The sequence below is a fragment of the Puntigrus tetrazona genome, chromosome 7 (genome assembly GCF_018831695.1).
Source record: "Puntigrus tetrazona isolate hp1 chromosome 7, ASM1883169v1, whole genome shotgun sequence".
In the NCBI taxonomy this organism is placed as follows: Eukaryota; Metazoa; Chordata; class Actinopteri; order Cypriniformes; family Cyprinidae; genus Puntigrus; species Puntigrus tetrazona.
The window spans coordinates 38483951-38736450 of record NC_056705.1 but is presented as its reverse complement, the minus strand read 5'-3'; the positions used below and the strand labels follow the sequence as shown (position 1 = coordinate 38736450).

General features: G+C 37.0%; 6 protein-coding genes across 15 annotated transcripts in view; 5 read left to right on the top strand and 1 right to left on the bottom strand.

Moving 5' to 3' along the window:
- The window catches only part of adgra3 (adhesion G protein-coupled receptor A3), a 39473-nt gene extending 31276 nt beyond the window's left edge, over positions 1-8197 (top strand). Inside the window, exons 14-19 of the mRNA XM_043244508.1 lie at positions 1363-1571; positions 1737-1861; positions 2711-2834; positions 2987-3132; positions 4183-4278; positions 5994-8197. Coding sequence (XP_043100443.1) covers positions 1363-1571; positions 1737-1861; positions 2711-2834; positions 2987-3132; positions 4183-4278; positions 5994-7428 — 2135 coding nt within the window. The 3' untranslated portion in view covers positions 7429-8197. The remainder of the gene's footprint in view (positions 1-1362; positions 1572-1736; positions 1862-2710; positions 2835-2986; positions 3133-4182; positions 4279-5993) is intronic.
- A 7051-nt stretch (positions 8198-15248) lies between these two features.
- kcnip4a (potassium voltage-gated channel interacting protein 4a) lies at positions 15249-163197 on the top strand. 10 transcript variants are annotated; one of them, XM_043244493.1, is made up of 9 exons: positions 15249-15435; positions 145524-145616; positions 149435-149559; positions 155321-155390; positions 156574-156644; positions 158223-158330; positions 158870-158974; positions 160011-160073; positions 160172-163197. In XM_043244493.1, the coding sequence occupies exons 1-9, from the start codon at positions 15378-15380 to the stop codon at positions 160217-160219; spliced, it is 741 nt and encodes a 246-aa protein (XP_043100428.1). In that variant the 5' UTR covers positions 15249-15377; the 3' UTR covers positions 160220-163197. The 10 variants fall into 10 exon arrangements, with proteins under 10 accessions (XP_043100428.1, XP_043100437.1, XP_043100435.1 ...); XM_043244494.1 differs by lacking the exons at positions 15249-15435; positions 145524-145616 and adding exons at positions 31059-31429; positions 31709-31854; XM_043244502.1 differs by lacking the exon at positions 145524-145616.
- Positions 163198-164808: 1611 nt separating this feature from the next.
- Positions 164809-188165, bottom strand: sec24d (SEC24 homolog D, COPII coat complex component). Its single transcript, XM_043245349.1, has 23 exons — positions 188025-188165; positions 185906-186142; positions 185533-185635; positions 185300-185442; positions 185006-185224; positions 182957-183111; positions 182761-182872; positions 182537-182664; positions 179507-179645; positions 179256-179371; positions 177142-177266; positions 174387-174578; positions 173825-173918; positions 172958-173074; positions 171940-172110; positions 171731-171827; positions 170747-170892; positions 170091-170229; positions 169255-169373; positions 167838-168017; positions 167559-167750; positions 166851-166943; positions 164809-166078 (listed from the first exon to the last, which is right to left on the bottom strand). The coding sequence occupies exons 2-23, from the start codon at positions 186054-186056 to the stop codon at positions 165938-165940; spliced, it is 3072 nt and encodes a 1023-aa protein (XP_043101284.1). The 5' UTR covers positions 186057-186142; positions 188025-188165; the 3' UTR covers positions 164809-165937.
- Positions 188166-190589: 2424 nt separating this feature from the next.
- On the top strand, positions 190590-206063 carry LOC122348694 (synaptopodin-2). The gene is given in 5 exon segments (XM_043244454.1): positions 190590-190712; positions 198761-198912; positions 199127-199842; positions 201305-201504; positions 201506-206063. Coding segments are annotated over 5 exon segments (4812 nt in total). The 5' UTR covers positions 190590-190604; the 3' UTR covers positions 205142-206063.
- Positions 206064-212193: 6130 nt separating this feature from the next.
- myoz2a (myozenin 2a) lies at positions 212194-223951 on the top strand. The gene is made up of 6 exons (XM_043245892.1): positions 212194-212340; positions 214062-214148; positions 216970-217136; positions 217244-217358; positions 221780-221963; positions 222399-223951. Exons 2-6 carry the CDS (start codon positions 214067-214069, stop codon positions 222643-222645), a joined length of 795 nt encoding a protein of 264 aa, XP_043101827.1. The 5' UTR covers positions 212194-212340; positions 214062-214066; the 3' UTR covers positions 222646-223951.
- A 10040-nt stretch (positions 223952-233991) lies between these two features.
- The window catches only part of LOC122349091 (inactive ubiquitin carboxyl-terminal hydrolase 53), a 45673-nt gene continuing 27164 nt past the window's right edge, over positions 233992-252500 (top strand). Inside the window, exons 1-9 of the mRNA XM_043245002.1 lie at positions 233992-234350; positions 243724-243957; positions 244085-244250; positions 246761-246853; positions 246948-247082; positions 248528-248641; positions 249619-249701; positions 250777-250861; positions 252465-252500. The exon at positions 252465-252500 is cut by the window's right edge and continues 111 nt beyond it. Of these exons, the coding sequence (XP_043100937.1) occupies positions 244107-244250; positions 246761-246853; positions 246948-247082; positions 248528-248641; positions 249619-249701; positions 250777-250861; positions 252465-252500 (690 nt within the window). The 5' untranslated portion in view covers positions 233992-234350; positions 243724-243957; positions 244085-244106. The remainder of the gene's footprint in view (positions 234351-243723; positions 243958-244084; positions 244251-246760; positions 246854-246947; positions 247083-248527; positions 248642-249618; positions 249702-250776; positions 250862-252464) is intronic.

Sequence of the window (252500 nt, the reverse complement as noted above, 5' to 3'; positions counted from 1 at the left end):
TAAAAACATAATTCTAGTGAAATTGTGCATAGGAAAAAAATGATGCACTTAAAGAAAAGTTTACAAATAAGTACAATGTCAATTTTGAAAAATGATCTTTTGACCTTTTTTCAATTATATCACTTTTTAATGTGACATTTTCTTTTAAAGCTTATTCTAAGCCTCTTATTCTTGGTTTTATTTGTAACTTATATTTTCTTCTTTTGTGACGTTGTGACGTGGTCTTCACTGCGCAGCGGCTCTGTTATAATCCATCCCACCCCCATTTTGGCTTCGAGCAGGTAAAAAGGCATCGTGTCATGAACAGAGCAATAATGCTGCCGGAGAGCAGCTGAAGTGTGAGGGGGCGGCAAACTACAGCACAGCGAGCCGCTAGGAGGAAAAAAACGATTGATTTCAACGAGAGGCCTAAACGGAGCAGAAAGCGATCGCAATCCCATGAAAGAGGAGAGTTTAGAAGAATCTGACCGATCTGAAACTGAAACACTGGCACTGTTTATCTTGTCCCAAGCGATGCACGTGGATTTAATGTGTGCTCCCTAAATGAACATTTAGTTAGCTAGTCAGTGATGAACTGCGCTTTTATCGTACGCTCTTAAGAACGATGGTTTGAAAAGGAGCTACGCCATAGGAAAATCATTTTTGTTCCCCAACGATCGTAAACGGTTTTTGTAGGATCCGTTTTTTCTTAGTTTGAAAAAGATTTTAATCATCTAAAAATCCTTTTCCACCAAATAAAAAAAAAACCTGATTGCACTGATGCTAAAGGTTCGTCGTGGAACTATAAATTCATTAGTGATGGATAGAAAAAGATATAAAAAGTTATGCAATTAAATAAAGCCGAAGCTGAATAAGTAAAATAAAACATTAACAAGTGATATAAATGAAGGTCATATCAAATTTCGTCGAATGTAAGTAAATTATGACGTGATCTTAGTTTAAATTCTCTATTTAAAAACGTTTTCTTAATTGAGATGATCCACATAATCAGAAAGGTTGCATTGATAACTACAGAAATAAAAAGAATATTAATAATTATAAAGAGATAATAATAATAATTAAAAAAATAATAATTTGGCTAAAAAGATAATAAAGGATCATAATAAATAACAATAATTACTATTAGATAAATAACCTAAACAAAAGTTATAAGTCAACGTTTGAAGTGGACCAAAAGTGAACCATTTTCATTTTTTTTAGTTTTGAAGAACATTTTAATAATCTGAATACGCTTTTCTAGGGGCTATTGTGGAACGGATGGATAAAGGTCCCTAATGAAACCGTAAAAGTTAATAATGCGCTTTATTTTTAATAGTGCGTCATCAAATACGGTCCAGAGCTGTGTTGTGTGTTGTTGTTTAGAGGGTTTCCCGCTGAAGAACCTGCAGAGTCCAGTGAACGTGACCCTGCGGCGCTTCCTGCACGGCTCGGACGCCGCTCCCTGCTTCTGGAACTTCAGTCTGCTCGGAGGACAGGGCGGCTGGCAGAGCGACGGCTGCCGGATCCTCCATCAGGACGACAACTTCTCCACCGTGTCCTGCAACTCGCTCAATAACTACGCTTTACTGATGGTGAGAGATTTTCTTCAGACTTTCCTTCACGGTCGAGCCTTTGACTGTTTTGTAATTAGATCTTTTCACGCATCCACCCTTCCAGTACAGAAAAAAAATCCAAATTATTGGCTGTTGAAATACGTTTGCAAATGTAACCCGCTGATATACTCTCTGGTCTACCAGGATCTGAACAAGACGGGGAACGACGCGTACCGCTTCGAACCTCTTCACCCTGTGATCTACGCCACGGCCATCGTCCTGGTGCTCTGCCTGCTGTCAGTCATAGTCAGCTACATCTACCACCACAAGTGAGTGCTGGAGCTTTAGTAGAACAGTGAAGAAGATTTCCAGCAGCTCCTTGGTGGTTCGTAAATGCAAGTCAACGGCTACTTTAATTTTGAGAGCCAAAAAAAAAACACATAACAGCCGAAACTAAATAATATCTGTTGCTTCAGACGATATATATTGGGTTCTTTTGAAGAAAAAAATTGCTTTTGCAATACTTTTAACTAAGGATGCACTGAGTGTTCGGCAACTGACATTTTATGTATTTACGCATATATAATATAATTTAGGAAAAAATGTGAAAACCTGTGTCCGGTGCAGTGTGCCATTTTGTTCAGCTATGGCCAAAAATTTACATTTGGTGCAAAGTGTGTGTGTGTGTGTGTGTGTGTGTGTGTGTGTGTGTGTGTGTGTGTGTGTGTTTTAAACACATAATTACTTTATCACACATACATTTACACAGAATTAAAGACTAGCCATGTTCACAATTAATGCTAGAGACTTCATATGCCACAAACTCCAGCGCTTTTGTGTTTCTCTTACCTTTGCTATGTTAATCACCGGTTGCGTCGCTGTTAATACGCTGGTTTTGCCGCCTTTCGTACACTTTTCATGATGGCCAACATTTAAAGCTCCTCGTGCAAACGTAATAAAGTGCGGGTCGATGCGAAACTCTGAACAGGATTTTTTTGCACACGTTTTTTTCCAATTTATCTGCCAATAGTGTTGCAAATAATAAGTTTCTTGCACAGTCCGATTGATTCGAATTGAATATGTTGTCAAGAGCCATGGGTTTGAATTTGCTCGAATGTGACTTTTTAAGAATCGAGTATTCAGCTAAAAATCTTTTCTTCTGCTTCATGTGTTCCCAGGTCGGTGCGTGTGAGTAAGAAGTGCTGGCACATGCTGGTTAACCTCTGCTTGCATATTCTCCTCACCTGCGCTGTGTTTGTGGGCGGCATCAACCAAACGTACAACGCAAGCGTTTGTCAAGCGGTACGTGCCTGCTTCTGTGTGTGTGTGTGTGTGTGTGTGTGTGTACGTATGATGTTTCTCAGGCAATGCTGCTCTCGAGTTCACATTGCTGTTTTGAGAATGCATGTTTATTGTCCTTGAGGAGAGCTCTTATGTTTTCTAATGTCGTGAAGGTGGGGATTGTGTTGCATTACTCTACACTGGCTACAGCTCTGTGGTCCGGCGTGACGGCACGCAACATCTACAAGCAGGTGACGCGGAAGGCCAAGCGCTACGAGGAGCTGGACGAGCCTCCGCCTCCACCCAGACCTATGCTGAGGTAACCGGACGAGATGGCATAGTAGATATGTGACTGATCGTATACGTGACGTTTAAATCGGTATTTATACGATCAATACGATACGAGCTTTGATGCATGAATTGCTCAAAAGCAAGACTGCGGGTTTTATATTAGCTTCTCCTGCTGACCACTTGGTGTCAGTAAACATACAACAGAAATCAGGGCTGTTTCTAGGAAATTGGCCATGGATTTTAGGATGGTGTGCCTTTTATAGGGATAGTTCAATTACTCGCCCTCATATCATCCCACAACTGACTTTTTTTTTCTTCTGTGGAACACAAAAGAAGATATTTGAAAATAAATAAATACATATTGGTAACCAAAGAGTCGGAGTGACCTTTGGTGTCTATTGCATGGACAGCAGAAGATGACAGAAACATTTTTCCCTGAATATTATTATTATGACGGCGAGTGACACGCTTTTGATGTTTTAGTATTAGTTGTGTAGCATTATAGTATCCAGCCTGGTAACTATCTCGGGAAACAAAAACACTAGTATTTACAAAATAGTAATCGGTTAACCTCATTTATACAGTATTCATTGTTTTCATTTTTATATTTTCAGTTTTTGTTCAAATGCTAGTTTTTTGCTTTTGTCATTTTATACCTTAATAATAATAATTCTATTTAGCTTGTATTTTAGTAATGTAAGTATTTCCAGGTAGTTGCCATGGCAACATTTATTTTTTTAAGCTTATTTAAGGTTTGTTGGCTATTGCAAATTATTTTAATAAGTTTAGGTCCCAGTAACATTTTTTGTTTATTTACTGATTGTGTGTGTGTGTGTGTGTGTGTGAGAGAGAGAGGCAGAGAGAGAGATATTCCTGTAAGTCTGGAATAACTCATTATTTGCTGTCTGGATAGTGGAGATATTTTGACACCAGTTGCCAAAACGAGAGCTGGTGTATGAAATCTAGTGCTTGAGAAAATCTTATAAAGTCATGTAGTGCATTCCAGCATTAGTGCTCTAACATGAGGAGATACAATGCCTTGCTAATCAGATTTAGTAACTGTTTTTTTCTTCTACAGATTCTACTTAATAGGTGGAGGCATACCGATCATTGTGTGTGGAATAACAGCTGCAGCTAACATCAAAAACTACGGCAGTCAAGTCAGTGCACCTTAGTAAGTATTAGAGTTTTAAGGCTCTTTTTAACCATCCCTTTCAATAAAATTCAAGCTATGTTGATTTGTCATTTTCAGATTTTGTGTAGTCGGTTAGACGTTTGTGTTTGGATCCATGTATACTATTTTGAGACCAAATGCAAGTGTGTAATGTTTCCATAACTTCGTTGCTATTAACGACAGACTGTACCAATCCAGCCTGTATCCGCCTCGAGGCTCTTTTCAAATCCCCTGCGAACGCTTCTTGTCATTTCCTAGTCTTTCTCTGTCATGAGAAATTGCTTTTGCTATCGCTGGAGCCTAATGCCCGTGTAAAGTGCAGAATAATACTTTACAGAGGAGAGAGCAGTTTAGGTCTTCTGAAGCTGTGTGAACCTAATTATGCTGCTCTATTTTTGGCTCCCCACCTTGTGTGTGTTGGTTTCCCATGCTCCCTTCTTTCACTTGTGACAGCTGTTTGGATTGTGTAACAGCGTGGTTTAATTTAAAAATCCAGACCATCTGAGATCTTTGGGGTTTAATTAATCTCACGCTACCGTGACAAAAGAAAAAACGCTCTGCTGAGCATCACAGAACTCGGAAGTGCCTCATAAGTGTTTTACTTTTCTGATAATACTGAAGCCCTCGATACCACTACTGTAAACTTTAGAACTTATGTATACCTAATGTAAAAAGTACTTTTTGGAGCGCTTGCCTGCAGTGAGTGACAGCTGCGGTGATTTATAACGGGATGGGAGTGTTCTCGTGCATGCTCTGTATATTTTATGCACATTTTACATTTCTTTTCTTTTTTCGTGCTGCCAAGTAGGACAGCGTGACATTGATTTACTGAAGTATAAAACAGCAATAAAGTACTTTTCAGGAAAAGAGTTTTTAGCTTGTTTTATATGTGTAGACTTAGTCTTAAACTACGCATACTGACATACCAGTGCAACATCAGTATTATATTTTCAATTCTATTGGTCAGCATTAAAGATAAAAGAGCTTATGTATATTTATTGCTTTCAATATAATCTTTATTGTTGACTGGATAAAAAATAATAATTGCATAATTCATAATAATCACAATATTAATATCTTTGGGGGAAAAATTATAATTTGTTATAATTGAGCAGCCTTAGGTAAATATTTATCTAATATGAACTTTTAGAACAGCTTATTACTATTGTTTTTATAGGTTTATATTTCTTGTTTTATAGATTTTTGGATATATTAATAACAGTAAATAATGTCTAATTTAAAGCAAATAATACTAAACCTAACTTTAAGCAAGCACATGTTGATAATTTATTTTACTTTGTCAAGTATTGGCAGATTAAAATGAAGTGTGACCTTAATCAGTGTTACATTAAGTTATAATCAACCATTACAATTAGTGTTGTAATCGAATGAATGTATTTATGAATGCATTATTTGAAGGCATTTTAGTTTTTTTTGAATGTTAAACAGCAGTATAAGCATACAGTTCAGAATGAGCTTGCAGTTGTTGTAAGAAAGGGAAATGGACTAAATTTTTGGAGAAGTCAAGCATGCATCATCAGAGAGAAGTATGTCTGTTTTCACTGGAAGATCCGATTCTGATATTTAGTTTGAACAATTCTTGTAACACAAACACATTATTGGCACACCTAAAAACAATAACATGCATTTAAAAAAGAAATAGGTGCTTTTTAAAATCTACAGCAATGAAACCTCAACCTGTTGTCTCTCCGCAGCTGCTGGATGGCATGGGAGCCCAGTCTTGGTGCATTTTACGGCCCAGCAGCCTTCATCGTTTTTGTGGACTGCATGTACTTCCTCAGCATTCTCGTTCAGCTCCGGCGTCACCCCGAGCGCCGTTTCGAGCTCAAGGAGCAGTCTGAGGAGCAGCAGCACCTTTCTGTGGCCGAAGCGACCGAAATCACACCGGCCCTCTTGGAGTCCTCGTCCGCAGCGCAACCGGTCCCGCTGTCGGCTCTGGAGAACGAACATACGTTTCTGGCCCAGCTCATGGGCGTAGCAGGGTCTCTCACGCTTTATGTCGCTTTGTGGGTGTTTGGGGCTCTTGCGGTGTCTCAGGAGCATCCGGCGGATTTAGTGTTCGCCTGCCTCTTCAGCGCCGCCGCCTTGGCTCTCGGGGCGTTTCTTGTGGCGCACCATTGCGTGAACCGCCAGGACATGCGGCGACATTGGTCGCAAGCTTGTTGCTTGGTTCGCCGCAACTACGCCGTTCAAATCGATTCCCTGCTTCTGCCAGTCACGGGATCTGGAGGCTCCGCCTTGACCGCGAGGGGAAACGGCGAAGCTGCAAAGTGTCCAGCCAGCAGCGCCGAATCCTCGTGCACCAATAAGAGTGCACCGAGCGTCCATAACTCCACCCAAGGCTGTAAACTGACCAATCTGCAAGTGGAAGCTGCTCAGTGCAAAGCGGCGCCTTCGACGGCCAATGGGACGACGTTATTGGACAACAGCTTGACCGAACATTCGGTCGACAATGAGATTAAGATGCACGTCGCACCAGTCGAGGTCCAATATCGTCCCAGTTCGGTCAACAACAATAATCTCCCAGGAACGGGCAACGCAAACATCAATGGGCATTCGGGGCGGCACCACAAGAACCGTACGAGATCACATCGGGCCAGTAGGCTCACGGTTTTGCGCGAGTATTCGTACGACGTTCCCACCAGCGTGGAGGGAAGCGTGCAAAGCGCCCCGCACAAGCGGCACCATCATCACGAGAGCCTGCAGGCTCGTAACAGTCGACGGGCGGCGTATTTGGCTTACCGGGAGCGACAGCAGAGCCAGCTTCAACAGGACAGCAGCGATGCCAGCGCAAGTCTGCCCCGCCGCTCGCGGCACCTCGCCAAAGGTGGAGGCGTCCGGCCGGGTAACAGTTTTGGGCACGGCCTCAGCAACAGCGTGGGGAACGGCGTCAGTAATGGAGGCTTAGTCGGAGGAGGGGACGGATCGGGAACCGACGCCACCAGCCAAACTAGAGACTGTCCAAAACAGCCCCTCACTGTAGAACTGGAGGTTCAGCCCAAGTCTTACGGGTTGAACCTAGCGTGCCAGAACGGACCTGCCAAAGACTCGGAGAGGCTACAGAATTTGTCGCCCCTGAACGTGGAGAATATTAAGACTGGCTTGTGGAAGCATGAAACTACTGTGTAGCGAGATTCCCTTCTCAGAGACTACAAATCTGACTTTTACCTGTAACTGTGAATCTCTTATTTTATGATTTTGATCCGAACGGTACAGTTTGTAAAAAATAGTTCCTGAAAGAGTTCGAGTTTTAATTGTCTATGTGGGGAAAATACCTACAAATGCATATAGTTTACCACTTGGCTGCATCGTAGTCAGTCTACAAATGGTCTATTTTTATATCTTTTTGGTCCATTTTGTATTTTATTCTGACGTTTTGTATGTGAAGATGCATGATGCGCTGCCCTTTTGAGAATATGTTGGATGACTATCTTATATTCGATTCTGTTTTTACACAGTACAGAAGATTGTGTTCTATTGCGGGCGTCGAATAATAAAAAATCTCTTTACGCAGCCCACTTCATCTCATCTCCGAGTTCAAAGTTGAATTCATCTGAGAGTTTCCTCTCTAGGCCTTGTGGTTTCAAGTAATTGGGAGCTTATTTTATGAGTTTGGTCTGTATGGTACGGTTTGTTAAAAAAAATTGTTCCTGGAAGAATTTGTGCTTTAATGTTTATGTGCAAAGTTTTTGAAAACACCTACAAATTTATACGATTTCCCACTTGGCTGCATTATAGTCATGTCTATAAATGGTCTATTTTTGTGTCTAAGCGCATTTTGTACATTAAGATGCATGACATGCTGCCCTTTGAAAATATGTTGGCTGACTCTCATATATTCAAATGTGTTTTCACATGCTGTATTAAATAAGATTTTGTTTCAACTGCGGCCATCAAAAATAAAAAAAAATCTCTTTGTGCATCCCAGTTAATTTCCTCTGAGTTCAAAGGTGAGTTGCCTTTTTAATTTTTAATGTTCAAAATTCGAAAAAATACCTTCTAGTGCATAGTTTCCACTTTGCTGCATAATAGCCAGCCTAGAAATGGTTTATTCTAGTGTCCTTTAAGCACATTTTGTACACTCAGTGTATGTAATCTAAGCCTAATTCGCCTCTTCAAGTTCAAAACGCCACATTTGAAAACTTCCTTTAGGCCTTGTAGTATTGTAGTAACCGGAAGCCTATTTAATGCTTAACGTTAGGTCCTAAAAATGTTTTATTTGTGCAAAAACAGAGAAAATACACATGCGTAGCTTTCTACTTGACTGCATTATGTATGTGCATGATATGCTACCCTTTGAGAATATGTTGGCCGAATCCCTTTTATTTGAATGCATTTTCACATAGTAAATAAGATTGATCTCTTTACACAGTTCACTTCATCTCGTGAGTTCAAAGGTACGCTCATCTGAGAACCTCCTCTCTTATTACATGGTTTTGATTCAAATGGTGAATAATGTTCAAAATCTGTGAAAATGCACACAAACTGTCTAGAAGTGGTCTATATTTGCATCCTTCAAGCCCTCTTTGTATTTCACGCTGCCCTTTGAGTATATATTGGCTGAATCTCTTATCTTCCGTGTTTTCACGTAATTGCGAAAAAAAAATAATAAAATCTTTACGCAGCTCACTTCATCTCGTGTCTGAGTTCAGAGGTGTGTTCATCTGAGAGTTTCCTCTAGGTCTTGTGGGTTCGGAGTAATTGGGATCACATTGTGCCATTATGTCTGTCTCATAGAGGCTCTAATTGAGGTGCAGGTCTTGATATCTGCCTGTTTTTTTTTCCCTCTCTTTTCTCTCCGCTTTGCCAGAACCAGTTCGATGGGCAAGAAATGGTAGGCCGCCGCCTGAGAGTCGATGCCCACGCAGTGATTGATGGCTGACTCTCAGGTCGGGCTGCCTGTCATCATTAGCGGTGACGGGAATATAATTGCTGTAGTGCAGCCTCACCTTTCCTACCCCCTTCTTGTCTAACTTGCCACAAGTCTGTCGAGCTCTTCCCGGGCAGAGTAATACAGGATCGAGTGAAGGAAAGTAGAATAATGCCTTACTTGCACACACTTGTAGCTAAAAATAGTGGATCAGAATGCAACTTTTAGCATTTTCTTGTAGCAGCCAATACTTTGTGAGTTTAGTGGTACTAATGAAGTCCGCAGGGGTTTCTTTTCGTTAAATTAGGCCGTATATCAATAGTGCTCGAGACATTGAAGAAAATTGAGATTATTGCTTTCATAAAACGCAGATGGATTTTTGCACAGACCTGGTTTTCTTGAGATGAGAAAGTGCCTGTCTAGGAGGTAAATATGAATGTTAAGATTGTAAAGGTTAATAATTATGTTTCAGTTATAATGTATTTATAAACTATTTTTAAAAAATATGTTTTGACTATTATAGGACAGGCAAAAAAAATCGAAGAATTATTTTTTAAAAATAGCTTGGAATATTTTCTAGGAAACAGAATTGGTCAAAAAAAAAAATCTGGGTGATTATATTTTCTTTGTTATTATAATAGAAAAAAATGGCTATTTGAAGGCTGAAATTCTCAAAAAGAAATTTTGGCATTAATTATTTTTTAGAAATCAGACAATAAATAAATAAATGGAAATCATGCAGCCTTTTCTCTTAAATATTCTCAAGATAAAATGTCCTGTTGAATGACTCCGCAAATATACGAGTATATTCAATAGTGTGCTGCACATCGACCACGAATGCGTAAACGTGCACAATTATAATGTGTGCATATGTAAGATGTTACAAGAGATGCATATAAAGGTAAAACGATATAGATTTAAGAAACAGATTCTTGTTGGGCTCAGTTTGTGAGAGCGCTTGTTCCACTGACCTTGTTTTACCATATGGAGCTGTTGATTCTCACTTGATGTCCAGTGAGTTTATCCAGATGGATTCATGGGTGACAAGCCCACTTCATGTCCCAGAAATCCACTTCCCCGGCAACGCCACCAATAGTCAGTAATCCTGAAAGTTTTTATGTGCATCTAACTTCTTGGTGAAGGTCATGCAGGAACAATTCATTCAGAGCTTACGGAACTTATCCATTAATGTCATCTGCTATATCTGATCTAACGATGAACAAAAGACGAGATGTTCTTCATTTTCAGCACGCTAATGATATATTAAAAGCATATTTCTTCCAGACAGAGATGTATTGCCAGCCCCTCCTGAATGTGACTATGAGAAAAGGTTTTGAATTATGTATGGAGCACTTATGATCCGACAAAACTATAAGGTGCCGACCTGTGTGTGTTAAACTGTAGTCTTTTTGTCCCTTACGCCCTTTAGAATTCATCGGCGTTTCAGATCTTGGTTATCAAATATTTGGGGACGGTAAAATTAATTGATGTATTAAAAAATGTCAAGGAGGAAGTTCTTCCAGGCTGCAGAGTCCAAAATACAATAAAAACTGTAATATTGTGAAAAATTTGTACAATTAAAAATATATATTGTAGGATACCTAACATAATTTATTCCTCTAATGCAAAGTTAGATTAAATAAAAATTATTTTTAAATAATTTAATTTATTTTTGTACTTTTTTAAAACCAGTGATGTTTTTTTCTTCAATACATATACATCATTTTTTTTTTATTTCTTTGTTGTTTTTTCCATCAAAGAATCTTAGAAAATGCATATAGCTCACCAGATCTGCACAACAGAATATGTCAGAGTAGCTTTGAATTATTTGCATATTTTGATTTTTGGCAAGTGTGCTTAAAAAGCATCTGGCAGTGCGTTTAAGGCTCGTCTTCGGAGATGAAGATTGATATCTTCTATGCCTTCCCATGTGTGCCTGATAGCATTAGCTTGACTAAAGTGTAGGAATGAATGTACAGTTACCTACAGCTGACATGTAACCGGATATCATACGAAACCTTCCTCCGCTTTAATGCATGTACTCGAGTCATATTTGCCGTGATAAGATGATGCTCTTTAAGAGCGTCTGATGACAAGCAGACCCATTTGCGCTTGCTGTTATAATTCTTTAATGCACCGTGATGATTTGAGGCTTGTGGAGGCGCATTGTGGATCAGGATCACGGATCTGATATGGGAAATTAATGGATGTGGAATTAATAAATGATGAGGATAAATCATGCCACGTTCTCTCCACCGGCTCCTCCAGCAAAACACAGGCCAGGGGTCAAAGGCGATCATTCTGGAAAGCTGACACCATTATTATGGAGGTCTTGCTCGCGATGGGATGGGATTGTGAACACAGGTTAGGTCAGGTCGCTATCTGTTTAAAGCAAGCGTATAGCATGCTGGAATGAAACATGTAATCATTTGTTGTGTGATGTAAACAACACGGGCAGATCCTCTATATATTGCCATTGGCGTGCACCGCGAATGATTATCATAATCATTTCTAATATTTGTTCTATCGCAGAACACGAGCTAATATGCAATATCCATTTCTTTCCGCTTCAGACCCGACGCTGCCGTTTTAAAATTCGCGAACGGTGTGTTTTCGACCTTTGACAAAGTCCAAGCCACAGAGGCACAGTTTTCGGCTTTCGAATGCGATCAGTCATTACTTGCTTCTTCAAAAAAGTGCATTCTGTTAGTTGAACTCCTTTGCTTTAATGCTTGCTTTCATAGCAGGTGTCAGTATGTTGATCTCCAGAGTTTTCGGTCCGATATAGATCGCCGTTGGAAAAGGTGTTCCTCAAGGAACACTGCTCTGGGACCGCTGCATTTTTTCTCTTTTCTTTTAACAGATGACCTCAAATAGGCCTGAATTGTTGCGTACATTTTTGTATTTACACCACTACTTCAGATTTATTTATAATTCATAATTCATTTGTTCTTTAGTGCCCTACTGAAGAAAAAGTCACCTACATCATAAATGGTCTGACAGTGAGTAAATTAAAATCGCGCCTGGGGTCAGAGAGACACTTTAGAGTTTTATATATATATATATATATATATATATATATATATATACATAAGCAGCTGTCAGACTGGAACATGACACTGCTTTCCAGTTATATTGTGCTCAATGAGAAAACACTTCAACCTTACAAATATGTCCTGGGAAATAAACAAACAAGAGCAGAAGGGAAGTCAAACTTTATGTCTCAGATTTTAGATTCGTCAAGTTTGACAGAAGACATTACGGCGGACCAGAGGCCCTAGATGGGTTCGGTGTCCAAAAGCACAGATGGCTATTCTGGCAAAGGTTGCGTTAGTTTTGTGCTGGGAGAGATGTGTTCACAAAGTAGTTGACATGTTTGCCTGTCAGCCTACTATTATTTTTGAAATGACTGTCATAATTGGATCAGGCAAGCACTGAGAAGTGGAAAGCTTTCGGTCGTTTTTTGCGGCTTTATTGGCGATGTGAAGCTATACGTTAAAGAAACCATCGCCATTCTGGACAAAAATTGAGTCATAATTGCATAAATAAATTTAAAAATGCAATTCAATTCTGGTACCGCAACGACTTCTAATAAGGTGAATGGATTCGGATTCTTTCCCATGATCCCCCACAAACTATGGCAGCTTGTTTCCGTCACCCGGTAAGAAATAAAAAAGCTACCTGCGACTTTCTATTCCACAATTCCTACTTTTTTCTATTTCTATGTATGTCTGACCTTTTACGAGAAACGCATTTATAATTTGGCGAACAACATTGAATCGTGAGATATAAACTATTCGGAAAAAAGTCGGAATTGTGAGATAAAAGGTTTCAGTTGGCTTTTTCATTTTGCGTCAAAAACGAAAGAAACAAACCAAAAAATGTCAGAAGGTAAACTGAGTATGTATGATCAATTTATGACAAAAGCCACAGAACTGCACAAAGCTATACAGTTGCATTAAATATAATATATAAGATAATTATTATAATATAATAAAGTACAATATAATATAATGACCTGGCAATAGAAACCCGCTAAAATCTATTGCCTGGTCAGTTATTTGCATTTTATTTCTGTTGCTGTCTTCGGTGCTAATCATCTGTAGCTGAATAGTCGTCGGATAGCTGCAGGATACGGCTGGAGCACAACCGAAAAGCTAGATGAGCAGGTTTGAGTGAAATATTGCGTTACGCTAATCGAAGGATTTCAGCTTTGCCGTTTGCATCAGCGGTGCGCCTCATTGTTGTGCGTTTTCCTCAACGTCGTGTCTTCATTGACGCCCCGTATTCTGCCTGCATGCCTCGGACATCTGCGTTACGTAAACTCATCACACTCGATAGCTCAGGCGTTATCTTCTCGGTCTCCAGGCTACAGTCTCTGCACGCGCCCACTGTACAGTACAGTCAAATGTGGGATGGAGTCAGTGAATTACTGCATTGAGCAAATGGAGCCAAATCCTTCTTTATCCTCTTGTCTGAAAGACATAGAGTTTGCCTTAATTTACCCTCCTACATCTTCGCCAACTCTTCATTGCCTTTCACCAGCACTTCATTATCACAGCTCGGGCTTAATTTATTATGTTAAGTATGCGAGATAATGACAACATCGAGCCGTTTACTCTTCATCTTATACATTATTTCTCACAGGTAACTATTGTTGGATCAGCATCGCAGCTGAATAATGCGGCACGGCGTCTTGAACGCTGGTAAATTAGTGAAAATACATTTCCGAGCTTGTGTAAACGGCTGGTATTGTCAGTCGAAAAGCTGTCAGAAATGTCAAATCCCATCTGCTGAATTCTGAGCTGTCTTTTTATATACTCTTTCCCATTCTCCAAGAAACGGTTTATCAAGCTCGAGCGTGGCAGTGTGTATTCAGTGCTGGCAGTTCTTCAGTATAAAGTCTCAAACTGAGAAGATATTGTGGCCTGTCAGATCCAAATTCTAGCGCGGTGTAAAAGTTACTGTAGGAATGAACTGTATGTAGTCGCTCCGAAACCTATTCGGATACTTAAAACCCACGGTATGAATTTCATTGCGTTAGATAAAAAACCCCAAACGGTGATGCTGACATTTTTTCTCAACTTTATACTTTTGAAACCACTTTTAATGAACTGGTCCAAAGGTGATTTTTACTGAATGCGTGAAATCAGTTCCTCTCAAGTTCATGCAGGTGTCCTTGCAGAAACACCACAGGTGTGAGACTAAATTCAGTGTAGGGCAAAATGAGTCATCAGTATATTCAGTTAAACCCCATTTGCTGGATGTTCCCGGAAAATACTTTTTTTAATGCAAAGATAACAATACAGTATATTTTTTAAGAGTTAAAAAACATTTTGGGGCACAAATGCATTTAAGTAATACATTAGCTTGCATTTTTTAATATAATATTTAGTATATTAAATATATTAAATTATATAAATATTACCATCAAATATAAAATATATACAAGCAATTTTCAATAACCTAGATATATTTTATATTATATTATTAATATTTATAATTAAAATAATTAATATTTAATTAAGTTTATTATTTTATACTATATAAAATATAATGTTAGAATTTATATTATATATTTATTATATAATTTATTATTATAAATATATTATATATATAATACATTTTATAATATTATAACATATTACATTTTAAAATATATATATATATATATATATATATATATATATATATAAATTTTATATATATATATATATATATATATATATATAATATTATTTTAAAATGTAATATGTTATAATATGATTGTTAAATATTATTTTTTTGTTATCAAATATAAAATGTAATTATTTAAATATTATATAATACCTTATGCATATACTAGTAAAATGTGCATTTATAGCCTATACATAATATACAATTTTCCGTATACAATTTAATATTTACATACAGTTTAAAATAATTAAAATTTACCGTTTAATACAATCAATACATGGTACATATAGAAGGCAATATATTTAAGCTAAAAATAAATGCAACAATTGAACCATAAATCTTTCCATTTTAAACTATCCCCTTTTAAAAGTTGACGTCCCGTTTGAAAACACGAGCACGGCGAGAGCGCGTGCGAGCGGACACCGCATCATCATCATCATCATCAGCATCAGCTGAAGCGCAACAGTCTGAGTCTGCCCTCAGAAGCGCGCGACACGCGGAGAGCGAGCTGCGAGCGAAGACCGGCGTGACAATGGAGAAGAAACTCGACAGCATCTCAGCCCGAGTGGACGCGTCGAGTTCGTCGAGCGGTAGGACCGGAGGCGCATGATTGTTCCTCGCGCACGCAGCATGCATGCGCACGTCTCGCGTGCAACTTTGACAAGCCGACGGTCATGTTTGTACTTTTGCCGTTCTTTGAACGAGAGGGCTTTCGTTTCAGCTGCGCGAAGACGTGCTGTTGCAGTTGTCCCCGTTGGGCGATCTACCTGTTGCTTTAGGCTTAATTAAATTAATATAGTCATGGCATCTACATCTTATAGCTGAAAATCTCCATCCTGGTGTTTAAGCTTAGTCAGGCTTCCACGTGTGTTGAGGTACTAACTAGATGCACGTTTTTCAGCACCAAGGTTTGTTCGCCGTGGACTTTTTTTTAGCTTGTGTTTCTGCGTCTTTTTATAAAACGCCTGACTAGAAGCAGCCAAGCAGGTGGGATGAAACTCACTGCCTGCGGACACGATCCCTGACCGTTATACATGCAGGGAAAAAAACCAAAAAACACTAACAACCCTCAACATTTATAGCACATTCTGGGCTATGCCATCAAAATATGTTGGAGATCTAGCACTGAATGCGTATGGGCTGCTAATATAAATAGCACTTGTGTATTGCTCATAAACTAATCCATAAGTGATTCCAAAAAAACATGGAAAAGAAATAAAAATGGATAAATAATGGTAGTCGATAGCGTAATCAATACATATTTTCAGCAATAAGACTACTTTTTGCTTACCGATTTATCAAATTAAATATTGTGTCACAAAAAAATGCATAAAGAAAGTATTTTCTGTTTGTTATTATGGATGTCATGTGAAAGTACATCATACAGACTGCATCCAGGTTTCTAAGGGCTTCATGATATTAAATCGTGGAATTATACAACACATCGTTTATTGTTATTGTGTGAATGATATTTAATCACGCAATCAGTAAAAAGTAACTCTAGTACATTTTTAAAATGTAATGAGATTTAATTACGAGTAGGCAATTTTTGGATCTGATTATATAATCCAGATTAAATGTAATAATGTTGAATTCCGATTGAATAAAATAAATAAAATGACGGCCAATTCATTTCCAATCTGCCTTCATTATACGGTAGGCTACGGTAGCGTTTATTACAAAACCAGCAATAAAAGCAACAATATTTTGTTGCTGGTGGTCGTGCCGATGCTGGATGCATCTCAAGTGCATTGAGGACTGTGGAAATGTGTTCATTTGCCATTATCTCGAGTAGGCTGGTATTTCACAGATCGCCGACTTGTCTGCATTAAACGAAGGCGGACCGATTGCATGCGATGTTCTCCCTGTAATGGCAAGAATTGCACTAATGGTTTGTTTTGAGTGATTTTTACGTCTCGTTAAAGGCTCCGCGACGCTCCGCATTATATGACAAAGCACCTATAGCTCGTTTAAACCCGGGGTGTTCGTCTCATCACAGGCGACGTGAATAATTAGCATTTTCTTTGCGAGGGCGACGATGTGGACGCCTTTATGCTCCGGATATGCAATGACATTAATGCGTTTGCTCTCCTGAATAGATCTTAACATTCACACCTCCAAATCCCACATTCAGACAGGTTTATTGCCATCAGAGAAGCGTTGCGCTTTCTGTGAGCGCTTTCAAGGGTGATGCCTTGTTTCAACTTGTTCTTTCGGGGTGGAAGTTCTTGAAGCTGATGCCGATTCACCTTGTGAGAAGAGACACAGTTAACACGGGCGCCAGGGAAAGGTTAACGAGGGACATAAAAACGAATGTGATGCCGTCTAATAAAACGACCGTTTTGAGTTAGGAAAGGTCGGATCGGTGGATTTAGACACCTGTTGCGTTCGCAGAAACAAGCTTTAAACTCAAAAGTTGTATCGAATGTGTTGTGTTTTTCTGTGGAACACAAAAGGGATTTTTTAAGAAGTTTTCGAACAGCTCTTTTCCGGTTTCTTGCAACTGGTGAGCTAGCCTGTATGTTTTAGTCGTTTGTAGTCACATGACAATGTTGTGCAAGGAGCAGACGGAAATATAAGACTTTATCAAAAGTCCTCTATGACTTTAAACCTGACTTATTTGGATGGTCAACACGAATGGATTACTTTTTAAAAGGAGCTGCACAGCCTCCTCTGTCGTGTTTTGTAGGAAAAATAAGCTTCGGGTTTGAAGCGAAACACATTTCTTTGAAAAACTTGATGGAAGGAACGTACTCAAAGGAACGATTCACCCAGAAATGTAAACTTACCATCTAACCATCTAATTAGATCCACTGCGCTGAATGGGTGCCGTCAGAATAAGCGTCCAAACTGCCCATAGAAACATCACAATAATCAACGCATTACGCCACTCCAGTCCACCGGCTGTGAAGTGAAAAGATGCGCGTTTGTCATAAACGAATCCATCGTAAAACCATTTTAACTTGACTAAAATTCAAGCGCTCCAACCATTGTATTGTTTCTGCAGTGCAGAAGTAGCCTTGTCTCGTTCAAAGCAGCATAAAACGGTTTTAAAGACATATATGTGGGTGGATTTTGTTTCTCACGAACGCAGCTTTTGTCTTCGCAAGAAATCAATTGATGGTCTGGAGTGGTGTGGATTAATTATGGATTATTGTAATCTTTTTGGGCTCTCATTCTGACGGCACCCATTCGCTGCAGAGGATCTATTGACGAGCAAGCGATGCAATGCATTTCTCCAAATCAGTTCATTTGAAGAAACAATCGGTAACGATTGTCATGCGTACTTACTAATATAATAACAATGAATTACGCATAATTTCGTGCAAATAACCCCGAACAAACCCCTAATCCTCAACATAATCAAGTACTTGTAGTTAATGTATAATTACTGTGTAACAAAGACACCTTAAAATAAAGCGGAACCAAACAATCCTGGATGACCTGAAAGTGAGTCAGTGATTAGCAAATTTTTAGCTGAACTAGTCATGCAGAAAACGCGAACTGGCTCATATAAGCAGATAGTGTGTGCCAGTATTAGGTAGGCGACAATTTTACTTAGCAAGTTACTTATTTTTCAAACCCACGCTTTGGAAACGCTGGTCACTCGGTTGAAAATGCAACCGATATTGGTTTGAACCTTTAAGCACATATTTCCATATAGAAGAGTGCGCTGAGCCGAGCATGTAGAGTGTTGAAATCCAGAAGAGTAGAGGAAGGAATAGTATCGTGCGTTTGCCGTGCTGCCTACAACGTATAATGAGCAGACGCTAAAGGCTGGAAAATTGTTTTCAATCATTTTCAAAAGGTCCACACACTGCGCTTGTTTGGTGTGCGCTTGAAGGTGTGTTTGCTTTAGCATTATTAAATATATTTTGATCCGCCGCTGACCTTGAGGCTTCATCTGGAGCCAAAGGTCTGCTAGCCTTTTACACCTCAGTCATCGATGGCTTCAGGTCCTGTGCGTTCGCCATGCATTGGTTTGTTAGGACTAGATGCCTCTGTAGAACGTCTGTTTCTCAGTGTGTCTTTCTCCTTTTCAGTCGTTGCAATTTTGTGTTGCATAATCAGTGGGTGGAACCGAGGACCTGCCAGGTGGACTTTGCAGTGTTTCTCGTGAAATCTTTATTTTAAAGGCGTACGATTGCCAGCACGCAGTTCATAATCAGCATTGCATCTCCGTGCTTATACATAGCCTGGTAAAATAAAGGGGAGCGCGGGTGCGCAGAACGAGAAACCTTTTACGCTTATTTTTTTGTGCGTGACAAAATGTCCCAGATTGTCGGTGTGCTCGAGCATCGGTGAAATTGCAAAAGAGTGCAAGAGGAGAGCGAGACAGCCAAAAAAAAAAAAAAAAAAAGTAACTGCGGTTTTGGAGGAAAACGGTCTTGTAATTGCTCTAGTTGGTGATTGGTTGAGTAAAGTGTCCGTGAACACAAGAGAAAAGAAGAAACTCTCGGGAGAATTCGGCGAAGAGAAAGTGCGGTAATAATAGAGACATTTATTTGAACATGCATTTGATTAAGTAAAGGAATTAAAATCATCTACAGTATTCATCTGCACTTTAATATTTTCTCTGTTTTCCAGAGGTGTGATAGAGTTGGAACAAGAATGAGGCTAATATTCTGTCTTGCATTAATATTTTGGCCTTATGCCTATTCAAGACGAATTGTTGTCTGCTGTAAGTAAGCTTTCTTGCCATATATATGGTGTTTTATATATATATATATATATATATATATATATATATATATATATATATATATATATATATATATATGACAAAGCTTTCATATATTTTTTTTCTTTTTCCATTTTCAAGATAAATATGCTGATTACGCTTCCTCTGTGCTTTCACTATTTCTTAATTATCTGTTGTAGCTTGCACTCTTAATAATGTCTGAAAGTTTTTATTACTAGCAGTTTGTACGGCTCCTTTGATAAAAGCACAGATGCCTAAATGTAAATGTAAATGCGCTCAGGTGCCATGCTGAGCTGCCTAAAATATTTAGGACAGTTTTAGTGACAAGACGCACAAGCTTCTTGCTGCCATAGTAACACAGGCACTAAATGCTCAAATCTTCACATTGACAAAAACATTTCTGAAATACATTATTACATAACAAGTTATTGGTGCTCTATTATTTACAGTGTTTCTTATTATCAGTGTTTTTGCTGCTTAATTTTTGTTGAAGCTATAATACATTTTTCCCCCACAGGATTCTCGCAGAATATATATATTTCAAATGAAAATATTTTATTTATTTATTCATTCATTTATTTAGTTGTTTGTTTGTTTAGTTAGTTAGTGACTTAGTAACATTTTTAATATATTTAAACTGTCCTCTGATAATTTTAATGCGCCGTTTAATACGCTAAATAATGGCATTAATAAAACAATCATATGACCCTGAAGACTAGAGTAATTATGATGGAAATTCAGGTTTATAAATTAGGGATTAACTTACATTTACAAATATATTCAAATAAAAAGCAACTGTTTTAAATTGGTAAAAAAAAAAAAAAAAAAAAAAAAGCCTAGAGGTTGACATATTTTTTCAAAAATATTTATTTAAAATTTTTTTTTAATTATTTCAAACCTGACTATGAGTGTGTGTGTGGGCACAAGAATGATCAATTAATTATCATAAATTTCAACAATAAAAGAATAACAATGCATGCAATTTTTTTTGTTTAATTTTAAATTTAATTTTCATTTAATTTCTAATTTTATTTAATAATACATTACTGTTAAAGCATTTTAAAGTTTGATTTAAGTGATAATCAACTGTAATTGTTTGGCCCGCCACTTAACGGATAACTTCTTTTTCAAAGTAATATCCTTATTTACTTCTTATCTTACAGAGACAAATGACTAATGCCGTTCTGTTGCACAAAGTTTAGTTGTAAAGCTTTTCTTCTTGGATGGAGATGACCTCATAGGCAGCTTTGCGCTCTGTGAGCTGGACCGTCTCCAGTGCAGTAATCTGTAGCGGTGATGAATATACTTTGCCCTGAATCTGTCATGTGCTGGAGGTGGGGATCTGCTTTGGAAGTTGGCAGTGATTCGTCTGAAATTCAGATCGATGTTTTGGAAGTCTGCGCAGTGTACACATAGATATGTACACATCAGTTAATTCGTTTATAAATCCTGTCCTACGCCACTGTGGGTACTCTCAATTTTGTTCCAAAATCAGCTCAGATAACTACTAAAATAATTGTAAAAAAAAGTTGTAGACGTAAAAAAGATGCATTATTAAAAATTTAATTTAGCGTATCTCAGCAGTGCGTCCTCTGCAGTGAATGGGTGCCGTCGGAATGAGGGTCAAAAACATGACAATAATCCACACCACTCCGGTTTATCAGTCACTGCAAGCACATAAAAGAACTGTGTTTGTAAGAAATGAATCATCCATCATTAAGTAGTTGTGATGTTAAACTGTGACCTCTAGTCAAAATACAAGTCCGTGGTCCATTCTTCTGTGATAAAGTCTCTCCCCTGTTGTCCTCTCAGATCAGAATCCAGCCACATGTTTGATTGGTGTGGATTACCTGTGGATGTTTTTATTAGCTGTTTATACTCTCATTCTGACGGCACCCATTCACTGCAGAGGACTCATTAGTGAGCGAGTGTGGCAATGCTACATTTCTCCAAATCTGAGGTAGAAACAAACTCATCTGTACTATATCTTGGATATCTGTATACTAAGATATCTTAGTATCTGATACTAAACTGGTATCTTAAAGGAATAGTTCCCCCCACAAATGAAAAATACCCCACAATTTACTCTGTTTTTATGACTTTATTGTATCCTGGCTCTTGCAAGCTTTGTATTGCTTGTGGATAGCTGCCTTTATTCTGAAGCTCCGTAAATTGTATATATCTGTTGGAATCATAATTTTAAAAACATAAAAATATTTTTGTTACAAAAACCCATCGATCTGCTTCTGAAGACATGCGTTAACCCCCTCGGAGGCGTTTAGGTTAGTTTTATGACAGATATATATCTAGTTTATAGAGCTTCAAAATACTTGCTGCTATGCAGCAGCATTATCAAGCTTTTTTTTTTTTTTACTCAGACTGAGTTTTTTACTGGTGTACACCCAGGATGGCTTCGGGGTGAGTAAATTATGGGGTAATTTTTATTTTGGGTGAACTATTCCTTTAACAGCGCTACTCTGGTTCTTTGAAGTTAAGAAGCACACACTCAGCCTCCAAATCCAGGAATTCCTTAAAGTGTCGGAATTGCCACCTTAAATACATTTCTACTTCGAGCCCCAATTTTATGCATCCTCTTCAAACTCTCGGAAAACCTACGGATTAATTGCCACGAGCACTTCCCGTCGGTCTCTCGGGCTTGTTCCACCAGGTTTTGTTTGCGGTGGAGCCAATTTGTGTTTTTCCCCGTCGGGAGCTGGAGCGGTAAGCAGCTGCCAGGATGGCCGCCTGCCGTCGGAGCGGGGCCAGGCGTGAGCGGCGGAGGGGAGAGAGCCCGCGTCACAAATAAACTCACTGGGAAGAGCGAACAGAAGGCGTTTGTTTATGAACGCCTGGGGCCAAAAGGAGAACGGACACGCTTTCATGTTTAGAAGCTCCCTCCAGGCTTGTTTATGCCACATATTCACAGTGTCTTTGCTTAACTCAGGTGTCGTGCCAGAGAGAGCGCGCACTTCAGCATCCGTCCGCCGTGAAGGTCATTGTTCAGGATTGGTCTCGGTGTCATTACTTGCTTTCTCCTTGGGAATTCGACCTGTTGTTCATTCGAAACCTCACGTGTGGTCTAAATTTGACTTAAATCTCACATATAAAAAGAGTTATGCAAGACTTTTGGTTCCCCCCGAAGAATCTTTCAGTGAACAGATCTTTAAAATAATCCCTTTTTTTTTTTTTGTACGGAGCACATTTTAAAGAGTTTTCACTCAAAGCTTCACTCAAACCTGAAGAACATTTAACGCCTGCCTTTGAAATGTGCATTGAAATGGTTCTATGGATGATAAAGGTTCTTCATGGAACCACAGATACCAATATCCTTTGTTTTTAAAGGGATAGTTAACCTGAAAGTGAGAATTCTGTCATCATTTACTAATCTAAAGAGCTTCTTTCTTCTGCTGACCAGAGAAGAAGTTACTTTAAAGAATGTTTGGCAACCGAAAAGTTATAAAGTTCCTCTATAATGGGTTATGAAACGCTCATAATTTGGTTTTGGGAATCCCCGACAACAGGTTGACATGCATGCAAGGTCAAAAAAACACTTTCATTGTCTTATATGCATTTATTTTCACTTTATTAGCCCAATGACTCCCATACAACTTTTTGTAAGCCCCTCCTTTGTGTGAAGCTTATCTGCTGTGATTGGTTGATTCATCTCATTTTCTTCTCATCACACCTGTAATGTCCGATAAAGCAGTGTTTGTGAATACAGCGCTGCTTTATGATTCATCGTTTTCCAAAAGTGGTACCTAGTGGTGAACAATACATTAGCATTTTTATTCAGACTAACGCAAAAAAGTGTTGGAGAGCTGCGTTACACGCTACGTGAAAAATCCATAACAAGGCACTTTACGGTATCCCTTTAAGGAAGTTCAGTTGCCAACATACTTTAACACATCGTCTTTTCTGTTCAACAGAACTCATACAGCTTTGGAGTGAATAAATGACGACAGAATTTTCATTTCAGGGTGAACTGTCCCTTTAAGAGTGTGGATTTAACCCGGTCAGCTGAACTTTAATTGCCTCCCATGAATGTATCACTATCATCGATCCCAAGACACTGATCGTAAACTGTAATATCTCACTGCAAGGTTCGATGCCTTCGTATCTGTCATTCTCACCGTCCGCAGCTGAAGATTATATAACTCATAACTGACTATTGTAAGATCAAAGATATGACAGAATCTAAAGACAGGCGTGCAAACAGATCCGTCACAGATCAAACGCAGTCACTGATGCAACCCTCTTATCATCTGAATATATTAAAGCATCGCTAAAGTTTTCTTTTCCCGTCACGCTCGGAACATATGTGCCCTCAATCCGCAAGATTAGACATTGTGTGCTTAAGTGGCGTGAGTTATTGTATATAAAGGAAGTTTTATAATCCTCTAGGAGTTTAACGCTTTCGATATGAAAATATTACAATCAGATACTGTTATTCTACAATTTTTCACATTGTATTAAAACAAAAAATGTCACCGATGGGAACACTTTGTGATCTTTTCTATCAGTGTGGTCCTTTTCAAAACCAAGGCAACGTAACTAATATCTCCATACAGTCTTCTAGAAATAGTTTAACTTCCGTACCTGTAACCACACGAAGTGCCGGATAGTTATTTTATCATAAATGATCACCAATCCGAATAATGAAGCAGGACCAGGTGTGGGATTTTATGGTGCCTTGCAGAGCAGTGATATAAAGCTCGCTCTGATTCAGAACATACTGATATACAACACTGACATCTAGAGCCTGGTTTGCAAAGCTACATCGCAGAGATCATTTATTTCTGTGTTCCTTAAAACATTATTTATTATGGGAGAGAGGGGGAATTAAATGCTAATATATTTTATGTTATATATATATATATATATATATATATATATATATATATATATATATATATATATATATATATATATATATTATAAAACAAACCAGGCCTTTACCATGACTTTAATGTTGGGACAATCATGGTACATGTTATTCAAAAAAACTGTACGACTATAATAAAAAAGTGGATCTTTAACATTTATTATGAACATTCTTTTTAACTCATAACTGAGGCAGGCACATTGACTTCTTACATTAAATTCAATATTAGGATCTAGAGGCTTTCATTATTGTACCTTTACTTTTGGGACATATAAATGTTTCTTTACACACTAATGTACAAGAAAGGATTTCCAGAATCTTTGTGTGAAATAACAGTGACATTTTTTTTTCTGCATTATTTTCTTTCTTTTTTTATTAATGGTTTTAAATGTAGACCTGAAGTCTGTTACTTAACTTATACTTTCTATATTCAAATACATGTAATACATGTAGATTTAATAAAAAGAATATGCATAGCAGACTTCCATGGTCGAGGAGCAAAACATTATCAGTTGGTGGCAAACATTATTTCAATATTTTTGAAATTTTTTTACGGATGATTGTCTGAATCATTTATTTGCTTAAAAGACTGATCCATTGAGAAAAGCGCTGCTGAATTCTGAACCGCAGGCTAACATTCTGCTCTTTTTCCAAAAGAAAAGCTAAAAATAATTAGTAGTGTCCAGTTCTGATTTCAGCAACTGACACGAATGAGTCACTGAATAGTTCACTCAACAGATTCGTTTAAAAAAACGCTGAATCGGTCAGGACTGAAACCACTGTGGCTTAATGTTGCCTCTTTTGGAGTATTTCTTTATTGTTGGCTGTAATTGAAAACATTGTGTATTATTAAAATGTATATTAAATACACGCAAATGTAAATATTGTGTCAATGCAATTTAATATGAACTGCAATGCTGCACGATTGAACAAGAGGGTCAGTTTGGTAAGATTATTGACTAAATCGGCATCTCTGAGTGTGTTTCTTGGGTTGACTGGCAGTGTGTTGCTTGTTATCTCTTGTTACTCTGTATATTAGCTAAATAATTGATGTAGACATCCCCTCACATCGACTCACGGTCCCCTTCGGGGGAAAGCGGTGTGTGTGTGTGTGTGTGTGTGTGTGTATGCACGCATGCGTGTGAATTATAATACGGTACTGTTTGTTAGGTGGTGAACAGTTATGTTGGGTATACAGATGCAGTTTACAAAAAGTATTCAAAATAGATGGTAGCAAACTTGCACGAAAGATATATGTGCATTATAAACTAGCATTGTGAGCAACCGTTTGTGTTCACGGAAATGCTTTTTCACTCCCAGACACAGAGCGATGCAGTGGTTTGTATTTTTGTAGGCCAAAACACAAGTTCTTACAACTCTGGTTCCTTCAACAAAAACCAGACAAAACCAGCTTCCGTTGGCTTGTGGATTATTGAAGAAAAAATGCTCTGCGACCAACAAAAGTGTATTATTCTTACATGTATTGTTGTGTAAAAGTGGAAGAAACTTTTAATCACACAATGCATGCATGTATGACTTTAAATATGGAACTTCATTGGCTGGTGTAGCTTTTTCTCCACGATAAGACACTGGGCTAAAATAAAAGGCTTTAGATAGATCATATGACTAACTATTGTGTCCATGAGTCTCTGCACTATTAGCTGTGTGTGTGTGTATATATATGTAATATATATATAATTATCTAGATAGATACATAGCATATATATGTACATGTAGAACATTGTTGGCATAGCAGCATTGTAGCTCATTAATTCAGCCTTTTACTGAACACTGAACAGACAGAATGCTGTTATCTTCTCATTTACAGATAAACAGGTCCCTTCGGGATCAAAGGAATGTATCCAGTTTTTTTTAGTTAAATCCATCCATTGTGTTTTAATGGCACAGGATTTTGCAATCTGCGAGTGCTGGATTAATTAGCTCTCTCTTTGAAGATACGTTGCGGTGCTCCAAGTTTCGCTTTGCGATCTGAGTAAACAGACGGTAGCTAACTGGATAAAAAAAATATGATTAATGCAGATTTAATCCAAAACTGTACAGCTGATTCTACAGAAAGTGCTTGTTAAGAGCGCGCCAGAACTTGTAGACCGCTATAAACTCAAGATGTGCACTGCTTAATGAAAACTAATGCAAAGTGGCCGTGAGATGAATAGTGCTAGCAGCGAGGTAAGCGCCTGTTTATATACACTGGTGAGGTTTAGACGAACACGTAGACCTAAGTCATGTTAGAAGCCATATTCAATTTTACTTTTATTTGAATATTTTTAATAAGCTAGAAGCATATTTAATAGTTTGGAGATGAATCATTACAAAATGTTCATGAGAAAATTGGTCTGGCCTGTAGATACAGTACGTTGTTCCTTGCGCCATCTGGTGGAGCCACTTTTATTTCATGGGATCAATTTTAGCATGTGGTGGGGGGAAAAAAAGCATGTTATTAATGGCTACATCTGTATTTTATGTTTCTGTTTCAGACAACGCCACTCATTAAGAGAAAATATGCAGTTTGTGCTGCTCTGCGCTGTTAAAGTGCCTCAATTACGGGTTATGATTTTTTTGAGAGTCCCCAACAACAGGCGGACACACATGCAAGATCAAAAAACACTTTCATTGTCTTATAATAGGCATTTATTTTTACCTTAATTGCTTAACAAGTCAACAGTCTGCAAATTCCTCTACTTTCTGCGACGCTAATATGCGGTTGTAGCGACTCTCGGACAAGACAGGGCAAACACAGAAGAGCATCCATCTGCAGGACAAAAACAAAATAATCCAACACAGGTACATCCAGGGAGCATTAACATTTAACAACCGACAAATTCAAAGGAAAAAGACCAGCTGAGGCAATGAACTAGTTACCAGGGTAACTAACAGGGAAATGGGTGTGACAGAATGAGTGTCCATGACAACCAATGAGCAGAGTGACAAAGAAACAGATAAGGAACATGGCAGCACTAAAAACTGCAAACTAAAGTTTTTAGACAGAGACACAAAAAACACGAGCAGAGATCTTGACCCTCCCTCGAAGGAGCAGACTCACTGGCTGGAGTAAGCTCAGGTGCGGATTCAAGGACCAGCGCGAGCTCAGGAACAGATTCATTGGCCAGAGTGGGCTCAGGAATGGATTCGTGGACCGGAGCGGGCTCAGGGACAGATTCATTAGCTAGAGCTAAAAAAAAAGCAATGTGTCATAACATAACAAGAAGCCTAGAGGATAGGGAAACGGGGTCAGAGATGACCAGTGCTGAACCTCTCGGGACGCCCGATGCATGCACCGCACATCAACGGCGGATCCGTCAGTCTATACGCTTCAAACGCCCTTGGAAAGCCTTGATGTCCTCAAACGCAACATCCACGATGCTTGGGAACTCTAAAGGGCCTTCCATGATGGCTTAAGATCCGTGCTGGCTGAAGACTCTGGTATGGGAGACATCTTGTGCACTCCTTGCTGTGACTGGGGAACGGCTCTCTCGGCTGTAACTAAGGAACTTGATCCAAAGGAACGACACTTCTGGCCGTCGAACGTCGGATGGGCTTGCCACAGCAGTGGCAGACGTTCTTGACTCTTAAAGGACAACCATCCTGAGAAGCGGCTCAGGGCTGGAAAGTTTAGAATACACAGGAGTGAGGGACGTCATCGTGAAGATGTAGGTAAGTCAAGCTTCCTCACCATCGGAGCTTGATACATTCTGTCTCTGTCCTCCACTGTGAAAGGAGATCCACAAAACTGCAAAACAAAGTCAATAAACTGGGCTAGGGTCCAACTAGGATCTTCTTTAGGTAGGTTTAAACCAATGTCTGGATCGAGTCCTTTATCAGAGCCTCATCACTAGGTACTAGGCGGCTATATAAAAGAAATTCTTCCAAGTAGCGTTCGATGGGTCGGCCATTCTGAAAAAATGGAGCAGAGCACACTCTTGCTTGCGTGAAACTCCTGCTGGATCCCTGAGAAAGGTTGGTTGTTCTGGTTGTTCTGTGACGATGCTCAGACAAGACAGGGCAAACACAGAAGTGTGACAGAATGAGTGTCCATGACAACCAACGAGCAGAGTAGCAGGGAAAAAAAGCAGCACTAAATGAAAGTTTCGAGACACAGACACAAGAAACACGAGCAGAGATCCCGACGGGTTATTGGTCGATTGGTTTCTTTTTTATTTCATCATGCCTATAATGCCTAATAAAGCAGCGTTTGCAAGTTTTCTAAGCTTTGTTTAAGAGGGCGGGACACATGGGAAGCAGGGAGGGAAGCAGCTTGGGATTCATTTTAAAAAATGACTCGTTCGACTCTTTACATTGAGAGACGAAAACTTTCAAGATTTAAAACTTTGCATGACCTTTCACCGAATGAAAAATCATTAAAAAAATATATTTAACATAGTTAAATATTAAAAAATGTATTTCCACTGTAACATTTAAATTGCCAAAATCACCAAATTAACTCCTTTTCACTAACCTTTAATAAAAGTCGCATCAACAATGAGAAAATGGCTAAGTTTGGTGATAAAATACCCAAATTCGACTTGAGCTAAATGCCTGTTGGATGTCTTTCTTCAAAATATCAGTTCAATCTTTATCTGTAATGACAGATATGTGGTTGTATGGTCTCTATTGATTTCTGTAGGTCAGTGTTGGTTTCATCTTGAGATCTATATAGGTTTCTAACTATAGAGCGGCGGTACGTCGGTTAGCTTGCATTTTCATTTCAAGTGAGCCGTGCCGTAAATACTGTCTGTTTTATTTAACAAATATCTAGACTGTCAGAAATGCATCATAACACAAACCCAGTCTAATGCGTTCGCACTTTATGTATTGTTGTTAGTAATCTATGCGATTAATCAGTCACATTAGCTCAAAATAGAAACAGCGGAGCAGGAGGAGGATAATGATGTTGTGAAGCTCTGGAGCTGTGATTGTTTTGTCTTACCGGATTTCTCTCCGCAGGCTGATAGATCAATCTTTTTAATGCACCTGTGAATGTGAACCTCCCCGTGTGGATTCAGGTCGTTTCGTACAGAGGACGAATCACGAAGCTGGACTGAAACCCGCAGCAGCTAATATACCAAACGCTGCCATCGGCCACGTCAAAAAATATCGGTCATTTTCAGAAATCCGAATAATTCTGCTGATGGGTATGTGAATTAGGAATATGGCAAAATTTCGCATACGTGTATAATGGTGTACATTACGCTCTCGTGTGCCATCGTCAAGGACAAGAACGAGAACGAACGAGGAGATTAAATTGCAGTGTCTAAAACCTAATTGAAATAGATGGCAGCAGTGAGCCCCGAGCACTAGTTAGAACATAAAGAATATGGATATTAGTTTATGCGATATATATTAGGCATATGCCAGTATACATTTTTCATGCTGCGATTAGTTGCTAATGCATTTATCATGATTGTTATCATGATGTTGTCATAATACAGCATGACAGGTTTAATACAAAAATTCTATGAACATATGAACAGAAATATATGAACATTTAAATGCAATAAAGCAATGCACAAAAGGTTCTATAGATTTTTACACAGATTAAAGTGCAACATAATTAAAAGACCAATAGTATCAGTAAGATGTCATTAGTTAACCTTACTTAATTAAAAATCTATGAACAAAAGCTACATTTGCTACAGAAGTTGTTAATTTTTGTTAAAAGAAACACAACTACATACAACTAAAATACAACAAGTTTATGTTAGCTACAGTTGATAAAAAAAAACATACACATATACACATAGTTTATCATTTCTTTGATTTTAATGTGTTATTAAATATTTGAAGTACCTAAAAGTAATGAATGTTTTAAAGAAATTTTCATTGGGAGATTATTTTAACTAATTTATTAGACCCATAACTGATTTAGTAGACCCATACTAATACAAAATTACTCAGTTGAATATATATATATATATATATATATATATATATATATATATATATATATAACCGACACAAACCATCTTTGACATTACTACTGACCTCAGATTGAAACACAACAAGCCAAGCAGGCCTAATGCCAAAAAAATAGCATGTATTATAGTTTTGGGTGTTAACTGATTACATGCAATTGTGTAATCAGATTAAGAAATAAATAGTAATTTACATTTTTAAATATTCATAATCTGACTACATGTTCATTTAATGCTGTTAATAACAACAAAGTAATACAACTTTCTGTAACAATTTAAGGTGTCCTTGTTACATGTTACATGTACTCACTATTATTATTAGTACTCTGATTACATTACTTCAAATATGTACTGTATTGGATTACTTTAGTAACTAATTTGTTTTTGTCATGCAATATGAAATTAGCAATGGACTGCAGATAGTAGTAAGAAATCTACCCAGCACTGGTATGGAGAATAAAGACGTATGCAGGCTATAGATTGTAAAATGCATGTAATCATTATTCTGTAGCATCTGAGACTAAATGATCACTGACAGGATCAGGTGTGTATTCTCAGTACATTCGGCCCTGTTGATTTGGTGGAGTGGGGGGTCTAAATGTTGCTAAATATGGCATCCGAGCAGCAGGGGAATCTGTCCGCGAGCCAACACTTCATTATTGGCTCTATATTTGCCTGTGTGTGTGTGTGTGTGTGTGCCAGCGAGGGCAGAGAATGACGAGCGTGTGAGTGTGTGCGTATTCCTCGGCAGAAAAGTATACTTCCCATGGGTCCAGCCCTGGGTCCTGGGAGCAAAATGTCCATCATTGACATGAATGATCAAGCCGCTCTCTGATTGGCCGCTCTCAGGTGCAGATGCTGATGATGTTTCGCTGTCCTCTCGTGAGAGAGAGGGGCGGATAAAGGCTCGAGCCCACGAGCAGACAGTCTGATCAGTCTGGAGTATCTCCCGTCCTCCCCTCCTCTTTTCTCACACGAAATAAGAGAAAGCGTTCCGTCGCGTGAAACCTGAGCATCTTTGTGTCGCTGTGAAGCCAGCGAAGGTTCAGAAGCTCTCCTAAGACCGCAAGGTAAGAAAATACCCTCGGCGGAGCAGAGAGCGCAGGACTCTTTCAGAGCAGGTTCATTTAAAGCAGAATTAAATATGTAGTCTTGAAGTAGAACGGGAGCTTTTCGGCTCGTGCGGTTGGATGCGTTCTTTAATTTTGAAGTTGTAAAATTCATCTGTTGCTGAACTCTGACTAGTTGCTGTTATATAGGGGAGGCCATCTGACCACTTATGGCATGCTTTGAATCTATATTAAGGTTGAAAGTGCGTCATTTTAACAGCAGCTTCTGGATTTGAATAGCGTGACCATGTCTGCCCCAGTCGAGAGGACTCAGTGGGATGAAGACCTGACTCAGTTTCGTAAGGATCACGGCCTTTCTAAGAAAGTGCTGCTCAACTGCTGCCTGGTCAGGCGTATCATCTCCTGGGCTTCCCCCAGCAAAAAAGGTAAATCCCTCTCTGAGATAAGCAGGCATCGCTGTAGTGCCACCAAAAACGCTCGTGTGAGTTTTAGTCCATGTGAGTTTTTCTTATTGGTGTTGATGGTTTCATGAAGAACTTTTAACGTCCACAAAGGATTGTTTACAGTGGATAAAGGTTCTTTAGAGAATTTAAATGTTCCTCTTTTTTTCTGTTTTAACTGAAAGTTCCTTTGAGGAGCCATTTTTTCCCTATGGGTTTGCTATATAGTCACTGAAGCTATTTTAAAGAGCAGTTTCATACAAAAAAGAAGAATTTCTCTCGTCATTTCAAACCTCTGGCTTTTTTCTTAACGTAAAACATAAAATATTTTGAGAATTGCCTTTGCACAATTAAAATAATTCGGTTACCACCATTCTTCAGAATATCTTCTTTTTTGCTCTGCTGATAAAAAAAAAGTGATACAGATTTGGAACAACGCGTGGATGAGCGAACGATGGAAAATCTTTTATTTTGGGTCAATCTGTGAAGATATTGCACTTTGTTTTTCCTCTGTGCTATTTGCCTACCTACTGTATATATATATATATATATATATATATATATATATATATATATATATATATATATATATATATATATACAGTATATACGAATTTGCTTTCCAGCAAATTCGCTATAGACTGGAAAGTAGAGTTACCGTTGATGTCCGAAAACCCGCTGAAGCATTTCTCAAAATATCTTCTTAGTAATATTATTTTTAAGACATTTTCACTTCCTCTGCTTATTGAAGTCAAGCCGCTTGACACATTGATGTCTAATCCGCTGAAAGAGGGACCTCGGGTAATAATTCTGCTGTGATATTGATCGTTTTACTGCCCTCTGTTGGATTTATGTTGCATTCTGCGTTTCGACTGATCACACTTTATGGTCTCAGGTGAAGCGACAGGCGTAATAAATCATCACATTACAGTGAAAGGGATATCGATGAGTTTTACAGTTGTAAATTTACAGTTTCTCATTTGTTAAATGGCTAAAGATCTCAAGTGGATTCTCTCGATCGGATTCCTCTCTCCCTGCAGCGTGAAATGACGTGAGAAATAACTAAACAGCTTCCAAACCCAGCGTGAAACAGCCAAGTGGAGTGTTGCTAGCTAAAAGAAGACCATTCTGGCAAAGTCCATGGAAACTGTAAAGGAAACGATACTAATGAAAGCAAAGCAGATGCTGAGGGAATGTGGCGTTTCAGAAAGATTTCCGAAATTCTCAAGAGCACGACATAAATAGAAATCGCGCGCTGTATTTAGATTTGTGGTTCATTCCTAGCTGTGGATCACATGGTGTGTGTTTAGGTTTGAGTTTGATGGAGTCCCAGCTTGTGTTTGTATGTGTACATGTATTTGTGCGTCTATTCATAAGACAGTTATTATCTAAGACGCCGTGTGCTGTAATCACACGGGCTCAGGAAACAGCTGGGCCCTTCATAGTGTCAGGTGCTGCTGTCAGTGTCCAGCCTCACCGAAATGGACAAACTCAATGGGTTTATTTGGCTGCTTCAACACGGGCCTGTCTCAGCGCAGCATAATCTGCTTTGACTACATAATTGCATTCAAAAGCATAACCTTCGAGACGGATTAAACCAAAACAGCAGAAAACCGCATTAGTAAAAGTGATATATGGCATCAGATCTGTCTTGTGGATGTGTGCGGTGCTGCAGAATAACGCTGTGTTTTATGAAGCCGTGTAATTGCAAGGCGCAGAATTTTTATGGATGAGTATTCGATTCAGTTCAGGTGCAGACGTCTTTTATATTTACGCCAACGACGGTCAGATTAGAGCCATTAACCCATTGCTTCATTCATGAATAGTTTGTAATTATTTCAATTCAGATATTGTCTGGTGCCTAATTAAAAGTGACATTAACTGAACTGAAAGTTGTCATAAATATTAGTTATTTAATGAATGCATGTTTTATCCATGTATCTGTTTATTTATTAATTTTGACCTAAAAATATATATAACTCAGTCTTTTGGTTGTTTGACTGACTTAACGGTAAAAGCCTGCGTTTATATTTTTGAGTACAACCAAAGACAGTACTTTCAATATGATTAATGATATAAGTCATTTTAAATTTATCAAACGGGTAATCTTTGGTCTCATTAGTCTATTATTTGTTCCAGAGTAATTATTAGAATCATCTGAGGACAAAGTTTAAGAACGTATCTTTGTTAGCTTTAATCCTGTATCAGAGCGCCGCCTTTGTACTTTTGACTGAATAGCTTAGAATATCATTGTCCAATAAATAATATTTATATAAATAATATTATGGCGAAAATCACTAATGCATTACTATATTGTTGGTTTACCCCAAAAAGTAACTAATTCTGCAAATCTACTACTTTTTGTACACTACTTTTGGACCTTTTTAACTCTGTGAAGGGTTTGCTTGTTTTTTTTATTATAAATGCCTCAGGCTGTACAAAATGTAAATCCTAGCCTAAATGAAGCCTATAAGAAGGAAAAAACTATTTTTGCTTAGTATTGATGAATTGGATCATCAAAGTTCAGTAGCAAAGACACTGGTTAATAAAATGGGATTGAATACATAAATGATATTTGTCTTATTTAAAATGTAATTATTGCAGGTTTGTATAATAAGTTTGTCTGTTTTTGTGCGGGTGAGATGAGTAAATACACGTTCATATTCGGTCTACAATTCCACACAGAGAACACAATACCCGTGCATTTACTCCCGATTTCTCTCAACATGGCAACACCAGAGTCAGTCAACATTCTCGATACCGAGGACACGTCGTACGCAGGCTTGGGAGACTCAAAACTTTAGAAATCCCAGAAGACACTGCAGGCTGTCGATGTAATGAACCGTGTAAGCTGTAAACGTCTTGTTCTCGCTTTGGAGATTCCAGCTGCTCGTATGTCTACATGACCGCTCATGGAAGTAAACATTTGTTGTTTGGTTTCGCATCATTTTAATAAAGACCTGTAGAAAACCTGCTGTACTTTTTATTGCTATTAAAAAAAAAAAAAAAGTTTAATAACGACAAACTAAAGGTGATATTAAATATGCACATGGTAAAATAAAAATATAATATTCAAACTAACGCCAATAATAAATGTTTTAGATAAGTTGTGACATTTGTTTGTGATGTCGTGTGTTATTTATTGCTGTCTCGCTCCTTATAATGTGCTCGGATGGTCAGATGAGTCACAAGATCACAGCACTTCTCACAAAAATGAGTTCTGTGTCCTCGTGTCCTTTCGGGGTAGCTCGGAAATACCTCGAATTTTCATTCTTTGAGCTGAGACACCAGACGAAATGAGTTCTGTCGCTACTTGCATCCGACACAGTGCCCTTCAAAAGTAAATGTCAAAGAAGGAGAAATAAAATACTACACTGACACGGAGTTTCATTATATGAGCTGTTTGCTCCCGAATGAGCAACTTTTTATACATCAAAAAACATTGTCTATGATATGATTATATTTAATATAGCAGGGGCTTAATTTATGGCCATTTCTGGTTAATGTTAATTCAAAAAAGTTACAAAAATGAAATAATTTTGGTCACACTTTATATCAGGTGGCCTTCACTACATAAAAAAAATAAGTACAGCGTACTTATCGTGTTCATATTTTATTGCAAACACTGCTATTGAGGAAATGAACTACAGACGTAATTACGTAGGTATTTCTAAAAATATGAGCACAATGTAAAAACGTGCATGTACGCAATAAGCGCATCGTACCTAATGATTGATTTAAATGTAAGCACATAGTAGTTAAGGCGTGTGACCATAACTTTAGTTATTATTGCTTTGTCTTATTTGAATGATCGTCTTCCCGAGCCCCTGACTGAGAACCAGTTTTCTAAATAATGATTCAGGCTATGACTCAAGAGTCGTCGTTGTAATTCAAAGCATCCATAGAACATTAATGTGCATAAACTACCGTCATGAACATGTCTCAGATGACTCTGGTAGCGCTGTGACCACTGGATGGGGCTGTATCCACATGTTTCCTCATACACCAACAGAAACTCAATCCTCTAACAATAGAGCTGCTGTCAGTTTGTAGACCACCCTGAAGGCTAATTCACCCCAGGCTTTTAATTTGCTACAGGATTTTTATAACAGTGTTTAAACAGGATCTGCGGTTAACATTGCTTATCTTCTTTTCTGTCAGATGAATACAGTCACACCTCTACTAATTTACATTTAATGACTGTCTGATTCATCAAGCCGATTCATTTGCTTATTCATTTACTCATTTACTTGTTGGCAGCATCCATATTTGATGTTTGAGTTATGATAATCACCATCGTGTAGTTTCGAACTCTTTGTTTGTGCAACACATTCATTTATTAAATGACCAAAGATTTAGCCTTGTTGTTTAATTGCATTTAATGAGCACCAAAATCTCTCTCTCTATATAATAAAAGCATCATAAAACGAGTCTTCTTGCATCTTCTTTTATTTCACAGAAAAATGTCAGTCGTAACGCTTTTGAAACAAGAATAAGTGAAAGGCAAAAAGACAAGGAGGCGTTTATTTTTGTGAAAAGAAATGTTCGGAGCTTATATCAGCGGTACGGTTCTTGACTGTGCTATATTTTGAGACCCTTTTTTGTCCAGTAGGTGGCAATGACAATTTATAAATACAGTTGACTTTCTGATTCTGTTATATTTTGCAGCTATTTGCTCAGACTTTGCAGTGAATCATCCGAACGCTAATAATTTCACACGGCTGCTTAAGAGACTCATTTGCAACCGGTTTTGCTTTAGGACCAGATTTTTTTTAAGACATTTTATTTTATAAAAGTATATAATGATAAAAGTATAATAATAATAGTAATAATGCATTACAAGCATTGACTAATAATGAGGAATATGTGGTTATATTTAATGATTTTGTCCAAAGTTAATAAAAACGCAACTCTTCGTGATTAGTTCATGTTAGGTCAGGTCCAGTAAATTATGTTAACAGAAAACTATATATATATATATCTTGGACAAAAACGAGATAACATTGTGAGTGAATGCCCTTCAAACTTAGTATATGTTCATCAAGTATTTTTACTTCAAATGCACTAAATGCCACTGAAAAGTATAAGTGCTTACATAGAAATCCATACAAAGTAGACAGAAAGAAATGCTAATTTTATAGAAAAATGTCAGACATACTTAGAGGCTTTTGCATCTGAACTCTTCAAATATATATATATATATATATATATATATTAGTGAAAGTAGTTGGAATAGACTATTAATGTGAGGTGTTACAAAACTAATTATATTAAATTAAAACAATATATAACATTTCTCTTTAACGGTTGTTTATCCTTGTTAATATTAAAACTATATTTAAGGTATTCTGGGTGATTTTTGTTATTTTTTCCTCACTGTAAATGAGTAACCGTTTCAAGACCAAACCGGAGTCACAATGAACCACTTAAAAGCCACCGGCGTGACAGTTAGTGCATCAAAGTCTTGCTATAACATGTGACCAGATGTTCAGTGCTGTACTTTGTCAGGGTGGCGTGTCAGAGTTTTTAACCGTGATACAATCCAGGCGCCACTTGATTAATATCAGTATTTTTGTGCCGTCTCTGCTGTCTGCCTGATGCCCCCATCGCCTCGCGCAGCTCTTCATGTTGATGAATGGCCTCTGTGTACAGATTAAGCTCAGCAGCACAGAATGAATAAATGATGACGCCATGAATATGGAGATTACATTGACAGCTGCTGTCATTAGACTCCATTGACTTAGATAAAGTCAATAATATTACAATTCTTTATTAGTCCACTGTCCATTTATTTGCTTCTGAAATAGTTGATAAAAAGACTAGACATTACCTTACATAGTGAATGATATCATCCAACACAGATAACTGTATTATCATCAAATAATATGGCAAAAAAAACGATGAATTATTTATGAATTAAGCCATAGCTTCACATTTATGCCAAAAAAAAAAAAAAAAATGAAAATACGTTGTGCAAATCATGGCAAATGTATATTCACAGTAAAATTGGATTATGTAAAGTCCTGGTTATTACAAATGGAAATTACATGGGGACAAACTATTAAGTACAAACTATTAAGTAGCGTTTGAAGTGTAGAAATAAACATTCGGAAACAAAACAGTTGGTTTTTACATTTGGTTAAGCTACTACAAATAATTCATGGAACAAAAATGATCATTTGTTTCTTTGGGGAAAATTTGGCAAATTTTGGCACCAATGGATGCCCTGCAGTGAATGGGTGCCGTCAGAATGAGATAAAAAAACATCACAATAAACAACAAGTAATCCACACCACTCCAGTCCATCAATCAATGCCCAAAAGCTGCATATCGTTAAGAAACCAAAAGCCTTTTAACGTTAAACTCGCTGTAAAAAATTGTTGTTTAAACTTGAAACAACTTGTTGCCCTGCTGCCTAAAATTTTCAGTTGAGTCAACTTAAAAATTTGAGTTACTTCATTTAAGTGACAGCTAAAGCATTTTAGTTGACTAAACAGTGCTGTCGCTTCTGGCTAAAATAGGAGTCCATTTCCTTCAGTGAAAAAGTAATGAATCGTCTGTTTTCTTCTCACATAATAACACATTTTTGCTCGTAATCGCTGCTTGATCTGTGTCTGTCAAACATGCATCTTCTCATTTCAAGATGTTAACTGGTGGACTGGAGTGGTGTGGATTACTTGTGATTATTGTGATATATTTATCAGCCGTTCGGACTCTCATTCTCACTGCAGAGGACCCACTGCTGAGCGAGCGACGTAAGGCGGCGCTTTAAACGTGCGGTTTAACACCTATTTAGAAAACAACGCGTTATGATTGTTTCAACATGTTACAACGGACAGAAGCACACTAGAGCGTCACCGTAATTAGCACTGTAGCTTAAACTCAGCCTAGCGAACACGCTGTCTGCAGGAAGACTTAGCTAATGAATTTTCCATTAGCTCCAGTAGCCTCGCGTGGTGGCAGTTCACTCTCTGGAGGGGATGAAGTGGAGATGATGGATGGTATTAGCGGTTAAACATGGCTGTTAGCCAAACATTAGCCCTGAATGGGCAAGCTTGAAATCGGGCCTGTTGACATAGCAGCCGGCTGACGGACGGGATGCTTTGTCTGTGTCATCTGATATGTTACAGTCTCTAGAAAACTTGACACTAGGGTCAGGCACATCTGTGACCTGCTCACATGATCACAACTGAAAACTGAAATCGTCGCTGACCCCGTAAACTTATTTTATTCTATATTTATTTGACATGTACAAAATGTGTGTAAAATGTGTATTATATAATTAACTAACATGGTGGAATTATATACATTCTCATAAAATGTCTTTAAAACATGTAGGCTATTATATAATTAAATAATATGACAAAATAGAAGACACGAGCCGTCTTTTTATGCTTTTGAAAGACGTCTATTATGTTCACCAAGGCTGCATTTATTCAGTCAAAAATGCAGCAAAAAGGAAATAACTGTATATTTTTTAAATGTTATCAGTTGTTATTGTTGCTCAGTCTTTAATAATGGTTTTTGTTATTAGCGATATTGAAAACATTTATATTTTGTGGAAACCGTGACTGCGCGCTCCGTATTTTACACAGAATTTATTTTTCATTTCCCTGTGTTTTCTTCAGAATGAATAAAAAGTTAAAATGATCAACATCAGCGAGGAACTGAATGTTTTGTCATACGTTATACACTTTTACTGTCACTTTCGATCGTTTCAATTTCTTACCTTTTTTACGTTTTTTATAGTGCATCACATTTTGCACTAAAATATTAAGCAGCAAAAACTGTGTCCAACATCGATCATAATACCAAATGTTAACTGAGCGGCAAATCAGCATTGATTTCCAAAGAATCATGTGAAGACTGGAGTAATGATGCTGAAAATGCAGCTTTGCATCACAGGAATAATTACATTTAAGAATTACATTTTCAAATATATTAAAACAGAACGTTTATTAAATTGTAATAATATATATATATATATATATATATATATATATATATATATATATATATATATATATATATATATATATATATATATATTTTTATTTTTTATTGCATAGCATAGTGACAAACTAAAAATTTTATAATAATAAAAAAATACCTCCAAAGCGTTTTCATTTACTTACAGCGTGCAGCATTAAACCAAAAAACTAACTAAATCTAGTTGATTTTATTCTTGTGCCACCTTCTCTAGTGTCTACACACTTTGACCTAAAGGTTCCTCCTCTGTCAGGTCTATACCAGATCGTACCTCTATTCTGAAGGTAACCTACTTTAGCCTTTTTTGTATTCCAGTGATGGCTTGGCGATCTATAAATAGTAGGAATGATTGATACGGCATATGGTGAACCCTTGTAAGTTCCCTTGCCTGCAGGCAGAGATGACTTTCAGCATTAGAGGTGGCTTCACTTTGTAGTCACCTGTGCCTGTCATAATCTTCAATTACTGGCCCTGCGTCAGCGTCAGGCAGAAACCTGCTGTTTATGCGCGCAACTTTATGCACGGTTTATACTGTAAAAGACGCAATTAAAAATGCATGCCGGGTACTGAAATATTAATGACAGAGAATGTTTTGATGGTAAGTGATAGAGGCTAATAATTAAGCAGACTATTAGAGTCCTGTCATAACCTAAAATAAAACACTCGAGGTCAGTCTCATGGATGTTTTGGAGACTGTGCAGAGTTGCCCTTCTGAATTTGACAGATACTGTAATTTCTGTTGGCAGTCTTGTGGAAAAGTGCTAACATCTACCTCTGGACACGAGCGACAAGAACAAGGACTCTGCCAACCTTCACTTCTGCAGTCAGCGCCAAACTGCAGCAGCGGCCGGTGTGCTGCAGCACCAGAATAAACTAATATGATTCAGATGCAGTCGTGGAGGTTAGAGCAATACACCATTAAAGATGTTATTTACAATAGGAACTCGAAGCTGAGGTTTCAAAGTGAACTAACAGTAATGTTTCAAGGATCAAAAAATGGCATATTGATAATCGAACTGCTAAAAAAACTCCTGACAGCACTATAGAGGCATACCTATATTTAAATGTATATATATATATATATATATATATATAGAGAGAGAGAGAGAGAGAGCAAATATGCGTCTTCATTAAAGATTTATACAGTGTGTTATAGTTGGATTGCTGTAAAAGGTCCTTAGCAGACATCTTGACATATTAGTTCTCTCCTCCCAACCAACCTTACACCATTTTTTTTTCTTGTCATTTTTTCCCCCAAAAATATTAGTGTAGTGTCAAGAAAACTCTGAACAAAGAAGAAGAAGAAGAAACCATTTGAAAAGTCGGTAACTCTTTACTCAAAACCTTTGCGTATAATGCTTTATTAAGTCATTTTAATGCTTTATATATGCATCTTATAATGCATTACTATCTCAAAAATAATTGTATCCCCACTTTTCAATTCTCTTTTGCACTATGCATTTCGGTTCTAATATTTTTACGACGAGATATAATGTAGTACAGTGCACATTTTGGATAATTATAATACATTACATCCTGTAAAAACCCTTTATAGTGCATTATTAATGAAGACTTTAAGCAAAGTGCTACTGAAAAGTTCATTAATATTGTGACAAATTTTGAAGAAACTTTTGTGATATTATTGGCCATGTTGCCCGATCTTTATTACAGTGCAGATAGCTGTAAGAGAGCTACAGGTTTCAAGGAACAGAAGTTTTTAGCCACTTTTTGCAATAAATCTAGTAGAAGGAAAACTGCTTTTGAGAGAAAAGGCTTTGCAAATAACATAATGGCTTTTTTTTCCCTGACAAGCCCCATTCAGTTCATTACCTAAATTTGTTCTTTAAATGGCAGTTTAATGCTAAATTATGTTAAAAAGGTTTTTTTTTCAAATGGGAAGCTGTTAACACAAAGCAACATGACTAGACCGTGAGGACTCAAACATATTCTTGCAGTTATGTGTCATTATGGAGTCAGTAAACGGAACGAGGAAATTGTAATAATAGTGTTTCAAGCCTAAAGGAACCCGTTAGTCGAGATCTCCTGTTTATCAGGCTTTTAAGGGTGAGGGTTGCCAGGTTGGCGAGAGATTTTCTGATGTAATGTAATGGTAACTCCTGAAAAGATTCCAGGAGCTTCATTTTGTGTTATTTTAATTTTCAGTAGCAATCAGATTATTGTCTCGAAATCTTAAATTGATCATTGACCATCACGACCTCCAAAGTCTCCACACTAATAATAATAATAATAATAAAAAAAAATCCCTATAAAAAATCCTAAGCTGTCCAAAAAAAGCATGAATTGGCCGAACACTTTGATCTCCGTTCTCTTTTATGTGTTTGAAACTCCAAAGATGCCAGTGCAAAATGCATGACCGAGCTCTGGTGTTTTAAGTCACTTAAATTTGATCTCTCGGTCCTTCTGTTCTTGAGACGCTGGATTAAATTCTTCCCATGCAATGTCATGTCCTTTAAATGTCTTTGAAAAAGAAAACGTTCGTGCAGACTTTTGCCTAATTGCGCTGCAATCTGACATTCGTATTTAAGTAAGGACAGACTCTAATAATTAAGCGTCCCGTTTTGTTTACCCTTGATTGCGCGGCCTCATCAACACACCGCCTAATGGAGATGGAATAAACGGATGAATGAAAATGAGATCATTTTGAGGCTTTCTTTTCAAAAAACGACTTTTTTATTCACCTGCGTATTGAAAGAACCTATATTTTAATGCAAACCATGGCAGGTCGCTTATATCGCTGACTGTCTCTGAGCAGTGCCTCGATATCACGGCTGTGATCGATGCATTCGAGCACTGGGTGTCGCTTTTGAATAATGCATCACATTAGGTGTTAGCCTGCAATCAGTGGAATAAGAATATAGAGAGGAAAGCTGTTCACAAAGCCAGGCAGTGAGAGATGGATGTGTGTGTGTGTGTGTGTGTGTGTGTGTGTGTGTGTGTGTGTGGTTTTCTACAGTGAGCCATGGCGAGCGATTCAAAAGGGTCCATCTTTTACTGAGCTTGACACAATCTGTAATAGAATTTTCAAGTAAGCTTCCTGACCCCTGTTTTTTTTTTTTTTTTTTTTTTTTTACTCCTAGGAAAGATGTTTGCTTCGGTGCATTAAAATGTGTGACTTTGATGCAAGGTCTGTGCGTATGTTTATGACTTTGCCATGTATTGGTTTCGGGGATGATTACGTGACGCTCGGGCCGGATTTCATCTCCGAGTTGTAAAAAAGAAGAAACGGCTACCTGAATGCTTCGCTCTGGCTCGTTTTGAGTGCATATGCGTCCTCTGCGTAACACATTATCTTGTTCGATAATGAGTTATTCATCTTAATGGCCACTGCTGCTGATTTTTTTTACTTTTTTTTTGCTGCTAGCACCACAGTAACACGAGCGATCCAAAGCCTTTCGCATACAGCTACCTCGCGCTATCGTTTATGGCTATAGATATTAAATTTTAGATGACATTGCTGATTTCTGCAATGCGTCTTTCACGCTGTGAAGGTCCGGATCAGGTCAGAGAGACTCGGTTCACTGTAAGAGCGGCAGATATCATCTCTGCCAGCGCTGGGAGTTTTACAGGCGTTTTCCAGCACTTTTGCGGACAAATGATTACAGCTTTGTAATGAGATTTATAATGAGATTTGTAATGAGAAGGATTTGTAAACCTGTTTACAGAAACATAAATATCTCCCTGAAGGTTACATTTGAGGGTTTAAAGTGAAGTGAAGAAATCAGGAAATAAAGGTAAAGAAACTAGAGACATAAATATTGTAATTTTTAGTATTCTAAAAAAAAAATGTATATACCTAAAACGTATAATTAATATTTTTAAATCATTCATTCATTCATATAATAATAAATTCAAATAATAATAATAATAATAATTGATTTGTAAACCTGTTTACAGATTAATTAATTATTATTATTATTATTAGTAATAGTATAGTATTTAAATGCATTTCTTTATTTACTGTATTTATGTAAAATACTAATCAAGGCAAAGATTTAGTTTTTTATTCTGTTCAAAAAGTAATATGAGTTTTAGCTCTTAATGTTGCTCCCAAAGTAGACCAGATTGATGCATTTTACTTCAAAATGTAAAATATTAGTGAACGTTCACATTTTATTTCCCAGTTTTTCAATTAGAATTATAACAAGAAGGGTTCAGAATAAAAGAGTTTAGCTCTAAATATACTAAATTTCACTGCTGTAGTGTAACATAAAGTTAGTACATGTATTATTATTATTATTATTAGTAGCAGTAGTAGTATTAAAATGATGATAATAATACTAATAATGATACACAAGCTTTTATTGTTGTTGTTTGTTTTTTATTATTATTGTTTTCCTCTAGGATTGTCGTTCAATCCACTAAATATTCCTCAACATAGATGTTCTTCAGCAATTATTCTCATGAACTGAACGTATAATGTGAAACAAGACGATTACCATCCATGCAGTCCAACACATCTCCTCTCTGACTGTTGGCCTCAGTGTAACACGTCTAGTCTGTCTAGTGTAACTAGCTCTGTCTTCAGTAAGCTCATGAAGCATGTGATGAGATAAGAAGATGCATCTCCTGTAAAAGTACCGTTTCAAGAAACACCGGTAACCCCGAAGCCTCTTTGCTGTAAGTGGGTGCAGCTGGTTGTTTAGGTTCCTGTGGGAGGACTGGTCTTGTGTTTAGGCTCAGCTTGGAGTCTGGTCTGAGGGAATGTAGGTCGTCCGACAGCTCCAGACCTTTTTCAAAGGTTCAGCTAAACAAACCAGTCCATGGAAAAACTGTGTTGGCACCAGAAGGCCTTTTACTGCAGATAAGACATGTTCTGTTTGGACAGATAAGCCTGTTTTAGTTGATACAGCTGAAAAGTGCAGATCTTCCTTTAGGCCGAAAGCCATTCGAGCAATTTAAAGAGTACTTTAACTCACAAAGAATGTTGATATATACCTTTTAAGATTTAATTTTTCCGTTGAACACAAAAGACATAGTTTAGTATATATGTCCAGCTCACCCTTGTCCATAAATCCAAACTATTCCTGTTTGAAAGTGTGGCTTTCCATTTCTTTTTCCAGACTGGTCTACCTCTCTACAGCTGGTTCGCAAACCCTTTGAGCAGATGGGACCCAGTTTAACCCACATTTAGTTCGTTAGCAGAGAAAATAATCATGGCTCGCTGTATCTTGGGTACAACTCACAGCTCAAGTCAAACCAAGGCGATTAGCTTGTTTTACCACAAACCACTTGAAAGTTGTTATTAGAAATGTTCTCTGCTGATTACTGTAGTATATACTGATCTCAACCAGACTCCCTCTGAAGACAAATACAACAGTGCGGGCTAATGTATTGTATACTATTTTACTGCATTATGTCGTGCACTCAGATTGTAAGTGCGTTTTGTTTAAGTGATATATTTTACTGTACTTTAATGAGTTGGGAGGGTTCAGAGGACAAACTCTTTCAGATAAACCCATATATAAGTAATTAAATTATTATAATAAATTGACTAATGACTTAACAACTACAATCTGCATTCCAGAAATTTTAGGATGTTTTTTTGACTGAAATAAAATGAAAATTCTTCTGATCATCCTTGAGATGGTTCTACACCTTCATTGGAGTCCAGCTGCGTCTGATTATACTGATTGGACTTGATTAGGAAAGACACGCACCTGTCTATATAAGACCTTACAGCTCACAGTGCGTGTCACGAGGTCAAAGGAAGTGCCTGAAGAGACATGCGATTACATGCTTTAAACTTGACTTAACACTTTAACTAACTCTTACAGCTCGAGATATTCTTACGAAAACTTAAACATGGCTTTTTATCTTGCAATACAACACAAATGAATTAAAAAAAACTCAAAAAAGAAATTTAACCTACCAAAGATCATTCGGTACTTTAGTATTTAGATTTACTGAAGGTGAATCTACAATAACACACTGTACGCAGCAGATAATGCACGAAACAGTAATAATACTATTAAAAAGCAAATATGATTTAAAGTGACACTGTTCGCTAGCTTTGCATTGCATTTGCTTGCATTTCCGGAATTAACTGTGCTTTCATCTGATATTATATTTAAATTTACTATATTAAATAAGTAATACATTTTAAAATATAACATCTCCGTGATGCATGCATGATGTGAAGCAAGCATCTCGGTGGAAACTGAGCACACAACATACGAAAAACCTTTTCTCAGCATTTCTCATTCTGAAAGTAAAATTCCCAGCGGTTTGGGGCTTGGCGATGTGACATTAATGCGTTTTCACGATGATAAGACAGGTGAGGACATCATCTCCGTGGCACAGACCTACATGTCCATCAGTCTTTTATTTCTGGCTTTTTGTCCGAAACGAAAGATAAGGGGCTGAAAGCGTCTTTGACAAAAGCTTTAAGCAAATGTCATCGCGTTACATAAAATAAATCTTTTAAAAAAAGAGGCGGCGGGGCTCACTCCACCATGTGCATATCGTACGTTTTATTGCTGTCATCTTAACATAATTACGATATGACATTCTTACCTGTCAAATGCCACAGCGTTGCCCATCACGAGCTTTGCAGGATCATATTGTGACGATTCAGACGTGTCTTCCAAGACGTCTTAGTCTGGCTCTGATTGAGATCAAGGTGTCTAGATTTAGAGTTCCATGATAAACTAGAAACTTCTTAAACTCTGATTGCATTTGATCACATCAGTATTTGTTTTACAGTTATTCACTTTTTGAACGAATTTCAATCCTTAAGGTATCATGAGCCCACATTTTAGATAGAAGTTTTCATAAAAGAGCCTTTAGTCAATAGTTTGGAATGTATTTTAGTTTTATCACTCCCATATATTACATTTGATTATGACCGAAGGTACTAGTTCATCACCGTTTTCACCTCTCATAACCTTTACTGTCTCTACGTGACTCGTGATTCGCTGTAAGAGTTTTAAATGCTCCTGCCTGTCGTTAATGACGCCTTTATTCAGTCCCTAATGGATGAGATCAGAGCATCAGTCATGTCTGATGATAATTCAGAAATGTCAAGGGCGCCAACTGCTGTTTTCATAACCTAATATTTCAATAACAGCATACTGTCTTCCAAATGTGTTTCTCTACAAAATTGCTTTCCACTTCTACCTCACAAGCTTCTGAAATGTTCATGATTCTTATGCCTTCTCTCATGATTATTTCCATGCTGGATCATTTTCATGGCAATCCAAATATGGATATTCTGTCATTATTTACTCATGCTTAAATCATTCCAAACCTATATTTTTTTTTTATTCTTTAGATTTTTATTTTTTTCTGTACAACACAAAAATAGAAAGGATGCGACAATAATTATGCAATGTGATTGCGTAATGCCATAAAATAGCAGTTTATTAGTTAGGAAAAAAACAAAAGAAAACCAAAAAATCTCAGAATGTTCTCTCAACGTTATGAACAAATAATAATAGAATGTTCAAAGTTTTCAGGTGTTTAAAAATGTTTTAAAGCATTGACACACACACACACACACACACCCACACACACACCCACACACACACACACACATGCGCACACACAAAACACTTTACAATAACCTTCTTTGTTAACCCTTGTTAATGCATTTACTAGAAGATTTTTGGTTTTAAAAAAGTATTTGTACACGTATTAGTGCATCATTAACATTATTAATGCTTTTTAGTTGTTTGTTTGTAGTTGGTATGTTAATGGAGGAGTTTTTACTTGAAATGTTTAGTTCATCTGATGTTTTATCAAATGTTTCTGATATTCAGAGAACATTCAAAAGTAACATTCAATAACGTTTAAAAATTGATGAAATGGAATGTTCCCTTTACATTTCCATATCTAAGAAAAGCATTTTTGAAACATTTTTAAAAAATGCCACCTTTTTGAACCTTTTATAGAACATTCTGAAATGTTATTTAAAGTTCATGGAAATGTTAACAAAACATTTAGATTTTTTTTTTTTTTTAAGTAGGGAAATGATTCTAAAGTATTTTTACTGGGTTTGAAATAACAAGTAAAGTGATTCACTTTTGGATGAACTATCCCTTTAACCCAAGTGTGAATATGCAATTTTAAGCACTTTGTTGAGGCAGATTAAAACCCCGCTTGTCCTTTGAGGGAAGCTGTACTTAATGTCTTTCATAGCTCGGGGAAAAGTAAGAGAAGTAGGATATTTGCTTCACTTTCGCACTCTTTTTTTACCTCCGGGGTGAGACAGTGAGTCCCCTGCCGCCGCATCGAGAGTGATTTATGAAGTAATCGTCGGCATTGCCTAAAGTTCCTCATTATAACCAGACTCTCTCTTTTTCACACTAAAACACAAACACACTTTTCTTCTTAGAAACTCCTAACAAGCACTAATCTGATTACTTGCGTATCTTTTCTTCATGTTTGTGTGTATTATAAACGGCTCAAGGCTGAGCTTTTCCGGGTCTCTGATGACCTGGTTAATACAGCCAGTGCGGTAAACGGTCCCTCGGGGCTGGGACATTCAGCAGGGCCTTCATGGAGAGCTGAGGACGTTTTTGCTTTAAAAACAACAAGCCGTACAAACCCCCATGAATATTAGCTATTTAAAAATACAATATTTTTCTTAGCATGAATATTAATTCGAAAAAAAAACCCTGTGTAGTCTCAGTAGTGCTTTTTACCGTGACTGCTGCAATTTTTGGCCTGAAAAATGGCTGGCATTATTTTGGATTAAAGCTCTAGTACTTCTGTTTTCATGTTGCATCTTCCTGCGTTTGATTCATCGCGAGCTGTGCTTTTAGTAAGATCATTTCACGGCTTGTTTTGTTTCCTTATGTAACAAATTAGACCTGAATTTTTTCTTTAAAAAATACAACTGACATGCAAGATATTAATAGCATCTCTCTCTTCTTGTCTCGTTCCACCTTTTTAAGTGGTGCGTCATTGTGCGTTCCTTAATAGGTTTCGTTTATGTTTCTTTTCAAAGCCATCCGTGTATTTGTTTAACGATTTTCTTCGTTAAGCATTTTAGACACGCACTGTGAACCGCATTATAAATGCATGTATAGCAAACAAAATGGCATTTTGATTCCATAGGGCATTGTAAATGAGATGGCGTAATATAACAGCAGATGTTCTGTTAACTTTGTGGTACTTCTGCCTGTTTAAGGGCCTCTTGCTTCCACTGTTGCATTTGATCAAGCCACAAAATGGAGGTAAAGTCTCTCAGCCAAGATAAGAGATAATAGTGTTCAATTACAGAATTTTAAGCAGGGCTACAGTGAGCTTTTCTTATCGGCGTTCTGTTCAAAACCCTTCGTCTTCTTGAATGGCCATTCTTTGATTCGTGAAACAAGATAAAGCACGGGCATTGTTTCTCGGAATGGACCGATATGCAGATTCTCGCTGGGGAAATTCAGATTCATTACTTGCATAAAACGAGAGCGAAAATTAGTTTAGAGAGGTCAGCGCTCGGATTGAAGGGCAATGCTAAACACTGAGAGTCGGATTAAGTTATAGCCCATTCATTTTTTTTTTTACCCAAGCTGACGCTTGTACAGTTATGTGATACAATGTTATCTCATGATTTCTTTTGGTTAATTGTGTTTGTTTATCATTACGATCAGAACCATCCACATCAGCCGCTTCCTTTTGAAGCCCATCGGAGGTTAAAGGTCTTTCACTTAAAGCTTTCTCTCTCTCTCTGAAAATATCTCTCTGAAAAATGTCTTCCGTTGATGTGAAATTCAGTCTCTGAAAGTGAGCTTTTGTGGTGACCCTTCACACCAGATGAATCTCAGCTCAAAGTAATAGCCGTCCTCAAAGCTTTTCAGTTATATACTGTATCCGTTCCTGCCTCGGAGCTATAGATGATCCGGTATGTGGATTGCTAGTCTTGAGAAAAAGGCAACTTCAACACATACAGCACTTGATGGTATGGTTTGGTTTGGTTTGGTTTAGTTTAGTTCAGCAGTTTCGGGAAACCACACATCACCGTTTTATGGACGTTTTGCATTATTGATTCTAATTGGGCAGTTTTTTTTTCTTTTTTCTTTCTTTCTGAGGAAATAATCTAATCATTGGTCATGCGGACATTATGAATTATTCATGTACTACAAATGGTTTTGTGTGCTTTTGTTAAACAATCAATACTGTTCAGTTATTAAAATAAGTCTCCCATGATTCTAGCTCTTAGAATTTAATAAAGAATTCATTTTAAATTGTAGTTCAGTTCTGGAATTTAAATTAAATTTGAAACGAAGCTGCATACAAGATACAAGAAGCTGCATTAAAGGGCAGCTTAGGAGCAGTAAATATAATAAGTGCATTTTTGGATGTTTTAGTACTTTTTTTTTTTTAATCGTGAATCCTATATCTGTATAGAGACATGCATGTAATTAATTAAGAAAAATAAGCATATTTAAACAAAAAAAAAAAAAAAAAAATATATATATATATATATATATATATATAGAAGCCCATTTATATATACATTTAGTCCCACTTTATATTAAGTGGCCTAAACTACTATGTACTTACATCAACAAATAACTACAATGTACTTTATTTTATTCATATCGTACTACACAACACTTTTGCTGGTTAATGTTAGGGATAGGTTTGGTGGTATGGGTAGGTTTAAGGGTGGGTTAAGGTGTAACGGATGGGTCAACAGTGCAATTATAAAAGTAGTTACACAAATTAATTGCAGATGTATTAACATGCAGATATTTAAAAATGCGCCAACATGCGTATACACAATAAGTGCATTGTATTAATATAATGTAATTAATCATTTAAATGTAAGTAGTTAATATTTAAAAGAAGAATACGTTCTGACATCCCCAGGTTAGCACGGATATCAATTTCCACCACAATTGCTTAGATTTTAACGAGGAAAAAAAAGATTAGATTATCAGCTTTTGCTGCCACACGCTCCGTCATAGGCATTCATGGGCCCTTGAGATCAAATTCACTGTATTTGCACTGATTTCAAGCCAGCCTGGCTCTTTCCAGAGCCTCAAAATGAATTTTGGGTATACTTATCCTTCTGCACTCTCCTCTTCTTTCCTTGGTGCCTTCAGAGGATTGCACCCACTCTAAAATCTACCTGCCTGTCTCATTGAGAATGAATTGTGTCCTTGCAGCAAACTTTTTATGAGCAGCTCTCTTATTTATTGTGCTGTACTTCCCTCCCCGCCGCTGGCCTCCCCGTCCCATTTCTGCTGCTGTTTTACCCGTGAGTGCCCACTCCCGCTGGGGGATTGATGTTATATTAATAACACCATGCAGGGTCATATTAATAAATATCAAATGCACCCTCGTTCATTGAAAATCAGTCCATGCCTCTTGCTTTCTGACCATCAGATCACTACATATTATTCATTTGAGTCGTTATGGATGGTGTAATTTGCTGATGGTGCAGAATGTGTATGTTTTTAATAGATCCTATTTTATACCTGTTTAAAAGTGTTGAGTTTTAGGTTCTTTTTATGTGTGCATTGTGTTGATTCAGTATGCATTGTGTGTATTTTAACACCCTTCTACGCCGCGAGTGAGCGAAGCAACAGCTTCTTTGATTATAATGAGAGTTGAGAGCAGTGAGCTCACGCTGAACTGTGCCTTCAGACAGATGTGTGAAACTCCGCGCACCGTGTGATTGTGTTACAGACGGTGATTGTAATAGGAGCATTTTAGAGTGCATCATTTTATTGCATAATAATTAATAATTGCAGATAATACAAAATAACTGAAATACCTGTATTGCATAAGTATTCATGCCCTTTTTCTGTGACGCTTACAATTTAGCTTATACAGTTTTGTTGGATCCTCAATGTGATGTTTTTATACTTTGACTGGAGTTTATTTATTGTTGTTGTTGATGTTCTCTAATAATCCCTGTACAGTATTTCTTTAGATAAATACTGTAGATATAAGATAAAGACATTTCACATTTTCCTGTTTTACTCATGTTTACTCATCTCGTAATTTGGCTCAAGATAAGCTTGTGCTTCTCACTAAAATTGCTCTTCTTTCAAGAGGTTCAAGAGTTTTGACCTTCATGTTATTTATAAAATGCTTTCATAGTGAATTTGGTTTGTGGTATAATGGCAATAGTATATAATGGAATAGTAATTAAATAGCAATTAAATGTTTTAATAATGATCCAAAACAGCAAATTTAAGCTAGAAGCATCCACAGTACGTAATTAAACTAGGATAACTTTTAATAACTATTTATATTTCTGATTTTGTTTGCAATTTATTTTGATAGTCCACTTTTGACACTCTACTAACTATGACTGACTGTTAGGGTAGATTTAGGGTGAGCAGAATAAGTTGACATAAACTTGCAAAGTTTCTGATAGTATGTTGCATTTTGTGGACCCATCAAAATAAAGTGTTAGAAGAGATTAAGCAGACAGTCTACTAATACTCTAGTTGATAGTAATTGGAAAGTAACTATTGAAATAAAATGTAAACTATTGAAATAGAAGGAAAGTTATCAGCCCCTGATGTTGGCCAGTTTCAAAAGTTCTTCTTCTTCTTCTTCTTCTTCTTCTTCTTCTTCTTCTTCTTCTTCTTCTTCTTCTTCTTTCTTCTTCTTCTTCTTCTTCTTCAGTTCCATAAAAAAAAAAATTAACATCTATGGAATCTTTCCATTTGCACAGAGGTTCTCTATAAGTTTCATCTAAGTTTTTTATATGATTGAAACACTCCTCAAACTAAAAACTGCTCACTAAAAGGTTGTTTTTTTGTGGAAACCAGAATCGTTCTTCAACTGCATTGCAAAAAGAAACTTTTTTTAAACTTTTGAACTATCTTTTAGGAGTTGAAGTTTATGTTGGAACTGAATTTAGCGTATTTCAAAGCCATATTTGTTTCAGAACTTTTTTTGTTTGTCCTGGCATATTTTTTTAAACCGTCAACTCTCAAGTGACCCAAATGCCCGACGGGATGTTGACATAGCTTTGCGAATGTTTATTTCCGTCACTTTGAAGGTATACATTACAGTAAACATACATGACTTCTCTGTACTACTGTATCGATTACTACAGTATCCGTAATGCTATTGTTCCCCATCTTTTATGTCTTGTAGCAGGAGAGCTGGAGTAGTCTGATCACTCAGAGCGCTCTCTAATGCTCAATCATCTGGCTAATTTCCAACGTATCAAGCGCGGTTCCAGCACTCGAGGAAGCCAACACCATTATTCCTGAGGTTTATGAGGCACCGCAGCATTAAAAGCCTCATCTAATGGTCTTCCTTTCGAAACCAATCTCCATCGCGCCGCTTCCATATACTCTCAAATCGACTTAAGCCCATTTGAGGGCAGCCTTCATATTTATCATCTATCTTCATCGAAGTCACTTTGGCTCCGTGTCGGAGATTTATCGACTTCTATAAATGCATGTCACTTGCAAACTGCAAATTATTCTGATGTTTCTGCCAAGTGGGACTGCGTTTTGAGGTTGCCGAGATTCTGCTGTTGATTCCAATATGCACTCCGAGACGATAAAGAGAGTTGGTGCATTGCTTCAATGCGTGCTTTTGTGTCTGCCAGTCATAATGCAACCTTGAAGTTTTCAGGTGCGAGTGAGAAAGTGGCACGTGCATGCTAGCGTATGCCATAAAATTCAAGGATTTGAAAAAGAAAATGCTAGAAGGCACAGTATAAAGAGCGCAGCGCCAAGGCCTTCTTTGCAGATCTTCCAGAGAAAGCACTGAAACTGCAGCGTATCGACAGACACGTTTTGCATTATGTATTAGAAAATTACGATTTCTCTGGCTTCCTGCCTAGGTGTTCAGCCCGAGATTAGAGTATATCACATTGACTTCATGACTTTTCATTGATCACAGCTCACCGGGGGCCTTTACTAAGCGATGACAAGGAATTATTTAAATCTGGGACCCGAAGAGTTAAAGTCAGAAGTTTAATTCGACATCGAACATCGACATTATTAGCATTGTTATTGTTTTGTTGTCACTGTAAAGACATTTGTGAATGTGCAACTTTTTATCACATTTGTTCTGCGTCCCCAAAGCGTCCGAGAAGTGATGCAATCAGCCGTATTTGCTTGCAGATATGCAGTGGAACTTTTGCTCCAGAGCGAAGATCAATAAAAGCGTCAGCGCATCAGGACTCGAAGCCATCTCATAAAATTTCCATGGCCGGCAGCCCGTAGCCGAGGTTTGTTTCTTTGTGTCACTGTTGACAGTGCGGGATATTGCGATCATACTCGAGCTACTTTGGCTTTTGGCAGTCAGTTCAATCAAATCTAGTTTTCTGAAAATGTCACGAGGGCTACTCTTTCAGTATACCGATGGGCTCTCCTCCCTATACAATTTGCCAAATGATGTTGACATTTATTGAAGTGCCTCAGGCAAGGCTAGGCTATCAGAAAGTTTGTCAGGGAAACATTCTCTCGAGGCTAGCAGGTTCCTAGGCTCTGTCAAGTTTGAGATTTTTTTTTCCCCGAGGTTACATTGTAGGGGACTTTAAAAATGTGTCCTTCAGGAGCTCGGGTCACTTAAAACATCTTATTGGCAATAAATCATTTGGCACTTTACAAGACTATTCAATAATAGTCTCATTTTAAGGTATTGTATACTTTTATGGTCTCTTCTGTGAAATGGAACATTTTAAAAACCAATTATTTGTTAGTGTCTTCTGTTGAATAGAGATATGGGGAGAATAATTAAATGCACAAAGATTATAAAAATTTGCATGGACCATCGTTTTATTTTATTTTATTTTATTTTATTTTTTTAGCTTTGAGCTATGACGAATAATTAATAAATAAATACTAACATCTAGTTTTCATTTAGCTTAACTTGATGTAAAAAAGTTATTAAAAAAAGTATACTAACAAAAAGCAATAAAAAGTCAAAAATACAATAAAATTATTAAAACTGTAACTTAAATTGAAATGTATAAATAAATAATATTAATAATATTAATAAATATAGTATAGGGTGTATTCTATTCTATTTGAACTCTAGGCTGAAATAGTTTTCGCATGTTATAATAAAATGCTGTTTATTAAAACCAATGACGTGGATGTGGCTAAAATAATCAAACGATGAAGTAAAAATGTTTCCAGTATGATTTATATTTGCAACATTTTTCTGACCTGTCTAAAAGAGAGTTATTCAACAATCGCTTGGATGGATTCAGTCGAAATTGCGAACAAATGGCTGAGCAGATTATTTTAAAAGATCATTTCACAGAGGGAATAAATCCCAAACGGACACAAGTCTTTAAATCTGCTTCTGTTTATTATGATTACCACAGGAAACAGCTTGTTCTCACATTCTCACGCGTGTCAGCCTCTATATATTTTGCCTCCCGCTCCCCGCTCCGCCTGTATTTCCCGCTGTTTTGTGGATTATTCTCCCAGCAGGCCAGTGCTGGTGGTGGCGATGCACGAGGCTCTCTGTCCAGGGATTCGTCTTTAATATTTCAGCAGCGTGTAAAGTCAGGGAGTACTGCTTCCTCTGATTTGCCCTGTGAGGGCCGGAGTGGAAACCAGGTCACCCTACACTCAAAGGACGCTGAAGGACATGCAGGAGATGAGAACGCCATTAGCCTGTGCCTGTATATCTGGAGACACGTCACAGACGGGAAATGTGAAGTCTGTCTCTGCACCGCTATTGTGCCTGGCCTTTGTGACTGTGACTGATGCTTCTTATCATCGGCATCATTATCTGCTAAGACTGAAATAATAAAAGACAAATAAGTAGAGGAATGCTATTTTTAGACCTCCGGTTTTTTGACTGAGCCTTCGAAGTATTAGGACACACAGGTATGCATGTTTGCATCCATCAATTGAAACAAAATGACCAAGTGGCATTTGTATTCTCAGCTTTTCTCAAAACTTTATGGCATTTTTTCACTTATTTCAAATACTGATTTTAGTGGATGTTGTCAGTTTTGCTTCTTCTGGAGCAGATTAACCAAATGGTTGAATCAGATTAACTACCAGCACGATCCACCGGAAATTCAGTCAGGCTATTGAGTATGCATGGCACACGATAACTCTAAAAAATGTATTTTAGACCCTCTATTAGTCACACATATATCCACTGTATGGATTTACAGATTAGGGTTCAACACGAACTTCAAATTCAATCTATCTGAATAAATTTGCACTTTTTAGACCGACGTCCATTGCAGTAAAATATTGGCTGTCACGTGATATGCAGATAAAAGTTGCATAGTTGGTTTGTTTTCATACTGAGTGATGCAGAATGCAGAAATCCTGAAATAATAATCTCTAGAAATAGTAAAACATACCCTAATAGTTTTTATTTACAGCTTTTTACAACGTTCGTATTTTATATAAATAGTTTTTTTATTTTTATTATTGTTTGAATTTGTATTTATTTATTATTTTTATAAATTAATTTTTAGTTAACAAATTGCATTCATTTGCTTTAATAAAGCTGTGATAAAGTGTTAAAATTCAAATCAAAAAAATGTAATTTTTACGTTTTTTCCCTAATGCTCTATATAAATGCATTGAGACCCAGTAAAAATGGTCAAGAAAAGGCTTTCACGGACTTGAAAGAAGCGACACCTCTTTTAATCTCACGATTCATTTGCCTCACTCTCTTTCTCTGAATATAAACAGGAGCGTGTGTGTTGCTGGGAATAGGCTGACCATTGATTTGATGTCCAAACCCCGATGAGGTACACGACTGTCCATTGTGATGTTGGCGTCTTTGCTCTTCCGCATCACGAGAGTCTTGTCACAGACACCGGCTCAATGTAAACACAGTGGCCCCGGCGTCCCTTACTGTATAAGGCTGTTGAATTCCAGCGTGTGGAGAATACATTGCACCAAACATGAGTTGAGCTGCGTGGGGAAGCCATTAAGGTGATGTATGAGTCGGGTCCGGCTGTCTGCAGGGTCACCGCTGAGGCATTGCAGTCGCAGCTTGGGACGCAGCAGTTTGGAAGAACGCTTCCACGACAGTCATGAGAAATGAAGCTCAGAGAATATAATGACCATTCTGGATGGACATTTATGAGTGGTGTCACTGGCCGCTAAATATGTATGTGCTTAACGGCAAAAATATTTGCTTTCCCTTAGTGCACTTTTAGCGTCGTTTTAAAAAGAATACTTATCGTGGAGTAAGATGGTCTAAAACAATATAGTTAAGTGCAAACCTATTGTAATGTTAAGTAGATGTTGGCTGTGACTTTTCCCTCAATAAATTATTAATTTGCCGCTTAATAATAGTTAGTAAGGTAGTCCCAGGTAAAAAAACAAAACAAGTACACTTGCATAATGTAATTTAAGTGCAACTGAATGAAGTACATTATAGCTTAAAGTTAAATTAAACACAATCAAGTGAACTTTGGCTGCTTTTTGGCACCACTTAAGTATGACTTTAAATACATTATATATATATATATATATATATATATATATATATATATATATATATATATATATATATATATAATGCAATATAAATATATATAATGCAATATAAATATAATAATGTAATTACTTATTTATTAGTAATCTGTAATTTGACATGATTACAAAAAACGCACATTAATAAACCTTTATCAAAACATTTTTTCATAGTTCAAAAATGAAATATGCCGAATACCAAAAATGTTTACTGCACCTTTATTATGAAAAGCAAAAATATTAGTGTTTAATTATTTATGGATTTTGGCCTGGCTATGTCATGACATCAGTGCTTTTTTGAGATCCATTGAGCGCACGTCTGCTTTTTGAGAGCAGGTGCGTGCTGCAGGATGAATTCAAAGAGGTGCGGAAGCTGACTTTCACACACGCCGGTAACCGGCAAATACTCTTCATACCCAGCGAGTCTATCACCGGAGCTGTGTGTGAGATCCTCAATAGCTGCCTGGGTTTGAACTGAATGCAGATTGATTGTTTCGGAGGGGTTGCGTAGCAGCTGCTAATTGGTAATGAGGAACATTTGCAGTCGCGCGTCGACGTCTGGTCTGAATTAGACAGCTCCGCCCCAAACAGATACTGATACAGGCTAAAAATAACGTCTAGCTGATGCTCTGAGAAATTTTTGGTAACACTTGCTGTACGCTATATGCCTTTTAAAGCTGCTCTTAATACCTCAAAATGCATCTTGCGAACCCTACATCATCTTGATTTATTGTAGGTTTTAGTGAAGTATATTGAGCGTGTGAGAGATACCTAATAAGACTAAGGTGTTGCTTTGCAGTTGTTTAAGTGTTTAGTATGTTAATGTTACAGTATGTAATGGTTTCTACTTGGTGCACTTTTTAGCTAGACGCGAAGTGCATCTCCAACAAGCACATGACACTGCGGTTTGCAAAAGAAATGAACACTAGAGGCAAGGAAAACAGAGTTTCGATTAATGAAGCGTCGTTTTTCCACAAAAACAATATTAATATGCTGGGACATTTCTAAAACCGATGCTTTTGAACGTTAGCGTCACACATATGCAGCTTCATATAAGGGTTTTCACAGACAGTAGGTTTGTTCGGTAGATCACGGAGTAGAGATGTGTTACAAATCCGCATAAAACGAAGCTGAAAGGACGCGGTTGCATCAACAAATGCGTTTTTATATCAGTTTTGCATTTTCAGAGAACTTTCTAAAAAATAATTGCACTTCATTGTATTGAAAGCTCACTCTGTGTACTTTAAAAAAAAGCTGTACTTGCAGATAATGTAACATTAATGGTAAAAATATTACGCCAGTTTCTTAACACACTTAAGTACATTTTTAAAAAGCATAATTTGCGTTCAAAAATTCAAAAATCAAATTCAATTAAATATGTTTATTAATCTTTAGTTGTGCTTTAAATAAGTATTTTTTTTTATTTGTTGACTAACATATAAAGCACATGTAAAGTTGATTATTATTAACTTTATATGATATATATTTCAGTATTATATTTGTGGTATTTTAAATGCATCGAATTGACACAAAAAAAAAATTCAGATATTTTTAAGTTTAAATTTAAGTTTCAAATTCACCATAAATGTTTGGCACTTTAACCATATTTCAAAGGCAATAGAAGTAATTACTGAAATGACATGTTTATGTGTATAAAGTCCTACTTTAGTATGTCAAAAAGTTTAGTTAAACTATAATGTTGTGTTTTTAGCTGCATTTTACATTACAAATATTACATTCGGTTCACACTTCTCTATATTCTTTCATATCCGTAATAAGAGCTCTTCAAGTATGTTAAAGCGGACTTATTTTTAAGCCACGTCCAGCGTACAGAAATCTAATGAAGCTGCTTCATTGCTATGACCTTTCAAAGCACCTAGTAATGCTTGATAGTAAAATGCCACGTGTCTCCTTAGATTAGAAATTAATTTTTGAGTTCATGAATTATCGCGGTGCCGCTCATAAGGTCAAATCAGACGCGTGTAGCTGTGGAGCAGCTGTATGCATACACACACACACACACACACACACACACACACACACACACACACACACACTGTAGCTTAATCTGTATGGAAAATCTGTTCTCTTCGCATTCACCCGCATTTTTCTCTCTTGTCACAACAAGCCAGAGCTCCTTTCAGAACAACACGCCTCTTTGCGGAAACGGCGTTCCTGTTTGAGAGCACCGGGGGACAGCGAAGGGTCTAAATCTTCTGTGAGAATGTCACTCGTGGAAAAAAAAGCTCTCGGTTTGGAGCGCTCTTCCTGAAATAGGCCTGTCTGCAGCGCAGATGACCGATGGGACTTTTCTTTCCTTTCATATACAACCTGCGCTGCTGTAATGACGCAGAGATCCTGCCGGAATGTTAATGAAAGCCTTTTACGCGTTAAAAGATCGTCACGTGGCGACGGACATTTCTTCTTTCGCGGTAGCTGATCAGGGATCCAGATGGAAACTTGGATGGATAGATAGTGGAGGGCGGATGAGGTTTGGCGCTGAATAATAATTGAAGCGGATGAGATTGGACGTTTGATGCCGAGGTCATTTAAACAACATCAAACATTCATTCATGTAGTTTCTCACAAAACCCGGCTCCGGTTTGACGCCCGAATCAACAGAAAGAGTTATGAAGTGATTTTGCTTAAAGGGACAGTTCACCTAAAAATGCTAATTCAGTTAACGCTAGCCATTGATCTCCGTAGTCCATGGAAAAGTAGTATGGCATTTAATGATGACAAAATTTGAATTTGTTGAGTTAGTCTTTGTACTAAAATGGAAAAGTCCTTTCATTTCATTTACTCATATTTTAGTTAAAAGTGTTTACTCGCCATTATGTTATTCCAAAACTTTATGCTGTGTTTTTTTCCCCCATGAATCATTTTTATGGTGCTTTTTTGTCCTTTTCGGGGCTCGATGGCCAAATGTTTGCTATGAATTTTTAAGCTGTATTTTATTCTTGTTTATGTGCTAACATAGTATTACGAATGACAGCATTTTCATTTTTATATTTTTATTTTAGCATAACTTACGCTTTTGTAGATTTATAATTTTTTTTATAATGAATTTGGCTTTAACTAAGTAATTTTAGCACAAGCTGACTTAAAACATGACCACATTTGGTACACAAATTATTTATTTATTTTTATCTAATATTTACTTTTTTTTTTCGGCTAACACTTTTTGGTTTTAGGTTACGTTAACAATATTAGCTCTGTTGTGGGTTCAGTAGTTTTCGGTCTTCAGGCCAATGCACGAAGTCAAATCTCATTCTCATTACAGACTATGCAGACTATCATTTTTACTTTGATTCGGGGGTAAAATAGGACCTAGACCTGTTTTCGTGTCTCTGTAAAATAAGGCAGCGAGTCATCGAGTCTGACCTCATGAACTCCACCGTTATTTCCAGCATCTGAACACCTGCTGTCGTGAAATGTCAGGTGTGTCGTTTCAGTTTTAACCTCATTCACTCTCTCTCTCTCTCTCTCTCTCTCTCTCTCTCTTTCTTTCTCTCTCTCTCTCTCTCTTTCTTTCTCTCTCTCTCTCTCTCTCTCTCTCTCTCTCTCTCTCTCTCTCTCTCTCTCTCTCTCTCTCTCTCTCTCTCTCTCTCTCTCTCTCTCTCTCTCTCTCTCTCTCTCTCTCTCTCTCTCTCTCTCTCTCTCTCTCTCTCTCTCTCTCTCTCTCTCTCTCTCTCTCTCTCTCTCTCTCTCTCTCTCTCTCTCTCTCTCTCTCTCTCTCTCTCTCTCTCTCTCTCTCTCTCTCTCTCTCTCTCTCTCTCTCTCTCTCTCTCTCTCTCTCTCTCTCTCTCTCTCTCTCTCTCTCTCTCTCTCTCTCTCTCTCTCTCTCTCTCTCTCTCTCTCTCTCTCTCTCTCTCTCTCTCTCTCTCTCTCTCTCTCTCTCTCTCTCTCTCTCTCTCTCTCTCTCTCTCTCTCTCTCTCTCTCTCTCTCTCTCTCTCTCTCTCTCTCTCTCTCTCTCTCTCTCTCTCTCTCTCTCTCTCTCTCTCTCTCTCTCTCTCTCTCTCTCTCTCTCTCTCTCTCTCTCTCTCTCTCTCTCTCTCTCTCTCTCTCTCTCTCTCTCTCTCTCTCTCTCTCTCTCTCTCTCTCTCTCTCTCTCTCTCTCTCTCTCTCTCTCTCTCTCTCTCTCTTTGTGTTGCCTTCAGTCATTGCTCTTCACACCTCGGTCCCTCTGCCTTTGTCTTTCAGTCCGGATCTCTTTTCACTCACTCTCACACCTCCACCTTTATCTCCATTCTCCATATCTCTGTCCTATTCATTCAAGAGCAGGCTGTCTCCGTGGTCTCTCTTATCTCTAACCTCTCCGTCCCTCCCTTTCTCCACTTATCTTTCGCTCTCAATGAATCTGGTGGCTCTCGGCGATGCCTCAGAAGTGTTGCAGCATCGTAACCGGCAGCACGACAGTCCCATAATCTCCTGTCAGCGCTGATTCGCGGAGGCTCCTTGTGTTTTGTTTTATTTTTTTTTTTCACCTCCCACCCCTCCTCCTCCTCCTCCTCCTCCTCCTCCTCCTCTCTGGCGCTCTCGCTCCTCCCCGGCAGCGCTCGTGGAGGTTGAAGAGACTCGCAGGCAGCCGCTCTACTACAACTACAGAAAGAGTGTGAAGGCGGCTCAGAAGGGAGCGCTCTGGGACACACTGGGAGCGCTCCGGAGGAAATATTTATGAGTGAGTGACCCCCCTGGCGCAGCTCCATGTGAGCCGACTCTCTCAGACGCACGAGCAGAGCAGGTTCGGGGAGGAAGTTTTCTTCTGTCACCAGACCCTTTGAGGATTAAACGGAGAAACCTCAGCATGAGCAGCTGCAGGAAGAGATGCAAGAGGGAGATACTGAAGTTTGCTCAGTACCTCTTCAGACTTATTACCGGTACACTCAATGCAGGTAAAGTTGAAGGCGTTTTCGCATCTTGGAATTGTTGGTATTTGGGTTTGTTGGTATTGTGTGACGCCTCTGCATTTGCAATGGCTTCTGTGGTGCTTTGGTGCGAACTGGCGTTATATACGTACAGTAAGTTGAAGCAGAGCAGCTCGAACAACCTGCAGGCATCTCTTAACCACATTTTGACCTTAGTTATCCATCTTCTCCTTCCTAATCTCTTTAATCACGTCAATTAATCCCAGGCTACTGACAATTAGGAGAAGGCAAACTAATTTTCCCCATCATTTACCAAATATAAATTGATGTGTCAGCTGTTTGGAGGAGAGAGGGGCTCTTCTCTGTGGATTGCAGCACATTTAGTCATGTTGTCCTGTCCTTGAGTATCCTGCTGTAGTTTTCCTGCCGTGTCTACAAATTATGTCAGATTGTGTGAAAGGTAATTTGAGCGGTGGACCGTTATTTGTGAAATGCATAGGCTTGTTACGGGAAATCGGCTGTACATTAAAAGCAACTCCATGCAGTGACTGTACTGACCTTGATAAATGGTTTACTTGTGTTCTTCGCATCCATCAAAACCCCTTTACATGTATTCAGAATTTAAATAGAAATTAAGTAAGGTGAACAAATAAAAATAATATAAAACAATTTGTAAACAGCTATTAATATAGTTTAGTATTTTTGATTATATATTTTACACGCTCAGTTATTTGTAGTAATAGTTAGCATATTTATTATTTGTCATTTATTACAATTATTTATTATTATAATTATTGAATAATTGTATTATATTTATATAAACATAATGTAAGAATATAATTCTTCAATAATTAATTAATTATTGTATTTATTTATTTATTATTACGTTTTATAAAAATGTAAAAATGTCACTAAATTAAATCTAAATAACCTGAAGGGTTACTGAGCCCAAATTTCTAAATATTTCTAGTCTAGTCTAGTTTTTAGTTTTTTTTATGATGCTTGAGAAAGTTTTGTTCGAGCTAATCCTGGTGAAATCCGGTGGGATTTATGAGTGATTTGACAGGTTTATTAGTTTACACTTTAGCCATGTAGCGCTCTGTTTAGTGTTTATTGATTATAGCGTATCGGTTGTGCTCGTGAGGAATATGCTGTGTGTCTCTGCGGTGTGTGTGAACCTGTGTCTGAATGTGTGGGAGTGTTTGACAACAAAGACCATGGATGGCAAAACCTGGCTTGCGTTGCTTTGCTGGTCTTATTTTATGAATAGCATGCATTCGATTGTGTGTACATAGAGGAGTTTTTCATGTAACCCATTTGAAAGATAAAAAGGCATGCAGTGGAGGCTTGAGTGCTGCTGAGGGCTTCGTTTAAGCAGGTTTCTGTAGGCGGTCTGATATTGTGTTTGATCATCATTACTGACGGGGAAAAAAGTCTTTCCTCATTAAAATCATGTGTTGATTGGGTTCATGTGTTGATACAAGACATGCCTTTCCTCTTTGTGACAGGTTTTCCTAGTTATTTGCTGAATTCATTTCTAGCATAGTCGAGCATTTCATTTAGGCGCCATTGATCTCAACCTGGTCTCTCATTTATAGTGTGAAAAACAGTGTTTTCCTGTAAAATATAAAAAAAAGGCATTAAAGCATAAGTTTTTGAGATATTAAAATATATAGGTGTCTGTTAATTTAATTTAATTTAATTTAATTTAATTTTATTTAATTTTATTTAATTTAATTTTATTTTATTTTATTTTATTTTATTTTATTTTATTTTTATTTTATTTTTACCACTTAAGTTTCTCTAAGAAAAAAAAAAAAAAAACTGCATTGAATTATAATTTACATTTTTGAAGTATAAAGACAGAATTGGAATTTTATTGAAAGACGTATTCCAATAATTTAGTTAGTTAGTCAAAATAATTGTATACAAATAGACATGATTTGCTCACAAATTTGTGTATTTTCGTAATGTCTCAGTACAGATTCTCACATCCAGTCTGTCCCGTGATGATGAACCTCATCGTTTCACATTTGTCTCTTAAATAGTCATAGATACACTGCTCTATTCGTGACTAATGCGTAACACTTTCCCAAATTGTGATTTAATGGAATTAAGGGCCAAATGCATGAAAAATTGATTTATCCTGATATTGATGCCAGCTGTTTGGCGATGATTACCAGAAGATATCAATAATGAATTAAAAGTGCTGGGAGGAATCTGGAGAGAGCCCAGTGCCACGTATTCCGCTGAGTCACAGAAAAATGACTTTTAATATTGATAGTCTGGCAGACTGACAGCTTTTCTGACTGTACGTTGCTGGAGACTGTCTCTGTCTTCGTTCGCTCGTGAAATCCTTGTTTAGGTGCTGTATTGATTCGGCTGACACAATAAGACAATCGGTCTTCTTTGCTCTCACCTAAACTTCTAACTTTTTAGTTGAAATAAATACAAAGCAGCTTTACCCAACCTTGAAGTGCAAAATGCATTTCAAGACAAAAATAACACGTGGTAGTATTTCAGACAGGTTACAAGTGTGCTTTTTATCAATATGGGATTGCTATACTTTCATAATTACATGCAGGTCACCCTAAGCCAAACCCTAACCTTATAGTAAGTACGTGTATAGTACTCAATAATTACAGGGACACCTTAAAATAAAGTGCTTAAATCTGAACCACTCTTGTAAGCCACACACTATACCCTTTATCTCTGAAAGCAATGCAGACATTGAACGTCAATAGCAGCTGCTCAATTGATCAGGAGTGATCGATCACCCCAAAGCATCGCTCAATTATAAAGCCTGACCCGAGCCCGATTTTAATGGGATGCGATGTTGAATTCAGCAGAGGAACACCGGACATCTGTGTCCTTGGAGAAATCATCTTACTCTGAATGCTCTGTTTGCGCATTTTAACGCAGCGAAGGGACGGGTTAGTTAAAGAGTCAAAAACCGGGACATTTCCCTGTGGGGTTTTTATTACGGAGCCCTTCAATTCAAAGATAAAGCCTATGGTAAACATTGCGTGATGACGCTTGAGATGCTGAACTATAAGTGCACGTTTCAAATGTTGTGTAGATGCATGAAAAAGTTGTGTGTTTGTGAGTCATTTATGTTTTTCAGCCAAACTTCCAAGTATCGTCAATCTTATAAATTGAGAAGAAATAAAACATTGGGAAAAAAATATATAGACATTAATTCTAACAGGATAAAAACCCAAAAACTCTTTTGATTTCATACACTCTTACTGTCCTCTGTGGTTTAATGGACACTTTCCATCACAGAAAAAGTTGTTTATAGTGGAAAAAGTGGAAAGAAACACTGTAATTCGAACAATTATTTGCCGCTTTGACCAATTACGCAATTGTGGCATTTGTAATTGTAACTATTAGAAAACCGATTAATTGTGCCGCCTTTAATATAAATGTTAAATTTTTTTTTAGATATATACGTGCATGTGTGTGTATTCATATTTCCACAATAAATATACACAGTAAACAAACGTATATTATGCAAACAAAAACTTTTATTTTGGAAGGTATTAATCACGTGTAATTGTTGGACACCGCTATTTTGGAGATTGTAAGATGAAGGCATCGATGCAAAAGAAAAAAATGAACGTAGAGTCTTTTTAAAAATGCACCTTTTCCTTTTTTATCCTCCAGTGTCTTGATTAATGACCATAAAGAAAGTGAAGTCCTTGCCAGCACTAAAACAGCTCTGGATTACTATTTCATTGCTACAAATGACTTCGAAGAACCTATTATGTTGTTTCACGCCGTAATGTGTCTTTTATAATGTTCGAATGTCCCACAGAAAGCAGCCGTACGTATTTCCTAAGGTTTTCAGACCCTGAAGACTGAATTTTACCGCTGATTTTCGAGCTACACGGAGCCAGAGGACTGCGTCCAGCTATTTGTCACGTCGTGGCCTCGCTCTCAACGCCTAAACGCTCCAAATCTCTCTCTTGCGAACAAATGACATTTGCCTTTTTTTGTTTTCGTCCAGTTTATTGCTTTCTGCTGTCACACGCGCGTGCGGAGCTGCAATTTATCATCCATTTTTAGTGGGGACCGCTTGAAATACTTGGCACGGGACCTGGAACAACGTCTGCCTTTTGTCTTTGGGAAAAAGAGACAAAAATGGCCCCGATTTTCCCCCGAATCTCGCCCGTAAGCATCTGGAGAACTTTCTCTTCTACTGTAACACGTTTTATCTTCGCGCGAACCACTCAGGTAGACATTTTTAGCATTCGGCGCAGCAGATGGCTATAGATTTCAAGTGATTTGATTTGGTTTGTCAATGCAATTTGCAGAGGTCTCGCAAGGCTGAAATCCTTCAACTCGTTGACATTACGCTCTTTCCTCCTTAACTCTCTTTGAGTATGAAAGAGATGCTCTTACCGGCCATAATTCTCAAATAGACCATTTATAGCTTCCATTTCTTTTCATCTGTTTACCGAGCCTGTAGTCGTGTCAGTCTTGTGTGTTTATTTGGACATTGTTTGCGACGTGAGTCGTGTAGGTTTCGTCTCTTTGGTTTCTCGACAGCTATTACCAGGTCATGTTCCAGCCGTCCTCTGAGACAGCGTTCCAGGAGCCCACATAATCCTTGGCCAAACACTGAATATTTAATCCAAGATGCCAGCTCATTGTATCTTAAGTATGCCCTATCGCTTCAGTTTGATAGACAGACTCGGGCTTGTACGTGTCGTCAGGGAGCTCTGAGCGAGGATGGCAACGCGGTAGGTTGATCTTTGCGATCTGGAAATAGCTCACCCCAAAGGCCAGTCCTGTACATATTTACTCAACCCGCACGGCTTGCTTTCTTCCGTTGAGTACGTTTAGTAAAATGTCAATGCTTCTCTTTTCCACACCGCTTGAAAAAGCGGCACACTTTATATGAAACGCAATATATTTTGCATTAATTGTAATCGAAATTTTTTACAATAGTTTGTGCTGTTGTTTTCGGCCAATGTACACGCTGCAGCTAAACTCGGTTGCCAGTTTATCTCTTATGCGCTTAATCCTGTTTTATACAGTTCAGTCATTTACAGGAGTGACAAGTATAATCGATAACATTTACAATTATTTTGCCCGCTGTGTGCAGCTATAAACTAAGCAGCTAGTTGTTAATTATTATGTAAATGCGTTTCAGTTGAGTGTAAGGTGTGTTTTGGTTTATTTTTGTTGCCAGATTTTTCTATATAAAACACAAGAACAAGCCCATGATGAACTCAAATTAAGATGTATTATTTTGGAAATACGCCACATAGCAAAATACAGCAACTCGCACCTGCTTACTCAACTCCAGTCCATAAACCGGTTCACTTAATGAAGCAAAGACGCTTTGAAATATGTTTATTCTGCTAAAGTGTTTAAAGTAAACTAAAAGAAATGTAAAAGTAATTTCTTTTGAAACTTGTATCTCATATATTTAAATTTGTGATGATAAAGTTTCGGTTCAGTACATTTAAAATATGTCAGCTTATATTAATATATTAACTATGCGGTATTGATTATAAGTTCATTTCATGTGCTTTAGTACGTTTGTCAACACATCGACACGAATGTACTTCTTTAAAGCACAACAACGATTTAAACAATGATTTAAAATGTACTTTAGTGTTAAATATTCCAATTTGAAATTACAAATTACATTACAAAGTTTGATTTTTAAAAGTGTTAGGAAACATTCGTTAAAGTTTTTTTTTTTTTTTTTTTTTTTTTAAGTACACTTGCATGGTCTTTAATTTTAAGTATTATTAAGTTTGTTTTAAGTCCTTTTAAGATTTGAAGTATGTTTAAAATGCATGTTCAATACAATGTGAACCAATGTGTGTATTTTATATATATATACATGTATATTTGTACTGGATTATCAAAAAAGACATGAAGAAGACATGAGAGTGAATAAACTAAGATGTTTTTTTTTTTTTTTTCGGACTAAACTGCCCCTTTAAGAATGCATATAGAATCGGTTCTGCCTTATTTTCCATTTGTTTATTTCACAGGGGATAGAGTTTTTAAATGAGCACACCTGTATGACTGAAGATATAATTAACATATCTGTTCTCTGAAGGGTTTTGTGTATTGTCTGTGGTAAGCTGGCAATCATCTGTCAAACTGACTGCTGTGACTGAAACCGCACAGCGCATTTCAATCAAACATTAATCATGGCTGTGTTTTTAAACCGAGCAGACACTTTAAATGAACCTCAGCTACGTTCCAGCCGCTCGATGTCTGTCTGCCAGACAAAGCAGAGGAAGTAGGCCAGCTTCTCCATATCATATTCTCATTACACCCCTACTCACTTCCACGCTACAGGAAAAATCTTCCCCGATCAATGTCTCGCAAACATCGTTCAACAACGCTTGGGGTAAAAAACAAATACAGATTCATTTGTGTAATTCATTTATTCGGAAACTCTACCGATTTCTGCTTTCTGCATAGGGAAAGTCTTTTTACTTCCTACTCTTCGCGCCTTCATTCTGACCTGAAAAACATGAAGTCACTCTCTGAGACTTTTAGATGATACAGATGGTGTCCAGCATGACCCGTGTGGTCAGTCTTTTAATGAATGTAGTGAAAGCAGCTTATTCTGATTTAATTGTTTAACAACGGCATTGAAAAAATGATCTCTCGGAGGTTATTTAATGTAAACGTAAGCCAAATGTAAGTAATATGGTCTGGTCTCATGGCAGAAACGTACATTGGTGCACTTTTTAGAAAAAATAAATATGTACCAAAAAGTGCATGTCACTGCAGTTTCCAAAAGCATCCAACACTAGAGGAAGTAAAACATCAACATCCTTTATTCCTTTTTTCACACTAATTTAATTAGGTTTTTGTTAATAAAGTGTCATTTTCACAAAATGACTTGAAGAATATCATGCTATGACTTCAAAACAATATTAATTAACTTTTTAATTGACAAGAAAATGAGTTACTTTTTCAAAAAAGTAATGCTAGTTACTTTGGTTTCCCATTTATTGGGTTTCCTGTCCCCATGCTGAGAGAAATCAGAAGGTCAAAGGTGTTGTGTGTGAATACAGTGTAGTTCTAGACTGAATGTGAATGTGCATTGATTCATCTCACTTTAGCATTCATAAAGGCATTTAGTTACTTTCTAGAGAGTAATGCGCTATTGTAATCCATTACTTTTAAAAGTAACTTTCCCCAATAATGCAGAGATGTGTTTGAGAGGCGAGGTGCTCCTGTTTCAACCCTGTGCAACAAATGCATTTTTATATCAGTTTTGCGTTTGTTAACATTATCGGGTGGGTTCAGGGTGGGATTTGGTGTAGGGCATATTTGATAGACCATAAACCGGATATTCAAATTCTGAACCATTGCAATGCATACCTATATCAATGTAAAAAGGTGACAGGGTTCACGTATTGATCCAGTGTTTTAACACCACTCAGCGGACATTTCTCTTTGAAACTGTGGCGAAACGTACAGTAAGACATGCAAAAAAGTGCATAGAGGTACGATTTTTATGGTACTTTAATAGGCAAAAGTGCTGGGTAAGAAAGTGATTTCGCAATGTCATGATTATTAGCTGTTAGAAAGATCTCGAAACAGATTGTTTCTTATTAAGATGGTTTAGATGTTAGCTTCAAAGCAGCAAACACACTGTTTTGTTTAACTGGTATACAAGTCATTTATTCATTTATTTATCATTCAAGAAATTTGCCTTTGTGTCTGTGTTCATATACGCCTTCATATCTTACTGGGTTTGAGAACCAGGCAGTAGAAGAAGCTGCGTCTTTATTCTTGAATAATTCATGTTCCAGTATGCTGTGTGTGATCTCTGCATCTCCACTACTGCTGTACCCCTCTATGCAATTACTGATTATAATCGGCCAGCTGCAAGCTCACAATCCCATCACACGCCTTTTCATACACCGTCAATGCTCGTAGACTCGCACATGAACTTTGGGTAATGAGTTCGGTTACATTTTGCCTAGTTTAGTTCAGCGAGAGCCTTTGGCCTCCGGCTCGTGTCTCATTAGTATTAGGGTGTAAATGGCATCAGTCACTAGTGACGTGAGCACTAACACACCGACCCTCGTGCTGGAGTTCCCTGACCTTTCAATCCACAGCCACGGGAGAGAAGAGACTCGAGACAAGCTTGTACTCGTGCTCTTCTTAGCAGCACCAGTCTATTGTCAGTGTTTCATTTTCAAAAATAAAATTGTTTCGAACTCAGATGACTGGATGGGCTTTGATCGACCGATTCAAAATATAAATCTTAACCTTCGTTGCATCTTCCTCATTCTTAAAATGCTGTGCTTTCCAAATGATTTTCAAGCAGGCGAATAGTTATGTCCAAGAATGTAATAAATATGCACATTAGTAGCCAAAATACTGATGTATGTGCTGCAGTCATCTTGTTAAATGTGCACAGGATTTGTTTCATTGGTAGCAGATTCAGCGGTGTTGCTTGATGATCGATTGATTGATTGGAACCCCTTGGAACACATGAATTTTTATATCAATTTACTTAGCGGACCACATTATTAATTAATGTATTTATTTAGTCTAGTAAAACAGAACTGACCACATTATTTATTAAATGGAATCTGATAAACATGTCCTTTTTTAACATTTTAAAACATAGTTGACCAAAATTAATTGTATTTAATGGAATGACGAAAACCCCTTTATTTTATTTATTTATTTGTTTCGTTCTATTTCATTTCATTTTAACAGCGGAGCGTGTTTGCGACTGCATTTATTTCTTTATTTATTGGCTTTGCTGGACTGTAGTCGCTTATTTTAGCATTTTATTTTGGCCATCCAGAGCTCATTTTCTCATTTTAATTTTGCTTGCACGTGCGGATTAGGCTGTTTCAACACATAGACATTAACACTAACCTAATTAAACCCCCGGTATTATTAATAGCATGTTCTATGAATAATTAGATGATGACAACATCAGCCTCTGATTACTTTTAACTCTCTCATGGGTCTTGTTATTATGTACAGTACTTCCCGCACTGTACTAAATTTGTGTTAACGTACACTATGAAAGAAAAATATAAATCTTCTGCATGCTTAAAATGCTTTCCAAATGATTTTCAAGCAGGCCCGTAGTCATATGCGAGAATGTAATAAATATGCATTTTAGTAGCCAAAATAATGGCGTACGTGATGCATGTCATCCTGTTAAATGTGCACAGAGAAGATTTGTTTCAGTTTTCTGCGGTTCGTGTCATTGGTAGCGGATTCTGCGGTGTTGCTTGCCATGCTGGAGGTTTTATCTCAGCCAAATAACATTAAGAATGAATGCTACATGCTCTTAGGCTTATCTCAGAAATTCTTGCAGCCTTGGCCACAATGCAATCATCTGAGCCTTTCCCCAGACCTTTGGGAGCCCAGAGCTTTATTGTTTTTCTGCCATTTGATTCAGACTGCTGCTTCCAGTCAGCCCATTTCAGACGCTTCCATTCCAGCCCCTTTACTTACTGTAATCAGTTTTCTCATTTGCACTAATGTTTGTAAATGAGAATCTCTTCAGTCCGCGGAACATAAAGGGTATTTTTAGAAGCCCCCGATGCTTGCTGGACTTCGTACGAAAGCTTACGGTGAATATATTAATGGCTTTCACCGGCCGTTTGTGCAGAAATTATGGTCAGCGATGGCTGATTCGAGAGGCCAAAACGGAGGGAAAAAAAACTCTTAACCTTTACCCAGCGCTTCCTTCAGACTAATGGCTTTCTGAACGCCAAGGCCACCGGTCTGTCAGCAACCGAGGTGGTATGTTCAGTCAGCTCATAAATTGAGTGCACTTATATGTCTGTGGGCTCTCGCCGCTTTTCATTCTATTATTTTATTACTCATCCATAAGACTCGTGTCATTATCGTATCTGCCTGCCGCATGCACCGGGAAATGGTTGGCAACGATCTCTTTAAAGTCATCCGTTTTCAGTTTCACTGAAAAGTCACTGTGTGTTTGAGCGATCAGTTCAGTGCCGGAGGGTTGGACATTTTGCAAGATGCTCCAAAACGTTCAGTGTTGGGTTGATTTTTTTTTTGTCTTTCGTGTTTTCAGGTTTTTGTATGTAACATCGTCACAAGCCCTGGGCCTTAGTTCAGTGCTCAGTATTTCTACTATATGTCAGTTATTCTTAATATTGCATTAAAAAACTAATTACGTTACTAAGTTTCTTGGAAAGGTACATTGCTTTTGTGTTACTTTTTCAGTAACACTTTAGAATAGGTAACACTTTTCCCCAAAATAAATTCTTAATTGGCTGCTTATTAAAAGTTAGTTGTAGAATAAGGCATTAATATGTGCTTAATTAGCGCTAACAAATGGCTAAAATTCTAGTAATATGCATGCTAATAAGCAACTAATAGGTGTAGGCGTAAAATAAAGTGTTTCCACTTTTTCTTATGTAGGCTGGACTTGCTTTTTGCAGTTAATAAAAAAAGTTCTATTTTTGGTGCATGTAAAAGTATTTCACAGCAAAATTGAAATGAATTAGCCTCAGGATGCTCAAAGGGAGAATAAACACAAAAAATAGATGAATAAATAAAAGGTTGGATTGTCGGAAGGCCAGTAGTAAAGACTTTGGGTAATAAAATGGGATTAAAGGATGTTTTTATTATTTTTATCATTTAATTATTGCAGGTTTGCAGCATTTCTGAGATTGAATTTAATTTAGAGGAATATTAAATACATGTTCACATTTAGTCATCTACAGTAATATTATGCTCACGCAGAGAACACAGCACTTCTTCACTCACTCTTGATTTCTCTCAACATGGCAACACAAGAGCTGTCAGTCAGTAATTGGGAAAACAATGTAACTGGCGTTCCTTTGAAAAATATCTGACATATTTTTTTGTAAAATGTAAAAGTAATGCATTACTTTGCTAGTAACCTGAAAAAGTAATCTGATTACATACCTCCAACACTGTGAGCTATCATACCACACGCATTACGTTTCATTACGTTTCATAACATATAGTATCATTGTGCAAAAAACAGTGTGAGGGTGAGCCTTCATTAATCAATCATTTGGTCATGTAGTGATAATTTGAAAATGAATAAAGTTGATGCTGTTTTATTCCCGCTAGTGTTTATTTCATTTGGAAATTGCATGTGTTGCATGCATTTTTGGTTTGATTTTTAGTGCCAATTACACCAGTATATTATAATGGTTATTGTCATTATTACTATTATTATTACTACTACTTTCGATTCCCTTTCATCTATTTTAAAAGGTATTTTCTTTCTCTTCTCGTATGAACATTCGTCCTCCACGGATGCAAATGCAAGCTGCGTCAAGCGCAATTCGCCGCAGAAATGTTTTTCCACCGGATTTGCATTCGTCAGTGTTGTTTAATGTTAATGCTTCTTGATACCGCCCTCCCAAGCAACAAATTCAAACTAATGACATTCAGTGTCCTTTGCGGTAACGCTGAATGCCGCTGTGAAATCCAGAATAAATGTATCACATACATGACGCTGCATGAATGTTTTAGGAATTATGCTTACGCTGAAATTCGGCTTAAATGTATTACCGAACATCTGTCCACTTTTTTAGGAACAGCATAAAAACACGCTCATACTTATTGGCCACAGATTTAAAATGTGTTAATAATGTTAACGCCATGCATCAAAAAGTGTATTCGTTTAATGGACATTCATCTCCGCTGTGACTAGTTACAATGAAATAGTAATGCAACCCTCACAAGATATTTAAAATCAAACGTGTATAATTTTTAACATATTGGGAACATGATCCAACAATCGCATTTACATCCATTAATATTCATAGGTTATACATATAAGCCGTTAATCTATCCTGTTCAGGTAATTACAGCGGTCTCTTTTTGCTGCCTTTGGGGTTCAAGACTTTTATTGCTGTGTGATTATGCTGTTATTAATAGTCTATCTTGAGTTAATGAATTTAATAGTGAATTCTTGACCTTTTCCTCCATATGATTTGTGAACATCTGTTTCTTTCTCTGTCACGCTTTGTTGTGGCAGCATGTGTTCGGCAAAATCTGCTCACATTTGTATTGTTCTGTAGATTGCCACAGCTTGTGATGCAATGCGCGCACACACACACACACACACACACACACACACACACTGATATTATACTGTACTGTGCATGCTGCCATGAAAATATTACAGTAGTTTGAGTGCAGTAAAGTGAAGTCCAAGTCTAAAGATGCAGTCCGTATCTACATAAACACATACACACCCTTATAAAAGCCTCAAAAGACTAGCAAAAGTATTAATTTTATGGTGGGAATTTGATAATAAGGACACTGTCGACTCTTATTCATCCTGGCAGAATTTTATTTTGCCGTAACGTTAAGGTGGCTGTAATTTATTCTTTACATGGAATAGCTGTGTCTTGTTTCAGCCATTATCATTTGACTGAAAATGTAATGTGTTTCACGAGAACAGTTCTCAGCTGAAGCATCCGTTAAATCAGAAATATGAGTTCAGTGAGGCTGTGGAAGCCATTTATTTTACAGTAATGACTCGCCTCGGCAAGGTCAGCTGATTTCAGAGCACAACGGCATAATAAAAGCATTCAGTGCCGAACCTTTGTTTTGCACTAAAATATTTGCATAAAGGAATAGTTCATCCAAAAATAAAAAAAAAGATGTACTCCTCCTCAATTCAAGATTTGGAGAAATGTAAAATTACATTCGTTGCTCGCCAATGGATCCTCTGCAGTGAATGGGTGCCGTCAGAATGAGAGTCCAACAGCTGATGTAAAAATCATAAATCAGAATCATAAAGTATTTGTGTAGAGCTGTTTTGGCTTGTAAACAGTGCTTCATCTATGCATATTTCTCTCCTGATTCAGACAAGACTTCTTCACTGAGGAAAGCAATATAATAGATTATGGACCGGTGTTGTGGCGCAAAGCAAAGGTTTAAGGTTAAACATGGCTTAATGGTGGATCTGATTCTTACAAGCATTCACCTGTTCACCTTTTTAGAGGTTTACTGATAGACTGGAGTGGTGTGGATAATTTATGGATTATTATTTTTATCAGCTGTTTGGACTCTCATTCTGACGGCACCCATTCACTGCGGAGGATCCGTTGGCGAGCAAGTGGTTTTTCTTCGATAAAAAACTAAAATATTATATGACTCATATGGCCCGAGAGTGAGGAATTTTTCAACAAATGTTCCTTTTTATGCAAATTATTTATTGATTACATAAATAGCAATAATAAAATAATATAGCCCCCTGTAGACTATGAACACTCGATCTGATGCATCGGGCATCTGTATTACTAAGGGACAGTTTGTCAAAATCGGACTTTTAAGAAACTAATGCCTTTAACAGATTCAATTTAAATGCAAAGTAATGTCAATAATATGGATGTAGTCGGTCTCACTACATTAGAGACTAATGAGCTCGAGGCTAATGAACAGGAGGTTGGTCTTTTCTGAAAACACTGTATAACAGTAAATTAGTATGAAAACTAAAATACCGGTTTAGTTTCTTGGATTTATTTGTCCTTTATATCCTGCGCTGATTCATGCCGTACAGCGAATCTGTAATAGAAATCCTTATCGGCCACAAAAAGCATCGTTTTTTTGATTATCTTGTTCACTCACTATGAAATGGCCTATTTTATGCGAACCTTTATGTTCGAGTGAAGTTAACAAGCCTTCTTCAGATTAATTTAACACACGCTAGATAATTTAATTACACCTGGCGTGCCCCACACCTTCGAAACGAGACTGGGTGAGCGGGAGAACGCGGCGGCGCCTACGTTCACGCTGATTTTTAAACAAGGACAGATGCATCACCAACAAAGACATCAGAGGTCGGAGATCGATGCGCAAAACCTCATTACATGAGGCCGGATTGCTGATTACATTTTTGACATTGACGTGCCACCCTCGGTCACCGTTTTGTGGGGGATACATCTCCATGGTGACTCTACAGAGCTGTGCTAGCCAGCTAGGAATTCGCAGCTTTGCTTGACTGCTTAATAATGAGAATTACAGCCATAGATCTCCATGACAGATGCACTGCACCAGAAAGACTGCAGGAATAGAATCTCTCGTGCCCATATTTCTTATTCGCTAAGACATATCCTCAAAAGAGCAGGGCAGCCTAGTAAAACATAGAGTTTCTGTTGACAAAGGCAAAGACTAGGACAAAGTGACTTTTTAACTAAGACTAACTGTTGTGCTTCAGAGGCCTGCGTGGATGCATTGGAAGCATAGACTGATTTTGAAGTAATTACTGGCTGCTTGTTGCTTTACCGTCATTTACCCTAATAGTTCTGTTGATTACAGTTTAATGACGATTATATACTGTGATCGCAGGACCTTGAAAATACTGTAATGTGGAATCACTTATAAGCTGCGTCTGCACAACAGTCATCTAATGCATATATACAGAGTAGACACATTTTCAGCCCATTCAACAACTATTTGTTTGTAATTGCGACTTTATGTGTCCCGGTTATGACCTAATACAATTTACGACTTCCTATGTTACAATATTGTCATATCTGACTTAATGTCTAGTAATTGAGACTTTATTTCTCATAATTACAGTTTTGTTTTCTAATTATTATTTTATCTTACAAACTTTGTATCTCATTTTTGCCACTTTTCTCATTTCATATCTCACATTATGACTCCCCCTATTACTGTATATCTTATGCAGTAATTAGTTTTCTTGTATTAGTGACTTATTTGACTTATTATTGTTTTACCTATTTTTCCCATGTCACAATTGTGACTTTGTCTCATAGTGTGAGTATATCTCATAGTTTGACCCTATATCTTGAAATATGAAATAATTGAGACTCGTCTGTGACTTTTTAACACACGGTTGAGAATATTCCTTGTAATATTTTCTTCTAATTATGACTTTATATCACAGAGCGTGACTTCATATGTTGTGCTGAGAGCATTTCCTGTATCTGCATCTATTTCTTCAAATTAAGAATCTATATTTTAAACCGTCACTTACATCTCGTAATTAAAACTTTTATGTAATTTTGACTATTTCTCCCAATTTTGACTTTATATCTCAAACCATATCTCATAATAGAGTATATATTTCTTGTGATTGAGACTTTTTATCCTAGTTATGAGCTTATACCTCACAGTGTGACTTTATATAATGTAATCAGAAAATGTCTCGCTTTTGCAACTTTATGTCTTCCATAGTGACTTTGTTTCAATTTTGTTTGTTTGTTTTACTTTTTCTACCAATTATGACTTTTTTCACAACTGTAATTTATATCATAACGTGACTGTATATGTCGACTCCTATTAATCTCACCTTTTTATTTATGTTTGCATTTATTTATGTATTTATTTATTTTAGGCAGAACAGAACTACTTCATAGGATAATGTGTGGAGCTTTTTAAATCCTACAAGTATACTCACAGGGGAACATGTGCTCATTTGCAGTGAATTGGATTTTGTTAACGGGAAAACGGTATTGTAATTGAGCAGGGTCCATGTTAATCCCCATAATGGAGGTTTTCAAATGAAACAACTATTTACAACAGAGTTACATCAACAGAAGCACTACCTACAGCGCTATTATTACTAAATAACATCTATTTATAAATCCTCACACGCCCCGATGCTTTGCCCAAACATAGCTAATTAAAATTTTCTAGCGCAAGAGCTTATGGGTATTCCTGTGTTATGGGAGCACACAATGCAGTTTGTTTTGAACACACGAATTAGCGATTTCAAAAAGATTTTCTGAAAAAAAATGCACTTCCATGCACTTCCTGTGGGAAAATGGGGAGCTAAGCATGGCATGGAGCATCAGACCAAATGCAACAATGAGCAATACAAGTATTTTTAGGATTATTATAAGATCGAGATCGAGTCCTTTTAGCACTATGCCTAAAATTTGTAGTGGCGCTGTATGAAAACAATACCATAACCAAACCGAAAACCATAACTTTTTGTCAGCACAGCCCAAAGGTGCTATGATTCAAATATGGTAAAAATCAAAACAACAGTCTAGGAGAAGTTAGAAATAGTTAGAAATAATGTTTTCAACATAAATGAAAATGCTGAACACAACTTACTATGGTATAATTGGTATCTTTATTGTCGGCATAGCGACAGGCTAATACAAGCAAATGTCATTTTTGGAAATTTCATCATTTATGGTTAATTAATAGTTTATTACGCTTGATCAATGGGTGGCGCTATAAAAAAAATGATGCTGCGTGGTCAGTGTGAGGTGACCATGTCACATAAGTTTGGCATTTGTCCAGCATATTCATTGACCATAACATGGTCTGTAGATGATCTCTGTAGATGAAAATCGTCTAAGTTTCATCAACAACTGATTTGGAGACTTCACATTTGCTACGGATGCTTTTGAGGTTATCCTCTATCGTTGTGCCAAATGTCACAACTTTCCCACTAACGGGTCTACGGGCTGCCATAGTCTCAAGAGCAGAAGAAACGGAAGAAGAAGAAAGCAATAGGTGCGTAAGCACATCTCCGTTTCTTTTACAGTAAAGAAGAATGTGGCTATGATAATCTGAAGATCCGCTGAGCAGAAACTTGCAGAAAATGCTTTTATTGTTGACCCTAAAATGAAGTTGCGTCATCATTTCCTCATCCTCAAGTAGTTCCAAACCTGTATGAATTTCTTTTGTTCTGTCAAACACAAAGGAAGGTATTTTGAAATAAGTTTGTAACCACTTTTGGTCACCACTGACTTTCATAGTAGGAAAATACAAATAAACAGCCCGATTACAAACTTTTGTTCAAAATATCTTTGGATATCTTAGGTTTGGAACTACTTGAGGATGAGTAAATGATGACAGAATTTTCTTTTTTGGGTGAACTTTTCCTTTAATGGTCTCATTGATGATCTCATACATCTGGAAGAGCCGAGCTGCGTCAGCCTCACTAATTACACACTCCGCTTGCTTTTTCCCCCCAATTACTGCACTTTCATTGTGATAATGGCACACATGTATTTTAACGCACTCTGGGAAAAAAAATACAAGTTTCAAGTTTTTGGCGTTTTGATCCGTTGCACTTTTACTTAAGTGTTAAAGTGTACCGTACTTGTTACAACGCTTCAAAACAACTAATGCTTAGCTGGAAGCAATGCATCTAAACAAGCTCATCCTGTTTTAATTGCCATCCGGATAATAGCAGCTTTTTTATTGCTTTGGCAAAGAGGGATATTTCAGTAAAGATATTTTTACTTGCCAAAACAACCATAAAATAACGGAAGACGTGGTGAGAAGCTTCTGTTAAGCTAAATTAGGCAGGAAATCGGATGCCGGTTGTCATTTGGCGCAATGGAAGCATAAGCGAACATTAAAATGGATTTTACAGAAGTGGCAGGATGAACTGTCATGTTATGGCTAAAAATATTTCTCCACTTGACCTCACAGTTCTCTCAAGCGCTCTCGTATCTTCAGTAATAAAGGTCTATGATGTCATTGGTACACCGCGTCTCTAAGGTCACCTGAAAATACAACTGGTTCGTAAGGAGCCTTTCTTCTCTTTTCACCTCGAACACTTTGAGGCAGATAAATCTTTTATATTTGACATATATTTTCTCTCAAACTTATAGGTATATAGGTAGGACCCTATGAATTCTGCAATGCAGAAAACATAGACAGAATCCAGGCATATGAGATGAGGAATCCAGGCATAAAAATTTTATTTACTGCATACCATGATGTCACCGAATTTGGAAAGTTGGGGAATATAAAAAAAAAATGCTGGAAAATCAATGCATGTTAACTAGCATCACTAATCATTAAACTTAATTCAAATTAAACTTGCTTGTTTTGAGCACAATATTGATTACTACACATGCTAGATTAATAATAGCATTTATGTTAAATCATTATTATTATTATTATATATTAATCAAGTGATTTTTCGTTTCTTCTGCACTCAAGTCAGTTATTACATGCAAAAAAAGGCCCACAGTAGCTTCTCCTACTGCAGCAACTCCCATTTTTCTTAGTCATATTTAGCGAGTATTCTGATCAAGTTGGTGCATAATTAATACTTTGGATGGAAACATAACTAATGAACGCAAGTCATCTCAACACTCGGGTCAGCTTTGATTTTACGTGCTCATAAAACTATTGGGCTTGCCATGGTTCTTTGTGTTCAAATGCTTATTGGTGTTTGAGCTCTAACCGTGAGGTAAAACATCAGTCTCGGGAGACATTCATAGTAATCTCTGCTCTGTGCACAATGGAGCTAAACTGCACCTCCCACAGCTCCGTGCTTAATTTAGGAAGCTATTTGAATTGAAAAATAGACCTCCTATGAAGATCCGCAAAACCAAACCGGTGTTTCTCAGCATGGCTATAAAAACATCATCAAGTGGCAAAAAAATGGCATTAGGGGAATAGATAATGGCAATAATCATATCAGTCGTTTACCCGCGAGGCGCAGCGCGGGGACATGTTTCACGTCAAGCGTCGAACAGCAGGAAACACATTAACAATCTGTCAGTTTTGACGAGTGAAGTAAGTTGCGTAAGATCATTTCTTACTGCACGACTCCCTGATGAATTTCTCTGGTTATTAAGGCTGTAAAGAAGAGAAGCGTGAATGACTGCGATGCCGTTGTACTAACAAACGATGCTGCCATGCAATGCAGAATGTGTTAAACAGGCTGTTGAATACTTAAGCGAATTCTTGAATATTTCATAAAATTGGTTGATCATTGTTGCATCTGCGATTGCATAGTTAATCATATATCGGCTGTGTACAGCAACTGCAAACGCTTTTTTAAAAATTAAAGCAAAAAAAAAAACCACAGGCTACCGATTATTTTTCCGATCTTCCGGAAATAAGCTACGATTTTCAACAATGCACGCTTCTCCGGTTCGTAACTAGAGCCTCCACTTAGATTCATTGGATCAAAATGTCTTTTGCGTTCAATGAAACTCCATTTCCATCGTTTAATGCCCAAGACACTGCAGATTTAAAAAGCCTTTCATCAATACAATCAGCATTGGTTTCTTTGGCTTTGAACGGGCAGAACTGCAGTCTGCAGGCAGCTCTCACTATCATTTTGAGTGATAGCGTTTCCTTTGGGCCCTGAAGCCCCCGGGCAGAGTGATGCTCGTGCAAATTGTACTTGAAGAAGCCTCTAGACAATTTAAGAGCCCGAGTCACCAACAATTAAGTGTTTTAATACCACGCAATCAATATGCTCTGCCACAGACAGGACATAATCGTAGCACTGTCAATTCAGACGGCTGACTTTTTGGACACGAAGTTTTCAGGGTTTTCCCTGGAGGTCCGTGAATGTCCTGAAGGGTCCTGCATGTGCACAGTATTTTTCTATTTTAAGCCAACAGAAAGGGTATTGTCCAGTGGGTCGGGTGAAAAAGCACGCTCATTTTGGATGTAAAACACAGTTTGGCAACATTTAATCAGCTTGGTTGTTTTACGTATTGCCACATTTTAAAGGTTAATGCTGTATTGTGATTAAAAATAATATATAACCTACACTAAATCCTGCTGTAAACCTAACAATGCAAATGTAAGATGCAACCATGCTATTTTAGATTCATTGCACTACTCTTTGAGCTCTTTTATGTTTCATGGGACTCAAAGTCACACCAAAAGAACAATGCTGTACCAGGTGGGCTACCGAGCAAGTTTACTAAATCATAAAAGCCATACATATAAAGCTGGTTATATGAAACATCAAAATGGATTATTTGGAATGGAATCATTCAATACAATGCAGGTCATAATGTAATATTGTGCACGGAAGTGATCTGATTAATTAACTGATCATTTACCATTCAAATTTTTTGGTAAAAAAGGAATAATAGTTTATTTCACATGGAAACGGCAAATTAATTGTAAACATGGGTACATTTTTAGACTTTGTATTTGCTGAAATTTTTTTTAATGAGCCTGTTGTTTATTATTAGTTAACATTTAGTAAATAATTGGTTAATTTTTAGTAAATAATATTTGAATTTATATATTTAATAATTATATTATATTATTGATAGTGTAGTAACATAAAATTCATTAACATTATGCAATTATTATGTTAAAAAATAATTTGAGAAAACAGCATTCACTAAGACGTTTTGCATTTAATAAATATATTTTCTTCTGTCTCATGTTAAGTAGATTTACGTGGGTTTCTAAAGAGGCCACAAGTATGGCTCTCTGAAGTCTCCTCATGTCTTACCTCCGCTGATTGCCTGCTTTCTCTTATATTGCGGTACTTGTATAACCGATGCTGAAGATGCCACTCCAGTGTTCAGTGAGTCTATTGAGTCACGTGATGTAACGGCCAGTGGAAATCAGCTATGAGTCATTGTGACAGGACGCCGTTCCCTGCAGATGGCCATTACAAACACTGCACTCCATGTTAAAGAGCAGAGCCGAGGAGTATAAGGGCCTTCGAGACCTGACTATGTCTACTATTGTAATCAGCATTTTTAATAGGCGTGCATCATAAATGATTTATTATAATGTATTTCATGTGCTTTTGAAATGCTTTTGATATATATATATATATATATATATATATATATATATATATATATATATATATATATATATATATACTTATTTTTTTCTTATCAATTATAAAAGAAGTATGACAGCTTTTCAGTGTCACTATTAACCTTTTAACAGCTATATACACCAGTGTTTTTAAATATTTTATATTTAAATGTTCTGGACTTTTTTTTTTTTTTTTTTTTATCATGACAGAGCCAATGATGCATTAAGACAAAACGTGTTTTATTATTACCTCTAGGCTATACCTTTCATTTAGGTATATAACATCTATTATAGTTAAATCTACTGCGTCTATGATATTTTGGTAACCAGTATAAGTCTGTGTAAATTTAGGGTATGTGTTATATTTTTATTTTAATCAATCTTTTTTTTTTTTTTTTACTGTAAAACATTACTAGAGTAATATTTATTTTCCTTTTAGTAATATAAGTGCTATTTTTATTGCCTTTATATGTATATATTTGCAAAACTTTTTTTTTTAAATTACGTATTACTTTTTTAATTTTTTTTTAATTTTTGCAATTACATTTTTCTCGCAAATCGTTTTCCTCATGCTTGGTGATGCTTGCCGTAGTGAGCGCTTCCAGTGAATTCCAGACGCTTATTTAGGATCGGTTCTCCAACTCTCAAGAGTTGGCGTTCTTAACCCCCCGTTCTAGTCCAGCTCCTGATCCACGGAAGGAGGAAATGAAGTCATTGATCTGGAATCGATCCCGGTCAACAGAACGGCCCATGGGAGCCAATTCCAGTCACTTCCCATCTGACCTGCATCTTACTGCTCCGTAACCCACCTAGGCGTCTTTAGCCTTCAGAGAAATGGACGATCCTGTGTATGCGTACGTCTTGAATTATTTAGAGGCTGCGTAACTTGCAAATAAGACACTATAAATAAGCCGAATGAATAATTCATGAGCTGTGGTCATTGCTTTAATTATATAGGATTAAATAAGGACCTGAAGAGGCAGAATCTGTTTTGTACAGTGCAGAGGTCAAGTCATTTATTATTGCCTAGCATGTGGCACTTTTAGCTGCCTTTAACTCCCTCTTAACACCCTGAATGTTTCCTCAGCTCTTATTTTCACATCACTGCAGACCCAAGGCCTCCAGCTGTAAGACTTCCATTGAACAGCGGCAAGAAATATTACAATGCTTATCACTCAAGGTCCGGAGAGATCAAGATTTAAAGAGCCAGTAAACTCAACTCCGGCGCTGCATTTATCATTCCTGGAAGGCTTTTCCCTCGGGGTCGCTGTGCTGTAGAACAAACCAAGTAGCTTTTCATCTGGTTTTACGACAATAAATTTCAGCTTAATATTAAAATGAATGAAATTAGCTTCTTAAATATTAAAATTCCCAGTGAAATGCCATTCAGAAGAGAATTCCGCCAATCAGAAAAGTCTTTGTTACCAAAAGTTATGGCTTTTTTAAGTTATTGTTCATTTTATTCATTTAACTGTTTTGATTTTATAATCTGTTAACCAAAACTATTAAAAATCACACACATATACACATTTGGTTAAGTGAAATAATATTTATTAGATTATTAAAAAATTAGAAATGTCGCCTTGGCGATTAAAAAAATAAGAATCATTATTAATTTTTATACTTTATCACTAACTATGATTTTTTTTTCAGTGAATGCAGTATGCTTTTGTTAAAAGTCGCTAAAAAAAAAAAAATATTAAATAAAAATATTATATTAAAAAGTACCTTAATTCATTCGGGACTAAATAAAATACATTTAAATCAAAATACAAAAATTACTGACACTAAACATATGAAAGCTAAATATAAAAATATAAATAAATATATATTTTTTACATAATTACATAAAGTATATTATTATTTTTATTTATTTTTTTTTATTTTTGCTAAAATACTGCAGATTTTTCTTCAGGTTTAATAAATGCTGTCGCTGACAAACCCATAACCTCATAATAATGAGTCCACAGCTGCTTGAAGAACATATATATATATATATATATATATATATATATATATATATATATATATATATATATATATATATATATGATTGACCTGTTGACTCTGACGTCATACACACACACACACACACGGTGCTACCCCCAATCTCCTTATCAAAAAGCCAAAAACATGATCTCACTCCCCCACTAAAATGTTGGAACACGTGTAAAGTTGACTGATTCACCCGTACCGGGTGATAAAACGAAACGGCATCGCTTGGAAATCAATATTAATAAGCTCGATGCATAATTCAGGTATGCATTTCTGCCAGTCAGGTTAGCCTCATGATTAATTCATGGCCGGCTTTAGATACGCAGCCGTCCTCATTTCGTAATCCGGCGACTTTACTGTCCGTCATCAGAGGCCCGCGTGCGCCGCATGCATTCGCCGGACGCAGCGTTATTAGTGCCGATAACAACAGCCACGCGCTTTCTGCAGAGCGGCTTGCGCCATTAATCATCAGAATGTGTCGACGCGTCCATCACGCACGCTTGTAAATGAATTAGTCTTTCCAGCGTGTCCCGCGAAGAAGGACAGGACACAGACTGCGCGGACAGTGCCGTATGATTCATTTAGCATCCGTAAACGAGTACAGTAGAGGTTTGTGTGTAATTAGGCGACGGATTGGATGAACAGGCCACTGAAATAGATCCGTGAATGGGTAAATAAGTAGGCATACGAGGCACATGGATGGAGCTCGATTGGACAAGAGAGAGAGAACACGCCATATGTTTTCATAAGTTGATTAGTTCAATTAGTTCAATTAGTTGATATGACATATTTTTGTTTGTGCATATTTGCGTGAAGATCAGCTGCTTTACCGCATCGATATATGGCTCTTTGCTGACTCGCAGCCCCCTTGAGTGCCGTTGTTATGTCTGACAGGCTTTCTTACTTCTTCTTTAGTCCTTGATGGGATTCCCAAAGGACTGACCCCGTTTACTTTCTTACTATGATGTTGTGTTTGTGTTTGCAGCCTTCGCAGCGCATGTAAAACATGCAAACATTTCTCCTTTCAACATAAAAAACACATTCATCCTCTTTTATTCGCTTGCTTTTTACTGTGTGTTTGTTCTAATTCTTTTCTAATGCAAAAATAATAATGTAAACATAATAGTGACAACAGCATTGTTGATATGAACAGCCAAGTCATCCCAAAGAATACTGTGGATAACAAAATTGCTAAAACACCACGCTATTCATGATAATAAAAATTCGTCACGATCATCGTTATAACTGTTGGGGTTGTTGTTTGCTAATTAATTATAATTAATATCATTTTAATATAACGACAACAGCAGTACTAGTAATAATGCCAGTAACAATAATACATAATAAATATTAATACATAATAAAAAAACATAATAATAATTATAATTATTATTAAAATCAACTAAACACAGGGCATTTTATATAGAAATATACAATATACTTTTAATACAATTATTATTATCATCATCATTAAAAACTTATATAGAAGTATGCAATATACTTTTAATAAAATTATTATTAATTTACAACTATTTAAATACACAGCGCAGACTAGAATTATGCAACATACTTTTAACACATTTAGTCACTTGTTAAAATACCATGCTTATAATAATAAAATTTGTATTTAAAGTACATTATTATTATTATCATCATCATCATCATTATTATTATTTATTAATTATAATTAATATAATTAATAATAATAATAATAATTTTTAATAATAATAATAATAATTATTATTATTATTATTATTATTATTATTATTAATATTATAATAATAATAATAATAATAATAATAATAATAATAATAATTAATAAATATTATTAATAATAATAATAATAATAATAATAATAATAATAATAATAATAATAATAATAATAATAATAATAATAATAATAATAATAAATATTTGAGAAAAATTCCATTGCATGTTTCCAAACACAGCACTTCCGGTTACACTGTGTGCCAGATGACAAAAGTTACTAAGGTGTGACAGATCGGTAACATTTCAAGCTCAGCTGAAGACATTTTTACAGATGAAGAGTCCGCTTCCTAAAGCAACCCCAGCGCTCATCACGCCAAAATCTTCCTCACACCAGTCGGTTTGATACTTCATTTGCGCGGCAGCGGCGTTACCTGGGCGCAGCGCCGACGTGTAAAAAGAGCCGGCTAGCATACGCACGCTAAGTGCTCCGTTACAGGGTTGAGCTACAGGCGGGAGTGTTGGTTTCAATCAGTAAGTTCTATCCAGAAGAAAGGGTTTCCCGGGCGTGCTTGAATTGCGGCGTGCTATAAATAGGTAAACACTTACTGTAGCCCGTCAGGTCTGAATGTACCTGTGAAATTTGTGCTAATTTTCCTGAGAGCGGCTCGGCTGCGGCTGCTGGGAGTATTTAGTGTCTGTCTTTAGGTTAAAGCTTAAAGCGTTTGACCACCTCTCGAGTGACCAGACTCTCTCTCTCTCTCTCTCGCAGTCTCAGTATCAGCACGGCTTTGCTTTGTGACGGCTCGCATCTGCAAGAGCCAGCGGATTGAAAAAACACGAGCTGGTGCCGTACAATAAAGCAACATACTTCGTGAAGTCGTGCGGTGACGGATGAAGCCGTCTGGAGGGATACAATTAATCTGTAGGCCATTGATGTCGGCCATGGATTCACCGTATAGTATGAGAGCCGATGCTCTGAACGCTTGGTCGCACGGTTTTATTAGTCTTGAACAAATAACTCAATAAAACTGGATTGAAGGGAAACGAGCGAGCCTGTGCGATAACACTAAATTGAGTCCCGAGTTAACATCGCTGTGGATCATTTACTTAATATCAGCTGCTTAAGAGAACTACATAAATATAAACATGTTCGACTCTTAATTTGGTTTTAGCCGAAGACCTTGAGTCCAAACCTTAGCAAAATCTAGAAGGATGCGGTGCTGATGCTGTCAGTTAACTTTTTTTAACCAAAGTAAAGCTAAAATTAACTATAAATAACAATGGTAATATTAATAATAATAATAATAATAATAATAATAATAATAATAATAATAACATATGTATTATTATTATTATTATAATAATAATAATAATAATAATATAATAATAATAATAAATGTAGTATTATTATTAATAATAATAATAATAATAATAATAATAATAATAATATTAATATTGTTAATGCTGTTAATAATAATAATAATGCTGTTATTATTATTAATAATAATAATAATAATAATAATAATAATAATATATTAATATTAAGAAGAAAGAAATAACTCACCTTGGCGAATAACTGAAAATAAGTTTGACATACTGAAATTACTAATATAAAAATAAAACAAAAATTTAATTAAAAATCAGAAATACTATATTAGAATATAAATAACACCGTGGTCTTTAAAGCGGCCTTATTATGGATTTTTCAAAATGCGTTTTCATCACTGTGTCATTTAAACACATCCTGCGAAGTTTTAAATCTGAAAGTGCTCCATGTATGAAGTTACTGTCTCTCAAAAGTCAACTATAAATCATTGAAATGATCGTTTTGTAAAATCGAAGTCATTTTATGTTAATGTCAACTTGAATTATATATATTGCCGTGTATATATTACATATTGCCCATTCATTTGTTGTTGTTTTTTTACGTTGGTCTGAATGAAAATGCAGATTCATTCTTTACCACTAGGTGATGCTTTAAAGTGGTAAAAATAGCGGTTTCCCCAGCAACGCTGTACACAAAGCAGCACTGAGCTCGCAAACTTTATCACGCATTACAGGAGTGATCAGATAAAAATGAGACCGATCTGATTTGAAAAAAAAAAAAAAAAGAATCGTTGAGGGAATCGTTTGGGAGTTTTTGAGCAAAGTTAAAATAAATGCATATTATAAGACAATGAAAGAGTTTTATATCTTGCGGATGTCTTGGATATAGTTGGATATACTTCCATCCATGTTTGGAATTCAGAAAATGTGAAGCAATAAAGAAGTAGAGATACTATTATTATATATATAAAATATTGATGTATTTGATATATTAAATAGCATCACACATATCCAGCTTCATATCTTCGATTATAGAAAGTCTGAGAAAGAACCCTGTAAATTAAAGAAAAAACAAAAATATTTCCAGCATTGTAATGATAAAGTTGCAATTTATTAATATTGCAATTTAGTAATATTGAGATATACTGGTTGAAATCCTAAGTACTTTATATGTGCTTTAGTACGTTAGTCAACATCAAAATAAGCATACTTTAAAACATGACAAAATATTCATAAAAAGAATAGAGTAAAACGTTTAACTGCTATCACAGGTTTACATTTTTAAAAATGTAATTATGTGTTTAATAGTGTTCACCATCTGTTTGATTAAAAGTCATTAACTGTTGTGCACATACAGTACAGTGGCACTTCTTTTCACGAATGGTTATGTTAAAACACATCATGACAGATCGTATAAGAAGGCCCTGTCAAAAATGTCATGCTTTATATCTGCAGTCGTCTAGCCAAAACCTGACTGCACAAATGATTTACGGTACGTTGAGGCGGTCTGCTGTTTGGAGGCATTTCGTTTCCTAGTTGTAAAGCGGGACAGATGTCCAAATGTGTCTCGCTGAGAGCTTCCTGAGCACCTGCAGCAAGAGGCCCTCCGGCGGTCCTCACGGCGGAGCTGCGTCAGACGGTCTACTGGGGCTGCAGGTGCTCTCGCTGCGCAGCAGACGCCTCCTCTACAAACAACATCTACATGAATCACTCCATCAATTAATCATGCAGTGCCACATTTATTCAGCGGCTGCCTCTAAATCACAAGTGCTATTTACTTATTACCTGCTTTTAAGGTAAACAAACCTGATGCCCAGCTATTTTAAATACATGTAGCATTGGGATACGCTTTAATGTAATGTTTTCTTCATCTTTTGTGTAATTATAAATTTGTGTAAATGCATGATATGCAAGTTTTAATACAAATGATAATTAAAATATATTTTAATTAAAATATTAGTTGTTGGTTGTTCAGTGCAATGATTTTTAAAGACAGTAGAAGTAATTATGAAAGTGCATATATACTGCAATCTCAGAAATAAAGGTACAAAAGCTGTCACCGGGGCGGTACTTTTTTCAAAAAGGTACGATTTTGTACCTATTAGGTTCAAATAAGTACAAATATGTACCTTTAAGGAACCAAAATCGACTGTTTAGGTGCAAACATGTACCTTTTGAAAAGCTTTTGTACTTTTGTAGATGTAATTAAGCCCTACCTGGGTCAAAAAACATTCTTTTGCACTTAAGTGTCTATTTAACACCGTGCTACCGTGTACTTCTTCTTCACATAGCAATTATATTCAGCTACATATTCAGGTTTTACATCATTATAAAGTGCACTTTTTTAAAAATGTCATAAAAAGGGCACTTAAGTTGATCTTTAAGTACGCTTAAGTGGCTTTTTGTTTCATTAATACTATATGCACAGACAAATTTTAAACACACAAGTTACATTCAGTAACAGTTACTTTAGTTTTTTTCTAGTGCTGTCAAACGATTCATCGGGATTAATTGTTCATTGGGTATATATATATATATATATATATATATATATATATATATATATATATATATACACACACATATGCAAGTATAAGAAAAAAAATATTCCGTTATATATTGCATATATTTATACATGATATAAATTAGACGAATATACACATTTAAATACATGTAAATATTCTGTCTGTGTGTTTACATATGCATAATAAATATACACGCAAACTTTAATGATGCAATTAATTGTGTGACAGCACAAGGGTAGTTTTTAGTTAAGTTGAACAGCCTTTAAGCTGTACTGGAAGCAGTTGTGAAGCAAAGCGAAAGGCACCTGCTTCCGAGCATCTAAGATCCCTCAAATGTGTCCTTTGAAGGCCACCGTCTTAATTTGGCTGTAATTAGAAACAGCAGGTCATTATTCTCATTAGCCAAAGAGGCATGTGTGTGATGGCATAACAGAGTCTGCTGGCCAGGGCACCTGCTGCTGAGAGCAGTTGGCAGTTAATGCTAGCGCAGCTCCAACACCAGCAATGCCAGTTCATTCACACACACACACACACACACACACACACACACACACACACACACCCCAGCCAGCCTGCCAGTCAGCTCAGAGCTTTTCTGTTCATCCTGAGGGCAAGGCTGTCTTTGTGCGTTTCGCTGTAGGTTCATCTCTGAACTGCTAGGCTCAGATTCAGACACATCAGGTGATGTAGCAAGCCTGCGCTTTTTGTTTTTCATACTCATTCTGGCATTTTTCGTAATCCGAACCATCCATTTTTATACTAGTATCGTATGAAAGATATTGTAAAAGATGTCTTTCGTGCCAAAGGTAGTGAAGGGAAATATTTTCAGCAATTTCTGTAATTGTTTTCTAATATGTGAATGTACTGTTTTATGTAAAAATGTGTACAGTAGGTATAAACAGTTTAAATCAAGAAAAAAAAAAACAGGTGGAGAAAAAGGCTTATATTTGTGTAACAAGACCGCCCTCTTGAGCCTCGCAGTAGCATTTCAACACTTGAAGGGCTCAACCTAACTTGATTATCGAAAATAATTGAATGTTAAAATGTGAGTATCAGATATGATCATAAGGCGGATAAGGAGGATGTATGTTTTGACCCCTCCCAATAAAAACTACAGAGATTTTATCGTAAAACTAAGCATTTAAACGCTATATTACAATATAACATTATTGGAAGATATAGGGCGACTGATATTTATATATCTATTCTTAGATTTATATATAGCCTGTGATTTTAAAAAATGATTTACAGTATAATCAGACCCTTTCGTCTTACCTTTTAGTCATATATTTACCAAATTATACGTTGTCGATCAATTTGAGTTGAATTGCAATCATTTAAAAAGAATGCAATGCTGCAATGATGATCCAGTCTTAGACTCTTCAGCTTATTTACACTAAATCCAAACAATTCTCACAGGGTTTTTCGTTTTAATGCAATTGTGATGTGCGCTTGCATTTCGGACTCTCGTAGGATGTTTGAAATAATATTCCTGGCTAAAGACAAAGACTGATGTTAACTGGCCAGTCTATGATAGTGATGTATTGTAGTTATAGTTATGGGATACTCAACGGATGTTCTCAAATATTCTGTCTTGTCTCGTACTGCCACTGTGTGGTCATACTGGGATATTTGTATTTTTTAATTCCATTCAACTGTTAGATAAATTCCTTGCCAAAATGAAGTTAATAATGATATGTTCACTTATTATTACGTGGTTTTAACTACTATATACCGACATTAAATGCATGCATGTATTTCTGGAAAATGCTCGCATTTAGTGCTAATGAGATTGAAGCATAGTTAAGTATAGGGTTAAGCGTTAGAGTTGTGTTATAATGGTAAGAGTCAGTTAGGAGTAAAGTTAATAGTGTTAATTAAATGCAATTCATTTAAAGGTCACTTCAATGCACATTTACGTACATAAAAAGTACATTGTACCGAATGGTCACCTAAGATGAAGAGGGAACTAAATCATTTCAGCATTCAGTTTTTTTCATTTTATGTTTTGGCAAAATAGCAATGATGATATATCGTGAATATCGTTTTTAATACTATTATTTCCCCCACTGAGTCTTAGAGCTGTGTGCTTTGGTGCTGGTTGATATTCTATCCAGTATATATTCGAAATATCTAAACATGGTTTATTCGTTAGGAAACAAAATCTGAACATTTGTTAAGAAAGTTAACAATTCACACAAACCATTACGTGCGAAGGGCCGCTGCTAATTTCTTTGCAATTAAAACGTTGCAAACAGCGACAGCAAACATAGTGATAAAAAGAGTGTCCCAGCTCTTCTCACTTCACAGACTGTATCCCTCACAGCTACGTTTTCATTCATGAAGCATTGGTAACAGTTGAGTTTTGAAACCAGTCTACACTATTAAGTAGTTGCTCAATAGTGGGCATATTACTTGCATACATGGCTGTTTATTGGTACTTAGAGAGCACGTACTGTCTCTTTCTTAATCCACCGACATTCAACAGAAACCTTACTAACTGTTAAGCAGCAAAAAAAAAGTTATTTGAAGCAATAGTCATAGTTAATGAGAAGTGCGCTCCAAAGTAAAGTGTGAGAGAAAATATGGCATCCACCTTGGATGCAGATACATGCAGATAAACGTCTTTCGGTGAGACTAACCAACCCGTGGTCCCTGTCCATGGTGCTGAAAAACTTCTGTCCCTTGCCGTATAAGTTAATAAACTCCAATATTCTTAGTATTAGTCATTCAGCTTGTTGAGCACAATTTAGTTGACTTTAGTTACTTGAAGAAAAAACAACCCACCTCACAGAATCTACACAATGGATTGCATACACTTTAAAAAGTAGAAACCTGCAGCAATTACTAAAGAAACCCATTTATCTCATAAACATTTGTTTTGATAATAAATTAATGAATTTAGCTTAAATTGTCGATATTATGGGTTTCGAAAGGTTCATATTTTGGTTTTAGAAATCCCCAACATGAGGTTGACATGCATGCAACGTCAAAAACACTTATTTGCTCAATGGCTCCCAAACAATTTGTTCAGCGATTCTTTGCGTGATGCTAATCTGGTCTCATTTTCATCTCATCGCACCTGTAATGTCTGATAAAGCAGCGTTTGTGAGCTCATTGCCAACACTCCAAAAGCGGCACCTAGCGGTGAAGAATAAACTAACATTTTCATTCAGACCAACATGAAAAGACGAACTTGGCGTTCGTTTTAAAAATTGATCATTTGAGTCGACTCTTTCATTTGAGAATCACCAACTTTATGCACGGTGCGCTTTCAGATTGAAAACTTTGCAGGGCGTTTTCATTCAACGCTGCGTGAAAGCTAATTTCCGTAACAGTGGAACATTTTTAAGTGATGCCAAATTATATGACTGCAATAAAACAAATGAATGTAGATGTTATGATTTTGAAATGAATGTTTATTTAGGTAGCTTTAGAGCTTTAGGACTACAGGAATCTATTCAAAAGGTCAACCTGCGGAATGAAGGTTATTAAATGCTCGCTTCCCCTAGACTTTTTTCGAGCTTTTTTCCCCTGCATCAGGAAAAGTTACTGTACACATCTTTACGGAAAAACATTTCACACAAACCAATTTCATACATACGGCGTCTGAGAGAAGTTGAAAGAGAGCAGGGGGAGAGAGACGCCTCTGTCTGCCTCCATTCGGTTTTGCAGGGACCTCGAGATCATTTCCGCACACTGAGCTCACTAAAGTGGCCATTGACACGCTGAGAAAATTGGCCTTTGATGACGCTTCTTTGTGGTGAATTGGCGGAGGGTCGCGGGGTTCGTGGATGAGCGGAGGTGTGGGTGGAAGAGTTGGGTGATTCGAGCGTATCCGTGTATGTGCGCGACTCTCCAGCTGCTCCAGGTGAAGCGCGGCGTGCTGGAAAAAGCTTGCGATGGAGCTTCGTATGAACTTTTGTGACACTTTCATCGCCTGCGATGGCCACCGAAGAATACTCAAATGTTTTAATCGCGTAAACCAATGAATTTCAGCTGGTGGGTCGTGACCCAAAACGCACCCTGGGTCTGCTTTGAGAAAATGGTGCTTGCTAACCATGTGAGCGTGCATAGTATATGGCAAAGTAAAAAGGAGGAGAAAATGCTTCCCGTGTTTTTTATTCGTTGGCGTCAAAAGCAACAAGCGTTGTGGCATTTGGAGCCAAATTAGGCGATGCCAACATAAACAGCTTGTGAGACATGCCCTCGTCCTCCAAAAACACGAACAAAACTATGACGAGAAAATTCTACAAGGTCACATTAAACACATTCATTTGTGATAAATCTTAAAAAAAAAATTCAGTCTTACCAATCTTGCTTTGTTCTTAACCTGTGCAACTTAAAAAACTATTTTTGTTTTTATTATAAAAACAAAATATATTTTTGTACCTATATATCTAATATAAATATAATAAATAAATGTTTATATATATATATATATATATATATATATATATATATATATATATATATATATATGCAAAACACTCAAGAAATCATTGTTTGTTTTTCTTATTTATCTATTTATTTATTTTTACAATATGCATAATTTTTTACAATTACAATATCTTAATAACCATTATTTTATTATTATTTTTTACTATGTTTACTTAAAAAAATAAACCATTTTTGTACTGGTTTGGTCACCACTTGATGTCCGTTGAAAATAGAACAAAAAAAAAAAACCCTCAACAATCCCAGCTGATATGAAATGTCAAAGTACTTTACAGAAAAGGAAATGAGCAATGTTTGAGCGATTCAAATGTACGTAGCACATTTCCTTTTGACAGAAATTAGCCGTCATCTGTCAACTGCAAGAATGAGTTGGAAACAGCTTGAACCGTGTCTCAAAGCGAAGGCTCTTTACGTTTGCAATTTGCACACCCACGCATTCATGGGCAATCATTTCTGCCTGCTTCTGCTAATTTTTTTCCACTGGAAGCACTAGGCTTTCAGTGAAAACGAAAAAAATAATCATGTTCCCATGCATCTTATAATGCATTTTCGTGATGCTTTCTCTCCGCCCTCAAGCCCCCGGTTCGAGTTTCCATGGAAGTCGGTGCTAACTTCACAGAGCGATACTTTCTGAGAAAACCCCATGTGTCACCGCCTCCTCCTGGATCCATGATTAAGTGGACTCTCAGATGCACACCGCTCTTAAATTACACCTCTTGCGATCGCGGGATAGCAATTACCACGCCAATACTCCCGTCTGATTAAGATCAAATTGTTGTTTACGTGCCGCGATCTCCGAAAAACACGATTAATATGTTTTTCCGGAGAAGTCGCTTCAGTTTTGCGGCAGCCCACCAATTTTCCAGTCACCACACCGGCACTTTAAAAGAGCTTTTCTGCATTTCTCACAGGAGAAATATCGGTTTAAATAAAGGGTGTGCGCCGTTGAGAACTGCTGGGTTGAAGTAGACGTATTATTATGCATTAATCTCAGTCGTTTTAATGAGCGCCGGCTCCGGCGTGATTGCTGCACTTGAATTAAAAGCAGCCAGAGAACCGAAGTCAGAGTCGACAAACGGCGCGCTCTCTTTGCACCGTGCCCTTTTCCCCTCCTCCTCTTTTCTCCGCTCCCTCCCTCCTCTTCCTCGATTCCTGAGAAGAAGTATCTGTTGAAAGAGTGGGGGCACGGAGCCGAGCGTACGACGAGAACGCAGGGAGCTCAATTAAACTGCTCTTCAACTGTGCCAAAGTGGAGCAGCCGGGAGGCACTGGTTCGAGATCAGAATCAAAGCTGGTGAGACGAAATCCCGGAGATCTTCACGCCCGCGAGCGAAGAATAAAGCCGGACTCAAAGTGCACTTGAGGAGAGCCACAGTTGCTCCAGGAGAACTCCGAAGAGAAACACCCCCCGAGAGCCGCTGAGATCGAGGGCGAGAGATGGGCGCTTTGATGGTCATATTTTCTCTGCAAACCAAACAAAGGAGAAAAAGGGCAGGTAGGCTGCAAAGAGCGCTTTGGTTACGTGACAGTGACTCAGAGAAGCTGTAAAGACTAGAGGACATTACATTGTGCATTGTTTTATTAGACGCAAATACACTGTAAAGGGGAGTCCAGAAGGGATCCAAAATAGTGTCTGAACCTGGAAATGGAGAGAGTTTTAAGGATTTGAAATATGCTAAACATAGCTGATGATTCTGGCTTAAGATGTTTTTTTGGATCCGTCTCCAATCATGCTGCACATGATCATCAGGTTTTACTCGCACTTGTGGCGCTCGCACCTCGCTGTTCAATAAATGTTTATTACGTTAATGATATTATTTTTAAGCAAACGTACTCCGTTCAAAGGTCGCACTTCAGCTTGGGAAATGATATTCACTATTAACTACGACTTTTGCCTCGATAAACTAATTTGCTGTTAATTAATAGTTTGTAAGGTAGTTGGTAAATTTAGGTATGGTGTGGATTGAGGGATCTAGAATATGGTCATGCATAAAAATACATTAATTTGTGCTTAATGACTATTTAGATTTTTAATACTAATCTTTATTTTATTTATTTATTTTTACTGTGTAGAGATTTTCATGCTGATGTAACAAACAAATGCATTGACTTAAATTCGTTTTTTAAATTTTTTTTAAATATTATATATATATATAATATCTTCTTCCTCTGGTGTTTTTGTCTTTTGCCTTGAGAAACGCGTACAGCACCACGGAGCGATGATTCATGGTTTTATGCTTTTTTATTATGTGGCCAAAGAGCTCCAAAGGGAGAGTTTCTCAGAAATGCTGTACAAGGGGCTTTTACCAAGAAATACAGAGGATTCCTTGCGGGAAAGAAAAGTTGTGAATAAACAAATCACAATAGCTGTGAAAATAACAATTTCTGCAGATTAAATTGAAAAAAAAGCATATAATTTTAAATGGTTTTCACTCAGAAATCGCTTGTTTGTTTGTTTTTTACGAAGAAATGGCAAATTGAAATGTTTTTCTAAAAAATATATAAATATTCTTTTATTTTTCAGACATATAAAAGCTCCTTCAAACTTCCGTCTCTGAGGGATGAGGGCAAACGCTCTCAGTATTAACTTAGTGAATGGACCATTAGTGATGTGGTGCCTGATTTTATAGGAACTCTTTATGGAATATCTGCCAGGCCATCAAGCTGTGAAATTAAATCTCATTCACCTTCCAGATAATCCACATAAATCTGACAGCACACACTCCTTCATGCACTGTGCTCTCATTTCAGGAGTTTAGGGCCGTGTGCTGTGATTTCGTCTTTTAGCCTTTTATTGTTTTGAAATCTGATGCATTTTTTTTTCTTTACACACACTGTCTGCTGTCTGGAGCTCTCTCATATCTGGTTCATGCCTCTGATGATTAAGGTTAGTCACTCGTACATTTGCATAATGTGGAATACATTACATATATTACGTAAAGTCGAGAAGTGGGAGAAAATAGCTGCTATCCCAGCCAAGTTTCCAGAATGTCTTGATTAGCTTATTTACTGCGTCCCTGTTGTTGAGTCAGAGGAAGACCTCTGGTTTTATTTAATATCTCTAACCTTAAACTGTGTGTTTATGTGTACTGGGAACTTATTTGTCTTTGCGTAACTGTATTGTAACGTTTCATCATCATAGACAGAGAGAGAATACACCGGTGTATAACATTTTTATGTCATAGGGACTCACTGTACTGACTCAAGCAATTGCTGGTCACTTTTATTCAGATACATTTCTACTCAATACTGTACACTGTAAAAACTTTTTTTCCAAGTAAATAAATAAAAGACTACCAAAGGTATGTTTTAAAATACTGTCAGATTTCCTACCCCAAAAATGAATGCCTAATTGAATATATATTTTTATTATTATTATTATTATTATTATTATTATTATTATTGTTGTTGTTGTTGTTGATGATGTAAATAATTATGTGTAATTATTTCAGAAATTCAATTAGCTTCTGGTTGAAAATTATTTCACTAGCAATTTTTGTATTTGTGCATTTTTAGAAATAAAAGTAATAAAACAAAGATGTTTTATAAAAATCATTATTGAAACGTTATTTAAATCTTCAGAAGTTAGATTTTTTTTTGTATAATATACCACAGCATTTAATCTAAACGTGTTTAATTTAAACTTTTATTATTCTATTCTGTTCATTTGCATGTCCAGATAAAACTATTTAATGCTATTCTGATTTTCTGCTTAAACTAAATCTTTAAAAACCCACCATGTTGTTTTTCTGTATATTTTGCAGATCTGTAAGATGACTTTTGGCTTCATTTTTCTGCTTTATATCATAATAGAAATACAGATTTCAACCCAAGTCTCAACAGGACAATATCTGTACTAGCTGTGATGAAAATGTAAGTAACTGAACATAACACAGTGTCGTCACAGCATTAAACTGATTATTGTTTCCAAAGGAGACTACTGCTTAAATAAGCAAGTTCTCTTCTCTCCAGCTTTGGGAACTTCGCAACAGCTATATCTATAGAGAAAGTTATATTTAGTGTCTCATTCCCAACCTATATTTTATAGATGGTTTGTGGAACAGGTTGGGAATAAAATGAATGGGCAGCCCCGGTCCTTCTCCTAGGCAATATATCATAAAGAAGACAGTTTTTGTGCATTGTAAGCAGAAATCAGAGGAACCCAGATTCCCACACTGGGAGCTCAGCAGTCTGTTTGGACCAAGTTTATTTGAACTGTGTGTAGCTTGTTATTGTGGAGACATTCGGATGCTAGAGGAGAATGCTGCAAGGATGATTTATTACACTAACAACAAAATACTAAAGGTTACCACCGTGTTTTTGGACATGATACCATGTTATTGTCTTTAAAGAGACACATACAATATACCTCAAAGAGTTGCACAAATGAAAAATACGTAATAGCTCAGATGTAAATTATGTCCTGGTGAAAAATACACACTCTGAACCGTTTTAAATGCGTAAAAAAAGATAATATAGCAATAATTACATAAAAGGCCATTTAAGTGCTGAGAAACACCTGGCCAGGTAATCTGTCCTAGATCTAGGATAGATCGGAAATTAAGTCTGTAAGCTAATATTTAGGTGATCTGTCGCGATCTGTGATAGAGGCTCCTGAAGTGGCTCCTGACACTGATCTTATGTTGAGCACAGAAAACCTGCCAGACTCTAGAAGTGAATTGGGCCCACGGTCTGAGACAATATCTTCAGGCAGACCACAAAACTGAAAGATTTGTTCAATTAAGCCCTCCGTGGTTTCAAAGGCAGTGGAGGGCTTGGCAAGGGGGATGAATCAGCAGGCCTTGGAGAACCGTTCGGTCACCGTCAGATCTGTGACAAAGTCAATAGCAGTGTGCGACCTGGGACACTGTGGAATGGGTAGTGATTGAAGCAACCCAGCTGGCTTTTAATCAGATGATTTGGAAATATTGCATAGGATGCATTGTTGCACACAGGTGATAACATCTGTTTGAATTGTGGACCACCAGAAGATTTGGGATGCGAGCTGAATGGTGGCAGTAATCACGGGGTGCCCAGCACTTTGCGAGTTATGTACCCATTGCAGTACTCGTATGCCAAGGGCTTGTGGTACATACGTGCGATCCGGAGGATATGCAGGCGGTGATGGATCTATCCTCTGCACTTCAGAGATCTCTGTCACGATATCCCATTGCACCAGGGCAAGAATGAGGGAAGAAGGACGTACTAGATCATCTGTAAAAGAACTGGCGGATTGCTCTGTCTGGGCCGAGCTCTCGCCTTGCTGTTCTTTGAGCCGATATGCAACTTTAAAGCATCCACTTCGACCACAAATTTCTGTTCTGGATCTGAGTGATACAGGTTTGGAGCTGTTGTGAATTTTTCTTTGAGTTGTTCAAAGGCTGTGATGCTGAAAGGAGACTGATTCAGAGGCTGTTTACCTTACTAACGGTGACATGAGGGGGCTGCTGTACTGCTAAAGTTTTGAGAAAAATCGCTGGAAATTGGAGAAACCCAGGAAGCTTTGTAATTATTTTATGTTGGTGGGTTGTGGCTAGTTGACTACCACCTGCACTTTATTATAATCTATGGTTACTCCCTCAGCACTGTTGACATAGCCTAGAAAGTCGACTCGGGTTTGATGACGCTCACACTTCTGAATTTTGGCGTATAACTGGTTATCTATGAGGCATTGGAGCACTGCTCTCACATGCTGCACATTGGCTTCAGAGGTATCAGAATATCGTCAGTGTAGGCAATGATGCTCTGGTAAAGCATGTCCCAAAATACTTTGTTGAAGAATCCCTGGAATACTGAAGGACTGTTAGCAATCCCGAACGGCATCACAAGATATTCATAGTGCCCTCTCTGATTCGAATCAGATTATAGGCGTTGCCAAGGTCCAGTTTGGTGAACTATTTAATTGTGCGAAACTGTACCAGTGCGCAGGAAGTAAGGTAGGGGATAGTGAAATTTCACAGTGACATTGTTGAGACTTCAGTAATCTATGCAGGGGCGTAGACCTTCGTCCTTCTTTTTAATGAAGAAGAATCCCACTGAAGCGGGGAAGGTCAAGGGTCTAATAAATCCCTTAAATAATTTCTCATCAATGTATCATTTCATAGCTTCAGACTTGAGTTGTGACAGTGGGAAAATACTTCCTCTCATAGGAACAGTTCCTGGAAGGAGATCGATTGCACAGTAACTGGCTCAATGTGGAGGTGGTTGAGTTGCTTTATTTTTTTACTGGATGCTAGAGCGAGATCTTGATGTTTGGCACGTAGGTCTGAAAGGCTCGGATTCTTCGCTTTGGGACAGGTCGAGGTGATTCTGGTGAGAGGGTTCAGGCATTTCTATCGACAGGTTTCTGTTTATCCGACCAGGAAATAGTGGGGTTTTGGAGTTGTCCATTCAAATTGTGAGGTCTACGAATTGTTCTAATGTTGTTGTAACACCTCTTGGAACCGACGAAGGAAAGCCATTGCCCAGTCCAGAGCTTTCACTCCACAGCTTTCATGAAGCACACACGACTATCATCTGTGCTTGTTGGTTAATGAATACATTTTGTTGAAGAGCCATCATATTTGTCTGGGAGAGATAAACAAGGATTAGTGTTGGACAGGCTCATGTTGAGATTTGTGCGGGGGGTTGGAACAGGTAGAGTTGGTGCGGTCATGCTATAAGAACACGATAAACACGGGCTCCCTTAAGTAGAGGGGATAATGAGAAACACCTGGGCAGGTAATTAGTCCTAGTTTCAGGGTAGACGGAAAATGAAGTCCCTAAGCTAAGATTCATCTGACGTAGCCCTCCGGTGGTGAAAATCTACAGAGGCAAGATCTGTGACATATACAACTTTTGACAAATATACTAAAGCTTATATAAAGTAGTCAGTCATTTTAACTGTATTTTTATACAATATTACTTTTAATGTAAATATATTTTAAATATACTACACTTCACAAAACTTACAAATGTTCAATAACTAATATACAAATGTTTTTTTAAAATGTTTAAAAATGTTTTTTTATAAAACATGTTGATGCAAAATAAACAAATACATTATATAAATGATAAATAATAAATAAATTATATAATTAATTAAAATAATAAATTAATTAAAATTTGGCAGAAAAACGTGTTGGCAGTGACAGGCAACTTTTTAAAAAAAATAATACTGTTGGGGAAAGAGTTAAAAAGCTTTTTGGTTCAACTATACATTAGGTGGCCTTAACTACTCTGTACTTACATAAAAAAAATAAGTACAATGTTTTCATATTGTGTTCATCCCTTATACCTTGAGTTATGGTAGAAGGGATGGGTCAACAGTGCAACAATGTAATTACAGAAATTAATTACAGATGTAATTACATATAGGTATTTTTAAATACAATGTTAAAACACGTATGTACAAAATAAGTTCATTATACCAAACGATTGATTTAAATGTTAGTACTAGTAGTTAAGGCCACCTAATATAAAGTGGGACCTTCTTATTTTTCACCCAACAAGATTTAAGTGTCAAATATTTAGTTATATTTCAGTAGATGTTTCACCTGTACCTCATTTTTTGTAATAATTTTTTTGTTCCTTTCCTGATGTCAACCAGTCATTGTTATAGCGTGATTGTGAGTGCTTGACCATTTTAAAGCAGAACAATCCATTCCATTGTTTAGTATAAAGCAGCATTAAACAAACTTCTCTTATGCTTTTCTGAAACCTTAAGAGCCTAGACGTTATTGTTGCATAATTATTGCATGCTGATTCTATGAGTGATGAAACGTCCTTATCAGCCATTATTTCCTTTTTTAACCGTTCTTTCACCATTTCATTTTAAATAATAGGGCAGCATTCCCCTGTGACATTTTCCCAAGCAAAGTTTTAATATTTCAGCCTATTGCGTTTCAGAAAGGCTTTTGTGTGCGCTCTTCTAAGAGAGTGACTCATAACATGAAGAGCGTGTGTCGAGTGCGTACGTGTGTGTCCACTTGTGAGGATTTTCAGTTTTTCAGTCCTCAGCGTCCCGGCGTAAGTGTGCTTCCAGAGGGCTTTGATGATTGTGCCTGCTTGCTTTCAGAAACACTGAATAGAATGTTTTCTAGCCACTCCAGCCCCACTCTAATGCTTGCCATTCATTAAGCAGCCTGTCTGTCCGCCGTCACGAGAGCTTCTATTTAACCAGCGCCGCTTTGACAAAAGCATCCCTCCCTATACATTAGGGGAAATGTACTTGTGCTTTTGAAGTGCACTAAGAGCACACAGTCCTACTTCATCAATGCACAGGTTTTGCACTACCTGGTCTCAGGGCATAAACATACCTGGGTGCGCTTTTTAGCTAGACACGAAATACATACCGACAAGCACATATCACTGCAGTCTCCAAACGAAATGAACGCTACAGGCAGAAAACAAATCCTCTTCGCACAAATTTACGTTTTGATTGATAATGTGTAATTTTCACACAATTACTTTGACTTCAAAACAAGGGGATATTTGAAAACGGATGCTTTCGAACGTTAGCATCACACATATCCAGCTTCATATCTATGGGTTTTCACAGACTGCAGGTTTGTTCGGTAGATCGCGGAGTACAGAGATGTACCTGAGAAGCGAGGAGCTCTGGTTTGAATCCTTTCTGTGTAAAAAGAAGTTGTAATGGCACGGTTGCGTCAACAAATGCCTGTTTATATCAGTTTTGCTAACACTATCGGGTACGCTTAGGGTTGGATTTGGTGTAGGACATATTTCCGACATGAAAGAGCATTAACTTTTAGCAACAGTTCCTGGATATTTTAATTCTGAAACATCGTTATACATACCGATGCAATAAAAATGTGCTAGGGTTTACATATTGAACCTGTGTTTTAGAGCCACTCGGTGGACATATTTTTTTGAAACATGCACTAAGACACGCAAAACTGGGGTTGCACAAAAAGTAAACTGATGAGACCGGGGTGGTTTTGTGTGCGATGGCACATTGCAGAAGGATCCTGTCTCAGCGCCGTCAGGAGACACTGGCTGTTCTCTCAGCATGTTTGCTAATTGATTTTGTTTTTCTAGTCGTCTGCAGGGGAGTGAGTGCGATGTGCTTCTGGCTCCACTTCAGTCCTGGCCCTTCTGGTGTTTACACTTATAAACAGGGCAAACAGAAGGAACACGACTCCGTGCCCACCGCAGGGAGAGCAGCTGTCGCTAGGAGCTATACATGACTCTCCACATTCACGCAGAGTTATGCAGCCAAGCATTTCAGCCGAGGGTCAAATTAACATGTTGCAAGCCACGATGACCAGTGGAAAAGATGTAATCACATCCTGTTTACGGCCACACCCGATCCGTCAAGACAATACTGAGAGAGAGAGAGAGTTCAGCCCAAAATAAAAAATTGTTTATTCACCTTCATGTCATTCCAAACCTGTATGACTGTCCTTCTTCTGCAGAACACAAAAGAAGACTTATTGGGTCTGTTTTGAATTTAGTTTTTTAGGGTTCATTAGGTTATAGTGAGTAAGTTGTGTTTTTACATTTTCTTAATTTTTAGTGACCTTAACTGCTATGAAGTTAGGTCCCACTTAATATCAGGTGGCCTTAACTACTACGTCCTTACTTTTAAATCAGTCATTAGGTACAATGCACTTATTGTGTATGTACATGTTTTTACATTGCATTTTTATTTTAAAATACCTACATGTAATTAATTTTTGTAATTACATTTATAATTACACCGTTGTATAATTACACTGGTGTAAGGGAGGGATCAACAGTGTAATTATAAATGTAATTAATTACATATAGGTATTTAAAAAATAAAAGTACAATGTAAAAACATGTACATACACAATCAGTGCATTGTACCTAATGATTAATTTAAATGTAAGTACGTAGTAGTTAAAGCCACCGTACCTTTTTTTGTGTATCATTGCTTGTTTTCAGCAGAAGAAAGAAAATGATGACAGAAATTTTATATATTAGATTAAATTGTCAGTTTATTTACAAGCATGCAACATGAAACAAAGCAGAATAGTTCTATTCTTTCCCATTTCTGCTCTTCAGTATGACACTAACAAAATGGACTAAAAATGTGCCATCGGGAAACTATGTCATTCTTTAGAGTTCCTTCGAATGCCGTGTAATGGTATGTCAATTTGGAAATCATTCAGTGCCGTGGCAGCACAAAATCCTGTAACGGGAAAGTTTCATTCCATTAGCTTCATTTCTTTACCAAGACCACATAAGGATGTGCTGAGCTTTTGACAGGTGCAGACCATTAAAGAATCATTGGTCGTACTGAGCAGGTGCTGCCTTAATTTAACAATACAGAGGAGAAAGTCTTACTCCATGTCCTAACCAGCCGTGATGTGACAAGTTTGCAGTGACACACAATTTGTCTTCCACGCTGAATGTTAAACTGCTGAGCGAAGCGACAAGATCACAGCCAATAAGAAGTTATTACACACACACTGTATGTACGGTTTTGTGGAGCAGGATTTTGGACCGATGAGATTTACGCTGGACGACCTACCCAGAAACACAGAAATTGAATCCACTAAAAATTATCAGCTTTATATGGGTAACAATGTAAGAGATTCTGGAATAATTTCAAAAATAAAATGAAACAAAAAGTAATTATTTATTTACTTTTATAGAAATTATTCATTGATTTTAATGAGCTTTTATTTGAATATTACCTTTATGTTTTAACATTTGTATTATTATTTTTTTATATTTCAGTATAGCTTTTATTTTTAATTATTTTAGACTTTAAATTAAAAAAAAAATATTTGTTTTATTTTATTTGACAATTTATTTCATTTTTACTTTCTATTATTATCATTACATTTAGGCTTCGATTTAGTTAACACTGATTTGACTCGTTACTTTTAAGTACAACATGCTGTAACAAAGCATCAGTTGCACAGCATTGTGGTTCAGTAATTGACAAACAAGTCTAATTATTCAGTAGTTGTGATTCACTAAAAAGAACAACCCCATAAGACTCTTCTAATTGTGTTGTCTTAAGCCTGGGACACGCTGCATGATTTTCAGCGGTCCCAGACCAAAGATTGGCGTCGTGAAACAATGGTGTCGATTTCTATTATCATAGCTCCTAAACTGTGGTATTATATCATACAGTGAGTTGTTTCCAAATGTATTAAAGGGACAGTTCACTCAGAAATTAAAATTGTGTCATTAAGTAACGCCATTAATGCAGAATCTGCCATTTTGTCCAACAAACAAACCAAACAGTAGACTATATTAATGCCAGTAGACTTCAACTTGAAAAATTGTGGACGGATGAAACAAGACACCTTCTAATGTTCATTCATGTTTATTTCATGAAGTATCTGAGGCAATACAGTGATCTTTCGCAATGAAAGCCACAAAACAGCATCTATTGTTTACATTTCTTTAAAAATGTCCAAATTTGAAAGCTGGGGAGGTAAAGTAGTGTGAGAACAGCGTGGCTTTTTGGACATAGCAACAGCAACGAAAACTATATTTTTGGATTCGGTGACAAAAAACCAAATCATAAAAGTCATTCCTCTGGGTATCAGATATAAATGGGGGCACTGTATGTTTTGGCTTCATTAAAAAGAGCATCAGACTGGTGCTTTATTGATGATATTAACGCGGCGAACACTTTAAGCTGAGGTACGTACATGTGAGAACTGTTAATGGAAGCGTATTCTTCTCGGTTTCCTGTCATGAACTTTCAGATTTTTTATCTGGCTTGAATAACTCTAAAGGTAAATGACTTTATTTAACTTAACACTACCCACTGTATATATGTTATTAAAGCAGTCTGAGAATGTGTTGGTTAAATTAGCATTTAAATTGGGTTGTGCTTACAGACAAAGGCCCTTTGAGTGCTTTGGTTGAAAGCCTGTGTTAATTCACTCCTTTCCCATGTGACCTTCAAATGCATTTTATTTCGGAATTAATCATGGCTCTTCACAGAGTTCATTGAGAGGCCTATAAATGACACGTTTGGCTCTGGATTAACGACTGTGATCTCGCTAAAGTGTCCGATCACGTACATATGGAGAGGCTTAGTTTCGCCTGCGTAGCCATGCATGCTAAGATGTTGTAGCTTTGGGGGAAATGAGAAGAAAAAAATGACGTGGGTAGGTTTGTTCAACTGAAATTTCGACATTTCAGAGCTGTTCATAGAATTTGTTTAGTTCATTCTTGTATTTATAGACGTACAAACTGACATGCTGTTGCACATACTGATGTATAATCATGTTTGTGTGCAGATATTCTGTATTTAAATCAGAGAAAATGCATGCACCGATATCTTTAATCTCTATTATGAGCTATGTATGGTTCGTTTTTTGGTTTTGGGAGCAGGTTGCATGCACGCAAGGTCAAAAAACACTTTCGTTGTCTAATAATATGCATTTATTTGTACCTTACTTGCTCAACGCCCCCTCCTTTGCGTGTTGCTAATCTGCGGTCAATGGGTTTAGTTTTCATCTCATTATGCCTGAACGCCTGATAAAGCAGCGTTCGTGAGCGCATTGCTGCATTGTGTGCAGCGTTACCACGGAAACCGTTATTTTAACTGCTCCTAAAGCGACACCTAGTGGTGAAGAATGAATTTGCATTTTCATTCAGACCAACACGAAAAGACCAACAATTAGGCGGGCAATATGTTAATGTTACATGTTGATGTCATCGTGAAACGGCTTGGGATTCCTTTAAAAATGACACTTTTCGAAGACTCTTTCATTTGCGAGCTGTTACGCAATGCAATGAAACGTAATTTCCAAAAATGCATAATATGGGAACTTTAAACTATAGATGGCAACAAAGAGGCAAAAGGTAAGGATTGCCGCTTTAAATAAAGTGTTGTATTTTGTTGTTATAAAGATTTTCATGCATCTCACTAAATTAAGTCACGTATAGGAATGATATGGGTGTGCATCTGTGTGAAACAAACCGCCGATTTATATGTTTAATTATTTGTAGGTGTATCTACGTTGCTGCGATTAATTGCGGCTGGAATAATAATGTAGCTGTAGCTGTGTATAGCGGCCTGCAGAATTTGCAATACATACATATTCATGACCCATTCGTGACTACATAGACACGGTGAGTTTGTATTAACTATACATGTTAGATGTGAGTCACTCAACCAGAGGTTACATAAGCAGGTAAAATCAGAATTTCTCCAGTTACGAGCCTCCTTTCTGCCTCCACCTAAGCTCCGCCCACAGGGAAAACGCTGAAAAGCAACTAGAGTCAGGAGGTCCAATCATTCCTATGTTTCTCTGTTATGTTCATGCATACGCAGCGAAGCGTCACGCTCGCTGTCCAGATCCAATTCCCAAGTTTCTTCCGAGAAATCATGCTGTGTTCGTCTTTGAAATGGTAAATTGCTCTCTGGAGACTGGAACTTTCCCACGAGATGTTTTCAGATGATTTCTCAGGCACGTTCCGTATCCTTCCATCCTTACAAATTTGAAACTTATCCTATTTTTCGAAAACATCCGCCGTAATAAACATAAGCAACGATAGCGTACGCTACCTCATGTTTAAGTGCGACTTTGAAACACTGAAATCCGTTGTTACTGTAAATGAACTGGAAATTCCAATAAATAGTAAAAGCCATTAAATGGTTTAAAGCTATTAAATCAGGATTTTCTTTTTACACTTTTAAGCAACTCCAACTCAGATTATTTAAAGCAATTACTAGCAATTCTAGCATCCTTATAATGTGTAATGCTTATGTTGTATAGGTTATACAGTATTTTCACCGTAAACCTACCCCTCATAGAAAATGTTCTGCCATTTCAATTTTTCAAAAAATTCATTATGCATGATTTATAACCTTGCTACCTTGCGGGGACCAGAAACAATGTCCTGCATTACTTTACTCGTTGTTCCCCATAACGTAGTGTATAACAGCACACACACACCTGCACATGTATACATATAATTGCTATAAATAATGCGAGAAATACAATAAGATTGAGGATGCCTGGCTCTACAGACTCAGCTAATTTTATATCCAAGGCCTACTTTGGATTACTAAAAGTAGTGTTTTTTTCTCTCACGTTGAACGCTTTATTCATGTTTTCTTAAATTGCACAGAAAAAGCAGGTGGAAAACAAGGCAACTAGAGCACTTACTGTAGCAGACCACATCACACCTGGTTGTTGGCGGCCGTGTGTCCTTTTTAAGTCACTGAAAGCCTGAGAAGCTTCACAAACCAGCAGCAGAATCCCGAGTACAAAGTAAGACAGAAATCAGGCCGTCTTCTGCGTAAGACATGTTTCTCAGTGACTGATGCGTTTGCTGAACCGACATGTTATCAAACCACGCTGCTCTTTCCCGTTTCAGTCACTCGAGGGCAGCAAAGTCCCGTTGCACCGGATCTTCTGAATCCTTTCAAGAGTTGCGGTGTACAAAAATCAATCACGCATGAGATTGATTACTTCGCGTTATTCATTATATTCGATCTAAAGCTCGCTTTTCTTTCAGTTTCATTCATATCTGTCTCTTGTTTGAGGAATTCCTAAATGCACGTCGCGTTTCCTGCATGTAGGATTGAATAGAATTTAATTTTAAAAGTAAAAAAAAAAAGATGAAATAAAATAAAATTCTCCCTAATGGTCTATGAGAATATTATTGAATTATTGATATTACTTTACACAGCCAGCAGGCTTTCCGGTTGCAGGCGCATTCATCAAGTGTTAAGAATCCGATGCTAAGCTGATTAAGGGCCACAGAGTCATTTTTTTTGTAGTTTGTAGCTGCTATGTGCTATATGCTTTTATTGAATCTGCCTTCATTGAATTTTGCCCCATAATATACAGTATCGCCCATACTGTAAGTCCTCCTATATATTGGCAAAGTGTTTTTAAGCCTTTTGGATTATGGGGAAATTGACAGTGTCCTCATAAAACACCTTCAAATTGAAATACATCTGTCATTCCCATGTCGTTAAAAAAATTTGTGACCCCATAAACCACAAAAAACAGCACACACACAGTAATTAACATAATAATTAAATACTGGTTATTGTTAATGTTATACAGGTCATTCTACAGTCATTCTACAGAATGTGTAATATTTAAAAAAATAGATTAATTTAAATGCACAAATTTTTTTATATATATATATATATATATATATATATATATATATATATATATATATATATATATATATATATTTTTTTTTTTTTATTATTATTATTTATTTATTTATTTTTTACTACAGTGAAATAATTCAAACATAATATATGGCTTGTTTTTATTTAGTTTTTTCCTTTGGGAGGAATTGTAATATTGCGCTGCAGAACAGCGGTGCTTCGGATCACAAAGCCTGAGAACCTCTGCTCTGGGGAGGGAACTCGACCTTCAGCCTCCATATTCAGCTCCAACAATCTCCTGTAAAGCCCAAGACACGCTGCAATTTTTTTTTGTGAATCAGTCGTGGTGATCTGTCACGGTGAGAGAGATTCAAAGACGCCTTTTGTCGCGGTCTCGAAGCCGAATATAGCCTACAGTCTTTTTCTGGCCGTGTGTGTTTGCTGCTACAACCCCTGTTTACTGACCAACCAATAAAAATACAGCACAAAATCAATGCGGCATAAAACGATAACACTTTATTTGAATGGTCCACCGTAGACATTCACAGTAAGCAACTTTGCAACGACGTGCCGTCTAGCAGTTATTAGAGTATTAGTGACCGTCTGCTTAATATCTTTGGTAATATCTTTATTAGTGCCACTCATTAGTGCTAATTAAACACATATTAATGCCTTATTATACATGACCTCATTCTACATTAATCCTACCCAATACCTAAACTTAACAACTACCTTACGATTAACAAGCAGTACTTTAAGAATCTATCGAGTGAAAAAAGCCGTATCATAGTCAAGTTTATTACACAGCGTGATCGGAAAAAACGAAGGCTTCAAAGAGAAAAACCTCTATATAAACTTCTACCGGATCCAGGCATTCGCGCCATTCGCTTCCGCTGAAGTTTACAACCGTCCGTCAATCTTCAGCCTTGCATTTTTAATGATGGAAACTTGCGAAAAAAACGTTAGTAGCAGTGACCTCTGTGTAGCTGCTTGCGGCCGCTGCCATTAGAGTCCTATCTGTTACCGTTTTATTTGTAGCAGCTGAGCTCTCTCTAAATATAGCTCACGGGCACCGATGGCAGCCTTTGTGCGGCTGGCTAACGTAATCATTCAGACAGGACAGCCTGTGTGTGTGTGTGTGTGTGTTTGTCTGGAACACGGCTTTCTTTCTTTCTCACCTGTGTAAAGTGAAAGGGGAGTGCGAATGAAAGATTCACACATGGGCATATTGTGTGTACGAAGACTCCTCCGTCTCCGCGCTTACGTATGGATCCCTTTGTTTTCGGGGTTCCTATGGATACCGGGGCTTTGTCTCGATTTGATAGATGCTCATAAAGTCGTCTGAACGAGACGGAGCAGCGCCGTGTGTGTTCTTTCATGCATGCACATGTAACATGCTTGAGCGCAATAGGAGGAGTAATTAAATGCATCGGCCGCTCGTGGAGCAATCAGAAGCTGGGTGTGCTAATCTTTCGTCTCAGCTTGTGCTGTTCGCTGCACATGATTGGCTATGTTGGAAATTATTGCATGAGCGAAAAATGTTTCTTATTGAAAAGTCTTTACAGAGCGTCAGAGCTTTTTAAACTGTAGTTTTAGTTCTTAAAAACACTAAAACACTAAATTTCTTTTAATTAGAGATATCAATTAATTTAAAGTATTTTTAAGGAGTCGTTTATAGCGTTTATTAATATTTTAAAGTTGCTTTTTGCTTTGATTTAAATGTAATCATTTGTAATGTAACTTTTGGCATTTATTTTATGCTTTTCTCTTTTTGGTAGTAGTTTATTTCTTTAAACTTTAATTTATTTTAGTTCCAGTTTTGTTTTAGTAATTTTAATAATTCAGCTCGTTTTATTACAGTCAGTTTTTCATCTAATATTTTATTTCAGCTTTATTTAGTTTTGTTTTCAGCTTTATATTGTATCTATAGTATGCATACTATGTAGCTTTTAATTGTGTTCCTTTTTTATTTTTCATTTATTTTTCATTGATTTTATATATATATATATATATATATATATATATATATATATATATATATAAAATTTACATTTATTTTAAATTATTTTAGTTTAGTTAGCTGCCAAAAGTTTATGTAATATTATGTATAATATGTACATTTTTTTCATCCCAATTGCATTTTTTTCATATATTATGTTTTTATCGTATTTCAGTTTTATTTCAATAAAAAAAATGCTTTTTCCAAAGATGCCTTTTTCTCTTCCCGAGAGCAATATCTTGATGATGAAATATCCAATAGCAGATCAAACTAGAAAAAAATGTTATTAAACAAAATAATGAACTTAAAAGCTTTTTATGAATCCTGTAAATGAGCTAGTTTGCAGTGCACCTATATGAATAGACATGCATGTTTGTATAATTTTCTCTCATGAAGTAATTCAGGGTTTGTTTCTGGAGATCAGCGCCTTCATAAACATTTAAACAGCGCATGAAGGAGAACAACAAGACGGCTTGACTTTAAAAAGACCTCCGGTGCTGTGCTTTGTTACGTTCAGGATGCCAGATCCACCCAAACTCCATCATTCTCATCATCCGTCGCAATCTTCTAGCAGGTCCAGATTTGCGAGGAAACATAATGTTCCTTCTGTGCTCTGTCTCTTCGTTTTATATTATTTGTTTTATGCAAGTCGTTTTTGATTCATAATTGATTCCGCAACTGTTTTTGCAGCTGTTTTTACTCGGAAGATGATTTTTGGTTCCCAGTGACACGAACCCTTTGATATCAGTTTCGCTTTTTCTATCGCTCGCGTAATAGAAATCGTGTCTTTACATGTCCGGAGCCGCTGCTGTCCCCTCAGGACGTGCAAAGTTTTAATTCGCACCGTACGTAAAATATTTGACATGGCGAGACGTTGAAAACGGGCTCATTTGAGTTTACAAGCCCTTGTTCTGGACGCAATGTACAAAAGAGAAAAGATGAACGAGTCCGTTTGCTGACGTGGTGACCTTGCCGTTTCTGGCAATTATGTGCGAGGCGGAGAGTTTAATTTAATTGAAACAAAACACCTTCATTAGCAGACAAATCAAAAGGCCTCTTGTTCTAATCAAATCCTCCACGATAATGTGATTAGGAGGAAAAAGAAGCCATTCACAACAATCACTCTCTCTCTAGAGCCGCTGGTTCGCATGAATAAGGGATACATATATATATATATTTTTTTATTATTTATTTATTTATTTTTTTCAATCTAACTTCATTACCAGTTTTATTTAATGAATTGAGTTTACCATCACACAATTTTTTATTTATTTATTTTTTTTTACCTTTTTTTTATGTGGTCAGATTTAAAATTAAAATATTTAAATACTTTTGTTAATTGAAATAAACGTAAAAAAATGTTATTTCAGTTTTAAATTTGCATTAAAGAATGGAAAATAGGTAAAAGATAACTAAAACTAAATTAAACGCAAATTGTAATATTTAAAATAATAGCAACTAATAAAAATTAAAAAAGACTGGAAACTCTTAAAGCTAAAAAAAAAAGCTAAAAATAATTGCTTTAAGAAAAAACGTAGACACTTATTTAACCTCACTGAGTCAAACTAAATAGTCAAAAAAGTCATTTTATGTGTAAAATCAAATAATGCAATATTAACAGGTTACCACATTTTATTGCGTAAAAAATAAATCACCACATAATAAATTGGTAACAATTTATCATTAGATGGGCTTTGAATCAATTGTGTTTTGCTTTTTTTCTATTGTTAATTTAATTGAAATAATGCTCAAAAATTGAAATATCTAAATGTTAAAATGCTAGATTAATCTTTGGAAAATAGTTATTACAGTGTAACTGAAACTGAAATAAAAATAAGCTCTTACATTAATACTTAATTAATAAATAATAAATAAATAAAATATATATATATATATATATATATATATATATATATATATATATATATATATATATATATATACACACACACACACTCTAAAAGTGTTTATGTCATACTAAACATATTTTACAAATTCAGTTGACTTCACTCTTCATCTCTTGACTTTAAATATTATTATCGATACCGTAATTATTATTGTTATTGCATTGGAATCAGCCTTATTGCGGTTGTCGACTAACTTAAAATATTAATATATGTTAAAAATAAAAATAAAACTTAAACTGAAATATGCAAGCGCTCGTGCTGTTGATTTGCTTCAAAAACCCTTATTAAGGTGTCCTTGTTTCCTTGACGACATATAGTGTACGTGGCGGAGCCTCGAGGTGTTTCCTCTGACGGACGCGTGCTGTTCACGTGTGAAGATGACTTTCTCTAACGCTCCACTACATGCAGTCAGGTGTTATCTGCAGCACGCTGCCTGTCTGCAGGAGCACGATTACTAGAGGCTGACGTCTCGGAGAGATCTCACCCGACTTTAGGGTGGAAGATCAGGCTTCGCTCCTCTCCGGATTTGATAGTTTCCCTCCTGTTTCCCGATTCACCGATTTCCGTCCAGGTCCCTCCTTCCGCCGTGTTCAGTTCGGCTCTCCGCCCCCTCGGCTGTCCGTTCCCTGAGAAGATGCAGGCTCTTTGAACGATGCTGACGGCTGATGCCTGTGTCCAGCGCGGTCAGCGGTCACGCCATGACCTGACCCCGTCGGCATGATGAACTTGGAGGGACTCGAGATGATCGCGGTCCTGGTTGTGGTTGTTGTCTTTGTTAAGGTTCTGGAGCAGTTTGGACTTTTAGAGGCGAGCTACGATGGTAAGATTTCTTTCACCTCGGAGAACTGGGGACGTGTAAAAGTGTCTTTAATAATTGTGTTCTTTATTGCTGTTTTCGAAGCTATGAATGCAAATGGTTAACAGAAGCATTCAAAACTAATGTTTTTTTCATTTTGTTGATTGTTGGTTCTCCTGAAATTGGATTTGTATGTAAGTTGAACAGAATAGCATTTTTTTGTCAATATGGCTTATTTAGTGCTTTTTTTATTGATAAAAAATAAGTTTGTGTGACAAAGCACACATTAGCCTCCTGAAACATACTTGCAAAGATTGTACATAAAGTGATGCTTTCAGATAGTTGCATGTTCATTTCAAATACACAAGAAAGCTTTGTAGTTAAAATGCGTATTAAATGCACTTAGCTGGACTTAAGCGTGCTTTCTGACCAACTGAATGCATCTTTGTGTTGTTTCATAATTACTTCTTTTGTTTTTAGAAATACGGTTGAAGTACTGCTAGATCTGACAAGCATTTATGATAAACTTAAATATACTTTAATGTCACTTTTATGTCATGCGATTAAACATATGTGAGAGCACACATTTGTAATGATGAAGCTGCACTGCAATGCATTTAAAATATATCAACTTTAAATGCGATATGAAAAAAAGAGACTACAGTTAAAATTATAATCAGTTGTAAATTGGTGTACTTTGGGCTAATTGTTAAAAAAACTAATTTAATTAAATACTTCATTATAAAGTGTATTTTTAATAAATAAATAAATAAATGTAAAAAATAATAATAATAATAATAATTAAAAAATAAATATATATATATATATATATATATATATATATATATATATATATATATATATATATATATATATATATATATATATATATATATATATATATATATATCTCCTATTATTTAGTCTACTATTTGACCTATTATTTAATTAATATTATAGTATTTTTCAAGTACCGTGTCTGTGTCTTTAAAAACCCCTTTTAGTAACACTTTATTAAGGTGTCCTTGTTTAACATTACATTTACTTGCTAATATAATAACGACAATAACTTACGCATAATTACATGCAAGTGACCTTAAGGCAAAACCTAATCATAACTCTAACCACACAGCGAGTACATGTAGTTCATTAATATTACTCAGTACTTAAATGCGCAGTTACACTGTTACAAAGACACCTTTGTGAAAACGTTTTAAAGCTTTTAAGATTTTTTTCAACGAAGGTAAGCCGGGAAATACTTTTAAAATGCGTGCAGGCCTACTTAACAGTTTAAGATAAATTATGCACAATTTAACTCATGAATAATGCAGGTATTTTTAGACAAATTGACAAAGGATTGATTCGTAAATATAACCACAAAAGACGCGAAGAAATGGATATGAATATGACTATGAATATGTGTTCAAATTTGCTTAACAAACCAAAACATCACCTTTAAAAACCTGTTAAAACATGTACACGCATTATTTTCATATTCAGCAAAATCCCGAAAAGCCTGCAACGGTCCGGTTTAAGGTCTTCAAGGTCAGCACTGAAGGTCATTACAGTCTGGGCTCACCTCGTCGGCGCGACTCTCTTTGTTTCCGACCCCTTTTTAATTTTAATATTAGATCAGTCTGTCATTGCTTGGAGCTTGAAGCATGCCGCAAACATTGTCCCGTAAATTGTTACGTCAAATTCTGCAGAGCATATGTTCTGTTTCTCATCACCTCTATTATTGTTAACGTATGCATGCATATGAGCGTCTGATTATTTATCGCGTCATCTTATGAGCAGGCTTATTTGGCTTCTTTATGACTATTAAGATCAACTAGGCTATGGATATGATATTTTGTCCTTTATTATAGATGGCAGACTGACCTCAGAGGTGATCAAGTACTCCCTAGACAGATTTTACGGGTGAAAAAAAACGTATTATTAAAATAAAGTTTAATGTAGTATGCCTCAGATGTTATAAATCCAATGACAAACTTTTACGAAAGTGTGGTGGAGCAGCTTGAGCAAACAATGGCTGCTTATGCTAAGATTAGGCGCTAATGCTTTGATTTATCTGTTTGAGTGTAAATGAAGCTAATTGGATGGTCGCAGTGTCAGAGCATTATTCAAATGAATGCAACGTTGGCAGCATTCCCAAGCCGAACGAATCAGCCTGCAAGAGCCAATAATGTGGCGTTTTCCGCTGATTTGTCATTAATATTTATTGCAATGTTGAAATTGCATTTCATCTTATATCCATTTCGAGCCATGGTATGTCTGGTAACCTTGTAAATATGTGCTATGTGTTTTATGCGTGTTAGAGCAGAGCAGGGGTGTTATTGTTAACTAAAACTAAAACCATAAATTAAAAAAAGTTTTTAAAAAATTACGTATTTTTTTATTTCAGCTCTAGACAATATTTCTATTTTTTGCTTAGTTGAAGTGGCCTGCTAAAATAACGAAAACTAAATTAATTAAAAAATAGCTACATAAATTTAAAAATTAATAATGATGACTAAAATGAATGCAATTTATTTTGAAATAGTTACAAATATTAACAAATATTTACACGTTTGTATTGCATTGGTTGGTTTTTGTAAGTGCAAACTAAACTAAACAGACACAAAAGTCCCATAAAAGCACCAATATCCTTCTGAAAAAAACAGAATGCAACTTTTGCAGGTAAAAATATTACTTTTTTTTGTCAAGCTCTCAATTGCACGTTAATGAAAGAAACTGTGATGTCTAATTAGTGAATACGTTACGTCTTATCAGTCTGAATGATTTCTGTACAAATCAGACCAATCCAGTTTAACCCAATGATTCTCAAAAGCCAATCGCTCACTACAAGAACTAAAAAAGATCAGTTAATAACTTAAATATCGCTCATTTTGTATTCTTTGTTACGAATAAAAATGAAAGCGCTCTTATTGTGTATCACGAAAGGTTCTTGTTTTGCTTTTGAGAGTCCCCAACAACAGGTTGACATGCATGCAAGGACAAAAAAAAAAACACTTTCATTATCTCATAATGTGCATTTATACCTTACTTGCTCGATGATTCATTTTTCCAAACCCCTTCATGTTGACATCAGTGATTTAGAGTTTCAATGACTTTTTTTCTTTTGAGAGACAGCAGCTTTCTACACGGTGCACTTTTACATTTAAAAGGATGTTTTCATTCTGCGTTACACCTCATGAAAGCTCATTTTATCAGTGACTAAACTGGCATTTCTCGTTGTAAAAGCTGTTGTCTTTAACTGGTCGAGTGGCTTTAGGAAGCTGTCATTTTATTTTTTTAATTCATTTATTTTTTAAAAGGCTTCCAATCTGAATCTCAGTCTCACGTTGTGTCTTCTAGAGTAAATAAACGCCCTTCCCGACTCTCGGTTAAAAATAGATCGTTTTTCGCGGTCGGATGCAAATGGCTTCTTTCACCCAAGTCACCTCGTCTCTGCCGGAGTGACAGTGAGTGACGGCAACGTGCCACCGAACAACACGGGCATGATATCAGATGACACCAGAGCACAGACGACACTTCTGACGGGATCCCAAACACAAGGCTGTGATCGCAGCAAACTAAATAACGAGAACCACCGGCGAGCAGCAAAGGGAGCGTCATAACACTTGTGAGAACAAGCGCACTTAACGTATTTAAAAACATTTTGCATTGAAATAATAGGCCACTTAAAAGTAGTTAAACACAATTTCATTGCTGGATCTTAAGGACATTTTAAGTACACTTTGCAGCAACGTAAAACTGAGAGTGTTACGTTTTAAAACATTATTAGAAGCACACTTGATGTGATGAGTGGCACGTGTAACGTACTTCATTAGTGTTATTTGATGTTAAAATAATAAAATTTTAAGTTAAATCAAGTACCAAATTGCAACAGATGTGTCATTACAGTTTAGTGAATTTAAAGCTTATTTTGGTATATCATGCCAAGATATGCTTTTCACTACATCCGGCATCACATAGCCATATTTCAGAAACAATACGCATTTAATGCTAATAAAAAGGCCACTTAACCCTCTGGGGTCAGCAAACGTGCATACGTGTGTTAAGGCATCTTCTCCTGATAAGATAAGAACTTAAATTACACTTTCAGTTTTAATCGTACAGTTAAGTATACATTTACTTAAAGCTAGACTGTTTTTAAACACACTTAAGTACATTTTTAAAAAGCGCACTTTGCACACTAAAGTCCATTTTAAATCATTATGCTTTGGTAATCCTTTGTAATGCCCTGAAGTACACTTAATTTGATGTGATGAGAAGCACATGTAGGCCTGGTTTCATAGACAGGGTTTAGCCTAAGCCAGAACTAGGCCGCAGTTCAATAAGGGCATTTAAGTCATTTTTAAAAGCATTGCTGGTAAGGCATCAACGTGTTTTAAGATCAGCAGCTTCTTTCAGTTGAAACAGCTCAGATTTACATTTTAGTCTAGGACTAGGCTTAAGCCTTTACTGTGTAAAGTGCTTCATTAGTGTTATTTGATATTACATTTAGAGTAAATATAATACCGAACTGCAGCAGACGTGTCATTGCAAAGTTTTTTTTAAAACACTTTCATAACATTAAAGCTTATTTTAGTTGATGATGAATACTAGTCAGTACATCCAGCGTTACACTTTTTTAAAAGTTATAAAAGTAAAAACACTGGAAAGTTCAGTAATTGCACTGAAAATATTCTACAGTTTCAGGTAAATGCATGCAATTAAGTGCCCCGAAACATTAGATTGAGTTCATACTTAAGCGTATCCGCTCAAAGTGCGTCACTTCCGTAATAATAACTCTTGATCATAGTGTCTCGATCATTGAAAGCAGGCTGTACTTTGGGATGGATATTCTGTGATGACATTCTTCCACAAGTCCATGGCGGCGAATGAAGGATCGGTGCAGGAGGGGATGGAGCTGGGTGGTGTTAGTCCGTGTGTAAATCAGCGTGAAACCAAATGCTCACACACCGGCACCAATCAGTCACCCGTCAGGCCCGAGACCACTGCTCTCGCGGCCATCTGCTGTCCTTCTGTGTGTACTGTACAGCACGCTCTAAGACCTATGCTGTTAGGCCCACTATAGGTGCCACCGCGATTGCCTCTGAAAAAATAGATAATGCTAGCTCATATGTTACCTGCTCAGGCGATACAATGAGTCACTGTTTAAGTGTTCGAGCGTATCTTGCTGTAATATATTTCAGCCACTTGGTGGCATTGCAACAATACAGTTGTAGCATGAGATTTGGTGAAAATACTGAATTAATGTCTATAATCATGGCAGTCGCTCCTCATCTCCTTTCTTATTCGTCAGTTTCACAATATGTCCTAAAGCCTGCGGCGTAATACGGGGGGAAACATAGGTGGAAGATGACGATGTCTTGGCATTTTTGATGTCTTAGCATGAACTACAATTTGACAGCATAAAATTGCATTTTAGGATGCTGTTTTTGAATTACAGAATTTTAATTATTTCAACCGCAAGGCTGTCGAGTAATAAATAAATAGGTTATTGTACCATAAGTTCATTTTATAAATATCCAGACTTAATAATAATACCGATAGATTGTAATAACTACGATTTTAAAGGATTCGTTGAGGATTTTGATCATCTGTTTGAACTGAGAGATGGCTGCAGGTGAGGCAGAAGACTAAAAACTGTGACAAATCAGGATCACCGATACTGTAATGCAGTTTCACAGAGGATGCTGAGTGAACGAATCAGTTCATTTATTCATTATTTATTGATTTCTGTAAAGTAAGTGACAGTGTCTTTCAGTGTATGTTTACTAGTTTGTTTGGCCTTTGGATTTTTCTCTTGCGGTGCTTTTAATCTATTGTAAGATCTCTGTACAGCAGTGTAATAAAAAGTTAACTAAAGTTTGTATTTCTGTATTTTACTGTATCTGCACCCATAAGGGTGGTCTCCCTACAGCGCTTCAGGCTGTAGCATTGCCGAATGACTACAGAAACGTTATCAGCAAGATGGTATAAAACTGTACATTTCTAGTCTCCCACCACCCACCGCCACTTATACCAACGACGGAAATAATAGCTATATATGTGGGAGAGCGTTGCTGTTAAAGTGACTATGTTGTATTGCAAGCGATAGCACTTTAATGTTACTCTTAAATCAAGACTAATTAGCACATAATTTATCATTGCAATGGTTTAATACCACTAAAAGTGTTTGTTACAAATTGGTAGCAAAATAGATGAAGGATGGTAAAACATAAAACGTACGTAACAGTTAATTGTACCCAGTGTGTATGTGTTACCTGAGAGAGGAGGGAAAAGAGGGAGAGATGACAGAGCTCCAGCAAAGAAAAGTTTTATTAACAGTGTTTTGAATTGATCTCGCTAATCACTTTGAGTCTGTGTATTTGGCCAAAGTTTGGTTTTGCCTGAAGATAATCTGCTTTGGACTAGAATGTTAGATTTTGACCAGGTTTCTGAGGTCTGTGCAGGTCGGTGTGTAGATTTGAGAGCGTGCTTATAGTTTGCTTGTGTTAATGTTTTAGTCCTTTTTAGCCTTTTTAGTTGTTTCAGTTAATGTTTATGCTATAGTAATCTTTTTAGTAACTTTTGTAGATCCAGTTTTATTTCATTGTGTTCAAACAGATTCTGTCACAGTAATAAAACATGCGTGACTGTGTGTGTGTGTGTGTGTGTGTGTGAGACACAAATATGTTTAATGACATGGGTATGACAGATGTATTACAATTCGAAGGTGGTTTATGAGGATACCGTCAATGTCCTCCTAATTCAAAAGGCTTAAAAAGCATACTGAAAACATGTTTGTTTGGGTTTTTTGCTTTTTTTTTTCTAAAAGTTTCCTGCAAGGGTAGGTTTAGATGTAGGGAAATAGCACATACAGTTTGCACAATATCATAAACCATTATGCCTATGGGGAGTCCTCATAAACCACAAATACCAATGTGTGTGTGTGTGTGTGTGTTTGAATGTGGGCGCAGGTGCGTTTTTCTGTCCGGGATGGATGCTGTGACTGAAACCAAATCAAAGCGAGATGAGAAAATGAGAAAAATAGGAGGAAGTTTGTTTTCACATGTTGAGCTGCAGTTTTTAATGCAAAACTGTACTTGTACTCCATTCGTGTTTAATTTGTACAGCAATGCTTTTAACCCCAGGTTCATCCTTTTCTTTCCATTAGAATAAAAGTTCAATAAAGCATAATTCAGTAGCGTATATAGGCATGTCATTGGTATGCTGTCAGACCAAGTCAAAACTCATCACATTCGCCATACATTTTTTCATAGGCTTCCAATATATTTCTGACTCTAGTAGATAAATGTCTTTCAAAAGACTTGTGCTTGTGCATCAACTCTTGTATTTCAGAGCTGCCCGAGTCTCTTTTTTTCTTCTTTTGCCGCAGGCAGCTAGTCAAATGCGCGCTCATGCAAGAACAGATAAAGTTATTAGCTTCTGGTGTGAGGACAGTTATGGATGTTGATAGAAACGTTTCATTTTTCACGTGTTTTTCGGCTTCTCTTCGTTCAATCACAATTTTCATTATTTATTTCCGTGTTCGGTCACTCGGAACCGGAAAATCAAAAAGTAACCTTAATCAAGAAAAGCCCACAAATGAAGAAGCGAGCAATTCAAAGGCCCTATTGTGACAGACGAGGAAAGAAAATCGTAGAAGTAGGTAATGTTTTATTTACACTTCCTTTTCAAGTCTATCTGTGACTTTCCAATTAATTGCACTAAACCTGTGGTGAAACTGACAGCCCTAGTTTTTATGTCTCCTCTTATACCTTAAGACATGCGGGTTGCACTAAACACAGGGGTGGACCCTATCAAAGAAATCGTAGCCTTAAAGAGATATTTCACCCAAAAATATCCATTTTGAAAAGACGCGGTCGCATCGTTAAATGCGTTTTTATATCAGTTTTTCATTTGTTAACACTATCTGGTGGGTTTTTAGGGTTGGATTTGGTTTAAGGCATATTTCCGGCATGATGGAGCATTAGCTTTTAGCGACAGTCCACGATATTTCGATTCTGAACCGCCGCAATACATACCTATATCAACGTAATAAAAGGTGCCAGGGCTTACATATTGAACCTGTGTTTTAGCGTCACTTGGAGTAAAGTACGTTAAAAGAGATACTTATTTTTATGAGTCGTTGGATCCATGGTTTCAGCTCAACGTCTTCTTTATTGAAGGAAAGAGTCACCTGGGCTATCCCTTTAATGGCAGCGCTGGAATAATTTGAGGAAACGATTAAAAAGTGAAACTTGATTTGTTGCTCCAGATAAAGAGGCTGACGCAGCAGCCACAAAACACACAGTCATTATCTGTTGTCATTTTGACTGATAAAATGGGTTTTTGTCTATAAATCCTGGCAGTTGGTAATACGTCAAATTGTGCATCTTTCTCATTCTTTGTTTGGGTTTCAGTATTACTTCGTCTTTTTCAGTCCCTTTGTCATGATGGCATGTCTTTTCTATCCCGCCCCACGCTAGGCCGTTTTTTTTCTTTCTGTTTGAAGAAAATTATAGTAATTTGATAGGTCGTTTATCTTCAGTCCGCAAAGTTTTTTGACCAATTATTTCTCACAGGTGATGGAACATAAACGCTCTTGACATTTAAAAGCTACTGGTATATCTGTGCCGACAGCGCAACAATCAAATGGCATGCAATTTTCTTCAAACGTTCCTGTCCTAGAAATGTCAGAAACAGTGTGTTATAACCAGGTGCGACACGAAGAGTTTCACCGTTGGATTTTTGGATCAATTGGTTTTTACGATTGGACAGCGACAAGCCATTTGTGTCCACAAATCATCAAAAGCCACTCTGAGCTCATTTCGTTCAAAGACCCAAAATCTCCTCCTGAAAGTAGACAAGGTTAACCGTTAGTGATTAAGCACGCCTAAAATGACTTTCTTTTTTGTTAATACCAAAAATAGAATTGCCGTTCTATATCGGTTTCCGGAACAATAAATAATGAATAAATAAGGTAATAGCAATATTACAAAACTGACTTATTTCACAGTTCCGACTTTTTTCTTGAAATTGTTTTAATTGTATTTTTTTATGCAATCATTAAGTTTATATCTACTGGTTTTCTTGCGTAAACCCAGTCTATCTGTATTCAGAAGCACATTTAAAACTGGAATATGTTTGAATTTTATTCATTTCATATAATTCTTTCTGGATTACAACGGCATTAAAATGATAATGATAATGATAATGATAATGATAATAATAATTATTATTATTTTTTTTACGTTCAATTATTCCAGCTGCTATGAGAGTACGCTACAATTAAACGTTTTTAACCTACCCGTCCGGTCGAATTATTAAACATTATTTAAAAGCTAACCAATTCTACAATCAAATATTGTTTTTTGGATGATTTTTAACGACAACAACAAAAAAGTTAAGGCCTGCAGCTTTAAATATGTACTCAAACGCAAGTTAATAGAACAAAAAAAGTATTAAAAGTGAGTTTGGTAGTTTTATTTTTATATTCCACGGCAGAAACAGGCTTTTATTCTAATTTATGAATTTATGAATACGAATTACGTTTTTTTTTTTAGATTACTCTTGAAAAATATCATCAAAAGTATATAAGTAGTACTTAGTTCACTGTTATTTCTTGTTCCTAACACCTCAGATCCTTCATATATACACTGTCCTCCACGTTCTGTTGTTGCTGACTGTAAGATTGAAGTCCAGGTCTGTGTTTTCGACATCAGACGTCTTGTTCCCTGAGCCAATTTTAAGCCATCTCTCTCAAATACGATTCTGCGCTGGACCACACACTCGTATCGAACAGCAGTTTCAACAACAATGCTTATCTTGCCGAATGTTGCATCATTTGCATTGCATCACATAACAAAGCTTCTGCTTGTTATTCGGACCGCCGGGGTCCTGCTTGAACCGGGGGGGCAGCTGAACCTCGATTTGAGCCATTGCAAAATATTGTGCAGAGATTTATTAACCACATTAGAGGACACTTCTAGACACCTGACGACTCCTCTCGGGCGTTGTGTTCTGTATGTTGTGGGCAGAAACTGTAATTTCACCCTCAGTTGTGTATTCAGCACAGCTCGGGGCCGCCGTGGTTCACAGGCTCTAATTGCTTACATTTCACGCTCGGTGCTTTTGGGGATTTGACGGGCTAATTTCACTGCTTTCTAAATATATTGGAAAACAACATTGCGTTCTATGGCATTGCAAATATTGCCGTAAAGCATGTAATTATAGCCTACCTGAGGCACGGCACAGCTGTTGCTGTGGCACAAATTACAGTCTATTTTGCATTGTTTTAATAAACATTTGCGCAAATTTGTTGGTTATAAAAAACAACGGCGTCTTAAAGCTGAATTTTGAATGGGACCTGAGACCTTTTTGGGCCGTTGTGGCCATTTTCAGCCAGCAGCAAGCAAAGAAGGTTGTTGAAAGCCTTTCTCATAGGACTGCATCGAAAAATAAATATGCGATACGGCGTGGCGTGATTATCAGAGCCCAACGGCTCCGGTTTAGTCGCGCACGGCGGGTTTCAGAGTGAAGCGAGGAACTGTGTTCGTTCACATGCGTGTTTTCAGTATCTCTGTTCGTTCGGGGCGCTTTAACATGCATTTATCATATTTTTCCAAATATTCCAAAGAACTGCAGTTAACGTCAAGTGGACTAAATAAGCACAAAACACACGCATTTGGATTTCTTTGTGTAATGCATTTTCCAATGCAAGTTAAATTTTGCTTTAAATAAATCAATTTTTAATAATAAATGGCTCTATAATTGCTTTATACTACTGCTTTATATATATATATATATATATGCTTTATACATTTTTATTCCTGTTCTATTCTGAAAGACACATTTTTTTGTGGAGTAAGGGAAGCGAAAATAAATTTGTTTATAACGTTCGCAAGTGATTTATACACATTACATAATTTCTGAAAATAATAATGAATACAGGATACATCGATGTGTTGTTTTTAATTCAAAAATTCCAATCAGTATTTTCTGTTGTATTATTTCAACCATCAAACTATATACAGTATATCATAAATAATATACGATTAAGATAATATATTCTTATTTCGTTTAAAATGTCGTAGTTTTTTTTTATAATAGTCACAATACAATAATAATACATAATAATACTTATTTTATGGACATATCAAACGGGTTAAAAATCAGTAACTGAAGTGATAACTAAGCGGAAAGATATTTTTGCTTTATTGTTAACTTTTAAAGAAATATTATGAACATTTTTCTTTTAGGTTCTTCCCAAATTGATCAGCCCTAAAGGAAAGTCTTCACAACAAGCAGTACTTTATCATGTTTTATTGGTTTCTATGCATATGCACTCCACTAAAAATCGCATTAATCATTCTAGAATGATTCATTTTTTACAAATAGAGCAAGTCATCGGGTAAAAATGTATTTATTTATATATATATTGCAACGTCAGTTGCAGTCCTGTTTTCATATATCTGAGTCTGTGGCACAGTCTTTTTTTTCTTCTGTTTTATGCATTTGTCTTTGCATGATGTGAACATGTGCCGGACTTCACTGACAGGGATGTCACCGTCGCTTCTGACACTTTAAATGAAGATATTGTTGAACTGTGAGCAGTGTTTGTGTTGTAGGTCCTGGCTTGCCTCTTACAATGTCAGTATGTGTGAACCAGGACAGCCTTTCCTCACGTAACCCTCCGCTGGACAGGCCAGGCTTGATAAGAGTCCCCACAGGACCCCGAGGCGTTGACCGTAAAATGGAAATACGTAATCTCTGGCCAGAATCGATTTTATAACCCACAGAAATCAAAGAACAAAGCGCATTCACATCCGAGACGCATCCTATGCTTGACAGAGATAAGAAATCGACCCAGTAAGGGTTCTCCATCAACGCTCTCTGACATTTTACGTCACCTTTAAAGATGTCACATAAAGACGACGCGGAACAGGAAGCGATGGCCGCATCTGGAGTGCGTGCTGAGATCACTGACGTCTGTTGTGTATGCAACACTTTTTTTAAAAAAAACCTTTTGGGCAGTTGCTAAATGATTCCCAAAGGCTAGTGTCATGGTTTTAATAAAAGTTAGCTATTATGGGCAGATGGAGGGGGGAAAACACAATGAGCAAAATTAAAAATGGCTGTAGGCACAATCTGCATAATTACATGAGCGACATTAATAACCCTTCACTAAATTATTTGCTCCAAAAACGGAATAAAATCATTTGGTACCAGACCTTTAAGCAGTTAGCGATCGGGCTGAATTAGCCGTAATACATGCAAATGGCACTGTTTATGAATTATGCTGGATAATGCGTGGAAATCTGGTAAGACTGAAGTGCAATCCTTTGATATCTCTCAACGCGTTGGCTGATGTTTTGGGCCAGAAGGTGGCAGTAGTCATGCATTTTTAGGCTAGGAGCGTTGAAAGAGGCCTTTAGGATGTGTGCTGAAGTGAATATAGACCAACTCTCTTTGAACGACTGTTTAGAAGCAGCAGGTGTAACCTAATAAGAGTTTTGCACTGAAGAGTCTTTCGTGAAGGTGCACACCTTTACTAATTGAATCATATATGTTTGCATACAGTGTTTTCGGACACTTTTAATTGCAAATTGAACTGTATTATATTTCTAATTTACATTCCTCCATGCCAGATAATGCCAGCACTCCAGATCCCGTCAAAAAATATCAATTGTGTCTGCTTAACAGAACAACATGTCAGCAAAATAATCTCCATGCCCAAAAACCAGGTCTTGTCTGGCACCCAAAACTCTATTAACTGAACCAAGGAGGCCAAAGAGCAGCGAAGAGCAGAAGTGATGGTGATAAAAAAGTTTATTGAATGGTCTTAGTGCTCAGACTTCTTCTGAAGAGCACGTTTAGCAAGTATCGTTAGACCAAAACTGCTTCAAAACAGCATCCCGTAAAACCTGGGTTTCCATAAACATCCCCTTGCATCTCTTATTCATAAAGACAACCAGCCCTCGAAACCATACGGCCATGAGACTAAACAACGATGAAAAATACAATATCTTATCATGTTAATAACTAATATGCTATACTCAGCTCAACTTTATTTATAAAGCACTTTTAAGAACGTAGAGTAATACAAAAAATGTATGAATAAATAAATACGATTTAAATAAAATATGACATAAAATACAGATATGAAGAAATGTACGGGCAAAGTGAGGCTAAAATGGAGGAAATGTGGTCATATTTATGCGATAGAATATAATACACATGAATAATCTACTAATAATTCAATTAAATAAGTATATAAATGGCTGTAATGGTTATTAAATATGATTCAATGGAATAATAAAACTGGTTAAATAATATATGATTATAATGGAATAAATGAATGAATATGAATGATGCAGATTAAACAAAAAAAAAAACATTTAGCAGGAGTAATGTAGTAAAATGCAGACATAAAAGGTGAAGTTCAGTAAACGCATTATTGCTGATATATATATATTTTGTACAGGAGTAGATGGTGTAAACTACACATGAATAATACAGAGATGACCAAATTTGATATTTAAAAATCAATGTTTTACCTATATTACGCTTTAAACGTTTCTGCAACATTTTGTTGCGCTGTTTGACGATTGAAATATAGATTGCAAATGGCCAATGTTATTATTTTGAGAGGTGATCTAAATATTTTGGCAAAAATTGTGTTTATGTCCTCGACCCAAACCCTGCTAAACCTGTGGGAAAAAAAAAAAAAAGCATAACGAAGCCAATAACCGCTACGCGGATCCGTGAGGGGCCACTGAACAATTGCAGAGTTTTAATACGAGCTGTCCCTTTAAGGCTCATTTAGCCAGTGCGCTTTATCCGTTTATTGACTTTCCCCTTCAATCGTGCGATCGAAGCCGCGGGTCTCCTAGAGTATAGACGCCGTGCAAATAAATGCACGGTCAAAGCGTTTAAAGGATGGGTTCATTACGCATTGATTTTTGCTCTACTTTAAACGGCATGTTGTGCCAAAGTACAGGTCACGTGACGCGCCGGTCTGTATCAGTGGTGCAAATTAGGTGGGAATTAGATTAAACTGGTTTTAAGCGAAGGAAATGAGGGCAGGAAGAGAAAGCGCCTGAATATTACTTTTCCTTCACACTTTTTCTCTATAATTTCGCACCGGTCTCTTCATTTCCTTTCCCTCCCTCCCCTCACCTCTCTCTCTCTCTCTGCGTCTCACTCTCCTCCTCTCCTCACATCGCAAACTTACACTCGCATCCCTCACAACTCTTCCACCCCGAGCGGAGAAGCTCAGCCTCCCAGGCTGGATTTGCAGCGGGACTGGAGCGCAGCGCCACGTGGGTGCCTCGGGCTGCCCGGCCGGTGCTCGCCGGCGGCGGCGGCGGCGGCGGCGGGAGCAAACCGGAGCGAGGAGGTGTTCGGCGCGGGGTTAGGAGAGCCGGACAGGTGGCATGAGCAGGAGCAGGAGCTGGGGGTCGCCGTGAGCACCATGTGGGAGACGGAGGGTCTGCAGACGCTCGGCATCGTGGTGATCGTGTGCGCTTCGCTCAAGCTGCTTCACCTGCTGGGGCTCATCAGCTTCTCTGAGGGTGAGAGAGTTGGCTTCCAGGGTTTTCGTGGGGGTGGAGGGGGCTTTCTGGCGTCTGGACGGATGTGTAAAGCAATTGTTCGGAGGTTGGGAATAGGGCGGACGCGGAAGGTAAGAGCGGGTGAGAGGATTGGGGATGCGGTAGAAACGGGGCGATTGGTGAAGTGTTTGTGTGGAGCTGTCGGGAGCCCCGTGAGGGTTTTAAGAGACGGACGGTCATGCGTTTTTTGGAGAGACTCTGTTTTAAGTAAAAGCTTAAAGTCAAAGAAAAGGCAGATCGATCGGGAGGTTGGAAGGTTTGTTAACATTATTAGATGGGATGAGCTAATAAATACACTGATAAAGCATGCGTAACGTTCATGTAATTCACTATGCGCAATCAAAAGTTATTTGTCATCAGAAAGTTTCTGCTAGCGTAATTTAACTGATTTGAGCTAACGAGCTAAAAATAAAAAGTTCAATTTTTATTGACTGCTGTACACAAATATTCATAAACGTTGCAACGAACTGCTTATTATCGATTAATGTTGATCGGGTTTTATTGTAAAGTGTTAGCGAATAATCACTCATTCAACAGTTTACTAAAAACTAAAAATATAATATAATGTATTATATGTTTAATGTCTGATTAAAAGCTGACCTGCTCAATAAGTTCTCACGCTTAGTATTTTTCAATAATATTAATTTTCCCCGTGAAAACTTGCAGTTGAGCACATTGCTTCGATACAAAATGGCTTACAAATACGGAGCACAAGCGATTCGTCATAAGACTTTCATGAGAAAATATTTCCTTCACAGGAACCAGCGTGTTTTTTTCAGCGTGCAGTGAACGCTTAGGATAGTGGGTTAGTGTTTCCCTATATAAAGTCATCATTTACTACATGCATTTTCCCGTAAAACACTGCCTCCATCATACATCAACGTCTCGTACGGTGCAAGAGAGAGAGCGCTTCTAAGCAAACCTGTTCACCGAAGGAGAAAAAAACGAGTATACACTTCAGCAAAACAGGAAATTGAAAAGTGCACAATCTGAAAATCTTCAAAGAGGACTTATAATGTAGCGTAGCTGCTTTTGTGTTCCACTGAAGATAAAACATGAAGCCAGAAGAAACGTAGGGACGCTTTCTGTTGGCATGGATGATATGTCCCAAAAATTGCAAAATTTTATCCAATATTGTGATTAAAACCGAAATGTATAATGTAAATGAAATGTAGCGCGTGCATAATAAAGATACCGACATACAGTGTATCTAAAATCACATTTTCTTATGCAACGTATAGCAAGCTGTTCATTTCACTTACAGAAAACAAATGATTGCATTGTAATCGTCTCTTTTTTACGATCTTATTACTTTCATGCAAAGATGGCAGAAGGAATGCAGTGTTTTTTGAATGGCCAGGTGCTTTTTGAATCATGCCAGATGGATAGCATGAGAACTTTATTACTTCTGGTCTCTCAGTATCATGACCGTTTGTGACATTTATATGTGCTGTAGGTTTTTAGCACTTTCTGACATTTCAGCGGGCAAGAATCTTTTGCAAAGAGCTTAGAAACTGCTGTGGGAAGAACAGTAATCAAGGACTAGCAAAATCTTGGTTGTTTATTCACGTTTATTCATGTAAAAAACAATTGTGAAATGTTTTATTTTGATTTAAATATCTGTATTTAAACTTTATTAAAAAAATACAAAGTATTAAAATAATTACATTTTTAATTATTATTATTTTATTTTTTTATGTCTTTTCTTTAAGAAAAATTTGTAAAAGTAAAAATATTTTAGATTTTTTTTATTTTATTTGGTTAAATATTTGAAGGAAAACACATGCAGAGTAGCATGCACACATTTGTTTATGTGTATTTATTTATTTATTTATTATTATTTAGTTGCCCAAGATGAACTGTAAAATTGCAAAAGAATAGCATTTATGCATTTTTTAAGTCATCTCGGTGGACTGTTATTGCATTTTACGCATGCAAAGTAAGTCTGTATCGCTTTTCATCGCGGACAAGCGCGTTTTGGAGAACGCTCGTTGCTTTAAAACGCTAGTTTGAAATGAAGACACTATTTTCGTGCTCATCCTGATGAAAGCGCTCTACGGAGTCATCCTTCACACTATGATATCACGCCGGTCCATTACTATGGGAGTCTTCAGACATCAGATCAGAGGCCAGAGATCATTACTCTCTCTTGCTTGGGTGATTAAATGCTCCTCTGCGAGCGCAGACTCCGTCCAGCCAGACCCGGTTTGCTTTCAAAACGCTTCATTTTCCAGGTTGTGTTTTTCCGAGTGGGTTCATTTCAATGGCTCATTTACTGTCAGTGTTAGAGCTAATAGGATGTCGGCCGAACAATGGATCTTATTACCGTAGTGCTACTTTTCGTTTATGAAATGTCATAGCGTTTTAGGATTTTATCACACCGTCTATCTAATGCCACTCCAAATGCCGGCGTCTTTTCCTTCCGCTTAGTCCGGAAGACGAACTTCCTCGCCTCTGTGACACAGATGATATTTGCATTGACCCCAATCGCAGACAGCTAGTCTCAGTAAATGTTGCAGTTATGAGCTCACGGGTGTCACTGAGCCCATATTCGGGGCTCGTTTGAACATTAAGGCTATTAGCGCCGTGAAACAATAGCACAGACGACAAGAGGTCGCATCTAATCAGCGTGTCGGTGAAGATAAATGCTGTCCGGTTGACCTGCGCTCACAGGTGCCCACACACACACTTCATGAGAGTGACTCATAAAGATCCCGTGTCAAATTAACAGCGGCGCCAGCCATTAACACAGAGAACATTGCAGCACGCTCACTTGTGGCCTTTGTCTTTGACATGTCTTTGTTTGAGATTTAAAGGCTGATAAGAGAGGTCTGGGGACGAAATTAAGTTCAGAGGGATAAGGATCTGTGATAACAAACTGTCAGGTTCGTGTGAAAAATGAACCAATTCGTGTATTTATTCTGTATGCGTTTATTTCTTCATTTTTAAACATTTATCTAGCCCACTCGGTAATCAAAATAATGTTTTTTAATTCATTTATTTATTGAAACGTTTACGTCTGTACCCCTTCAGTAATCGAAGACTAGCAAAAAAAATAGCTATAATTTTTTTTTTTTTTTATGAATTTTATGAAGTTTACATTTGTAATTAAAATAATGTTTTTAATTAAAATTATTTAAAAATTATGCATATGTTATTCATTTATTGTTTTTTGTTTATTCCACACAGTAATCAAAGTCTAGCAAAACATACGTTTTTCATTTATTTATTAATAAAATATTTTATTTATTTGGCAAAACTCTACTTTGAAATAATAATGGAAAACATGTCCCCTTTGTAACTGTGTACTAGCAAAAAGTCTTTATTTAATATATATATATATATATATATATATATATATATATATATATATATATATATATATATATTTATATTTATATTTATAGATATATTTGCAATTTTACCTTTTTTGTGTATTTTCTTTCTTTCTTTTTTTAATTGCTAAATAGTAATCAAAAATTAAAAAATTACATTATTGAAATATATTCATTCATTTAGCTAAATACCGCTTTCATAAAATGTTAAAAAACAGTAGTGCACACACATAACTGAAGCAAGATACCCATACTTTTAGTCATACACCTCACAATCTTGACTGGCAGCCCTCCGATTGAGATTTGCTCTCCCGCAGACAGCAGAAGTCAAATAAAAGTGCAGCGTTCCTCAAATATCTCTGAACTCTCAAACTTCAGCGTGTGCTTCATCTCTGTTTCGCCCTCCGTCTCTTGAGAGCTAGATAAAAGCAGAAGGTTATGAAGGTTTAGCGCTTGTGTTCCCAGAGTTTGAGCGTTGAACAGTTTGCTCGTGTTTGCTGTGAACATAGACGCCTTTATCTGTTGTGGCAGACGCTCAAACCGAACACTTTTTAAACGTCCTAATCAAGACCCAGCGCGTTGTGATGATGTTCTGTTTGCTGTTGCTTTAAAAGTCTGCGATCTGAGTTCTTGCTTCACATTTAGTTTCTTGCACGATTCGGTGGCCTCTGATCCCAGTGCCGGCTCTGATTCAGCACATATACTCCAAAATGTTTTCCAAGTCAGTCAGATCTCGAGTCATGACCAAAACCCGACTTGCGCCTCAGGTTACGAGGTTGCAGTTCAGCCAAGACATGTCAAGTTTTGAATTTAAGGCTCCTAAGGGCTTGCCGTAATGTCAGTTTAATATTTAATGCATTGATTTTATTAAAATTCATCATGCTGGTGACAAATGTGTTCTGGCACGAGCCGTAACAAGTAAACAATGCAGCGGACATGTGCCAAACGAAAGCCGTAGAGCCTGTTCGGTCCCGGTATGTCCTCACGTCCCGCGAATATCTGAAAGCGTGTGAATGTGGGCCAGAACCCACCTGTGTGTAACCGTTATCAGCAGAGCACATGCAAGAATAACATGTTCAGCCGGAAACATAAGCTTATTAACCTGCTCGAATACTATAGCCGTGAAAACAAGGGCGCATTTGACGGCCTTTGTTCATGTGACACACTTACCAACAGACACTTAATTGCTTTTCGCAACGAATCTCCGTCTCTGCGGCAGAGCTGTCTAATGAAGTAACGAAAGAGTGGAGCAATTAATGATGTGTGTGAAAAAGAGATATAAATGCATTCATGCATTACTCATGTAAAGTGTTTGTTGTAATATTCAACATATGAGTTGAGTTGTATGTAAAAAACAGTTGCTCTGCGGTGAATGGGTGCCGTCAGAATGAGACAGCTGATAAAAAACGTCACAATAATACACACGATCCCTAATTTATAACTATAAATCAATGATACGAGTCCTCTGTTCATAATGTTGAATATCTCTGGTGAAAATTTTTTTTTTGTCTGAATCAGGAGAGAAATATGCCCAGATTAAGCACTGTTTAGAAGCAAAAACTAATGATATTTTTTACTGGAGGAAGTAACATTATGCTTTACGGACTTTATATTTTGGCAGGAGACGATGCTTTAAAGATGAAGTACACAAGTGCAATGGTACTTTTGCTTGGATCGCTACTGTGATGTTTTTATCAGCTGTTTGGACTCTCATTCCGACGGCACCCATTCACTGCAGAGCATCCGTTAGTGGACCGATGAAGAAATAAACTCAACAACATCTTGGATGGCCTGAGGAGGACCGAGCCTTAATTTTTGGATGAGCTGTTCCTTTAAGCTGTGCTAAGCTGTACTTCACACTTGGTTAAAGTTTAGCTTCTAAGCCTGGAAACTAGCTAAAAGGAAATGGCAAGAAGTCAAATGCAGGCTTAATTTGAATATGAATGCATAAAATCGAGGCATTCATCTCCGCGTTGTGGTGCATTTTCGGTGCTAAGCGCTCACCAAAATTATCGGTTATTTTCATGTAATGAAATCAGTTTCGTTTGAAATAATTTACGTTTGTGAAACGTTGAGAAAGCTGAAAAATAGACAGAAAGATGAATGCAGACAGAAGAAGCCGGCACCTGTAGGATGAGAACTGACTCTGTACACAGAGGCCTGACCTTTTCTCTCCTTTCATCATCTTGAGACGTCTCAGACCTGTCAGGAGAGACCACAGAACTGGAAACAGGAGCATTTCATGACATCTCGCTTCTAAGTACTCGAACTGATCTAGTATCTAGTACATATAACAATTACAATATTAAGAAAAATGCTCTGCGTGTGTGTGTTTTCATAATAAATACACACCGTACGCACATATATTATAGAAACTGTTTTAATATAAAAACTATTAAACTAAACTATTATATAAAAAATTACTTTTGCAGTAAAATCACATTGGTATAAATGCCTTTTGAGAAACGAAGGTTTATATTTGTGATAAAATTCCTTTGCTTACAATTTTAAGGTTTTTTTTGTCTTTTGTAGATTCGGTCGATATGTCCAAACCTCGCATTTAGTTAATAATTCATTATTTTGTAGCAAACTCCTATGATGTGGGATGCTTTGTTAAAAGTCTGAGCAATCACTGATACTGCTTCTCATGCATTTTGTCTTAAATCCCGTTTTCACTTCACAGCTTTGAAGACGAAGCGGCGCGCGCGGACGATTACAGACGCCAGGCTTTCCGCCCGTAATTCATTATTTTTCATCAAAACAATGCAGGCAAATATCCACCATCAGCATTTCATGACTTTAATTAATGAACCAAACGCAGAAAAATTATGCCGACTAATCCAGCACCGGCGTGCTGTATGATTATTCATAACAGGAAGACGCGCAGCCTCCGATATTTATGAGCTCGCAGTTATTCATGTTTTTTTTCCTTCAATGTGCTTATCGTTCTCCAGCTCGCTTGTTTGCTTTGCTTGCTCGTACTCAACTTCTCGCGTCTCCGTTTGAAGCAGCAGAGGAACGGCGCGTCTTAATTTTATCCCAGGTAAATTTGAGCAGCTTGGGGTGAAGCTCGAAAGCGCTGACCCCGTCTTGTTAGCGGCAGCTTCATTAAATGGGGTGTCACCAGCTTCACACGTCCTATCTTAAATGATAGATGGGCTACAAGCGACTATCCGCGGCGCAAAGACAAGCTGATAATGTATTTGATCGCAGACAAAGAGATCGATCCGATAGTAAAGTGCACCTCATTCATCTGCTCCCCGACTCGACGCGATTCCGAACAATTGTTTCCGGCCGGAACGTACACAAAATAACCTTTTCCTTCATAATTGCTTATCAGAATTTTTTTACGGCGAGGAGCGCATAAATCATATTGTCACACTTGAAGCGGCACCAAGAGAGCAGACTCTTTAATTAAAGCATGTTCACTGGTATGTGGAGCTGGATGGGGAAATAGCGTTGGCGGCCCCTCGGTTATCAGGGGACTGGCTCTAACTGCGGGGCCAATTGCAAGGCTAATTATCTGCTTTAATAAATCAATACGCTTTCATTCGGGGTAACAAAATATCGCTTTAAACATTATATTCTTTAATTAATGTCACAGGACAAGCGTAAAATAAAGAGCTGGAAGAAAAAAGCTACAGTGACTCGACATTTTTAATTTGCTTATATATGTATGTATATATATATATATATACACACACACACACACACACAAACACATTGTAGTCAACATTTGAAATGGATCAAAAAAGTTCATCAAACAAGAATGCAATTTGGGTTTAGGTTTAGGACAACTTTGATAAAAGTTTTGATCCACAAATGTTGACATATATATTTATATATATATATATATATATATATATATATATATATATATATATATATATATAGGTGTGTATTACAACTAAAAAGAACAAATTCTACTATTTTTAATTAAATTGTAATATTTATTTTACATTTAATTAATAATGAAATACCATAAATACATAATTAAGCAAAACCTGCTTCATTAGCCTTATTGTACTTTTATGTATGCATTATAATAAACTAATCATGTATTATAATAAACTAAAATATACTTTAATATCAGTTCTATTAAAACATATGTCATGTATTTTAATATATTGTAATTACACATTTATAAAGTTTATTACACTGTAAAATATATGCTCTGTGGTTAAAGTCTGGTACCTTATACACCTTTATAATAGTCACATTATAACAGTGTGCTTTAAAACAGGATTGTCTCATTTTTAAAACTACAACTTGTACTTTAACATTTTTGCGTACTTTTTGTAACTGTACTTTTGTTACAAGGCTATATGTCGTATTCTTGAGTATTGCATTGATCCTGTGTTGAAATCAGTTGTAATTCCTAATAGACAGCTACAGTTTTAGAGTGTAGCGTTGAACTAAAATGACTCTTAAATATACCAAGCCTCTTCTTCAAGAGTTTAGCTTAGCCGGGCTCATTTTCTGTGGAGCAGCGGGTAGCTGGTCCTTCACCGGGCTTGTTCCGTTACAAAAGAAAGTCTCTCAGACAGCTCTCAGAGAAAAGCAGACCGAGTAATGGCAGAAAGAGCCGCGTATTACAGCAGAATGGCATGCGTCAGAATGCCTCCGTCTAAGCACATGATGGCGAAGAATTGCTTGGGAAATAATATCTATCTTCCAGCTGAACTCTTCAAGTAAAATCACCAGAAATGACTCGGGCATGGCTGGGCGCATTTGTGTTTGGCTTTCTGCACATGCACGAAAAGCCTTTGTTATTATTTTTCAAAAAAAGGCCCTCGTTTCACGTCTCCTTTTCATGTCGTCGACCAAATGATAATGAAAGTCATTCAGGACCTTTTCACGGTTGTTTTGTCCCGACTCTCTTTTAGGAAAGCTGCAGGGAAGAAAGACCTGTCCTTTGTGTCTTCTGGCCATCTGCGCTTCATTAGCGTTTGCTCTTTCAACTTTCTCATCCGAAAAGCCTTTCGTAAAAACCCTGAATGTGAATGTAGAGAGGGTGGGTTTACTTCACAGGAACCCAATTTTAAAGTTTACGCTAAATATACGGCATGGCGCAGATGCTCCGTTTGACGGCTTTCTCGTTACACCTGCAAAAATGCAGAGAGACGACGCGAAACCGTGGATCCGGAGCGCCGAATAGTATCAATGAAGTCCGAACTGATTGCATCGAAACCGAAAGGCGAGCGAGCGATGCGGGGTTGATGGGAATTGTGGTGTCGGGGTCGGTTGGTGTTGAAGCTCGAGTCGACGTTTCTGGCTGGAAAGCGGACAAAGGAGATACTCGAGGCTTAGCGCTTCATTGTATTAGCATCTAAACACACGGCTCACAGCGGTGACCTATAATAGAGAAGGAACACCTCGGAAATAGGTGTTGACGTTAATAGTTAGTGCCATTTCAGATGAAAAGGGACAGCTATTTCCCCGCAATATTACCGTGCGCAAAATAAGAAAACAGAACGGCTGGATATCCATCTAACAAGCAGGATAATGGATTCGGAAAATATACGCTAAAGATATTAGGGATGTCAACTGAAGTGGTTTCTGTCATTATACGTCTTTTGTTTTTTCATTTACATTGTAAAGATCGCCATTAGAAGATCGTGAGGGTACATTTGCAAGAAAACACTACTTCGGTTCAGTTGTACTACTTCTAATATTCATGTTTAATTCATTGTGCTTAATTGCAGTTCTTTGTAATTATTTGTGGAACTTGCTTGCAGTTTCTGAGTGAAAACTGTCAAAGGATTTTGTCATTTTGGTGACCATTGACTTCCATTTGTACGGATTACAAAGCAAACATACATGCATTTGTTAAAATACTTCTCATAGGAGAAAGAAAGGCACACAGACTTGAGGGAGTAAATGGAATTGTTATTTTTGGATCTACTGTCCCTTTAAATCTCCCTTCATTCTGCAACAGACTAAGCTCAGGATGTGCCTTATGCGTTCTGTATGCATTTCTCTAAGTTGTCAAGAAGACTGACCTTCTAATATAAGCATGAATCCAGCTGTTAGCTGTCTACGTACAGGAAAATGTCATCTTTGGACACGTTACATAAACCTTTTACTGGTATCAGGTGAAAAAAAAAATCTCTTTAAAAACGGAATCGCGAAAACAATGATTGGTTAAAAAAGCAGTGTCATCCTAAACCCTGGCTTTTGATAGGTCAAATCTGGAAAAGAAAGTTAGTATTTTAGCATTTTTGGTTAAATGCCTGATAAAAATGTCCGTGGTCAACATACACTCAAGATATTTTCATGTTTTATTCTACGACATGAAATTATGGAAGGCCCAGAGCAAAACAAAAGGGTAACTGTGACTTTTTATTGAAAAATTATGACTTTTTTCTTCTGAGTCAGAATCTCACGATTAGGCCTTTTTTTTAGAATTGCAAGATTAAAAATCTCAATTCTGAGAAAATTCTGAATTCAGAAGCGTGAGATGAAAAGTCGCAGTGATGGTTTTTTGGTTGCGCTTCATTTTGATCGTCCACTAAGAACGTTTCAGCGATTACTAATGCATTATTACAGTCGCGTGAATAACTGAAACAATGAATTATTGTATTTTCAATAACTAACATTAGCAAAGATTAGTAAATAGTGTAACAAACGTATCGGTCATCGGTTGTTAATATTAGCTAATGCATTAACTAATGTTAATAAATGCCACCATATTTTTTTGTTGTCACTGGGGACGGGAAATCAACTTCAATTTATAGCTGATTCTGCACATTGGTAAAGCGAGAAAAAAATGACACACTTCAGCTTTAAATAGATTTTAGAAAAATAAAATGCTTTTTGTTCCGGCTGAATTGAAGCACTGAAATTGAACCTTAACTCACCCTGTCGCTGACCATCTATCACGATCGCGTTGGCCATTTTCTGCACCATTACCTGCTAAAGGTGTCTGATGTCATTTGTGTTGCTAAATGTGCAGAAATGTATTCAAGTCCATCTTTGAGCAGAAGCAGATGTGTTTCTGAGTGCTTCATTATAGCACATCTGCACCGGCTGTCCATTACGAACGGTCAGCTTCAGCAGGTGCATGTGATGAGAGAGAAGTGTTTTTACATCAGCCCTGCCAAAACCAATCAAATATTATAATGGCCTTTAGAAGGAAACACAAATGTTATGCTTTTATGGTCATCTGTATAAACGGTTGGGTTATTATAGCTAACTCATTTCCAAAACTATAAATAAATGTTGCTGATCACTTGGGACCGCTTTAAAATAAGGTCCCATTAGTTAACGTTAGGTAATGCATTAATTGTGACTTTAATGCATTAACTAACTATAAGAAATATATTTGTTACAGTATCTATTTTAACTCAAATTGAGCTCAAATCCATTACATAATATAAACGGGTTAAGGATTCAAATAAATGCTTCAGAAGCACTTTTCATTCATAGTTCATGTTAATTAATGCAGTTAACTATAATTAAAAAAAATCTAAATATATATAAAAATAGCCTGCTTTTGTTCTCATTTTATTTAGTACTTGAACTAAAACTGAAATAATAAAAAACATATTTATTAAAAAAAAAAAAAAAAAAAAAAATCTCTCTCTCTCTCTCTCTCTCTCTCTCTATATATATATATATATAAATAATAAAATAAAAATGTCTCATCATGACCTTGTAAACCTTAATATCTTGTAACTTTTGCATAATACACACAAGGATGCCGGAAAGCGTGTACATAAAGTGGAATTATTACAGTGTTATATTACCAGAGATTTATCCAACAACAGCAGTCCCACCGCTAAAATGATCACACGCGCAACTTTACAGCTCAAATAACACATAATTTTGTATGGAAACAAATAATATAAGTGCATTAACAACAATATGAGCTGGAAACTTCTGCTTGTCACATAGACTTGCATTGTGAGCCTTGTGTGCTGTTTCTACAAACTGATCGATGAATAAGTCCCTGTTTAGTGTGCTAATTGACAGCATGACACTAATGTTTCCAGCAGAGCTCAAAGAAATACAAGCATAATGTTGGTTACCACAAAAAATAAAATCACCATCAAAAAAGTTAATATAGAAAAGAGTTTGTGTGTGTATATGTATATAACAAAAGTATTGGCACCCTTGGTAAACATGATCAAGCTAATTCATTTAATGATAATGAATCCAATTTAACTTTTCATTGAATAATAAGAATTTAAAATGGGTGAAAATGTCATAAATGGTCATACATATTTCATTTAGAAAACATTTTACAGAAAATCATGATGCTACAGTTTAAAATATCTGTAAGACATTTATTTATTTAAGAAAATAAAAAGTCAATTAATTTCTTAAGCTTAACTTGTATTTAACCCAAAATATACCTCAACAGTTTTGAATTTTGAGTCACCCAATGTTAAGCTTTTGGTCAAAAATGACCACTATAGTGTGCAGCTTTGACCCTAAATAGCGCTTTCTGTGTTTCACTTCCCACTTCAGAAGCCATTTCTAGTAAGTAATACACCTTCAAGACAGATCATTTCATTCATATCTCTCTTTGTGTGAGCTTGCGTTGCCCATAACCTTTTGACCTTGTCAATGTCCGTAATAAAACTGATTGAAGCAGCGTGTAATGCAGCTCTTGGGTGTGTTACTTTATCTGCGGCTCTAGAAAGCGTGCTTGTCCTTCTTGAGTTGTGGTCTCTTTGGGCAGCGAGCAGTTTTCTCTCGGTTTCCGAGGCGGTGTTTTTTTGACGGCACGAGCAGGTGGTCGTGTCTGGGTAGCCGACCGGAGAGCAGTGAGCTATCGATTCTCACAGGGACGGAAAGCTGTGAAGTGTCCGGCCTCCATAAAAGCGCGCTTGTCCGGGACCGAGGCCCGCATGCATTATAGATGTGGAGAAACACTGAGGAAATGTGACGGGTGGCAGCGGGAAAGAGGAAGTCGTAAAACGAGTTGTAAAGTCATACTGGACTCTGAGGAAAATGTTGAAACAATGAAACTATCCAGACCTCATCATATACAGAACCATGTGCTATATTTTTAGAAAATTGATGTAGTGTTATACAATTTTAGACTTTTCCACACATTAACTGATAGAGTCAACGACAGTAAAAGCGAGAATTTCGGAATACATTTTACAATAAAATTTAATTGAATTCAATTCTCTGTAATCAGCGGCAGTGAAAAAGTCTATTCTGAGGATGTCGAGTTTAACGTTAGCACTTATGATCCTATTTCGTGCAAAATTCGCTGGCGTGGTAATAACAGTACGGGTAGAAATTTGTGAACTGCATCACCGTGTGCTTGAGCAGAATTAGCTTTGTGGCTCCACGTTTCTGCCAATAATCAATCTTCATCTCTCTGAAGTGAAGCAGTGGCGTTTTGTAGCATATGGTGAGCAGAAGTTCAAGAAGTTCAACATTCGCTTCATTTGGGATTTGACTCTGTGCCCGCTGCAGCAAAACTGCATATGTCCCCATGCTTTACGGATGCATGAGTGTGCTAAAATTGAATATTAGTCTCCTTTTTTACTGTTTTATTTATTAATCATTTAGAAAAATCCAGTGTTTTTTAATGCGTAACATAAACTAGCCATTAAACGTTTGAGAGAAAAAAAAATAATAGAAAAGATAATATCGTGAAATATTATTGCATTTTAAAATGTAATATATTGCAAGATTAAATTTGTTCCTGTGATGCAAAGTTGAATTTTCAGCATCGTTACTCCAGTCTTCAGTGTCACATGATTTTACATATGTTACATGCACTAACTATTATAATAACAATAAATGATGCATGATGATATGTAAGTAACATGCCAGACCCTAACCATATAGTTAATGCATGTTCTGAATTAATATTTCTCAGTACTTTACGTTTAATCACACCGTAACAAGGATACCTTCGAATGAAGTTTGAAAACCAAAACAGTGCTTCTTAATACTTTGTTGAAACTGAAAAACAGTAATTGATAATAATTGAGCAGCAAATCAGCATATAATTTTTTTTTTTTTCTGAAGTATCAGTGGAGACTGGGGTAATGCTGAAAATGCAGCTTTGATCATAGCAATAAATTACACATAGCAATAAACTGAAATATATAAAACAGCTTAAAATAAAAATATTTCACATTATTTTTACTGTATTTTTCATTAAAAAATGTATGCATTAATACAATGTCATGCATTAAATGTTATAAACTTTAATGTTTATAAATGTCATAGAGTTATCGAAATGCCCCTCATAGACATCTTGCATTGATTCATGGGACTGTGAACATGTTTTCTGCGTTAATCATGAGCTGAAACTTTTGTTGCACTCCAGAGATTCTTCAGGATTTCTATGTGAAATGACTTGAAGGCATGTTATTGGATAGATATAAATCTGACGTCTGATATATATATATATATATATATATATATATATATACAGACACACACAGACACAAGCCCACTGTCACCCGCTGTGCATATTAGAGCTTTGTTGATCTCAGCAAGATTTTTCCCGATAATGGCAAAAATACATCATGACCGTTCTTGCATTGATGGAATGATATCAGGCATGAAGCATCCTTGTGTATTAATAATCTCACTTTAACATTGATTCAAAGATGAATGCATTGTCACGCTGTACCTTATGTTAGCTAATGTTAATGTTGCATTTTTGTTAGCTAACTAAACTCGATATTATGGGATGCCTCTGGTGCAATTTGGTCTTTTTCCCTGCATGGCATGTTTAACAGTTCCTCCAGACTCATCTGAACCAATGCATTATCAAGAGTCCAGAAAAAAAAAAACACCGGGACTTTACGAATAAGACCTGAGACATCATTTCAGTTGTTATGTGCATGCTAAATCTGATATGTTCATGCATCAGGACAAGAACACTAAATATACTGTATATCTCATCATAGGAGAACCGTGCAGTATAGTATCGTGTAAAAAAACCTGCTTAAGGTGGGTCTTTAGTTTCGACTGAACTCTTGAGTTAAAGTACCCATGACTACCAAAGCAACCCTCTTGGTCTCCACCCAGACTAATGATCTCACCCCATCTGCCAGAAGAGCTGCTTTCTCCTCAATTCTTTTCTTGCTGTGTATCAAGGTCCTCTTTCTTTGAAATAACTCCTGTTGATTCATACTGTAAGTCAGCACAGATAATGGCCATCAAATAGTTTGAGGTACTCCACCAGTCAAAAGAATGGACCAAAACAAAACAAGCCTAGAAAGCCAGCACAATTGGTCTGGAGATTCCAGCTTTGCCTTGAAACCTTGAATTTTACATTTTGGACACTTTTCCTTCATTACCTTTACATTTTAACAAATGTAAAATGATGTAAATTTATTGGTAACACTTTACAATAAGGCGTCATTTGTTAACATTAGTGAATGAACATTGCATTTCTCACAGTATTTATTCATCTTTGTTAATGCTAGATAATAGGAATACAATCGTTGTTGTTCGTGTTAGCTCACAGTGCATTAAATAATTTTAACACAGCCTTTGATTTTAATAATGCGTAAATAAATGCTGAAATTAAGAAAACAACTAACAAAAATATTCAAGCTTAACAATTTACATCCTAAAAATGTTTATATATATATATATATATATATATATATATATATATATATATATATATATATATATATATATATATATCAGTACAAAGCTACAAAACATTATCTACAATTATCTATTAATCTACAAATTTTTTATGCATAAATATTTAGATGGAAAGCTTTTTAGTCCAAACTTGATTTGACTTTTTATTATATATTTGCTATGTTTACTACCCAGATCTCATTTATTATTACAAACTCTGTAAACGGCTGCTGCTTTACTGATTAAGCAGCTTGTGTTTAGCCTTCATGATGCTGAGAAGAAGCATCTGTGGCCCTCGAGATCGCCTCAGCAGATCCTCACAGGATGTTCAGTTTTGCTTCATAAGCGTATGTGTGTTGAGGCGAAGGCCACACTCATTATCAGTAGTGCAATGGTAAGTGTGTTTAGTCCTTCAGGAGAAAAAATGCCATGAAGTAAGATTACAGAGAGTTTCTAATTGATTATTAGACCATGAGGTACTTTTGTTAAACTTTATTGTACAGAATTTAAATTAATATAAATTATATTTTCTTCCGGTTGCATGTTTTCACTTTACATTTCTACAGCTGCAAGTTATGATGTCAAAATTATGTGACATAAACTATAATATAAAGCAGTTGTGCTACAAAGTCAGAATAGCAAGATGCAAAATTACAATTTTTACTTTTTTTTTCGAACTAACAATTGTAAGTAATAATAATGTGCTGCTAAAAATGTGAAGAAAATGTCAGAACGATACCTTTTCCATCTATAATTCCCAGTTATTAATTGTGAAAAGATTTAAACTCGCAACTGTGAGAAAAAAAAAGCCAGAACTGCAAGTGACTAAAAAGTCACTATTAGCTTTTTTTCATTATTTATTCCAAGACAGAAGCATAAAGTTGTAGTACTTAGACTTATTTTAATATTTTAAGGATGAATTCGATGCATTATAAGATGCGTCATATTATTAAAAGAATAATGTTCAAGGATTTTGAGAATAAGGTCAAAACTACAGTAAAATAGTCATAGCATAGCAATAAAAAAGCCATAATATGTTATAAATAAAGTTGTAATGTTTGGATAATACAATTTAATTGCATAAATAAAAAGATAATTAATGTGAAAATTAGACCTGCTCTACAAAAGCAACAACAACATTTTTGTATTGAACTAATAATAATAATAAATGTTCTTAGGTTCGTAGATAAATGAACTGGTTCATTGTTTGGCTTTGACTGCATGGATCAAATGTCCCCACAAAGACACTAAAACCTAAAATCACCCGTGTTGTGAGAATCAGCAAAGTTTACTCACGAGAGAACCGACTTAATAAACCAAGTAAATCAAGTCTTTATGAAAACCTGAACCCGTGGAAAGATTTATGTCATGGTTAGGTCGAGGTTTGGGGACCTAGAAAAAAACAGAACAAGCCATCACGTCATTCTAACAGACACGACTAAAAACCGATCCTGGATCTGCACGAACCTCCACGTCCATGCGTCCTTTGCTTCATGAACTCGTGTCAGCATGCTCCGCTCGACCCTGGTTGCCGTGGTGACGCTCACGCTGTGTCTTCTAGGTAGCGCTTGCGGCAGCAGGCGTGGAGTTACGGCACGGCTCAAGAAGCTGTTCCTATGCTCTTCTACCAAAGCACCATCCACCACTACCCAAAGCAAGTCTTCTCTAAACACAAACCTCCAGCACATTCACTCTGTTACTGTACTGTCCACACGCATGTGAAAAAGAAGGACCCTTAATTGTATTGAATGCACTTTATAATGTTAAATTAAACGTTTAAAGCCAAAGTAGTGCTGTCAAACAATTAATCACATACAAAATAAAAGTTTTTGTTTGCATAATATATCTGTGTGTTCTGTATATAATTAACATGCACGTATAAGTACACACACATGCAGTATATATTTTGAAAAAATGTAGTTATATGTCAATTTTTATATTCTTAGAATTTATATGATATATATGTGTGTGAATTTTATAGATAATAAATATACACAGTATACCCTTATTGCTGTATGTAAACAAATTATTGCAACTACTTTAAAGTGCATTTTGTGTTATCCAATATTACAGTTAATACATTTGAATGTATTGAATTGCAACTTCATCCTTACAAATGTGTAACTGCAAATATATTCAATTGCATGACATGCAGGTTTCAGTATGAAATGAAATTGAAGTATTTTTAGGTTAGTATAAATGCTTGTGAGTGCATTCAGCAGTGCAAAATAACCATATTTCAATAGAAGTAATTATGTACATATAAAGATGCACTTAAGTGTGTATTAAGTGGTTCAAAAAGCACTCTTAAGCATTTTCATAAGCATTCTATGTCATTTATTTCCATAAGCACTCTTTTTAATTAAATGTGCTGAATTCTACTTCTTTTTCACAAGTGTAATGTCAATCCTTTAATTGCTTTTCTTTAACCATTTCATCTTTGACCTCTGTACTTCTCACTCTTTTCCTATTCTTATATAAGCCACAGACATCTTTACTCAGGTCTGTCAGCTGTTGAATATTATGATTTGTCTTCTGAATACATCCTGCTTTATTCTTGGGAAGGTTATGTTCATGAAAAGCCAACTTGGAAAAAAAAAATCGTAGTACTGACCATTTTTTTATATTCTGGGAACATCAATGCAGCAAATCCTAAATACCAACTGTATTGCATTTTGGAAAATGCTCTATTTTGCGTTTTTAATGAACAACTTTAGATGCCAAAGAATGCTCCTGGCAAAATGCATTGCGTTATGAAACAGGGCTGTTTACATGAAGGCGCAATGATGCTACAATTACTCTAATTGCATGTGATCGATATACTCCCAGAGGGGAGAGATGGGAAAATGATGTTCATATGTGTCACTTCTGTTTGCCAATCGTTTGACGAGTCGTCTTCTGTGGATCAGAGGGTCATATGTCAGCCATTAGTCTTCCACGCTTCAGGTGTCGCAGTAATCACTGTGCCTCCCAATAGCACCCGTCACCTCCCATTGATTAATGTTAAGAGACTCACTCTACATTTCATTGTTTTTATTGGCTTCTGCTCCTCACTCATTATATTTAAAGATTATTTAGCCTTTGGGGTGTAAATAATATGTACGATCTATAGAGCTGTCCAGAAATACAGTTCAAATGCATCCAAAAGCTTATTTAGCTTTTAAACTAATGAGAGTGATACACCGAGGCCTGTTAAGATCCTATGGAAAGACATAGAACAGATTGGCTATATTCACTCTGTGATGCTGCTTTAATTCAACATTTCAATAAACTAATGTTTAATTAAATATTGAGTAGCTTGCTTAAATTGATGATTATTTTGTTTTTGCTTTCCCAAGGAATAGTTCCAAACAAAGACAGCGCATAATGAAATTGTTTGAGAAAATGATTCAACGACTCACTCATACAGACGTTCACTTGTTTAGTTCATGAATGAATCAGTGTTTTTAAAGAAAATGTTTGAGTGAATGAGTCAATGACTCACTCATATAGACATTCACTTGTTTTGTTTACGTATGAATCAGTGTTTTTAAAAAAATTGTTTGAGTGAATGATTCAACGACTCACCTGTACAGCCGTTCACTTTTGTTCATGAATGAATCAGTGTTTTTAAAGTCATAGTTTGAGTAAATGACTCAGTGACTCACTCATGTAGACATTCACTTGTTTTGTTTATGTATGAATCAGTGTTTTTAAAAAAATTGTTTGAGTGAATGATTCAACGACTCACCTGTACAGCCATTCACTTTTGTTCATGAATGAATCAGTGTTTTTAAAGTCATTGTTTGAGTATATGACTCAGTGACTCACTCATGTAGACATTCACTTGTTTTGATTATGAATGAATTTGTGTTTTTGACGAAATCGGTTCAGTGAACGAATCAAGGACTCACTCGTACAGACAATGGCCCATATTTATCAATCAATATTTATCAATTCGCATGCTGCCAATCTCATTTTATGAATTTAATAGCACATTGATAAATGTCGTGGATGAAATGAATCATTGTTTGAATATCGCGCTCCTAACAAAAATGGTTTGGAAGCCTCGTCCCTATAGTTTACAACACAAAGCTGGCTAAAAAAAGGAATTGATCTCAAGAAAGATCCATTTTATTTTAACACAAAAGCACCAGTTAACCTAGCCTAAAAAAGGTCTTACTTCACTCATGTTCTAATGTCTGTGTAAATTACATCACATGCGGAAAAAAAATGTTGGTTAAGGTACTGTACGATGATTTTAAAGCAGACATTTTAAAATAAACAGTGTGCATTTTAGTTTTATAGCTGAAATGTCAGGCAGCGCTAGTACTAATGTTGTTTGTGTGTGTGTGTGCGTGTGTGTGTGTGTGTGTGTGTGTGTGTGTGTGTGTGTGTGCCTGTGGAGTCAGGTGGATTAAATAAAGTAAAGACTTAAAGTAAATAAATAAAATGCATCTCTCACAAAACGTCTCATAAAACCGAGTGTAGCCTATACTTTCTGCATTTTTTTTCTTCCTTTTGTTAATCTGTTAACTGTATTACAGCCTATTATATATGTTTTTCTCCGTGCTGCCGGTGTATAATGTGACGACTAAATCTTCGTGGTCTGCTATTTTCACTACTATTTGTGCATATAAAGCTAATGAGCTTCCTACAAAATCCTGTTACTATTCCCCAGCAGATTCAAAAGTTGTGCACAAGTTCAGGTAACTTAAAAATGTGAGATATGATCATAGCCACCGCTTACATCCATATTAAGTTTTGCATAGAAATGACCATATGCCCACTTTTTTGTTGTATGTTTATTTAATAAACGATGCCCATTCTTTCCTTCATGATTGAATCAGTGTGTTTGAGTGAATCAGTTCAGTGAATGATTCAAGGACTCATATTCTGTAAAGGCATAAAGCAGTGTTTGTTGAACAAAGTGATTGAGTGAATGATCGATGACTGATTTGGTGACTCACTTATAAAGCATCTGAATATGCATACTTCTCTGCTGTTTAGGAGACAAAACTGTATTTAAAAGCAGCAGAATTTCAGCTGAGATTTTGCAGATGTGAAGCGAAAATGAAGATTTTATATACATACATTTTACAGGTGCTCAGTACTTATTTAAAAGAAGTAAATACTCAGAGAGCAGCCAGTCACTTAGTATGCATCAGTGTTTTTGAACAAATCGGTTGAGTGAATGATTCAGTGACTTTCACTTGATTTTGCTCATGATGAATGAATCAGCGCTTTTGAAAAAAAATGATGAAGTAAATGTTTCATCTAGTGGCGTATCGATGTAGCTGTGTTTAATTTCTGTCAAAACTGTGTTTTACATGGCATATATCTGTACATCTGATATTCCCAGTGGAATACAAAGATCGCAGTGTTTGTGTGTTTTGTCATTATTTGGGCCTCTGTCTATTATTTTAGACGAACGCTGTTATTCTGGCTGCGAGTAGTTGTGTAGTAACCCTGATGTCGTGTGTTTCTCTACAGACAGCGTTGAGGATGAGCTGGAGCTGTCTGCTGTACGGCATCGACCAGAAGCTTTGGAGCAGCTGGAGGCTCAAACGCGTTTCTCACGCAAAGAGCTTCAAATCCTCTATCGGGGCTTTAAGAACGTGAGTTAACGCTTCTGACTTCAAAAACAGAGTTTGATTTCTTTTTTTTTTTCCTTTTCTTTCATTTTGAATTCAATTGCGTTCGGTATAAAGTTATTGATTTTTTTTATTCCTTTTGGGCGTTGGTTTGATGTGGAACGCGCCAAACTTTGCGGAAAAACTGAAACGCTTGCTACAATAATCAGGTCAGGAAAGGTCTCTAGAGTGTCCCTGAGGCTTCAATGTCCTTTCTCACCTCTGGTGCACAATGTAATGAGACAACACCGATTTAACTCGACCTAAATTGTCAGGTGACAAAGCGTGAGAGTGGCACAATGGTCCTTTATTATCAGACTCTCGAGGGAAGGTATCAGAAGGCGGTAATCCTTCCTTCAGACCACACAAACACACATCGCTGACAAGTGATGACTGCGCTGAGGTTTTCTGGCACTCTCAATACCGTCTTATTCATTTTCCCATGAGGTGTCCCAGTTTTTAAATCTGCCTTCTTTGTTATTCTTTCGCTTTTAATATCGCCTGCCAATGCTTCTTGGATTTTTTGGGGATTTTTTGACTATCAAGTTCAAGTAATCCTTCAAAAGAGATTTAATTAGTAAATCATTGTCAAGGGTCCTGTCCCAAATGCCGCCCTAAGCCCTCTCGTTCCTCCTGTGACTGCACACTTTGATGATGTAGTTGTAGGGGCTGAGCAAAAGGGCACATTGAGGGCACGCGCGCTTTCTTCTGAAACCTCAATTATTGAACCGGCCACCCTACGGTCTTGTGAATTTCACAGACTTGCAAATGCAACACGCTACTGCAAGTGTGCAACACCCAGCTCGATGATATACTGCTTTGTTGGCCCACACTGGTTTTGCTATCGTACCGATTACAGCCACACGAGTCCATGATGACGTTGAAACGTTATAGTCAGATGATGGCCATTAGAAAGGATTTTCTCTTCCGTTAAACTTTTTTCTGTGTTTCTCAAGGACTGTTTGTTGTTGTTTTTCACGTCTCATGTGCTCTGTGTGCCCTAATATCTGTCCCTTGATTGTCTCATTGTGTTCAGGTGTCTCTAGTTAATTTAGTAATATCCTTTGTACTATATAAGTTCCTGTTTGTTCTATGTTAAGACGTTCGGTCTCGTTCATGTATGCATGTGGTTGCAGTCTGCCTGCCTGTATTATTATTATTATTATTATTATTATTATTTACTCTTTTGCTGAAGATTAAAAACTGTCGAGAGTGATATTCTCGTCGAATGCTCCTTCCTGCAACCACACCGTGACAACATCCCAAGAATAAATTACATTTTGAAATATTACAAATTTATTTCAGTTGTAGCAATATTACTGTTTTTCTGTACCAGTGATCAAATAAATGTAGTCTTGAGGACAAAAAAACAACATAAAAAAAAAAAAATTTAAACCCCAAATTAACAAGTTTACCTAAATATCGTCGTAGATTTCCATATTACGAAAAAATGCTATGAAAGCCTAAGGCTACCAACAACTGTTTGGTTACCAACATTCTTCAAAATGGCTTCTTTTGTGTTCAACAGAAGAAAGACTCTTACAGGTTTAAAACAACTTGTTGATGAGAAATGATCTGGTTATCTTATCACTCCAAGGGCACCAGATCTGCAGACTCAAAAAAACTGATAAAGAAATAAATAAAAATAAGTGCATAGTTCAGTGACTCCTACTCCAAATCGGATCGCTCTGAGAGAGGTTTGTGTGAGAAATCGACATTGTAGATCAGTGGAAGTCATGCACAATAATCTGTTCATAGTGGAAATCTACAGATGAGAAGATGGTGAGAGATGGTGGTGGTATTTTTCTTCTTACTAGGTTAATTACACTCCACAAATGATCCGGGCCTAAATTAAACTTGATTATCTGCAAATTAGCTGAAAAAGAAGAATGAACTGAATCTGCTACTAAGAGAGTATGTCAGAATCGTTCAGACTTTTCCTGCCTCCCATGAATTAGTGGTGAGCTAAAACTAAAACATGCCAGATATTCTGTCCTTGATCCTCTGTGCGCCGCCGGTGAATGATCATGCTTCAGTAAGCTGAAAAAATCTTTTAATTACAGTCTGTGTATCTTAACGCTGTTAATGAACCCTGCATTGCTCCTTGAGTTTTGATAATGTTGAGGAGACTTTGGCAGTGATGCTTTCTGATGAAAGCGGTGTGTCTCTTAAAAGGTAATTACACGGGGTCTCTCTCACGCTGCCTGCACAAGAGACAGTGGATGACAGCAACACAGAACAATCCCTTTTAATTAACCAGAGCTCACCGTAACAACACAGAACTTTCTCAGACACAGCCTTTTTATGTCAAAGATGTGAAGGGGTAGATTAGACAAAACAACTTACTGTAGGGCTTCTTTCATGTAGTAGAGCCCAAGGTAATTGGTGGTCCGGAGGACACATTTCAGACTGTTTTTGTTGTTATTTAGAAATATTCAGTATGCAGGATAGCGGGTGAATCGCCATTTAAACATGCGTATCATGACAGTCTACAGTGGGTCTTCGAAAAAACAATCTTGAAGGAACAGTTCGGCCAAAAAAATGAACAATTGCTGAAAGTTTACTCGCCGTCAAGCCATCCAAGATGTACCGTTGATGAGTTTTGCATCAGTTGCTCGGCAATGGATGCTTTGCAGTGAATGGGTGCCGTCAGTAGGAGAGTCCAAACGGCTGATTCAAAACCCACACCATCAGTCAACATCTTGTAAAATCAAAAGGGGCGCTAGGCCTTAGTTTGGGATTTAGTTTCAACTTTTAACTATGACTTTTACCTCAAAGTTCTAATACTGATAAGAGATGTGGAATATGGTCATGCAGAGTAAGGTAATACTAGATAAATGCTAATAAACCGCCAGTAATATGCATGCTAATCAGCAACTAGTTAACAGTGAGAACTGGTCCCTGAACTAAAGTGTTACCACATTTATGGTAAAATGGTACAGCGCATATATTCACCTCTAAAAGGAGAAATGAAAATAAAAAGCGTTACGTAATTGCATTGTTACAGGATTCAGTCCATCGCTTTAAAAATATTGCAATAGGACAATGAGGTTGACTCTCTATAACCCGTTTATGTCCCAAAAGTATGGTAAGTCTCGAGGGAAGATGAGGATGAACTGAATGTGTTAAGAGGCATCAAGTGAGTTACAGTTAAAGGCAGGTTTTTTAGGTCCTAAACATTTACCTGGTTATTTTAAGAGTCGTGTAGGCTTCATCACTGTACTCTAATGAAATGTACAGAGGCACGGTGGAAGTTCATAGCGAGGTCAAGCTTTCACGAGGGCGTCATACTGTATAGCGAAGACGCATGCCCTTTTTCCTGTAAAGTAGATCCATTTAAGCGTGACCGAATCCTTTTAAGCAGGCCGGCAGATTCAAACTGTTTTCTGAGAGTGTGACAGACAGTTGCGCCGCGTCTTGCACTGAAGAATGTAAAAGCATGATCTAAGAGCAAATCCCTCCTGTGCTCTGCTTGTATCGAAAACCGCACGGTTTCCTCAGCTCAGCGCAGCACCCCTCGGTCCTCCTCCTCTTGTTGCTCAATACACAGCAAAGGGAATATTGTAATGAGGTTTCATATCTGGCTCTGAACGCCAGAGGCTGGTCTCTGATCATTTGATTTTCCTGTCGTTTTATTGCTCGGGAGTTTTCCCATGTACTGGTACACGCGGCCACTTTATAAAAGTCAATTATTTTGCCCTGCAGAGGGACGCTTTATTATGCCGCTTCCAAACACGCAATGCGTTCTTAACAGATTAGTTTAAAGATTAGTCTTTCGTTATTTACACGGTCACGAAAAACTCGTCGATATCAGGCCAGTTTCAAAATGTGGCTTTCCAGGCCCGAGAAAAAGACAAATGAATCTGGAGAAAAGTGAATGAAACATTTCATAGTAAAAAAATGAGCCGATGTGACGCGTTCTAACAGAATAAAATAATAAAAATAGAATAAAAATTGGGTTCTACTTAAACTTAAACTCACATAAAGCTACCACATGTCTTCAGAAAGGTTAAATATGCTCTAGGATGCTGTAGATTTTATATGTGCTTTTATCTAAATGTATCTCATTTATATTCATATGTATTTTCGGCTATCTATATGTCACACACACACACACACACAGAAAAGTAAAAAAATGTTTTTGATTACTTAGTCACTTCCGGTCACGTAACATAAATTAACTCTCTCATGGGTATGTAAACTAAAAGCAATTTTCCGCACTTATACCTCGCTTAAAAATAGCAACACTGTAAAAGCATGTTTCATAATTGCTGCAATCGCCAAACCGTTTATGATCAAGCAACAGCAATCATCTCTAAAAACATCCCCGGTCTACTGTGCAATCTAATCCAATTCCTGAAGTCCACACAACGCCGGTCCGGCTATCATCATTTTGGATCGCTCATCTGTTAAGATCCCAGATTCGAGTGAAGCGTGGGCTCTTTTTCTTTTACTGTACGATCTGCGGCAAAAAAAAAGAAGTTACAGGCAAAAAAGACAGTTAATGATGCTTTATTTTGTGGTCTTCGTCATATAATTATGTCAACGAAAATGGCACCTCTATTGCTCACTTTAAATTGCGAACGGCAGGATGAATACACTCCTTCAAATCAACTACTAAAGCTGCTTTGCTGCTACTCCGTACTCTCTTTACAAAGCCGAATGTTAACCAGCTGTCAGTATCTAGTACCGCGCTCCGCATAAACTAGTTAAAGAACATTACAGATCTTTGCGAACGGCGCAAGCATGCGAATTAAAACGATACATCTACCGTAACTGTTCAGATCAGAAAGCGGCGGCATCTTCCACGAGACAACCGCATTATTTCCTTTTATTGCTTTTCCGTCACCGAGGGAGATGCATTGTTAAAAATGCGATTCCACTTTATTTTAGCCGTTTTATCACATTGCCTAATAAAGGCTCGCTAAATGCGGGCCTCGCAAAGTTCAATCCGTCGCTACTTTAGTCGTATTTAAATAAAAGCAATAATGTGCATCTGCCGCAATTTCGAAAATGATAAAATACACTCGTTTATTTATCTCCACCAGACGTCTCGCAGCTCTCTTATCAAGGATAACAAAGACGCCGCGTCGCCGGTGTCGTGAGACAGCAGTCATCCTTTCATATTTCATTCTCCGGCTTGGAAGGATCGTTTCTGAAGAGCCTCTCGTAAACGCGCTCGCTAAAGATGGTTTCTTCAGACAAGCGCGACCGCTTAAACTGTCGGTCGTCTTGAGGAGGTCGATCTGATTTTCCACGCGTCATTTTTGTGCAGCTCATCACGTGAAAATCGAACGCGCATTCAAGCATTAAGCGTGCACGTTCCTCACTGTTTAGCGGGGATGCAACACGCAGACTTCGATGCCGGACGGATCATCTCACCTAGTGATGAGTGAGACCGGAGTAAAGGCCGGCGATCTTACTGCAATCAAATAGTCCGAACAAGCCCTTGCAACCTCTCTGAGCTCGTGCATTTGAAATCATACGAGATTGTGTTCAGTGCTGCAAATGCACTTCTGGGGCAATGCGTTTTCCTGCTGCTTCACATTTTCATTTACGATGCACATTAGAAGGAGAATGGACAATGGGTGATGTGTTTATTGCTCGGCTATGGTGCCATTTCCTATTTGGATGTTCGTGCACGTAATGGTTCTCTTGGTGAAATCACTTCTCAGTAACGTTGCGATGAAAATGTCTGTGTGTGTGTGTGTGTGTGTGTGTGTGTGTGTGTGTGTGTGTTTTTCAGGAATGCCCCAGTGGTGTGGTCAACGAAGACACATTTAAGGAAATTTACTCTCAGTTCTTCCCACAGGGAGGTGAGTGTATTTAAAGTCATATATTATATTATGTTATTATATTTATACTGCACAGCATGTTGTAATACAACCTGATCTGGCTCTTTATAATGTTTCGTTTATATTTTATACATGAATAAGCCAGCTGTTTAAATATTATTTTATTTTTTCTGCCAAAGCATATTTTTGTTATTCAACAAAACATTACTGCCGATTTTGTTTTTGGAAAACAGGCTAGTTTTTCTTTTTGCCTAAAACTATTTTTAGTAATATATTTTAATATATTTTTTATATTTTTGTACCATTAAAAGTTGACATTACCACATATAGTGTTAGAATTGCGAAATAGGATGACATGAAAGTGTGAAAATTGCAGATATTTGTGACAAAAATGACATTTTTCATGTTATTTTTGTATTATTTTTATAGTAATTTTTACTGTGTCGTAATTTTTAATATTATCTTACGAATGTGCTTTAGCATCTCATCGTTTTGTCTTTCATAATTTATATTTCCCCAAACATTTTTTGGTGGAAATGGGCTTCCGTGATTGAAAACGGTGACAAACTAAAACTATAAATGACACAAAAGTCAGAATTAAAACACCGATACGATTCTAAAAAAAATGTAAAAAAATGTTTTTTTTATTTAGTATCTCGTAATTTTCATATTAAAATGTGTGAAGAACAGAAAAGTCATAATGGTGACCCGAAAGTCAAAATTAGGAGGTAAAAATTATAATATGGATTTTTATGAATTTTTATGAAGTTTAATTTAGCATATTTGACTTTATGATTTTGTGTCTACAGCCTAGAAACTGTATAACATTTAAATGGAAATGGAACACAAATTTATAGAACTACTGTATAAAAGACACACACACACACACACACACACTCCCGGCGGAAACGTCTGTTGCAGCGATTCTCTTCTCTTTTGAGTCGTATGATTTGTGCCACTGCAAAGTCAAAGGAGTAGTTTGTATAATTATGGGTTCGAGCTTCTCTACATCATTTGTCCGGGCTTTGTGACAAATCTCTCTCACGTGGCCCTGCTCATTTCCAGCCCATTCACATACACACACCACTTGCATTATTTATAGTATAATGGATCATAGCTGTTGTTGTTGAACAGAATAAGCCATGAAATGAGGTAATGACACTGCTGTGGTCGAAGCTGAGCGCTTTCCCGTTTTATTTTTCAGATGCATCAACGTATGCACATTTTCTCTTCAATGCGTTCGACACTGATCACAATGGCTCTGTCAGTTTCGAGGTAAGTAATAATACTAACAGATTATTCTGAGGAGCTCTCTAGCACACGGTGAACCTATTAATATCTGTGTTGACGCTGAATTGCAGTTTGATATTTGGACGTGGATGCTTGCGCGTGCGCTAATTCTTTATATCCAGTATAATCCATGCCGTTGTAACTAACAGAGTAAAGAAATAACATGTATAAAAACATTCAAATAAAATGGGAAATAGTTTAAACGTAGGACCATTTAATATAAACCAGTCGAATGTCAGAGGAATTACGAATAAAAATATGCAATTAAAATTCATAATTTTTACACTAAATGCGAAATTATCAGATACAAATAACTCACTTTTATTCCAACTTTTATAATTTCATAACTTTTTATCTCTTAGGGGAAGGAAAGTCATAATTGGGACACAGAAGTCAAAATTCTGGAATACTGTTTCAAATTATGAAATATTAATCAGACATTTTAACATGTATTTTTAGTGCCGTCTAATGATTAATTGTGATTAATTGCATCAAAATAAAATATGTATGCATACTGTGTATATTTATTATGTGTGTATATACAGTATATATTTTGAAAATGTACATGTATATATTTATATTCTTATATTTTGTATTACATATACATTTATTTTATATATCAACAACATATTTATCTTAAATACATACGTGCACGTGTCTGCATATGTGCATTTATACAAAATGCACACCATTATATTTTGCAAACAAAAAAATAAATATTTTGTATGCGATTACGCATTACTCATTTGAGAGAATATTTCTGAAATAATTTTGAATTAGTATCTCATAAAAGTGTTATAAATAGTTAAAGTAATCGCAGATATCAAGGGCCCCAAAGGGTTAAAAAAATGCCCAAAGCATTATTTTTCTTTTAGTTTCCGAAAAGCTTTTTTTTTTTTTTTTTTTTTTTTTTTTTATAAAAGCTTAATTAATAATTAATGACATTTACCACACGCACCATATAAAATATTCCATTTCCAATTTATTTGACCAATCCTTAAACGCCGTTGAATAATTCTCTCGACGGACAACATATTGAGCAATTTGTGTTTTACGGAGACATTAAGAAACATTTCAACCACCACCGAACCTTCAATTCGCGCACAACAAGGATTTCATTCTTTGCCAATAAACAAGCATTGCTGGTCCCCAGCGATACAGTAATTAAACTAAATGAGAATATCCCCGTCTTGTTTTTAATAACAAATTTTGGCTTGTCCCGCAGCCGTTCAGCTCCCTCCGAGGCTTATTTTGTCATATCTGGTAATTAAAAACCTTGAGTGCTCATGTGAAAAGTTCGGTCAGGAAAAAACCTTTCGTCATTCGGAAAAATGGTTATTAAAGACATTTATTTGCGTCCACGCATGTACTTTGCATGAACGCCGGATCAGCGAGATCCATAATACAACCATTAAAACGCCTGGAGGTATCATATCATATCATCGTGTGAAATGAAGATGTTTGTTTAGCAGAATAATCATCGTTTGTGCTCCAGCCGTAAATGATGGATTTTGCTGTTATGCAATAATATTCTGATTTCTCACGTCTTTCGTTGCATTACAGGATTTCGTGATGGGTCTTTCCATTCTCTTAAGAGGCACCGTTCAGGAGAAGCTCAACTGGGCCTTTAACCTGTATGATATTAATAAAGACGGATATATAACAAAAGAGGTAACACTTGAAAATATGAGTAGCGCCTTATAATAATCAACACCGCATAACACGAATTCATTGGATATGAGTCACGAACTAACGACAGACAAGCTTTTTATTGTTATTTTTTTTATCCGTTTCCGGTTTTAATAATGTAAAATTAGTATAGTTATCATTTTAAAAGTCGGAATGATTCACGAAGCAGCACTTTTCATCTCATTATTATAACTTAAACGATAAAAAGCAAGCAAAAATGATGAGATACTGTATTACGAAGTAGACATGTCAAAAGTTTGAAAGAAATTCAAAAAAACAAAGCAATAAAATCGTATATTTTAATTACAACTAATTCATTTCTGCATAGTAATACAGTTTTAACTTTTCAAGTCAAAACTAGACAATAGTAATAAATGTATAGTATATTAATAAAAATGTTTTTCATCGTCGGATACCGAACGCACTAATGAATGTTAACAAATGGAGTCTTACCTGAAAATCATTTTAGGTGAGAAGTGATCGCACAAAACACTAAACTGTCTGTCGTTTGGGTTTTGCAGGAGATGTTAGATATCATAAAGTCCATCTACGACATGATGGGGAAGTGCACATATCCCATCCTTAAAGAGGAAACTCCACGACAGCATGTGGAGATATTTTTCCAGGTGAGACTGGCGTCTTCGTTTTTAACCGTTTTTATTTTGTAACGATTGTTCTTCATACGGAAAAATATTGGCTAGATAGGACACCGGTAAAGCAAGATGGTGTTATTCACCTTTCGACCCGGTTTGTGTCATGCTAGGACAAAAACAAAAGTCAAAAAGATTGTGCGTTTTAATAAAAGGAGTCGAACATTAGATGCAAAGGCCTAATTTTATAGATAAAAATTTTAATTATGAGATTATAACACTTTTAATGTAATCATTTTACCTCAGATTTGTGACTTTTAGTGTCGTAATTTACCAGTGCATCATTTTTCCTCTTATATAGCAGAAATGGGCCTCTGTAAAAAAAAAAAAAAAAAAAAAAAAAGCTCGATTCATTGGTAAAAATCAATTTACAAAATGTTCCCATCTGTCAGGTCATATATCACCAGGATCCTGCCGATCTAGTTTTTGCTGATGTTGTTACAGAGATCGTCTAGATGTACTTCCAAGCAAGAAAAATGTCTAAAGCGCGCTGACCTTTGGAGCCTTTCTGTGTCTTGACGAAAATGGACAAACCAAGTTAAATCACATATATGAGAAAAAGCGATTAAACAGTAAAAATCATTTAGCCTGAGGATTTATAAACGGTGTGTTAAACTGTGCCTCGTTTATGAGATACCAAGTCATTATGACATAAAATGTTTATTATTTTAACTCTTTATACCGTATTTTTGACTTACGATCTCATAATTGTCATAAACCACATTTTATCTCATATTTATGAATTTTTGTTGTAGTAATAATTTATCATTTACCAAAGCATGATTTTTTTTTTTCCCTTATTTGGTGGGAATAGGCTTTCATAAAAGGTAATTAAAAAAGGAATGGTTGCCAGACACAGCGCTTCGGTTCATTAGTAAAGCGACGGTCCTGCAGATCTGGGTTCTGCTGACGTTATCGAGGAGATCGTCTAAATGTAATTCTGAGCAAAGAAAACGCGTGAAGCTGAACGACTAGAGCGACCTCAGTTGAACGCACTTTTGTGTCCCGACAGAAAATGGACAAAAACAGGGACGGAGTGGTCACTATAGACGAATTTATAGACTGCTGTCAAAATGTAAGTCTATTTTCGTTCTGAATTTCAACGTTCTGTTCTTAAACACCTCTGATGTTCTCCTCGCGTGATGTTCACCTGTGTCCGTTTGTTCCCTGCAGGACGAGAACATCATGAGGTCAATGCAGCTTTTTGAGAACGTCATTTAACATCTGAAAGGACTCTGTTGGCGGGCCAGCTCACACACAACCACCTTTATACTCCACAACTCCATAAACCAAAATAAACAGCGTTTTTAACATCCAAGAAAAATTATTTTTACTTTTTTTTTTCTTTTTTTGTCATATGCTTTTAAAAAAATTGTACTTTTTATTTAAAGTGGATACATTTTTTTTATTTTTTTGAAATAAATCTTTGTCATTTTAAATTGGCCCTTGAACACAAACAGAATGAATTTCTGTGTGTAATATTTAAAACTGAAACGATTTGCGAGGAATATTTGATTTACAATTTACTTAACTGCTTAAATGAATAGTTTCCCCAAAAAATTTACTGAGATGTAGGGTTTGTTTCTTTAAGGCAGGGCTCATCAAACTTGATCCTGCAGAGTTTAACTCCAACTTCCCTAAACTCACCTGTCTCAAAGTTTCCAGTGTACCTAGTAATACCTTTTTAAATGGCTGCTTTATGCGTGTTTTATTAGGGTTGGAGCTAAATGCTGCAGGACCCCGGCCCTCCTGGACCGGGCTTGGTGACCCCGGCTTATGGGATCGGATTTGGAGAAATGTGCATCACTCGTTCCCCGGTGCTTCCTCTGGAAGTGAATGGGTGCCGTCAGGATGAGAGTCCAAACAGCTGATAACGGTAATCCACACCGCTCCGGTCCATCTGTTAGCTTATTGTGAAATGAAAAGCCGCATGTTTGTAAAAAAGCTAAAGGCATTTTAACTGAAGAAAAGTTTATAATTGTCCATATTTCTTTGGAACGCAACGGTTTGGAGTTAAAAAACATCTTAGTGGCGACGTAAACACGCAGCTTTTTGCCTCACAGGACATTTTAACCGATGGACCGGAGCGGTGTGGATTATTGTGATGTTTTTAATCAGCTGTTTGGACTCTGATTCTGACGGCACCCATTCACTGCAGAGCGCCAAGCGTTCTAATGCAACATTTTTCCAATTTCATACTATTTATCCAAAACCATTCCTAAAGCGTCTCACACAGTTTGACGACGCAAATCCGTGAGACATGAACCATTTTTAAGTAACGAATCGTACTTCTTTCACTCAACGAGTACAAACCCGTGACTCTGCAGCCTTGACATTTCTACAGAATCCTTCCAGATCGTTCTTAACTCCAGCAGCGGGTCCAGCCAAAAAACAGGAGGGAAGTCGAATAAAGAATGAGACGATGTATGTTTTCTAAAATAGATTTAAAATAGATCTTTACCGTTTTTTATTTTATTCGTTCAGAATCATTTGCCAACTAGATCAAGATGCTATGTTATAGATTCGGAAGCTGCAGGTAGCAAATCAAAGCACACATGTTATGTATTTGTCTTAGGAAACACTGTTACAAAGTAATGCTGCTTATATGTATCTTAATCATGAAGTCCTTGTGAAAACGTCACATTATGTTTACATGTTTCCAACACTATAAAGCATGTTTATTTATTGAGCACATCGGGCTGTCTGTAGTCATGCAGTATTCGTTCTCATTCAGAGGTCCTGACCATCAGTATTTGTGTGTCTGCAAAGGAGCTCTGTTCATGTCAAAGAAATGTCTCTTAAAGAGAGAGTTCACCCCAAAAAATCTCGCATTCCACTTGTTATAAACCTGTACGAGTTTCTTTCTTCTGTTTAACAAAAAGGAAGATATTTTGAAGAATGTTGGCAACTGACGGTACCCATTGACTTCCTGTGTTTTTTTTTTTTCATTACTACGGAAGTCCACTATTTGGTTACCGTCATTTTACAAAATATTCTATTTTGTGCTCAACAGGAGAAAGAAACTTATATGGGTTTGGAACAAAGGAAAGCTAAGTAAATTATAACAGATTTTTATTATTTATCTTTTTTGGGGGGGTTGAACTGTCCCTTTAAATCTCAGTCTTATAGCGTGTATAGTTGATTAGATGGTGTTCCGACTTATTACCCCACAAATATATTTAATTAAGAAGCTATTTAGCATTAAACGTTTTACATATAGAGTTTTATGTAACTGTGGGCAGTTCATAAAATAAAAATAAATTTTTATATAAATATATAAATATATATATATATAAAGGTAGTTTACCAAGAGTGCAATGCTCTCTACAACATCGCCATCTTGTGGACATAAATTACAGCAGACGACATGATTATGGTTTCAATTGGAGGATTAATTTCACACAGTAACACAGAAGTGACCGGTCAGTATTTAGATCCAGTATCGCCCCCGTATTCTGTCTCTAAAAACCATTAAAAAACCACAACCGTACCTCACAAACCTTATACGAGTCCCTGTGTGAAAATGTTTCCTTTCGTGCATTTCACGGGCAGCAGTTTCCACGCCTGCGACGATAGTTGTCCGAGCTGTACAACTAAAGAAAAGAGTTATAATTTGAGTTTTGCAAATGCGTAAAAACATAAACGGTCCGGTCCAGACATCAGATTGAATAAACACATCGATTTGCATTTCAAAAATATGTGTGTGTGTGTGTGTGTGTAGATATTTCACATGTATTACAAACAAGCATTACAGATCTTTTTTTCATTTTTTTGCTTATTCCAATTATGCAAATAATGTTTATCTTCATGGGTTCTCCGTCAGTTTTATTAGTTTTGCAACCCGCATGCCTGATTCACATGAGCTTCTCCAGGAGAAGAGTGCATGAGCTTTTCCCTACTCTAGAAATCAGTGCCTTTCTTTGTTAACGCTCATCCCAGACGACCTGTACTTTCCGTCTGATCTGATTGTAATTGAGTTACAGCACTCTTTTGAGTCCGTTTCTGGAAACGATGCTATGTCATGCTGTATTTGAGGTTTCCCATCGACGTCCTGGTGATGCAACGCTGACGGCCGCATGCGTAGGGTGTGAAGAAGAAGCTGGAGCAGATCTAGCTCTCTGTGTGCCTGTCCCATGCTTTTCTGTGGAACTAGACCAGTGCATTTTGTAACATAGAGTCAATAAACCGCTCAGAATGTATTTGGACGTTTCATGGCTCGTTCATTGAATGTCAGATCACCGCGGAGCGAGTCTGTACGGATCCCGTATCAAAAAGCAGTATATTTCAAGTTTATTTCAAGCACGCTTTATGTGGTACATATATAAAATATCAGCGTAGTAGTGGTGTACTCGTAAGTGTGCTATTTCAGCACTCCTTGGGACTAAATCGGCCCACTTTCTAGCATATAAACGTTAGTTGGCATTAAGGTGTTGAGCTTGTACTGCAGTTATGATAAAAAATAAACTAATAGGTACACTGCTCATCCCTATTTAGGTATTGATTTGTACGTATTTTGTCGAATATGAATATCTGAACACACACAAAGAAAGAAAAGGGTATCTGCTTGTAAACAAAAACATCTTATTCTAGCTTCACGCATTCTTTTTTTTAAACATGGGTCAGTTTCATAAACGATGATCGGATTCAGAACGATAATGAAAACGTAACTTGGAGTCGATCAACACCCCGAAGCTCGACAATAATTGCTAGGTTTGACATTGGTCGCCATTTTATTTCATTGTGTTGTGTTACATGGAAGCATCTGTTTCTAAGGTTTCTTCTTCTTCTTCTTTTTCTGTGCAGGTGTGTACTAGCGCCCCCTTTTTCTAAGTCGGGTGTACTTAAATGTCGAATTAAGTCATTTATGAGCGGTAAATAAAAATAGCCTAAAGTATACTTTCCTATTTTAAGTTTAAAGGAAGTATACTAATAACATACTTGAATAGTATTTTTTTTGTAAGGCATGCCATTGTACATAGACATTATAATTAAAGTATAATAATAATAATCATAATTTATGATAAAGATCCTAGATCACATCGTTTTCATAACACGGGTAAAAAACAATAATGTAATTAAAGTGCTCTATTTTCACACACTAATTTTGTGCTTTATATACTAAAATTGAGTTCTTAAGATCATCTAAGTGCACTCAACTGTGTTATTTCGAGACATCATGGATATGAACTAAAATGCACTTTTAACATACTATGCTACTTGTAGCACACTTGAAACCATCTTTTATACAATGGCACACTCAAGTGTGCTACAATCGGTAACTAAATACATTTTTAAATATAAAGATTAATATGTTAAAAGTGCACTGTAGTTCATATGTTGCCATATCCATTAGTGGCCATAAGTGGGTTTATTGGCTCAATATTTTGATATTATTTCCAAGATAAATCTCTTTTTTGGATTTTATAAAGTTTATTTTTGGATTTTTTTCTCCTTTTTTTTTTTTTTTTTTTTTTTTTATAGCAAGATCTGGCAACACAACACGTACCTTACACTGGTATGCATGCATGCAACAAGTTGCATTTTTTTTTTTTTTTTGTGACAGATAATGCGTTGGTCTTATGATGCGTTTAGTTCAATGTTATTTCTCAGCTGGAAAAGTCTTAATTGAGATATTAATATTAATTTACTCTAGCACAGTGCACATCAGTGAAGCAATGCCGCAGCATTGACATTCAAATTTGTCTTTAAAATAAAGTCTTTAGTATTTAAATAAAGCAAAAAGAACAGGTTTAAGCACTAAAAGGTGAACGAACGTCATGTATGTGTGCATACACACAAAACAAACACACTTTCAAGGTTAACAGGGACTACACCTTTATTCAAAAACGGCTGTATAAAGGTTTTATATTGAAATGTACATGACAGGCTGCCCTCAGCTTCCAGAAATGAATCCTTTCTGTGTTCAATAGAAGAACCACACGCGTTTAGTTTCCAAAGCACTAATGAACAGGTACAAAGGCTAGATGCACGTGACCTGAGGTATAGTTGCTCACGAGTCCTTATAATCCATCTCAAACTGTAAGAAAATATACAGTATTGGTCCAGAGATGTACCATTAAAAGTCAGAAAAAAATAAGGCAAATTCATTATAATCATTGCTTATGTTATAAAACATATCAGATTGGAAATGCTTCAAAGACCAAAACTGTACGAAGTTAAGAATAACGAATAATTACTGGCTTTAACTGCAACAAAATAAGAGACGTTCCGCCTTTAATGTCGACGTTCGGATTATTATTTGAAGGTCTAATAGTTAAACTCTTCACTACAAAAAAAAAGTATAGTTCGTTTTATGCATATTATGGACAAGATGGTAAAAAGCAGCGGCGTCCCTTTAAATATTTTGAAGTATTGGTGCGCAAAATAAAGTTGAGTAAAAAAATTAAATTAAGACAAAGATGTTGCTTGGGAAAAAAATGGGATAGCAGACACAGCAATGCAATTGCAAGAGTAGAGTAGAATTCAGTTGTGTGTGATGTTTTCATCCCTGAAGTCATAAAATGAAGAAAAAAAAAAGAGCATGCTTTGTATAGACTGTATATATCCAGTCTCAAATCAGTCTATTAATTTAATAGACATTGCACCGATTTATCATTAAAAAAAAGAAAAAAAACCTACTTTCCACTTAAATCCAGACATTATGAGTCCATTTATTCTTTTTGCTGCATTAAGGATTCAAAGAAATGTTTCCCTTTAGTAAAAGTAATCTAGAGGAGTGACTGAGACGATCTCTCGATATAGAACGGGAGATGTGGCGCATCTCAAGACGTTTCCCTCCCGCCAAACACCGAGGAATAAAGCAGAAAGTTCGCACTCGACTGCAGAAAGAGAGTTTGGTTGTGTATCATAGGCAGCAGTAGAGGTTATATGAGAAGAGGACTGTGTGTGTGTGTGTGCGTGTGTGTGAGTGTGTGTGAGTTAAGTAAGCAGCTGTCTGATCTCGCGGTGGACGTAGCACAGGAAGTCCATGTAAGACGCTCCTCCGTGAAGACCCTTGTCCTCCACCAGGTGCTGACGGAACAACATCTCGGCCCGGTCCTTCTGCTTCACTATCAGCAGCTGCACCGAGAGAGCACCGGTTACTAACATGCTAACCTCAAAACAACAGGTTTAGAAATCTCATTTATTCACGTGATCCTTAAGAAAGCATGCAATCGTTCTGAATTCCACGCACAATAACCTTCTCTATTGTTCCCGTGTGGGAAAATGTGCTGCTTTTTTTTGTTGTTGTTGTTGTTTTTAGTGAATTAAACGCTCAAAAGAATTGATTCCTTGCTAACTAAAAGTATTAATTCATTATATATAACATTGCACAAATATGAGAAAAATCTGAATTGTTGATTATTCCATTCAAATTGCAATTGCAATTATTAATAATTTACTTATTAATATATTTTTTTTATAATTCATTGAAGCAACTGCATGCCATTTTTTAATGTGAAAACACCAACAGAAAAATCTTTATTTCTTCTATACAGTATTTAGCCTCAAATCGATGAATGGATGTCAAATATACGCTGGATTGGTTTATTCTTTAATTAAAAAGAAAATCAATGAACGCTATTATAATGTTATGCTAAACCTAAAAGTATAGCGATGTTAAGTTCTTTAAGATTAAAAACACGCAGAATAACATACAAGTGCACTGTGAATGATTAATTGTCATTTTGAACGATTGCATAACTGTATCCGTAATTGTAACTTCGATTAGAAAATCGATTCATCGTGCGGCGCTAATAGTCGGACGTTAAACGCATGAGCGCCACTGGGCAGCCTCTTAATAAAGGACAGAGACGGAGACGGATACAGGAGACGTGAAGGTGAGCCGTACCTTCATGGACGTGGACCTCTGCTGTGAAATGCTAGAGATGATCGAATGGATCTTCCTGGAATGAGCATTATCCAGCACAGGTAATGACGCGGGCTGAAAGACAATCGTAGTACTACATTTATCACGTTACTCACATAATGAGAAGAACCGAAGGGGAAAAAAAAACAGGTCTTTGATCAAAGCAACAAGAGCAGTGATGTAAAAGTTATCTGACCTTATCTGGACGAATGTATTATAAACAACATATTATCTTATTTTTAAGGAGTAAAACTGGGATTAAAAGTCGAAATTTAAATCTGGAAATATATTTTTACATTTTATAAATACGATGTAAAAACAAACAAACATTTCTAGATCCCTAATCGAACTATTTGTAAATCACGTGACATTTTTCACTAATGGATTTTATTTGCATTTAAAGCGATACTCACCATAACGGCTCATTTTTAGACGTGCCCCAAAAATTGTATTTACCACGTAATATAATAAATGATCTGCGGGGTATTTTGAGCTTAAATGTCGCAGACACATTCTGGGGACGCCTGAGACCAATATTACATCTTGTAAAAAGGGCATAACAGGTGCCCTTTAATGAAACATCATTATTTGTCAGTTCACTAGCAATGAAAAAAGTTCCTACGCCATTTTTTTCAGTGCTGTAATTCATGCTGTATAATAAAAAAGCATTAGGAAAGCGTTGTGTCATACCCCTTCTGAGGACAGGTGGCCTAGAGAGGGCACGCCGAAGAGGTTCTGGACGAGGTCGGGCGGACAGGCCTGTCCCAGCCAGAGGAACATGGAGAGCCCGTTTTCCAGCAGGAAGATGCCGGACTCACTGAGACGCTCCTCGGAGCAGCGCACCGGAGCCGGGATGGCCTCGCTGGACACATCCACAGTGTGCTGAGAGAGAGAGAGAGAGAGAGGGCGAACGCATGAGCTCTAGTCCTCGGGGTTTGACGTCAGTGAGAGAGACGGAGAGTAACTGACCAGCGGGACGAGGCGTGGATAGAGCAGGACCTGCGTTTCTTCTACACCCATCGCATTGACCAGGAGTCTGTAGAAGGCCCGGTCATCCGTGGAGAGCTCAGTGCTGCCCACCAGAGCCGGAGTCTTCAACAGACTGTTCATGTAGACCGGAAACACCTTCATGGCATCGGGCAGGATTAGCTGCGGAGCCAAACGATCGAGAAGAGCCGTCACTTCACACATATCAAACTAAACTAAGGTTTTGAGCAGAGTTAATAGAAATATATATTAACTCTGCGCATAGAGAGCTTTCAAGCTGTTATACCCTCGCTTTCAGGCAAACTACAGGATTACCTAATAAAATATTGTTCGTTTTTTATGTGGAATTTTAGACAATTCAAGCTTTATAGAGATATATTTCTAGATTCATCTGATTTTAGTTTTATTTGTATGGTTTCTCTGTGAATCTGAAAAAGTGAATGTGTCTGACACAGAGGATTCAATTTTATCCTTAGACTGTATATTTAGATTTAAAAAAATTGTTTAATTACCAAAAAAAATTCAATGTATTCCCTTACTTTACTAGTACTTTAAATTACAGTAACTTAGTTACTTAGTGACTCAGCACTTAGTGATGCCTTACTCAACACTGGTGCAGATACAATGATATGTATCTGTTTAATAATTAAAATATGAATAAATAGAATGCAGAGGAAAACAGACCTAAACCTAAACTTGCAAAAAAAAAAAAAGTTGCTCCACAGCAGTGCTGTTATTGGTTATTAAAATTGGTCATTAGAATTAATATTTAGTCGTTTTCGTTTCAAATAAAGTTAAAATAAAATTAAAAATTAACATTACAGTAAGAAACGTTGCCTTGGAAAGTAACTAAAATAAGTTTAACAAGTTTAAAAAATTTAAAAAATTAAATAAAATCAAGCTAAATACAAATATTACAATTAGTGATAATAACAATGGCAAAATGCATAATATGATTACTTAAACTAAAACAAAAAATAGATAAATAAAAGTGAGAGTCTTGTGAATGTGCAAAATCATGAATTAACAAGATAGAACCATTGATGGATATATATATATATATATATATATATATATATATATATATATATGAAAATTTTGGATCTGAGGTGCAAAAACATCTAAATACTGCTAAGTTGTCCAAATGAAGTTCTCACTAATCAAAAATTAAGCTTTGATATATTCACAGTAGAAAATTGACAAAACATCTTCCTGGAACATGATCTTTAGTTTCCCATTGATTTTAGGCTTAAAGGTAAAATCGCTAATTCTGACCCGAACAATGCATTGTTAGCTATTGCTACAAATAAATATACCCCCGTGCAAGTTATGACTCCAGGGTCACAGATGAGTTTGTACATGCCATGCAAGCATTAATAACGGGAGGGAAGATGCTGACCTGGCTGACTGCTGAGGGGCTGGCGCAGTTCTTCCTGTAGCAGGCCAGCATGTGGGCCGTCTGGTTGACCAGGATCTCCCTCACCGTCTTCAGAGGCTGGTTGAGCATGGCACGATACGCTGCAGGATGACAGCATCCTCAATCAGTGAGCTCAACATACTACTGCACTTACTCTGTGGTTGGGTTTAGGATGACGTGCATGGAATTATGCATCATTAATAGATTATAATGTACATTAATTATGATAATGTACATGCAATGTGTGTAACAAGGACACTTTAAAATTAAGTGTCACCAACAAATGAATAAAACTAATACAAATATCTATAAATATGAAAAAGTAATAAACAACATAAAAATAAAAAGGTAATAAATGTATAAAAATGACTGTTTCTGCAGGAGCGGTGTTATTTAAAAAAAACTAATATAGGTGAAGTAAATAAATTAAATTAAATATATATAAATTAATAATTGTTTTAAATATAATCATATTATATAAATATAATTTAATATTAAATATATAAATATTACCAATTTGAACTTAAAAAACAAAAATATAGTAAAACTACTGAAACGGAAATAAAAAAAATAAAAGAAACCTAAATAAAAATAAAAGAATTAAAAAATGAAATAAGCACATATCTGAGGTGGAAAAAAATGGAAAAACCCACACTGAGCATGTTTTGTTTCTATACCAACTAGCCTACAAATAAAATATCAGATTGAAAAATACGTGTTTTACAGATGTACAGTTCTCATGGTACCCTTTTTACGTCGGCATTACCCTACAGCTTAAGTCTAAATCGTGTCCGTTCCTGCAAGAGCTGGTATTTCACCTGACTTGGCGAAGAAGTTGATGAGGGCGTCCGTCTCACAGCTCTTGTAGAGTTCAGAGAGCTGAGAGCTGCAGTTCAGACTGAGGTTGTGAATTCTTAGCCTCCTCTGTCCACCGATGGTGGTGTAGAGCAGAGCGCACTGGGAAACAGAGAAAAAAACCCAAAGATTTCATGCATCAAACAAAACGCCAAAGAAATTTCGAACGGCTTAACATGTGACCATTAAGTTTTCCCGGTCCCACTTGATAATAAAGTGTCCGCTTACATAGTGACTAGATGTGTACGTAGTATGCAACCACATAGTACATACTACCTATACCTGTAATATTTCAATGCATTTGTCAGAATGGCGTGTGCAACAAATGTGCAACAGGACATTTCTTTCACTGAGCACTTGTGTAACAGGAATTATATATCTATATTTTCTAACAACAGTATGTTTAAGAGTTATTTGATACAGGGGGTGGAGGTGGGTAGGTTTATGGATATGTAAAGTGTGAAGAGTTGATGCACCACTGTAATACCAGTGTACTTGCATAGTAAGTGTGTTACAGAAATATTAGAGCCGTACAACGTGCACTTAAACTACGTACACATCTGGTTACTAAGCAACAGACCGGTTGTTGTTGGTTTCGGTGTCACAGGTGAAGCCTGACCTGCATCACCGCTCCAGACTCCTCGCTGAGCGTGTCGTCATGCTTGAACTCCACCGTCACGGCCTTCTCACAGTCCACTGCGGCCATTTCCACATCTGTAGTGTTGTTCATGTACACGGCACCGAAGAAATCCGTCGCCCTGAAGCCTTGAAGGATGAGGAGCGCGCAGAGGTTAGAAAAAGCGTATGCAGTGCATTCAGAGTAAGATAGATTGTCTGTGTGCTCGAGGCTGTATTTATTTCAACCCAACAAACATTCGTTAAAAAACGAGCACATTCAGACGATTCTTGTTTATTAATACTTTCCTAGTTCTTGATTATGCCGGATTTGCTCGCATTAATACTGCTGGGGAAATCATGACATATTTTTTTTATGACACTTTGATTAACGTAGTTTTGAAAACAGTATTTATTTAAAATAGAAATATTTTGCAACATTTTTGAGCAGCATTACAACCATATACAATTTTATTTTATAAAGAATAAATAAAAAAACAGTGAAAGAAAATTATAGATCTAATTATAGTTTAGAAGTAAACATTTTGGACTATTTGGTACATAATATTTAAAATAAAATGCACTTTTATTTGCACGTCAAACTCAAAAAATTCTTATGTCATCACACTCAGTTAAAAATGTGCCTATATGAATCAGATGATACTATATTTTTAATTAAAAATTGCCATATTTGAGAAGAATATTTATATACAGTTTGTGGATATTAAATGTTTTGCTACTTTTTTCGCTCTCTAAAAGTTTTACCTTTTCGTCATCCTAAGAACAAACAGAGCACATGTAATAGAGTGCAGCAGAATTATTAGGATATTATATATTAAGCATAACAATTTTGCCATTTTTAATTATCCTGGGGAAGAATTGTTGGTCGGTTATGGCCCCAATTTAACTAATCCTAATACGGACCACAAACTGTAAATGACGTACATACTGTATATAGTTCATGCACTTTCCACTAGTTTGTTAATACCTGTGCCGGTACGGACTCTCATGATGGCGTCGAAGCCGATGGACTTCTCCACGTCTCTCCTGAGGTCGCTGAGGAACTGCTGACCGTTCGCCTCCACCTCGAAAGAGAGAAATAAAGCTTTGAGGTCTGACCACAAGTATTCAGTATTCTGTATCGTATTCGCAGCATCTGTGTTTCAATACCGTACGTCCTGTACATGTCATGCGTACCTGGAAGTTGCTGTACTTGTAGATGGAGCCGCCGGTGTGTGACGGCACGTCGCCCATCGTGGCTATATCCACGAACTGGTTAGGAAACAGGAAGAGGTCGACACAACAGCCCTGCGCCACGCAGTCTTTGGTCAGCTGCTCATACACACCCCGCTGAGGCTGGAACAGAGTCTGACGACACACACACACACACACACACACACACACACACACACACACACACACGTCACAAATTCACTTTATGGTTTTGTCGTTCAGAGCATCAATACCATGACGATACAAAATAGGCTTTTGAAATAATGTATATAGTGAAAACCACTTATAAAGTAAATTTGAGTTTTAAGACATTAAGACATTTTTTACGACCAAACAAATCAATAAATGCAAAGTAACGCTGGAAAGTGTAAAATTACCGCTATATATGCATTTTTGTTTTTTTTAACTGCTTACACACATTTGCAGACTTCTTTTTTCAAAACCTTTTTTTTCAAGAATTCCGCACACGAAATGCAAAATGCCTTGTTTTCTGCCTTGTTTCCCAGTGCAAATGTGCAAAAAGACTTTTAGGTCAAGATGCATTTACTTGAGAAGCGAGTTGACACCTTGTTTTATGAAAAAACGATCAAAATGAAGCAAGTTTGTGGTTAACAAAAACAAACAACTGGCTCAGAAAAGCTAAATTATATAGAAATTAAGTTTTAAATGAAGCTTCCATAGTCTAGATTTTTTTTTTTTTTTTTTTACGCATAAATTCAGTTTTGTTTAAGCTCACTTAAAATACACTTTTTACACATCTCAAGCAAATGTATATTGAGTCATGGATGTTTAGATATTTGTACTGGGAAATAAAAATTAATATATTCATTTTGTGCAGTGCAAACAATATTTAATGGCAAGACTTTATCAATGTAAGAGTTTTCTAAAGGCCTTTTTAAGGCCTTAATTTTTTAACAGATACACTACAGACTTACAAGACTTTAAGGCCTTTTTCTGAAACTTAATTCAGTCAAACATTTACCTTCTCCTTTTCTGTACCCACTAGTTTTCGGTCATCTCTGTTTTTCAGTTTTCCTGGAGCCTCTGCTGTTGGGATGGAGGACTGAAAGATGAAGAGTTTGCCACTGCATTCAGCGGCCTGAGGAGAGAAAAAAAACATCACAAAAATATCAAATCGAACTGTGAAACTGCTTTATCTGACATGCAAGGATGTGTTAAGCGTACATTATCTGAATGCCTTTAGTTTTAAAAAGTTAAAAGATGGAACACATTTATAATTTTTAACACGGCATAATCAAACTAGGTAATATCTTGCCTTAAATCAGAAATTAGAAGGATATTTATTACCAATATGTCTGGCAATGACAAAAGTAGACAAACATTGTGTTTACAGGAGAGCTATAGATGCATACACACACACACACACACACACACACACACACACACACACACACACACACACACACAATATTTCTATGCCAAATAAATGCTGTTTAATCTAGGCCTAATTCTAGTTCATTTGCATGCTTATCTTTTTTATTTGTAAGCATAGCATGTTTAAAATGTCAGTTTTATGGTTTTATATTTTGGTGAAAAAGCAATGAATGAATCTGTTACTAAACACTCCTTAAAGAGTCAAAGACAACTGTTATGAAACACCCAGCGCTGTCGCCAGTAATAAGCGGGAACATCGTCCCAGGCAGATGAATTCAAACAACGGCCCTAGAAACAACTGCATGTTTATCAAACAAAGCCTGCTTGGGGCATTAAAGTGCACTTTTGTTATAAAGAAAAAAACAACTGAAGGATTACTCTAAATAAGTACAATTACAAACTGACTGATGCCGTTGTCTGGTAAACAGTTTGGACATTTACTGCTTTTTTTTACCTTTAGTGCCTCCACACCAGCTTGGATGACTGGGGCGTAAACAGTCTCGCTCTCATTGGTGTCAGCAAACATGTCGGGGATCTGATCTAATAGGCTAAAGAAAATAATACAGTAAATCATATATATATATAGCAAGAATTTCAATTTGGTTCAAGCCATACTGTACTAAAATACGAAATGTAGAAGAGTATAGGAAGCACGTAATTACTGTAATTCTGTTCTGAGCGGTTTACGTCCTCTTAGAAATTATTAATCACTTATATGAAAAGTTTAGAGATGTAAGCAAAACATTTGAATAATCGTTTCGTCCTTGTGCTAAATATTACAAGAAAAACGTATAATGTAATACCATTAGATTTTTACCTTGATTTACACAGAATGTGTATTAAAAATAGCAAAAATATATCCTGTAAGGGGTAGGTTTAGGTGTAGGGCACTAGCGCACGCAGTATGCGCAGGATAAAATTTTGTGTTGACTAATACTAATAATAAATGCTATATGACTCATTGTAACAAGCCTAGAAGTGTCCTGTATTAAACGACAGAATAGAAATGAGCCTACTTGTTGATAACAGCTCGAGACTCCTGGAAGTTGACGAGGAATCCATCGAGAAGTGGTACAAACATCTCGGCCACATCAGAGACCACCATCATCTGCGGCTGGGCCAGAGCGCTCTTCACATTATAGAAGTGCAGGATCTTATTATAGGTGACAAAACCCACTTTGATCGCTGAAGCCTCAGCTCCATCCTCTCTTCAAAAGACAAAGTACAGAAGAAAAGTGATCAGAAACATCACTAAGGTGAGTTGTATGAATGTATAATAAATAGGAATACCTAGCATTTAGCTTCTGCAAACAAATGATACTAGATCTTTTCACAGATTTACAGTTACTACACATTTTGCCATTTCTTTAACTAGTAGCAAGGTTGTTTTTTCTGGATAACTGAATTTAGTGCTCCTCGTATGCAACTCTATTAAAAGGTATTTTTAGAGCCTTATAGTCACATTTAGCAAATTAGAGTTGGCTTTTGTTGTGCAATGATATAAACTTATATTAAAGTTATATTAAAGTAAAATTATATTATAAAGCAACAGCAATTCAAGCAGTTGAAAATGCTATGATACAGTTACAGGTCATTTTATAACAAAAGCATATATTGTAACTAAACGTATTTATTATAATAATATTTGACAACAAGAAAGTAGCTGAAAAGCTGAAAACTGATTTTATAATTATTTTAAAACATTTTTATTTTTAAATAAATACCTTACAATAAATGGCAATGCATTCGAAAAACTGCACTGCATTAAATGCACTAGAAAAAACTAAACATAAACGATAGCTATAACACAGTATTAGCTTTATTTATTTATTTATAACTCAACTGTAGCTTAAAGGCCGTTAACAGATGATGGAATGGTTCAATAATGACAACTACGTTTAACGTTTTTAAACTATTTATTAAAATGATAACTTTATCTTTACAGTAGTCATCTTTGTTGTGAACAGACACAACTGTCCAAATACTTTTTTGATCAGTTTGTATATTACCTTAGGAGGGAATATTGACTGTAGCAGCAAAGCTAAGTCCTAAATCTTAAAATGATGCCAACTCGTGCATTCATTACTTCATCCGTTTAAATAAATATCTTCATTTCGCCGTCTAACATATACCAGAGCACTATAAAGTAGCCGATAGCAGAGAGCTGCGTGCAAGCATTCCAGATTGACGTCTTTGTAGCTTTCTATGGCTACATTTATATAACTAAAACACGATGACGGTTTAAATCACTCACAGTCCATATACTGTATGCCAAGACTCTCATTAAGCTAGAGACAGACTCTCTGATACAAATCCTATCAGGCCCTAACAGACCCCATCGACTCGGGGGTGTCCAATGTGGTTTTCATTAGCTGTGTGCAATCTAGCAGGCAAAGCGGAGAGAAATCAGATATAATAGCACAGGCTTATTTGGAGTGCACTACCGGACTGCTTTCACAGTGAGGTCAGATCCCAAACAAATAAATAAACCGTTGGAGGAGAGGCAAGCAGTTTAGCAACAGGGTGAAAAAAGTCTGTAATACAGCACAGTATATAAGCCGTGGTGAATCAAAAGCTCACCTCTCAGCTGGCCGTCACCCAAAAAAACGGTGTAATTGAAGCCATGTGTTGCACCAAACATTTAAATGCATGCAGAACTAGAGCCGCTGAACCTCCTGACTTCCTTCAGGCAGACATTTTCAAATGATGAGATATTGGAATTGTTTCTTCCCCTAGTTTCTTCCCCTTGTTCTCCCGTTACCATATTTGGCCGGGGACTGGGGCTCTTTTTCAGCTGAATTCGTTCACATTCCAGGCTGATAGTAGCTGAGATGAACATGTGTTCAGCCTGAGAGGTGCAGACAGAATACGGAGGGGTGGCTTCTGCCCCGAGGCTTCAGCTTTACTCCACAGATCCTCAAAGCCAAACACCTGGAGCTGGGCAGCGGTGTGTGGGACGGGGGATGAAAGCCATCCCAAATATATCTGCAGCCAAACCCAGATCTTTACAGTTTTAGCTGTCTAAACATTAAAATACTAACAGAATGATCCATTCCCTCTGCTAAATGTCAGTCCACCAGCTAGTACGGAGTCGACAGATGCACGTGGGCTGCTGACAGGTCACATGTTCACAATTTGATGGAATGTTTTAAAATGTATTTTATACATTTGTATATATAAATCATCTTTTTATTTTTTACAAATATAACCTTGATCCAAAATTACTGCTAAAGCTAATAATATAATGTATAAAAATTATTTGTAACAATAAAAATTATTAAAACAGTAAAAAAGCAATTTCAAAGTGTTATTTAATATTATTTTAGCATTTATTTATTTATTTATCAAAATAATGTAATATTATAAATATGTTAAGTAAGCAGAAATTATTTAATTAATTATATATTATTAATATTATTATAATTATTTTATTATAAATAATATTAAATATTTATCTTTTTATTCATATTTAAGGTATCTTTTATTTTTATATTTTTGTTTACATCTGTCTAATACTTTATGGAATTTTGTCATTTATTATGTTTTTAAAACAAACATGTAAACAAACATTTTTACATTTCAAATTTAGGTTGAATTTATTTTATTTGACAGTATGTATTTTAGTTCAGTTTCTGTTTCAGTTTTTATTTATTTCTAGGATTTAAATTTTTTCCATTTTTTTGTTTTAATACAGTTTAACAATTATATATATATATATATATATATATATATATATATATATATATATATATAAATATTCTTTCAACTTACTTTGGAAGTCGGTCAAGCAATGTCTTCAGTTCCTCGCATATTAGTTTGACAAGTCCACTTTTTATGTTGTTGTAGGAGACATCGATCATGAAGATGTAGGCAGGAGCATTAGGAGGCTTATTATTCTTAAAGACAAAAAAGAACATCACTGAGTGAATTATGGTCGTTCACGAACTTCAAAGCGGGCTGTTTTTGCTTGTTACACACATCTCGTGGCAGAGAATAAACACAAAGTCTGCAATCATATGAAAGCATATCATATGCATGTAAAAGCTTTTTGTTTCGCAAAACCTTTTCTCCACCTAACACTGAAGGATCATTGCTTTTACTCCCAGAGAACATTATGCAATATGGATCAGCTGTGATGATTTTATTAAGTGCTGCATGAGCTGATTCTCAAATATGAATAAATGTCTGAGAGAAACAGGAGTTCAGATAGAAGATTATGGTGTCAGGCTGAGATGAGGAACCCAGGCACGGACTGGGGCCAAAAATGTGTCATAAATCTCTTTAGTCTGATAAGTGAATTGAAATTAAGTTAATTTGAGATTTCAGCCTGTTTTTCACCCTGATCCGTGAGAATGTAATACACAATGCATCTCAAGTATCTAAAGTATTCACACCCTGGCTTTTAAACGAAAAATGAACTTTTTTTTTTTTTTTAACCTCACTTACCCTCAGGTCATCCGAGATGAAAATGAGTTTGTTTCTTCATATGAATAGTTCATTTCATTGCATCACTTGCTCTGCAGTGAATGGGTGCCGTCAAAATGAGAGTGAACGGGTGCCGTCCGAACAGCTGATAAAAACATCACAGTAATCCACACCACTCCAGTTTATCAATTAACATCATGTGAAGTGGAAAGCTGCATGTTTGTAAGAAACAAATCCATCATTGAGAAATGTTTAACTTCTGGACAAAATAAGAGTCCATAACGCTTCCTTCCAGTCTAAAAAGGTCTACCCGTTGTTGTCAAAATCCACCCACATACTTGTTTAGAGCTGTTTTGGACAGTTTTCCCTGTAAACAATTCTTGATCTGTGCATATGTCCTTGCTGTTTGAGACGAGACAACTTTTTTTAGAGAAAGCAACATTATGGGTCTCAATAACAGACAATGCTTTTTTTCATTCTTTTTAGTTCACAAGACATTAATTAATGGATTTGAGTTTGGATCAGCTGTTTAGACTCATTCGGAAGGCACCCATTCACTGCATTCACGAGCGATCCGATGCTACATTTCTCCGAACCCGTTTCCACGAAGAAACATCTTGGATGACCTGAGACTGAGTGCATTATTGGATAAACTACCCCATCAATATCACCTTGCGTTCTTGAGCATCAATGATGAATTGCAGTTTTATTAATAGCTAAATTAGTCCCTCAGCTGTCCACAATGAAAATGTCAATCTCAAAATGACATACGGAGAGATGCAAATGCAAAAGATGCTGGAAGACCAAAGAATGTGCATTAGCTGAGCATTACAATGGGCTCAGAACAAATGAGGGATTAATGGAGGATTCATGAACTACTTTAACGTCACAAAATTATAGATCATCCAGGTAAATGGCAAAGGCATGAGCAAACTTTTAAAATGGTCTATTTTGGGGGTTTTTTCTTTGTGAAATAGCTTTTCCAGGGCAGTGTTAATGCTAAACAATGCTAAACAATCTGCAAACTTTTTACTTCATTACAAAATGTTTCAATAATATTGCGAAATAACGGCACTAGTAAAATGTGTCTTTGCATAATCAAATAAAGAACAATTTTTGTTGTACTCTGAGCATAAACCGAGGTCCTCATTTTAAACATGTCATATGTTTATTATCAAGATTTAATTGTATATGCCTGAATAAAATATGCAATGTGACTGCCAAGAAAGAAACTTTTCTCAGCTGTCTTCTGGGGCAAGTTGACCCTGTTTGGACAAAACACAGTTTCTAATGATCCACAAACTTCCTTACCATTACATTTCTAGAGGGGAATTGTTAGCAAAGGACTTGATTTAGATAAATCAAACATGACCCGTTAATAATAAACCTTACTAATCTAATAAAAATCTCACTGTGACCATTGCACGCTTATATAAAAAGTCTACATCCTTCTCTGTTACCTTGCAGTAATCCAGTGTGGCAATGAACTCGTATGAGCCCAAAGACAGTTCAGGTCTCTCATACAGATCCATTCTTCTCCCCATATGATCCAAATGCTGGAAATACTGAGCTGGAACTGGAAAGGTAGCGAAAACCCATTTTTAGAAACACTTTAGCTGCGACTGCAAAGACGAATAGTCCCTGCCGTGTGTTGACAGGAAACACAGCTTAAGAATTAAGGTCTCAGCAGTCTCAATGGTACGGTACCAACCTTCATTAACGCAGCTGCAGAAACCACACTGGTACCGTCGTCCTCCGTCGATAAACTGCATGTAAGGACACATGTAGGCCTTGCAACGGTTGCAGCGGATCGGTCCAGTCTCGCCGTGATTTACAACGTAGAGAGGAGTCTGCAGAGATCAGAGTGAGATCTATAAGACCTATATACAGCCTACAACACTACCCTTCAAATGTTTTATTCAGTAAAGATGCATTTAAATAGTACAGGAGATTTAGATTTCAATTAAATGCCGTTTTTAACTTTTTTATCAAAGCATTCTGCAAAACATTCTTTGCACAAAAATATGAAGCCTAAAAAAATCGCATGTTATAAAGATTTCTCAAAGATCCTGGGAAGTAATGATGACAAAAATGTAGCTTTGCTTCACAGGAATGCATTTGTAATAATAGTAATTTTCAGCATTATTACTCCAGTATATTTTGTATTTACGTATTTGTTTATTTTTTGATTAAGTAAAATGCAGCCTTGGTTATCACAAAAGGAATTAGAAAAAATATTATATATTACAGACTTGTGTATACAACCGTAAATAAATAAATAAAAAAATAAAAAAATCACATTTAACATTTCAGATGAAAAAAAATCAGTTATCTTCATTAACTGAAGACAAATAAATATATTAGACTGATCTGTAGCTCTTTATTTGTTTACAAAGATTTAATAGAAATACTAACATTCAAAGTTTTCAGTCCGCTTCTAAGCTAAAGTCCAAAAAAGCTTGTTTCCAACCACATATAACACATATTTAGGCATGCTATCCTTTTTTGGATACATACTGTAGCGAACAAATTTCAAGAAATGAGTTTTTGCTCTTTGGTTGAATTCATTTTAATAAGGTGCCACTGAAAAATCTGAGCTATCAGATTTCTGTAACACTTAAGGAAAACACATTTATTATTAAATAAGAATTTCCCTCAATACACTCCTAAATTGTTGCTTACTGATAGTAAGGTAGCTGTTGTAATATGAGCATGATTAGGCATTATTATGGGCTATATAATTAGCCTACTAATAAATACTAGTAATATGCATGCTAACAAGCAACTAGTGAATAGCGTTCGGTATACCTGATGAGCTTTCATTAATGTGAAAGGAGGCGATGGATAATAAATGAACTTTGGCTCATAGGTGCTACAATGTGGAGTCAAATCGTTCAAAATCAAAACTTTTTGTGGTGTATTGCGCCTTAAAACGCTGGTTCGTTTTCTCCTTTTTTTTGAGAGCACACTAAACCATTCCTCTGAGATGCTCCTTGGAGACTGATCCTAGACTAATTAGTCTCTCATGAGAATACTAACATTTCCTAAAAAGGCTCTGAAGCATAATGTTGAAGGGTAAAGCAGTGAGAGACTCCAGAGTTAAACAAGTCTTGAAGGCACCAAAAAAAAACTATTAAACTACTGACATGATAAACTGAGCGGAGTCCGTCTCTATTCCAAAGATAACACCATGGACAATTTTCCAGGTAACATAAAAAGAGAGGTTTATCAAAATGCTCACGCCGCTCTTTTACATATAATGACAAAGCGCATCCGCTACAGCTCTCAAATCTCATTAAATCTTCGTTGACACTGTATGAATATGTAAATATTCAAATTATTAAATTACAAGTTTTTCGGCAGAGAAAATAAATTATAGTATGACTTCAAAAGATTGGGAATACAGCACACATGGACAAAATGTAATGGTAACTTTCAGAGATAGACGTTCCCTGCAATTATTTTAGGGGGACTGGGAAAGGTCAAGTTAATTTTATTTTCTCTATGGCACCGGATCACAACAGAAGTCAAATAAAGTTTCCTTTTCTATAAAGAAGGTCAATACCTTGTTCTTTTATTAAACAAACTTAATAGCCTTGTCTTATTTATACGAGTTGGCTTCTCCCCCTATTATTTGTAAATATTAAGCCGCAAAAAGCCTATTTAAATATACATTCCACGTGTCTCTGTGTTAATGAATGGCGCGGATGACAACTTTTAAAAGATTTCCATTAAAGCGCAGCGATAAAATCATTAGGTTTTAATCATCTTTTGTCATTCTTAAAAGAACTTATTTTGATGTGACGACTAACATACTAAAACATACATGAATACTCGAGTAGGTCAGAAAAAGCAATCAGCTATTAATTGCATTTATTTAATATAAATGTTAACTACTAAAATACATTTTCATTTAATTGATGCAATTAAGCGTCTGAAAACATTACTTTCAGTTTGCACTTAAATATATATTGTGTTGAAAAACGTGATGTTTGCAATAATTGCTCTTTCTAAAAGCATGCTAAATTATTCTTGGTAACTGTCACAACGTTGGACTCCTTTGTTTTCTTGTTCCATGTGTTCGGTGTGACCTACTTTGTTAACTGTCTCATTGTAATCAGGTGTGTCTCGTTAATTTAGTCAATTACTTTGAGTATATAGTCCCTGTTTGTCCGGTCTTCATCACAGTAGAATCGTATTAAGTGTGGTTATGTTCTGCCTGCAGCAGTGTTATTTGCTCCTTCGTTTAAGATTATGTCCTCATCGAGTCCTCCTTCTCCCTGAACCACATCCTGACAGTAACACTTTAGTCCACTTTAGATATAGTAACAGTTAATAACTTGGAAATAATTGTCAACTAGCAGTTATTACAGCATTAGTAGTCTGTCTGCTTAACTTTATTTTGATGGGTCCACAACATACTGACTATCTTACTAAGCTTTGCAAGTAAATGTCAACCTATTCTACTAACCCTAAACCTACCCTAACCATCTAGTCTGAGAGGTAGTAGACAAGTACTTAATTAGTTGACGTGTAGTTGACATGTAGTTACAAAGCTACTCATGAATGTCTAAAGTGGACGATCAAAATAAAGCGAAAGACTTTTTTTAAAAAGGAAACATACGTGTAGTTTTACTGCATTAAACATTAAGTGCTTCCTCACTTTGTCTACTAAATAAATGTAAAAAATAAACCTAGTATATAAACTCAAAACTGAAGAACGCTGAGAATTGCAGCATACCTCATTTTTGGGCACGGTGGCGAAGGGCTTGATAATGGTTGCCAGAGGCACTTTGCACTGCTTTGCAAGGTCAGCAGTGCAGGGGAAAGAATACGTCGTGCACCGCATGAACCTCGGGCTGGCATTCCCTTAAAATGGCACAAAAACAAACGTTTGCTGTATTAAACGAAAGCACCTTCATTCTAATATTAGCGGTGAAGTGAAAAGCCGGTTGCCGTGCTCACCTTGATCCTGCACTGTGTAGTCTGTGGTGACCAGCGGAGGCACCTGACCTCTGATGTTTGTGACATACACCTGGCCTCCTCTCTTAGCCTGGTCGTCCTCGATCACTTGCGTCTGCATCAGACAAGTCAGTGTGCCTTTAAATGTGCGCAAATTAAAACACTTTTAAACCACAAAATAGCGGAGGTTTTTTATTACCGTGCTTGGAATGGAGTCTGGGTCCAGCTTCTTCTGAGGAGGGCCTGCCATTTGTGCTGGACCTCCAGGAAAGCCTCCTGGAAAAGCTCCTGACTGTGGCCCGGCCATCTGTGGTCCTGCCATTTGCGCACCATACGAGCCTGACATCGGGCTCCCTTCAGATCAGAAACAAAAAGAGTTATTAAGCTGGTCAACATTTGCTGTACCACAAAAGTAGGTGAAAAAATGAAGAAAGATTCTGCTAACACAATTCACATTTTTATTTAGTCAGAGAGTCCTGAACCAAACTCACACGGACTGGTTGAACTAATTATGCTGCCGGACTCATGCTGAGGCCTCTCTCATAAAACAGTGGCTAGCCTGTAAAGTCTGAACAAGTCTTGTGAAGGTGGATTGTTTTTTAGGTAAAAATTTTGAAATAAATTTAAATTAAATAAGTAAATAAATATATATATATATATATATATATATATATATATATATATATATATATATATATATATATATATATATATATATATATATATATATTTATATATATATATATATATATATGAGCAAAATAAAAGTTTCTGCTGATTAATATTTTTGTGGAAACTCATAACTCATAACTCATAAATTTCAGCAAAGACATGTTATATTGATCTAAAGTCATTTATAATATATAAAATATTTATATTCCACATAAATGCTGTTCTTTTTATTAAAAAAAAATACATGGCACATTTTCCACAAAAATAGCAAAATGTTTCCATCAGTTATAATAAGAAATGTTTCTTGAGCAGCAAATCAGCATATACAAATAATTTCTGAAGGATCATGTGACATAGAAGACTGGAGAAATTGTGCTTAAAATTCAGCTTTGAATCAAAGTAACAAATAACATTTAAAATAGAAAGCGGTTATTTTAAACTGTAAAAATATTTCCAAAAAATCTCTGGGTGAGCATAAGACAATGAAAATATGAGAAAATATGAGGTCAGTGTACTATAAAAACTTTCTTGCTAGTCTAAAAACAGCTTATGTTGAAGGCAGTCTGGCAAAAAGACAGCTTGTGGAATGTTTTACTCTACAGTGTTATAGTGTGAATAAACACTGCCTCCGAAGAAGATCAACGACATCAACATGTCATTAGCCCCACCCACCATTTCTACATCACTGTCTGTTTAGCCCCACCCACACGCATGTATTGTGTTACGAGAGAGGCGACCGTGCAGGTCAACCCAGAAACCAAACAATAGGGTTGGCTCCGAAGACAACAAGGCGCTCGGTAGTGCCAAGTTGTGTAAAAAACGGTGTTAGCATAGAAAAAGTAAATGAAAGATCCCGAAACAGAGCGCTCTGAGGAGAGGGGTCAAAAACAGCTTTACTAATAAATCATGTTTTTGTATGTAAATAAAAATAGACAACATTGTAAGCGGAAGTGAAAAATGTTGTCACTTGCCCTTTAAATGTGAGCCTGGAGCACTTAACCAGTCATAAGCAGCACAGTGTGTTTGTAGCAAAAGCCAACAATACACTGTATAGGTCAAAATTACAGATTAGAAAATTAAGTATTATGTTCCAAATTTCCTACCATAAATATACTGAGTTCAGATGTAAAAGCCTCGAAAAGCCATCTTGGCCAAAAATGAGATAATGACACTAAGTCGATGCTGTCCACATATAGTATATGTTCGTCAAGTACATTTCACTCCAAATGAGCTAAATGCCAGCCCCGAGCCGCTGAGAAGTACCAGTACCTACACAGAAACTCCTACAAAGTAGCCAGAAAGAAATGCTCATTTTAAAGAAAAACTCTTACGTTATTTCTGATTAGTAATATGCATTTCTGAGAACTTCATTTGGCGATTTTCTCAAGATTGTTTTTTTTTTTTTTTTGACCATCAGATTCCAGATTTTCTCTGTTGTATCCGAGACAAATATTGTACATGCCGTACATCAATAAAAAAAGCTTATTTATTCAGATTTCAGGGCATGTGATGTGCTTACACATATAAGCTCCTGAGCTGTTTCCTAATCACCGGTGCTAAATTTCCTAGTTTTTACCTGGTTGCTGTGGATAGCCTTGGGGTCCCAGTGGTGGCTGATGGACACCTGGTCCAGGTGGGCCAGACATTCCCATTGGTGGAGGAGATCCAAGAGAGGGCAGCTGCTGTCCTGGTGGAGAAAGGGGTGGATGTCCCATTGCTGCTGGTGGAGATGTTTGAAACTGTTGTGGCGCTGCTGAGCTGGAAGGAGACTGCGGTGCCTGCATGGGCCTTTGGCCTAAAAATGAACGGTGCATGGGTAAAAAGCGGCCCTCTGATAGTCAAAATCAATATGAAATGCCATCCCACTTACCATATCCTCCAATGTTCATGGCACTCATTTGATTGGTCAGCTGTTGAGTTGGAGGCGGGGCTTGTGCCATACTATGAAAAGCACTTTGAGGAGGCTGTCCATAAGCAGACATGGAAGAAGCTGAAGCAACAGGAGGAGGAAAACTGATAGGAGCGAAAAAAAACACATTATACATATGTACATAAAAAAATTGCAATTTCAAAAACTTTTCATCCCATTATACCAGTATTCACCTGTGAGTATGGGCTCCATTTTGCTGAATGTTAGCACCATACTGGCCGGATACTGGCGGTGTAGGCATCCCAGAAGAAGAGGAGGCGGGAGGCTTGAGCGCACCTGGAAAAAAAAAAGTTGTTTTTACATGTACATAAGCATTTAAGAAGATCAAAATAATTTCAGCACATAAAACAATGAGAATGCAGGGTCAGCTGACATTATAACGAAAAAACAAATCGTTTTCTTAATGGATTGACCCTGTTTGTTTATTTTAGCTGAGGCGGTGCTGAGACTCCTATATCATATCATATCATATCATATCATATCATAGGGACAAGATGAAACTTGCCAGTTTTAGAACAGAACTCAACAAAAGAATGTTTACTTTACCTGTCGGAGGGGCGGAGTAACCCTGTGGTGGAGATCCATACACACCATAATGCGACTGAGGCGGGGGGCCCCCAAAACCTGCAGAGTACCCCCCTATTCCCGCCTGGGCCTGGGAGTACGGAGGGGCGGCAACATAACCTTGCTGACTCATCTATATATATATATATATATATATATATATATATACACGTGTGCGTTATACCTCTTTCATTCCAGTCTGGGACAAAAAAGGGTGACCTGGAATAGAAGAAAAGGAGGTGAATAAAAACTAGGATACTTATGTGTGCAATTTGACGTTTCCATCAAACTCCATTTGTTTTAAAACAAACATGCACACAAACGTTTAATTTTGCAGTCATGAAACCTCTAACGTATCCGTTGCACTAAGCACTGTGAAAAATAAGTACACTTTAGCACACTTTGACAAAAAGTACTGACTGTGGAAAGAATATATATATGCTTAAGTGCTAACTGAATGTAATGTTTTCAGGCACTTAATTACATGTTAATTGCCATTAAATGAAAATAACTAAACAATTATTTTAGATGCAATTTTTGATTTTCAGTGCATATTATCCACTGCAACTCTTGAACATTTTATTTGTAATCTCATAATCCTATTGCCTTTTGAAACATGGTTTAAGTCTGAATATATATATATATATATATATATATATATATATATATATATATATATATATATATATATATATATATATATATAACTTAGTAATTACAACTTAAGTAGCAATTTAGTGCATTACGTATACCTCAAAATAAGTGTACTTTTTCTTAAAACATAATGATAAATTTTGCATTATTACAAAGTGCACTTTTTAAAAGGTTGTATAGCGAATGAACCCCAGAGGCAGTCTGTTGTAAAATGATGAGATAATGACAAGTTTCCTACAGTTCATACGATTAGCTCAACCCTAAGCATGCGTGATCAGGAACTTTGTCACTAGGCTGAGATAAGAGTTTATGATAACACGATTGGCCACGAATACATACAAAATGTGAATATAATGGTTTGACTGTTGTATTCAGCCTTTCAAAATAATTAGTTTTAACGTCACCATTTATAACACTAATACGACAATGTACTGAAACGGACGTCTTTACGGCATTTAATTTAAAGTTCCTTACTGCGTCTGTCATTAAATCTAGTAATGACTATTTACCGACCTATTTGAGCTATTAAACTTGAGCTATTAATATTCAGACCTATAAAAGGTCAGTTGATGATTTAAAGTTAATCAGAAATGCCTTAAAAAAACAAAACCGTGTCACAAACTAAAATCATAAGGCCTACATAAAACACTCCGCTGTACATATCTGATGACAAAAACATTTTCATTCATGGCATTAAACACACTAACCAGTGATTAACACTGAGTGCTTATTTTAAATAAATCAGTATATTGATAATTATGGTTTTCCAGAATATAATACAGCGGCTGATCAGTTAACAGTTTTTCAATGCAGCATGTTTCATTTTCTGCATGCAACTAAACTTTTTTTGATTAATTATAGGCCTAATGTATGCCCTTATGCAAGTAAACTAACTACTCCTACAGCATATTTAACACAGCAGAGGACGACAAAAAAAACTAGCAACACACACACACACACACACACACACACACACACACACACACACACACACACTGGGCTGCTCTTTTTCTAAAATAATTGGCCTGTATGAGACATTTCCACTCAGGCCTTTAGTAGTTGTCAGGGTGAGATAAAATAGCATTTCTCTAACTCACGCAGTGCGGATATGACAGAGATGCTAAGCGTGTGTGTACAGCATCGGTCGCCGCTGCCCTGAACTGCCACGTCAAAGACCGTTATGACAGACCTGTGATGTTTCACTTTACCGAATAAAGTCCAGAGACTTCAGCCCGTGTGATTAGACGGGATCGATAAAATGCGCGTGGGCCAGCTGTCGGCGATACAAAGTTATGACATATTTTCTTCTGGAGACGGAAACTGGCATACTGTACAAACACGCACCTTACGCGCTACACGGATAACGACGCTCGGAGGCTGCGGTCAAACTAAGGCCGTCGTTCCTAAAACGCGATTTGGTTTGATTAACAGCGTAACGGAGACTCACCTGGAGGAAACCGATGAGCTGCGTCCTGTCCTCCGCTGATGTTGAGTCGCGTGCCGAGAGTGCCACGTCAAACTCCAGCACGGCGCCGGTGTCACGGCGCGTCACGGAGCGGCCGCCTCTGCGCATGCGCACGCAGACGGGAGCCGCTACACGTCAGCGCGGAGACGGGCGCGCGGGGGAGCGGAGCGGAGCGCGCGCTGCTCTTAGGGCGCTTGTTGAATAGAGAATTAAAAGCGAATCGACAAAACGTGATGATATTATTGTCTTGTGCGAAAAAATATTGGATGTGACGGTATCACTGTGGAAAAACATCAGGCTGTGTTTCAGTTATAATACTTTGTATTACGTCTGTAGACATTACAAATCACTTTAGAGTACTTTTTGACTTAAATACGTGTTTTTTTCACAATTTACTACTGTTTAAAATCGTTATAGGCTACTACTGTGCTGCTGAATATCGGTGGTTTTTAGTACTTGCAATTTTAGTACTTTTTTTAAATGTATATGTAATTGAAATTATAATCAAGTACTTTACATCATGTAAATTACATCTGCTTTATTATGTAGAACAACACATCAATTTATCTGTATTTATTTAAAGCGTGACAAAGAGCATTAAACAATTTTAAGTTGCACTGTGTACATTTTATTTAATAAAAGAAACTCTAAAGTAATACACATAAGTGAACTTGTATTTCATTCAAATATCTTGCATTAGAAAGTGTTCTGGGCAATGATTAATAGCATCCAAAATATATATATATATATATATATATATATATATATATATATATATATATATATATATATATATATATATATATATTAGTGTATGTGTGTCTATATATATTTAATATATAAACCACATTTTTATTTATGGTATACATGCATGTGTGTGTATTTATATAATACATATGCACACAAAAACATTTATTTTAGCGGCGTTTGGCTTCATGGTGCTTTGAGTCTACATTTTCTGAAATGAGTCATTTCTCTTTCTCTTTTGAGAAATTCAAACTCGTCTTCAGTCGCATTAGTTCAGCTTGATCCGTCAAGTATATCATACTGCTATGTAATAATTACAGCTGTATTATATATTAGTGCTTTATGACCTCCTATTAACAGCGGTGTTAAGCACGCTAAATATTCTGGCCTCCTGCCGCTGATAGATTTAATCTGATTTTGCTAATGAACATCTTGATTAACAGTGACACTCCTTTGGCTCTACTTCTGAGAGGCTTAAATAACTGACTTCACTAATGTCAGGACATGCTGTCTTCAGTCACGACAGAAACAAGCGGTTAACCGACTTGCAGCGTAAAAACTACATTTACGAAATAAAACACATTTCTTCTAAAAACATTAGTATTTAAAATGCAACATTACCTTCTCGGCGAAAAACAAAACAATTCACGACTCAGCAAAAGTGTAAAACTATTTATTTAGCAATTTTTTTTAATTTTATTCACCTAAAGTAGTTATTTTAACCCAGTGGATTGGGTAGTAAGTTTTACCCAATGCACTGGGTAATAAAATAACTCATTTGTTGCATTATTTGGGCAGAATGTTGCTTTAACCATCCTGCTATTAATTATTAATATTATCAGTGTGTAAATAAACAAGAACGTACAGCATTGCATTACACAGCACTACACAGAAAATGCTTTATTTCTTACATTTATTGCATTTAATGTCGCTAATACTTCTATTAAATACAAAAAATCTGTTTTAAAGTGTCAAATATAATTTAAAGCATGTAACTAAGTTTTGTTTCAGTTCTATTTGTCCTACAGAACAGGGTTTTAATGCAATCTCCAAGACCACCTTAAATAGAAAGAACAACGGATTAATCACCAAACGAGAACGGGGAAAAAACATGGTGGCATTCTTTCAGTGGACGTCTTACTGTTGTAAGAATGGATTAATGTCTGTTAAAGATCAATCTGATTAGTCGAGTGTTATGCGTATCAGTAGTAATGTGAGATTTTTGCTTATCAGTTGCATTGCTATGCAAGCAGTAATGCGAGTGCATCAGTGACGTATAGAATGAAATTTCTGTTATATAACAGCTATAACACACTCTTAATCGTGCTTAACCAGGCTGTGGTTATCTGTGGTCTATTACCTGATCTAGATTGATCACCTTGATGGCACAGAAGCCCTCCTGAAAGCAGCATTTATCTTGTGTCTTTACATACTGTTTAATGCTGGTCGGGTGGGAATAGATGCATTTACAAAGCAATTACAAGTCCATGCTAAATCTGGAATCGTTCAGTTTACCTTTTTTACCCCACAATTCAAAACAAACGCGTGTGTGCTCAGATGGCAAACTTAAAAAACAGTATAGCCAAGTCTTGCACAGCTCAGATTAAAGAAACTCCAAAAAAAACGAGTTTGCCCAAATTGGTCCCGAAGGATGCTTGAGGGTTAAACCTGAGTAAAGAACAGCTACTCTCCTCAGGAAGGTCTCCGAAGAATGACGCCGAAAAAGAGGGCCGGACTCCAGCTGTTCGGGCTTTACACCCACCGAAGGCAGCCTCGGATATCGCAGGAGAAGCTTGACTTCTCTCAGACAGGAGGATGGGCACGGGAGAGTTTGCGTGTGTGACGCTGCTCGGCGGCGCTCCCTGGGGCTTCACACTTCGCCAGAGCACTCAAGACGCTCAACATCCAATCCAGCTGCTTGAGGTGAGGCTGCTGAAGACCGCTCAACACTATGTGCATACCTGGCGTTATAGTTACAGCAGCATACCTGGTGACGAGCATGAATGTCCATTGCTTTTATTATGGCTCTTTTTAGACCGTGCTGGTTTTCTGGTCTTTAGCTGGGTTTTTGCCACTTTTTGTAGCTCGGCTAGACTAGGATGCCAACTGGTTTATCAGATAAACACCAGCTTGGGTCAGTTTCGAACAGAAACTCATCTCAGGCTGGCTTAAGCAGCATTTCAGTGAGTTTTGTATTCGGACAAAGGTGGGTTTTGCTGCTAAGCTAGGCCTATATTGTCAAGACCTGAGGTTTAGATCTCTTATGCAGTTAAATAAGATGCTTTGCTGGACTTTGCCGGACATTCGCGCCGTGTTGTAAACGAACGTCGAGCTGGATTCTTGCATAATGACAGCATGTCTTGGTGGCCACCCGCGGAGCTCAGATTGGCCTGTTGTTTTGATAAACGTTCACTGGCAACGTTGCTTTTCTTTAGCTGAATTTTACGGGCAGATCTGTGCTGCGCAGGCTCTGCTTGTCCCAGACTTGAGCAGGGGTCCTTATATGGTCACAGCAAAGCTAACAAAGTTTGTTGGCCAAGTGCAGGCGATCTGTCATCACTCCCGTAGATATCAAGAATCTAAACTGTTAGTTTCCAACGGCTGGAATTATTAGCTGATCTTTTAACTGTAGAGGAAACATTGATTAGCGAATTACCAAAAGTTCTTATATCAGCAAGTTTTAAGAGTGTCAGCTCAGAACATGTGCATATGAATGCTCGAATTATGATTTATGTGGAATATTAACATGGCAATAATCGGAGACAGATGTTTATGCTTAAGTGCTTTGTTTGTGCAACAGCTTAACACGCTTAAAAGCTCTTTGAAATGTGGTATTTGAAAAGAGGGTAAAATGTTTAAGCAATAAACAATAGCAGGAGTGACGTTGTACTGAATATTAGCATGCCTATGATTCATATCTGTGTTTTCAATAACTCGCACAAAGCATTTTAGGCATTTAAGATTATTAGAATTTCCATTCATTTGGATTACACTGTTTTAACATCCTAATATACTTAAAGAGACAATTCTGTCATTATTTGCTCATCTTCGTCCTATAGCTGCCGAACACAAAAGAAGATATTTTGCAGAATGTTGGTGGAAGTTAATAGCTACCATCAGCTAATTAACATCTACATTTGAGAATATTCATAAAAGAATTTAAAAAATTGTTTTTTAAATCTTATACAATTCTTTTTTTAAATCTTTCTATTCTTAAAAGCATGTTTTTACTTTTTAAATGATTACGTTTATTTGTTTTGCACAATTAACAGACTCGTGCTGATTCTATATCATTTTTATTAGTTAATTGGTTATTGTTTTTGTTGTTTTGTTATTGTTGTGTTTCTTTTATCATTTGTCATTGGCAAGTGATAATTAATCAAAGAAATTACAAATTAGAGTCCCATAACGTTCACAGAAAATAATAATATAACATTGATAATAATGAACTGGTGTATGATTTCATTTGAAACGATTTACAGAAATCGCTATGAAATAGTTTATAGCAGACTAGCTGACTAGACGTGAGTCTGAAGTCACCTATAGTGGGCATATTGGATGAAATATGTGTTCCTGACCAATGTACATGTAGTTAAGAATATAATGCTGAATAATTTAGTTGTAGCTCCTTAGAGTGCTATTGACAAAATATAATTGCATTCTACAATTCTGTAAAACATTAAAAGTCATTAGTAAGATTTCAGTCCTTATAATGGCTTATATACTTTAGCCTTGGCGAGCTCCTAATTGGCAAACTCTGACTTTTGTAGTGATATTAGGGTGCGCTCAAATTTAACCCTCGTAAAAAACTAGAACCGGCAAAGTAAGCTCCTATTTTTGGTGCCATTATAATTTTAAAAGTCTACCTTTAAAATATTACACCGCTTGAGTAATGCAGAGTCCCCACAGAGGCCTGACTCATGAATATAAGACGTTCGTCTGGCTGTTTTTACAGTACGTATATATGTATATGTGTATAGGTATGTACTGTGCTGGTTCATAATACAAATATATTGCGTGAGCCACCAAGCAAATGTTTCGAGTTAGAAAACCCATGCATATGAAGTTGATATGTGACACTAACATTCATTGATACCAGTTTTCAAATGTCACAGCATGTTAAAATTGGTTTGAATTCACAACATAACACTCCTCAAGTAATTATACAACAATTAGGCTTTATTAATCTAAACTGTAGACTTGCAGATCATTTGTGTGAAAAGGAATAACAGCTGTGGGAGTTTTACTCCCTCCGGTGTTGATTTCTATTGGAATCTGCAGCGATTTATATGTTGAGGTACGTTTTTTCGGAAATGCAGGTAGAGGAAAGTATTTCCAATGATCCAGGGTTGTCATTTACTTTTAGATCTGCATAGCTTCTGACTTGGTGCTTATATGAGACATATGCGAGCCCACACTTTTTTTTTTGCTGAGTAGTCAAGTATTTGCCCGCGCTTTCACGAGAGAGATATGTTTGTGGTGTGAACCTGTGCTCCTCAAAGTCATCTGGAAGACATAACTTCTACCTGACTCTAAGAGCAAACTCGGCAGAGACACATGCCTAAAACATTCATGACACGAAGCTGAGAAATTCTGTTCATGCTGATGAATTCAGTTCAAATGCATGATGAGGTCCGGTGTTCTGTGCTCAAAGAAATACTTTAAAAGGTTCCAATTAAATTCAAGTCCAAATGGCAAGGCGAGGGATATCCAAAATACTGAGCATAGATCAGATCTAGAATTGGGAAACTAGAACTAGACTTGGAAATCAAGGAATTGGCTCCGTACGAGAGAGAGATATGTAATACTTGGCGGCCAGATCAGGAACCAAGTGTGTGTAATGTCCTTCAGGTGTGTGTGCAATCAGTGCAATGGCTGATGGGAATTGCAGTCCAGGGTGAAGTGCAACAGTATGTGGTTGTATCCAAAATCGGCCCCTATACCCTCTATGCACTATTTATGGGGGCAGGCATTTTAAGTGATGTCCGAAACCTTAGCGGGCATTCCATTCAATCCCACAACGCACCGCAAAAACAACCGATGTACCCTCAAAGACTGGAGAATCCCCATAATGCAGTGTGACTGTTGCGCTGCGAATGATTTCCCGCATTTTGCTAGAAGGTAATAAACGCGTACAAATTCACTGAACAATGATTAAGTAGTTTTATTACGGTTTATGCATCATTTCTGTGACAGAATTCAAGATAAATTTATTACATATGATTAAGAATGAGGACTAATGTAGGGGTATGGGGTGAAAGAATAAAAGTCCATGTCCTGAATTTATGACACCACCCACTTAAATGCATCTTATATGTAATTTAATTTTAGTTCTATTGCGTGACGAATGTACTGGCAAGCATTTACGGCAAATTAAAATGACTTTAATCTCATTTCTGTAAGAACTTGCATGCTATTCATTTAAATTATTTTTTTGTTTAGTACATCTATCATATCATATCATATCATATTCATCTTTACACGTGCTTTAGTATATTAGTCGACACATAACGGTGTACTTCTTTAAAGCACAACCGAATATTATTAGGAAAATAAATATTTTTTAAATAAAACTTTTCATTCACGTTCACTCAAGCCAACTTAATTAATTAATTATATATATACTTTAAGATTTTAAACAGAAGTACACATTCAGTGCTATTTTTCCTTAGGATTATTATGCATTCATGTATGCGTGTTGTGTTTTTATTTCTTTCTAATATTGCATATAACGTGCGGCATCGCTTTAAAATGGTAAAATCTTTAGTTTGCTAATGGTCTGATTTTTTTGTTCTGTCGCACACACACACCAAGGATCCTTTGGCACATACAGAGGGCCCCGATGTGAGTTCATTAAAAGTACAGATTGCTACAGTCTCCTTTGAACATGCACGTACAAAAACATTTTCATTATGAACCATTAGGCCGATGGAAAGCGTCCAGCAATCTGTAGTAAAGACTTATGCTTAACCATAAGACGTTTAGCTGTCAATATTACAGCTGGATTCACTCTGTGCTGCGGGAAGCTACTACCCACCTCACCCAGCACAAGTATACGAAAGTCCACCGTTTACGGCTAATGCATATTTAACAATGAGAACCTGACAGTTTTTAGACCACCGTGGTTCATTTTACCTGAAATGTCTGTTGGAAACAGTGAAAGGTAATTGCTTTAAGCTGTAGGAGGCAGGAGCAGCAGCCCAGAGAACTTAACAGCATGCTGCATTTACTCAGCGTGGCTATGCGAACAAAACTAACTGCGCCTTATCCAAGAAACAAAAGCCCTATAAAGCAATCGGCCTTGCTTGCAAACAAAAATTGTTCAATAACTCGTGCTTATGGTTACTTTGAAGCAGAAGCGTTTCAAAACGTAGGTTTTACAAACTCGCCCTTTTGACTTGCATGAACTGAATTATTAAAAAAACATTTTGGAGATATGTTTGAGCACATTCTGTAATTTTGGTGTTTTTGAAATGCAGCCGTGTGAGCACAGAATGCTATTGGAACGTATTGTGTTGAGAACAAAGGATTTCCTCACGCTGCAGATCTCATAATAAATATAGAAATAAATATATTAAAGTGTCATACAACGTAAAATATGTTTCATCTCCCCGGTCAAAAATAAATGCACTTAATTATATTAAATGCGCACTTGTAGTGTATGCTTGTAGTATAAAAAAAACTGTACTTGCAGTTATATACAATATTAAACAAATAAAATTCAACTGTTGTTTCTTAAAAGTGTACTTTGTAATAATTTTATAATGATATAATCATTATATCCCTATCTTATCTTGATCTTTACATTTTTGTTAATCCTTAAATAAGTGCAGTTATTTTGACGCGTTGACTAACGTTTATATTATATGCAGCTAGCTGAACTTTTTTTCTTTTTTGCTGCACTCAGACGGATAGAGAATGAGAAAGTAAGTTTTGTCATTATTTGCTTTTTTTCTGTTGAGCATAGATATTTGGATAAATTAAGAAATTAGTTTGAAAAATGTGTGTGTTTCTTGTTCCAGATGATTTTTTATACTGTTTACATTATCTTGATTTCATACTATTTTTATTTCACTATTATCTTTCTGGTTAGCATTCTTTAAAATATAATCTTCTTTAAAATATATAAAATTCTTATATATATAATATATATAAAATTATATATATATATATATATATGTATATATATGTATATATATATATATATATATATATATATATATGTATATATATATATATATATATATATATATATATATATATATATATATATATATATATGCCTTTTTTTTGCTACATATAGTGTTGTTATTCATGCACGTACTTGTTGTATGGCGTAAAAACTAAAAACTAAAAGAGTAAATATTACAATATTCAAAACAGAATTTCCTGATTATTGTCACCCCTGAAGTTTAAATCAGATTTTCCGAGGTCACAAGTACAAATGCTGATGGTTTTTCCCCTCCTTTTTTGGATGAGGTTTGTGTTCAAATCTGCTTCTACTTTTTTGCTGGTACAGTGGCGATTATATAGGCTCTGAAAAGCCCTTATACGGTGACCAGAGCTCTTCCATCTCCTCCACAGCTTCATAACAATCCCACAGCTCCATGCTTTTATTCAATTAAAGAACCTTCACCTTTAAACTGGGCATCATGCCAGTGGCTTTATAAGGCTTGCCTATTTTTAAGAGTCGTTAATGTGCAGCATAATAGGTTGAGGAGCTATATTTAGACCAGATTGCTAATGGGTTTGGAAATAGGAAATATCAGTGTGTGCTGTTTACAATATTTATACCATAATATTTGAAAGCTACATCTGGCCAGCTACATATGGTTGATGTAAAATGCTCTCCTCTTTGGCAGTGCGGTGTAGTTTGGACATATATTCGTAGGCTTACAGTTTTATCTAAATGTTTAGTAAGAGAACAGAAGCCACTGGAGACAGAAACATTCTGCATTCTGTCATTGTAGTTTTAGTTTTCCATCTCAGAATAATTTTGATGTATATTAAAGGGCCTTTTATTGACTGCACACTGTCCCCTAGTGGTAATTATTATGAACTATATTGTACTCTAAAAACTCTTTATGGCCTTTTACATGGTCATTATGGGTTTTTTTCAAACAGTGTATTTTTGTATGCTTTATATATATATATATATATATTTATATATATATATATATATATATATATATATATATATATATATATATATATATATATATATATATATATATATATATATAAACCTCCTGGGGTTCAGTCAACAGCATAGGTATAAGCTACAAATGCTATTTACATCAATGTCAATTTCCTAACTATTTGAGGTGTAGCACAGTTTATTTACATGATTCAACTTTTTTTTAAATATATCAGTTTTTCCATTATTTTCCTCTGTCAAACAGCAGATCTAGATTTCTGCAATTCCAGTTATGTGGGATTCAGATGCAAACAAAGAGCGTATGGATGATCTTAACTGTTGTTTGGAATATGATTTATGCACCATGAGCAAATTCTCCTAGAGATCGAGGAGAGGAGCTGTGACCAAATTTCTGGACTGAATTGAGTCAGGTGATCCTGAACTAATTGAACCCAATTTAACAAAAAAATTAACCGTAACTGTGTATCTTTGGAAAAAAAAATAGCGAAAATACATGAAAAACCTTTTACCCCACGTTTTTGAAATGCACATGATCCGCAGCAGAAAGTTTCACAGCATCTTCACACATGAAACATGCAAATGTGTTATTTTCCGTCGGGCTTGAGCAGCTGTGTGTACATGAGCTGTGACGCCGAGGGACTAATCTCCCAGTTCCTGATTTAAATTGCTCCATTTTTAAGTTACGTCCTCAGAAGGCATGGCATGACATCTGTAGTTTCGTGATCTTTGCTGATTTATCTAAGAAGCTTATTTTAGGTGAAGGCATTTATCGCTGGCAGACGGTCATAAATAGATTCGCTCTCATAATGCGGCCATTATAATCGGGAATGGCTTGTAATGAAATTCTCCAAATAAACAAGCTCATCTCAGGACTGAATTATATACTTTTTGTCACGAATCCTCCATTAAGACGACTGTCACTTTAAAGGTTTCATCAGCAGTTCGATATAGATTTCCAGTTCGCCTGCTAGCTCTTATCTTGTGTTACCGCATAAACATTTCAATATACCATGTGCTAAATCAAGCGGAGAGACTAAAATCACACGGCGAACAATCTTGCTTTATGACTTGACCTTACAGCGGTGTTGATTTGCGATGCCCTCAAAGTTACAGATGGCTGATATTAAATCTTATGCTGGAGTGTCTCTGCTTCTCTTCTCGAGGCTAACGGCTCATAGACGTGCTTTGGCCAGTAGCACTGTTTAGTCATTTGACATGCAGCTGTTGTGATGCGTGAATTAGAGACACTTGGTCTAAATTAAGATACACTGTCTATGAACCAAGGATGGGCTTATAGTTGTTTTTTCATCCATGTACAGTATTATACATGTTCACACTGTTTTTTTAGTGTAAATGCTTTTGCCTTTTTTCTGAGAATGCGCTCATATATTACCAAATGTATTTTCCTTCTTTAAAGGGATAATTCACCCAAAAAATTAAGTCACGTCATCATTTATTCACCCTCATGCCGCTCTAAATCTAAATTAATTTGTGTCATCCGATGAAAATAAAAGAGGATGTTCCAAGGAATGTTGGGAAAGAAACAGTTGCTGGTAGCCATTGACTATCACAGTATATAAAAACACTGGAAGTCAATGGCTACTGGTTTGTTTTCCAGCATTCTTTAAAATATCTTCTCAGATTTTAACACACACACACAAAAATTCATACCTTAAGCTATAAAATTTTTTTACAGAAAGCACTTTTTGTATACATTGCAAAGTCTACACTTACTTTTATGTTCAGTGACATCTTTTTGAATTGCTGAAGTTACCCTTTAATAAATGCATTATTTTTATTATCTCTCTTCTAGATAGAGGATGGTAGTCCTGCTGCCATAGCTGGACTGTGTGAGAACGATGAGCTGGTGTCAGTGAATGGAAAGCCTTGCTCTAATCTCAGTCTCTCAGACGCTGTTAATCTCATTGAGGCCTCAGCTGACTGCCTACAGCTGCTTGTCAAAAGGTATTTTATTGCTTTTACAAATGTTCTTTGATGCACTCTGGTTGCCTCTTGACCTTCTATGCATTACATTGATTATATTTCATATTAGAAGTATTAAAGCTTCTCTTCCTCTTCTCTCACTTCTTCTAAACCAGTATTATGGTGCATGCATTAAAATAGACAGTTGTTTGCATTTTTATAGTATAGTTTTTTAACCATGAATTCCTCCATCTAGATGCTGTAGTCAACCTCAAGAGAGCTTTGAAAGGATCAGTGCCACTTTTCGGATCCCTTCTCCATCCAGGCCTCATGAGCCACAAGAACTATACACCTCCGAGTCCCAGGATGAAGCATATTATGGAGAGACGGACAGCGATGGAGAGTGTCCGGCAGGGACTCGATTGGTCCGGACACAAGTTCAAATACCTGCTCCTAGGAATAATAGAGGCACTGGTGCCCAGGGTGGTGGAGACACCAGTGTGGATGTAGCCCCAGGATCTGTTGTCGAATTACAGCTCTCGCTCTCCAAGACCACCCTGGAGGAGCCAGACTGTACTGCATTAGGCAGTGCTTGTGGATTTGTGGGAGACATCCATCAAAGAAAGACAGATGAGAGCGTCAATTATACAGCCGCCGCATTAACTTCAGCTAACCCCCTCTACATACCCAGACGAGACCGGCAACCACTTGGTCAGCGTGGTGTGTTGGTTAGCAAACCCCCTGCTTTGGCTGGACAGGTGGAGGTGACAGTGCAGCAGTTATCTGGAAGCAGTTTAGAAAAGGAGGGGGTAGAGGCCAGTGAGCGGTTGGATTCTGGTGGGGAAGAAGGAGGGCACATTGAAGAAGCTCCCACCTCCTCATCTGTGTCCTTTGGACTTCCCTCAGAGGAGTGGGACTCTGAATCGGAGAGGGAGGTCAACGAGCCCAACAAGCACCGGGCAAGGCACGCCAGTAAGTAACATCTGATTTTCAGCGTTTCTTCTTATAGTTTGATATACTATCTGTTTTCAAGAATAGCAATAATTACTTATTTTAAAAACCTAGGTTGTAGATATAGCATCAGTGAACTGACAGAGACAGCTGTGGATGGCTTGCAATTCTAATTTCAAGTTATATTTCAAAAAAAGTTCAACACAATTAATATCCAGTTTGTATGGTTCTTTTTGACCACTGTTTGTTGACACTTATCGTCTTGTTGCGTTATGGTATTATACATTATGCATTAGGGACTTTTAATGATTTGTGAGCAAAGGCATGAATAAGTGATTAAGTAATACTTTTAATAACAAGTGGTTCTTACAGATAAATAGATAGATCAATAGATAGATAGATAGATATATACATAGATCAAAAAAGAACATAGCAATGATTCACCGTAGAAGTAAAGGGTGGGGGTTCATGGGTGACATGACTGGTAAAGTTAAGAATAAAACATGGGCATGCTAATGATGCTTGCAGAAGTGCCATTTGACAGACATCAGCATGTGTGACTCTGGCCTGTTACCCGATCCTTTAAAATTGGCCATCTTAGCAGCACTGAAAAGGAAGGAGCACTCATCTATGGCTATCTCTACCTTGAGATTGGAAAGACAAGAATCAGAAATGTGGCAAGTCTGTATTCTTTCTAAGTTTTAGCCAGATATAAGGACAACACAGGTGCCTGGTGGGAATATGGGGCCTTCTACGTACTTCTATGTATATTGACAGGAATAGGGTAGGGTTTTTTTTTTTTTTTTTTTTTACACATATGGGCTTGTATTAGCACTCTGGCACTAGCAAGCCCACACAGTGCCCTGGGGCTATTTTTACCTGCTCTTTTTTTCTCTGCTGTGTCTGCTATTGGCTCAACCTCAGTAACGTGCACTAGACACATTCACAGCTGTAATTGGCTTATGTTAATGTCTGGATGTTATACATGGATCAGAGATTTAGTTAATTGGTGATGGTGTTGTCAATTCTCTGCTTGGAGAATGACTTATTGGGTCATTGGGAGTAATGTGGGTCAGTAGATCCGTGAATTCCATTTAATGCCTGTTAAACCAGGGATTCGTCATCTGATTAGCTGACAAGCCATGAAACATTGTGATACACATTGTGATGCATTTTTATTTTATTTTATTTTTTTAATTGACAGAATCTGAATTGCATGCAATATATTCAGATGCACAGCAAACAATTTTGCATTTGGTTTAACAATAGTTGAAAATTAGTTAGCTATAAAGTTCTCAGTTCTCTCAATTGAAGTCTTCTTATATGAAATGACTTACTGGCTGCTCACATAACAGTGCTATTTATATGCTTCACACACGGTTCAGTGAATTAGGCCACCAGGACTAACCTACAGCCCTTCTTCATGACCTCACCCGCCTTTCTCTCCACCCGTAACCTAAACTTCTCATTTTCTCATTCTTAGGGCTGCGGCGCAGTGAGAGCCTTTCAGAGAAGCAGGTGAAAGAGGCTAAGTCCAAATGCAAGCGCATTGCTCTCCTGCTGTCGGCTCCTGCCCCCAACCCTAATAACAAGGGGGTGTTGATGTTTAAGAAGCATAGACAGAGGGCCAAGAAGTATACGCTTGTAAGCTACGGTACTGGTGAGGACGAGCCAGATTATAAGAAACGAAGACGACGAAGACGACAAAGCGGAGCACGCTGTTGAGTTCACTGTTCTAGCGACAACTGAAACAGAATTTGATGAGGATTTCTTTACCGATGCCTCGGGCCAGAAAAGAATTGTGAGCTTTGATTGGGATACTGGATTACTTGAGATAGAACGCAAGCTTGACAACCAGCAGGGTATGGATGCACTTCCTGAGACCAAAGGGAAAGGAGCCCTCATGTTTGCCCAGCGCAAACAGCGCATGGATGAGATAGTAGCAGAACATGAAGAGATGAGGCGTAAGGGGATCCCTGTTGAAGCGATGCAGGAGACTCAAACGCATCAAACATACCAACACATGGAGGAGCAGGCTTATATGCATGCACAAGAGACCCAGAATTACATGGATGTAAATCTACACCACAGTTTATCGGCACAAAAGGAGCAACAACAATATCAACAGTACCAAGAACAGTACTATCAACAACAGCAGCAGCAGTATCAAGAGTATCAGCAGCAGCTACAATACCAGCAACAGCAACATCAGTACCAACAACAGCAAGAATACCAGCAACAAAAAATGTACCAACACATGCAATCATATGATCAGCAACAACATTGTCAACAAGAGCAAGTGCAACAGTATTCACATCATATGAATGGCATGTTCGATCAGCAAATGCAAATTGAAATGCAGCCGTTAGTCACAAACAGAAGTGCCAAACCATTTTCAGTTCAGAATACAGTGGCTGCTCCATTTTCCTCCTCGTCAAGTGCAGACAATCAAGAACAGCCTGGGTATTCATTGGGACAAGGTGAACAGATTGCTTCCCGAGATGAGCGTATATCTGTGCCTGCTATCAAAACTGGTATCTTGCAAGATACAAGGAGGAGGAGTGCCAGTAAGCCTATGTTCACTTTCAAGGAGTCTCCCAAGGTTTCACCTAATCCTGCTCTTTTGAATCTCCTCAACAGGAATGACAAGAAGGCAGGTTTTGAGACTTGCCCAGAAGAAGATTATTTAAGCTTGGGAGCTGAAGCCTGCAACTTTCTTCAGTCTCCTAAGATGAAACACAAAATTCCACCACCAGTAGCTCCTAAACCTCACATTAACCCTTCTTCTCCCCCATGGTCTGCTCAACAAGAAACTACTGACCAACTCATGCCACAGCAAACCGAAGACAGTGCCCCAGCCCCTGCAGAAGCTCCTGTCACAGAGGCTGATACTGCTTTTGCCCCTGCCCCTGAAATGGGAGCCCCAATGTTGTCCGAAGAAAAGCCTACACTGGCCCCTGAAGCCCATGATGTTTCAAACTGTCCTGAACAGCTTCCTCCAGATAATGCCTGGAAACAACAAGAATCCCAAATGGAGCCAAATCAGCAACCAGAAACCTGGAATGAGAAACAACCACAGCCACAAATGAATTCTGCTCCTGTCGCACCACCTGTTACGCAGTCAGATCCATCTGTAAGATCATGGGATCCAGCTCCAACCCAAGGTCATCAGCAGATTCCAGTAAGTACTTGGGGTTCAAACGAGGTCCAATTGCAAGTCCCATCTCAAAACCAGTCTCAAACACAGACACAGTGGATGGCACAGTCTCAAGGTCCTCCAGAAGTGTCTTCTAAAGCACAATCCCAACCTTCTTGGGTGACTCAGCCTCAAGCCTCCCCCCCAATCAAACATCAACCACAGCCTCAGTCTCAAATCAATTCTTGGGCGCCAAGTTCAAATCAGTCAACCCCACAAGCTCCATGGTCTCAGCCGCATGAGCCGGCCCAACCATCTGTCAATGTTTGGCAACAAGATCAAAATCAAGCTCAGGAACATCCAACATGGACCCAACAACAACAGTTCCAACAATCCCAGTTAATGTCACAATGGGCATCATCCCCTCAGCAACAGCCACAGCCACAGCCTTCTTGGACTCAACCTCAGAGGCAGTCACAGCCACAACCACCTTGGGTCTCTCAGGCCAAACAGCAAGAACCAACACAGCCATCTGCAAATGCATGGACTCAGCCACAGAGTCCAATTCAAGCACAGCCTCCATGGGCTCAGCAGACTCAACCTCCACCTCAGCCCACAGCACCAGTGCAGCAACCCATGAATCCTTGGCCAACAATGCCAGCCCAGTCCCAGCCACATCCACAGTGGGGACAAGAACCTGCTTCTCATCAACATCCTCAACAAGCAATGAACTCTTGGACACCTGCACAGAATCAAATTCAGCCTCCTTGGGCTCAGCCTCTCCCTCCAGCTCAGGCTCAGGCTCAGGCTCAGGCTCAGGCACATCCTCCATGGGCACCGAAACATCAACAGCAGGCACCCCAGCCACCTGTGAGCCAGTGGACACCACCACAGTCTCAGTCTCAACCAGCTGTGAATGCTTGGGCACCCCAGCACCAACAGAGTTCAGTTGGCAGCATTGCTCAAAACGAATCCCAGAAATTGCCTCCTCAACCAATCAAGCCATGGAGTCCAACTCAGAGCTCTCAGCCCACTCCTCCACGACGAATGAACTCATATACCACTGGGACAAAGGCGCCATCTCCTGTTCCAACAAGTAGTACCATGTCTCCCTCTGGATTTGGGTCAGCATTTGAGATGCCAGCTCTGAGAGGGAAAGGAGCGGAACTGTTCGCAAAGAGGCAATCCAGAATGGAGAAGTACATTGTGGACTCTACCACAGTGCAGAATAAGGCAAGACCATCTTCACCTTCTCCTTCTTTGCCAAATTCCTGGAAATATTCACCCAATTGTCGGGCTCCCCCACCATTGGCATATAATCCAATTCATTCACCGTCATATCCACCAGGTGCAATCAAGCAGCCTCCCCCCTCTAGCCCTTCAACAGCAAACAAGAACAAAAACAAAGATAAGCAAAAACCTGCCCCAAAACCTCTTCATGTTCTTGATGTCATGAAGCATCAGCCCTATCAGCTGAATTCCTCCCTTTTCACCTATGGCCCAGCAGCAGAGAAACTTGCTGCAGAAAAGGAGGCAGCTGAAAAGCTTGCTGCTCAAAAAGCAGCTGAAGCCCAGGCTCAGGCTCAGGCTCAGGCTCAGGCTCAGGCTCAGGCCCAAATTCAAGCACAGGCTCAGGCCCAAATTCAAGCCCAGGCCCAGGCCCAAATTCAAGCCCAAGCACTAGGTCCTCCAAATCAAAACCAGCAAATGGCATATAACCAAGGTCCTCCCACTTATGGTTTTATGCCTCAACAGACCCAGCAACCCTACGGGATGGCTGGTCATTCACCTATACAAGATGGCCTTTACCACCAAACCCCTCCTAATACATATCAGCCTGCTCTAAATTCATATCAACATCCTCAACAGGCCCCATATCAACATGAATACAACCCCCAACAAGCTTACCAACAACCTTCTGTAAATCCTTACCAACAAGCACCAAGCCCTCCCTACCAACAGCCCTCCCCACCCTCCTATCAGACAGGTCCTAATCAAGTATATCAAGCTGGACCTTCACTGGCCTGCCAACCAGCCCCTAATTCTTATGTTGTGCCATCTTACCCAGTAGCAGCAAGGGCCGACTCTGCCTCAGGAGGCAGTATTATTGCTGCCCCGAAGCCCAAATTTTCAGCCAAGAAGAGTGCTGCCCAAGTGTGGAAGCCAAGCACTCCCGAAAAATAGTTATGTTATAGTGATTTTTCGCCAGTGTTTTTACCTTAGGACAACTAAGCTATGATCCAGATACTTTGTAGAGCAGAGCAGAAGCATACTTCCGAACAGAAATATTGTGTAAGAGCGGCTTTTAAGATCTGCCAGAAAAGAAGAGCTCATAGATCTCTCAGAATTATATCACATTCTGTTTTTACAGAAGAATGTTCTGCCAAGTACTTTATACAAATATTTTTATAGACATGGTCTGCTACAGGTAAGGCAAGAAATATACTTAGTCAGCTTAAGACTTCATTTTGGTCAAAGGGAATCATTGTTGATTGAGTTGGAGAAGGGAAACATGAATGCTTAATAATGAGGGAAAAATGTGGACAGGTGAAAAAGCGACAGAGATGTTGTGAGGGTTACTGAGTAAATAGTTTGAACTGAAGTATATAATCTTTAAAACCAAAACAACACTATCGAATCATATTACTACTGCTCAGTGTACAGACTGAATAAAATTGGAATATGCAAGTAAACAGTTCTGGCAGAGCCAACAGTGCAAGAAGACACTATACACAGTAACACAGAGACAGAATGTGACAGAAAGGTGACTAATTAATGTAGTGAAGTCTCCCACCTTCAGAGGAAGAAAAAACATTGTTACATTTCTAAATTGTAAGTAATGTTTCAGACTTTCTTCATGACTGAAGAAATGAATGTACTCAGTATGTGAGTTTTGAGGGAGAGAAATTTTTGTTTGCTTCAGAATTTTACAGCAGTTCTACTATAGGAACAGTAAAAATAAAACAGATAAAGGAATTTCATTTTTAGTTTGATTGCCATATTCTGTTCTTTTTTGATGTCTTTTGTTCATTTCTTTGTGTGATGTTTTCTTCATAGAACACTATTTGTAAAATGTACCACAGTGCCATTAAAATGACTGTCTTCACTTTGTTTGTTTGCTTTTGCATGTACTTCACTCACTTCCATGTTTACATTTTCACATTTTCTGCACCTCTCACTATTCTCCGCCTTTTTATGTTCCTTTTGAAAATCATTATCCTTATCTTTTAGTAGTAGATTCCATGTCTGTTGATAAGGTAAGTAAAATAATGAGAATTATCATAATTCGTAAATAGATACAGTTAGTATTTACATTGAATACAGTTACTTAAGTAAATACAGTTATCTGTGATTGAAAAACAAAAAATCCTTATTTAGACCTTATGTAATAACAGGTCGTTTTAGATTGCATAAATCCATATATTTTTGTAGGTGTATATGAAATTATATTTTCTATTGTTATTTACATATTTGGTCCTATATGCATGAGAGTAATCATTATCTGCATGGGAAAAAATAAATTATTTTTAAACAATAATGTCAAAAGGCAAGCTGCAGTGTGAGCATTGTTCTAAATTTGGGTGCATGTTGCATCATACTTTTCAGAAGATAAGTAAGACATACTTTATAATTGTGGAAAAGTTGCAATGATATGAATGAATGCCCTTCAAGGCCTGCTGCAGGAGCTATATTTGGAGAAACGTGATCTCTGGTCCCATGATTTGAAATGCGGGAGAGGAGAGCACTTCGCTTTACGGCACCTGTCACTTTTATATCACTTTAGACTGATTCATTTATATTTTTATAAAATTTCAGAGACTGAATGAAAAACGGCAACCTTTACATGACACTCACATTTGCCCGTATTAAGTTTAGTATTATAATTTGTAATAATTAAACTATTATTCATTTTATATAATTTATTTTACTGGCTTCATGATACAATACATTACATTTTTACTGTACAAATCTTTTTTTTTTATCAAACTGCTACTAAAAATATACTACAAATTCACTAAAATAATGTTATCATTAGCGTATTCAGTTACACTTTTTAAGGTGTCATTGTGTAATTGTACATTTAAGTACTGAATATAATATTAATATATATATATATATATATATATATATAACTATAACTATATAACAATAACAGGTTGCGGTTAGGATTAGACTTATTTGCATGCAAATAAGCAATATTATTACAGTAAGTATATGAAACATGTGACAAGGGCACCTTAAAATAAAGTTTTAGAGTATTACATATTTTAGCTCATAACATCACATTTTATTCAAATGCTAAGTTTACGTATCTTCCAAAATCTGATTTATCAAATTAATTGTAGTAATAAGTACCCTGCAAGTTCATATCATAACCAGGTGGTGGCAGTACAGTCCTTCTGGTCAATTGCTCGCAAGCACATAAATTAGAGACCCTTTCAGTCTATCAAACAGTTTCGTAAAAACGATTTGTTTATTGCCACCTGTGTTGAATGAATTTGTTTGCTCATTTCAGGCACTTAGGAGCTCGTCCTTGTCACCACCGGTCAGATTTTCAGCACCGGGTCTCAACCCCAGGTCGGTTTCATCTTCTCCATCTCTGAGACCTTCATCCCACACTGTTTCTGTTCGGCCACCGGTGGGACAGACCGCCCGGATACACAGGACACAAGCTGGTCACAAGCCGCCCAGCCCCTGGGAAGCTGCCTCACGCCACCCACTGGGGCTCGTGGATGAAGCCTTTACATTTCTGGACATTCAGCAGTCCATTGCTTCCAACCTGCGCTATGCCGCTAAGAGTAAGCTCTTACCCGAGCCTCCGGCCGAGTGGAAGGCAAAAGTCGCATATGAACCTCCGCTAAAAAACCAAAAATCACCGTCAACTTTTCTGTCCCCAACCAAGAGCACAGTGTCTGCACCAGCTGGTCCCGTCCCATACGGGTCACACTTTAGACAACCCCAAAGGTCAATGACAGAGGCTAATCTTGGGACTTCACCGGCCGATCCGAAGGAAATGGGCCCGCATAGACTGAGACTCTATAAAACCAAAGATAGCAGTACTTGGAGACGCTGAAGGACAGCCGGGAAGTCCTTGATACAGTATGTAAGTGAAAGTGAAATCGAATAGGAATGATTATTGCTGGAAAGTGAGTAAAGTAAAATTAGCATGGCTACTATCGAACATGAAAGACAATGAGGGTCAATGAAAGTCAGAAGATGATGCGAAAGTTGAGTTTGTGAAGATTATTAGCGTTACAGCTTGATTTTGAAATTCATACATTTACAATAATCACAATGAATATGCGTCACTTTTGTGAAAAAGAAGTACATTTAAGCACATTTTGGTAACACTTTATTTTAAAGTGCCCCTGTTATGGGTAATAAAAGGTTCATATTTTGATTTGGGGAGTCAACAGGTTGATTATACACGCAAGGTCAAAAAAACACTTTCATTGTCTTATAATACGCATTAACTTTTACTTTACTAGCTCACCGACTTCCAAACAATTCTCTCAGTGGTTCATTTCTCCATGACACTAATCTTTGTTGATTGGTCATTGGTCTCATTTTCATCTCATAATGCCTGTAATGCCTGATAAAACAGTGGCCGCGAAAAGACCAACCAGTGGACAGCTTGGGATTTGCTTTAAAAAAAATGACTTGTTTCAGAGTCTTTTGAGAAACAATAAATTTATACACGGTTCACTTCCAGATTTAAAACTTTGTAGGATAGGTTAGAGCTGTTACAAACTGCGTGAAATATATTTTTCAAAAATTCATAATAGGGACATTTTAACCCTCTAGGCTCTGAGGATGTTTTTGGGGCCTTGGAGAAGTTTTAAATTGTCCTAAAACGTATACAAAAATTTTACCGTATTAGTTACTTATAAACATATTCATTAATAAAGTCTGATTACACTACATTTGGCACAAAACGTGCTACAATAATATGTCAAGAGCATGTATGGACATAAATGTATTTTTGAGAAAGCAACGCTCATGCATGGTTAGCAAAAAAACTAAAAACTAAAATTAAATTTTAGGTCACTGATTTTACGGTCATACAAAAAAAAGAGTACTTATTATGGAAATACTTTGCAGTGCCAATATAATCCTATATATACTTGCAGTAAGTGAAAATTGAATGCAGCATTCTTGACAACTAACTGCATGCTAATTAAAATAAAAATGATCAAATGCAGTTAGCTGCTCTAGAATTATATATGCAAGTACTGTCTAAAGAAGTCGGATTTGAAGCACACTTCAAGTGCACTTCTTTTTCACAAGTGTCAAGTGTTGCACTATGAATAGGGAAAAGTGATTGTGCGTGATACATGCTAAAGAAATAACAATCTTCATGGTGCACAATGTAAATTTTAGCGTGAGACACGGTTCAGCTTAGTTTAATCAATTTTAAAGTACTGCATTAAAGTAATACTATAACGGTGACGTCTCGGTTCTAGTGACGTAGTGATTTGAAAATACGAGAAACTAATTTTGTTTGTGCGCTACGAAGCTATTAAGCAGAAACCGTTGAATCGGTAACAGCCGTACTTGTTACATAAGCTTCACTTTAAAGGATTAAATCTTTCTTTGGCGACCCGGCCTGACCCCTTCACCACACGCCCTGCTGCACCAGATTCACTTCAACTCATTCAATCTCCGTTTTGCTGTTGATAAATAAATAAGCGCGCGTTCCTTACAAGTGTTTCGCTGTGAACGTCGTCCCAAATTATTTTTCGCCTGTGAGATTTCATATGCGACGATGCACGCGTGTTCATTTCCGCTCTGAAAGTTGTTCATACTTTTATTGTGAGCGAACGTTTCTTCGTGGAGGATATGTGACGTGTCTGGTTTCTAAAATGTCGATCAAGACACAATAAGGTTTGTTGGAGGAGTTTGAACTGTTTGATTCGTGCATCATCCAGCCGAAATAAAACCATGTTTTGCTCTTTTATTAAAGGAACATGTTAAAAAATCATCGCTTTTCATTTGAATTCTTCAGTGAGATTTTGAGTACAAAAGTAGGCTGCATATTTAGTGCGAAATCGAGCCTGAGGCAGAGTGGGTTTCGGTCCAGCCGCCTGTAACAAGTTGCTGTCTTGTTATATAATGGCTTGAGCTTGTACTTGTCGCACAACTGAACTATGTGGCATCTGACAGCGAAGACCGAACCCTGTTCAAAATAGGCTTCTGCCTTTTGGGATATATACATTACAGTGTCAGTGTCGGCCATATGCAGTTAAATTAGTATGAATCTATATAACAATATACATGAATTAGAAGTATTTTTTATTATTTGCAGTAGTATAACTATTACAGTAGTATATACTACCTGGTCTCATGGCATAAAGGTACGTGGGTGCACTTTTTAGTGAGACACAATTATGTACCAATAAGTACATATATCATTGCCGTTTGAAGAGGCAGTAAAAATTAAAAAGAAAAAGTTAATTTTCGCATTTTTATTTAAAAAAGTAGACGACTTCAAAACGTTATTAACACGCTGGGGGATTTGAAAACCGATGCTTTTGAAAGTTAGCACCACACATATACAGCTTCGTACCAAAGCCGTGTAAAAGGAAGTTGAAAAGACACGGTTGCATCAACAAATGCGCTTTTATATCGGTTTCGCATTTGTTAACACTGTCGGGTAGGTTTTGGCTTGGATTTGATGTAAGGCGTGTTTACAACATGATAGAGCGTTAACTTTTAGCAACAGATCCTGAATATTTAAATTCTGCCACAAGACATACCTATACCAACGTGATAAAAAATGTGCCAGGGTTCACGTATTAAACTTGTGTTTTAGCGTCACTCGGTGGACATTTCTCTTTGAAACTGGGGTGAAACGTACAGTAAGACAAGAAAAAATGGTGTTGCACAAAAAGTGCACCGAGAAACTAATTTTTATGAGACCAGCTTGACAATATAACATATATGCTTGTAAAAGGATGCCAGTGATCATCACGCTGTAAATGTATTTCCTCATGTTTGATTACGTCACATCACATGACGGATACTGTATTTTATTTGAGCGTTATGAGAAGGATGAAGGAAACGAAGGAGTTAGTATACCGGACAAAACCATCTTCCAACCAACTTCACATGCACAATAAACTTAGTCATCTGTCTAAAATAGTATTGCATAGTGGCTCAGTTTTGATTTGCAGATTATAAAAAGACCGGTAATAACTCTGGCCAAAGCAATGGGATTTTGATCGATTAGCCTTAGGAAAAAGAAAGAGTAGTGTACTTACATTTTGTACATTTTCTATGTCACTAGCAGCTAATATAATTCATTTAAAGAGATACACTTTTATGACTACACGTTTAAGTAAAAGTGCACTTTATAATAATGTCAAATTATACGTTTTACTTTAAATAATAAACTTTTGTTGTCTTTTAAAGAAATGCACATGCTTCAGTGTGTTGATCAACATGCTGAAGCACATGTAAAGAACATGATCATAATTTATATTATATATTATAATATTTAATATATTATAAAAGTTGTAAATAATAAACAATGGGGTATGTTTTACAATAAAATACTAAGTCTTTTTACTTTCTACTGAAAACAATGCATTTGATTTGCAGCATTTTAATATCATTTCCATAAGTGCTCTTAAAATAATTGTTTTTGACAATAGCATATACTCTCTAACACATAGATATAATAATATTTAAACCTATTAACATTTTAACAAAATAACATTTAGATACAAAATAACAAATACGTTTATTATACTTCAAATCCCACTTTATACTATAAATATAAAATTATAAATACACTTTATTTGGAATATTTCTTTATTGAATAAAGAGCATTTCTTAATATTAAGGCTAAAATGTTTTAATGTCGTATTAATCAGGATTGCATAATGAGGACTGAATATTATCTGCCTTTAAATGCTTTAAATGTTTAATGTGCAATGGATCCACTTTAGCGAAATCGAATATATATGTTTAGCAGCACTGCACAATTAAAATGCACTAAGCACAAAATTGGATTTTCAGTTTACCAAAAGTACACTTAAGTATAATTAGCACAAAAGAAATTTATTTTTTAATATTAATATTATGGTACAAATCAAATTAGACCGCTGACCACATTATCCAAAACTTAGCTGAGCGAACTAAAAGCTAAGAATGAATGAACTGTACAAACACAGTGAAGTCATAACCCGAGCAGACACCTGCTGTCTCCGTCACGCTCAAAAGTGTCAACGTAAGTCTGTCTGTGTGTGATCAGCTCTATTTATAACCGTATGCCAGTGAAAGCGCACAGACTGACTCTGAGACCCCTCCGTCCGGCCAGAGCCCCTCAGTCCCGCTCAGAGAGGAAAGCAGCACAGATCCAGACAGCTGACCCAGCGCAGGTAAGAGCCCTGCCTCGGGGAAAGCGCTTACGCGTAGGCATAATGATGTACGGTAATGTCTCAAAGCAGCACGGTGAGGTCTCTGATGGGGTTGTACGGTGCATCAGCCTGTGCTAAATTTGCTGTGCATGTATAATGCTGAATTCATATATTGATATGATCTGCGTTTTTGGCACATGAAATATATTTTGAGGACGAGCTGAAATGCTGACTGTGCTAAATAGCTTACACAGTGCACTCGTTTTAACGAAGCTTTTTTTAAAATGAAATATTCGTGTGAAAAAGAGGCACACTTTTTATTCCTTTTTTTTATTAATAGCACTTACTACAGAATTATTATCCTTTTTATTCAAACTGAGTTTAATGATTTCAGACACTTGACTGTGTTGTTATTTACAATCAAATAAACATGTATTATGCTTTACATTCATATTAAATGCAGCTAGCTGAGAATGCTTTTTGACTCACCAAGTGCATACTGTAAAAAAAAAATTATTAAATAAAAAGGACATTAATTTTACAATTTAGTTAACTCTAAAACAATGCAATGAAGTGCAAAATTCTAAATAATAGTATAAAAAATAAACACAGGAAAATTATACAGTATATTGTGCCCTAATTCCACAGATGTTTTTATTTAAATTGCTTTATATATAATTTTATATTTACTTCTATTGTGTTTGAAATATGGTTAAAGTACTGCTGAATGTACCGACGAGCATTTATGTCATTTGTAATGATGAAGTTGTAATTTAGTGCATTACGTAATATATTAACTAAATATATTCAATTATATTATAACCTATATTAACTATCAACTAAATGTAAAAATAAAAATTAGAATCAAATACTTTACACGCGCTTTATTTTGTTAGCCAACACATCGAAATAATACTTCTGAGAAATGATGATTAAAACTAGTATTAGTGTTCTTTGAGGCGTAAATAAGACCGTACACGCATATGGTATTCTCTCATTATATAAAATCATAATCATAAAGGTACTTTTTTAAAACTTTTAGTTCAAGGCAAGCTTATGCATCACATTTTATATTCATTAGCAATCCAAAGTGCTTCAGACAAAAGGAAGTAAAATAGTAATCACCACAATAAAAACAACTAATTAAAATAATAATAATAATCAAAGCAATAAAAGCTTTGTTCAATCTTTTTTGCACTAAGTGAAGTCTGGGATATCAGTGATATTTTAATATTATTTGTATATTTGTTTTTTATTGTTATATTTATTATGATATTTTGCAGTCTTTTTTCAATGATCATGTGTCTTTTATTAGGTTTAGTTCATGATATCCATGTGCGTTCAGCCCTGTTAGACAAGCTGCCCGTCAAGACTCTAGCAGCATGGTAATGGATGTGGACACATAGATTCCCGTCTTCCTATTTCAAACCTCTAGACCGTGGAGTGACATCACACCCTTCGGCAGCGTCCCGTCCCGGTCTATATCAGGCGTATCGATTGCCCGTCCCCCGCAGAACTACACGGGAGCGCTGCCTTTGCTGGGCCGTCATGTTTAGTCGCTGGGGGTTATTTAAAGGGATGTGCTAGAGTCAGCCTTTCAGCAGGTGTAACGCACGGCAGGCCGTCCGCTGGACTGTACGAGCGTGATCACGTGTTGGCCTGTAGTGTAGAGTTTGAAAAGGTGCGATATCGCGAGGGGCAAAATGTGGGAGACTCACATTCACTAACTTTGTTTTCCACAGACAGCATGTCTCAGCATACTCTGATGTCAACACAGGAGAGGAAAATGCAGGCGGCTGCTATTTGTAGAGAGATCCATGCCACTGATGGTACGAGCAATGATTCATTACCAACCTTTCGCTTTGTGGGTGGGTGTGTGTGTGTGTGTGTGTGCGCACATGCAGGTGTGTATGTATGTGTGTGCGTGTGTGGGTGTGTGCGTGTGAGCGCGTGCATGTGTGCGTGCGGGTGTGGTGTGTGTGTGTATGTGTGTGCGTGCGGGTGTGGGTGTGTGCGTGTGTGTGTGTGTGCGTGTGCGCATGCAGGTGTGTATGTATGTGTGTGCGTGTGTGCGTGTGTGTGTGTGTGTGTGTGCGCGTGCGTGTGTGCGTGCAGATGTGTGTGTGTGTGTGTGTGTGTGTGTGTGCGTGTGCGTGTGGTGTGTGTGTCTTGGCGTATGTGTGTGTGCGCATTTTTTCATTTAAAAAACCTTTTTTCAGCATAATTTTGCTGTATTTTTGTAACCTAATAAAATAACCTACATGCAATTTGATGGAAATTGAAATTTTTATTTTATTAAAAAAATGTAAAAAAATAAATAAATAATAATAATATATGTATATGTGACCCTGGACCACGAAACCAGTCATAACTACCTTTTGTAAATTTGTCGCTTTTTGGTGAAGCAAGTTAAGCATCTGCTAAACAACAGAGGGTAAGAACTAGGGTACTGTATGTATGGGTCAAAATTACAGATTTTTCTTTTATGCCCAAAAATTAGTAAAGTAAATATCATGCTCCACGGGATATTTCCAACCTATGAATTTCTAACCTAATATCTGATTAGTAATATGCAATATTAGAATAACGGGCAATATTTTGATTATTTTTTCTTTTTCTTTTTTTGCACCCACAGATTCCAGATTTTCAAATAGTTGCATCTCAGCCAAATAATGTTACAGATGTGTATATATATATATATATATATATATATATATATATATATATATATATATATATATATATATATATATATATAAATTCCAAAAAGTAATACACTTCATGCACTCAACGGTCACAGTTTTTATTACATAACAAAGAGGGAGGGGCTATCAGACTCCAATTATGAATGACACGATAATCTTACATAATTCATACACTATGGTTGAGTACATGAGTGCATAGTGAGTGTATTGTGGGATGCAGTAACAGTAATACATAGTTAAGCAACTCACCATGTGACGATTCAAATTAAAATGAGTTTTCATCAGTAACTGATGCAATGTAGAGAACATGTTACGTAAAATGTCATGCGACCTCTGAATTTTCTGCGAAATTATATCTACCTGAAGCGGTGGGCTATTTTAGAAAAGAAAGGTCATAAGTTCATCAATCAGTGCAGTTATACTGCTCAATATGTTTGAGGAGAGCGGGAGTCCTTCTATTCGCTTTTAATTAATACATAGTTTCAATGCATCATTTATAACGTAATGAAATACTTCGTCACTTGGAACAAACCAGCTGACTTTTAATTGGCTCTCTAATTAATATAATCACTGTAATGCTGTCAGCACAATCATGCTATTGTTAGCGCATAATTAGCACGTGTTAAAACGCTGTTAAGATTTGTGTATTAGCATTAGCAGAGATTAGATAAACCACACCCGGACAGCTAAAAATACTAAACCTTAGAGATGTATTACTACCGAGAGCAGCTAATCCTTTTGTAGTTGTCTGTTTGAAACTCTATTTCTGGGGACGGACAACCGATCGTCCGGCGGCTGACTGCTAGATGACGCTTGACAGCTGTAAGAACATACCAGCAGGATACGTTTTCATCCTATGATAAAGTTAGAGCCCCTCGAGTGACCCGCGCTACGGCCGTCGGTAATAACTCAATTCGGGCCTAAATACAGCTGACATCAAAAATTGTACACGCTGTGATCAAAGACACAGTAAAGTATGGCTGTTCGAAAAGTTTTGGCCGTCTTCAATTTTTTTAAACAAACTATGAGCATCGGTTGATGCTGAGCATTTAAGCCTTAAAGGAACGCTCCGCTATTGAGTTCTACTGTTTTCCATGCCTGATTAGCTTAGCATAGACCATTGAATCTGATTAGACCATTAGCATCTTGCTCAAAAATGACTAAGCAGTTTTTCAATTTAAAATTTGACTCTCTGTAGTTACATTTATATACTAAGACTGACAGAAAATGAATATAATAATAATTAAGTAACTCGATGTTATTACACAGCATTTACAGTATCATTGCAAGATGCTAATGGTCTAATCAGATTCAATGATCTATGCTAAGCTACGGCTAAAATTGCTACTGCCAGACCCGGAGATCGGCCGAACGAGTTTAAACTATAAAACTGAACTGCTTAACTCTAGGGGAGTAAGAAAATAACTCAAAAATAGTTTAGCGTTCCTTTAAAAAGTGCGGTTCGCGAAGATAGTCTCGAAAAATGCTTCGATGCTTTCTATTTCATTCAGAATTACAATAAATTCACTTACAAACTCACTCCCGGTTATCCATTCATGTAATTTTTTTCATTCACTTAGAGCTGCATGAAAGCTCATTTTTAAAACTCCATAATAGGGGCACCTTTAAAGTTATATGTTTAGCAAATGTAAAAGGCTTTCACGCCAAAAGTTGAAACGGATAAATGGGGTTATGAATTGAATTGAACGCACGCTAAGTATATTTGTGTTAACATATTTAATTGCGGCATATTCCACATTTGCATTTCAGTTTTTATTCATTTTTAGAATGATTAAATCTGTTCTTATGGAAGTGAGATGAGTAAACGCGTGTGTTACTTATTTAAAAAAAGCAACTATTTTCTGCAAATTAAAAAGTAACATGTTAAAGTAATCTGATTACATAACTGGTGTTATTTGTGATTCATTACCCCTCTCTTCCACAGAGCTAGAGATGGATCTAGGGAGGAAAGTTAGCGCACCCAAGGAGATCATGCTGGAGGAGCTTTCCTTGGCTTCAAACAGGGGCTCCCGTCTCTTCAAGATGCGTCAGAAGCGCTCAGAGAAATACACCTTTGAAAGTATTCAGAATGAAGCCAACACACAGCACAATGTGAGTGTCATTAGAAGCTCTGTGTGTGTGTGTGTGTGTGTGTTCATACAAACCAAATAACCGCTAATTCTCAATATAACGTCCCTGTTCCATTTCTCTTTTCTCAGATTGATGCCATTTGTCCAGGTCCAAGCGCTGAAACGACAAGCATTTTAAGCAATGAACACTGTCTTGGAGTTGAACAGGCATCAAATGCACTTAACCCTGAGACTATTGCTCCAGGTTAGTCCACTTCTTCATACTATCGTACTTTTAGGGGTCCAAGCATTAAAGGTGCGTCCCATTGCATGCTTTGCCGAAACATTTTTCTGCCTTAAAAATCACCCGAGCATCAGATGCACAAGTTGTAGAGATCCTAAAATTGGGTGAAGTGGTTTCAAATCCCCACACGGCATCTATGTCTTCTCAAGACCCCGATGGTGGTCTGCCACGGCCCATTCTGACTATGATCTGCGCGACGCAAAGTCCAAATTTAACAAAACTTAGCACACATAGGCAATATAACATTCTGAGGGTGTTAAAATTTGCCAACAGGGGGCGCTACAGCTATTAAAAAAAGTCATGAACCCAGTAAAAGAGTTCACTCAAGGAAGTTATATTAACTTAAATAATAATAATAAACAAGTCAAAACTATGTTAAAAGTGCATATTTACTAACAACAAAGAGTTTTGTAATAAAACGTAAATATTATTATGAAATAAATTTTACTAAAATTGTTTAATTTAATATCATGCGATAATCCTTTTTGCAACAACTGATTATGGTTTGTTTTTAGTAAAGAAAAAAAAGGTGTTGAACTCAATAAAAATCAAACACAACCACCAATTTTCAAAACCAACTAACAATCGAGTTTCAAAACTCAGATAATTAGACAAAACTAGCAATATACAGTAAAAAAACACACCCATTTCTTGTGTGATATTGCTCGTGTATAGGTTATGTAAATTATGCGCCTAATTTTTAACGAAGAAACAAAATGACTTTAACAGAGACCGATCAGCACCAAAATCAAACTTTGCACAGTTTGTTTGGTTTTTACGTAAATGATTTAAAATGAAGAATTGATACGCGGCATTGAAAGTTTTGGTTTGCAGTACTGCGTCTTCTACATCTTCAGCATGTTATTCGTGTGTGTGAACAGTGGCCGTAGCGCCGCAACAGGAAGCAAGCTAAGTGTTTCCTGTGTCCTTTAAGTAGTGGCACAGAGCAGCAGCCGTCCGTGATAACATCTTAAACAGATCCTATCCTTTCTCTCATGGCCTCATCTAGCCTTCCTAGATCCATGTATTTACAGTATGTCCTGCTATTTTAGTGACTTTGAAGCTTCATTTAGATGGGAAGCGGAAGACACGAAGACCAGCGGTTCAATTTTTGATGACACATAAACAAGATTAAAATCAGATGAAGTCCCACAGTGTGAGAGATAGAAGCCTCTGGTGTCACGCCATGCTGTTTTATTTTATCTTTTATTTACTTTATTTTTGTTTATTTTCATTTATTTTTACTTAGTTTAGTTGTAAGTTAAAGTAAAACCATAAAATCCTATTTTATCTGTAAATATAATTTAACGTTAAACCAAAATTAAATTGCAATTATTTTAATATTTTCGTTACCTCTTATTTCTTAATTTAGTATGTTTTATTTTATTGATATTTTAATTATAACTAATATAAACTAAAATTACTTTATATTTTATTCATTTGTACACTTTTATTGTTCAACATTTAATTTGCAATGATTTATTTATTTTTTAAATTATAAAAAACAGTTTAGCGTTAAACCAAAGTCAGACAATAAAATAATTTTAAACAAAAAGCATGAATTTAATTAAATGTAATTTTTATAGATTATTATATATTATTGTTTAAAACAGAATTTTTGACATGGCATAGCTTAATGCATGCAAAGAAAAAAAAAAACCTCAAATCTTAAGATATTTTTTGCCTTCTTGTGGCCAATTACTTTTCCTGCGTCACTAGTCAGCAAGCCTAAACTGCCCTCTAATGAGATTTTTTTTCATAGCTCATCAGCGTCTTGATGTGTGCGCACTGCCCCATGAAAACAGTGTCTAAATCTGAATTCCCCCTGCTGTTATTAAAGTTTCTCTGAGGCCCACTGAACTGCCCAGACTCTCAGCGCTGAAACCCATGCATTTTGTGCTGCTTCCTTGAGGCACATAAACTCAGGAAGGAGATTGTCCTCAGCGTGAGGCTGATATGTGACAGAACACCCACATTACATAACTCTTGTTTTGGGCTTGCTGGCCCTGCCAGTGAACAGCGGTTTGAGGGATACTCACTTTGAAGTGTCACCCAGTGTTCCTCCACAGCATCATTTAGGACATTGTGGTGCCTTTAACTTCTTTTACTTAGTTTAGAATTTTTTATGCTTCACTAGCGATGCAAACAAATGGGATCGATGCTATAAACATGTAGCTGCATTGGTAACGCCTTACATTGTGAAGGTCAGGTCACTTTTATTAGAGGTATAGCTCACAAAACAATGAGAATAATGCATCAACAGTGATGTAGCGTGTTTCAGTGTGACCTCAACCTATGCCTGCCTGTATTCCCTCTGTTAATGCAAATTTTTCGGTCCTAAAGATGTGATTTGTTCTGATCTTAATGTATACTTGTGAAGCTCTGGCCACTGATTATTTTGCAGTTGTCTTTAGCACTCTATTTTTGACCCTTAGTTGTGTGTTTATTAGCATTTCTGTTATTCAGTAAGCCTTGTGAAAAAGAAGTGTGTTTAATTGCATTAAATGTGCACTTAGTAGTGTTCTTAAACCATAAAAGTATTTTTTAAAAGTGTGGCAATTTATTTTAGGGACCGATTCTCACTGTTAACTAACTACTAACAATGGCATTTGCCTCAACAAACTCCTAATTTGCTGTTTATTAATAGCAGGGTAGGGTTAGATTTAGGAACAGGGTTGGATTAAGGGATCTAAAACGCAGAATAAGGTATTAAAATGTGGCTTATAAGAAAGTCTTGGTTATGTACAAAACCCTTGTTCCCTGATGGAGAAAAAGGAGACGTTATGTCGTGACGACAGACTGGGGTCTAAGAGAAAACGCCAATGAAATTTGGCTAGTGGTATTTGCATACCTGATGTCCTCCAGAGCATATGAGTATAAAAGGGCGACAAGTGCAATCACTCATTTAGTTTTGCTGAGGACCCGAGAACCTGTCCCTGGCACTCATAGATGGTTCGAGGTTGTGACAAGGGGACATAACATCTCCATTCCCTCCATTGTGGAACAAGGGTTATATACGTAACCAAGACTGTCAGTAACTACGAGTTATGTCGTGACATCAGACTGGGGTCCGTGAAAAACGCCACGCTCTGAACCCTCTCACAATAACAGCACTGCAAATGTTGCCAGACAAATGCTATGCGTACGTAGTGACCTTCCCATCACCCAGAGCAAATTCTCTGACTGTGGTGCCCGCAGGGAGCAATCATTTCTTAAGAAAAGGGACTTCCTATTTGTTGTTACAGTTTGACAAAAACAATGGGGAAGAAAGCATTTCAGAGAAGGACACTACGGAGACCACATCCTGCCCAAATAGGCAGTGCAACATACGAAGTTGACCTCTGAGGCAGGTCCTAACCGAGGAAGGGGAGTAACAACTGACAGCAGAGACAGACAGGGAGAACAAAAGTTTGCTTGAAGGGAAACTTCACCGTGAAATCATGTGGATCACCTGCAGGGAATCAACCGATTGCACACCCAGCCCAGTAAAGGGCAACCCGGGCAAGCTATCACCGATGAGCAGGGCTCTTTCGGGATACAACCGATGCTGGATCCTCATCCTCCGGAAGCAATGCTTGCAGGTACACCACCTGATCGCGAAAAGACGTGGTGGGAACCTTGGGCACGTATCCAGACTGGGGTCTCAGGACAACGTGAAAGTAGTCCGGCCAAAATACAAGGCATTCTTTGCTTCTCGAACACGCCTGGAGGTCCCCGATCCTCTTGATGGAAGTGAGTGCAGTCAGGAGCACTGTCTTAACATACAGGAACTTAAGTTCAACTGACCCTAGCGGCTCAAAGGGATGCCTCTGAAGGCCAGCCAGGAAAACAGAGAGATTCCAAGAGGGAGTGACCTAGAAGGATTTTACCTCTTGATACCCCTCATGATGAGACCGTCCATCCACCGCATCGTGATGTCTTGTGCTAGCAGCCACATACACCTTCAAAGTTGAGGACGACAGCCAAAGCTCCGAATTTTACAATTATGTATTTTCGGGGGTCCACTCTGTGAGAAGAATACCAATCAGCGAACGGACTCCACTTCAGTGCAAAGGTCTGCTTTGTAGGGGCGCTGGCCTGAATGATAGTGTCTTCCACCGCTGGTGATAGAGCACTTAAGTCTGTCAAGTCCCATCCAGGAGCCACACATGGTTCCGAAGATCTGGGTGCGGGTCCCGCAGGGTGCAGTACCCTTGAGAGAGGAGGTATCTGCGTCATGTCCACTCGGAGTGTAACCTGCAAATCTATGAAAATTCTTCAGTATGTTCTTAATATATACCATTTTTGTGCAAACTGCTCTTTTTAAAAGCTGTGTCATAGGTTTTTTTTTTGGTTCATGTACCACGTCATCATAATAAAGCTATCTTTCATGTGTTCGATAGGTTACAGTGGTCCCCTGAAGGATGTTCCAACAGAGAAGTTCAACTGTACGGCAATGCCCAGATCCTACCAGTCGCCCTGGGAACAGGCCCTCATAAGTGACCCCTCTCTGGCCGAAACACTGGTCGCCCGCATGCCTGAGCCACAAACCAGACAAGAGATTCCTCAATACAAGAGCTTCAACAGGTAAGACGTAGATAAATGTATATAAATATATACATATAAAATGATAATAAAAACACAATAACTGAAAATAAAATTTTTAGTTAACAATAATAGCACCGCTGTTTACAGCTGATTATTACACCGTTTCATTAATTCCTAATTTCTGCTATAAAATAATGGGCCTTTTTTCTCTTTAAATATCTTGTTATATACACAGACAGGTTTGCAAATGCTGTTTCACGTCGACTTTTTCGATTTGGATTATTTGCCAAACGTTGGAAATTTCCCTCATGTTTTACGAGCAAAAAAGATGCCATTCAGCAATATTTGATTTAGAGTAAATCCTTTTATCTAAAATGTTGTAATATATTCCGCGCCTCTAGCTATAAGATAGTTTTTGTTGTCTTGTCTAACAAACCCAAAGTGTTCATATACTCCTCTCCTCAAATTTTCAAGGGTGGCCATTCCATTCGGTGGTTTCGGGAAGGCACCCAAAGTCCCTGTTAAATCTTTTGATGTGAACCCCAGCCTCCCCGTTGCAAGCCCGATGCGTGCGGCACCTGCTCCAGTTAAACGGCCCACCTTCAACAGGACGGCCTCGGGCTGGGTGACCGACAGCGCCCCTCCCGTGCTTCCCAGCATCCACCTAGAGCCCATTTCATCCATGACGTCCACATTTCTCCCCGAGTCAGATGAACTCTGAGCGCTGTCCTTGTTTTTGTGAACTAATTAGGAACATAACACTTTTTAAAAGAAGTCTCTTCTGCTCACCAAGCCTGCTTTTTTTATTCATAGCAATTTTTAAAAATTTTATTGTAATATATTTTATAATATAATTTAATCCTGTGAACACTACAAAATGTTCAGCATCATTACTCTTAATCGAGCGGCAAATCAGCCTATTAGAATGACTTCTGAAGGATCATGTGACACTGAAGACTGAAGTAATGATGCTGAAAATTCAGCTTTGCGTCACAAGAGTAAGTTATATTTCAAAGCATATTCAAAATTAGAATTTGACTTTAAATTCTAAAAAGCTATTTCACAAATGTGCTGGTTTTACTGTATGCGTGCCACCTTTGTCAGCATATAAAAACTTGAAACTACCTGGTCTCATGACCTTAAACGTACCTTGGAGCACTTTTTAGTAAGACAAAAAGTACGTACATATCACTGCAGTGTAATTTTCACGATGTTATGGTTTCAAAACGATATGAATATGCTGGGAGATTTGAAAACGGATGCTTTTGAGCAGTTTCATATCTATGGGTTTTCACAGACGGCAGGTTTGTTCGGTAGATCACGGACTACAGAGATGAGCTTGAGAGGCGAGGCGCTACGGTTCGAATCCTGTTCAACGAAACAGATCAAATCTGTGTAAAAGGAAGTTGAAAAGACACGGTTGCGTTATTAAATGCGTTTTTATATCAGTTTTGTTAACACTATCGGGTAGGTTTTGGGTTGAATTTGATGTAGGGCATGTTTACATGATAGAGCGTTAACTTTTAGCAACAGATCCCGAATATTTCTATTGTGAACCGCCTCAGTACATACCTATAATCAACGTAATAAAAATGTGCCAGGGTTCATGTACTGAACCTGCGTTTCGGTGGAAACTCTTTGAAACTGGGGTGAAACGCGCATGAAAGGCATGAAAAAACTGTGTTGCCCAAAAAGTGCACAGAGGTACAAATTTTCATGAGACCAAGTTTAAAATATTAAAAACATCTGGTACAAAAAAATCTGAAATATGTATCGACAAATACAGTCTCAGAAAAAAGGAGCTACAAAAGCTGAGTTGGTACCTTTATCAAAATCTCTGATTTCTGTAGATTATTGCAAGTGCCTCCTAATATTGATCTATACCTTTTCACTAAGCTGGTGCAACCCAAAGACTAGAAGAGCTTGCCATTATGCCCATATAAACCTGTAAATATGTATTCACCTGTATAAAGGGCCGTGACATCGACATGTATTTAAATGACTGAATAAACACAAAGTTCAATGAACGCGTTTCTATTTCTACGAGCTTCGACTGCAGCTTTTTGGCACCGACACAACGCATTTTCAAAATGCACTATGGCATCAAATTAAAATCCAGCAGCGCATGCCTATGCATGTGTCGGTTTTTTTACACTATCAAGGTTGAAGTCTCCAGAGCCGACAAATTGAATCTGTTTTCCTGACGCAGCTGAGATGAGTGATGAGTCCCTTGCCTTTTGTACCGCCGCTGTCTCTTGCGTTCGATCAGACAGGCGCTGATGGGCACAGCTCGCGTCCGCCGCCGCTCAACTTCAGCCTCAGCATAACGGGGGAAAAGAGTCGACGGAGAAGCTGCTTTGCCATTTTTTTTCATTGCCCGCAGCGATCTCTTGACTCCGAATGATTAACCATGATTTCCACTGTCAGATATTTTTGAATAATTGTCCTTAAACCTATATCTTAAGTTTCCCACATCACTGTTTGGTCTCCGTCATCTCAAATAATGCAATTATTTAAATTCAAGTCAGCATTTAGTGCCGGTGTCGTTTATTTATTTGTCAAGCGGCTGTGCGATAATGACGATGCATATTCAGCCTATCACGACAAAGCAGACCTTAAAGGAAGATTCACTTAAAAATGAAAATTGGCTGAAAATGTATTCACCGTCAGGCCATCTAGGATGGAGACGACTTTGTTCCTTCGTATGAACATATCTGAAGAAATGTAGTATTGCACTGCAGTGAATGGGTGCCGTGTTGCAATAAAACATCGTAATAACCCACACCACTCCAGTCCGTCAATAAATGCCTTCTTTGCCTGTAAAGTAAAATAACTGAACGTAAACATAGGAGCCTTAGAAAATAACCCTTTTAGAAGAACATTTTAGACGGCACTTAGAGGCTTTTGCATCTGAGCTCTTCAAATCTGGCCAAATCCTCTGGAGTCAATAATCCATAACAATGCTTCCTCAGGTGATATTGATTAAACAATTATTGTAATGGCCGCGATTTAACGAGGCAATAAATAAATAAATAGGTCATGTTAATTCTTGCCGTGACTTATTTCCCTCTGTGTTCACAGACTAAAAAAAAGTCATTCTGAGAGGTTTCAGCTGAAAGAGACTGGCCCTGACTGATCTTGAAATATATCTGTGCACACCGGTAATGTTTTTTCCAAGGCATGGGAATGAAAATGACTTAGACATCCTAACTGAACTATGGCATAATCCTGTTTAGTCTAAGCCCCGTCTCTGAAAGCAGGTCGTATTTTCTCAAACGGTGGCATTTTTTGCATTTGTTTATTTTTTATTATAAAGATATTTCATCGCAGAACGTTATTTGTATTAAGAGAATGTAAGACACTTAGAGATCGTAAGATGACGAGATATTTTGACATTAAAATCAATTGTTATAGTAATTCTATTATTACTATTGTTAATGTTATTTTATGGTAATGAGAAATGGGAAAAACTCAAAGGTCCTGCTTGCTTTTTTTTCTTAATTACAAAAAACGTCATCACATCAAATGCTGAATCATTCGTATTGCTCAACCGTTCAATCTGAGTCTTCGGTGGACGTGCACTTAACATGCCTTTAACTTTTTTTTTCGGCACTCATGTGTAAAAGTGAGCACGGGTGTCACCCGTACAGTGCATTATTTATTACCCGGGTTCCTTCATCTAAATCTGCAGCAAACAACACACAAACGCAAGCAACTGAACATCAGCATCTTTTTTTCTGACTCAGGCTGAGGCTAATTGGTTGGCTTTTCTCCAGCAGCTTCTGTTTGCCTACGCATTCAGTTAGCTATGAGGACTAAAGTCAACGTTGTATTGCGCTCAAGGATTTCGACGGCTCGGAATTATGATTTTAACGGAAAAGAGTCTTTAATTAAACAGATATGTCAAGCCGTAGATTTGTGCATTATGCATGCTTTCTAAAATATAGATTGCAATTTAATATTAATGTAAAAAACTCCATACTTTAATGCACTCTTTCCTCGTTTCCAGGGTTCTCAGAAGAGGAAGTCATCATAGTTGAGTCGACTTCAATAGCGGCATAAATAGCATAATTCCTATTCGCACCAATAGCAAAAAATGACATTTATATGAAATTAAATCAAAACAAATAACTCAAGAGTGATTTCATTGGTCAGAATTGGTCAAATTTATCATAATTCCCGAAATACTCCCACAGCAGCACTATAGTTTTCTGTAATTTGATGCCAAGGTAATATAACACAAAGTAGTGTTATGAAAATACATTTTATAAATGCATCGTCACAGTTTGTGAAAGAGGACCATTGGTCACCAGATGCATATGAATCATGAATAAAATCGTGTTTATTAATACACTGACTAATATTAATAAATGACACCTGTAAAGTAAGTATTGTAAAGTGTTACCGAAATATTAATAGTCCTAAATAATAAGCTCTATTTTCCTTTTAATTTTATAAATAACTCTCTCACTATGCGTGTGTGTTTGTGTGTGTGTATACACATACACAGACACAGAGAGAGAGACAGAGAGAGAGAGATAGAGAGAGAGAGACAGAGAGAGAGACAGATAGAGAGAGATAGAGAGAGAGAGAGAGACAGGCAGAGAGAGAAAGAGAGAGAGAGAGAGAGAGAGAGAGAGAGAGAGAGAGAGAGAGAGAGAGAGAGAGAGAGAGAGAGAGAGAGAGAGAGAGAGAGAGAGAGAGAGAGAGAGAGAGAGAGAGAGAGAGAGAGAGAGAGAGAGAGAGAGAGAGAGAGAGAGAGAGAGAGAGAGAGAGAGAGAGAGAGAGAGAGAGAGAGAGAGAGAGAGAGAGAGAGAGAGAGAGAGAGAGAGAGAGAGAGAGAGAGAGAGAGAGAGAGAGAGAGAGAGAGAGAGAGAGAGAGAGAGAGAGAGAGAGAGAGAGAGAGAGAGAGAGAGAGAGAGAGAGAGAGAGAGAGAGAGAGAGAGAGAGAGAGAGAGAGAGAGAGAGAGAGAGAGAGAGAGAGAGAGAGAGAGAGAGAGAGAGAGAGAGAGAGAGAGAGAGAGAGAGAGAGAGAGAGAGAGAGAGAGAGAGAGAGAGAGAGAGAGAGAGAGAGAGAGAGAGAGAGAGAGAGAGAGAGAGAGAGAGAGAGAGAGAGAGAGAGAGAGAGAGAGAGAGAGAGAGAGAGAGAGAGAGAGAGAGAGAGAGAGAGAGAGAGAGAGAGAGAGAGAGAGAGAGAGAGAGAGAGAGAGAGAGAGAGAGAGAGAGAGAGAGAGAGAGAGAGAGAGAGAGAGAGAGAGAGAGAGAGAGAGAGAGAGAGAGAGAGAGAGAGAGAGAGAGAGAGAGAGAGAGAGAGAGAGAGAGAGAGAGAGAGAGAGAGAGAGAGAGAGAGAGAGAGAGAGAGAGAGAGAGAGAGAGAGAGAGAGAGAGAGAGAGAGAGAGAGAGAGAGAGAGAGAGAGAGAGAGAGAGAGAGAGAGAGAGAGAGAGAGAGAGAGAGAGAGAGAGAGAGAGAGAGAGAGAGAGAGAGAGAGAGAGAGAGAGAGAGAGAGAGAGAGAGAGAGAGAGAGAGAGAGAGAGAGAGAGAGAGAGAGAGAGAGAGAGAGAGAGAGAGAGAGAGAGAGAGAGAGAGAGAGAGAGAGACAGAGAGAGAGAGAGAGAGAGAGAGAGAGCGACAGAGAGAGAGAGAGAGAGAGAGACAGAGAGAGAGAAAGAGTGGCTATGTTGCAAAGCCACGACAGGCTTTTATATTTGAATATAATATTTAATACTGAGAGTTCTTTCGTTTCTTTTTTTTAAAAGAGTGGACAGAATTTCAGAAAATACTGTCATCAAATTATTCAGCAGACACTTGCCAAAATAAATGCTAAAATAGAAAATACCCAGAGTCCCAGCAGCAGAGGACATGGCTGTACTCCTGAGCAGCGTCTGTTTGATGGCCGCTGGAAAGACCTGAGTCGAGTCTCTCTCTGAACTCCTGGCCCTCAGGAGCTCGCTGTAACCCCGAGTTACCTCCAAAACTGTTTATCAAAGGTTGGGCCGAACCCCCTCATATCTTTGTAGCATATGTCAGAAAAGTTGTGAAAATAAATATATTTTCAATGCACCTGTTTGCCCCATGGGTGTGTTTTTTGGCAAACAGCTAGCTTTAATAATCGGTGAGCACAGTATGGCGTAAGGAAGAGCTGGGCGTTTCCAGTTCCAGTGTTTCTTTGATCAACATCTCGTCTTAGCGAGAGCCTCCTCCCTAATGTCAGATCTTACTCCACAAGTGGACTACTTTCTTCTAACCTCCTCACTTTCTTCTCCTCTCCCCCCGTTGTGACACGTGTCTGATTAAAACAAAGTCCTGAACAAGAACAAATGTAGGATGGCACTTGGTTTTGTCCGTTAGGAAGCCAACGTGATTGATTAGAGAGTAAGGTTTTTTCTTTATGCATAATGCAATAAGAATTGTCCCTTTTCATCTCATAGCGACTTTAAAGTTATGTGTAGAGTTTGTGTGTGAATGAGCGTAACAACACCTGAGGGAAGAGCTACAAACCATAACTATAGCAAATATTTGACCACCTTCCAAATGAATTACTAGTGCACTGCATACTGTGCAACCGGTATACACTGAACACTGCCGAGTGCCTACTATATGTCAAAAAAAAACTGTATGCATGCTATATTGTTTTCACATGACCTCTATGCACGACATATGCGTGTTTATGTAACGTATGTAGCGCATGCTTGTTTAATTGAATGGATTTTGCTTTTTTTAAATACAAAAATGCCATTTTTAGACATTTTCATTGCATTTTAGTCCTTACTCTTTGCAGTCTTGATAAAATAAAATAAAAAAATATCTGCAAAAATTCTGTTTGATTTTTCACATTGTGGGATGTAGTGTGTACTAAACATTTTTGCAAATATAACTGCTCGTCTGTGTATTTTTTGCAAAGAGAAAATCTGCTACCTACAGTAAGCCTATTATAATATACACAGAAACAGTCCAAGTATCGAAAAAGTTGCTCACAATTTCTTAAAAAAAATAAGCAAATAAATGTAGCTTAAAATTACTGTAAAAATAAAATGGTAAATTCAATTAATATTCCTGCATTTAATGCAGCTCTTTTGATTGCTTTTAAACTACTTGACTTTAATTTTTTTTGCGTTATTACTCAATATAATCTGCAATTTATTAAACAATTATTTAACCTTAATTTATTTTATTATTTAACTTTAATTTAGTCAAAATATTCATATTTTTTTACAGAGCTCACTGAAATACCTTTTATGATTATTCATTTCTGATGAACATAAAAAAATCTGTATTACTTTATTTAATATGTATTCATATATTATTCAATACAATCAAATGTATTATAAATATTTATTTACAACTTTTCTTAATGCTTATAGAGACGCACACTTTTCCTCGGCGCTCTGCATAAAGGAATAAACATCCTGTTCAGTGGTTGATATTTAATTCATATTAACAAACCAGCAGCACATGCTTCCATGCTTCTGTTGCTGTTTTAAGGCATTAACAGACAATCAACCACGTGACTTGACGCTCTGGACGTCAGGCGGTCAAACAGCATACGAAGGCGGCGTGATCCGTGGACACGGCAGGGCGATGCCTTGTTGATCTAAAATTAGACAGGGGGTAACGAAAACACCTAAAGGTCAAGAGCGGGTTGTTTAGGACGTGGCAGAAAGTCGTGAAGGTCCCTGCTGAGCATTGATGGAAACGCACCTGCGACTCCTCATCGAAGTCAGCGTCGGTCTCTGGCACGCCGCCATCACATTAAATGACAGAATGTGATTACGACCAACATGCAAGTCTGAATATGATGTAATTAGCGGCGCTCGATGTGGCAATCATTACTATAAATGCTGCTCGTACTGAGTCTGGTGCAAAGACCCTTGTGAGAAAGAAATGTGTCCAATTCGCTGTGCACTTTTAAGTGCACTTAAAATACGAAAAGCACATTTTATACAAAAGTCTATTTAAAAAATCTGCAGATAATGCAACGTTAGCGAAATTGAAAAGGTCAAAAGTGTGCTTTGTAATAATGTTAAAAGTACATTTTACGTCGCGTTTTAATAATCTTTTACTAAAAGCACATACAAAGAGTATATTTTTAACCGTAGCGGGTTATTTGATAAAAGCTTAAACATGTTAAAGGTATACCACAGATCATTGTAAATGTTTAATGAAAAGTTTCAACAGAACGGATATTAAAGCATATTTTAGTTTGCCATACTTGTATTTGGAAGTCCTAAGAAAGTACTTAATAATTCAAATAAAGTTGCAATTATAATGGTATTGCCCAAAAATATTACATTTGGCTCAATGCTTATATAATGTCTTGTATGTCTAAACGAAGTGTATTTCTTTTAAGGGCATATGTTTAAAAGTCATGACCGAAACCAAATAAAAAAAAAAAAAGTGATTTAATTGATCAACGCTTGTAAATATGTGTTAATAGGTCCATTGAGACTCAGAAGTGGGCTCTTTTGATTTGGGCCGACTACCTAGAAACCACCCCAGATACCCTAGCAACCGCTCAGAGCACCTTGCCAACTGGATGACCACACCCACCCATCATTTCACAGGTATACGGTGCTTCTGTTGCATGCATCTGTACGGGACGCAGATGCAGGATCAGATTCTTCATCGTGTTTGCGTTTAACTGACGTTCTCCGGAGTCTAATTAAATAGCGTGCAACCATACGTTACTGGAGAGTGTGACAGATACACTTGGGGCTGATGTGGTCGATGCAACTGGAAATGAGTTTCTATAAAGCATCGCATGTTGCACTCATGTAAAAAAAGAAACACTTTTTGCATGCATTTCCTCCTGAATACTCTTTATAGCCGAATGTTTCAAACAGTGTTAAAAATACGGCCTCTGTTTTTCTCGGTGTCGCGTCAATGGAAAATATATTCTCTTATCCTAATTGTGAGAGCCAGTTTGTCTGCTCTAACCGCCAGTACCAAGACAGTCGGTGATATCTACAGCAAGTGCTAGCTACCATGACTACAGTAAACATACAAGCACAATACATCCCAGTCAGCTCCTGGTAAACAGTCAGGGGTGAATTTACCAAACAGCTACGTGCTAAACAGTCGGTAAAAGCCTGCATCTTGTTCACTAATCACCTGCGATCCCGTTTTACCAGGTGCTAAAGGCACTGAAAGCGCAGTGCACCATGGGAGGTTGTTTCTGCCACCGGAATAAAAAATAAGTAAATAAATACATTTAATTGTGACTTTTTATCTCACGATTCAGACTTTTTCCTCACAGTTGCTTTTCGTAAGATGTCAAAATATCAGAACATTCTTCTTTTTATATGCAAGTTTAGAGAAAAGTTCCAATTTTATATCTCGCAATTCTGTAATTTTTCTATGAACTTCGGGGTGGAAAAGTCTGAATTTTGTTATTAAAAGTCACAATTACCTTTTTGATTTTTTCATCCCGTTGTGGAAATATTGATTGAATATTTTCTAGCGATCACATCAGATTTTAAAAAAAAAAAAAGAGCATTAAAACATATATGAGACATGCAGTTAAGATGATTGAAATCGAAGGATTATTAGAGAATTTAATTTTTAAATATAAATTATAAAATATAAAATACATAAATTCTATATATATATATATATATATATATATATATATATATATATATATATATATATATATATATATATATATATATATATATAATATATATATATATATATATATATATATATATAAATATATATATATATATATATATATATATAATATACAAATTTATATTTTATTAATTATATTTTTATACATTTTTTTTTTTAACACATTTTCATTCCTAATTTGTTGCATACAGTATATACCCCTTGGCATCACTATTTATGACATATGTCCAGTCATTAGAGCAATAGTACTTGCACACACTACCACACCAAGGTCATAAACAAATCAACGTTTGAACTAGTATGAACTGATTTTGCCTCAGCACACATCGATAGCAGCAGGGTAAGAGATGGCACACATCCACCAGCCCAATTATTTAATGACCTGCTGCCTTTAGGATCTCGCCCAGTTTTAATGCGACGGGGCCGAGCGAACTACACTGTTAATGCAAACGTGAAATATAATTAAGCCATAATTCTAACACGAGAACCGAGTAATGAAACGGACACAATTAATGCTTAAAGCCGTGGCTCAAACTCCTGCTGTTAAATTGAAAATTGCACGCTCCATTTACCAACTAATGATCTTCTATAATCTTCTCCGTGTCCTTATTGCCATTCTACGCTTGGTCCAGCGAAAACTGGGGAAAAACGCTAGAGTCCAGGCATTTTAAGTCGTTCATAAACGCGCAACACCTACTCATTTAGCATATAATAAAGGGCTTTGCGCCACACTGACCGTAAGTCATTTCAAGACCTTGAATAACAGAGAAGGAAACATTATAGGTTCCTGAGGGAAAAGGCTTGCAGGAGGAAAACGCATTGTCTCTTAAATGGGCTTTCCAAGTACTTCCTAGGGAAAGGAGTGTCCCGTTCCGATACACCGTGACCTCTCCAGGAGCACTCAAATAATGCGGCCGAACACATGCGCTCCGTGCCTCTTAATAAAGAGATATCGGTTGAAGAGGACTCAGACGAGGAGCGGCATTGCACATTGTAATGGACTAAATGGTTGAAAGACAGTTAAATATTTTTCCCTCATCGTTTTATGTAACAGGATTGGACAGATGGTGTCCAGATAACAGCGGTCTTACATCACATCGCACCAGACCCCTGCTTTCATCGCCAGATAAAACAGTGTAAATAAATAATGCAAAGCTGTTAAAGGTCCCAAGCTGACAATACATGAGCATCGATCAAACTATAAGAGGGAAACCCTTTGGCTATGTTTACAATAGGATATTATAGGTTACTGCATATATATATACTATATATATATATATATATATATATATATATATATATATATATAAATTATGTAAAACAGTATGCACTACGCAGTAGTCCAGTTAGTCTAGATCTATAAAGAAAAATATTTTGTGTATTCTGTTTGGGCAAAAATATTGATACTTCATTATTGATTTTTTTAACAATATATTTATTTATAGTCTATAATAAATATTATATATATATATATATATATATATATATATATATATATATATATATATATATATATATATATATATATAATTATTATTATTTTTTTTTTATTCCAGTGTGACAACATGCCCCACTAAAAAACTGTATATATTAACTGGAAAAAGCAGATATAACTAAGTATGTTTTTTTTAATTACTTAAGTGTGTTAGGAAACATAGTCCTGAAAATGTAAGTGGCTATTTATTTCACTAATACAAGCCTCTATCTTCAAGTACTAAGCTTGTTGAAGTTAATAATAATATTTTTTATATTAATAAAACTGTTACCTACATACAAATATATTGCATCACTCTATAACTACCATAGAATATATATGATCAGTCAGATGCAAAAGCCTCTAAGTGCCATCTGAAATTCTACAAATTCTTCTAAAATTAGCAGTTTTATCAGGCAACTATATTTATATTCACTTTAATTGCATTTTTATTAGTAATATGCATTGCTAAGAACTTCATTTGGACGATTATAAAGGATTTGCCCGATATTTATTTATTTTTAGCACCCTCAGATTTCAGATTTTTAAATCAGTTGCTCTCCTAACAAACCCCACATCAATGGAAAGCTTATCTATCAGCTTTCTGAGTACGTATAAATCTCAATTAATAATAATAAAAAAAACCCCTAATGACTGTTTCTGTGGTCCAGGGTCACACCTAGGCTGAACCTAGTGACTCGATAACAGACCAAACCGAATAAAGACAGGAAAAAAAGCTCAACCGCAATGACGCACATACTTTTGCGATCATTTCGTTTAAAACAAAATCGAATTGCATGTAGAAAAGTTAAATCGCCATCTTGTTACGGCTCAAATGCGCCTGGAGTGGTCATCAGGGCTTGTCATCTGTGCTCTTTCTCTACGGAGATCGTATCCCGGGTTTGAAACACGGCCACCGAGACGAGCCTCCGCTCCGCGTCAACGCGGCAGAGCAAAGTGTGAGAAAGCAGGAGAAACTCCTCCCTCCGACGTGCTGCACTGGGACGGATAGACCGCAGAGAGGAGGAGAGGAGGAGGAGTTTCACCTCAGCGCCGAAACCAGCTGGAAATTCAGGTGTCTGCGGTCACTCAGTCAGTCATGTCAGTCCTTCCGGGACCCTAACTCGCCGAAGAAAGAGCGAACACGGCGTCGACCCGCAAGAGCGCTGTGTTTGTAGCGCGCATCTTCACCGGTGCGTTTTGGCGAGTCGCTTCCGCTTTTTCCGCTTGACGCCAAAAATCCTATTTTTGCTACTCCGTAAACTTTCACCGGGACGTTTGAAAGCAACGAGGGGGCACCGGTCGTCTGTCGTCCACGCGGTGAGTAGACGCGTCTCTTGTCGTGTCTGCGCGTTTTGTTTTGGTCAAACTTTTTCTTCGCCATGTTTCGCTCGTCAGTGCGCATGCGGCGGAAACGCACCTGAACCAGGTGAACGCGCCTCGACGCTCGCGTTCAGAGCCTTTACGCGGAAAATCAAGCTGTGTGTGTGTGTGTTTTTTTAATTGTCGCTTTTAAGAACTAGAGAGGACGTGGGTGTATATGGTAGCCACTGTTTATATTTTCAATAGTTAATATATGCACCGCTTCGTGCTACTACTTGGTTCTGAATCCGCTTTGGTGCTCAATTAATGCTTTAAAATATTAGATACAATAACAAAAGTGGGCTTAGCTATAATTACAGCAGTGAGAAACTCTTGATGATAGCTGTTTGTTTTAAGCTTGAGTAATGAGACTGTCAAAATGTCAAAAACTAGAAATATTAATGAATATATATATATATATATATATATATATATATATATATATATATATATATATATATATATATATATATATATATATATATATTCGAGGCAGTAATTATGTGATAGACCTGCACTTGCTTAAAAGGCAAAAATCATTTTATTAATCAGTGTTATATGTTATTATGTTTATGATTTAAGATATTACACATGCTTATTTAGTTTTTTAACGTATTTAGAAATGATCCTTTTTAATTGAGTATCTTGTTAAAAAAAAACCTTGATTGGAAAAGATTTCAAAAATAGGTCCTTGGGTATTTAATGCAAAGAAATGCACACGCGGTGCAAATAAAAATCAAAGACTCGTTCATTATGTCTTTGCATTAAATGAATATTATTGCTAAGCCTTTGGGGAGTGAAAATAGCTCAATGAAGATGGATAATTTATCATCACTTTTTGAGGAATTGTTGTAGTTGTGCTGTCAGTCGTTTGGAGCGTACGTTAGATTTCTATTTGTTTTATTTTTGTAGTTGTAGTAGAGGTATTTCATCTGTGGATGCAAATGTTTTTCGTTTCTTTGCAACAAACATTACAGCTGATTAAATTGGCTCCGCACACCTGCCAAAGCACTCTTCTCATTAAAGTTTGCTGCCCGTGCATTTCATTTGAGCACCGTGCGATTGCAGAAGTTTGGCACTTGTGCACAAGGCTGGTTATGTCAGCTTTTCTTTGCCTCGTTGGGTTAGACGGGAACATTGCCGCTCGCGTTTGCTTTCCGTCTGATGACCCCTCGGGATATTTATACGCCATTAACGTTTTTTAACTTCTTGGTGGTGCCTCCGTAGTCACAGACGAACTCTGTATATTTCTAGCGGCCCGAAAGATGCGAGTCATCTTGGGTATTGTGAGATTGGGCAACATTCGTTTAGTTTTCGGCGCGCTTGCATTCGATCTGCTGGTGCCTACGTCTCTCCCCACATCGGTGAAATCGAGACGGCAATGCTGCAGAACCGGCTGCTTCATCCGCTGCGGCCCTCCTCGCCTGGGATCAGTTCGCTTTCCTTACCGCCCGCGGATCTGTAGAAAACCCTGACCCCAGATCAGTTAGCGCCCTGCCGAGGTGTTTCCTGGTGGAAATGAATGGAATTGTTCAGGGAGGAGTTTTCGTGGAAAGGCCAGTTATGCTGAACGGGTTTGTGGAAAGACTGGGTTTGAATGTTTCCTGTGACTACCGCAGTGCAACGCGCTCGTAGTTTTGGCGTAGGCATGCTTGTGCGTGACCGTGCATGTGTCTGCGGGCGTTTCAGGCTCAGAACATAAGACTGTTTGTGTGAGCTTAACGATGTCACATTTATGAATCATAAATGAGAGGACAGTGTTGCCAAATGAGCTTAAAAGTTGGGGCTGTCTTTTTTTGACACATGCAAGTCACCCAAACGTTTTCATTTGCTTCGAATGTAATAAACCTCAGGCCACCCGTAATGTAGTTGCTGTCGCCGTCTCACTGGTGGGTGCTCTGCAGTGAATGGGTGCCGTCGGAATGAGAGTCCAAACGGCTGGTAAAAACATCACAAGTAGTCCTCGTCACTCCGCTCCATCGATTAAAGTGAAAACTGAACGTTTGCGAGAAACAAATCCATCGTTAAAGATTTAATTTTAACTTTAACAAACTGTCGCTTTCAGCTAAAATACTGCGATTCGTAATAACTCTCCCTCCAGTGAGAAAGCTCACCTCTCACGTGAAAATGTTTGCTTTGGCTTGTGCATATTTCTCTCCCGATTCAGACTAAATGACTTTTTCAGTAGAGAAAGCAATGTTACAGATAGAGAATTTTAATTAGTTTTTTTTAAGAACTTTTCACCTCACAAGAATGCACTGTAATTGTTGGACTGGAGATTACTGACTCTCATTCTGACGGCACCCATTCACTGCAGAGGAGCAAGCCATTCTTTCATTATCGCGAGTGTCTCTTCCCTTCGTACTTTTTTTTAGTTTTCGATGCTCGTCACGATGCTACTCCCCCTAAAGTAACTGACAGGTGCTTATGGGAGAATCGTCCCAAAGCGGTAGAAGTTTTCGCTGATCTCACCAAATCAAAATAGTCCTCTTCTCAGCACCGCAGCCAGCTGCTTCATTTGTTATTGTTTACAAGGAATCCTCCTCCGAGTATCTGGAAGTGTCTGACTAAGCACCGCACTAATAATGCATGAAGCCACTGACGCTGAAATAAATGTTTTAAACCCTGTCGGAGGAAACCATTTTTCAGTCGGAAAGCGGGATGATGGCCGTATTGTGAATTTGACATTTATTGGCAAGCCGTAAAGGAAGCGAGGAAACGTTTAGGAAGTCGAGTACGTTTCGGAGAGGATATTGCACTTCAGGCGCTGATTAAAGTTGACGTCTCGATAAATCCGCTTGTGTTCGTCCGGGAGTTGTTTTGTCACCTGAGTGTGTCTCTGGACTCAAAGCGCTGAACGCAACGCTTGACCAACAGGAAGCCCACACAGGAAACGGCCGCGGCATTGTTGCTCGAAGCCAAAACAGCCTTCTCCTTTCCTTCGGGAATTCTGCCGCTCCCTCAGTGTTGTTTCAGGGTTTCAGGAGCGTGTCGGATTTCGCCTCGGCAGTGCGGCCCACTGGGGCAAAACTGTCTTTTTTTGTGTGTGTGTGTGTGTTGCAATTGTTGTTGGTTTGCTTTCAGAAAAGGATGTTATTCTTCACAGCGACGGTGTGGGTTTTTTTTTAGCACTTGATGCTGTGGCGTGTGGCCATCCGTATTCCTCATTTGGTCATTTGTGTGCACAAATGCTCCCGACATCTGGTTGCTAAACAAGACTCCTAGCTTTTTATTTATTTATTTATTTATTTCAAGGCCTGGATTATCGTTTGTAGATGTAAAAATCATTGTTTGTTTCATTGCATAACTACCCATCTGTCATGTTCTGCAGCTGTTTCTCATACAAATTATTTTCAGGCTCCTCCCTTGTTTAGATATTTTCGGCGTGCGTCGCAACGTTACGATGCATTTAAATCAAACGCATCAATGCATCGCTTTCTTTCCGAGTCTGATGTCCAGATCGCTGTTGTTGCAAGTGTACTGTGACTCAGACGTTGTCATTGCTGAGACGCAAGAACGTTTCGCAACTTCTGCTTCTATTTTTCATACATGCCCTTTAAATAGCGTCGCGTTGCCTCAATAAGTACGGTATGTAACCGGTATGTGATGCAATTTGGCCACATTTCTTTTTCGAGGCGAATCATCACGAGTTACGTCGCGTGGAACTTCAGAGCAGGAGCCGAAGAATGAGTCCATGAATAAAAAAGCAGAGGAGCTCATTAAACTTTTGAACTTGGTAGACGGCAGCGTGGCGGAAATCCATTTTCCTATTCGAAATTAGCTTTAATATTTAATCAGTGTAAATGTTCTGTTCCACGTTACGAATCGGAACGATCTTCGGAGTGATTCACACCTGCAGGCGCTGAGGCGATTAGACCGTTCATCGGAGCTTCGAATTTCGAACATTAAAGCACCTTGAGCTCGATCAAGGCGGACACGATCATCTCAGAGCAGCAGCAGGCAATTAATAGGCAGATAATATAAGACTAATATAAAAATAACAAATAGCTCCTTCTCCTTTTACATAAGTCTTGAATATTCAGTTACCAGTAAATCGGTTTAATGCAAGACGATTGGTGTGTAGGAGATGACGTACAAAGAAAAGTCTTGATCGAACCAAATTTGCAACGCTCTTAAAGAGACAGTTCACCCAAAAATATAAAGCGCGATGCTTCTTTTGATACTTCTGAGGAACATAAGATATTTTGAGCATTTTTTATTCCTCCATACAGTAGAAGTCAACCGTAAAACTAGAAAGCGCTCCTACGGGTTGAGTAAGGCGAGTGAATGTTTTTGGATGAACTGTCTCTTTAAATCCGTTGCGTGTGTTTTTTTGGTTTTTGTTTCAGGATTTTGCAAAAATGAAAATGTCACTGTTTCAGTGAGTCATTGCAAATTAGGAAGCTGGTCGAAGGCATAATGAAAGCGCAGGAAATGATATCATGTGCAGTTCGTTTCAGCTCTTTGTAGAAAGGGCGGGGGATATCCTCACTTACATTAGGTAAGGAATGCTGGCATGACTGAAACCAGACTGTCATCATTACATTCTGGATATGTCTTATAGCGCTCGGATTACACCCTTTTGAAAAAGAAATATACTTAAACGTATCTGTAAAAGTAGTATTTATAGAGTATGCTCTGTAATATATAAATGTATAATATGCTTTAAAAATATTCTTAATTAGCAAACGAATGCGACGTTTTCTGGTGCTTTAATGCATGTTAATGGCAACTACATAACAGTGTGTTATATCATGTAAATGGTATAAACTTACAATAAAGTGTGATTTGTTAACATTGCTTTATGTATTAACTTACATAAAAACCAGGAACAATACATTTAATACAGTATTCATTTTTGTTAAAATTAGTTCATAAAATACTTGTGATTTAAAAAAACTTGACTTAATAATGCTGAAATTAGAATTAAATGTTGTAGTAGTAGTAATTTTCATTCTTTCAAGTTCGTGTTTACTAACCTTTTTGTAAAGTTTTACTGTTAATATTATTAAATGCAGTTAGCTGAACTACATATTTAGGTAGTTTAAATGATGAAAAAGTACTTCATATGTTCTTTAGTGTAGTCATTTGCGTGACTTAAATGTACTAAGAACGGAAACGTTTTTATTCCCTTTGTGTTTTTTAAAAAAAGTTTCACGTACAGATGCATGCTGTCAAAATGATCGTGTTCATGCAGATCAGTGCTTGGGCACATACCTTTACACTGAACACACCTTTAGACCTTTTTTTTTTTTTTTTACATTTATTTATTGCACTTGTAGACGAAAAGATGATCATTTTTGAAATCTTCCACTTTGAAACCCATTTTAAAAAATGTTTTCATGCCCCCAAAACCTCAATGACATTCATTAAACACCATTATATTTCATTTCAGCACTTTATAGTGAATTTGACTAGTTTTTAGTCCGAGATAGTCGTACTTTATTACTATATTATCTTCAAGTGCAGTTATTGTTTTTAATATCATTTAAAGTACACCACAGGTGTGTATTCAAAACCATTAAATGAAAATAAAACCATTATACCACCCTCATCAGCTAGATCAGATCTTTATAAAACAGCATCCATTTACAGTAGGCTACTGTATTTTTATCATTTGCCTTTTTTTTCTGCGCTGCCTCGCTCTCGTTCTTGCTGGCCAAGTTTGTGTCACTCTGGGACGAATGACCATGACCGGTGGCTCATGAGCTCAGGAGAAAAAGCGTCACCCATAATGTCAGCGTTTTCCGCTCTCCGGCTGCATCATCACCTGATTGTGGAGCTGTGATTGGCTCGGTGACACGCTGCTTTCTGTTACTGCGAGCCGTGATAAGACCGCAGACGGCTGCTGAGGTAAACGTGGGACTGATGTTTCCATCTTCTCTAGAACTGAGAATTGAAATCTGAGACGTACAAACGGAAGCAGTTGCAACGGTGTGGATGTGAGTCATTAAATCCACTTTTCAAAACAGAGTTAAAAACAGACCTCTAACAAAAAATTTATATATATATATATATATATATATATATATATATATATATATATATATATATATATATATATAAATTTTTTTTTATATTTATTTCTTTTATTATATTTTTATTACTTATTAGTTTTATTTTACTAGTATTTACTTTTAACTCCCCTTCTAAACTTTATCATGGATACATCTCTTGAAAAACAAAAAATTAAGTTTCATCGTTTTATTTTGCACTTTTCAGTATTTGATATATTATATGGCATCACATTTTCCCATCAAATTATTGCCTTTACGTTTAACATATTTTTTACTAAAATACATTGTCTAACACATTATAATTAAATTCTGCATTTGTTAAATTCACTACTACTTTTTCTAAATATCTCAGTCTATTAATTTCCAACACTAAAAATCCTACTAATTCTCTAAAAAAAAATCCAGCAGCCATTATGAAAATGCATTTCTCTTTTAATGCAGCAATTTTTATTTATCTATTTCTTTTCTTTCACATTATATGCTTAATTATCATGAAAATAATGGGGAAAAAGCAAAAACGTAGTGGTCATAAAATAGTGAAATATGACCGAGACAGCTTGAGAAATTCATGAGGTTGAACCAGCTGCTTTTTGTTTGTTTCGTAAGTGTCTTCATATAACACAGTGATTAATAGACTTTTCAGAGAAAAAACACCTGAACGTCATGTTCTACCAAACTTCTTGCGGTTGGCCCAAACCGTAACGTGTGAGATGTTTGTGGAGGTGTGTCTCCGAGGCCGAACACGAAGCCTAATCCTGAAGACAAGAGCTGTTTAGCAACACTGTGGCTTAAGTGATTGCACTGGAATGCTGTTGCTATGGCAGACTGTGAGCACATCGCAAACGAGAAAGGCACCCCGTAGCCACAAAGTAGCAGCTTTTGCCTTGTTTACTTGCTTTTTAGTAGAATTTAACCTGTTAATAGATCAGTGGTCAAACTTGGTCACCTCAAAACTACTTCTGAATTGTTTGAATACCATTGTGAGTGAAATGCTGTTTAACAGGTTTCAGTTGCTTTCAGTGCACTGATTGAACTAACCTACTTCATTCTGACTTTATGCTTCCTCGAAATGTAATGCTTTTTCCTCTGATGACGCTCTTCTAATGTTTGAAAAACTCTTTGGTAGTTTTTAAACAAATCTTTTGGTGTTTTTTTGATTTCCTTTGGCACAAACGTGTTTTTGACGCATGCTACGTGAAAGCACACCAAGAAAGAGAGAAAATAAATACATAATGGTTTAAAAAGATTACTGGTACTGGAAAAATGATGGAAATTATCATTGGAAATGATTGGGAAACCAATTGAATCTAGTGGAAAATCTGTTGAAATGCTTTTTTTTAAGGTTTAGTTTTTGGCATTTCTGCCTTATTGGGATAGGACCGTATCATAACTGGCAGGAAGTGAAGTGAGAGACAGAGCGTATACATTTCATGTAAAATGCATTTTTGATAACCTAAAGTAATCTGCCTGTTAAAGCGTGATACTCGCTAATTATGGTCAATGTTAATGAATGGACGGTAATTATTACATGAATATAATTTTACCATAAATACCAAAAAAGCAGTACATTAATTTTATTCATTTCTGACCAACATGTGAGACGCATCCATGAAGAACAACAAAGAACCTTTCATTTGCACAAAAGGTTTATAGTGGAAAACGTTTCTTTAGATTATTAAAATGTTTTGGGATGAAAATGGTCCTTTAATTTTTTTTTGGCCACAATGTTCTGAGAAAGACACTTATTGGAACCTTTATTTTTAAAAGGTCTTGAAAGCTATTACCGGATAATTCAAAACTTAGAGATCGTTAGTTACTTTTGATTCTAAGATGTTGTTATCACCAAATTCAAATTCAAATTAACAAATCAGTTCAAATTTAATTGACAAGGTGAGCACAGTTTGAGTGATACAGGCCCACTAGAAACTATAAACCGGTAGAGAGTTATGCGACTTTAACTATTAGGCTACATGATGCAGAATGGACTTGCATTGAGTAGCCAGGCAAAAAAAAAAAGTTGAGTTTTAAAACTACTGACAAGTTTTGAGTAAAACTCCTCTAATGTGTCAGGTAGGGTGGATAACTTGCTTTTAGATCCATGGGTGTGTTTCAGAATACTCCCTAGTTCAGTAATAAGTACACTGCCCAAGGGATTCAGCCATTTCTAGTGCTAGCACATTGTCAAAATCATTCCTGGGGCTGAAAAATATGCTACCTGGGGCTTCTCATGGATTTCGCTCTGCCTGTTAAGATGAATGGGATTGCTAACAGGTAGCTTTAGAAAGGTGTTATAGAACCCATTGGTTGCAATGAAGATGCACAACAAAGCAAAGTAAGGAGGATGTCATTTTAAATTTTTAATACTATAGCAATCCGTAATATTGAACTGTATTATTGATTTGACTGCACTGATGGAGAGCAAAGCTTGAACTGAATTGAGGTTCATATGAAACCACTTCAGTTACTGAACTGAATAATTTTAGCATTAAACTGAACAACAACAGTGTTGTCTTCTGTGGAGCTTTTCTTTATAGTTAAATCCAATTGATGAACTTTGCAACATTGACCGTTATGAAACTGAACTGAATTACAAACGACACCGTAGTTCAACTAAATTGAATTATGGCATTCGTATTGTCATCACTTATCCGAATCCAGTTCGGTTCATAGTTGATGAACTTTGCAACATCGATAGTTATTGAGCTGCGTTAAATTATCATTGAACTAAACTGAGCTGAAGAAGGACACTTTTGTCTTCTGTGGAGTGACCTCGCAGCCAAAATTGAAAAGGCCTCAGAATTGGTTATTTTTGCTGTTTAAATTGATATTTTCCTGTTTATTAGTGTAACCCTGCTTAGAAAAATGCAAATGCGTAATATCCTAATGATTTTTGGCGTAAAAAAAAAAAAAAATTACCCATGCAATGTATTTTTGGCTATTGCTATAAATATACCTCGTCTAGGGCCACGTGATGCACCTGATTTTCAAGTGTTTTCAGTCTGTGCGTTTGCCTTCGTGATGTCAGTCTGTTCCTGTTGAATAACGTCAGCTTGCTTGCTTGCATTGAAACAGGTTGGTGCAAAGTCGTAAAGAAAGTTAAACAATAACATTATTCAGCGCAGAATTACCAGTTGGATGAGCTGACCTACTGACTTTTGCACAGTTTCGTATTCTTAGCCACTCCTCTCGTGTTCGTAACGACATGGAGTTCTGCGCTGCTGCTGCTGTTGTTGTTGTCGGTGTCTCAATTTGCCGAAATGTTCAAATTCAGGGCTTGTTCAAGAATCCACGCGTTGCTTTGCTTCTCTCCACAGACCGAATGCTACTCGTCCTAAGGCTGATGTCCTCCAAGAGCAGCGTCTGAAACATGGACGACCCTTTAAAGGTTGACTGATTCCAGCTGACACCTTCGTAACTATGCTGAGAGTCACTCGAGGCCTGATGGCCGCAGTAGCCACCAACAAGCCGCCGAATTCCCCAACGCAATTCAGGGAATGATCAAACCATCCTGCCCAGGACCCACGCATAAAAAGACCTCTTACGTACAGGTCAGCAGCAGAAATAAAGGCTTTTACTAGGAAACGGACATTCAAATCCTCCCGTCAATTTGTCACAACAACCCTTTCCTATCGTTCGATTGTAAAATTACTCAACAAATACCCGTCTCTCTCGCAGGACGGCAGATACCCCGAATCCAATGGCATGGGTCAAGTTCTTCAGGAGACCAGGAGGCAATCTTGCCAGGTCTTACCAGCCGGGATCTATGCTGTCCTTGGCCCCTACCAAGGGACTGCTAAATGAGCCAGGACAGAACAGCTGCTTCCTCAACAGTGCAGTGCAGGTACGTGTTTAACCCACAGCTCAGAAAGCCATTGCATGAGCGGATTTGTTTTACATGCCTATATTTTTTAGTTTACACGGACTAAACGGGAACGCTAGTAAATGTGTTTAATAAATGAAATGCATGAGATGAATTGCGGCAAACAAATTTGTATGCTTAATTCTTTATTTAAAAGAATAAATACTTATTTAATTTTTTTTTTTTTTGTCAAATTATATACAAACACGCCCAGCCGTTCAAAACTTTAGTGGCGTTATGACCTTTTAATGTTTTTGAAAGATGTTTCTTGCGCTCAAAAAGGTGTATTTATTTCATGAAAATACAGTAAAAACATTAATCTTGTGAATTATTACAATTTTAAATAAATGTTTTCTATATAAATATATTTCTGTTATATATTTAATTTATTTCTGCATCATTACGTCAGTGTTTAGTCTCACAAATAGTCCATCAGAAATCATTCTAATCATTCATTTTACTGTCAGTGTTAAACATGGCTGTGCTGATTTGTATTTTTGTGGAAACTGATTTATTTTATTACTATTATTTTTGTTTAGTTTGATGAATGCAAAGTTTAAAAGAACTGCATTGAAATGGATATCTTTTATAACATTATGAAATGCCTTTATTATAACTTATAATCAATTTAATGTGTTTGTTTATAATCTGTAGTAGTCTTTTTTGCCGTAGTTTATTCATTTAAGGACAGATATGAACATAATTTAAGGCTGAAGTCTTCAACTTTGAATGAACTAAATATGGTTTCCATCACACCTACATATAAAAGACAGATTGGCCTTACCAGAATAAGATAAAAACATCGCACCACCCCCCTAAACATACTTAACTTTCTTATGACTCCCATTTAAAGTCTGACCACAGCAAACTGTCATCTCCTCCTTGCTGCCTACCGAGAGAGGGTATTTATGGCATCCCATCTCCACCCTTCAACCCCCAAATTTTTGTCATGCTGGAAGTCAGTTTTCCCTCCTGGATGGGATTGTGGACGTTTTGATTGAGTGTATCTCTGCCTGTCTCTCTGTTGTCTTGTTCTTGTGCTCATCTCCATGGAGTGAGGTCACGCTCAGACTAAGTTGTCTGGGGCCTAAGGGAAAGACACTGAGTGAAGAGTAACCTTACACTGGCCGTCCAAACTCCAAAACACACACACACACACACACACACACAGATGAACATCTCTCACCCCCCATCCTGTCACAGCCTGATCTCCCTTGAGCTCTTCCACCAAGCAAGGACAATGAGTCACATTTCTCAGAGTTTTAAGAACAAAATGACAGCCAATAAGGAAAGGCTGAGACATAATGGATGGCCTTTGGATGTTGACTTTAAGATCGTCACTAAAGTGGTCATGCAAATCCAGAATAAAGCTGCACGAGGTTATAAAGATGCATTAGAGGAGAAGCACGCTGGTACAAATGCGTTTGCACAGCAATTACAAGGGTTGTAAGGGGCTGAGGTGGATAGGAGATTCATTTAGATTTAATGTGGCATTGCATCTTTATGCAGAATTTGAAGCAGGCACACAGCAGCCTTAAATCAGCCGTGTAAAGGTGCATTTGCTGTGTGAAATGCATCCATGCACCACCTCTAAACAGCATTAAACAAGACTATGCACAATGCCTAAATGGTAATCCAAAAGCACTTTTGTGCCACCTTTTGTTGTGTACGTTTTATGAGAGCCTTCTTCAATAAAATTTTATTCCGCATTAGTGATTTTTTTTTTTCTGAACTTAAAATCTATTAAAATAGTTTTTGTTAATTGACATTGAGAAATATTTTTTAAAAAGTCAAACAAACATTATCTTAAAACTTAATCAAATGTTATTTCATTTAGTTGCCAAAGACATATTGCTAATTTACTAAATGAAGAAAATCATTTAAAAATGAAGAAAAATGTGCAAAAAAATCTAAAACGTCTTAAAATATTAAAGTAAATGCTGAAAATATAAAAATAAAATTCAAATGAATACTGCATAAGTATATAAATACAGTGCCCCGCAGGGCCTTAAAAAGTCTTCACGTTTAGTTTTATTTATTTAGAAATTATTACCATTATTATTATTTTTTTTTTTTTTTTTTTTAATTTAAGGTTAGAAACAGTATATAAAAAAATATAATAACGCGTAAAATAATTCCTAATAATCACTGTAAGTGGTCTTAAATTTTTTGATGTGACAGTAATGTGATTTGCTTAAGATATAATTCAAATAAATGTGATCCCTTCACATATCACAGTAAAACAACCAATACAGGTCCACCTTTCATTTGCATTGATATTTCCATTATTGATATATACAGAGTAAAACATGCCAGACTAACTCGCACCCGGCATAATAAAAAGTCATTGAATGTGTGCCACAACCTGCTTGATTATATTTATATCTATATATATATATATATATATATATATATTATATATATATATTTAAATTTCAGAGTTTACTGAAGTGAGTTAATTCTCCATCTGAATTTTCTGTTATTCCATGCAGGTTCTTTGGCATCTTGATATCTTCAGACGGAGTCTCCGTCAGCTCCCGAACCACTACTGCTTGGGCGACTCCTGCATCTTTTGCGCTTTGAAGGTATCCTCATGACCAAACACGTCACCACGCAGTATTTAATGCTTCCTTTAAAAAGATGTCAGAAGTTTAAAAGCACTTCATGTTTGTTTTTCAGGGAATATTCTGTCAGTTCCAGCACAGCCGAGAGCGAGCGTTACCCTCAGATAACCTGCGTAATGCTCTGGCCGAAACCTTTAAGGATGAGCAGCGCTTTCAGTTAGGCTTCATGGATGATGCTGCTGAGTGCTTCGTAAGTGTGTTTTTTTGTATTTTTGTGTATTTTCGATTATAAAATTTGTATTAAGTAAATAACAAATTTTATATTATATATATATATATATATATATATATATATATATATATATATATATATATATATATATATATATATAATTATATATATATTTATATTATCTTTTTTTTTTTTTATTTATTTATTTATGATATAGCCACAATATGTTTTTATGTATAATTATATATATATTAGAGGTGTGAATCGGCACTGGTTTTAACAATCATTTTCATTACAATTATCACATCAGCAATTCAATTCAATTTGATATCACCATGCATCACGATTATATAAAACTTTGAGCATTTGATTTAATTACATTAGCAGTAATGCAATGTGATTATGTGGTTTAAGTTTAAAAAAATAAAACATTTCCACATACTGTACATTTTTGTTTCTCCTCTTAACCCAGCCTTCTGAAACGGGTCTTTTTTTTTTTTTTTTTTTTTTTTAATTGTTTACAAAACTCATTGTTCATAAGAGCGAGGCGTGCTCTGATTGGCCAGCTATCCATTGCGTCGTGATTGGTCGAATACTTCTAGCAGTATAAACTTATTCACGTTTAATCTGATGGTTGTGTTTAGCAACCTCTCCAAATTTGAGACCCTTTGTCTTAAGCGTGCATGCATAATATCCAATCTTAGTTTAACATGGTAGTTTTTTTTTTATTATAGAGAAAGCTTCAAAACCGATTTCTAAATTAAGCTCAGTAGCCGTTACGTGCATTATGCTATTCACAGATCACACGGCCTTGTCCTAATGTCTTTCTCTCTTTCTCTCTGTCTCTCTGGAAAGCTGAAGTAAGCATGTTCACTTCTTCGGTATGTGCAGGATTTTTCTTAGGGCCACCTAATTGCAGTAAACCTGCTTAGCACCGGGACCTGTAATCATTTTCTGTTTAGCGCAGCAGGACTGTGGAGAGTCTGTCATTACCTCAGTAAAAGTCCATTTACAGTGCTCCCTTAAACAACACAATCAATGAAGGATCTCTATCAGTGCACAGATGCGTCGATGCAGGCTCTCTATCAGCTGGCTAGATGCAGCCAATGCTTTTGTCCATTTGTACAAGACGCTCGAGCTAGGTCTGTACTGTAGAAACATAGCGTTAATTTTGGCTCTTCTCAGCGCTGCTGGTGTCGCTAAACGTACCCACGGTTCTCAGGTTCGAAAGGGTGTATTTAAGCAGATAATAGGCTTAGGGAAAATTACTAAAGCTTAGAATGCATTCACTTAATGCAAAGGTATCGTCGCACCAGCCCAAACAAATCCAGTGTGACGAAAACAACTATTTCTTGTTCACGTCTGTTAAGCTCCGGCGTAATCAATTAGTTAATAATTATTTAAATACATAGTGCCTTCAAATAATTGTGGATAATGATATGCAAATGCATTTTTTTTCGTAGGAGAACATTTTAGAAAGGATTCACCTGCACATTGCTCCCGACGACGAGACGGACGCCTGCACGTCCAAGTCCTGCATCACCCATCAGAAGTTTGCCATGGCACTTTATGAACAGGTATCGTGGCTTTTTAATACCACGCGTGCGCTCGCGTGAGAATTGATCGCTGTCTCGTGACGCCGGTTTTCAATCAGTCGGGCACAGTGGGCGGAAAACTCGCAGGGAATACTAATACACAGACATTTACATTCACTCTCACGTCTTTCTCTGAGAGATGAGAGCAAAGGCCTGATTAAAAAATGGTATTAGATGGTAATAACGTACACTGTGTTAAAAAAAAGTTATATACACTAACCATTAAAAAAAATTGGGTCAGTAACATTTTTGTTTGTTTGTTTGTTTGTGTGAAAAAAATGAATACTTTATGATCCAAGGATGAATTGAACTGATCAAAAGTGACACTATAAACATTTATAATATTGAAGAATAAGCGCACTTGCCAAATAAAATAATCCTGATCATTTACTCGCCCCCCAAGTCATCCAAGATGTTCATGTCATTTTTGATCACTCGCAAAGAGAACGAAGTTGTGTTTATGATATAAATTAAGAAAACATTCCAGGATTCTTGTTGTTTTTTTTTAACTGTATATTTTTTACTGTATATTTGATCAAATAAATGCATCCTTGGTGAGCATCAGAGACGTATATGATGTTATTGACCCCCAAACCGTCATGCCATTTATATGCTATAGTGTTTCTTTGCTGCCCATTAAATATTTCTCTTGCATAATACAAGCGTTTTGTCTCTAAAAATAATTTTATATTGGTCACACCCTTAAGGTGTACACACGTGTGTGTGCTGAGACATCTATGACGTCACATACAGTAGTGAAATTAGGCTTTACATAATATACCACTCATGTCTCCGTCACTCATGCATTATTCTGTGTGTGTGTGTGTGTGTGTGTGTGTGTGTGTGTGTGTGTGTGTGTGTGTGTGTGTGTGTGTGTGTGTGTGTGTGTGTGTGTGTGTGTGTGTGTGTGTGTGTGTGTGTGTGTGTGTGTGTGTGTGTGTGTGTGTGTGTGTGTGCAGTCTGTGTGTAGAAGCTGTGGTGCTTCGTCCGACCCTCTACCCTTCACTGAACTCGTGCACTACGTGTCCACCACAGCCCTCTGGTAAGCCGACATGTGTTTATAGAGCTGGGCGATACGGCCAAAAATATTCTCTCAGTACTTTTTTTCACACGTCAATATTTATCACGATAATCATTTATCGTTAATGCTTGCTAGACAATTTTGTTAGACGTTGAAAATGAATGCAAAGGCATAATTTCCCCCTAAATTCAGCTATTTTATTCAGTACAAATTTACCTCTAACGATGAAGTCTAATTAAATGAAAGTTACACTACTGACTATGACTTTTCCCTTAATAAATGTCTGATTTGCTGCTTATTAATAGTTAATATGGTAGTTGTTATGTTTAGGTATTGGTTAAGATTAGGGGTGTAAAATAAAGTCAGGCATCATTTTCCCTTAAATTCAGTTCTCTATTTTATTCGGTACAAGTATTATTAATAAAGTTGTCTTAATTAAGTGAATTATTAACACTTTAACAAATAATCAATCTTTTAAAATGTAATGAAGTGAAAATGTAATACATTCACAACAAACATTGCATTTTTTTTTTTTTTTGGAGATGCTGCATGTCAACATTATATAACTCTGTAAAACATGTTTACTCACATTTAAACTCCATAAAGCTACCTTTTAGTAAGTCTCGTGAAATTTGTTTTATTTTTTTTCCCTAAATTCTACTAAAATTTTTCCTGGAGTCTATTATCATTTAAATACAAATTTGTCTCATTAAGTGAATAAAAAAAACAACTAACAATTCAATAATTTATGTAATGAAATGAAAATAGAATACAAGTAAATTTTTTTGTAAACTAGGTTGCTCCATTACAGCATTAATTATTAATTAACTGCAAAAATAGTACTACATTGGAATTATATTTCAGTATACAATAACAACACATTTCCGTCATAATTTTTTCAAGTTGAAGCAGACTTTTATTTTGACAGGTTGCCTTTTAGCGTTACCTTCAGTTTTTTTGAAAGCGTTTTTTCTCAAATGAAACTCTGTGAAATCTCCTGAAGTTTCTGTCCCCAAATACCTGTGCTTTGATTAGTAAAACCCTCTTTTTTTTTTTAATCTCCCTTTCCCTTTCTTCCCCTTTCTCTGTGCTCCAGCCAGCAAATGTTGGAGAGGAGAGACGAAAGGTTCGGGGAGCTGCTTCAAGCCGCCAGCACAGTTGGAGATCTGCGTAACTGTCCAGTAGGTGGCTGCTAATGTTGATTAATAAGGCAGAATTTACTAGCGCTTTCAGCCCAGAGAGGACACAGTCGTGAATATAGCATGAAGGCCGTTTCTGCCGTGTGATGTCATCAGGCACACTCAAGGACGAACGCGCACGCGCGCGCTCTCCGTATTTGATACTCTGCGTGTGTAACACCTTCATGTGACAAGATGAGCGAGATGAAACCCGAGACCGGAACGTTCCTCTCGTGTATCAACACATTCTGCATTTTTAAACGGGGAAAGTAGGAAGTTGCATCCTACTACGCTCGCTGCCAGAAGCAGCACTACGTTCACGCGTCTCACTGGAGCAGTAAAATGTTTGCTTAGGGTTGTTATAGTGTACTCGGGGTTATTATAGTTTAATCACACTAAAACCATAAAAACGGGCTGTTGCTTGAAATTAAAACGCACAAATGCGTAAACGTGTTATATTTAAGCTAGATGCAGAGCAACATTTCTCATTTTTTAGTTAGCTTAACTTCATAGACTTAAATTGCTGGAACAAAAAGCTAAAATAATAATAATGAATAAAAAAACGACGTAGACATAACATTATAAGTGGCTCAAAGACGAGACGTCCCGTTCTGCATCAAATAAAGTGAAACAAAGTTTTATATACACACACTATCTATCTATCTATCTATCTATCTATCTATCTATCTATCTATCTATCTATCTATATATATATATATATATATATATATATATAATTTAAAAAAAAAAAAATTTTTTTATGCATAACAAAGCATCTTAAATTCAGTTAAGTGTCCTCATTTAAAGTTTCAAATAATTTTTAAAATAAAAATGGGTAAAATGGATTTAAAAAATTACACAACATTCTGACATGTAATTATTAAAATAGAAAAAGCAATTAAAATCAATGTTTTAAATGATTTAATAATTTCTTGTTGACTGTTAATTAGTATTTAGGGGCTGGACTGTGATCCTTTATCGTGCCTTTTAACATCAGCTAATAATTCCAGTTCTATATATGCCTTATTAACTCTTTTTACATTGACATTCTAGTGGGTGTCTTCTGTATATCATGGTTAAAATGTGTGATAGTCGTTATTTTTTGCTTGCTTAAAAAATTTCACTGAACAACTTCTCACGCTCAAGTCATCAAAATGATAAAAACATTTCATCTCAACATTTCTAAAACTTGAACTGCGTTTAATATGAAAATAGAAAATATGTAAATACAGACCAATTCAAAATGTGAATTAAACTACAGTAGTATCTCCGTGATATTCTTCTAAAATCAGTTTTGCTTTGTTTTTCCTGTACGAATATGTTCCATTTCAAAATGTAATAACTCTATGGATATGGAAAAAGCTGGCATAGTGTTAAAGAACATGGTGACACTTTAGAATAGGGAACCCTATATATTCATTAATAGTTAGTAAGTTTAGGTTTTGGGTACGATTAGGGACGTAGAATAAGGCATGGATATTTGCTTAGATGCTATTAAGAAATGGCTAACATTTAGGAATACACGTGCTAGTAAGCAACTAGTTAAGAGACCCTTACCAAGGACATAATAACAAACCACTATGTGTAATCTCCATTGCCTCAACAGAGTAACTGCGGCCAGAGAATCAAGATCCGCCGCGTA

Excerpts from the sequence above, each read along its gene's own strand:
- kcnip4a (XM_043244493.1), top strand. The coding sequence starts at position 15,378 with ATGGAGAAGAAACTCGACAGCATCTCAGCCCGAGTGGACGCGTCGAGT. Across the intron at positions 149,560-155,320 it reads TCTATCGGGGCTTTAAGAAC|GAATGCCCCAGTGGTGTGGT; the intron begins GTGAGTTAACGC and ends TGTGTTTTTCAG. Across the intron at positions 155,391-156,573 it reads TCAGTTCTTCCCACAGGGAG|ATGCATCAACGTATGCACAT; the intron begins GTGAGTGTATTT and ends TTTATTTTTCAG.
- sec24d (XM_043245349.1), bottom strand. The coding sequence starts at position 186,056 with ATGAGTCAGCAAGGTTATGTTGCCGCCCCTCCGTACTCCCAGGCCCAG. Across the intron at positions 182,665-182,760 it reads CTACACAGTGCAGGATCAAG|GGAATGCCAGCCCGAGGTTC; the intron begins GTGAGCACGGCA and ends TGCCATTTTAAG. Across the intron at positions 173,919-174,386 it reads TCTCGAGCTGTTATCAACAA|CCTATTAGATCAGATCCCCG; the intron begins GTAGGCTCATTT and ends TATTTTCTTTAG.
- myoz2a (XM_043245892.1), top strand. The coding sequence starts at position 214,067 with ATGTCTCAGCATACTCTGATGTCAACACAGGAGAGGAAAATGCAGGCG. Across the intron at positions 214,149-216,969 it reads AGAGATCCATGCCACTGATG|AGCTAGAGATGGATCTAGGG; the intron begins GTACGAGCAATG and ends TCTCTTCCACAG. Across the intron at positions 217,137-217,243 it reads AAGCCAACACACAGCACAAT|ATTGATGCCATTTGTCCAGG; the intron begins GTGAGTGTCATT and ends CTCTTTTCTCAG.